The sequence below is a fragment of the Balearica regulorum genome, chromosome 8 (genome assembly GCF_011004875.1).
Source record: "Balearica regulorum gibbericeps isolate bBalReg1 chromosome 8, bBalReg1.pri, whole genome shotgun sequence".
NCBI lineage: Eukaryota > Metazoa > Chordata > Aves > Gruiformes > Gruidae > Balearica > Balearica regulorum.
Genome location: NC_046191.1, coordinates 15,998,407 through 16,241,685, shown reverse-complemented (window position 1 = coordinate 16,241,685; position 243,279 = coordinate 15,998,407). Strand labels below are relative to the sequence as shown.

The window sequence follows — 243,279 nt, the reverse complement described above, 5'->3', positions numbered from 1 at the left end:
TAAGTAGTTTCCATGGTAATTAAGGCTTGGAGGATTTAGTTGAGAATATGTTGAAGAAGGTCTTTCTGTAACACTGTCTGTCTCACTGGCTGATTCAACTATCCGAGATTGCAAGGGCATCTCTAAAAGTCCTGAGCAGAGGTTTTCATCACTGCTATTAGCAGAGCTAATGGGGAATTCCAAGTTATTTGTAGTTTCAGTTTGTGATGGTGTTTCTGTTGAAATCATTGCAAACTGGTGTGCAGCATAATTGTGTGAAGCTCGCTGAGTGCTTACATGTGGAAAAAACACATTATGTTTCTCCCTCCCAGCAAGAGGGAAGACAACCTCCTCATACTATTCAAAGGCTTTTCTTCCAAGGACTCGCAGGAACAAAATAATGATGGACAATAATACAAGAACTTCCTGGGGCAGGGGAAGGGCAATAAAAAGACACCAGAAACACATTATGGACTTGGTAAAAATAAGATCACTAACAAGGTACAATTATAACTTAAATAGAAGGCCCAACTAATAAATGCGTAGTATTAATTTAATTTCTTCATAGAGGAGGTCCCAGGGTCTTTTGCTTATTTTCGCTATGAACTCTGTTATATGCCAATAACATTTTAACCAGGATATTCTTTTTTTTTTGGTTTTTTTTACAACTAATGTAGCATTGCCAGGAAACCGTCTTTTGGAAGAAGTTGCTTGGTTAAAAAAAAAAATCAAAAAAAACAAACTGAAAAAAACAGTAGCTTTGATTTGTATAAACCAAGTAAGTTCCCCAGTGGAGAGTGATGAATGAAGACATTTATTCCATGTCAGCACTAAGGAATTTTGGAGGAAACCTTTCTGTAAATTACCACTGACCCAGCGGCAGTAGTAGAAGCATCATTTTGAGTAGTACTGGTAGAGGACTGGAGTTTTTTGCTGTTCTGACATTTTAAACAATTGAAAAATATCTTGGAATTAAGTTGACACATTCACCTGGGGAAAGGAAATTAAGTCAGAAAATATCTATGGAAGGACATGAGAAAAGAGGGTAAGGTGCCTCTGCACTCAAGAATTTATTAGAAAAATGTTTTGGGTTTGTGGTTTGTTTTTTTGGTTTTGGTTTGTTTGGAGTTTTGGTTTGTTTTGTTTTTTTTTCTAAATGTAATAACCAACATTTTGCTGTGTTCCTGTTTTGTTTTTCTTAATTTCATTAGCTGAAATGAGGTAATGAGAGGACATACTACTTGTCTTTAAGATTCATTATACTGAACAAAATGCCCCAGAAAATGCCGTGCTTCAAACCAACCAAACCTTTGTCTGTGCTGGAAGAGACATACGGCCTACGGGCTTCTTTCTTTCTTCCTACAGAATACTGGTTTTCACTTGAAAAATAAACCAAAAATCTGTTGTATATGTTTTTAGAATGGATTAATTTTGACTGTAGTTATGTTGCCTTGTTAATCTGGCACAGCAATTCCCTTGGAATCAGTAAGCCAGAATCCTTTGTGGTGGTTGTTAAAACAGATAACCACCAATTGGTAATAGTAATTTGAAGATCACAAGATTGACGAGCAGAGTTTCTGTCATGTCTCAGCCCTAAGGATTCTTGGTGTGTAGGGGAAAAGGGAGAAGTGACTGATTTTCTTCTGGGACAAAATCCCCCAAGTTACGCAGTTGGAAACAGTGTTGTCATGGATCTGAAAGCGGTGAGGAGAGGGGAAATACACGGAACATGAGGTCACAACAAAACATGAGTAAGAAGTGAGGTGGCTCAAGGTTGCTGGCTACTGAACTAAGACGTGTACTCCTCTTACTGTTGCATTCAAAGCTAGTTCTCCCATCCCTTCGTGGTGCTGTGTGGATAAGGAAGTTGTACCCCAAAGGTCTGGGTTTTGCTATGCCTGTAAACACCTCAGCCTTGAGACTGCCGAGCAGTTAGTACAGCTTTGATCATCACGTCTGAGCCTTACCAGGTCTCTTAAAACAGTTTCATGCTCTTGCTTGCAGCCTCTCTGTGGTAGGCATTCTCAGGGACTAAAAGCACTGCCTGGGTAGCAAAATTAGTGATAGCAGCTTTCCTTAACTGGTAGTTCAAAAGTTAAAGTATTTGCATTTGCTCTGGAAGTCACGACTTTCCAGCCTCTAAAAATTGAGAAAGAACATCTTTCCTTTCAAGGCAACAATCAAAGCACAAACCTGCAGGTGAGAACTTACTTCATTCTTCTGACTGCAGCTGTTGCTGCGTGCAGAATGAGGTACAGCAACCGCTGGACCAGATAGTGGCTGGGGCAATCTCTTCCTGTATGGAAGGAATTATTGGATTCCTGGCCAGGTCTCAATATTCTCCCTGTAGTTTACGTTAAAAAGTTACACAGCAAAGCAGAAACAAGCTGTGAAGAACGGGTTGTAACCAGGTCCAGTCTCTAGGTGTGCGCCCTCATCGCTGGGCTGGAGTCTGGCTCCTTTCACACTCCTGCCCTGATGCTCCCGTGGGCTTTTTGCACAGTGAAGGAAGGGTGATGTGGTCTCACCAGGATGAGTGGTGGGAGATGCTCCGTGTGGCAGGGCAATCTGTGTTTGACCCCACGTCTCTCTAACTGAGGAAGGAGTTGGATGTGGGCCCACCACAATATGCTGTCGTATGAAAGATGAGAGAAAGCCTGCGTTGTGTAGAGAGCCTAGGCCTGCGATGCTTTTTACGTGTTACTGTACCAAGCCATCTGGGGACTCTGCTGCAGAAAAGCCTCTTCTTCATCCAGCTAGAGCTCTTTCCAGACTTTTACCAGACTTGGGCATACCCAGAGCAGCTTCTCCAGGGGAGCATTATGTAGGGGAGCAAAGTAGAATTACAGGGTGCCTATGCAGGAACTCTGTGGGTAGTTTTCAAGATGATCTGTTTGGGACTTACAGGCTTGCATTCCTTAGTGGATCTTATTTACAGTCTTCAATTTCAGTATTTTCAGTTAACTAGGGCAATCTTTCTAATGGATAAAATGGGGATCATACTCAAAGTTGCGTATTATTTAACATTCCAGGATGAACACTAGATCTTGCAGTGTACTCCCAATGCTTGTCCTCATCCTGTAACACAAAAATAAATTATCTCCATATGCTTTTCTGGGTTACTCTTCTTTACAGTATCTGAGCTGTGTACAGACATGAAGGTGCTCATTGGAAAGAAGATATTATGTCCATTATACAGATGGGAAAATTGAACAAGTTTGTTAAAATTTATCAAATGTATCTATGAATTTAGAATGCCCAGCGTAAGACACCCAACGCTGGATATTTTGAGAATATTTAGCACCATACGTTCAAACCACAAGTATGTTCTATTAGGTCCACAATGAACTTCACCATGCTCAGGATCATTCCAGATACCAGATTCCAGATATCTCAAGTTCAGCACCCTGCAAATGAGGAATGCAGACTTAATGACTGTCCCTAAAATGAAATTAAAGTTTGTTATACTATGGGTAAATAAGGAGACCAAATGAAATTTTTGTAGTCAGTTTTCATTCTGGAATGCCCTCGCTTCTGTGAGTTTCTTTATGGTCTTTGTGCTATTTATAGCTTTTATGTAAAAAGTCCTAGGTTTAAGAAAACAAACAATGGTAAAAAAAAGTGAAGGCCCTCTGAATAGCAGCTTTATCTATCTTCCAGAAGATTGTCCCCCCTGCCCCCAATAGGTATCACACCAGGATTTGCTGGGAGTGCACTCTGTTACCTCCTCTAGGTCATTAACACAGACATTAAGAGTTGTGGCCCCCTGAAGAACACCACTAGAAGCCAGCCACCTTTGTGGTGGACTTTGCACTGCTGATCAACACCCGTTGTACTCCACAGCCCAGCCGATTATCCATCCACCTTGCGGTACATTTTCCCACCCCATATTTCACCAATTTGACCGTAAGGGTCCTGTGGGAGACCGTGTTGAAGGTGTCCCTAAAGTCAAGGTAAACAGGATGCGCTGCTCTTCCTCCTGTGCAGAGCCAGTTTTCCCATCGGAGGTTTGCCCAGGGTAAAGCCACATTACAGCAGCTGTGCTCAGTCATCTTTGTGTCCCTCAGGTGCTTGGAAATGTCTCCCAGGAGTATTTGCTCCACAGTCATTCTGGGGACGGAGGTGAGGCTGACAGACCTGTAGTTCCCTGGCTCTTCCATCCTGCCCTTCCTGAAGTTGCAGCAATTCAGCTTAGTGGTTGGAGCAGTGATTGCTGATGCATTTAAATGGTCTGTGCCTGACATCTCAGAATGTGTATGTATGTGCATGTGAGAAAGAAGAAGCAAAGCTTTTGGAAGCCTGAGAGGGCAGAACTTAAATAATCTAAGGAAAAATGAAGCAAAGGAGAGCATTTAAAAAATAAGGTATTTTATGTGGTATTCTTGAAAAAAAAAACCTGCAAATGTATTATTTAAAAATTACAGAAGTTCCACAGTCTGCTGCATGTGAGTGTCCAGTTTTAAAGCTCATTAGAGTTTAAAAAAATTGCTTTATGTATGGATGTCAACACAGTCATAAACATGTAGTTATAACCAACATTACAATAATTCCTTCCTACAAGACCTATCAAGATAGCATAGCTGCCCATTATCTTAATCCGGGCTGATCAGCCTGATGAATACTGGGCGTTTGGTTTACTGCAAGTCTGTCAGCACTTCTGGTTAGTTAGTAGATTAAAACTGCTAGATAATGCATTAATTGTATGTAAGCTGGAAAAAAAAAAAAAAAGATAAGTTTGCTGGAGCTTCAAGTGCCTAGTGCAGAAAACTGGAATACTTCCCGAACAGAAATTCTATACACAAAAAATTGTAGTTTGATACATTTAGACTTTTTGAGAAGTTTATCGAATAGCTACCCGTGGCAAAGTACTGAAGAAGCATCTACTGTTTCCAACCTGGTATTTTGCTGAATTCATTTTGCTGCTTCTGGAGATCACTATCCTTTTTTAGAGAACTGTAAAAGGGAAGGTAGTCAATGGCAACATTTCATCAACTGTGCGGGTATGTAGAAAAACTTGTGTTTCTTGGGGGGTGTGTGGTCCTCTTTGTAGGAAGTAGTGCTAGTATCTTTCTGCTGGTGGCAATTACACGTGGTTTGGGCTACCTTAATAAAACATTCCTTCACGTACTGAAGAAGAAAGAGTTTATCCAGCATTGGAGTATGACTTGTTTCTAACCAGATACTTTTCAGAATATGCTACCTTGTGTTTTCATTTTATTTATTGACTTCCCTTTGTTTTATATTAAGGCATATTTGTGCCGTAGTGCGATAATTTCTCTGTAATAAACAGAACTTGGTAAAGCAAATAATTTTGCTTCTTTTCTGCTTGCAGGTTGCCCACAGATTTCTAAAACTTTTCTCCTTGTTCAAAATTATTGCAGCATAACTTGTAGGTGTTGCTATAGAAATAAGGTAACTATTTTCTTACAGAGTAAAATACCTCAAGTGAAACTGTTGTTCCCCTTGCAGATCACTCTTAACTCCATGGTATCAACGCACATTGTCAACAATGAAGCAAAGTATGTTGTTTAAATATTCATCTATTTGAATACATTTCAGTGTCTGGCTATATTACTCTTCAGCTCTTAGTAGATACTTTACATTTCAAATTGGGAAAAAATAGCACCATTTTCTACTTGGCATTATTAAGAAGTCAGACGTATTTATGAATGGCCACTAACACATATTAGTTAGTTTACAAATTTGTAAGATAATATTTGCATAAGAAACAGAAGTTGTGAAGTGATATGTGATAAGGATTTATTCCACAGTGTTACCAGAATCTTTGGTAAGAAGAGCTAACTTGAACAGTGTGCATTTTAATATAGTTAAGCGCAGGTTGGTATTTCTAGGAAAGAAAAATGTAGATCAGTTATCTGATGGAGGACTGCATTATGAAAAGTAGCGATACAGAAGAGCAATTAAGAGCACACGGAAAAGCCATCCTTGTGGATAAATGTGGGAAGCACGCTGTGTGTAGCAGTAGGGATTTCGTTGGGGGAGGAACAGTGCGTCTTGGCCTGATACTGATACAAAAACGGACAAACTGGTTAAACAGAACTACATGGTTGATTTGGGATCTAGAAACCCTTCTTACAGAAGAGACTTAAAAAACTTAATCTCTTTAGCCCATCAGTGAATCACGTAAGACCTAGCTCACCTGGAATTACTTAAGAAGAGAATTGTAATCATAGAAATCTTCAGTTTAGCAGACAAATCTTTTAAAAGAGGTAGGTTTTGAAAGCTGAGCTAAGAGACAATTTTGGATTAGAAAACCAAAACCAAACGAAACAAACCCCTTAGACTAACTAAGCCTTGAAAAAAAAAAAATTAGATACACCTGTAAAGTATTCCTGTCACCTGAAATCTTTAAATCAAGAAGGTGGATTTTTTCCAAAGGAAGTGCTCTAGCTCCACCAGAAATTACGCACAGACATCACTTGTTCTAATTGTTACCTGTACTGTGCAAAAGGTCAGGCTGGAGAATCACAGTGCTTTCTTCTGGCCTGAAAACTTGTGGTGCTATGAAACATCAAAATGGAGCAAAAAACCCCTTTAAAATGTTTTATAAGAATTTTAGAATGTCTGCCATAATATTGAGATAGTATGTGGTTAAAGACTGCAATGAATGGTTTTTTAAAATAATTTAACAGACATTGTTAGCTACATTAACTTTTTTTTTTTCCCTGTTTGAATTGCTAAATGTTGATAAATAGTCATTAGAATTGAAGTATCTCTTCTACTTAAGGTTACCCAGCTCCTTTCCCCTGATAAGATTCTGCTTCCTTTCTTTATTCCATATTATTTATTCACCTCAGCATAACTTTCTGGAAAACATATTTCTATATTTGGTAGTGATCATAACAGCAAAAGCAAAATGACTAAAGCTAATAAATGCTAATGCAAGATGTAGTTCCCAAATATTAGGCAGAATTTGGATATTTACCAGGAGATTTCCTTCTCTTTTACATTATAAATTCTCAGTGGCAGAACTTTTTTTCTTATGTGTTGATAAAATATGAGCATGCTTTTGGATGTTTATAAGTGCTAATCACAAAATAACAAAGGTAATGAACATTGTAAGACATTTAGCTGGCAACATGTAATAATCCTAGTGTGAGATAAACTCTTTTTTCTAATATGCATATGTAACTCTCATTAATGAAACTCAAGCTGCACCTAATTACTAGTAACAGAAAATCACTGGTGTTTACCTCCCACGTAGAGAGCCACACCTTGCCCTCCAGGAAATCCAGAGAGCTTCCCAAGAACTATCCCTAGCTCTGGCCTAGATTTCAGCCTCTGTTACAGGATTTTACGGTAGAAGCTTGTCAGAGCCAATCCTGTCTGGTGCACAGCGTTTGGCTGAACGAAGAAATTAAACTCATTATGAAATCTAAGTTAGAGCTTTTATTACAGTAGCTCTTTTGCTTGGTCTATACGGTTCTGCAAGTATGGGGCTTTACCCAACGCAGACATGCTGAAGACTATCTCTGTTCCCCACAGTAGGAGACAGAGGACAGAATCAAAATCACCATTTCAGTAAAAGTTACTGTACAAGACAACAAGAACTAGCTAAGATAATATTTTCCTTTGTCTATATTTCCAATTTGATCGTATTTTCCTCCTGCTTGAGAAAATATTTCCTAAGTTTGTGTGGCGTTATTTATGACAGGGAAGGTACGACATGGTTACCTTTCGCAGCAGAAGGTTAGGCTGAATGGTTCAAGCCCTATTCTTTTATTTAAACAAACAGGAGAGTTTTCAATGCATGTGAAAAGAAATGACATCATTCAATCTGATGCCGGGATTGTATCCATCAGCTGACAATGCGTCTGGTCACGGCTTCTGCAATTCAACTTGAACTGTAGATGTGCAGTACTAGTGCCAGCATGGGATTCAGAAGACCTATCCTGTCCTCAGTTTCCTCGTTCAGAAATACTTCATGGTAACCTCTGATAAGTCCCTTTCTGCCTTATTCTTCTACAAAATTAGTATGAAAGCATTTTTGCTTTATACAGATAAATAAGCATAACATATATTCTCGAAAGAAGAACAAGGGCACAGCAAATCTCGTAGGGAATCCTCTCCTGGGAAGCAGAGTCACTGAAGAGGAGTTGGAGACTAATAGCGCACAATCACTGCTTCTCTGACATGTTGACTAGAATAGGGAAACTAACTATTGATTGCTCAAGCAAGTAAATATTGAGAAAGAATAGAGAGGCTTATACTTCCTCTGTATCTGGTACTGATGCAAGGCAAATTGGAATGTTGTACATGGGGCTTCTGTCCTAAAGTCAAAAAGAGTGACGAAAAATTAGAGGAATTTCATAGAATAGACATGAGACATGATTAAAGGATTAGGATGCTCCCTTCTAATGTGGGGCTCAAGGAGTTCCACCTATTTAGCTTATCAAAGGGACAGTTAATGGGGGCCCTTTACATACCTTTCTGTGTAGTAAATATTCATTTAAAAATACATGGCTTAGCTCTAGCAGACAAAGATCCAAGACCTACAATCTTAATTTATAGTTACCCATAATTAACCATTGAGAGGGTTACCAAGAATTATGGTAAGTTTTCTGTTGATATTTATAGCAAGATGTGGTGTTTCCACCTTAAAATGATACAATCTAGTTCAGAAAGGAACTAGTTCAGGGAAATCTGCTCTCCATTACACAGGAAGTCAGACTAGATGATCACACAGGTCACTTCAGGCTTTCTAATCTGTTAATTAAATAGTTTATATAAGTTTAGTTTAATTGGTTCTGTGATTGTTAATAAATAGTATTTTTAATGTTTTATGTTTGACTGCAGCCTCACCTAATCGCCATTATTTCTTACTGTATGTGGGTGGTGGGACTTTGTCATCGTACCAGCACCTCCACCTTCATCCCTAAGGGTTGCATCATTGTCTTGTTACACAACCTGCAGGGTTGATATTGTTGATACGATGCCAACCATAGAATCGTTGAGAGATGGAGTGATGGTGTTGCTAGAGATCCCCAAAAAACTGCTCTAGATCCTGCACACAAGTTGTTTATCAAAACCAAGTTCTGTTGTACTTTTTTAAAACTTAACTAGAATATACTGCTCAGATGATTGTAGTCTCTTTGCAGGTCTCTGTTGAGGATTTTTAGCATGTCGTTCTAGATTTTTTTTTTTTACAACTAAATGTATCATTTTCCAGGCTTTTATCCAGGCTGAGGCTTGTATTTAAAATTTTGTTCTCACTTGTTCATTCAGCTGTATTTTGCTTGGTAGTCCTGGGAACAGACAAGGACGAACATTTTGCATCCATTGGCCATGCTGTTGTTTCTCTGGGCACCCCTCCAGCTTTGCATGGAGAACAGCCTGTCCTTAACACCTTCTCACGAGGAAGCAGTCCATCCTTTTGAGGACACAATGATTTGTTTTCCTTTGGGCTCAAGATCTTTCGTTCCATTATGCCTGTTGGCAGACATTAAATAAGGTAATTTAGTTGTTTCAGGCGAGATGGCAATCTGGTACCCTCACCTACTGGCTGCATTTCTAGGTATTATCCTGCCTTAGGAAGAGGCAGGCACTGCACAACTCTCTGCAGTTCAAAACTCTTTGAAAAGTGTTGTCCCCTTCATGTTTGCATTCATAAATTGTTTCCGTTTTTCTCCTTTCAAAGAGCAAGCTGCAGCAGATAACCCTCTTTGCTCTTTTTGTTGTCCCGTATTTTGGTGCCAGTTAATCACCTGTTAGCTTCCTGAACCATCTGGCCTTTAAATACTACTTATATTTCCAAGAATTTTTAACAGTCGCTACCCAAAACTTCAATACTACGGGATGTTCCAGTGTATTCTCAAACCAAGCTTCACCCACTGTGATTTGGGAAAGACCTTACATATGTATAGTACTAGCAGAGGACGGCGTGGCAGAAACCAAACTATGTGCTTAGGGTGAAAAGCATTTCAATGGGTTTTAAGCAAAGCTTTGTTACTAGGTAAAGGCTTAGCATGAAGTCAGGATAATTTTGTGACTAATAATATATAGAACTCAGAAAAATTGTTTAGGAGCAGAATTTGCTAGAGTATACCGAAAGGGAACCCACAGAAGGAAGGCAATGAACGGTTTGAGTCTGTTAACAGTAAATACTCTTTATCCCTCCACCCACAGGCATACATCTTACTACATATCCTAGATAAAACCTGAGAACCATAATACTTTAGGGAGCTAAACATAGAAGACTCCCATGACAGAATTAGGTTCTGGGACAGAGATGGCTAATAAGCAGTAAACAATACCAGAAGACTATCCACTTAATAAAAAGGATTACAACCCAGCGAAACCCCTACCCGTTACCTGAGAAAGCTGCAGCTTTTGTACACAAAACGAGAGATGGTCCAGTTGTAAAGGATAGCCATACACAGGCAAAAGCAAAGTTGCACAGGCAAAAGCAAAGTTGCACAGGCAAATGTAGTTCTGTATTCGTCACTTCTGAATGCTTTATTTTACAGTCTTAGAGCTCTTCAGCTGTAAGCTTATATACAGTATGTTCATACATCTGTATCAAGACTTACTGGAATCCTTTTCAGTATTCAGCCATCTGGGACACAGCGCTATGGGAGTTTGGAGTAACAGGAATCCCAATATCTGTTCTGGTAAAAAGTGCTTTCTTTTCAGTCCAGTTGGTTTTTAATAAGCCTGAAGAAGAAAAAGCCACGAATTGGAGTTACGGTGAAGTAAGCTGGGGCGTCTAATACCTGCAGTGGAGGGAAATGGCTGGGCTGTGTAGAAATTTGTCAGTGTCTGGGACATCGGCAGTGACAACCTCCTTCTGCAAGTATTCAAAACAGAAAATTCAAAGCAGTAGCAGATGCAAAAGTGTATCAGCAATGAGAGAAATAGCATGGGGTTTTCCTTTAAGAACAAAAACATGAGTTCTGATTGAGAATATTGGCGAAACGTGTCTGTGAGTGAAATATTTTAAAGGCTTATGCCTTTGAATGTGTTAGGTTCAATTTCTAAGGCTGTTGAGAACTTGCCAATTGCATCATTTTCAGTTGTAATTATGAGATTACTATCGGAAAAGCTGACTTTCATTTTTGAAGCCAAATCCTGAGAAGATACTGGAAAACGAGGACTCACCCTCAGTATTTCTGATCATCCTTTCACAGTTGCTTCTGATGGAGTAATACTGGTAACATCACAGCTTTGCTAGAGAGCTTTTGAAAACTGGTCTCTCAAGCTTAGAAAATCTGTGTGAAGAAAGTAATAGTTACCATTCAGACTTGACGCCAGGCTCTAATTAGTACTTCAAACACAACAAGAACACAGCATCAACAGAATTCATTTTTTTTAAATCTCTTTGGTACACTGTAGTAGCCACACCTACATCCTCTTAGAAGAAACATTTCTCTTCTCCTGAATACTTTGCACAAATACATACTAATTTGTGCAGCGCATTTGTAAATTTGTCCAGAGTTCAGCTCTTCTAGTTTTTTACTCAGTTGATCTTGTTATGCTTCATACAGTAGTACATTTAAATTACACTGGACTTACTTCAAATGCTGTTAGCCCTTGAAATTCCCCTTGCTTAGGGAAGATACCATGCTTATGCTGTACGTGGTAAGGGCCATGAAACTGCTCAGCTTCACTTTGCCTTTACCACCTTGCTTTAACTAATCTAATCAACCAGGTTGTGCTCAGTAGCGTGGTGTTTAAGAGTGTCACTTGATCCCACAAAGTGCTGGGCTCCCATACCCGGAGAAGCCTGGGACCATAAAATAAAGATTATAGTTTCTTATCTGCGATACTGTGTTTTGCTTTTATTGCACTATCTGTCTAGCTGACAGTCATTTTCATTGGACTACCAAGCTAAGCCCACAAACTCAAATAGCATTATTATACGATTTTCAAAGCAGCCAAACCGCACACTTCGTTCCTCATTTTCTAGACTGAGTGTATACATGCTGATTGTTAAAAATGAGGGCACTGGAAACCAAAGGAATTTAGCATTAAAGAAATACTGCCTTTTATTGAAGAAAATATTGAAACCATAAGTTCTCTGTTCCTGCAGAATCCTGAGCAATGCTGTCTCTCTCCAAAAAAAAAAAAAAAATCAAAACCAAAATCTGAACTGTATATTTTGACATACAATATTGGTCTCACTTGCAAAAAGCACAGGTATTGAAATTTCCCTGTAGTTTTCCAGTAGAGACACAGGCTTCCTTAAGAAATTTAATGTATGGAAAATATGTGTGAGCTTGTATTTCGTAGTCATATTTGTGGCTTTCTTAAGTAGTACACAGACTTATTCACATATGGTAAACATATTTCTTTTAAAGAAGCTTTTCTGAAAATGTTTGTCAATTTTTCTTGCTATGACCTGCAATGGACCGGTGGTGCAGATCCTATATGAAACATAATTTGACATTAATGAGGAGGCGTTAGTTAGGGTACATACTCCATGGACCATTTAACCGAAACACCTACCATTATTTGGAATCTGGTTTACTTGAAAGGTTCTATATGTTGTCAGTCTTGTTTTGGTGACCAGTAATGAAGGATGGAGGGGGACTTTTGCCTAAAGAGCTAAAAGAGGACTGTGAGGAGCTGTGTGTTTGTTGGGCAGATCAACTCACCCATCAAGAGTGGAACAACCTCTCCAGGTTGTACATTACACACATTATTATACAGTGACTTGATACTGTGTCTTATTACGCAGTCCTGGGGATGGAAGAAGCATAAGGAGTTGTCCAAAAGAAAGAGGGGGAAATGAATTCTGCTGTTAGCAGAAGAATGGTACCTCTGTTCTTTTAATTTCTACTTTGCTGTACGGTGCCAGTACCAAAACAAGATCTGCAGAGATGTTTGGGAATGAGTTCCCTCCTCTTGGCTTTCCCACGTTGGTTTTTCACAGCATTTAGCAGCAGAACTATGTTCTTAGTTCTCGAGGGAGATCTTGAATCTCCATTGAGAAGAAAAGATTCTTTCTAACCACACCGCTCAACTTCCTCGGTGCTAACAACTCAAGGTAGGACTGAGGAGGTACAGTTTTCAGTCATTCTGCCAGAGACAGGCTTTGAAAGAATACCGCCACTTACTGAGATGTGAACAAAAATACCTCTACAGATGAAGATATTGCTTTTTCCTGATTTGGGCTGAAGCTAAAGGCATGAACAGCAAGAGAAACAGTGTTCACCACGAGGAGGTTCCTCTGCCCAGCTCCTGCATGGTCCTGCCTCAGAGAGGTTCTTCTGCCACAGGAGCTGCCCACACTGGTGGCCTCTCCGTGTCTGCCCTAACAGCCACCCTGGCAGCGTCGGGGACAAGGCTGTGGTCAAGCCAAGGATGTGAAAGTCCTGCTGGGACATTTCCACCGTGTCGGGACTATGCTACCATCCTCTAAACACAGTTCGTGTCATGGACCACGAAAGGCTCAGATTTTATCCTTCAGGTTTTATGGGTGATTCCTGGGTCTTTGAAGTTCTGTTCCCACTGAAGATGAAGGCAAATTCCCACTGATATTAATGGGGTTCGGATGTGTCCTCATCTCTATTTTTGCTGGTGTTTCCTTTGTTGCACTAGACCTATTCCTTTATTAAAGCTTATGCCTCGGGGGGGAGGAAGAAAAGCCACATTACTAAATAAATTATGAAATATTTACATTTGTGAAGCCAACCCCTTATGCCTAGCTCCTCCTCTGATATTAAGATGACACTTTTTAATAGGGCTGCAGCTTCTATACTGCCATTATTCCTCTGTGGGATCCAAGACTGGGAGGTGACAAACCAGCAGGCCACCATGAGCCAAGTGACAGTAAGTGATATCTAGGAATGCTGCTGATTTTGACTCAGTGCAATGAGAAACAACTGTATTAGACTGATGGTTATGTGGTGCTGGAGAGGATCAGAGATGAAACCAAAGGAAATATAAAACTGAGAAGGTTTCTGAACTAAGCTTGATTTTTACCTGAGAATTAAAGGTCACATGCTGTAGAGATATCTGTAATAATAATCCCAAGAGCAAAGTGTTAAAGGCATCGGTTTGCTTAGCACTATTTATGTTCTGTTTATGTTCTTTTGTATTTGTATTTACTTTTTTGCCTGCAGTTCTCTCAATGAATGAATGAAGCTAGCTTTCGTGTCACGATCCGAAATGAAATGATCTGCAGTTACTCTTGTGAATGTTTTGCATCTTTTGTTTTCATTGTATTTTTTTGGCTTTAAACCTTAATAGTAGCTTCCTCCTTTAAAAAAATGTTTTAGCATGTTGTTCAAATATGCGTGGTTCAACTTGTTTAGCTTAGCTTATGAATTTCTCCCTCCTACTTTTACATATTTAATGCTTTTTGCCTTTGCCTTGCCCCACCTCTTGTAGGTTTGGTAACAGACAGCGACTTTCTGTCTGGGTGTTGGTTTGTGGGTGGGTTTTTATTTAATACTTGGCTAAATCACTTCAGTTTATGCCTGCCATTTTTACCTCTCTGTGCCATAGCCTGTGGAGGCTGTGTCTGTAAAATGGGTGGTAAGTAACTATCATAGTAAGTGAAACATCCTGTTAACTGGATTTCTGCCCAGTGAACTCCTCATGGTTCTCTGTCACCAAACTCCAGGTCTCTGACCTGCCTGGTGTCACCCATCCTAGTGTTCCTTCTGCTCTTCCCTTACTTTTTCTCTACTGCTCACCTTCAGTTGCCTCATTCTCTCTTCTGAGTTTTCTTCTCCATTTCTCTTGCAAGCTCTTTCCTCCCATTTGCTGGTTCTTCCTGGTCTTTGGGCAGTAAAGAGGAGGGCAGGTTAATGGGCAGGTGGAAACATGACTGTAGTAATTGTCCTTCTTTCCTGTGCAGCATTTCTTCCATGGCCTTTCCTTGCAAAGTGTCCCATCCAAAACTGTCAGTTCCCTCATTCTCACCTTGAGTTTTGTCAAAGGAGCATTTGGCATAGTTAGAAAGCAAGAAGGGAAAAGATGCAGATTTGCTTTGCACAATGCCTAGGATTTACGAGGTCAGTGTGGGAACTGGAGCAGCTTTCAGAGCAGGGAAGGAAACAGTTTCTGAAATGCGTACTGGGCTGGGCATTTTTCATCCCGATCATGAAGTGGTGGACAGCGGTGCTAAGCGTACTCATACCAGTGCAAAAATACATTTTTAAAACTGCGCTATAGCAAGAGAAGTACAGACTTTTGGCTGGCAGAATCTTAGCCCAAAAAGGAAAGCTGAAAAAAAGACAGACACAAAAAAGCCTTGGAGCTAAATGCTCTCACACTTCAGAGAGTCAGAGGTGAGGAACGAAAAAGAAAACACTTGATGATAGGGCTTTCAGCGAGCTTTTGGCAGGTTTTGGAATGTCATGGGGAAACCGTGTACTGCTGCAATGTGACACACTTATTTGCAGGCATTAATGCATGTGAAGACAGATTTTTGCGTTACTGTATTATAATGCACGGCTGTGTGGCTAACTTGCATGCAAAACTTCTATGATTAATAAATTAGGTAATGCTAGTACAAGTGTACTGCACTGAACCGCTGCAGCAATCGCCAGCACTCTAGCAGGCAACATTAAATACTATGTTCTACTCCAGTAAAGCTTGGGATATTTGAATATCAGATTGCAGTTCCCAAGCTGCAGAGTGATCAAAGGAGTGGAAGAATGCTCCTGACTTTTATCGCTCTTACAGCAGAATCAGAATAGTCACCAGACGCCTTATGTAGAAATGTCAAACTCACTCAACTGAAAAAAAATAAAATCAAGAGGATTTGCTAAAATCACTTGGGTAAAAGTGTAACACGGGTGTTTATAAAAAGCAAGATATATTTTTTCAAGTCTTAATGCGTTGTATTTAACAGTTTGAGTAAAATGAACATATCACATATTCATGGAATAGCATACTCTTAATGCTGGGATAAATCAGTTAAAACCCCAAAAGATAAGCATAAATGGACCTGCATTAAAAATTATATTATGAGCTGACTCCTGTCTGAGGCCAAGATCTGAAAGTGCTACAACTGATTTCTGAGTTCATATGCAGCTTCTTTTACTGCATTCACACCAAGTTCATAAGGTTTATGAGAGAATTCAGCAGATTAGGCCTTTAATCTGGGACCTCCAGTCTAAATAGAAAAGTGTCAGATATGGCTAAGCTACTCGGGGTACCAGGGTATCTGGAAAACACAGATATGGATAGCCTAGCTTGACATTTCACATCAGGCTCTCTGACTTGTACTATGAAGAATTTATTCCCTGCTACGAGGGGCTTTTTTCATGCTTTGCCTAACATAAATTTCTGTTCATCTTCATTCTCATTTTTAAATTTGTGTCTTTTTAAGAAATCTCTTGTGAAATAAAAGAGGTGCATCATGTTCTTGCATCACGCTCTGAGCACGGTTAGGCTTTGGCTTACGCCAAGCTTTCAGAAGGCGCTGCCAGTGCTACTTTGTCTCCCGAACATTTTACCCAGGGCATCGGCAGTTTACACGTTCTGAAGCAATTGCTATAGTAAGCACCCAGTGATGTATCTTTCCCAGAAACTGAAAATAAAGGTATAAAAGAGATCCACACAATAATTTATGGGCGTTAACATATGGGTGGAAGTTTCTCTGGGGATAATTATGTGACTATGCTATTAACGCCAACGATGCTTTGATACATTAAAACAAATTCTCACAATGATGTTCTTGAGAATTTCATTACTGTCAGGAGTGAGGAGTGTACGTACTTAAGTAGGAGAGAGGGCTGAGAGAGGCCCATATGCCTTTGCAAAAATAACCCTTCTCCCTTCACGCCGCAGGCAAGCTGAGGAAGCCCTGTTTGGCACAGGCACTTACGGTAGATGTGTTTACTGGAAACTTTCCATTTTGAGAGCAGAGAACTACACAGAGGGGCTGAGAGGGGAGCAGCGCGTGTGGTTTGGAAGGGGAGCTGCGAGAACGGGCATTACTGGCAGCGAAACAATCGAAACCTCCTGGACTTTGCAGGACTTCTGTACTTCTAAAAAGTGCAGTCTAGCACACTTTGAAGCAGAGTTTGCTGTGGTTCAGAAACACACCTGTGAACCTCTGTGACAAGTCCAAGAGCCAGGCTAAGTTAGCGTGCCTTGGAGAAGGGAAGGTTCCCAACTCAGAGAAATTTCTCCCAAAGCTTCCCTTGACTTGCTGGCAGCCAGCTGGCACGGAGCCCCAGGTGTCCTGGAGAAATTCTCCGGTACATTGCTCATCACTCCCATCATGAGAGCTCAATGTATTTTCAGTCGTGGTGGAGACACCAGAACCAATCCCACCATAACAGCTGCCCTCGGGCTGCGATGCCTGTGCCTGGTTTCCAATATTATCTTTGCCCAGCCGGAATTAAACTTCACAGAGCGTAAGCTTTTGTGCCTTCAAATTTCTATTTATTTATTTATTTAGCTTTTCTTCCAGTGAGGCTAATGTCTAATCCTTTGACCTCTTGTGTTAAGTTGGTGTAAAACTGTGCTCTTCCAACACAGCAAACCACTGCCCTAACGATCCCCAATTACCGGTGTTAGAGGAGCATCCTCAGGGTTACAGGGCTTTATAGAAAAATCATGGGGATTTTTTTTGAGCAGTGACAGGGAGAGAGAGTTCTGCCCTTGCTCTGGGCTGGCAGTGGCCGTGGTGAGGGCAGGACGTGTCCTGGTGGGTGAGCGGGCGGCAGGCTGTATTTCAAGAGGCTGTATTTGCATCTCCTGCCCCTCGCGAGCTTGTCAGGCGTGCTGGGACCGAGTCTCGGCTTGTGAAAATGATTACAAGGCAATTTATACCAAACAACGATCCCTACTGCTGTGTTTGTTACAAACTTGGCTGCAGTACAGTAATGTTTAGTGGATTAATAATGTCTGCTTTTGGCCTCTCCTACTCCCTCAGCAAACAATTTCCATGTATAATAAATGTTCTCATTTAGTCTAACTAGAACAGAGCCCAAGGGTCGGAATAGCCATACCTGCACGCTGAGGAGAAGAGACTCTGAGTTTCCAGAGGACAGACCAGCTTTCTCCCCTCTCCACGCCAGGGTCTGAGACTTCTGCCCTCTTGCAGGATCAGCTTTGTCGGGTGGGTCCCCCAGAAATCGCGGAGGGGGCAGCACCAGACGTCCCCTTCTGCAGGAGGAGCTCTGTCCAGGCGAGAGGGCGGCAGTGGGCAGCAAAGGCAGCACGGAGTCACCAGGACAGGCAGATAGTTGTTGAGTGTTTGGCATTTCAAAAAAGAAGAGCACATTTTAAAATTAAAAACTCTATGACTATATATATAATATGCAAAAATAAGTATTTCACACCAACGATTAATCACAGTGCATGCTGTGAGGGCACATGAGGTTGAGTACGTGGCGTATGGTCTTGCATTTGCACAGGAAGCCTGAGAGTTACAAACCCTTTAAAAATCTGTGTGGCTTTTCTTGTTGATTATCAGTCTCTTTCGGGAAACAGAGAGTCTGCCCGTGTTTCATAACGCGTGTAGTAGAAATACCAGGATATGCAAATATGGAAGTTACACAATGAAAGCAAAACTGAATTAAAACTGTTTACAGTGAAAAAAAAATCAGAGAACCAGACCTGCAGCCCTTTTATTGCTGCACCACTGACATGAGTGCGTGCACAACCTGGCTATTGAGGTGCTTGTGATGTTGTGTGGTACAACGGCTTCTCTTCCCACCGCTCCTTATGCCTCCTCAGTAACAGCTAAAATGGAGGCTAACAACCTTGGGTATAATGGAAGAGGAATGTTGTAAGCTGTCTTGTGAAGCTTTATGACAACTACCGATTGATCACAGAATGAAGAATAACAATCAGCACTTCAAGTCAAGTGATGGACAGTTGTCTTCTAGCCTGGGGAGCAGGGCTGTGGGCACACTGCTGGGACAGCCAGTGGATGGAGGCGCTTCGCTATTGAACTCCGTGACCCAAATGCTGCAGCTGAGCATCTGCCGTGAGAAACACAGGTCATGTCACAGGCCAGGTGCCCTCCGATGCAGTGAACCTCACCGGCGGTGTCTCCACTGAAGGATTTCTCACCATTCCTGTACTTTGAGGTCACGCGTATGCAAAGCTGTAGGCAAGATATAAGAGTTCAGACAGGTTAGGTTGGGTCAGTGTCTGCCATGGAAAGGTGGACAAGAGGAATGAATTTTATCTTGGCTTATCTGAGTGACGCCCTACCATCAGTGTTCTGTGTCACTGGCAATTGTCACTGCCACAAATAGGTGTTGCTTGACCACCCCTAGTAAAACAACGAAGATATATAAACCAATCTGACAAGCATCAGAGAAAAAAACATTATCGAGCAAATTATTTATCAAATGTTATTTGGTCATACGCAGGGGGAAATAGCCACCTGTCCTGTTTTGTGCAGAATATCTAAACTATCCACATTTTTTTCACTGTTTGCCTCCGATCCAGATCAACTAAATGTAAAATCTATTCCTGGACAATGCTCCCATTAAGCAGGCCAGATACTTTACTTTTATTTCTCCAAGAATTATGCACAAAAGTTTTCTGAAATTAGTTTGTTTGGTACCTTGTACACTTTGTCATTTGGTTGATTTTTTCAGGCTGAAAAGGAAAGAAAACTTTGACAGCTTCGTGTAGTTGCGAGGCATTTCTTTGTATCTACTTCCTTTTAAGACACTGGTGTGGAGAATTAATGGTAGGGACTGTGAACACAGCAAAACAGAAATATTAGCGGGACAGCCAGCTCTTCAGACTGGGGTTTATATTAGCAATTCAGGAAAAAAAAATACAAGTGAGATATAACCCTGTAAATATATTTAGGAACGTATTAAATACAGATACGCTTTTGAAATCTGAACCCAAGAGTGTTTTGCAAATTGTCTTTATAGCAAGTCCATGCAAACTTCAGGTCCTAAGCCTGAGACTGGAGGTATTGAAAGTTAACAGCCACATTTGTTGTAGTGTGAAAATGTAGGTGAAATAACATCTTCCTTCAAATATTTTCTTCTCTTTTCTTTTTTTTTTTTTTTTTCCTCCTAATTGTCTCCATTTTTCCTTCGGCAGCTATAAAACATTGTAACCAACCACAAATAACTGTAATGACGGAAGAGGGAGACTGTAAACAGACCATTTTTGCTCTTAATTTATTTTGCTTATTCATATTTTAGACATGTTTATTTGTTTATAAGATTGCTGTACAGGAATAAAAGCACTAGAAATGCTCCCAAGCTATTGGTTACAAATTATTTAAAGCTCATTGCTTCTCTAACTATTAATCAGGTAAAAATGAAGCCTTCCTGTCCACAGATCTACTCGTCTCCCTGGCTGTATCCAATTCCGTCAGCTCTTTAAGAGATTCGCCCCAAACTGAGCAGAAACGCTGTGACCAATCTCGACAGCGCCTGCAACACGGGGCGATTTTGAAGCATTTGGGGGCACTTTTCTCTTGCTAACTGCCCAGCCCCTAGCTCTGCAGTTCCTCCCGGCCCGCGTCCAGCGTCGCTCACAAGGTGCCCCGGGGATGCCCGTGCGCGGTCGCTCCCAGCGATGTGCTTTGGTGCAGCCTCGTGCGGCAGCGTCTGGGTCGAGAGCCGAGCAGAGCCTGCTGCTCCGGCACCCGGAGAGAAACGGCCGCAATTTTCCTGCAAACCGCCTGCTTTTATAGCTAACGAGGTGAAGGTGCCACACATCTGGCAACTCACAGGGCCAGTTTTCAGAGCGAAATATTTAAGGGAGACGTTTCCTACGCTTTCTGTGTAACGAGGGGCGGTGCTGTTTGGGAGGAATCGTGCCTTAGATCCTTGTGGAAGCATCAGTGCAACTGCTGTAGTGGGTTATCAAACGCCTGAAGGCGCTGTAGATGTGTTCGTTCTGCGTGCAGATGAACCCACCGCTTCTCCAGGCTTGCTCAGCAGCGCGGTTTAAGTCTCCGATGCAGGTCCACTGATCTTTGTATTCCCTTGAAACAGCCCATTTGGAATGATCGTTAATGGAATAAAAGGTGGAATTAAACGGCGTCCCTATTAGGTTTATGTTGTAGACGTGGTAGTCGAGAGAGCAATTTGAGGGAAGTTTTTGGCCGGAATGCTGCCACGATTCAGCCAACAAATCGGTCTTCAGTTCCTGCGCCATCCAGGCCACGTAGATATCTGGGGAATAACACAGGGTGTGGGAAATTAGTCTGTAATGTTCCTTCGTTTAAGAAGGGACTGAAAGCATCACCTAAACTGGGCTTGGTTCGCTCCAATGCATAAAGTAAGCCTGAGGGGGTTCCCCCCACCCCCCTCCTTAGTTTGACTTTTCTTTCAGAAGTTCATTTCCACTTTTGCTCCTTCTCCTGGAAAACCTGTTACAAACAATGAGCAGGAAAAAAAAAAAGAAAGGAAAAAAAAAATCAAGCCTTCTTCATAATAAAAAAAAAAAGCAGATAAGTCAAATCCCATTTTTGTTCTTTGTTGTTGCTGTTGAATAAGAGGAAATTAATTTTCTGAACATCCCGTTGTTAAACACCTTAAGGCATTTGAAGGACCAGAGCTTTTTGCTTTGTGGGGCTGAGAAAATATGATGGGATGGCATTCCTTGTCCTCTGTTACATTTATTTCTGAAGTTGAACTTCTTTTTTCCCCTCAGAGAAAATACTAATTGTCAAAGAATATATTAATTGCTTATTTCTTGCCTGAGAATGTGTGATAGGTAGAGCAACAGGCTCTCTTACCATCTATGAACAAGTGTGACTTTGCAAAGTGGAGAAAGGCTTCCCCCTGCGCTGACTGGAGCTTGGAGAGGTGGCGCAAGGGGACCAAGGGCAGCCTGGACCCTGCACAGAGCTTCTGCAGGTTGGGGAGATCAGCTTGGAAGATGGTAGGGATGGAGCAGCTGTAGATTCCCGGATTATAACTCAGCATCTGTTGGTCTGAGAAAAACCCAGAGAAACGGACACACGCAGCATTAGAATGGGTTAAAGCGAAGCAATCAAGAGAGTAAAGTTTTGCCTTGGAAAGGAAACCTAAATCCTTCTTAATCCTCACAGCCTATCTCCTGGAGGAATTCAGTGTCAAAGTATCTTATCTTAGCAACCAAAACCATGTTTAATTGCTTTGTATTCTGACTGGCCCTGCAGCACGTAAACTGGCTGGGAGACTACGCTCAGGTTTATCTGCTTACACCTCGTTATTCTTAGCACAACTGTTAACCGGTGGTCTCGGTCCACCGCCACTTCCACCCATGCTCATCTCCAAGCCTCTAAGCAGTCACGCAGGGCTCAGATGGCACGTGTAAGTCCAAGCCTGTCCGTATTTACAGGAGTAGTTTCCAGGCAGTTGCAGTTGCCAAGCCAAATGCAAACAGAAGAGCTGCCTGAGGGTCTGCTTTGGTTTTAGGGAGAACAGAGCTTGACTTTCAGCGTCTGGATTGAATTTGCAGAAGAAATTTACTTTTCTGTACAGCGCGCAGCTTAACTGTAGAAGTCCTTGCCACGGATATCGTAGCGAGCCAGGGAACAAATGGGCTCATTAGATGAGTTCATGGAAGACCAGTTCATCAGGAACTTTCCAGTCTTTCCGGCTCAGGAAATCCCTGAACCACAGATTACCAGAAGCTGGGAGGATGGAGCAGGAAAAGCATTAGTGTATGCCTCTCATTTTCTCGTCCTCTTTCCCTAAATACATGCATTGATGCCCTGCCACAAACAGGACCCTGGTTAGATAGCTCTGCGCTGTGCCCAGCCTGGCCATTTGCACAGCGTATGTGTTTCATTAATATCATTTGAGGTTTGCAATTGAGAAAAGAGTGAAAAGCAGCGTGAAAAGCATGAAGGAGCGTGCCAGTATGACTTCTTGTAATGCCTTTTGATCATTGTCAGATTGTTCTGAATCTTACTGTATAGATTTGGGGGGGGGGTGTTAATTATTTTTAGTATTGGTATTTTATGTGGCAAAAATTCTGGGATATTCTGGGAAATTCTGGGGAAATTCTGGGTGATATTTATTCCATAATTCCTATTTCTAAGGAGTCAAGGCTATTACTCCAGCTCAAGCAGTGGTTGCCTGACATTTTTAGAACTACAGAGGATTGCAGCTGGATGAGCTATTACTGTTAAAAATGATTAATCACCCTCATTTATATTTCCAAAGCATTTTGTATGCATGGACTGAGTTTACCCTCGATACGCACTCATGACTATTCTTATCCCAATAGTCCCCATGGAGATGGACACAGAGTAGAAAAGTGAATTTCCCACATTCACGCAGTAAATCATTGGGTAAACATAACTGAAGCCAACAACGCTGTTTCCAGGCCCCATTTGGTTTCCCAATCTGACAGTAAGGCACAAGATCAAGCAATTTTTGAGGCGAAGCCTCAAGGAAAGCAGTCAGAGGGGTGCGGTGGGGCAAAGGCTTTCTTAGGGAGAAGCTTTTCATACCTATTTCTGTAAACTGGTCATATTTGAAGGTTATACAGATGGCCGTCTGTCCGTAGGACTCCCCAGTAGCTGGATACCCATAACCATCCTCAGGGATGGGAGGGAATAGGGGCACGCTGTGAATCACCCAGAAGCCTTGTGATTTGTTCAAGAGCAGAAATCCTGTCCAAAAAAAAAAAAAAAAAGTTATTACAAATGAATTAAGGAGGAAAAAAGCCCTGAGACGATAGAGCTGTGTCCTGCTTTGGATTTGCTGCTGCAGACATCACACTTCAATGTCTTAATGTCTACAGTAAACTGGCTCTAGAGTAGATTAATGGATTATAGGAGACGCTAATATTGCATTAAAATTGCATTAATTCTCTCCTGCATGGCCTGACTCCATGCTTCTTTTGAAAAAAAATATCTTTTCAAAACCTTTCTCTGCTCAAACTTTGTCTTCAAAAAGTCTGATGACTTAGTGGCTGCGACCCTCTCTCCACTGCTCATTTTCCTTCCCTTCATATACTCACTGAGTAAGGGGGAACAGACTCCATCAACACCACGCCTTCTTCCCCAGACCAAATTCTGCTTCCCGGGGGCGCAGCGGAGATGGGCTGTGCCTCCCCCCGCAGCAGGGAGCTCCGGGGCTCCAGGCCGTCCCCATTGCTGCGGCCTGCAAATACAGCCCTGAAAATGCCGGCATCTGCGCCAGGCTGGGCAAACCCCACCTGCTTCCTCAGGGGAACGTTTATACCTCCGCTGACGTTTACGTTTAGTTAAAGTCTTGCTTTACTTTCACCACAGCCTTTAGCACTTCCACGATCTTGGCAGCAGTTTCTTGTCCCAGAGAGAGTTTGGAGGGGTTTATGTTTAGGGTGCCTCTCCCTTCACATCTGGTACTGCCGGTGCCATCGGGCTCAGGACGCCGGGGTCTGAACACGCCGAAAGGAGCTATGTGAGTTACAACTCTTAAAAACAAAGGGGCCGGGAGCCCTAAGAGTTCTTCAACGCAGCACAGGTATAGCAAGACCAAAACAGAAGCTGCAGCACATATAGCTATACAACAAACCACGCATCATGCAAATCATTCTCCAGTTTTGCTTCAGGCAGGAATTTTAGATATGCAGATAGACGGACAGACAGGTAGATGCTATCCACAACTTTAGAAAGGAGGAAATAGTAGCTCTCCCTGTACCTTTGGTGTGTCCTCTTTTCCACCCGCCAGCGTCTGCTTCAGGGACCTCGTCGTTGTATATTGCGTATGCAATGCTGTTCCTCTGCAGGAAAACACACATTTCTGAAACATGACATTGAGTAAAAGGAAGGCATTTAAGTGAATGTCTTCTGCTGGGAAGAGACAAAAGAATTCAGAACTTCTCCGTGTGAACGTCACGAGCCTAATCCTTATCCCAACTCAGCTGACGCTGTCTCTGCAGAAGTTACAGTAAAATAAACCTGAAGACTCAGCATTAGGGTCCCGGTTAATACAAAGTGGAAGTTCTCTCAATCAATCATTGCAGTTAGCCCTTCCTCAAGAGGTCGAATATGCTCACTGAGACCATTTGCATGGGCTTCTTGGGCACTCGCTTGCAAAAAAGTTCCCCCCTCCTTTTTTTGTGCCTCTCTCTGATTTAGCAACCAGATGCAGTGAAAACATTTGCTGAGGAAAAATAGACAAGTGTTCTAATGAAGGACAAGCAATTAATGTTTTTTTGCAAAATACTTGCATATGGCCAGACCTTATTCCCCCTGAACAGAGAACTTTAAAGGAGTTGGGACATGCGTGACTTACTTTGTAAACAATTACAGTGAGGCCTGGAATAGGACAGTTGACCAGATTGCCAATATTTGACTGACTTCTGGGAAGCTCTTCTACCTATAAATTAATGACTCCCTACCACTAACCCACAGCAGAAATGCAAGGTCACGCCCAGACTCCCAAGAATACCATGTACGATGGTAAAAAAACAACTGTAGGCAGATCTTGTGGTATTTTATAATCGCTTCACGCAAATGTAAATGAGGTGTCTGACTGTGGAGGGGAAAAAAAGGCCTAACAAGCAGCATATCATCACTGAAGCGGTCACGGTGACTTCAGGGAGGAGAGCAAAACCCAGATTTGATTTGAGACAGAGCGTGAAACACATGCACATGGGAGGGCTCAGGACAAGCGTCTGTAGTAGTCACCACTGGCCCTGGTCCGAGTTCACAGCCAGTTCACAGCTTCAGATGTTGCTCAACATGAATGGCAGAGAAGCAGCCAAAGGGACTATGTACCAACGCTCATTTTTTTGATGGGCAATACTGTAAGAGTGCGAAAGGCTCAACTAGAAATTAGAAGTTTGAGGATAATTTCTGATTGTGGCCAAACCCACAAATGGTCTGCCCAGCTGTCAAGACGCTGCCTTTGACACGTTTTAGTAGATCTAGTCAGTCAGGTCCGTCATACCTCTACATGCTTATTTTGGCTGGTTTCGTTTCATTTGCATGTAATATCAAGTAAGCGTAGTAACAAAATGATAATTAAATGTCACTTGCCTCAGATTCGTACATCTCGTACAGCTGCTCCAGCGTTTGTCCCAGAGCACCCTGCGTCATGTTGATGAGGTATTTACCGAGCTGCCACTGCGGAGCCAGGGCATCCATGTACATGTATTCCAGCCCCAGCACGGGAATCTCTCCTTTGGCGTGTTTCGGCAACTTGTAAAGAGCAAACCTGCAACAGTGGAGAGCAGTTGGGTTTTTGCACCCATCCTGTCTGAATGTGTAAATCGGTATCTCCTTCCCACCTGAGGATTAGAGACAAGGGTGACTCCGGGGATGCCCACGCTGGAGGGGACCAGTGCGGACATCTCTCAGCCTCGAGGAGGTGACCCAGCGCAGGGACCAGCAGCAGTTTGGCAGCACAGTACCAGCTGCAGGCAAATTTCTTCTGCTTCTTCGTGAGCAAGGGAGGCCGATTCAGCACCAAACTTGTTGCTGTGGCCAGACTGCTGTTGGTACCCCGAGAGAATTTGAAGTAGCCCTGGTTTGGTGTCCTGTTTAATCACCAAATCCCTATTGCTCCTGGTTCTGGTAGAGAACCCCAGGTCCCAAACTCAGTCTGACATTCTCATGGTCAACCTAGACATCTCTTACCAATACATTTTTGTATTATGTAAGTTTATATGAAATAGATAAAAATATGTATTAAAATTATAAAAATGCATAATGTTATGTTTATACATATTAAAACCACAAAATAAGTATAAAGCCACATGATAACGTTCCAATCGTACCTTTCCTAACAGACTCGCACTCTGCTGAACTGTCACAGACCAGATGTTTGCAAACCATTAGCCAGAAACACAAATCTTTTCAAAATCGTAGACTGCTGAATATTGTGAGTAAATGGCTCAATTCATATTAATGTCCCTGATGAAGTAAACAGGTTTTCCCAGTGCACAAGTCCATGGGATTAATTGCACTACAATTAATCGAGCCACTTTCTTTGAGTGCTGTACTTGAGTAATTTGTTATTTATGTCAATAGTAAGAACCGAGTGGCATTATTTTCAGTCCTATACTATTTAACAAAAATGCAGCCTGACTGTGCTTAACCCTTCAAGTATATCACTTCAGGAGTACGCCTTGCCCCGTTGATTTACAGTCTCAAGTCGGTCAGAAACGGCATCTCTGAAAGCAGGTCAGAAGTGGCAGGAAAGCATTTTGCTAGAGGAATATTTAATCCGTGGGAAACGTACGTGTACAGACAGAAGAGAAACACACACCACTGGTGATCCTGGTAATCCACCTGCATTGTCACGGGGTGAGCGAGGTTCCTTAAACATCTCAGGAAAATTTGTTGCTGATGACAGATCACAGAGAGGAGAAGGAAGTGATTTATATAGCAAGGCTGGGGAGAGCTGTCCACGCACGAGGAGGCACATCTTTACTTGATCGCACCTTTACTTGAAGGTTTGGGAAGGAGAGGAGTAACAGTAGTTGCAGTAGTACGAGCTGATTCAGGAATTAGTATACGAAGCCTTTGCAAACTGCTTTGAAATGTATTGGAAGATTTATGCTCTCGGCACGTTCACAGCCGTGCACCTGACAAACACGTGTTAGCAGGTACGCTTACGGAAATGCTCGTAGTTAAGCGATCAGTACATTGCTTGCCAGTTCCGTGTGGATGTGTGTTTTGGCCCTTTCAGAAAGCCAGCTGAGTGTATTAGCAATTAAAGTTGTATAAAAGTCTTCACTGCTCCTTGTGCACGGGAAGTTTCTCAAGAGCTTAGGCATTTGTGGGAGCGGAGTGAAAGTTATTTTCCTGAGAACCAAGGAAAAGCAAATCCGCTTATACCCGATTAGCATTGTCACATTGCTTGTGACTGAAGGCAAACTGACTACAATCACTCACATCTTTACTTCTTAATCACATCTTTACTTCACCCCCTCGCCCCCAAAAAACCCCCATAAACCCCAACCCAAACAGTGTGCATCCATGGCTTTCAGTCCTTGACCCAACACTTCTCAGAAAGCCGAGTTTTGGCTTTCATTTGCATTGAAACCTTCCCAGAGAATGCAGTGATTTGGGGTGAATAAAGGAAAGCCTTTCTGCCCTCCTTCAAGGGCCGGTCCTACGGCCATTTGCTCCGGCAGCCCCTGTGCGAGGTGCAGCGAGGACGGCGGGACGAGCTCCCGACGGGATGAAAGCACGGGGCAGGCTTTTGCCAGCCCAGGCCCTGCGTGGGGGTAGGACCTGTGGGCACGGCTGGGCAGCACAGATGGCATCACGTCAGATGAGGCAAGCGATTCCTCCGGTTTAGCGGCAAATGAAAGGGTGCGTGACTACTAATAACGAGTAGTTATGGAATATTGCAGGATGAAACCACTGAACAGTAGGAACTCACATAAAGCTCTTGCTGTCTGAACATAAAACCTGCAGTGCTGTGTTTGTTTGAAAGGGCATCGACATCTTTTGGTTAAGAGGAAGCTTTTCTCAGCAGTTTCAGTTCTGTTTTCCCATCAGCCTCACAGCAGCCAAATCCAGAATCAGGCAAAAGTTGACTATTTCTTGTCAATAAACTAGGATGAGCCCTGCAGATAGGCAAGTTTCTCATTCATTTGATCGTGGCACATTGGAAAGGAAATCCCCCATGTCCTCCTCGCTAAACGTGGCAGAAGAGAACATGTTTTTACCTGTGCAGACACACCCCCCCCATCTGGAGTGGGTCCCAGGTGCTGGTGGTCACACGCGTGAATTACTCCGTCACAGTTTTCACAGAATTTCTCAGAGAATTTGGATACAAAAATTGCGTTCATTTAAGAAATAAATGGTAAATTTTTTTTTGTTTTTTTTTGTTTGTTTGTTTGGGTTTTGGTCTGGTTGGTGGGGTTTTTTTAGCTTTAGCACACACAGACTCATTCTGCAAGGAATAATTGTGGTTTGTGGAGAAATTTCTTGTACCTCTAAGTTGTTGGGTAGCTGCATCAACAAAGAGTCTGATTCCTGAAAAAAATCACATTGTCCAGAAGAGCCTTGGCAAGGGTGACAAGTCACAGGGATGGACCGGACCCTCAGATGTTTGATGCTATGCCAATACAGAGCAAAGCCGGCTTTACGCCCCTGCTCGAGTAGCCCGCCTGCGGCATGCAAGCTCCTGCTCCTGCAGCGGGCTCTGTGTGCACGGGAAGGGACGTGCAAGAACAGCACCTACTTCTTTGTCACTTGTATCCAAACTAATCATCGCTCCATAAGACAGACACTTTTCTTTTTAAATCGGTCGGTATTTATCTCTGAGAGGCTTCCACGCTCTTTTTCAAGAGCCCTCGCTTCACTTTTTAAACCTGGGCTGGATATTATTATGTCATTGTACTTTGCGTCTTTCATCTTCAAAGCGCATTAATCCAATTTATCACTTAATACCCAAACCCAGGCTCACCGCTGGCAGCGGGACGGTGCCAGCTGTAACGCGCCGGCAGCTCCGGCAGCGGGGAGCGACCCGTGCCCCGCAGCCCCCGGGCGCAGACGGCGCTTTCCCACGCTGCCATCCCCACCCCGCGCTCTCCCGCATCCCTGTGGGGGCGGCACCAAGAGGACGAGTCCCACCGCGCTGCCGATCGGGTACGAACGACGAGGTTGAGGGCGAGATAGGGAGGTTCTGCCCGCTCGGCTCAGCCGGCCGAGCCCCGAGCCGGAGCCCTGGCCCGGGCACCCCGGCGCTGCTGCCGGTGAGCACAGCCTTGGCACCCAAACACAGGTTACGCTCCCTTTGATGGTGAGACACGAACGCTCTGTAAAACCATGATTATTTCACAGTTAGTCATAATGCAGTAGGGCGCTTGGTTCAGTGAAATGAAATCACATTTCAATAACCTATCCTAGGTTTTCCAAACGCAAAATTCAGCTACTACTCACAGGCAAACAGGATTAAACCAGTGATTGCTAAGCATTACTTCTCAGCGATCCACCTACTTCTCGCGGTTTAATCTCAAGCGTTATTTACTCACCCAGCATTTCTCCCCTGCGTGGTATTTACTTACCAATCGACTGCCTCCCCATCTTCGTTCCTGCAGGAAATCTCAGCTGCCCACAGCGGCGCGGAGGAGAGGAGCAATAACAAAGCAGGCTGACACCATGCAGATCCCGCAGGCATTTTGGTTTCTCAGCTGCACAGGGCGAGCACTGAGTAGGCTCTAAAAGGAGAAGTTGTGTTGCGTTAGCTGTCAGCTGCTGCTGTACGCGGCAGTAAGCACACCCCGGGCGCCGGCCCGGGACGGCAGAGCCAGCCGGGGAAGTTGGGCTCCGGCAGCAGGGCCGAGGCTCCGGCAGCTGCTGGAAACCGCTCACAATTCCTTCGGGCAACAAAATGGCAAAATGACTGGCGTAAAGTTATGTTTTTGAGAAAACATATCTTTGTATTTTAGGAGGTGGTATTTTGAATATTCAAAATATTCAAGGTATTCTGCTTAAAAAAAAAAAAAAAAAGCTGCAGATACCGAAACCCTTTTTGTTTTCTTTTTAGTGCTGTGTGACTGAAGTATGAATTTTTTTTACAACTATCTGAATAAAACTCTGTGTTCAGACAAGCCAAACAAAATCATTTCCATCTCACTACTTCTCCATCCAGCCCTTGTAGTGAGCACAGCCTTCGCAGCGTTCCTGGTGAGCGCCGAGCCCTGCCCGGCTCTGGCAGAGGGGGCTTCATCTGCCTGCGGGGACTGAGCCCACAGGGACCGACGGCCAGAGAAACCGCTCTGATCTCTGAGCCACAGTAATTTATTGTTTTAAATTATCTTTTAAATGCATTAGCATTTCTTTTAGGAACAAACACATCTGAATTGAGCAATTTTAAATCTGATAATGTTTTCAGCAGCTCACACATAAAAGCTGCCATTTACATTTTGCTGTGGAAAATATTCTTTCTCCCTCCCTGTTATGCTCACACTTAAAGGTGTGGACTTACATGAAAAGATGTTGACACCAAATATGGGATATTTCAGCCTAGTGCAATAAGCTCTGGATATTTTAGCGTAACAGAAATCCTCACTGTATTTTGTCTCCTTTCTACGATAGCCGCCCCAGCGCTGCCATAGATGTGTCAATGGGGTGTGTTCAACAGAAGCAGGATAAAACTGAATGGGGCTTAGCCCAAACAAAACCAACGATCCCAGAGAGCCAGGATTTTGCAGGTGTGGAGCAAGGCCTGAATTTTGCTACTCAGACACGCTTCTGATCCCTTTTTGTGGGAGATCAGAACTGGAACACAGTTGTGAGGAAATGCTTTCAACCAGCCCAGCTCGGTCCGGCTTTTCTTCTTGCTCTGGGGAGTCGCAACGTGGACAGAAGGGGTAACAAACCGCACAACACGCCAAGAACGCGACGGCTGTTTCCATCTTCTGTTTGGGACTTCTGCCTGCTTGCAAAGCAACCTTCCGGCCCCTCACGGAAGAATCGCTTTGATGCTCAGCTCTTCCAACTTGGCCTCGGAGCCCCTGCGTGCGTGACAGGGCGCAGCCCTGGGGACATGGGAGCGCCCGCTGGGCCTTGCCAGCGTCTGCCCGAGGAGGGAGGGCTCATCGGCGCATCGCTCGGCGCATCGCTCAGCGCATGGCGCACACGGAGCCTGACAGCGGTTGCGAGAGCTGGGAGCCGGAGGGGGTGGAAGTCTGTCCTTGGTGCCGGGAAAAATCAGGCGGTGTACCTGGAGAGGCGCAGCCCAGCCTGGCAGAGCCAGCCGCGGGGCAGCGACTGCGGAGGGCACAGGTGTGAATACTGCCCGTCCTCTGCACGGCTGTACCTGTGGTGACTGAATGCGCTGCGACGCTCTGCGTTCAAAAAGAGACAGTGGGGGGATGACTCGGTGAAGGTCTAAATAGTCAGGATTAATCCAAAGATAACGAACGGGAGAGACTAGTTCACTGGTACTCATGTTACATGATCTGCGCACCCATGAAATTTTAAAATTCCATCACAGCTGCTACTAATGTAATAATAGCTTCCTAAAGCGTTTTTTCTTCCTATCAGGACTTTGCAATTTATAATGGAAATATTTTCAATATCACAGGTAACCACAGAAATAAAGGCCGTAGACATTGTTCTGTGTTTCATGGACTGAGCACAACTCATGCTTCCACCGAGTTCCTTTACAACTGTCACATATTTTCTCTGCAGATTAAGGATATAGAAGTCCTCAACTGTGAATATGGCAAGAACACAATTAAGTTCCTTCGCCTTCACAGAGAAGGGAAGAAGCACTTCGTTAAAGAAGTAGAAGTGTGCACGCATCTCCGGCTGACTTCTGCTCATGAGTACCTGGATGGAAACAACTCTCTTGTGATACCTACAGACACCATAAAGAATACTGTCCTTGTCCTGGCCAAAAAAAATGGGGTACTTTTAAATTTTTAACTAGCCTTGCTGTTTCTTATGACTTCATTTGGAAGTGTTTGTTATACTAACTTTTTATTTTCAAAATGCATCAGAAGACTCTCTCCCTCCATTGGCATGTCAGATTGGCAGTGAAGTCACCTTCAGTGATTTGGAAGAGAATTTTTGCTCCTCCAGTGCTTATCCTGGGGACTCCTCCTTAGTTTTCCAAAGCCTTTTTTTCTCACAGAGCTAGCAGTATTTTTTGTAGATTTGTCATATAAGATCCATCTTTTTTTTTTTTTTAATTTAACAGCACATTATACTGCATTATTCCTATACAGCACTTTTAAACAGAAGGTCTCAAAGTATGTGAGACCTCTTAATTCTGTTAACTGTGCTCTTCCCTCCCTCAGTTGCATCTATCGTAATGCCAATCTGTAGCCCAAATTCTCTGTCTTGGTAATGAAATCCAATCTTTAGCCTGTAAAGCTTAATCAGAATATCACAGTGATTATTTCAGCATTATGTCCTCAAAGCATAAGGCTTCTGTGGTCTCAGTCCAAGGACTGCAGCTCGCTATACCACAGAATGGGAGATTTTTGACGTGACTCCACAACTGCTATTTGCAGCGTATGCTGCAAGCTGATCAATGTCTAGGCACAGTGCAAAAAACCAGAAATGAGAAAAATATGTATTTTTTTAACAACGTTGATCCTTCCCAAATATTTACAACAACCAGAACAATCTACTTTTGTACACAAGGCAATTGCTTCTTTCTAATAATACTGTTTGTGTCTTAGATCCCCACTTTAGAACAATTTGCTATAGATATCTGCAAACACTTCATGACAACATTTTGCCAAGTGGCGTACGTCAAAACCTACGTTCAGGAAGTACCATGGCAACGTCTACACGAGGTAACTGAAATACCAGTACATTCAGTTTGTTTATGCTGGAACCATTTGTCACTCTCTTAGTTCCTGTTTTCAAGTGAAGATAGCATTTACTGCACTTTTACTTACAAGTCTGCTCTATGTTGCAGAATGGTGTTCCCCACATCCACTCGTTCATATGCGTTCCTGATGGCATCCGCTTTTGTGAAGCTGAGCAGTGCCGAAACGGTGAGAAAAAGAGTTTGCAACTTCCCCTACTTCTCTGTAAATATTTCGGCCGATGAGAGATGAAGATGGCTTTAGAGATAGCTCGAGGTGTTACAGGGCTTACACCACAGCCAAACCGCTCCAGAGGCCTAAACCAAAGAATACTTACATAGTCTAATTTTGCAGTCCTTGATCTCTGAGACGTGGCTGAAGAACTAGCATAGCTCACATCTGTACATGTATCCTAAACGTATAATGGTTACAACAGCACATCCAGCAGGACTGCTATATGTTGTCACAGGGTTTAATAGCCTTCTGAGAAAAGCCTGCTTACTTTTTTACATTATACTATATTCTGCAGCCTCACTATTATCATCGCCCTATAGAGAATGTATCCTGAAACCACACTGCTGTAGGCCAATTGCCTTGTTTGCAGTTATTTTCAAAACCCTGTCAACGTGCCTTGGTTTTATTTCTAAGAAAGATGCAATTTCATTGCTCCAAGCCAGGCTGGCTTGAACGTCGCGAGCACTCAGGTCTACGTGCAAACAGTTTTTCACATGAAAATACTTCAGAGCGTGCTTACTATTTGTGCACACCACACGTAAAGAAAGCACCGTTTGGCTTCACTAAGAGTTTTATGATACTTAAAAGACATGGGCTTTCAAGCTCAACTGTCTGTCCATAAATTGGCATTCCAAAGGGAATGTAAAAATTATCTCTTCTTGCTGTGACTCACAGCAAGAGTGTAAGTTCAATCCCACTGTGTTGGCGTTTCACTTAACCCATCTCTCAGCCTACTGGGAACTGAGCTGAGACCACTACATCGTTCCACTCCGTGGGTCGAGAGGTTTTAGGCATTGGGTTGGTATCTATCTATTACTGCCCTAATGTAGCTTAGAACTATTCCCATCCTACCCTCTCTCTCCCCCTGTTTTCCTAACGTGCCTGGGTTAGGGCCAGCAGCAAGACCAGCTTCACTTGCAGACAGGACACAGGCTCTGAAAGGCGCATTCCAGCGTTGCCCCCCTGCTCCTGCTGAAAGAAAAGAGAGAGCCCGTACAGGTCTCCAGTGCCTCTTGGCCTCATCTTTTTTAATGTTCCTAGTAATGTTGACTACTGCTGTATTTTGGGCAGCCTCAATAGTATTGACTTTCGTTTCTGGAAAATGATAAGAAAGAAACCTTAATATATATATATAAAAAAAAAAAAAAGAAAAGAGTTTATGCTTTCTTGAAAAGCTGCTGCTCTTAATGTACAGACTGAATTAAATTTTTCATCACCTTGAAAATTCAGCATGAAATTCTGCAATTTTGGGTTCTACACAAAGAAAAAGCCTTTAAGGCTTACTGAACCAACTGCCTTTCCTTCTTAGTCTTCCCTTCATGTAGCCCTTTAGCTGTTTCTTTAGGATTCCCTGCCTAGGTGAACAATAACCAAAGAGAAGATTTTCAAATCTCTTTTATTTTTCTTATAAGAGAACCTTCTCTATCTTTAGCATCCTCCTATGCACCTATCAGCCAGACACAGAAATTTATTTCTCAGTTAATCCTATCTTTTAACACTTAAAAGAATCATCATTAAAAGAAACCAGGTGAGGCTTAATAGAATTATAGGCTTATTTTTTGCCATTATATCTGCTGATAAAAGGCTCAGAGTTTTTTGGAACCTGAAATCATCATAAGTAACTTAACAGAGTCAACGTTTGACAACTGAAAAGGCAGCACAAGCACAAAACATACTGACTGCACAGCACGAGCTGTTCACCTCGAAAACTTCGCCTAGGCGTTGTGTTCTTCAGTGCGACTTTCAGGTCGATTGCTACACAGCCAGCCAGCCTTTCAGTAAATCATTCCTTGCAGGAGCTCCTTCAAACCAGGCTATATATTTGAATATGAGATAAATGTGTCTCCAGGTTCACTGATAGTATCTGCACTACATTAATACCTGTGTATTACAATCTTGTACCCAAGCAACGAATTCATCAAGATCTGAACAAACCCCAGAATATCCTGTCCAAGGACAGACTCTTCTTTAACTTTTTTTAAAGCTTTAGTAAGTGACAGGGGGATGTAGCCAAAATTATAGATACACCTCCTTGGACTCATTCAAAACCAATAATGAATGTAAACAAGAGAAGAAATAGATAAAATGCAGTTTTGATAATTTCCAGTGACAGAGCAGTTTAGAAACATAAACCACTAAACAATCATGCCTTTTAGAAATATCCATCACAGTGGAATTATTTCCAGTATAAATTCCTGCAAAAACACGGTTTAAAGACAAAGTCCGTCAATCTTCCCGGTCCAAGGCAGCATTCCTATGCACCAGGCGTGTTCCAGGATTAATTTTGAACTAGCTAGTGTGAGCACCAAAAGCGGCACAGAAACAGCAGCTTGGGCTTCAGCCACTGACTGTCTGTGCAGGCTCGGAATAAACCTGCGTGCCATAAAGTTTCTGTTTTTTCTGAATCTGCTGTTTTGGCAGCTCTGGTCAGTGAAATTTTTAGTTTTCAGTTTGGTGTGCTCTGAAGGACTGACCGCTTGAAATTGTTTAGCTGCCATCCAAAAGGTTTATCAGAAGAAAAAGTTCAGGGCACAACTGTTTGTCTTTAGAAGATGCTAATCCACCCATGCAGCAGCGATCTACAGCAGCACATTTTATAAATAGTGGCTAAGAGCAAAACCACTGTCAGTTTGAACCTGTGGGTGGCATCTGTACCCGTGCCAGTTCCTGCCAATTAGCTGAACTGCGGGGATTTGCATTGGCTCCTCGCCCTCTCCTTCTTGCAGATGCAAAACTCACAACAGGATGGGTATGTAAAGCGAATTTCTGACTGAGTACAGTCTCTGTTGTTAGAAAAGGCTCACCACACCTCTCCTGTACACCGCAGCACTAGCAGCCTATTTCATTTCCCTTTAGAGCAATTAGTAGTCCCTGAACTGGCACAGCAGTGAGAGCCAACCCAATGCATGTCCCAGCCCCAAGGGGATGAGATAAAGGCTGTCCACAGCTCTCCTTGACTGCAGGTCACTTGATGGGATTCTCTGTTTTCTAGATTGAGCTCTGATGTCAGTAGTTTCTGTCTTGCTTCTTACCTTTCTGCCAACATGAGTGTGCAGAACATAATTTTTAAAAGTCGCTAGGCATGCAAGAGAAGGAGATGAGCGAGTCCTGGAGAGACCGCTTCAAGGCTCGGGAGCTGTCGCTGCAAGTACGCACCCACAGGTTTCCGTCTCTGCCTGAAAAGGAGCTCATCATATTGTCTCGTATTTTTGGATCACAGGTCCTCTGGTTGTTTTTGCTGGAATTAAAGATCTGAAACTTATGAAGACAACCCAGTCTGGATTTGAAGGCTTCTATAAGGATGAATACACCACACTTCCTGAAAGGAAGGACAGGATTTTATGCGGAGAGCTCTTCTGCAAATGGTCATATGGCGAATGCAAGGATTTTGACTTTGACTGCATATGGTATACATCAAATCAAGTCATATTTATTACCTAATCTATGATCCCAAAGCCCCTCTGGACAACAGAGCGGGTGTAAGGGCCAGGGCTGCAGCTGCTGTGCACCAGCCGCTCCCACAGACCCCCGTGGCCGTGCACACCCTTGTGCTGAGCAAGCACCTGGGGGGGAGGCAGAGGCACGCCTTGGGGCACGCCGCTCGCTGACGCGCGGGTCCGTGTTCAGTACAGAACGCTGTGGGAGAACAAACTGCTTGGTTAAATACTTTTAGCAAAACATCTATTTGTGAATTATAGAGCTGGGGGGGGCAGGGGGTAGAATTTGGAGGTGATGGGACAAAGAAATTGTTCCGTAAAATCCCATGTGCTGCGTATTTGTCAAAAAGACAGAGAAAATAAATAAAAAAAAAAATTCCACAGTAAAACGTTATGGATCTAGACAGAGACAGCTGATTCAAGTTTTTATAAGAACCTGTATTACCTCTAGGAACAAAATCCGTGAATGTATCCTTGAAGCCTTTTCTGGGCCACCTGACTGTGGGGAATATTCACCTTCTTACCAGAAAACTGTCAACAGTATCCAGATGCTCGTCCTTTCCAAAGTGTCACAGGTATCTTCTTTCCTCCTGCTGATGTTTTACTTAAACAATAGGGAATGTTAATCAGACCACTGAGAAGACCAAAGTGAGCCTACTATTTCCTCTGGCAGTTCTAAGTAAGGCTGGAAACAGTTTGGCTACATGGTCTGAAAAAAATACGAACACACTCAGAAGTTCATATGCTGCTTCCCAGCTGCGAACACAATGGGGGGGAATATCACTCAGTGCTTGGCAGGACATGAGTAAAAGTGAAAGGGGTGCTACAAGATTGTCTACACGTTCAATAGATTGCGTTTGACCAACTGTACATATAGGGGAGGTGGGGGATTGCGTTGCTTTTCTTTACAGTGAGTGAAGAGACTGCCAGGCTGCTGGCTGAAAAGGTGCCACAATTCATTGTCTCACCCCTTTTCATGGTTTCAGGTACAGGTCATAGAAGTCGTCTTGAACAACACTTTTTACAATGTCGTAGACATGAAGAATCTAGGCTTGACGAACGACAAAGAAGTAAGTAAATGCTCCAAACACAACTTGCCTGGACTCTTTAGAAAAACTCAGCCTTAAAGCATAGCAGCAGTTCTGCACAGCACAGAGTTGAAGGGAGCAAACTTTCTCCCCCAGCCCCAGTGAAAGCTCCACCTTCCCTCTCAGAGAGATTTACGCTGATTACAGAAGAAGGAGAATTGCGTTCTTGTGGAGGTGATAAAAAGCTAAAGGAGCCCAGTGGAATGCTTTGGAGGTCAAAGGGGTCTGTAACCAAGACTACCTCTGAAAAATCATTCCTATTTTCTCCACTGAGTTTGAGTTTAGTTGTAATGCCAACCTGTGCAGTTTTAACCAAGCGGAATGTCTCATGGCTTCCTTTCACGTAGCCAGGCAGCGTGAAAAGCTAGCCCGCTACGGCTCTTCTTTCCGCTCCGTTGGCAGCACCACGGAGGCCAGGGAGCATCCTTGGTGGAGCAGGGTTACAAGCAGGTTAGCTACACCACAGACTGACCCTCGGGGACCGGAGACCAGCGCTCTAAGGGAGCGGTGAAGGGACGTTTCTGTAGCCATCAGGAGCCAAAGCAGATTGCTCCAACAGTGGCCAAGGTATAAGCCTGGGATCAGGCAGAGGGTGGGAGATGTAGGGAATGAGATATATTTGCTCTTCCCTCCACAGCTGCTCTAGGTGACAGCCAGGTCCAGCTGAAAGTCTGTTCTGTTATCCTCACGTGAGAGAGAAACGGGGTTTCTCCTTTTTGCATCAATGGTCTATAGTCTGTTTATCCTCTACGCTCCCTCCCTAAGACTTGTGACTGCTGCCACCCTACCCTACCCTTGCCCTCTTTCAGGTGGACATTATAGATCCACTTTCCCTTGAGGTAACAGCCACTTCTACCACTGATGTTCATAAGAGAAGGAAAGGGCCTGGGTGTGATTTTATGGGGAGGTGAATAGCTGCAGCCTCTGCTGTGATGGTACTGGCTCATCCCTGTCTCAGAAATGACCTCTGTGTTTGTGCTCATCCCCCTCAGGTTCTGGTTCCAGTGGAAACTCCCTACGGCTCCTGCGCTTGCACGCTTGGCAGGAAGAAGTTCTTAGAAGCACAAGGCCATGTTCTAAAAGACGAGAGGCAAAGTCAGTTTGGACTGGCAACTGCCCAGGGAAACTAAACCTCTTGGCTACACTCACACCTTCCTGATAACAGTATGGCTTTCCTATCAACGTATACTCCTTATTGGCCTCTTCCATTGCTGACTACGTTTCCCTCTATGAACTCCTGAGGTTGGGACTTCTGAAGGACCCTCAGGAATTCAGAAATCAAAGTCTGCCCCTGAATCTCAGTGTGATTTGCAGATTGAAATCCCCTACACTCTTTTGAAAATCCCAGCTGGAAACATTATAGTCAATTAATTTTTAAACCAGCTATTCCCAGGCCTCTTAATGAAACAATTAATTCGATAATGCCTGTAACATGTTTTTCACATGTAAAATCAGCAACTCTGTATATTCTATTTATTAATGTTCCTTCAGTAAACTGAATATACAGGCACGAGACCAGATGTTTCACTGACGTCACCTGTCATGACCCCTCGATGCCACACTGATCTACAGAGCTGAGGTTCTGACCCAGTCACTGAATAGGGAATCAGTCAGACACTGATTTCTTTGTGAAGGAAATGGAAAAAAAAAAAAAAAAAAAGTATCTCTCATATCTCCTTTGTGGTGTGAATAGTTGCAGCTGTTGACTAATATCTCTGCATGTATTCTGACTGCATGGCTGCTGCTGCTACTCATTGGGCTATACAGTTACTATATAATTACTTTTATATTAATCACTGAGGTGTTTGAGGTTTTGGGCTATCTCTGTAAGTTTAATTAAATAGTTTTCTTTAGTCTAATAATCTCATCATGACTTCTGAGCAGGCAGGAGTCAACTTAAGTAACACTATTACTTTTGGGAGCGGTAAGAAGACAGCTAGGCAGACAATGCGTATCTGACTTTAGTTACCCCAGGTGATCGCTTTGGACATAGAGATGGAACTATACACCCAACAACTCTCCTCTCGCAAACCGCGGCTACCACACTTGCAACAGAAGTCCTGCTCAACTTCTGACAGCTTCTAACTGCTGCTCTCATTTTCTCCGAGCGTCATTTTCACAGACTCCATGTGACAGAGTGCAAATCCAGTGGGAAGCGCCCAAAGTTACTCCTGAAAACTACAATTCAGTTGCCTTTGTGCCTTCTCAGATTGGCAGACCTGCAGGGCACAATCATTAAACTCATAGACACCAAAACCGAGGAGCATGTCTGGCACCAGGTGCTGTTTTGAGGTGCTTTGCAAGATAGGAACTTGCCTCGGTGAGCGGGACGTAACAGCTGCGAAGGGAAGACGCTGCGCACAGGCCCGAGAGATCTCCTGGAAAACAACAGGACAAATGACACCACAGGGTGAAGCCGTCCCAGATAGGCTGTTCTCTGCTCACTAGCCAGCTCTGAAAGTTTCATTTACAACATTTTAGCTTTTGCCGGGGTCATTCCTTCTTACCTTGTTAGATTGTGTTGTATTGTACTTGTGGGCTTATGTCTTGCTATTTCTGCTATTTTTAGGTGCTTGTAATTTATTAATGTATCTTTTAAGGGCAAATAAAGAGCAACATCAAAAACCAAACTAGTATTTGAATATTTACCAAATAAGAAATGAAACCATTTACTACTTATATGTAAATGCAAACATTGTAAGTAAAAGAATTACGTTTTAGTTCAGCCGATTTTACCTCACTCTTGTTCCAAATGACAGTTGACTACCAATAGATGGAAAAAATAGATGAAAAAGGATCTTACTGAACACTTCAGCATTTACCTGTTTCTAAACAAGGCAGATCTTCACAACCCACTTCTTTCTACCTTGTGAGAAATTTATTGCATTAGGTGGAAGGTTTCCTTTGTGACTATTTGTGCTTCATTTGTGGGCTTGTAAGGTAGTAGAGGACTAACCTTCATGGCAGAATGAGGACACAAAGCAGCAAGCAGCTGTTTATTTAGACTTTCCCATGGCAACAAGCACACATGTACACTCATGCAATGTGGTTTCTATAAACCTCCACAGACATGCAGACATTCAGCAAGTCTTTAAAGGCATCTCGGCACAGCTCCATGCAGCACTGCAAACCTGAGTCACTTACGTGGGCAGATTGCTTCTAAAGAAAGTACTTAGGCAATCGGAAGTAGCCCACCCAAATGTTCCATATAGCAATTAGATTCAGATAACAATGGCATAAATCATTCTTGACAATGGGACCCAGCCAGACTTACTTGGGCCTGAAACCTGACCAAATTCCCATTGGCTTCATTAGATTCAGTCTCCACAATGGACTGGCATTATTTTAATTGAGAGAGAGAATTTTATTCAGTTCCTGTCCTGAGGAGCTATTCAAGTTGCTTACTGTGTTTTATGCAGAGGCAGCTGTGATGCTTTGCTGATGAAATCACACTTGACGAAAATGAGCAGCAGCTAGCAGATCATAAAATTGCCATTTAAAATGCATCTTCTTGCTGAAAACATGAACGTTGCTGGTCCTGGGCTATACCCAGGAGTTTGTAGGGCCTGGAGCCTCCTACCAAGAAACAGGGTATTTCAAGTGCATAAACATCTTACTATCATTTTAGCATCTGATTCTTTCACATCCTGTTTCTGTTAAATTCTGATAGCTGCCCTGGACAGTCCAACCACAATCCTCAGCTGCTGATCATGGTCCATGCGCAACCAACGTCACGTAGATAAAATGCACTAGTTAAACTCATTAGTCAACATCTAAAACAGAGACGAAATGTCGCCATCAGGGTCAGTACAAATGATCTGTCTTCACGGGCTGTATTATCCTACATGTATTCAAGGCTACCTGCTTTCCAACACACATTTAAACCTGTCAGTTTTTAATAACTACTACAGCTTTTTTTTTTTTCTTCTTTAAAGTTGTCTTTTTAAATCTTGTTTTTATCAGGAGTACAGAATCCTGATTCTAAGTTGAACTGTGCTGACTTAAAGTGACGAAAAAACCCCTTTCTGGCTAGAAATCTCAATATAAATACTTTTGAAGTTAGAATACCACTATATTTGTGTACATAAAACAGCCAGTCATCTTCTTCCTGGAAACTGCACAGCTGTATCTAGAAAGGAAACCTATTAAATGTCTCCAATGATAGGATCAAAAATGTCAACTCACATCTCAGCTATAATTAGGATATAAAATGCTTTCTGATTCTGAGATTGACCCTTACCATTCATAGCAGGCTGAGAAGGAAAAGACACACATGTACCTGAGTGCATGCACACACACCTAGTCCCATAACTATAGATATATATATTAAAAATATATATGTATAAATGGCACTTACTAGATCAGCTGGTGTATGACTGATCTATGGCAATCAAATAAGAAACAATACAAGCTGGGGTTTAGTTGTTACATAGTTTTATTACGGACTTACAAACTCCCAGCTGCATTGAGTTGAAGCCTGCCATGTTCCCTTCAAGATCCATCCCAAATGACACACCAGGACAGCAGCTCACCTCTGCCAGGCTCACAAAAACACCGGCTGTGGAGAGAAGCAGGAAAGGGGCACAGACCCTGTTGCTGCCTGCCAGGGAGAGTTGGAGAAGTACTTCACAGACCTGGGGACAGAAGCCAGTGTAATCATTCAGTCCCGTTAGCTGACCATAGCAGGTCAGGTATTGCTGCAACGAAATGCTTGCTGTGGGGACAGGCATTGGTAGCCCAGGCCCTGATGGATGCACAGGGGAGCCAGCCTGGAATGGGAACAGAAGGTAGCAGAGGCAAGAGAGACTAGAAGACAAGCAGGAAGGGGGGTGGAGGGAGGAGGGGGGAGAAATACAGTGATAGTAAAAACTATCAGACAAACATCAGACAAATCAAAGAAGGGAGACAACAGAAAATAAAAAAAAAAATTAGCGAGGACAAGTATCTCTCGTATCTGACTACTTCAGAGCTGAAAACAAAAACCCCAAACAATATCAGAGGGACTCAAAACTAGAAAAATAAGGGGGTAGAGAAGCCTTTGGTACAGAGGGAAATGTAACAGCAGAATCCAGAGCGCCTGAGTACTGAGGGGGGCTCTGCCACCTCTCGGGAGTGGCACAAGGCATGCATTCCCACATCCACAGCTGACTGGAAAAGCTCAAGTTTTAATGGCCTTGTACTCCTGCAATGTTTCCAAATCTTCTAGATTACACACATTTCCAGGTAGAGAAGCCCAGGCAAACTAGCAGGTGGTATTTATATGGAAGGGAGGAGGGAGTAGAAGAGGAGTATGCTTGCAAAACAGGGTTGCTACGCCCAAGCACACAGCCATTTCCACACTTCTCCCTACGGTTTGGCCACCAGCTGGGAGACAAACACAGCTACAAGTTCCTTATTCCTTACTTCCTTCCTCCTGCCGCGATGTACCCTTACAAGACAAAGCAATGTTACTCTTGAATCAGAGATCAGTGCAAACGATGAGCCTTCCCTCTCTCTTTTGATGTGATTTAACTGCTACAGTGTCAGGGGCATCCTCAACATAGCAAGTACTGCAGAGTGTTCGTAGAGGGGCAGCTGGATTATAGCAATCATCTGAAAAGGGGAAGAGAACATCTTGAGATGAATGCAAGCCTGCCAATGCCAAGACATTTGTTGTTGCCTTATCAGCAGATCAGCTGATGATACAGCAGTGATAACTGCTGACTGTTCCTTTAACAAAGATGCTCATGAGTGCAGCATATAAATACAACAGTGGTGTCCAGTACTCACCGGCAGCCTTCGTAGCAATGAAAGTTTCACATGGAGGCCAAGGGCCACTTACAGTCTTCACGGTGCTCCCCTTGGGCTCTCCAGGTGTTTGAGGTTACAGTTGCATTCCCCAAATTTACAGTGTTTACCAGCTAATGTTATTCCAGGAGTAAGTTGAATACACATCTGGGATCCAAAGGAACATCACTAAATCAAACAATTCTCTAATTATAGGGGCTAAGCAAAAAAGAATTTAATGACCTTGTTACATTATTATATTAAAAAGAACACAGCCTTTCCCAACAGGAATGAAAGCTGTTTATTAAATCAGTCTGCCCATTATTCCAACGGAGACTGCCAGTGGGCTAAAGAGAGCCACCACCCTCTGCACCTTCCTCAGGGGGAAGCTGCTGTCAAAACCGAGCAGTGCAGAGGTGAAGGTGCACGGAGACCTTCGGTGTGATGGAACGGGACATGGATGGGCTCTCCTGGCTGACATCCCCAAGCACCAAATCCTCTCGTTCTGTTAGACGAAGTAGAAGCCAACCCATTGCCTGTGTAAATTGTCCCGAGGTGAAGGTGACAGGGTAGAGCACACATTTCTTTATACCACTTCATTCATCCTGCCGCCTCCTGAGCCAGTGACAGTTACACTGTTCACATGCACACCTACAGTCAATTAATTTCCCGTGACTTCTAGCCCAAAACCCATTCCTGGAAGGGAAGGAACTGCTGCTCTGACTTGTAAGTAAAGAACCAGAACAAAGTGAGATGATGTTTTTCTGGTCCTGCTCAGACTCAGCCTTCAAATTTTAGACAATATTGCCATTAAAAAAAAAAAAAAAAAAAAGAGAAATAAATTTGTAGCTTCCCCCAGACTCACAGAAAGTAAGATCCCCTACTTTTCAAATAACTGTGATTGTAACTTAAGTGTGACAGTGGAAAGAGGAGTATTGAAGAAAACAGACTAATTAAATGCTGATTTTTAAAAAGAGGAAGAGGTAAAAGACTTCGTAGAATTTGAACATGTTAAAAAAAGCATGAAAAAGAGAAAAGAGTTTATTTAGCAAGTAATCACTGACAGCGAGGGCCTAATGTGACATTTTGCCTGAGCCATTTCTAACCAGGAGTGACGTGTGGGTGGCTACTCCCTTCGCTACAGCTGCTGAGTCTTGTCCTATAATTCTAAGAGCAAAAAAATTTCTACAAATTGATTCAGTGCAGCACGTTAGAGCAAACTGTTTTAAAAGGAACAATAACACACAGGGCTGGGAGATACCAGCAAGCAGACAGAACAATTTTCTCTGGGTTGAGAAAGTGACCTTGGTGGACAGGCACAGCCACAGCCTCCAGACTTTGTCGAGCTGCCTTATACGTGCTTTATGTGTAGTACTTGGCACTGCATTTGGATGCAAAGAGAACATGCCACGCACTGTGTATCTACAGCTTGAGAGGAGAACGAGCATCAGAGCTGATGAACAATACCAATATATATTTCACAACCATCATACCAAAAAAGACATAGTGTAATGTTTTCAAATCATTTTTAAGAGTGCTATTGTGGTATTATGAAAAGGGTAAGAGGAGAGACAGGGAAGAGGCGGACCTTGGCTGCAGCACATCTCTCTGTTCTTGTGCTGATCAGCAGCAGGGAAGGGGAGCTGACTGCTGCTTTGCTCCTTAAAGCTGCCTTTAGGAGGCGGCGGCCACTCTCTAAACTGCTGGTTCAGTGTGAAAGTGAGGAGACCTGCAACAGAGACCATCATCACCCTCACACGCAGTACCAGCCGAGCAGTCGGACGTCTGGCAACCTAACCACCACCCAAAGCACAGGGAGGGCTTTTAAAGAAGAGGGACTCTCCTAGCTGCAGGATCATGAAGGGGATGTTATAAACTGGATTCCTGCATAGCTCTATGACTCTCAGAACTGCAGTAGTGACATGGTATCCAGTAATGCCCATCAGTCGCTTCCTCATCTCAACAGCAGCTGTGTTTTCTGCAAGAGGAATGGTAGCTAAAAATAATCTGGCTTTGACTTCCTCTTTCAAACCCTCCACTCTCTTTTAAAAAGATTTTTTTGTTCTCCCAGCAATGAGAATGTAACAGACAAAAACCAGAATGGTCACCTGCACAAAGAGAACAGCAGCATTAGAAAGCTCAGAGAACAGTAGGAAACTACAATAAAGATCAGGGACGTTAAAAAGAAATTGTTACAGTTCTGAGTAACATCCTCCAAATTCCCTTTCACACTTGCAGTGAGCTTTCTGTTCAGCTTTTACTTGTACATGAACCAGTTAGCGCTACTGATCAAAAGCGGAATACAATCTGGATGTTTCTGAATGCAATTCATTTGCTTATTAAAACATGTTCAAAGAAAGCACAGTGCTCAGAAATCACCACATGAGCTCTCAAGGCTGTAGAGTGGTGATTTTTACTCCCTGATGGAATAAATATATTTTAATTCGGAGTCATCCATAGATCTACAAAATGTGTCAATCCCACACCAAACATATAAGTTAAGAAAAAGAGAATATTCAATTCATCCTTCAGTAGCATAGCACTATGTATTCTACACCAACAATAATTCTACAAATACAGGGCTGGTAGGCATCTCCGGACTATGTGCAGCTGCTTCATATAATCCTTTTCATAAACATACCTACTTCTGTATTAAAATATTGAAGAGTTACATGTATAATTTTTCAATTCCAGCCTGTAATTAACCTGATACAGACTGTACCTGAGAACTCCCCAGTGCAGGAACAATGCTCCCTATTTGAATCTAGTCTCCCAGAAGATCCCTACTCCCACTAGGTATCTCTGAACACTACGAAACTATAAAGAAAGTCATAAGCAGAATTCTGACTTACAAACCTGCTGCTAACAGACCAATACCTGAAGTGAGCACAGTACAAGGGACAGAAAGAGAAATGGTGAATATTTCCCTGTCTCCTATCATGTATCTCAAATTCCAAATGAATACGTTGTACAATGTAAAGGTTAGAAAGTATACAATAAAGCACACTGCTGTACAGTTTATGTAATGTACCATATACCATGAGCTTCACCTACAGCACCACTTTTAACATGGCTTTATCCCTTTCTCAAATCTCAGCACCAGAAACCATAAAGGAACTCACCTAGCACTGTGGCATCAATGGCCACCTTGCGCTTGGCCAAGGCAGAGCCACCACCTCGGCAGGAGATTACAGGAGCTTCTCCTTCCTTTCCCTGAATCCTGCTGTTCCCACTTAGCAGACAGCACCACTTTCTCTTACCTTCTCCCTTCTCAGCTGCACCCCCCCCACACACCATTTCCTCCCACACCATTTCCACTTTCACCACACTCTCCTGGCTTATTTACTACTTCCCGGCTCCTTTGCTCAGCCTCGCTCATGCAACCCCACATCCCAATTTCAGGGGTCACCACAAAGCTCTCTGGGCGAGAGAAGATGGTGAGCCCTGACAGTGCTTAGCACCACCCGCAGGCTATCTTCCAGGCGATCTGGGGTAAATTACCCTGCTGTACCAGGGCCAGCACAGCGCCTCCGCACCACCGGCAGCTCTAGGAAGGGATAAGAGAAGCACAGATGTTACTGGTCAACTGTGACCAGGGCTTCTCCTTCAGCAGTATACAACGCTACATGAGAAAAAAGCAGAAATAATGACATCTTTCAATATCTTGGTAGGTGGTGTTAAAAGTAATCACAAGAACATAGAATATTAAGTAGGTTTTGGTATCTTTTTAATGGGAAAATGGAGAAAAACAGGAGCTCCAATATACCACAACAAAGAAACAGAGAAAGTAAAAGATCTGTAAAGTAAATTGAATCCAAACATAAGCAATGCTTTATTGGGATATAGCAAGCAACTTATCAAATAGGGAACTGGTACAAACAGATTGAACAACACTCTCTTTTAACAGAGATGTATGATGACAAGACAGCTTCTTTCAGTTTTTTAAAACAAGTATTCAAATTGTTAAGTAAAGCATTAAAAAAAAAAATCAACCATTACAACACCAATGACAGACAATATTAAAAATGTGCAGAATTTTACTCTTTTTACAAATTTCTGCATAATGTTAAAAAACAAGTTATCATAAATTAAAAAAGGAATAAAATGAAGCTTTTTTTGTTTTGCAAAGCAACACAAACTTTTAAAAACCAACTATACTTTACATAGAACTACTATTAAAAATAGGTGAAAACAAGCTGCAAATTTAAAGGACAGCAAAAAACACACAACCCAGTTTCACCTGTCAGCAACGCCTTCTGCTATTGAACGGGTTATGTTAATTGTATGTACAGCTTTAAACATTGCAGCATACCATGAGTAAACCTTAATAAGGTCAAAATAGGACCCTCTGCAAAAAAGGGTGAGTTGGCAAGTGTCAGTCCCATCCTAAAATTATAAGTAGCAATAATTTTAGTAGGTCTTTAGTGTAAACCAAAACTTACTTGAATTGGTTTCTCTCTCCCAAAGATGTATGTAAACTTTATTTGGGTTTGGGGGTTTTTTTTTGGTATTTTAATTCATGAAATCAAGAACATGTCTGGCTCAAAAATGAGAATGACATACCTCTCTTTTGTTCTGGATACAGTGATGTAGCTATCTCAACATGCTCACTGACACTTCCTAAAAGAGAAAATCATTATGTACTATGTAAAAAATACACACCACCTCTCCCAGTTCAGACTCAGTATATAGTATATTGCCAACTCTATCCAATAGGATATATATCGTAATTTGGTTTAAATTCTTAAAAGATATATTCTCTCTTTACAAAGTTCCATCACATGAAACCAAATTGCTTATTTATTGTTTGAGGCACAACATGACCCCAATTAGACAATTCGCTATAAAGAGTTGTTCTTTAGATGTTGTGTCTGTAGAGGTTTTACGTGATATTCATAGATTTTTAGCGCAGGCCCCAGTTTTAATGAAAGTCCAGTCAGTACATCATTTCTTGTCATCAACAGTAATGATTTGCCATCAATTTCCTGTAAGAAGAATTAAAGAGTTGATAAAGACAAATGTACAAATCTAACAGATGAGAACAGTCATGCAACAAATGGAAGACTACTACAGAGGATCAATGAGAAAAGAAATAGTAGCCTTTATTTTCCTGAAACTGTATTTATAGTTGCTAAATTCTACTCTCTGGTTTTCAAGTGCTCACCTGTGCTGACTAAGGCATAAATACTATTTAGTATGAGCCTCATTTCAAAATTCCCTCCTTGTAAATCTGTTTCAAATTAATAGGTACATGTGCAGATTGCCTAATTATCAGCCATTAAGGGAAGGATACTCTTAAGAAGGTGGTTTATGAAGTGCATTTCAGAAGAATTACCACTGACAGCGATATGCGAGTTTGGACTAGTCAGTATCTGCTAATAACTTCAGGTCCCTTCTTTAAAAAGGCCTACCTTCCCATGCATCCTGTGAGGGGAGAGGACAAAAAAAGAAAAAAAGAAAAGGAAAAAAAAAAAAAGACGACTCCTGCCATCAGAAATTGGAGAAGGGCCTAACTGTGGAACTCAATACTCTGAGGCATCTTCTCTTCCTCCACTTACAATGGAAGAGGCTAAAAGCAGCCACTTCCCAGCTTAGATCTCAACAACCGCTACTTGTTCCTGCTTAAAATTCCCACTTTTAAATCACAGATGCGTGGGGTAGTGTGTTTTTTCTTCCCTCTCTCAAACCTTGGCTTTCTGACCTATTTAGATTAGAAATCGTGTAGGCTTTGGGGTTTTTTCCACCTCAAAACCTTGTTGCATGTTTGAAAACTACCTGTAAATGACTTTTCAAAGGTCAAAATGGAAGAGAAAGAATCCACATTTCTCAACACCCATTTCCATCCTTTTTTTTTTTTTTGCATGTTCCTACAGTTCAATCACACTGCACTAGTCAGGAAACGGGAGCTACAGCTAAACAACAATGTGTTGACCAGTGTCTCACAACACAGCCAGATCTCCCAGGGTCGTCATAGCCCAAAGAAGTATATAGCCTTATGGCATTCTCCTGCACTGGACTTCACTCTGCTGTTGCATTCTTTTGTACTTTTAATAAAAACCCCACTATTAATTGTTGAATTTGTTATCAACAGCCAATAACCAGTTCAAATGCTTGCATATATTGTTGTTGTCCATGATAATATATCGCCAAAATTTTGTATTTTTATAAATACTATTAACATCACACATCGATTTGTCCCACTGCAGCATCTTCCTTAGAAATATTAAGTGCTGTCTTGGAAATGTCAGAGATCCCATCTTTTATTGCAACTCAAAATGAAAAAAGGAAGACTTATATTAGAGTTCAGCATGAATTTGTCCAGACTGATCTCTCTTACAATTTGATAAAGTTTAGAAATACAAAATACATGGACAAATCACAACATTGTCAAAGATCAGCTGAAAGTGGATATGACTGCTAATCCGTCAGAGGAGCGCGATGTAACAGTATTTCTAAAAGAAAAAAAGTTTCCAACTTTTTTACCCAATTATAGCAGTTGCCTCTTTCTAATTACTGTTGAGAATCTTAATGGTTAAAATCAGTTTCTGTCCTCTCTTTTCCATTCATCACAATTCTTTCTGTATGAATGTTATGAATATTTTGCTCATTGCTATGACCGATCTGAAGTTGCCTTTTCTGCTGCTGTTAAACGATGCTATGGAGGAAGAACAGCCTCCAGCTTGGTAGGATCCAACTGAAGTAAATCTAGTACCTGGAACAGGAGAAACTCCAAGAAGAGGATAAAAGCATCTATTCCTTTCCCTTCTTCTTCCACAGGGTTTTACAAATACAGCTAAGAGGAAAGCATGGCAGCCAGCATGCTCACATGCAGCTCTGCTAGAAAGCAGCAGTAGACACAAGCCAACATCAGACCCCAATTTCCCTTCTGGTAAGGCATCGCAGCGAGGCCAGCAAACTACCATTGGGTTACCTGGGCTTATCTGGCTCTCGCAGTACTAATGGCTAGAGAAGCCACATAGGCAATAATGAAGGTCAGGCATAGCGCTAGCATGTCTCGAGACATGGCAAACAGCTTCAGCCTTTGAGTGAGCCACAGCTCCTGTGCTCCCAGGGCTCCTAGAGAAAGCTTGGCCTCGTACTGGCAGGCAGCAGTTCTTTGAAGGTGTTCACACCCTCATCCTGCATCTGGTTTCTGCCTCTCTCCTTAGTTATCCTGTGCCCCCAACTTCTTGGCTTGGCTGATTTGCTTGCTGATGTTATGTTTTTTTTTGTTATTGGGCAACATCTTTCAGTTGAATCTGTTTTCATCTGTGAGCTCCTTTGACTTGCTGACATCAGTGGAACTCCCAAGAAGGAAAAATGTATAATCATTATACAACCATCACTTCTTACCAGCACTTACAATACAGTTTTAATAAGACATCCTGCGGTCCTTAAAATGTCTTCTCATTTTCCTTAAAATGTTGTAAGAAAAATTCGGGTCTTAAAAATTCTTTGAGTCACTTGCTTTAGGCGAGTCCAGATGTATTCAGATTCACCAAAAGAAAGTGTGGACTCAGTTACTGTTGTGTAAAAGTTGAATGTAATAATAGACCTCATGATTACATTCTGGGTTATGGATGTTGTATAAGAAAACCAGTGTACCCCTACTGAAGCGGTTCAGTGAAAACAATTTCCCAGTGTTGCAGATGAAACAAAATACTTTCCTTTACCATTTACAACCTCATTCCCCTTCCAGTACATATTCAGAGCAGTAGCAAATCAAATTAATTTAGGGTTCTGGGGCCCAGGCAACCTGCAGTACAAATGGCAGAGAAAAACAGAGATGGCCAGAGCTTCAGCTGCATATCTGGTGACTCTATAGACAGAGGATGGCTAAGGGTTCAAAGTGACCCTGACTGCACTGCCATACCTGGAATTCCTGGGAGATCCTGATAGTAATACCGTAAGTAGACAGAGTTAAAGCTAGTGGCTAGTAAACAGTGTAGAAGAAACAGAACACCACCACTGGTAACAGGTTAGCAACAGGGCTGTTCCTGGTGCAGACAGGGAATGGGCTGGCAGAGCTGGCATGGAGAACCAGGCACTTGCTGCTCCTCGTGCTGCTAAGGGGATGGAGGGGGAAGGAAGTGGCAATTCTGCTGTGAATGTCCGTCCCACATCTCCTGGACACATCCTGGTGGCAGCTGTCAGCCTCTCTCTCCAAGGCTTTGGCATAAAGTGAAGTTGGCAGTGGAATCACAGCCACATTTCTGCCCATGGCTATCCTAGCAGAGCCCTGGCAACACATTGCTAAAAGCAGCTTACTTCAGCTATCCTCCTGAAGCCACTTGCCCCCACCGCAGAATACTAATAAAACCTTTACACTCTACTTCTATGCTGCTTTCCATCAGGCTGTTGCAAATTGCTTTGCCAAAACTCATGAGTTAGCCTCACCTTGCTGCTGCAAGATCAGTAGTAATTACTGCAGTATTATTGACAAGCCAGCTGAGGTGCAGAGAGGTTAAGATATTTGATGAAAGTCAGAGGTATCTGTCAGCATGAGGAAAAAACCCCAGAGGCCACAATTACTTTACCTGTGTGTTTTTTTAAGCCACATTTCTACGGCTGTTAAGGAGACATGGATGCTGGTATTAAGGAACAGATACGCTTAAACAATTTTTTGCCTGTTTACTCATCTCCAAATTCTGAAAAATTAGTAGCAGCTGCCGAAAGAGCCTTTCTCTGCACCCTGCCAGAGAATTACCCAACATCAGGCTTTTCACCCCCCAAGAACAGAGCTAAATTTAGATACTCTGTTATACTCATCAATTACAATCAGATGGGATTTCACCATCCAGGTGCTGGAGGTCAGCGAGATTAACCTGCCCAACAGTAATGTTATTACACATTAGATGTACAGTTTCCCTGCAAAGCTGCCAATAACTTGCACTAGCTCAGTGCCTTGCAAGGTCAAGCCATCTATTTTGGTAACTAAACACAAGTGTTGGTAACTGATTTCCTGGTGGTCGCACACAAGCCTATAGACTTATCAGGGAAGGTGCCGAACTGACAATATGGAGATGCAAGTTCCTTCTCTGTGGAACAGGTGGGCTGCAGGCCAAGTCAGCCAACTTCCCTACCCTGCCCCACTAATACACCTTACCGGTGTGCTGACAGGCGAGTTACAAGGGCACATGACTGTTAAACTCTTTGGTGATCTAATCCACCAAAAGAAGCCATGCATTAGCATCAGCAGTTACAAGGCCCAGAAATGAAGACCCAACCTCTTTCTCAGACTGAGTCCTGCAAACATGCTGCTCCTGTGCCTAAAAAGATTCTTCCCCTTTATTATCAACTTGTCCTTTCCCTGTTCACTTGCACTGCCAAGTTCAATGCAGCACAGCAGCCCCTTTTTACCCTGGTCGTCAAGAGCAACTTGCTGCTTAGGAGCCCCGGATTTTATAAATACTTATGAGTGCATTTGCACAATACACTCAGGAAGAGGGGAATTACCATGCACATTTTAAATAACAAAACTGGGGTTGTACAGGGAGACTGAGTCCAAGCCAGAATATTTGTTTAGATTCCTCACCATTCAGATGACTGTTTTAAACTCAAATCCATTATCCACACCTTGTAGAACAATATTACTCAAAGATCATAATCCCATGGATTTTCACCCAATAACAGACTTAAATCCCCTCAGTAACATGGGATTTTCACACCCATTTAACAGTATATAACCAGGTGCATAACAAAAATGTGCAATGTGAGAAACTGGTGGCAGTAAAAAGGTGTTTCCTTACAGATTTACCTGTTCTTGAAAAGCATTGGCTTGTTCTTCAAATCCAGCTGTTCTGAAATAATTCACAACATCGGTAACAGCCCAGTCAGCAGGATCTGGAGGTCTCCCATTCTCTACTGAACTGCAAAGTGCAAATCCAGACAAGTAATCACTAAATGTGTGCAGAGCGTCTGCTGCTTCTTTGTGCACACCCTATGTACATCCCCTCCTTCCTTGTTCCTTCAGGAAAAGTATCCTTCGACACTTCCCCCCACCCCAATACAGAACAGTCACTCTTGTTCTCTTCCATTTCAAAGACCTGATGCTGGGGACAACTGAGGTACCGCTCCCTTCAGAAAAGAAGAAAGTATATGAATCTTCACATCAGCCACAGGTAATCAGTCAGGATCTTTTCCCTGCAAGTATGCTGCCTTTGCAGTCGGAGAACAAAGACTACCATGACTGAGGTACCAAATCCCTGTCTTTCAAGACTGCAGCTTCTTTTCAGCTACCAAGTACTTATCAAGAATTGCAGTGTGTGGACTATTCTTTTCCCAGATGAGACTGTGCTTCCTTGCAACATGAGTAGAAACTACTAGAAACCATCTTTACCTTGTGGAAAAAAAAAAAAAAAAAAGGCACCAATGACTGCACTAATTCTCAATATAGAAAATTTCCCATAATTGTTTTTGGACTCATCTTTGGGCAAATCTATGGACTTTTTTAATAGCTATGAATCTGAGAAAACATCTGTTAAACACAGAGTGAATTCCTTCTGTGATTGATCTCTGGCAATTGCTTTTCACACTAGCAAAACCACCCAATCATTCATATTACTATCCTTATCCTGCATTTCTTTTCCTAACCTGCCATCACCCTATCTCAGATAACCTTTGTGTATCTGCAAATTCTTGGTAAAAAAGACACACAGTGAGCTTGATTGCCTTTCCTACAGCAATTTAGGAGGATGAAAAGCAAGACATCAAAAGAAATAACTTCTTCAACTAGAAGTCTCAAAGTTCATGCCACACATCTTCCACTGTTCTGCACGCTTAACCATAATACTAATGAAGAAATATGAAAACGTACAGGTCAGGGCAGATGTCAGAATCCTGTCCATTTCAGGTCCTGAAACTGAGAGGCAGGACTTCGATTTTTCAACAGCACCAGCAGAAAAGAAACACAGATTATACTCTCCTGACAGCACGTTTGTTCTGTCCTTCAATTTTTTCTTTTCCAACTGTCACAACCTCTGTCTTGCCTAGACTTTTATGTCTTTCAGCAAAATAACTGAGTGAATCAAGGGCCAACCATTTTTCCAACCAGCCATGAAGAGAATCACATATAGTGCCTCCCATCACTGTTTCTACAACATCCCAATTTCTACAACTAGCTGAGCCCTGGGAAGGCAGACTCGTGAACACAATAATTTTTGCTTCTCGCCTAACTCTTGGAATGTATCTGTCAATATGGCAACAAATTCTGGCCCTAGGAACTCACAATATCAATATCTCCTGTATCTGCACTTGGCCTTCTAAAAGCAATTTCTTTCACTTATCACATGGAATATACACATATCTCAAAGCAATGAGCAAAGGGCCAGAGTTCTTACTTTTGCTCATCAAGTAATGACTTACTTCATGAATCACTTCACTGATTGTGATTACATAGAAAGGCAACACTCAGCAAAATTGAAAATGAGAATATCTGGCCTTATCAGAGCTGCATTTTTAAAAAAAAGAAAAAAAATCAAAGAATGTTTTTCAATTAAGATTTTTGGTGTTGTGCACATTCTGAGGCTTAAGAAGTAAAATGTGAAAAGCATTACACAAAATCTACACATATTTGTAAAAGCAGCGTTTGAAGAATTATATTTAAATCTTTGCATTTTCCCTAAGACATAGACTATCACTTTCAATAAATCACATTCTACTTAAAAATAAACAAACCACCCCTCAACAATTCAGTATTTTAAAAAAACCAAAACATAATAAATCCTATAAGGTATTTAATTCTTCCAAAACAGCAAATGAAAGATTTAATCTGTAAAAACACCTCCTAACTGTATTTTGCTTGCTTCGCAAAACACTTTAATTTCAAGCTAAATATGGTTCCAAACCCTCCGTCCCACAACTTTGTATTTCAACCCAGGTGTGTTAGTTCTTCACATAACTCTTCTTTCACCACTAGGGAACCACAGCTTGGTCCAGCCCATCCCAGGCTCAACTGCAATGACTGTAGGGGCTCTACCTTAGTCATTAACTAATTACAGGAAATAATTGCAAGTTTGTACCTCTAGGAATAACATCATGCTGGACCTCAAGTGGAGCCAATTTCCACAGCTACAGCTGCAGAAGACTCAAAGGCATGCGGCAGACTATTGGAGGCTGGCTGGATTTTAACCTATCTACCCACACAGATGCTCATTTGGCTCCTACGCTTTAACAGTCTCCTCCTTGCCCGCTGTTGCACATGGCTCTATTCTTTAGACAAAAAAAAGGGAATATACAACAGCCATGGCTTAGCTGTACACCGGTTCATGCCAGACATCCTGGATGCTGTAAAATCTTAAGAGGACTGGCATTTTAGGCTTTATAATGAGATACTAGATGCACTGATAATGAATAAAGATGAGGCTTGTCTGCTTTTCACCACTGTCCCTGTGCCTTTATTGCCATCATGTGGCAGAAACAGCAAGGCCTGAAAGGGTATAGCTGTGAACAGATTTTATCCAAGCTATTTATAACCACTTCAACGAAGTGCTAAATACTTCCTTTGTAGATATGCGCACATACACACTGTATACATTCATTTAGAAACCACAGCCCCTGATCAGTTTAATTACAATCCCCATCAGTTTTAAAAAGCCACCTTTGCAATTAGTAGTTGAGCCTTTATCACCTAAGCCTCAGGGGAAAATGATTAAATGTAAACTGTCCTTGCTTTGACTGCCTCCTTTCTCCTCCCACCACAGAGTCCTCATTGGAGAAGCAAGCCTGCACACCGAAGGTGGCTTCTGAGGGACATACACGATATAATCTATTCATAGTCACTGAATAGGGAAATGCTTTATGTTGGTGTGGTGTAACCGACGTCTCAAGCGAAGGGGGAGCATGCTGATTTTAATGGCTGCCATCAGATCTTCTGATGCTGTGTCATAATCAGGTGTTTTATCAGCATCCTGAAGTGACCATTATTATTATTATTATTTACACTAGTGCCTGGGAGCCTAAGCATTGTCAAGTTTCCTTGGAAGGCTTACGCAAAAGAGATCTGAAGGAAAAGAATGAGGTGCAGCTTTGCAGAAGTGTTGCAGTTTGAAAGGACAGACTAAGAACTCTAGTACTTTTTTTAAATACATCTATATATTTATCTCAGGACAGCTTCTATAACCCTAAAGCAGCAAGGCCAAATATTTGCACACAGAACTCCACTTCTCAGATCATAACTTCATTCAGAATTGTTAGCTCTAATCTAAGAATTGCTGACCTTTGAGGATACAGAAATGTCTCCAAAACAGTTCCTATCCCTCAGCCTGCAGCCTACCACATTAAAGAAAATGGTAGAGCAGTGTACACCATGTCTCCATCTTATTCCCACCCTACGTCTGAAGTAAAAAGCCAGCACTTTAGGGCTTCTCCAGCAAACAGCCTAAAATATCTGGTCCAGAAGAACACTGACACGAAAGACGTATGCTGCTGCTGCTGCTACTACTTCACAGCTCTAGATGGCTGGGCAGTCAGCAGAGAAGGGCGTATGTCTCACTGAAAGAGACAGAGAGGAGACTTCCACACAGCACACTTCTCGCCAGCAGACATCGGTTCTTCAAAAGCCACTAGCAGACAGGTGAGCAGAGGTAGAATATTGGTTACAGTGCTACCACTTGCTTTAGTCTCTGGTTGAGCAGAGAAATCAATGGAGAAGGGTACACTCCTAACTTAAGTTACTAGCTTCTACATCTCTACATTGCTGTCAGTCCTCCCACACATCATTTTTAATCAATTCAGTGCCCGAGACTCTTCTATTTCAAAAATGAAATACAATAAAAGTAATTGAGAACAAGGAAGGTTTGAAATGAGCAAAGATGGAGGTGCCCACCATTGCCAACTGCATCAAGTCAAAGGAAAACTACAATCAAAATCCATGTGCTGTTTACATAAACCGAACACTACAGATTCACTTACTTTTTGACATCCAGAGAGCCGTTTTCCTTGTTTTCCATGTCAACAGCTAGCATGGGGAGGACAGAGGTTTCTTTTACTTCGGCAACTGATCAATAGGGAGGAAAAAAATTGTGTTTAATTATTGGTAGTATGAAAAGAGCAACATAATGTAACAGAAACAAGCATTCTACAGGGACACAACCATGTTTGCACCTGAGAGCAAAGGTGCTGTCAAAGACTGCTTTCCTCAGAAACCTGGAAAAGCTGATAATAGCTAACGAACTACAAAAAGTTGACCTGTGCTTCAAACACAAGAAATATTTCATGCCTGAAAATCAAGGAAAATAATGTTACATTCGATCCTTTTTGAAGCTAATACAATTTTGAACAAACTATATTCATACACCTAGAGATTGACCTGAAACACATAGCTAGTTATCAAGAGAGTTGATTATGCCTTCAGTCAACCTGCTATACAGAGCATCCAAACAGATATATGATCTGATCCCTAGCGAGGTTTTGAAATCCATAGCCTTGTTTCACAAATGGGGAATCTGGGATACAGACGAGCACAAAGTGACTTATACCCATCTCGCACGTAAAGCTAGTAAGCACAGTTACTAATTGAGTGCCAGACTCCTGAGGCCTAAATCAGTATCTTATCCATAAGATCATCCTTCCTGCACTAGCACAGCTTCTGCTATAGGTATGGTATACTGAACTCTGAAGAGGAAAGGAGCGTACGAAGGACACAGGAGAAAATTCAGTTTGTTTCTCTCCTTGTAGCATGCTGGAGTACTTTCACCACACAGCTTTTTCCACCACTCCACAGAGCATGCAGAAATTACTCAAGCCTTTTATTTCTGTTCTCAAGTAAGCCATTTCTATTTCAAAGAGCACTAAAGAACTAACCAAGGACTCGGGATGTTCTTGCTGGAGCATTAATGGATGCCAGTGAAATGTCACAGAGCGCTGGGAAGTACAGAATAGGGAAATCATGCTCTTCGGCTAAAACTTTGCAAAAATAGAGGATAGCAATTAATACTGCCGTTAAAGGAAAAAAAAAAAAGAAAAAAAAAGATCCTTTATTATACAGCTAGCAGTACATAAAGCACCAAGAAAACAAAACAGTAACAAACTAATCGAAAAGATGCTTCTTCCTGCACCGCTGACCAAATAACTCAACGCATTCCCTCAAATCACTTCTTGGTTCACCTGAGGTGACTGCCAAACGACAACCGCACCGGTCTATCTGCAGAAGGTGCCCTCGCCCCGGCCGCGCAGGACCCGGCAGCCCACGCCGGGCTCGGGGTAAGGCACGGCACCTTCCGCAGAGCCCACGGCCCCGCGCAGCCACCCGGCCGTCGGGGGGGGCTCCCGGGGCTCCCCTTCCCCCGCGGCGGCCGAGGAGACGGCTCCGCCGGGACTGTGTGACACGCGTTCACCATTTTTCAAGCATCTCCGAAACCGCTCGCCAGGCAGCACTGCACCACATTGTCATTTTTGGGCTGGGGGGGGGGGGGAAGTAAGACAGAAAAACCTACCTACGAGCAACTAAACCAAAGCATTGCTACAGGCTGCTCCGGAGCGGCGGAGCCCCCCGGCTCCCGCCCCCCCCCGCCGGCAGCGGGGCGCTCTGAGGCGGCTCAGTTTGACACCGGGCAGCAGCCCCGCCTGGCTCCCGGCCCGCGTGACGCCGCCGCCACACACGGTCCGCACCAACCGCCGCCCGCGTCATGGCGGACGTTTTAAAGGCGCAGCGCTGCACCGCCCCCCCCTCACCGGCTCGGTCGCGGGGGGGGGGGCCGGGGAGCCGCGGGGTCCCTCCGCCTGCCTGCCGCCCCGCAGCAGCCCGCTTCCTCGCAAGCGCCAGCACCGCGGAGGCTCGGGAGGGCACCCCGGGAGAAGGTTGGGGGGGGCTGAGGGGGGCAGCAAGGACCGACGCCTCCGGGGAGCGGCTTACCTGCGGGGGAGCGGCGGGCAGGGCGGCGGCGGTGCCGGAGGGCTGCTGGCACCGGCGGCCGCAGACCCGCCCGCGGCACACGGCCGGAGAGGAGCGCTCGGTGCCAGATTCATGACCTGAGTTTCTTGGGACCTCCTTGTAAACATTGCTACTCCTCCTACCCAACGGGGTGGATGTAGTAACGGTAAGAGTCGGGGGGGAGGGAAAAAATACAGATATTTTTTGAAGGATGCAATAGCGAGCCAAGGAAATTTTATACAAGGTGGGAAATGGGAACAGATTTCTAGATCTCGGAAAATGGATAAAGTTACATAAAATTAATTTCTAGAACGAGTTAATCAACTTGCATGTGAATAGGAGGCACTTGGCTTTCTCTAGCACTGGAGCATCGCAGGCTCAGGGCGTGGGGAAAGAGGAGCGACCAAGGACAGCACAACCGTGCCACCGCCACCGTGCCACCGCCGGGACCGAGGAGAGAGAAGAGATGGAGACAGCGACTCCCAGGGACAGCTACATCTGTTACTTCTGCAAGCACACTATTTACTTAACAAGGAGACCCACAGATACCTACGGGATTTCCTGTACAGTAAGGTACAACTCAAAGTGCCTACAAGTGACTAAGTCTCCCCCCTGGCAATAAAATCTCCTGCAGAGATTAATACAAATGTTGGCAAGTTTCTCCAGCAATTGCACTTCTTCCCCCCCCCCCCCCCTTTCTTACACTGATTTTTAATTTCTTCTTCCAAATTTCCCTTGATTCCGGATGCTTTCTAATGGCACGGAAGCGTTACATGGATAATGTGCTGTGCTGTCAGTGGCAGGGAAATGAAGTAAGCAATACCAACCAACCAACATACCCTACTGTCCCTGCACACGGGCTTTGCAGACTTCCTCAGCACCAGGGCGGCGTCCCAGCCACAACTCCAATGCTATGACCTTTTAACCATCCTTAACAGTCTGAGTTAACACAAATCTGTGGGATGTTTTACTTGCAGAATTTCCTTCCGAGTCAAACCACTCAAATGACACCCTTGCAGTGCACTGCGAGGCAAGGGGGACATTACAAGCTACCTGGGGATTCGTACAGAACCAACGGTGACTTCAGCCTGATCTCTGCAGAGCAAGTCACAGCTCCGTGACACGAGTGCCCTAGCCAGCACTGACGGACGGAGCCTGCTGGCTGGCAGAGCAGGCGTGGGGCTGTCCCAGGCACCGTGCATCTGCCTCGCTACCAGGAGAAGCTTTCTGGATCCTGGCTGCCAACAGAGATTTAAGTCACCTCACTGCTAACTGGACACAGTTACAAGCCCTAAACTCACAGGAAAAGTGCACTTTTGTGCAAAGGAATGCAGACGTGACTTCCCCAACCGTTTCATTTTGCCTTGCTTACATGTGGCCAAATAAATAACCAAAGCTTGCAAAAACCATGCAAATAATGGGACTTGAGGATCAATAGGAGCATTGAGAATGGAGAGCAGTGGGAGTCCTGGCCGCTTTGGATTTTAAATAAACGTAGATAAACAAGTTAAATAGAGTATTAAACATACTGCACCCTAAATAAAACCCTTTTACTTCACATCTCAAAGCGTACTGAAAAACGTGGCATATATGTGTTGGGCAAGGAAGCTGTGCACGGGAATTTTTTTTTTCTCTCTCTCAAGAAATAAGAATTCTAAATGAGGCCATAATGCATTTTCTGCATCAGCTGGTTTCTAACTTTGGTAATGAACTGACATTTGAAGATATAAATATAAACCAGCTATTTTACTCACACTCTCCCCTTCCTTCCATCACGTACTTCAATTAATCCTTGGAGTATTCGAAGTGAGGCTCACACAGTGTGTGCGTTCCGTCTAAAAGACCTCGAACAGCAGAGAAAGGAATTTGAAGAAGACGGGCAGTGGAAAAAATTCAATGTGGAGTATGATCTGTCGTTTGTATTTTCATTCACTGGGCTAAGGTAATTTAATTAAAACAAGATTATGTCTTAAGGGAGACAAAGCAGGAAAGCGAATTAGACTTTTGTTTGACTATTTGCATCCCGCTTCTGGAAAAAAAAAAACGTTTCCAGGCCACGTAGGGAAAAAAAGCGAGACCAGGGTTGGTAGATCCACGTTAAAGGGTCAACCCCGCGTGTTCCTGAACTTCTGCTGTTACACAAGGAGAAACACGCAGAAGTCAGTGTAGGTGTTGGGCACCAATTGACTCTATTTTCTGGGTATTGCAAGATGCCAGATTTCTACTGAAAAGCTGGTTTTTTTTGTCCCTGGAAGTGACAGCAGCACACGAAGACAAAACACATTGCACGTGTGGCTAAGTGGAGCGTAGCACCGTTACCTGCGCAGCGGGTACCGAATTTCAGCTCCCCCAAAGCAAAACAAAGCCCTTGTAACCCTTCTTATTCCAGTGCCCTGGGCAAGAACACGGTTAAACGCGTTCCCAGGGAAAGCTAAGTGAAAAAACAAGGAAGGACTTGTGTGGCTTCACGCCGAGCGAAGCCAGGAAAGCTCCTCTGCATAGGCTGCTCTTACGCAGGGCAGAGCGGATTGTCTCCGCGTACAGAATACCTCTTTCTTTGTCACCAGGGCCTGCAGGGCTCAGCGTTACCGCGGGCACCGAGAGCGGCCCGGGCCCCACCGGACGGGCCCTCGGGCAGCCGCCCCGGGCGCGAGGCGGCACCAACGGCCGGCGGGACCGTTACGGCCCCCGCGCGCCGCCCCGCCAATAGCCGCCAGCCTGGCGGGCGCGGGGCCTGCTGGGAAGGGAAGTCCCGCGGGGGCGGCCCGGCAGCGCCCCCTCAGGCCCGTCGTCCGCAGGCCCCGGCCGCGACCAGCCTGGGACGGGGCTCGGCAAGGAGCTGGCTGCCGTCGGGAACTGAACTGCGGCGTGGATTAAACGCTGGAAGGGGCCATGCTTTTCCTCTGGGTGTTCAGGGAGACATTTCGGGGCTGGCACTGATCGTTTGTGGTTCCTGGGGGCCAGGCTGGAAATGCTGCTCGCCCTGAAGAGATGGCCAAAATGCTGAGAGATTTCATCCAAACGTGATTAGCGGCCAAAAATCACCAGCTCCTCTTAAGGTGCAGCACTGGGGGCACGGGAAACGAACAGGGGGCACAGGCTGCTTTTAAGTAATTCCTGTTACAGACATGGAAGTGACAGGTTTAAGATGACTGCTTGCCTCCCAAACTGGATTAATTTATAGCTGTTCCTAGTCTATTAATAACGATAGTCTGAAAATCTTTTTTGCATCATTTCCTTCCTTGCAATACAGGACTAAAAAGGGACCTTCCAGGCCGTGGAGTTTGATCTCCTGCCGCGGCAGGCAAACCCTCACATAACCACATCTGCATCTCGTGCCGGTTTTGAGCCCACACGGAATCTCACCCAGATCTGCCAGTCAGGAGGCCTGTGTCAAGGTCCCCTTTACTGGTGGTTAAGAACTTTTAATTTACAACTTGAAAAACATAATTTGTTCCTGTAGTAATATTGTTCAATTTAATAGTTGACTTTTCTGTTTCTCTGGTATTTACTTGCTTACATAGACTCAGCTGTCTGAATGACACTTTTAGACTGTCACTGTAACAAGCTCTGCATTTTCTGAGCTCGTTCCCCTTTCCTCTTTGTGTGCATTTGCCTTCCAGGAGCAGACATTGGGAGCTGCACCCTGGGGTGCAGCAGGATCCCAACAGTACTTTCTACATTCCCTGACTGCTCTGAACAGCCCCTAGCTCCGCACTACACTTCTGGAGGTCTTTTGTCACACGTGTTTGGCACTGATGAGTTTAGACATCCTAGGATTGGCAAGTACCTCAGGTCTTTTCCACAGTCCCTGGCAATTACTATACACCCAGAAAGAGGCAAAATCCCTGTTACTGGTCCAGGTTTTACCTTTCCAACACTCTGCTCTCAGAAAACTCTCTTTTCCCAGTTAAGATCTTTTCCACTCCAGTCCGTATTCAGGGATTGGACTAGCTGATCTCCAAGCCCCTGCTGTTCTGCAATTCCGTGATTCTTTCTAGTTTGCTCGGATCGAATTTTGCCACTTACCTTGCTCCACAGCATCGACAGCTTAATACCCGTTGTCCTGCTCTCCCTTCCCTACGTCGGCATTGCATAGAGGAACGAGGGACAGTTCCCAGCAAGGTACTCCAGTCCACGCGTGGAATCCAGCAGTGAAGCACCTCTCTTCGATTCCTGCCTTGGCCAGGAATCCAAAAGCTGTGCTGTGTCTTCTTCACAGTCCTCTTCTGACCTGCCAGGGTTTTCTGCATGACTGAGCATTGTCTTGTTGCTCTGAAGTTCTGCGTAAAGCCTAGACAAAAGGCCAAAGATAGCGTTAGTGTAAAACAAGTGTGGAGGGAAGGAAGGCAGAAAACCCACGGCAAGAGTACAACAGTGTGACTTGTACCAACCTGGCATTCATTTCTAAAGCAATTAAGTTGAAGTGCCTGTGTAAGTACTAGGTCAGAGCACAAGAGCCAGTCAGCCTCGATTTATATTCCATGCAGTTACCTGGGTACACTCTTATAAGGTAAAAATCAGGGTCCATATGTGTGCAAAAAGTTTTGTAAAAGCTCTGGGTTTCAGGATCAGCGCGTGGGTTAAGAGCTCTGCAGGTGCAGAGTGCCAAGTCAGCAGCACAGCTCCCCCCAAGCCTGGCAGGGAGGAGCACTGCTCAGATCTACTGACAAGGCAGTAATTAAAGGGATGGAAAGACCCTCTGTTTCTTCCCCGGAGTCCCTTAAATCCTTGCTTTAGTATGCTAAGGTCCCTTTTACGCAATAAGCATTATCCGGCCTTTTTTTTTTTTTTAATTTTTTTATGAATCTCCAGTAAGATGACTAGAGTTGCGCCTGCTTCACACCAAGCTAAAAATGAACGCGTACAGCAGCTGCCTGCGATGCAAGGCCAGTGGTACCTTTCTGCTTTTGCTTCTTCTGGTTTCCAAGACTGAATTGTTTAAATAAATCTTCCTGCACGTGAATTATATCCACTTCACTGAGAATTTCCTGCCCTACTTATTTTGTCGTGCTCCTTCTTATTCTGGTAGTTGCTCATATTTAACAAAGCTACTGTTCAGACTTAAGCACTTGTTATTTTAAAGCTTGTACTTTGTATCAAAAAAATCATTGTATACAAACACAACTCATTCTGCCCATACTAGTAGTAGTACCTGCCACATACTTGCCTAGCTTGTGATAACGTAGCAAGAAGCTTATAAAAAGTATTTGTATGAAATACTGACATTGTAAAACAGAATCCAGGCTAATAAAAATATTTTATATAAATACGGCTCAGATATCTCTGTGAAATCGCTGTTAAATCTATGGGAAATCTGAAAGGTAGCATTTTGGTTGTATGAAGTGAGGCAAATGAAAAAGCACAACATGCTGATACACACAAGAATGGAAAAATACGCTTATAGACAGAAAAATGTCAATAAACCAGAGGCAGAAATCTCAACTACATTTCAAACATGACATTAAGAAATCAGTGCTAGGTTTTCCCCCACATTGCTGGGAAGCTTTTTTCCACAGGAGTGAAGATCCTTCCCATCACTGAAAAACCATCAAAGCTGGATTTTGACACCTCAGCGGCCCCATGACCCGCTGGGTGACTAGTGGTGACAGTGCGATTCACAGGTGCCTTTGCTGCGGGGATGCAGGAACCCGACCCCTGCCAGACAGCTCTCCCCTGCAGTGGGTTTGGCGCTGGACGCTTCTGCTCCTCCTCCTCCTCATTCTCCTGACAGTATTTACAGGGGTGAGGCTGCCATCTTCATAACAGGACAGTGCTGGCTGTAAAGCTGACTCCCGATGCCTCGCCACCCTCCCATATGAGCTTGTACTTCCCTGGACACCGTGCCTGGGAACTGCGCCCAGTGCAGACCCTGAGGAGGGCAGCGTACCTACGAGCCCGCACAGCGCTCACACACCTTTTCAAGAAACACAGGAGACCCACACCCAGACCGAGGGAACATCCATTGTACGCACCTAATCCACAAGCTGGAAAATATTTTCTACATGGACAGCCCCAAATACCTTCTCCATTTCTAAAAACCCTAACTTATGTATTATTTTTACAATAGGTAAGACTAACACCTAGTTTCCTCAGTAGCCGCCTGACACAGCAATCAGAATGTTCCAATGCAGTTGTGCAGAGCTCTCCCCTGCCACGTTTTAACCCAGCAGGCAGCGAGAACAACCACACAGCTGTTTGCTCACTTCCCCCAGTGGGATGGGGGAGAGAATCGAAAAGGAAAAGGTAAAACTTGTGGGTTGAGATAAAGACAGTTTCATAGGACAGAAAAGGAAGATGATGATGATAACAACAACAATAATGATAAAAGAATATACAAAACAAGTGATGCACAGCACAATTAGTCACCACTCGGAGTTGATGCTCAGCTGTTTTCTGAGCTGCATCACCTCCTGGGTGCCCTCTGCCCCCCTCCCCAGTTATATACTGAGCATGACATCATATGGTATGGAATATCCCTTTGGCCGGTTTGGGTCAGCTGCTGTGGCCCCTCCCAGCTTCTTGGGCACCCCCACCTTCTTGTTGGTGGGGCAGTATGACAAGCTGAAAAGTCCTTGACTGCTTGGCAACAACTAAAACATCAGTGTGTTGTCAACATTATTCTCATCCTAAATCCAAAGCACAGCACCATACCAGCTGCTAGGAAAAAAATTAACTCTATTCCAGCCAAACCAGGACACCCCCATTTTCAACACAGAGACATTAAGAGCCTTCTCCACATCTGCCCATGGAGGTTTCTGCTCGATCATACACACTTTCTGGGGTGTCGTGGAATTTCCTTTAAAAGCACTGTTGTAACATTCTCACATCACCTTCCCATCATGAGGTTTTCTTAGAAGCCAAGGTCAGCAAGATTCAGGACCACGTATACACTCAATAAAGAAAAGAGAAGCAGAGGCTGAGTCGCAAACCCACCTTGGTGTCAGGAGTCCAGCCGAACCAGTCCATTCCTTTATGATTTTCTTCTAAAAAAATATTCTGAGCATGCACAGAGATCCACGCAACACTCGGATAGTGGCAAGCTCTTGAATGGTGTCTGCCTTTGCTAACTAGAGCCATTGTGGGGAATGGTCATATTTCAGGTGTTTGGGCAGATCAGTCAGTGAGTTTCTGGGGCAGTGAAGTTCTCCCACCGGCTCTCCAGTAGGCAGAGTTAGCCAGCAGCAGGCAGTTTTAGCCTGCTTTAGAAACATCCAGATTTCTCACATTTGTAAAGCCCCCGTGTCCTGGTAAACACAGGTGTCTTTTGTACACATTACAGTTCTGGTATAACTGCCAGAATGGACACCAGGTGCGGAAGACCAGACATATGGCATTTCTTCCGTTGATCAGCCATGGAGGATGCTGCTCCTCTGCCCACCGAAAGCACCCCAGACCCAGAGAAGGGTGTTTCCCGCAGTTCTCCGTCACTGCTGCCAGTTACGGGGTCCCTATCTGCTCATAGACACCAAACTATGAGGAAGCCGAAGGAAATCATGGCAACACTACACTTTGTGTGTAAACATGACAGATCAAAGGATGTGCATGTTGCTTGGCAGACCGCGGCTGCAAACAGCACCACTGACTGCAAGAAAGGAACCGCTGTTACGGCAGGGTGAGCGTTCCAGTCGCGTGGTAGGTGACCCTGTTTCCCCTCTCTACTCTCTCCTTTGATATAAGCCAAAATTGGTTGATAAGGCTCTGATCAGAGATCCTCTCAAGAACATGTTTGCTGTAACTTTCTCTCCAACTGGTCACATCATTCAGAAAAATATTGAACAATATTTTTTGCCTGTGAACATTATGATTAGTAGAGATACATCTAGATTTGACCAGCATCCAACTCTCTAAAAAATGTATATCCTCTCCACTATAAATACTATATATTTAATGAACCACCTTAGAAACCCTTTTCAATTTTTATTTATTTTTTTTCCCCTATGACAAGTCTTTGGTTAAAATCAGCGTATTTCTGAACTTTCAGTTGCATGTCATACAGGAATGTGATTGCGTGCTATTAAAACAGAACACACGCACCCAGCACCCCCGATTCTAGCCTCTAGTGAAAATAGGATTTATTAATCAGGGATTTTTAGTGGAGTTTTCATACAGCTTGTGCAATCATACATATTATGAAAAAATGCTTTTGTTCAAATTAGTGTCAAAACCTCCTTTTTTACTGATGCTGATATGAAAACCAGTAAAAAAAAAAAGTAGGTATTAATAATTAATTCTAAAAGGATTTAAAGGCAAAAATCTACTAATACATAAACAATGAACACTCATAGTTGATATTGCATATATTATCTGACCTATTATTTGACTCGTACAGCCCAAATTTCTCATTCCCTACTGCTCTTAAACATTTTCCAAGTCTCTTGCCCTTACTGTGTTGTGCAGCTGGCATTTCTTACACCCGCTGTTCCACACCACATACACGTGCCATCTACTGGCAAATGGACGCAGCTAGAGCATTTTGTTAGAAGGAAGGTGAAGGTGGAATCACAATTCGTTTTAGTTTACAGGTTTTTGTAGTAATCTGGAACATAAAAAAAAAAGGGTCAAGAAAAGTGTGAGTTGAGTTTGTTAGTCAACAAGCAGTTGCAGAATTAAGATCAGTTTAATAACTTTAGATGCAATGTTATCAATGCTCAAAAGCATAGCTTTGAGTTCTACAAGTCCCGAGTAAACAAAGCATTTGTGTTGATATTCCAAGTTTCTGTGTGTGGCTTTAAAAACCAAACCAACTAATTTATGAGACTTCAGGGAGTTATTTTTCCGCAGCATTCACTGCAATACTTGTCCTGGTGGGAAACGTACCTTGCAGCCAACTCAGTCCCATTCTGAAATTCCCTTCCGGAATGAATGAATGCTTGGCCATGGAGGTAGCTCTCCGATGTGGATGTCCTCCTGGAGCCCAGTCCCTGGGTTACGTCCTAAACCACAGAGCAGATACTTCTACAGAAGGAGAACCACGTTCCTGATTGAACTAACATGCTCACATTAGCAAACCCTATCACTGCATTATACACACGTTACATCGTGTAGCCCTTACACTGATTCTGGTATAAGATAATGTTTTAACTAAGCTACCCGCTCAGCTCCTCTCTTGCTTTTCCCCCACTGGTAATTAAGCCTGCCAGATGCATACTTCCTGGTATGTGTGATAAGAGAATAAAGGGAAATAAAGAAAATGTATTTACTGAGGACATGCATTATATACATAGATATATTTAGAGTGGCAGTTAAAAATGAGATTATTTTATAAACTCTGGGCATGTATGAAATAACCAAATATTGATGGCTTAACCTCAATTAACACACCTGTGAGATAGGTGAATTACATTGGTTTACTCATCCAAGGTGTTACCTGCCATTAATGGAGTCCTGACACCCTGATCCCCACTTTATGCAAACATCAAGTAGAAAGGGGATGGTAAAGATGGAAGAAATTGAAAGGACATCCCAACTGAGCATTCATTTTGTTGAACTGTTACTTTGATAGCTATGTATACATTCAGAGTAACAATGTTGACACATGGTAAAGAACAATACTTCCCATAGAAGACAGTTCTTGTGATATTACTGTGTAGACCAAAGCATTGATACACCACTAAATGTAAGTGAGAAGGTGCTGGATTTTTTTTTTTTTTAAACTTAATCAAATTGTCTTGATGGTGAAAGAATTTCAGAAAGTTATCAAGCCTTGCCAGCACTCCAGTTTTTATTGCCCTAATCACCGGTATTTTTTCCTGGAACTGACTGGACACACTCAGAACGTACCACAACAGGCCAGGCTTCTGAGACATGGCTTCATTTGAGTATACCTACAGCTGCGTCCTTTCCAATCTTCCACAGCATCTTGGAAGCAAAGGCAAAAGCAGCAGTTTGACCTCTACCTCCCAGCAAAGGAGAACATCTGTCACTGTGGTTGCTATGTATGGGAACAGATCGCTGGCCTCCGCCCTCAAACTCCTTCCAACTAGAACAACCTTTTCACACTAAAAAGCTTTTGTGCTGCAACCATGTCCGTGTATTGGGCAAAGTGTTTGCTCCATCCTGTCCTTAGGAAAGATGCCTCATCCTCAGACAGGCTGCTTCTCCACACGCAGAGCAGAATGTGCCATTAGATACTAGATTGCTACTGTGCAATCTATCAAAATCTAAATCTTGTACCCTGAGCACTAATAAAGAGCGTGCAAGTTTGTCACTGGGTCTTTCTTACACGCTTCACTGACCATGAGCAAATGAACACCACAGATATGTTGCTTTTAAAAATTAAACCAAAGAGCCACATAAACACAATTTTTAGAAATATTGTTTTGCAAAAACACTTGTATTTGACCCTCTCAGGGAAGGAACAGGACAACCAGACTGTAAGAATTCTAAAGGAAATTTTACTGGCTTGGAAATAGACTATTGGGAACTCATCCTGATGATTTCATGGAAACCTCAAGCTGCTGTTATCCCACTGAGGTAGGAAATTTTTGTAGTAGTGAATTCTAAGAATAAACTACATATTCAATATATGCAAGTTTCCTTCAGGCAGGCATCCCTTTTTGTAGTATAAAACCCAAAAACAAACAAACAAAGCAACAACAAAAGGTCAAAATGTGATTAGACCTCAGATTTAATTCAAACTTTTATTCATCATCAAATTCCAAAGTTTGGAAGGGAAGCTATCTTGAGATCCTTCTTGCCCCAAGATACCCATCTTATCCTTCTAAAAACCCCAACACTTTACCTAACTCCTATATCTGATGACAAACATTTACTATCTGCAAGACATTTAAACATCCTTGTGGAGCTCACCCTTTTACTGGAAGTGGTCACTGCCCAGCCTGACATTAGACACTCTTGTTTTACCCCTGCTGTCAGAGGCCTCAAATCAGTTGATTCCTCAAGCTGTCAATTAAAAACATTTTTAAAATGTGTGCAAGACCCACACTTGTAAAATTATGGTGGTTGTACAATCCCCCCCCCGCCTTCTCCCCTGAACACATCCAGATCAGCTATACACACCCCAGTTGGAGAACAGAATTGTCTTTTTACCAGTTTCTTATGGAACAGTTCTCAAATTCTCATCTGGGATAAGCCTTCCTTACATGTGGGAAGTTAGAAGAACAACAGATTTGAATGCCACCTTCAAACTGGCTGCTCGACATGCCGTGCTTGCATGGGAGCTGTAGTAAAAGCAGAAGACAATCTTTGCAGTTTCTTAGCTCAGCTTTAGAAAAAGTACCAAGGCCTTTGAAATGCAATACAGCATTTGTACTATGAAACCAAGACCACCACAAAACCACGGTCAGTAGGGTACAGCAGCAGAAGCAGAGAGGCCACAGCTCCGCTCAGACAGCGGGAGGAGGAGGAGCTGCGTTACAGACAGCAGGTACCGGAGCCTCTCTGAACAACACTTGCAGAAAAAGCCTCAAGACAGACAATGCCAAGACCATGAACAGTCTTTACTTCTATCAGTTGTTTCACAGCACAATGAGACACAGCACAGAGTTCGTACAGTGGATCTGCAGACAGTTTAAAAACAGGCAATTACCTTTAATAAAAAGCATCGAGTCTGAATGTGGAAGTATGAAGACGACAAACAATATTGCAGCTAACGATCACCTTGCTTGCCTCTGATTGTCTAAGAAGTCCAACTCACTGACTTCTCATAGTGCTTTTAGCGCTCTCCGCACCATCTTCTCTGAACACCCTAGTTAGTGTAAAGCTTAACGGGCCCCAGCTACTGTGTGCAGTATGTTTCATAACCTTTTCCTCTTGCTTTCAAACCCTGTTTGCAGCGTGCGGGGAGATGCAACAACTCTCGTCATACAACATTCTGATTCACAAAGAAGCAGCACAAGTGTTGTACATAATTTAATTTGCACTTCTGTATATAAATGTTTACTATATTGCACACTATTGCAGCACTTAAAAACATCTAATTATTTGCAAAAATTAGTAAAATACTTTAAAGGATTTAAAAATAAGGGTTTTAATGCAACTGACAAGATAATAAAAAAGCAATTTACTTAATGAGATACAATCCTTTATGTTGGAAATGAAAGTTACATACAACTAGAGTACAATTAAAATATACCATATAGTTCAACACTTAATTCCTCAAATGTGTAAAATTAACAAGCTTCTACTGTCATAGATATACAATTTTTCCATATTGTGAAAAGGATTTTTCAAATTAAATACAGGTAACATAATATTCTGTAGTTATATTTTATGACTGTGTTTAAATGAGAGGGTTGTATAATACTCACATTGTCAAATGTACTCACTAATGCCTTGGAAATTGCACACTTCCCCTCCTTTTCCAAAATAGAATCTCATTTCCATACTGAAGTCTATTATGCCATATTGGAAAAGTATTTTACTTTCTAACAGGATTTTCATAAAATTAAAAAGTAGCATAATATCATGGCATTAAGATGACTTTTCCACTTATGCCCACGTAGAATTTAATCTGGGTATCAGACAGACATGTCAGAACCAATTTCCTAGACTTTTGTCTTATTGTACACGCAAGATGAATGATTACAGTATTTTACAAAACAGAAAAATCTCTGAACCTTACTAGATTTATAAATGTAATGATTAAAAATTAAAATCATAACAGAATCAAATTGTGATCTCCAACATTTATTAAAATCTTTTAAAGTTCATAAACGACAACAAAGTTACTGTAGAATTTATCGCATACAGCTAGCATACAGCAGCATGTCCTTGGTCTAAATGAAATACAAAAGATTTTAACATTTTCATACAAAGGATTTCTTTAAATTTATTAATGTGACGATATATCTTTGTTACATAAAATTTGCTACAGCAAAGTATCTTATACTTTTCTTGCACATATGTAAATATGGGTGGACAAAGACTGCATTCCGTGTCAGCCTCCTAATGACGTTGTGCAAAAATGCTCAACAACCTAAACATACAGAATGTCGGATGGTACGCTTCATACTCTTTTGTAAAATGTCTACAAAGGCTTTTCTTAGAGGAGTGTCATACAGATTAAAAGGAAGGAATGCCAGTGGGTTACTTGCACTGACATTCAAAACAAATACAATGGCTATGTACCAATATAGCTCGTTTTTTTTAAAAACAATTCATCCTTGTATGCATGTAAATTGATCATAAAATATGAGTCTAGTTTAAACTGTTTAGATGTGCTGTTTTAAGACAGGTCACTGAGACAGCCAGGATCAAGTGTACAAATAATACTACTATGAATAAGTTTAAAAGCAACCCCCCAAAAAAGTGCTGAGCCACTGATTATTAACATTGAAATAAATGTGTAAAAGTGCCCAAAGCTAGCACATGGTAGCAATATCTTTTAAGTCAGTTGGTGAGAGTATACAAAACATAATTAAGCCCAAATACTTATTATCTGTGTGACCATACATTCTGTTTGATTGAAAGAAAGTAGGTTAGAAATGAAGACACAATGCAACTAAAATAAACCCAGCTGTTGCAGTTTTTAAACTTTGTCTCGTCTCTTTGTGAATGAAGTGCTGTAATTAAAACGAAAATGATTGTAGCAGTACTCCATCCTCAGTTTACTAATATAGTATACCAGAATAAAAACTTGGCAATAACCTCTTATTCTTAACAACTAACAAAAAATAACCGTGTTCATCCAGCGATGCATCTAGAACGTTATTTCGCATTTGCTAAACCATTTGTTTTTCATAGCTAATGGCAGAGCGTATTTTGCTTTTTGTGGTGTGGTGTTTTTTATTTTAATGGATGCCTTTTTTAATCAAAAAAGGCCCAAAACAAGGAATACTTTGGGAGCCCAAACATCAGCTTTAAAAATAAAAAACCCACAAAAAAAAACCCCACCAAAAAAGAAAATGTGAATCAAAATGAATCATATTCTCTACAATACTGACCAAAACTTCCTTTAAGAGTTTAGGGTTCATGTTCTTAAAAAAGCCATTTCATACCTGCCAACTGAAATGCTGGTAAGTTGACTTGGTTACATATGGTCCAAAATCCAGACCAGGTAGAAGTACTCCCTCTCATGAGACTGTAAGCTTTCCATGGTACAGTCTGGTTATGGCAATTTACCTCCTGCCTAGGTGGGAAATACAAAGGAAGGAGGCGGTGACGAAAACTGCAGGGATGTAGAAAACCAAGGCACGGGGTCTAGCTACTGTCCCCTACCTAAGCCATCCAATTGATTCTACTGAATTTTGGTCAGTCTCCAGGAAGAAATGTTTTTAAGTTAATTTAGCAGACATTTATATGGCGATAAATACTACCTTCAAAAATGCTAAAAATGTTGGCTAGGTTTAGTCTGAGCTACTAAAAAATTATTATAAATTGTAGCATCAGACACAAGACAGACAAGAATTATTGGCTGGCACAGACTAGAAGCAACATTTATCTTTCACTTCAGTCTAAATCACACTAGCCGCAACACCTTCCATTTCACTCACACAAATAATACATTATTCAAAATAAAATGGAGCATTCTTGGGTAAAAAACTACTTCATTTTAAAGGGGGAAAATGAACAATACACAGAAACAAAGAACGACAGAAACCAAAGTTAAGTAGGAAAGTGGTCTATTATTCTGTGTTACTGCACAAACAGTGCTTGCTTAATTGTGCCTAGTTAGAAGGGTTGGTGCAAACTGCACACATGGAAGATGGCAATAAAGACCTCAGTCAGCTTTGTGGAATGAAGTAACTAGGTAACTGTTTTGACATATGATGGTCTCAGCTCCACCTCATCTGTTAACAGAGTGCAAAGATCCCAATGTGAGCCCTGATGTCATCTTGTCCTCTTACTCCTACTAAAAATCAGCAAATTCTTTTGCACATTTTTCTGTTAGAGACGCACGAATATCTTCTTCTTCATAGTCATCAAAGTTGCTGGTATCTCCAGGGCCTCTGCACTTTGGTATGAACGGAGCTTCTACCTGTATTTGGGGGGGGGGGGAGCACATGAAATGTTATCGGCCTAACATCTTTAGATTTAGCACTGTGATAACAAGCACAAAAATATTCTCATTACTCCTCAAATCCTGCTAAGAAATTAGTTATTACAGTGAAGCAGCTTAAAGTTGTGGCACATAAATAAAACCAGCCTAAGAAGATGCAGGCCTAGATGTATGAATCTAAGTTGAAAAAGACTAATATCTCACAAACATCAATAACAAATTACTTCCACTTCAAAACAAAGTTTAGTTCTCTTCTCGCAGGAGAGACCCTGCTCTTGGCCCACCAGCTGCGTGGTGCAGCTCGCAGCACAACAAGGGCTGCATGGAACAGTCGCGCCATCATGGCTGAAGTGGAGACGTAGATTGATTGCCATCAACGCTACTCAGAAATCTCAGGGCTGTTTGGAGCCCCTCTCCTCCTACTCACCAACAATCCTCTATTTCCAAATAAAAACTAACCTAATACGCATTTAAAACAATTTGTTCTGCACCTCCTACAAAGTTCCTCCTAGGACCTAACTGTAAGCGAGAAATGAAAGCCTTCTCAAAACTAGGCCGTAAATGAGAGACAAGCAACGACTTGAGGGGGTCACTAGAAGACTCTACAGAAAGCCAGTGCAGCTCTAATTAATGATGGAAAACCTGTTCTGGTAAAGACTGCCTGCATATCCTCTCAAATCCACATATATACTCGATTAGCCTTGAGATTCACTGCACCTCATGCCAACAGTATGGTAGTAAGCCACTCACACTGAGGTATTGGAACCATTGTGCAGGACCCTCTTCACTGCTGCTTCTTCAAGTTGAGGGAACCTGCAGCTTTTTGAGGCTGGTCTTAAAAATAAATTCCTTGGGTCTGGCTACAACATAACAGTCTCAATCTTTCTGTCCCAATTACTGCACTTCAGCCTCTACTGATCTTGAAAGTTAAACTAAAGATAACCTTAAATGAAGATATGGGTCTGCACAGGGACATACCTGCATTTATGCTGCCCCTACACAGTCAGGGGGGAAAAATGAAGAAAAAAATTAATAAAGAAGGACCTGTTCCAAACTTGTAGACACTGAAATGCTATTTTAGGGAACAGAGTACTAAATTCCACCTTCACTCAGCTAATTCAAATCTTAATCCTTCTAGACTATCACACCTCAGAGTTCAAAATTAAGCTTAATTACTTTTTAAAATAACCTAAATTTTAGAATCAACTGCATGCTGAAAGAAGAAAGAAGCAGGCTTTGGGGTTGATAGGAGGCAATGATGACGGAAAGATGGTAAAAGAGAATGGAAGACCAGGGACAAGGAGAGATACTCTACCGAAACACATCTAGAACTAAGTGGAGTTGGAGGCATCAGTACTACATTCCTCTTTTTCATTTGGCAGGTACCTGATTTATCCACCTTTATGGTAAGCAAGATTATGGCAAAATTATCGAGGTGATGCAAATTTAAACCTGAAAATGCAAAGTAATGAGAGAAGCATCTCTCCAGGACGTCCCAAGGAGTACGTGTGCCAGGGGCAGCATGGTGGGGACACGGATAGGCAGGGCAGGCAGGGGATCAGGTCACGCTGTGCAACCACGAACTGCTCAGTGCCCCAGGTAGATTACTGATGGCGGGTGGGAATCAGTAAATTAAAAAGGTACAGCACAGACTAATACCAACTAAACTTTGCTGACTTTGGGTGATAATACTATACACCCCCAAGAAATAACACTGACTTTCTGCATTTATAGACTGTGCTACAATTCTGAGGTGGGTATCCTTTTGTTCCTAAAACAATATACGTGTTTAGGTCATTTATCCTGAAAGAATACACAGTCTGTGCACATATCTAGCCTACAAAGCCACACATTTACCATTACCTGAATTCACTCTCTGTGTCTTCTCAAATTGATTTTCAATTACTCCCTTACAACAAAGCTGAGAGCACAGAAAATATCTTATTTACTGCTGGAATTTTAGAATACGTTCAAATGAGATGCCTCAGACTTTTTCCTATTATCTTCACTAAGGAAATAGCTAAAAAGAGATTGAGGAGATAACACTAGTTTATAGTAAAAACACGTGTTTAGCCCTAAGTACAACTGTATTATCAGGCAGCATTTTAATAAGCACCTACACAAACACACAAAGAAAACAAGACTTGATCTTATCTGAAATACTAAGTAATTGACTGGTTCATTTATGACTGCAGCATAACAAATTATTTACATTACATTAGCTGCCAAGGAACACTATGCTTATTCAGGAAAGTACATGCTGTGGTAACAGCCACTGTGAAAAGGTGGTATAAACCCAAAGTTTATTGCTGTATTTCTGTGGCCACTTAAATGATATTACAATCCAGGCTGTTGTTTCAGACCCTTAGTATTACAGTATTTATTCCTTATAATTAGAAGCTTCAAACTTATTCAGCATCAGTTTTCACAATCCTTTAAAACTAGTAATAGCTATTCTGACTGTACCACTAGTTCACATTTTAAAATATTTCTTGTTTCTGTTAAGTAATTCTCTACAGCAGTGCACTAGTAATGCTAAGAATATTTAGCGTACTATTAAAACATCTGATTTAATATTATGGGGCTTGGGTGTCCCCAGACAGCCTACTGGGGAATAAAACTCAGTGCATATAAAACCGCCTTGTAAACAGGCATTAAGAAAGCAAAGAACAGATACTTACAATTCTGCTACGGGCAATCTTTTCTTAACACATCTACACTTAATGGAAAGAATACAAGATGTGCTAATTGTACCCTGTCTTCTAGTAATTAATACATTAGTGAATACTACAACAACTGTACTGTCAGTTTGTGCAGCCAAACAACCAGTTTCTTTTTAGAAACTATTGTTAGTATTTAGGCTTGCCCTTTAAAATACTGCAGTTGCAGCAGCAAGTTCATGCCTCTATAATTGAGACTGTTAGCATTTCAACAACGTAAACCAATTCCTTGAAATGTTATTGCTTGACTCTAACCTTTTTACCACTATCTAGACACAAAATTTTTTCTCCACTGGACTCTTCTGAGAGAAGTCTTTTCTTGCTATCTATTGAAAATCCAAGAATTCAGAGGTTGCATTTAAGACAACAAATAATTTATTTGGAATCTGTTTCTAGTAACTTGCTAATTTACAGATATTTAACTTTGACTCTACCTTGAAGGGGAGAGCAAGCTTTGGGGCTACTGGAAGACAGACCTAGACTGAATTGTCATCATCCTCATCCCCTTCCCCGGTTTCCTCTCTGAGCTCTGCTTCATTCACCCTGGCAGCCACTAATGTGCTCCTCTCAAACTGGTATGTCAACGGCTGCTCGTGCCCTAAAAATATTCTCAATTCTCTCTGTTGCTTTCACTCTTATGCAAGTCTGAAGTTCATAGCGCAAACTGGGCACGGACTTTCTAAAAACCACATCGCAAGTTATGTTGGTCAGGCAGGACTAGAAAACCATTTCTAAAAATGCCAGAAAACAGCGTTCAGCAGGGCGCTCTCCATTACTGAAGCTTATGGAACTGCAGTCAACTAGAGTGTAGTGTCAGAAGGCAAAAGCTCCTCAGTAGACACTGAGGACTGAGTAGATACCCTCTACATCTGATCCTGTCCCAATCACAGATAAAGCAAGAGCAAGGAGGGAGCATACTACTTTAGCAGAAAAAGAAAAGCTCTAGCTTTAGCTAGAGCTCCTCCACACTGAAGCACAGTCTGACTGCTAAGAGCTAGCTGGAAAGGAAAACAGATTCCTCTCTGCTCTGGAGGAGTATTTATAGATGCCACTATAGCAGGGGTTAAATAAAAAGCAAGAGAGACAGGAGATGGCTCATTCTGAGATATTCCAGAAATAGACTAAAGTACAACACGTGTTAAGAGCACAGGAACGTACACAGAGGTCCAGGATAAAATGCCAACAAGAAACAAACATAATTCAATCAATATAAGCTTTTCAGAGGGTTAAACTACTTTCACCTTTTCTTAGTTTAATTAAAAGTGACAGATTTAGGAAAGCAAAAAAAAAAAAATTACTTCAACCCCTTAAAGACCTGTAATAGTTTTGATCAGGAAGGGTCTTACCTTTCTCTGATAAATGGCAATCCAATCTGTAGTTGCAAACCACTTGTGATTCTTTATGTCATTTACACCATTCTTGAGATTTCCATATCGTTTGGTCAAATCTACCTGGAGTAAATTTCTTAGAAGATCCTTTAGGTCTGAACTGAAGTGTGATGGGAACCTTACCTAAAAACACACATCCACAACATGAAAAACAATATACAAATTTGATTCTTCCCCTGTGAAGTACAACGTTCACACAAAGGAAACATTGGGGCCATTTGCTATTCTTCCTCTAAAAACAAATCAAGTAGGAATGCATGTTGCACGTGTATTTCTGTTTCAGAGAGCCTTTATCAGTAGCACTACCTTGTGCATCTACCATTTTTTGAACTGAAAGTTTCTATATCTGATTAAGGAAAAATATTAATTTAATGTAATAATGATTAAAAAAGAAGAATTTAACTTGGTGTCTCACCAACCCATCATCATCTCAAAGCATTCTCAACTATTTTCTAGGGAAATTTCTTTAGACTCTATTATATATATACACACACAGAAGAGACACAATAAAGTGCAGCATATATGCAGCATATAAATATGCTCTGAAATAACTGAAGAGTCAGCAATCATATATGAACATTTAATCTGGAACTTTATGCTGTACTGTAATCTGTTTCTGATCACCAAATACACCAACACCAAAAGTCTTACATAAATAAACACAGCACTATTTGAAGATAGCACACGAGTGACTTGTCAATGCCATTAATTCAAATCTGGCTAAGAAATACTTAAAGATGATTTATGGGATGTAATTGCATAGGGTTTTACTAGCAAAAGATCTACTGAAACCATTTGAGATAGAAGAGAAGAAAGGGGAAAAGAACAGGCAGAAAGTTGTATTTGTGATGCCCATAGTCTCAGCATTTGACACTCCCTATATTCAGCTGATCAGTTATGATGTAAATGCAGAACATGGAATTATTTAACGTAAAAACATGTTGCGAAATCAAGAGGTCTGATAGTCAAGGACACTGCTTCAGTATACCTGTCAATATGGCTCCACTGTAGTACATGAGAAATTTGCAGGTTTTAATGAATGCAATACCTAGACAGCTGAGAAGTAAGGAAATATTAACTCCATTTTTTAAGTAGAGAACTAAGTGTATGAGGTAGATTAAATGAAAGACTAAAGTTTATAAAGGAAGCATACTGCTAGCTAAGAACTGAACGTTAGAGTTTCCAGAGTTCACGTCCAGTTCTGTTTCTGCAATCGTTCATCCATGGACTCAGTAAAAAAAGGCAGATCATCAACAGTACAAGTGTCAAGCAAATTAGATACAAGTGCAAAAAAATGCCCAAGTTTTTTTAGTTTAGGAGAACTATTTCTTTAAAAATGTATCTTCATAAATGAATTCCTATACGTTCATGGAGACAGCTGAAGGGTCACAGTATTACAGCCTTTCAATGAGCAATCACCTTCTCGATTTAAGCATGTTCCTAGACAGGAATCAATCTCATTGCAGTGTACTACAGCGCCTGCTGAGGCACTTCCCTTGATTAAAATTATAGAAGTATGTAAGGTGTGGCACAGCATGTGTTTATGTAGGGACAAGGAAGAGAAGAACCACGAAAAAAAAAATTCAAGTGAACACAAAGAAACATGAAGAGCCAACACTGGCTGGCAGGAGAAAGAACAGAACGATCACATTTTCATGCTATCTGGCACACTAAGAGATATTCATGAAAAACAAAAAAGGGAAATGTTGGAAACACTTTTTAAAAATTTTATGTAACAATGAAAGCTGAACAGAACATTAGACATGCCTTGAGCTACAGGACTGCAGGAATAAAGAAACCTATTATGAATTATGGAAAGTCTTGAGAGCTTCTCAAAAGCTGCAAAAATATTTATAGAAAAGAAAATAGCTAGGCAAATTAAGCATACAGCTAAATAGTTGTTGGATCATTTTTATCCAAGCATAAAAGGATATAATACCACAATGTCTGTAAATTTAATGACTTGCACTTTAAATTTGAAGGCAGGGAACAGGTTTTTAGAACTTTGATTTTTAATATTACTGTAACAATGTACTTATGAAGTATACATTACAAACGTTTCCCATATTCTTTCCAAAAGTTCACTGTCTAGTAGGCAGTACACTCTGCATCTAGTCTACACAAAAAACAGGGTCTGCAAAGACAAACAACTGCATTTGCGAACATACACAGAACCTTCACTCACCTTGCCAGACACAATCTTCTCGTAAATTTGAATGGGCTGATCTGCAAAGAATGGGGGATATCCAGCTGCCATTTCATAGATTAACACTCCTAACGCCCACCAATCCACTGCCTTGTTGTAACCCTGGATAAAATGAGAAATATCACTGTTAGTACATTTATAAAATAGTTTAAGATTTTTGATATATATCTATGGAATACAAAGGAATCAAATGCACTATTGCTTGTTTAATACGGAACTTACAACCCAGTTCAAACCAAACTGAAGCTCACAGATTCCAACAGCAATAATATAGTTAAAACCTAGTACAGTGATGACAGTGACAGAAATGGGCACTGTTTATTTATTTCTTCATTTAGTTACTTAAAATCAAAATCATCTTGTTACAGAATGATTGAAAGTTCTTTCAAAGATTAGGGAAACTTCATTAAATATAAGAACACTTCCTATATTGTATACCATCGCCTTTTTAACGCTTGATTATCTGTATTTCAGAACATTCATTTTCACATTTAGTAAACTAGCTACAAGAGTTTAAAAGTTCAGTTAATTAGCTGTTCTGTTATAGAGTCATTTATGACCTGATCTTTAAAGCCTAAACATAAAATCATTAGTAAATCCCATTTAATGTTAAAAAAAAAAAAAAAAGACAGAACCCCCCCCCCCAATCCCATCAATTTTATGTGTTCTCTGAGATCTTTTACAAAGCTCAGGGCTAAGAGTCTTTCCTGAAAAATCTACAGTGGAGAATTTGTAGTAGACACATTGCAATTTCTGCTGCTTTAGCTGCTTAGGGGTAAAAAAGCTGCAAATACTGAACATTTTTTCCCCAAATAAAAGTATTTTCAGTTTGAAGACCTGCAAAGAGTATTTAATTAAACCACATATTAAATGCATAATTTAACATTATGCATTATGACTGTTAATATCCTAAGCAGTTCCATAAACTATACAGCTATTTTTCCTTTGCAAAACATGAAAGGTTACAGTTGAACAGCTATATGATAAATAATATTTCTTCTATGTTCAAACACTTAGTGCAAGTACTAGACACAGACCAATGAATGGTAAGCTTAGGCTGCATGTACTTCCTGGTGTAAAACCAGTGGTTTGTCATGTTTGATTTCATGTAAAGTGCCTTAAACACTCTGCGACTAGTTATTTAATGACTACTGATTCATCTGCTATGTGGTTCTTGTTACCTCTGGAGCTCCTGTTGTAGTCTGTTCACACTTCAGAATGTAGTCACTCAGAGCTGCTGTTCTGGTGTAACAATGCTAGTTAAATAACCTAATTACGGATTCTTTAAATGCCTTTTTCCCCCTCACAAGTTACACGACAAGCGTATGTAGAAAGTTCTGTACAGTTATCTGAAAATACCTGCTTTGGAGTAAGTTTCAGTACACTAAAAAAATATTAACAATGTAAAGATTGCATTTTGTGTAATTCATAAAGAATTGACTAGTCAAGATTTGATTTTTGCAAGTATCAGCAATTGTTTATCCCTCAGAGTTTAATAACTGGGTGACAACTTTTAACTGCATCAAAAGCATGGCCGTATAACACAGTACCTTGCTGAGAATTATTTCAGGTGCCAGGTATTCTGGAGTCCCACATAACGTCCAAGTTCTTCCTTTTACTCTTTTTGCGAAGCCAAAGTCCGTGACCTGTCATCAGCAGAAATAGATTGACTGTAAGTGCATTTCTACGATGAAATTTAAAATTAAATACTTTTGAAATATTTTGGAAAGCTATTTTATACAGAGGAAAAATTTGTTTCTCAAATCACATAGTATCATATAGTCAGATGTACCTTTACTAGCCAGTCCTTCTGATACTTCTAATTGAGACAGACAGAATGTTTCTCTTAATAAAATTAGTAAATAACACAAAACGTGTATTTTCCCCAGACACAAGTTCCTATTTATAACTTAAAAAAATCAGCAGGAACTGTGGCTTACTAATCATCCACATGTGCTGCAATTACATTAATAATTTTTCTTATACTTTTCACATCAAACTGTTTATACTGCTGAAAGTTTAAAGAATGTGAATATCAACAAGATACTTATCTTTTCCTTTAGTTAACAAATAAATGAATCACAAAAAGGGTAAAGATACCCATCAGTCTTGTAAATTTAGAATTTTATTGCATAAGTGTATAAAGGTTATATGTCAAATTAGTGTGGGAATAAGACAACATAAAAGAGGTCTTCCAGTAACTTCTGATTCTGAATATCTTCAAAAGTATCACCAGAGTCAAGCTTGTTTATTTGAGGACTGGGGTGGAAATGTAGCAGGAACCGTATTCACAAATGGCAAGTTCGTGGCCATGATAAATTCTTTGTTCCACTTGTCATGTTTTCTGCACTAAGTTTTCAGAACTCTGTATGCGGTATCATCCTCTCTGAGATTTTTCCTAGACCGTATTGTGAAATACATATGGAAGCCAGGGAGTTACATGTGAAATTCTTGGATCATTTGCAAGCAATCAAGTCTATGCTTGTTTGGGGATCCATTTCTTTTGTTTCCTCCTTCTTTGTATCTTTTTCAACCCATTCCCTGAGAAAACATACTGTACCACAATGATAATCATTGCTAGTTATATAATAACTTGTGTTGACATTTCTGATACACTAGTGTCACAATTAAACAAGCCAAACTCCAAACTATCAAGGCAGCTTCTCCTTCAGTTTTGGCAGAAACAACAGCAATCACAGCTGGGACTGAACGGAAAGGGTGACATGCTGACTAGACAGACCTACTTCAGTTAGCAAAGAATCATTTCTGTGTTCGCGAATGCACATCTGTCTGCGTAAGAATATAATGTAGACATGGGACAAACAGTAATGGCTTTAAAATTCAAAAAGAAAATGAACAGAGTTTCTAAACAAAATTTCGCTGGAGCTGCTCTACCAACATATGAACAGACCTCTCCCTCTCTGCTCAGAAGCAGAAGCGAACTAACCTCAGGTGGGAAGACTGACTGCTGGACGCATTACCATTTGCAGTTTGCCCATGGTCACAAAAACATACTGTTGCATACAGAGAGTCACCAATTCTGGAGTAAGCCGTTCATAGCTTTACATTAATGGTGCTGCCCAACCTCTATACATTAATAGAACTTGTATTTCTCTTCTCCCTACAGTGTTATTTTATTCTCCATGCAGAATTATTTTACAGTTATAAACAACAAGAGGTATGAATCCTTTCCACTTCTGAAACATTTTTATTATGTATTTTCCTGTTAGATTCTGTTATGACCAAAGGTGACACAACGAAGACAGACAAGCTTCTACAGCTTAAGGACTGCAAAGCGTTGCAGAGTGCTTGTGGCTGTGCACCACCTTCCCATTACATCACCAACATAAGAGCTAAAAGGAAGATGAGGAGGTGCCGTGAGAGGCTGTTGTAAAACCAAAGTCATCATTTGCAGCACTGCAGTTCTAATCTGATCTTAACTCAGCTCTACTCCAGATGTGCTGAGAAGGTTAGGACTCTCCAAGGGTGGGGTTCATCTGACTGAAATTAAGTACGATAGTGTTGGTGTTGACATCTAAGCTGGTTCTACTAAATCACGACACACAGTGCAGAGAACCAGACATTTTAGGGCACCTTTTGTATTGTTCTAGGGCAGGTGTGTAAAATAGGTCAGATGAACAGAGCCATGTAATCACCTACTTCTCACCACAGACCCCAAGGGAAACCTTGACTGCAGACAGCTCCATTGTGCATACTTAATTTTAGTCAGAGGAAGTGCAATCCAATGGTTTTAACCATTACTAAGCAGTAGGGCACTTTAATATTCCCTGAATACATGCTAACATGCCAACCAGCTTCAGACCATTTATTCTAAACACATTTTCTAGAATTACCTAACCCTACACTGTAAGTCAAGACTCCACTCCCTAAACATATGAAGAATATCATACCTGGATGTATCCTTGCTGATCAATTAAAAGATTTTCAGGCTTTAGATCTCTGTAGATGAGGTCTAATGAATGGAGGTACTCAAATGTTAGCACTATCTGAGCTGCATAAAACCGTGCATGTGGTTCACTGTGAAGAATTAAAAGAATATTAAGTACCTCAATGCTATGCTAAAATACTGAAACAACCATGTAACTGCCAAGGATAGACAAATTAAGGATCTTTTAACTGCTTCTTTTACTGTATAACAAGGAAAAAAAAAGTGAACAGCAAACATTATAGAATTGATACACTCATTTCCTAAATTTAATTTAAGTCTTGCAGCTAAAATACACATGCAAATCAAGATGAATGTATCCCACAATACAGAGCTTAGACTTTAAATTTTACTTTTAGAAACTATCATCAATTTCAGTGAGAATATGAATGGGAATTCCAAGATTCTATTGTACCTAGCTCACAAATACCTGCATTAACTATCTGAAAAATAAGAAACAATTACAAGTTTTTCATTGCCTGACTAGTTTAAGTCCACTGAAAGAGGAGTAAATTAAATGCACTTACTCCTTCAGAATTTTTTCTTCAATACTAACAAACTTTATAAAACCCTCTTCCCAGATAAGCAACACAAGCCTTTCTAAAGTGGTAATGCCATTAACTACTCTTACCTGAACCTTCCGATTCTTCTTAGATGTGAAAACATTTCACCACCAGGAACATACTCCATTACCATGTATAAATTAGAATTGTCCTAGGAAAGCAAGCAAACACACACAAATACATATTAGGCATGCTATAGTATCTATAATTCCTACATATATTTTATTAAAGAATGAAAATGAAAAATTGTAGCCATTTAATGACCTTAACAAACATAAAGCAACACAGATAGAAATTCTTGAAAAAGACACATGTGACAAAAGGAGCATCATATATCTCAATAAATCTATTTCAAAGTAAATCTGAATAAAAGATAATTAGCAAGTTCCTGACGCAGAATGGTGTGCAAGTGATCTGAAGGGAGGACAAGATGCCTACTGCAAGACAAGACCTTGCACTATTAAAAGTTCAGAATTGACAGCCCGAGGTATTCTTGTCTCCCACAGTCCCAGCCCCAAACCTCAAAACTGTAAAGATTAAGGTAGAACATGTTTATTCATTTTAAATGGCATTTAAAAAAAAAAAAAGGAAAAAGAAAAGGAGGAGAGAGATATAGAGGACACATGTCACTCCATATATTAAGAAATTACTCAAATTCTTTACAGACTGACTAGCACATACTGTCATGAAATGAGAGGCTAACCTCAAAGTTCTTTCCTTCATGGCTCAGATTGTCATTAAGACCCGCCTCAGGTATAAATTTCAAGGAAAAATATCTGCAGAACAATTACAAATTTACGATTCCATATATTGGTACAGAAATACAACCTTTGGTTTCTCTCAAAGACAGAACGATGCCTAAAAGCTCCCTGCTGTACAAAAGCCGGTTTCCCTCCAAAACAAGGGAACTCTCTAAAGAGTTTAATTTAATTTAATTTTTATTTATTTATTTGGAGATATCCTTTCAATCATCACCTGGTGAATTGGGGTGTGGCAAGTGCGCACACAAGTTCAGGAACTCCTGCTCGAGACCTGGCAACAGTGCCAAGTGAAGCATCTTTGAAAACAAAGATACTTAAACTACTGTACTGTAAAAATTAAATGTTTCAATATCTAAAGTTTGAGCATACATTTCCCTAAAACCCAAACAACTGCTTTCAAAATAATGATTACCTTAAAAGAATACTCCAGTTTTACAAGGAAAGGAAAGTTCACTGCTTGTAATATTCTCTTTTCATTCAGTGTGTGTTCTATTTGCTTCAGTTTGACGACCTAGGAGAGAAAAAACAATCTTCAGTTTAAGTATGACTTTTTATAGTTGATAAATTTTTCAGTGTTAGAGGATTAGTTGAAAGCATACTTGTAACCTTACAGATAATGAAAAACCTTATGGATTACTAGTACAATAACAGTGCTGAGAAAGGATTAAAAAGTCTAACAGCATTTTAAAGAGTAATACTCATGCAATATGATTTGCAGATAACTCTAGAAATAGTGTTTCTTACTACATGCTGAATATAGGAATCAATAAGGAAAACATCTGTTTACATTTTCCTAATAATTGCTTGCATTTGTAATGGAGATACGTCTGCAGGAAGATGACAGTTCAATAAAATCCGTTTGATCTTTGGACCCTTTGCTAAGAAAGGCAGGAAATTGTGTCAGACACATTTAATTATGAATTTTGTTATGTGTGAAAAGGAGTAAACTGCCTTATTTTTATATAGCTCACACATTAGTGAGAAGACTAAGGAGAATACAAATTCAAAATTTCCATTCTTATGAACAATAGTTACTTCTGCCAGATCTTTCAATGGGTTTTCCTTTTCTGCTTAGCAAATCACTTAGCAGAAGTATTAAAAAAATGAAATGCCACCTTCTTGGAATCCATGATAAGGTTAAGCTGCTAACAAGGCAGCAAATGGCAGATTTCTGATCATTGCTCTTTCTCAGTAACAACTGGTTTCCTTGTGTTAAACCCCAGCATTACATAATTTATTCTATTTTATTTAATCCCTATTGCATAAATTATCTAGATCTCATTTTGAGAATGGCATGATTTCCAAGGAAACTTCCTTATTCCCCCCCCCCCCCCCCCCCCCATAGCAGACAAAGAGAAAATGTACAAGCGTGATCAAAACAGCTCTGGTTTTACATGCTCAGAAATCAAATCTAACTGCTATAAATAACAGATAAGCAAGATATTCCAATCCTGACCGAAACGGTGTTTAAATTTAACTTTTAGATGCAAAAGGCTATAAAAAACCCCATCCGTTTTGAAATAAATGTCATACAAAAGGAATAGTGAGTTCAAAACATTAAATCTCTTTTGAATCACAGACCTTTAGGGACCAAATGAAAATTTTGCTCAAATCAGCTCATTTGTGAAGCGTCCCCTTCATCCCTAAAAAGCTACGGTACTGGAATTATCTTGGCCATCAAAGCAAGCAAGCCAAGGTTTTAGTTTGATATTGTGAAGCATTCAGCTGCAATGCTAGACAAGACTTTACCACCCTTCCTGCATCTTCTGCTGGTTAGATACTGGAGGGCGATGGCAGCAATACCACAGGCTGAAACTGCTGGTTAACACTTCGTAATATCAAACTGGAGCCTCAGATAACGTGGCTTTGCTCACATTTAAGCTCACGCTCAGGGCACGTCCAATGATAGCTTCCTGTAGATCAAATCATATCTGGTAACGGCAGATTCTCCAACAGCTTGTTTGTGTCTGAGCTTTTATTAACAATATTTTCTTTCCAAAAAGAATTACATAATGAAACTAGCCAAGCAATGTTCTATTACAGCCTTCCTAAATCACGGCAGACAAACAAAGGAATTAACAACCCTACACACAAAACTACTGGCTACATCAACATCTATTACATATTTTTTTCATTCCAAGGATAAGATTGGATAACAAAGGGACACACAATATGCTTTCTCTTGTTTCAAGTAAAATGTAAATAAAAAAATTAAAGGCAGCTTGCACATTGTATATTATAGAAGACAAAGATGTCTGAAATTAGACAGATAGAAATGTGTTCTCCCTAAACCGTCTCCTCTTTTTATCAATTAATAGGAGTTACTAATATATTTCTAATAGAATACATAAATATATAATTATATATGCTAAGTCAAGTTGGAAAAGGGTGTATTTCATAAAGGAACACTTCAGACTTCTGATTATAGACAAAATTATCTCATTTACTAATGGAAGACTGATACCTGGATGCAAATATCTTTAAATCTGTGAATCTTTTACTGCAAGACCACTGCAACCATTAAAAATGTGAATTTCTGCTTTCACCAGATAGTTTTATTGCTATAGATTTCCAATTTATTTTAGACTGATAGGTAGCAATGAGTTTAACTTTAAAAAAAAAAAAATTCTCAGACTATTTTTACAGCAGCTTTCTGAAGTAAGATGTAATTTCCTAAATGCTCCACTGACATGAACTCAGCTGTTCATGAAAAAGGGTTCAAAGAAAAAGCAGTTGAAAATCTGAAATTCGACCATGGGCTCTCCATGCAGCAGTGGGATGCTCATCGCACCCCATGTTACAGCAACACTGCCCACAGGATGCCACCAGCCTCACTCAGGTAACGATGAGGTAAATTTCCACATAGGTGGAAACGGTCTGGGCTATCTTTACATAGTTGTACTATGTTGGAATGTTTTTTAATTTAATTGGATTTTTTTTTTTTTTGAAGAAAAGTTAGAAACCACTGTTATAGGAAAATGCTAAGTTGCAAAATATTGAACTTTTCCAAGTTAAAAAAAAAAAGCACCAGAATTGACACTAAAAGGAAAGTTTACTTTAGTTTCTTCTTGTCTGACTACTATAAAGTAGTCTTTAATTAAATGACACATTATTCAAGGTCCAGGACCCCAAATCACAGAATACTTGAACTGCAACTCAGGGAAAACAGTTTGATTGTCACTGCCATCGTTCCATTATATAAAATTACTTAGGAATGCAATAATGTTTAAGTGCAAGAGTCTACACCGAGGCAACGCTGACTTTCATTTTGTCAGTTGCTGATTATAAAGTTCTTTTTGCCAGATTAATACTTTTTTAAATATGATTTTTGTTATACAGCAGCAAAATTATGTATAGTGCATTACAAAGTAAGAAGAGCTCTTATGTTGAGGACCTTAGAGTCTACTAATCTAAATAACGTACTTCTGAAAATCTTGTTAAAACCATTGAAAACTACCTGTATTGATAAATTTCTTAAAAATACTTCTTAGCATTCTGGAATTCTATTTTGTTTAAAATGGAAACTTTATAAAAGTGACACTGCTTACTTAATCTAAGAGTAATAAGCTGTCAAAAAAACCAGGCTGGAGTAACAAAACAGATTCAGACTACAGCATTCAAGTTTTCAATACAGAAAATGTCTATTGTGTGACACGTTCTGAGAGGGAGACTACTGTTCTATCTATGCAGTTATGATAGATACAACAGGATTATTACATAATTATGCATTCAAAAAGTAATACCTCATGGGATCAATAATAGGAAAAAAAGTATTTGTGCAATTTGTTAAATTATGGGTCACAATTGAAAATTTTGAGAATTTCTGATCCAAAGAGTCTTCCAGAATTTTGAGCTACCCTGCAAAAGTGTACTTATTTATTTAACTACAGCACTACATTTTGCTTTTGCCAAAGAATATATAGGCCACCTTACAAAAGCTAAGCAAAGAATTTAACTGATAACACTTTATTAATGCCTTGGAAACTACTTAGACCCTCTGTAGCCTGCCATTAATGTTATTGGCCGTTGTAATAATTCTACACAATCTCAACAACTGAATCTGCTGACTAAAAAAGAAAGCCATCTGTTTAAAGTATCACCAGTATTCAAGTGCAATAAGCAAAAGCACAGTAAGTGCAACAAAGTTTAGCCACAGTTACCAGATCTTTATCTACATTGAACTCTTTTCTACCACAAGATCCACTATAAATTACACCAACCTTCTGTTTGTCCAGTATCTTCATAGCATAATACTGTTCTGTGGATTTATGTTTCACCATCATAACTCTCCCGAATGATCCTGTTCCAAGGGTTTTTTGCCTCTCAAAATCATCTAGGCCAGCAGTATTCTACATGTACAAGGATATAATGATATTATTTACAATTTAATACCCAAAGACAATTTTATCTGTATGAATTGATTTATGAAAGAAAATTGAGTAAAATTTAAATTTAAAAGACAACTACAGACAACTATACTGTTGTTATTTCATGCCTGTTAAATTTTTAGAAGAGATTTTACACCATTAAACCAGAAAAAGACTTAACTGAATTGTATCAACATTTCTATAAGTTATCCATACAGATGACACAAGCTTAGTAAGAAACATTTAGCAGTAAACATGAATTTAGCGGGCAGATAAATAACCCCCTCATGCTTCATAAACAAGAATACTAGAACACACAAAAAAACCCCAAGCTCTAGAGACACTTCTACATGACAGTTGTCTGGAGAGCATATCACTGAGTAAATTTTCTCAGATATTCATTACCATAGCATTTCAAATGCTGCTTTAAAAACAACAGTGACCCTTCCCCAAACCCCCAAGTCGAACTTTTAAAAGATTTCTAACAAGCTCCTTAACTTGCCCCCAAGCCCCATGCAGTAGACTTAATATCCTTAATTCCTCTTAATACCATGGGGGAAATTATTAACAGGGTAAATTACAGATGTGCTAACAGTGTTATAAACTGAAAAGTCCTTGACTTAGCGTAGACACAACAACTACAAACATCAGTGTGTTATCAATATTATTCTCATACTAAATCCAAAACACAGCACTATAGCTACCAGAAAAAAAAAATTAAGTCTATCTCAGCTGAAACCAGGACACCAGGTAAAACATGCCAATAGATTTTGAGTCTTGTCATGTTGATGGTGAATTTCCTTCTCAGTAAGAGAAAGCTGTTGTTCAGTGCCAGCACTTCATCAGCTCAAATCTGGAGAAGACCTAAGAGACTTTGCTGATGAACTTCAATGAGAAAACTGACACAAAAAATGGAAACTTCTTTACAAATTGCATTAAACTTATTTCTGTTGTCTGCACTGCTCCTTACAGACTGATAACACACTGATAAGTTTATCTAAAAAATGCAATAGGGAAAATTATTGAATGCTTAAATGACTGATACCTGAGGGGGGCTTTCCCATTTTCTTAAAAAGTCTTCTTTGGCTTTGGCTAGGAACTCTTTCACTGAAAACACATACAAAAAAGTACATTTTAATTAATGTAATTCATCATGGATTCAATGCAAATGCTTTGTTAACAAAACATGTAAACTTCATTATCAACTTCTTTCTTCAACTCGTAATACGCTATTTTCACCACGTATGAAAGCAAGCACCAATGCCTCTAGAACTTCTACAATAGCTCCAGGTGATCTCTAAGCTTTCTGGAGTAACTACATCATTCTACACAAATTACTTAAACTACATCAGCTTTAGTAACTCACAATACTGTACATGCAAGCAGGCTTTAAGGTGATGTAAGACATTCTTAATTTGGGGAAAAACCATAAACACCTGACATTTATAAATAGCCATTCCACAACAATAAACTTTTTATCTATTTTTGTTAAACAAAAGTTACATTTTCTTTCAACTGCTTGAGCGTAATGTCAATCTCATTGCTTTTTCCCCGCTATCACCTTTATTTAAAGGCTGTTTGCAAGCTCAAGTACCAAATGGCCAGCATTACTGCAAGCAAAGACAAAGCACAGGGCTACAACGACACTGCACATTAGGCATGCCCACAGTCAGAGAATATGTATTTTTAATATTGATTTTCCATTGAAACTGAAGGAATGTATAATAGCAAAATTCTGGATGACTCTTTAAAATGTGCACCAACATATTTTGTTCAGATCATCTTTCAGCTGTTCTATTTTTTTACTATCAATTATCAGCCAGATCAATGCGGATTATTTAATGCACAGTCATAAATGGGAGGTGCTTCAGACATTGCTGCGGTTCTGAAAGACTCACAGAATCAAGAAGAAAATATCATACTGTTTTTGTGTTCTCTGAATCATTTCACATAATATAATGTTAACAACAGTGGATTTTTTTGTACTGTGGTGTTCCGCCACAAGCAATTTCTAAAAATACTCAGCAACGTGCCAAGATTATTCTGGTCAATATCTGTAAATACATGTTTTAGCAACTGTATTTTACCTTCTGATGGTCATAAAAAATTAGGTTTATAAGAGGTTGTAAACAATCATCTGATGAATCGGAACTTTTTTGTACTTTTCAGAGAATACTAGTACCTACACAGAGAACTTTTCAAAAATTCTGTTATTGCTCTTCTATTACTGGTACCGTTACAGCAGCAGTAAAAACAATGGCAGCCCTGGAGAAGACTGGTTATGGATTTTTTTGCTTTGCCTTTTTTCTCCCCTCTGAAGTGTGCTATGGGACTCAACTATCACAAAATACTCAAAGGAGGTTTATGCCTCCTGCTGTCACTGACTCCAATGGAGCAGCATCAAAATAATGAAAATTTCAGAAAAATTGCAAAAGTTCTGGCAGACCTCAAGGATAGAAAAGTGTTTAAAGTGTGATATCCACTTAGTAATTTTATTTTAAGACAAACAAGCAATATCAGAGGGGAGGAACATATTTATTACTGTAAACTTATGGTTAAACAGAGTAAGAAAACCATAGTTTATATCAAAGGAACTATTTTAAATTGGCATTAAAATTCACTGAGAGTTAAAAATATTTTCGTGGGTAAACAGTAAAACGTTTGACATATCTGTCCCATGGAGGAAATATTTACATTGTTTTTAAATTATGGGGGTTGCTCATGTAATGACTTCTAATGATCCTAATTTGAGAAAAGGACAGGATTTCCTGTGGTATGAAACAATTTCTCAACACAAAAAAGGGAAGCTAAGTGTCCAAATTCAAGCCTGATGATCTCTCTTCCATTAGGAGAACAGAGATGACTTGATAAAGTGATGACTACTGATAAAGTTTTTTAAACGTCAAAGTAGCACGAACATTATTTTCTCTTAATGACAAGAAAAAGATGATTAAGATTACCAAAAAGCTGAGCCTTCAAACTTAAGTGGCTGTAGTTTAGCAATGAACGTTAACTTTAACACTATATAGCACAGCCAAAACATGAAATAATTGGTCTCATATTTTTCACATTATTACAGTACATGTGCCTGAAATATCCTTCATGCTACCTCCATTGTTCATATAAATATTTTAAGTTTCCACATATTTTGCACTGAAATATAATTATCCAGTATTTATAAAAATATACAACATTTACAGGCAGTCATCTTTGTTCTACTTATGGAAAAAAGAATGCTGTTTATGAAAAAAAGCTGATCCAGCTGGAAATACTCAAATTGTGGAAACATGCGAGAAATCTCTCGTTTCTAGAATATCAATAAGCCACAAGCTCTCCTTCAACAAAGCTTCTGCCTTATTCTACTCTACTTTTGTGCTCTTTTCTTGGAAAGAAGCATTGAACATGTATTTTCAGAATAAAGCTACCTAAGGACACTCTTAAAATCTTAAAATCACTATCTTTTAAAAAGGATTTCATGTTCTGTGGTGTGTTTTATTAGGATTACATTTTCTTCCTAATGAGAAAGTGGGTCAAATTGTGCCTGGTTCTCATTTTCAGAGATTACCTGGGCTCCTACACCACAAGACAATTCAGCAGGTGATTTCAAACAGAACGTAGGCAACTTAAGTGCATGCACTTCAGCCACCTCTGAGAACAGGACTTAGAATTTGAAACAGGATAGGTACTTCTGAAAATTCTCTCGTGATCACAAAATATTAGTTCTTGCTACAGGAGAACACATTTCATTTCTACTTTTCAAGTGCAAAAATCAAAATTTACGCCAACTGGGTAGTAGTGGCACTGGTATTATTGTGATGATGCAAACAACTAGGTTGATTAGATGGTAACTTAGGAGTTTTCCTCAAGCGCACATTTTTAGCCACTTAACATTGTTATGATGTGACTCTTGTTCGCTCTTCTAGTCTTTAAACTGTTCCTAGCATCTGTGACTTTGGGCACTAATGAAGGAATGAGCATACCAAAAGTCTCTATAGGTTCCCCAAGGGGTTGCAGGAACATTCACCCACACAGATGAGATGATGAAGAGAGGAAAGAAAGAGAAGAAAAATAAAAAGTTTTATGCATTTCCACAACAAACACATAGAAAACACAAATACATTCCACCCTTTCCCCTCCCCACTCAAGAATGGACCCTGTAATAAACCAGCCTTTTCCCACACAGACAGAATGACTCATGCTAAATCACAGAATGTTTGAGCAAAGAAAAGAGAAAAAAAAACAAAGGCAGCTAAACTCAGTATGAAAAAAAGATGATGTATCACAGAAATAAGCACAGCTTACAAAACTTCAGGAGATCAAGTTGGCATCTTTAATAATCAATCTATTCCAAGACACACACATCCAAGGAACTGTTGCTAACAAAAGTGTATCTATCTTCATCGCAGTATGCTGGATCACAATAAAACCTGTAATCGGGTGATCTTCCCACTACTTAGCACTTTGTTCCAAAAGACAGCATGTGTGAATTGCACGGCATGTGGTGGATAGCTCAGAAATGGCAAGCAGACTCAAAAAAAAATTCACAATCAAATTTCAGTCCCATTACCCAACAACAGCAACAAACCCCCTTGAAAAGTCTAAACTGCACAGATGAAGTTGCTGTATGCAAACTGGAATGCATACAGGAACCCTGTATGGTCACCATACCAGTATGATTTAATTTTGTAAGAACGTTAAAAAAAGAACCCAAGAAAGAGATGTTGATATACAGGTTCCTGTGAGCACTGAAGAGCAAGGATCGCTCATATATGGCTGAGTGACATGAAGATGAGGATGCACGGAGTGTGTGCAAAGACCGGCACAAACAGACCCTATTCAGACAGGTTTCACTGGTACAGCAGAAGCTGGAGCGAAGGAGGCTGAAACTAAAGGAGGAAAAGCTGTTGCTCAAGAAAGGAAGGTGCTGGAAGGAGAGAGCAAAGCAGGAGTAACAGCACTGGCACAATGGGGGCCACAGCAGCGGTCAAAACAACTGGAAGCATCAGGGAGGACACCAGCTGGAACAGGAGGAGATGCACAAGTAGTCCAGAGATTAGGTAAGCACAAACACACAGCACAAACCTAGCTCTTCATGACGAGCAAGAGCAATCGTTGGCAAAAGAAGCAAGTTTTATGCAATGCAAACACCCAAAGCGTATCGTAGGAAATCTGGGGAAATTCAGAAAAAGGTACTAAGAAATGGGGTAATGGCTAAGGAGTCACAATTGAAAGACTTGAAGCAGGTTTGTAACTTCTGCCTGCTTCAGTTCAAACCCTGGTCAGAAGAAACGCTACAGGTGCACACACAGCTAGACAGGAGATAAGTTATCCCCTTCTGTATCACCGGTGACGTGAACCTGGGCCTGCGGAGTGCTCTACTCAGACCTGAGGCAGCGCGGCGATAAGCAGGAAGGCCTGCTGGACGAGATTTCTAAGGGAAGTGGAACTCAAGATCCAGAGGTTCCAAGGTAATACTGGCATACAAGGAGGTATTAAAAAAGACAACAACAAAACCATAAAAGAAACAAAAACCTACCTCACCCAAACCCCAAACAAATCAAAAAAACCCTACCACACACAAAACCAAAACACCCCTGAATCCGACGACCCCCCATCCCCCAACCAGCGGGAGATTTGTTATCTAACAGTATATTCACACAATGCATATTTTTTGTTTGTTTAATCAATTAACTTTTGTATGAAAAGTTAGCAAGCTTATAAAAAAATTGTTAACAAATGGTATATGAGTACTATAAAGCATACTCTGGCCTAAACCATGGTTTAAGAGCGAGTCGGAGGAAAGCTCCGGAAAAAAATTAAAATGTTTAGGACCTCTCAATTGCAGGGGTGCAATGACAGCAGAGGGAAAGGGGTCACAGATGGAGCAGTCCTGAAGAGTTACCATGAATTCCTTTGCCTTTCTCCCACCTCCCACATGCACGGTATTTGTTATTCTCAAGCACATCTCCCACAAGAGCCAGCAAGCCAAAAATTTTTTTGGGGGGGTGGGGGGAAAGAAAGTATTTGGATGGGATTCATGGCAAAAAAGCAAGAACTAAACCGATTAAGACTAAACATTGGGCACCACTACAAACCCCCATCTGCTATACTAAATGCCAATCTCTGCTTGGTATTTAAAATGCCCTTTATCAAAATACAATTCAATTTCTGTTCCAAAACTGTAATATAATCACTTCAAGCCTGGAATTAAATGGGCTATTTAATTAAATCTCCAAATTTCATTTAATGGAAAAATAAATATGTATGAAGAGATTCTGGTAAATAAATGTGTATATTTCATCTTTATAAAAACATATTTATAGCCTTAAACATTATTGAGATGTATATAGATGCCTCAGTGAATCCTGTGGTTACGGTACCAGATTTCAGAAGCAAGTGAAAAGCGTATGATCCAAGTTCTAAGTCCCACTCTTACACCATTAACCTGTTGTCTTAAATGTCTTTAAGTTTCTCTTTCGATTAGCATGAAAAATATCACAAGGCTTACAGCAAGACTCTTCTATCCCGGAAAGTCTTTGAAAAATAAACACAACTAAGTATGGTTAAGTACACTTAAAAGGAAGTAGGGTGAGCACCAGTTAAGGTTTTAATAGCTGGGAAACTCTTCAAAACACATACTAAAACGGTATCATTGAAACAGACTGCCAACAAGAAAAAAATGCTTTGTTTCTCACAATATGAAAACAGTGAGGGGAAAAAAAGTCCAACGTGGTAGAAGCCTGGTAGAGGGCAAGTCAATCGTGCCTTAACACTGTGGTGAGCTACACTTACTGGCTCTCTTGGGAAAAACTGACCAACGAGAATTTTGTCTTGCTTCTGCTCGAAGAGATGCAAAGTCACAGAGCCTAAATGAATTAACTCTGCATCAACTTAATATGTCATTTATCCCACTTTTTACTTTGAGAGCAAGGTTTTGATCTCTTATTTCTGTTTAAATGCTAATTATGTTAAAAACTGGTGATGCAGAGCAAACTAACTTACCCAGTTGCAATGGGTAACAACCTTCAGTTAAAAAAACCAAATCCAAACCATACAGAGCAGTTCTGAAGGAGCTCATTTGCTGGAATACAAAACCTAGAAGTTCTTAGTAAATGAACGATCACTTAAGAATTAACAACTTAGCATACAAGTTTGCTATTAAAATGGAAGTGCTATTAATCTAACTGTACACTGTAAACACTTCTGTGGAATACTGGGAAGGACTGGTAAGAAGTGGAGAAGAGAAAGGCACGGGAAAACCATGGCAAAAAAGGGAGAGGAACAGGATAAACAGTAAATTAGGAGCAATTACAGCTGCAGTGCCTAAAGACTAGAAGAGAGCACTAGAATCTGATTTTTGGGGGAGCACATTCCAGAATTTATTTACATTGTGCAGCAATTGTAAAATACAAATTGTTCTCATCAATTACAACTCAAAATTTGGAATGCAGGCAAAATCTTCTTTTAATCCTGTCCACGATTTTAAAGCCTTGAGTTAGACAGTATTTTGTCAGTCTTATAAAAGCAAATTTGCAACAGTTAAGTGCTCTATAAAGAGCCCAAGTTTTCGGGTTTTTTGTGTTGTTTTTTTTTCCTTTCTCCTTAATTTTCAGTGCTGCAGGCTATAACTTTAAGCTGTAAATTAAACAAATCTGAAGTCTTACTTACTTTTCACCTCTTTACTTGGCTGGCTAGACAGCAACAGCCTGCATAAGAGATGTGACAGACAAACCAAACAGGAGCTGGGTTTTCAGCTGTCAGAGATAATACCTATCTTTGTTGAATTTTGAGCAGTAGATATTCTACTGGACACAACTGCCACAGTCAGACTTTCTTCTTCCTTTATTTTTATTGGAGATAATAAAATCAATTTTATTTCCAAATCCAGTTTTCAGTCTTTCCCCTTTGTTCTTTTTCTTAAATCATAAAGTACTGGTCCAAACAGAGGCAGCGAACCCTTCTAATGCCAAAAGTACAACATAACAGAGACCACTCCAAGGAGACAGGACCAAACCCAACTAACACAGAGTCACTTCAAATGTGAATTCCTGAAATTCTTTTTAAAACCCCCCAAATATATAATGTAAATCAGTAAATTTATTGAGTCACAAACACAATCAGGTCTTGTACTAGCTCTGGTAATCAGAGTTGTACATGCATATCCTGATTCAATCATTTTCCACCAAAAAATATAGATGAGATAAAAAACCTGCTTGCTTAATCTAAAAGAAAATCCAGACCCAACGCTCATCAAAATTTATAAACTAATATAATTCATTAAAAAAATGACTCCCCCCTCAAGACACACACAGATAAATGCTGCATTTCCTAGTTACACCAAAAGCCTCTCTTCCAAAAACCCAACCAAAACAAACAACACAAATCTATGAACCAAGCTGGGATTTATTAATCAAATCCTAAATTATTGATCATATGCAAGACTTCCTCAATGCAGACAAGCAGAATACCCTATCTAACATCCAAGCATGGGACATTACCTAAAATCTCTTGCAGATTCCTGGTGGGTGCAGATCCCTTTGGGTCTTTTGCTCCTTCAGGGTGGCACCTCTCTTTCTTGCTCAAGCTTTCCTTTCAAATTAAAGCATTATTAGCAATCTTTTGCTGATTTGTTATAGTTGATTTTTTTGTTTCAGTTCTCCAAAATGACCAATTAGAACTGGCATACAGTTAGTTCTGGAATATGTCAAAACTAAGCTTTGGCCTAAGGAAAGGAGTCTCTCTCATACCTTCTTCCTGCCCTTCAAGTGTTCATTGAAGGGAATTATTCCAGACTGCTGGAGACAACATATTTGTAAATCTGCTTCCTCTGTTGCAACAATTCACATGTTTTGAGGCTTAAAAGTCCAAGAAATAGCAGTTTGGTTTGTTAGGCTGCAGTTCAGTGTTCAGTATAGGCTGGTATAAACACAAAAAACCCCAGTCCTGTCCTTTCACAGCCACTCGTTCCTGCCCCTCTATCATGACCTTCCTTGAAAGAGCAGAAGCATCCTTGTGGCTGACTGCCAAGCCAGGTCAGGGAATTAGGCCAGCTTAAAAAGTAACGGACAGAAGGCAGGGGAGGACAAGGGAAGCTAATTTTAATCCAAAGCATCTCCTCGTTCTTTTTGTCACATGAATTCTCCTCTTGGGGTGAGGGAGGGGACAAGTGGGGCGGAAGTGGGCAAACATATGGGGCAGATAACAACTGCTCCTTTTCTGAAGGAATACTGGTTTGTTCTAGTATAACATGACCATGAAAGTACAGCATTAGACTACTGAAAAGGCTTCTAAGCAATAATTCTAAGTTATTAATCTTCAATTATTCTATTAGATAAGTTAATTCTATTAATTTAAAATTTTAAATTAATACTTATAAGTTTAATACAATTACTTTCAAACGCAGTACTTAACACTCCCTACACATGAAATTAGTTCATACATAAAAGGTTACATGAAGAAGTGTTAACAAGTAAAATCCTCAATTATCATACACTGATGTGCTTTGTGAGCAATTAGGAATTAAGCTTCATCAGTGCAGTACCACCCTCTATAGTTGTAGCTGAACTTTATCCAGCAAGTAATCTTAAAATGTTGCAACTACCCCAAGACCTATAGTGTAAAAGACTGCCTTCCTGTGTGAAACATAACAGGTATTACTTTACAAAGAAAATTGAAAACTGTGTGAAAATCGTGAAAATTCAAACACTTCTGTTTCTGCAGTGCATACATTTCCATGGTTACCATGTGGGGAAAAAAGAAATAAAATATATTTTCAGAACGAGTTCCAAGAACAAAATTTTCTAGGGCACTACTATAAAATACATTGTAAATGTATCACATTCTTGAATAAAGCAAATTCTAGTAGTTAAATACAAATATAGAAAATAATCAGATCTTCCTCTTAACAGTCAAAACCACATACCAAGCAAAATGTTTACGGCATCTGCTGCAGTTCTCCTCTAGTTCAGCTGTCCACCCCTCTGCGCTGTAAGATACCGGCTGACTGGCTAGCACGAACCTTCCTCTCCAGGTTACTGCCCCACCTTCCCTCTCTGTAAAAGTTCAGTGACTAAAGAGGGTAACAAGTTACTGGGCAGCTACCACTGGAAGTAAGTTTTATGGTTAGATTATTAGAAATAGCAAGCAAAAATCTGCAGGTAGTTGATCATATTGACTAATGAATTCCCTGCAAACAGCAGTGCCCCTCAAAATACTAGATACACTCAGGCACAAATACCCCTTTCTTTAGAAGGAAGCCAAGTTTTACTAAACTCAATTCTTCCTTACACTCGAAACTAAACACCTGCAGGGGCTGTTCACTGTATAGAAGCATTTTACAAGTTACTTGAAACGAGCAACTCTTGTGTTTATTCTTCTTGTTTCAAGTATTTCATACAAGGCACCAAAATAATAGTAGCTAATGCCAGTCTTGGTTTAACTGCACTCGTGTCTAAGTCCGCTTCCCACAAATCTACTTTGTCCCAGCCCTTGCATCAACAAAACTACCCAAATTCTCATATATGTGTGCTGGGATCAGTGAGACACATCTTCACAGCTGTCAGAGTAAATCAGCAAAATAGCTCTTCATCTCTTTGCGAGATGTGAGATTCTGACACATCACTATACTGACATATCTCCTGCAGAACACACTTTCAATATTTACAGGAAAGGGTTGCCTGCAGTAACTAGCCAAGCAAGAGAAGTTCATTTATAACCTTAAATAGCAGAGAAACTGACTTCCTGAAGAAGGAAGTCTTATGTAAATAAACCCATTTCACAATTCAACACATCAAGTGAACAACAAGTTTTTGTTTGCCTCAGGATTTGGGCAGGCAAAAAGTAGGTGAGAGTGTTTACTATCCATCCTGATAAAGAATGGGAGTTTAGAGAGAAACTGGTTGAAGTCAGTGCTTATTTGGATAAAAGGCAGGCATAAAATTTGCACAGAACTGAGTTGTAAATCCTGCAAAAAAATTAAATGAAAAAACCCTAAACCATGTGAATTCTTAATGGGCTGGAGTATCCATCTGCAACTAGAATGAATAAAGGAAAACACCAAAAACATTCATCAAGTTACAAAACTGCCCGTAAGAACCTCAATAATTAAAGCTGGGAAACTCCTGGTGCAGCAGCAGCACCAGCAGCAACTCTTAAAGGAACTAGCAACAAATAATTATATAAACAATTTGAGATGTAAACTAAAAACCAAGGGAAGAAAAAAATATCTCTGGTAACAAAAGATACATAAGAGATGTAACAACAGGGACTGGAGTAAGTTACAGTTCAGGAGATACAATATTAAAACATACCAAACACCCCTTCCTTTGGAAGAAACCTCAATTTTATTAATTTTTTGCCTATACCCCAAACCAAGCACCCCAAGGGACTGTTCACTGGATGTAACTTTTATGTTGCCTTTTCTTTTTTTCAAATATTTCGTACAAGAATCAGAACAAAACCTGAACCTAGTAAGAAGTTATCCTAGTCCACTGTCAGAGGGTAATGGGTAACATTCGGGAACTTTTGAAAGGAAGAAACCAGTAGTCCCATGAGATGCATATAGGAAGATGTATAGTTCTGGCACCTGGAAATTCCATGGCGTCCTTCCATTTCCTATAGTCTTTTCAGCAGTTGGAATAATTAGTTGCTACCTGTTGTTCCTTGCCCTTAGCAGATGTTCCCAACGCATGTAAGATATTTACACCATCTCCCTTCACCCTCACTCCTGAAACGCTCCTATTCTCCAGTGTACACAAAGCTGGACAATAACTCAGAGTCTAACAGCATTGCTCATACTCTTTTCCTCATACTGCTTCATCCGTCTCCACGCACATTTGGTAACTACTATCTTACGAGTGTGAATTTCTATCTCAGCAATTACCTCTATTTGCAGTATTTGAAAGCACTAGCCCAGTCGTGTACTTGGTGATACTTAGGAGCGTTAAGCCTATTCCTAGTGGAACAGAAGATCTAGCAGAGCAGCACCTTTCAGAACTGGCCTTCCAGTTTTATCTGTTCAAGAATGTTCTGCTGTTCCAAACAAAAACCCTAAACCAAAGGAATAGAAAAACAGTTTTTCTTCTTTCAAGTCTTTCCAGAAAAAAAAAAAAAAAAAAAAAATAGAAAAAGAAAAGAGTAAGCTAATTGTACTTGCAATTAGGAAAAAAAAAAACCAAGCACTTTTTCATCAAGGTTTCACTTGCATCTTGGCAATCTTTCACAAGAAGAGGATCTGATTTTATCCACTGACAGGGTGTAATGTAACACTGCTGCAGTGAAGACAGCCAGAAAGGTACATTGAAAAGCAGAAGTGGTTTAAATGGGAAAATGTTTACAGCCAAGACTTAATCTAATCTTCACTTGATGGAGCAGGAGGTAGTCACCTTTCCCTTGTCAAAATTAGATTTCTCATTCATAGATCTCTTTGATTGGGAATTGACACTTGGTAGAAGTTGCAGCTATTTATATCTATTTTTAATGGAACTGGGAGCCTGGATGTCAACATGTATGAAACCTACAGATGCAAATTGCGGAATAAAGCCCCAGGGAAAAGAAAGCAAAATACACCCCCCCCCCCCCCAAAACAACCAACAAAACTAAACACCTGTAACCTCTTTTTCACCTAGTTTGTAAGAAATTTATTCCCTTGAATGGACTCAATCATAAGAGAATACTAAAAAAACCCCAAAAAACCAAAAAAAACCCCAAACCCCAAAAATACCCCCAAAAAACACGCATGCAGCAAAATCAAAAATCCATAGAGCTAATTTCCACAAACCTTAATTCCTGTGGAAGCTACAACCTAACTGTAAGAGAAACAGAGAAAAGGGCGATGGGAAGCCCAGCCTGGTAATGGGTGACAGGCAGAGACCCTCCAACCCAAGGAGACACCTCTCCTCTCTCTCTCCCCCACCAGCAGACAAAGGTGGGCACGTGCCGCCAAGGAAGCGCAGTGAGGCTGGCGTTTCACCCTCACTCTCCAGAGAGGCCGAGCAGGGGCCGGTGTTGGCGGGGAGGTCAGGCTGCCGCCACGTCCCTGCGGCAGGGGTGCAGGCCGGCTGTGGCCCCGCGAGGCCACGCCAGCTCCCCAGCGGCTCCGTGCTGGGCTCCCGCCTGCCGGCATCCCCGCAGGGCTGGGGAGGCTGGGCCACCTCTTCCAGGGACAGTCCGCGTTTAGGTTTACTTGAACAGTCATGATGCTGCAACGTAAATCTCCAGAACATACATATAAAGTTCTGAAACCGTGTCCTATATCTGTACCGGTTTTGACATTTGTATATTATTGTACTTTGCATAACGAGGAAACGACAGCCACGCTTTTCATTCCAGGGAAGATGACCTCAACACATTTGTATGAGATAAGTATATATAAGCTGATATTAGATAAGGCAGTGGGATGACTCCTCCCACTCTTTATCTCATGCCATGTACAAAAGTGAAACCTTCATAAAAATGGTCCTTTAAATTTGCAGGATAAAGCAAAACCACACAGACACACACAAAGACACACACAAACCCTCTACATATGATTAACTGCTTTTTCTTTTCGAGCAATCTCTAACCCTCTTAAGTCATTTTCACAAAGCTTCAGACTGTCTGCTTGAAACAAAAAGGCATCATTTCAGAAACTAATATATTTGAGCTTTTTGCAAACAATTTTCAAAGGATATCTCTTTCTAAGGAAATAAATGTTTAAATATTTACATACAACTTTCAGTAATATTCCAAGTAAGAATAAAGAACTTCATAATTCCATTAAATTCAAAGTACCTTACAATAAGTAGTCATAGTGGTTTTGGAAAGTAAATACCTGCCTGATAAGTTTAGCAGATAATAATAATATCTCATTTCAAATGAGACTCCCCTCCCCTACTTCCATGAATGACCTCAACTATTCTGCTATCCCATCATTTAGAAAGAATAAAACCCATTGAAGAATAAGCTGGTTCAGATGAAAAACAACAAAAGCCTGTTCAGAATTTTTAGGTGATGCTTGTAATAATTTCAAAAGGCCTCTCTATTTCTATCAATTCAGATAAAACAATTTATCATGAGTGGCACAGAAAATTAAGTGAACTGACATATGTATCATTCAATTGTAAAATTTTCCAAATCAGATTCTGTACCTTATTTAATGATTTGGAATAGTTATTTCTAAAAGAATGCCTTAAAATAGAATTTAAAATACTAAATACCAGTTAGGCAAAGCAAAATGTTTAATAAAAGCTGCAATTCTTTAAGACTAGTGATTTTTAATAGAAATCCACAGTGAGTCGATTACAAAAACAAAGAGATCAGTAGTCGATGCAGCTATGCAGACAAGAAAGGGAAACCTGGTAGATTTTTCCTGATTATGAAGACAGAACAAGAAAATAGTGTCAAAGGTAATAGAAAAGACTTACCATTCATGCTGAAAAGCTAGTTTTCAGAAACATATTGCTCCTGCTATTAATCCAACAATTGATGAAGTATGTTAATCTCTACAAAATCAGCACTTCAATCTCTAAACACACTTATACACTAACAGGAAAGAGAGAGCACACAGAATCCAGAGAGCAGCTCTTCCTTACGAGCTCCTTGTGATCCAAAAAACTAAGAAGCACAAGATACCAGTAGTAAACCAAAATCAATATTCAGGACACGGATATTTGGGCTTGCTCATTAACTACTTCTGTTCTGACCAATGCTACCTATTCATGTCTAAAGCAACTCAAAATGGCAGGGGAAAAAAGCATGCAAACACCAGGAGGTTTTAAGATGTTCTCAATTATATCAAGCACTGGTTGTTTCCATGGCAACCTTAGACCAGAATTATCTGTTGACTTGTACCCAACTAGTAGTTATTCTAAAGGTTTAATCAATTCACACAATGTATTCTGTACATTATTTCATATTTCACATGTATTTTTCTCTACACACGCAGAAATATACAGTAATTATTCAGCTAAATCTCATAAGATATTCCCTGGTATGTGAAAGTATATTGATATTATTTTAAATCCGTTAGAGATCAAATATGTTCCTTTGACTATTCATCACCCATCCATTTACAATTTAGAGACTACAAAGATGACAGAAGATGCAATAGCGGTGACTCTCCTGACCATTTCAGTTATCCAAGTTGTTAACACGTTCTCTTATTATGCACAGATTTGGAAACTATTTGTATCAGTTCAGGAATAAGAGATTCGTACTGATCTGACTGTCTCTACATTCAAAACCAAGCAGCCTCATTCCCCTCTCCTTCCCCATTCCAGTCTTCCAAAGAGCTACAAAGCAACTAAGACGACACAAATCAGAACGTAGGTTCAATATAGTTGCAAGTGGTCACAGACAAGATAGTTTAAACTAAGAATGAAATACATTCGCCTGGGGACTACCATCATACACTCTCATCCCTTGGCTGTGCAGCAGAACTGACCTGGGTACCGTTTCAGGCTGTGCCATCACACGTGTGCTCAGACAGCTTTTTAAAATAGATTCTGAGGCCCACGGTGCCTTGAGCCACCTCTGCCCTACTGCATTCTCAGGATTTTACAGAACGCATTCGTTTCATGCATCGACCAAGAATTCAAGGCGCGTCAGAAAAACTGTATGTTTTACATATCAAAATAATGAAGCAAAGATGTTAAATTTCAAAAAATCAACCACTGAAAAAACCCCTATGGCCAGAGACCACATGGCAAATTCCTCAAACCCACAACACTACACGACTGACAACAGAAACGAAAAGTCCACCCAACAAGCAGCAGCTCCTTCCCCTTCAGCAAACCCACAGCTTCAGCAGTAACTGCCTGTAAAAGGGCACAGAGACAGAGCTGCCATTGTATTGCATTACAGCAGAAGGTATAAATATATTAACTTTCTTAACTATAAACCAATAAAAATTCTGAGAAGTCACTTTCCAAACTTTTTCCAGTAATTAAAGAGATTGCTTTTGCCTCAAACTTCAAGAGTAATTCATGCTAACTGCTATGTAGTTTCACCTAAAACCTTACACTGTATTGCACTGGTATGGGTAGAATAATTGAGAATGTCCAAATATTCTTACAAGACAAACACCAGCATGTTTCTAAAACACTGCTTATTCATTAAACTTTCTGTGACATTAATCTATGACCTGAACTTAGTGACCCTCAGGTAAAAAAAACCCCAACAAATCAACAAAACTGTTTCTCTTTCATTTTGGCCAAAGAATTTTCACAGATGATGTATTTTTCTGAAGATATAATTAGGAGTCAGTAGTAGACAGAAATAGTCCCTCCACTGTACTCCTTATCTCCTCTATCATTCCTTTGGCTACAGTGGTGGTGAAATAAGAATCTTGAAACGTATACTTAGTCCATGTGTACCTACAGTATTTTATTTTATTTTTTAAGTAAACTACAAATTGAGAGTAAAGGTTCAGGATAAAGATTCAGAATTTCATCCCGAAATCAAAGCTACAGCATCAACCACCATTCAGCTACCAGCTCAGTAACTGGCTCAGAAGAACTGCATGCAACCACTGTGCTTAATTACGACTGAAAATAGCATTTGCGGAACAGCCATTTTCACCATGTTTATCATCAAGAGACACGACAGTCCATTTCCTCATCAAGCATGTCATACAAGGAAGCCTGCCTCAAATGGGGGGGGGGGAAATAGTAGAGACTTGTACACAAACAGGTCACAATTTCTAAGTGTCAGTAGGTCAATACCATTTTTTTCTTCACGTTATATAAACAAAAATGCTTCAGTGTTATTTTTTCAAATATTTATTTACATAAAAAAGAGCTTCTACATAAACACAAGTATGCCTCTATTTTTACCAAGCTGAAAATATTTTGGAGAAGTGGAAGCTCAGAATTTATGCACTTTCATTATTTATCTTCCCAATAAAACTAGTCGATCCTTTCCCATCTCATTTGGGAGACCTAGATTTAATCTATTTTAGGTCAAAGCATTAACACCTTTTTGTTTCCATGTTTACTGCTTATCCTCTGAGAGCAGACTCACTCCCTACTCTCATAATATTTTAAATTGCAAGCAGGGAGATGTATAAATACTGATTTTCTTCATGGTAACACTGTGATGCTAAGCATTTCCAATAAGGCCTATTTTCAATTGAAATAATTGTGCTATCTCAAAATCCATCAATGAATCTGAAATCTGGAACAAAATTATCATCTATTACCATATTGTAACATTTTAAAATGAGTATTTAACTACAGAGAAAATAATTGCTTTGCAAAATAATGCATGGCTTTAAAAAGAAAAAAGTGATAATCAAACGTCAATTTACTTAGATTGTGGTATTTTTTGAAATCTCACATTTATTACTCAAAATGCAATCATGAAAAGTTTTAGTCCATACAAATCATACTGTAAACTCTTCACTAAGAAATTACAGCTAATGATAGTCGGCATTCCCACACTAAATTAATATGTAATAGTTAAAACCAAACACAATTTTATATTGTTAACCACTGTATAGAGTGTTCTGATGTATATAACCCTTAAAACAATGAATGATAAAAAGCCCTATAATTGGAAGTTTAATCTGTGCAGCACTGTCTGCCCATTCCAAAGTTTAAACACTACAATCTTTAGTGAGTTTTCTATTTCTGCTGAACTAGCTGATTTAATCTGAAAATAAAGGAACTAATTCAGAAGTAAAAATCGGGGTGGGGGCTTGCCAAAACAAGTCAACTGTGCTTGAAGAGAAAAGAAGGGATGAGGGACAAATCCTCCTGCCAGCCACCAGTCCATGAACCAGCCCCCCACCTCCCCCCACCTGATGCAATGCACTAGTCTTCAAATTAATACCTTTAGGTAATGAATTGTAAAATCGCCCCTGGAACGTATCACAGGTCCGTGTTTGTACTTGATTACAAATATGCAAGTTCTTCACTTGCTAGGGAAACTGAAGAGCGAGTATCTATAAAGCAAACAAAAACCCCTACTTACTTGATTTGTCCCATAGGACAGCAAGTTCAGAGCAATGTTGGCTCTCATTTTCCAGAGCCGCTCTCTGTTCATGCGCACCACTCTTTGAATGCCTATGGAAAAGGCGATTAGCAAAACCTTCCAGTCTCTGCAGCGCTGTGGCCGTCCCTGTGCACTGGTTACAAGGTACCTCCTTCTGAGCTGCCATCTATACACACCGGCGACTTTTACAAAGCAAAAGAGAAATTATCTGAAGGGAGCTGGACAACCCAGAGCCACTAAGAGCTATGCATGTGTCAAGCTTCCTGTACGCAGTGTTTTCTAACCACTACTCTCTTCTACTTCCTGTTAAGAAAAGCTCTATAATGTACTGGTTTATACTGCTAAAAGTCTCTTTTCATGTCAGTCGAAAAGTGGTTTAGAAAAAAAAAATGCAATAATTGCTCTAGCATGGTTTTTTCACAGCTTTTTAATGCATCACATTTTATATTTAAATATACATTTGATATTAAAATACTATAAACAATTTCCTCAGAACTAAAGATCAGAAGGTAGATTTTTTTTTTTTTTCAATTTACCACAACCATGAGTGAAAAAAGAAAAGTGACTATTCTGCTGTTCTTCCCCTGTTATGAACATGGAGTACCACCATCATCATAACAAACATAACCAGCTGTAATCTAACCATTAGTACCTTCATGCTTTCAACTAAACAACTTTACAAGCAAGGAGGTTAATTGCAAAAATTACTGAAGAAACTATTATTTTATTATTGGTAAAAAAAGTAGTATTTTCCTCCTTTGAGAAAAACCAAGACTGCAGAAGTTGAATTCAAACTTATATATAAACATGACTGCATTATACTTATCGCAACTGGGCTCTCCTTACTCCAAGAATGAGCCAAATACACTTAACTTTTTCAGGAATAAAGTACCAGAACAACCAGCGTTTGGAGATCCTTAGCTAGCAGCATGCTCACTCTTCCAGCCCCAAAGGCAGCTGGAAGGAGTCACAAAGTCACGGTCACCAGCTCCTGACATTGCTTATGTAAAAGCTTTGCATGCGAGTCTCTTGGAATTGCATAAAAGTTTTTTCATTCACAAGAAATTCAAGTATTTTCAACTCTAGACTAAGTCTAGAAAGCATAATTTTTAATGGCACAAAACATAGGGAAAATAAATTGAAAGCTATATTTATAATATTAAATTGTACTAACTTGCAAATTATGTAATTTTGCACGCTTACAATGGGTAATACTAAATATTCGGTTCTGTGAAAATGGAAACACATACATCAGGCAGGTTTCCCAGTATATCCTCTGCACATGTAAGATGTGGCTCCTTAAAAAGTTAGGCTATTCTTAAGGAAGATTGAAATAACTTCTCCACAATCTGTCTCCTGTCTTAGTCAACACGTGTTAAAGACATACCTCTCATTTTTCACCACCATGCTTCTCACTGAATAGTTTTCAAATGTCAGCAGTTATCCATCCTTGGACATTACATAACTATTTCATAACAGCTCCATGCTTCAGAAAAACACCCATGATGACGAACCGCCTATGATAATGATAAAACAATAAAAATGCCGAGGGACAGACTTTACAGATTCGGCTACATTCCTCCTAACGGGCACTTGCAGAGTTGTTGTAATTGGCCTCAGTCAACACAACAGTTCAAATTTCTAGACTCTACGCAAAGCGCAGAAACACCCTTTGCTTTCAGGCTCCAGATATACTCCGGAAACACAATTTCTTTCTCCAGCACCTGTTCACAATTTGAAACCAAATGCCTAACCACTTATATTTTACACACCGGTCTGCAAATCTGGATGACCACCTGCTATCTTGTTGGTGACCACGCTCCTCTTCCCAGCAAGGGTCAGGTGCTGCAACCTTCCCTGGATCCCGTTCTAGGTCCTTTTCCACCTTACACCTTCCAGCCTTTTACCTGCTTTGTTGCAGGATCAATGCTGACTGCAATAACACCCTCTCGGTTCAAGGCCAGAAACAAGAGCTAGTGAAGACCATGGGGATCCGTTTGCCTCATCAGGGGTCACAAATAGACAGAGGGGAGACATTATGTGCCATATATAACCACTTCATGATATAGTAACATTATGCCACCTTCCATACAGTAATATAAGAAATGCTTAGACAACTACAGTACGCTTATTTCCCTGCTTGGCAAACTTTTGGGGGCTGGAAGAGCCCCTTTGGAATTGTATGGCCATGCTCTCCCCTGTAGCTCACTGCAAGTCTCTAGGCACCCAGGGTATCCTTCCAAGAGACTCTTATTTTCTCTGACCTTGGCTGTTTTCTCCAGAAAACAAAGCCCCCTGGTATGATGGGTGCTCATCTTGTCTCTCTCCTCTCCTGTGGTTCTCAGCCTTTACACTACTGTTGCCTTATCCTTCACACAAGCCCTCAACTAAACCATTTTGTTTCCCTGATCTCAAAGAGGGAATTTACAAAATTCACACATTACATAAGTTAAAGTCTGCCAACCCTCTAGAGTCAATGGAGAGATGCAGAAACTGCCAGAGAGCAATTCTGCCCAGCAAAATTCAGAGGTCTGAATTTACCCAAGTGACTAACCTGGAGACTTCAATCAGGTGCCAAAAATAGCAAGCAGAAATATCTACCCTTTGAGACCACAGAAGTGAACTGGTTTAAGTGAAAAAAGGTTATCGAAAAGGGATTATTAAAAGATATCTTCAGAGAAAACCTGAATTTGCCAGAATTTTACAAACTACTGCCTGAGAACTCTGCTATAGAAGTTCTTCTCCACAGCAAAACATGAAAAGAAAGTACTGGTCATATTTATACACAGAGAAGAATACACTTCCCTAACCTCAGAAATTTTTGGCATTGATTGGCATTCTGGAATAATACAAAAAATACTACCACACTAACTTTCTGTGAAGCCCACATCCCAGGTGGATTTCAATGTCTTCATATCAAGTCCATAATCTTTAAAGGTGGAGTCTCCAATTTCTTTTTACCTAATCTTTCATCTTATCAACACACTAGTCTTCCAAATCAATGCAACATTAATCTATACACACCAAGTATTTTATATGTTATATATGAAGCACTAAGTCCATAAGCTCTGGCATAGTATTTTACTGCCCAAAAGCTGAGTAGTCCAGCAACGGATGATGCTTTATCAAAGGTAAAATTCTGTGGCTCTGCTTGTCTTAGGATTTCCACTTGCTAAGCCAGCACTGCTTTTCCTCAGAACAGTTTGTAAATCTTTAAATACCATCAAATGCTTACACAGACATGTCCAAACAGACTTGAGGTCATCTTACCCATGCTCCAATCTGGAGGAAGAACCTGGGCCAGCTTTGATCTAAAGCTGTCCAGTGCTTGTGGTTAAACTTGCATGCCCTCCCAAAAGAGCAAAAGCTGGCTATACTCCATCCACACCACCAACATCCAGATGCTCTACCCACTCAGGGCAACCCAAGTCACATCAGGCGTGTGCCAACCTCTCTGCACAGGTACGACCCATATAATATCAGGCCCGATTAAGATGCATTTAATTTTCACCGAATAAGTTTTACTCTACAGACAATCTCTATGGCCTAGGAAACCTTTCTGATACAAAAAAATGGCTTACTTCAAGTCAGTTATTTAAAAAGCAATTAAAGTCTGAAGTCATGAAGACTAGCCAGTTGCCATCCAGGTCTCCTATTAGCTTCTACAGCTGGGCAGTGTTGAAAATCCCCTCTTTGTTCATATTTATTGCAAAATAATCCCCAGCTGCCCAGGCTACTCAGCATATGCGGTACCTGGTGTATGCCAAGCAGCTCACAACCCCGGTGCCTGACCAAGCAACCTTGGCCCAGGGGCTCAGTGCTGGTGCGGTGGTTCCCTTTGCCTGCGGAACTCCGTCTCTTCCAAAGCGCTCCCAAACAGTTCAAACTGGCTAGGCATACGATTTAAGAAAAGCATTAGTTAGGTAGAAAAATGTAAAGGAGAGTTGCTTCAAAGTTTCTAACTGGTTTCTAAAATTTCTGTTCTACAAGAGATAACAAAGCTCCACGTTCTCCTCGCAGCCAAAGTCAATACTGAAATGTTAAGGATTTCCTTTAGGCAGAAATTTTACTTTCACTAAATTCTATCCACTAAATCTTAGCAGTATTTTAAAACACATTAAAACACTCAGAGAGATGGGTATGAGATTCAGCTGTGAATGTTACATGTGTAAGGTATAATATTTTGATAAATAATATTCAGTGAATTTTTTTTTTACTGAAAAAAAACTCCCACAAATTTCTAAGAAACAACATGATGATGTGGTTAGCCACAGAAAGGGCTAACACTGTGGTCCTCTAATCTGATAAAGGCAACAAAACCATTTATACTTTTCCTGATGGCCAAACCATAACCTTGTGTGCATTTCCCAGCAGCTGATGTCCAGTGTGTGTATCTCAAGCGTAAGTAACAACACACAGCACTATAACCCAGCCACAGACTCTTGCAGTTTATGGCTAAGAAAGAATCAGGAAATAATGTAGCTATGTGGGCAATTTCTTTCTAATAATCTGTTAAAAGATAATTTCTCAATTTCTAAAAGGCAATTCTACCCTACCAGTCAAGTCTTAAAATTTAAGAATTAAGAAAGAGAACACCCTCCTTCCTTCGAAGTACCTAGACGGTTGAGTAATGGCATGATCTGTACACTCCTGCTTTAATTGAATGCAGAAAAATGCACACATTATAATTCAAAAATATTTAAGATGTTTCTCAAGTAAAGTAACCATGAAATTCCTGAATTTTAAAGAAGTACAAAATAGAAAAACATTAAAAATCACAGTACATCTATATATCTTTGAAACGTATTTATCTTACTCCTAGGATCTAATGCCATACTACGAAGAACTGAAATGCCTCATACTGTGTCAAAACTGGGAGTGCCTTCTCTAGTGTTTAATGAAGGTTAACCATGAATATCTTGCAATCAAAAACATACAGGAGCTTTAAAGACAATTAACTGTATTTCTTGACAGGACATTGCAAAATGGATCCATGATGCAAAATAAATTTCAAATCACCTGCAGTTAACTAAAATTTAGGTCTTAATTCCAAATCTTGAAACCTACTATCTTCTTGGTTGCCTACAAAGTTGAGTCTCAATCTGCCTGTTTATGCATGTTCTACTTCTCTTTAAGGGCTTAAAAAAAAAAAATTCTATCTCCTTATTTTAAATATTTAAAATTAGTATTTCTCCTTTTCAGCACTGGTCTTCATCCGCACATAAAGAAGACATATTGTCACATTTTCTGCGTATTTATTTTGTTTGTAATCTATGGAAAAATAACTTATAAATGAATAATAAAGAATTTTTTTTCTAGAGGTTAAAGAAAGTTTATTTGTTTGCTTTAAAAAGTGATGGCTTGATAAAGCACATCTTTTCCTTTAAGCATCAGTTATTTCAACAATGAAAGTTGAATTTTAGTATTTATTATTTATTACCAAATGAGTGAGCAATTATTTGATACAAAGTGTTAGTGAGGGTTCCTCCATTGTTAAGAGCTTGAAGTTCTTGCTGAATTTAGCAGGTCTTTTATTGACCAATAAAATAAATTGAAAAATGCAGCCAACACATTTAAGAAAAATAAAATAATTTGTCTAATTTTCCATTAGAAAATACAAAATTTTATAAGCATTTAGTAACTCTAAAATTTGTTAAATAATATATACTAGAGAACCTAGAGTGTTCTGTGCTATGAGCCTGAGGAAATATGTATGATTTTTTTCTAGTTATATAAAGCTTGAGAGAAAAGGACATAAAACAAAGTATACAGATAGCCATTTCATAACTAAAAAAATAAATGAGCATTTTAATCAGAAATTATGTAATCAAACACAATCCATTTTGAGGCTTGCCAGGCATGCATGTTTCAGAAAGAATTATGGGTAGAAAAACAGAGGCAGAAAAAGGCTTCTGGAAAAAGCAGATGCATTTTTATTTTTACTATACATCCAGCACCATGCCACTAGCTTGCATTTCTTTTTAAACACACGGAGGGAAGAGCAGTAGTTGCTAATATCTTACAGAGTTAATGGCTTTCCATTTTGAAACAAAGATTTTTAAAAATTGTATATAAACAAAATAAACACAACCAATAACTTCCCTGCTTAATAAAAAACAAGAAAGCAAACCCATGCAGTCTTAGTGTACCTTTACGTGTACCTTTTTTCTAAAACGGTTAACCCTTAGAGGAGAGCCCCTCTGAGAGCAGTACTAAGGCTGGGACTGCAGCACTTCTATAAATAGGACTGCCAAGAGGAAGTTGTTGCTATGGAAATGCTGGTCATATTTCTATTTTGACTCAGTAGACCTCTACTGGCATCTACTGTACACAAACTTAATTGCAGCAGACATCTAATACCTTAATCTCTCATCAGAAAGCATAAATTTAGGCTCACATGGTCTAACAGCATCATTTATTCTTTATCCATGATGATACAAAAGGAATAAGAAAGCCCCTAAGAACTTAGGGGGGAAAAAAGTCAAATTCAGCATCTGATTTTTCATATGCAAGCTACAAGCTCTCACTCTTCCCATCAGTTTTCTTGTCAAAATTTGACAAATTCATCATCGAAGATGATGTGATTTTTCTACACACACATACCATGGCAGATTGTTTCCTCATTTCTGTCAACATATCTGGTTATTCCAAAGTCAAATAGCTTGCAGCCATAGTCCCAAATCCAGTGTTGAGAAGAAGGGGACAGAGAACTCCTTCATTACAAGCCAGACCTTCCACAACACTGTCCAACTCACCAAAGAGAACTGGATTCCTCTCCTTTCTAACATGGCTCCTTCCTCCTTGCTTTTCTTACAGCTTCCTTCAAGATGACGTACTTGCTGGTCTGGATTGTCCCATTGCAAGACAGAGGTTATCAGAACATGAATAAAGATTACACAACAGCTCCATAATAATACAAAGTTTAACAAAGATCCATCTTTAAAATAGCTGCTTTCACATAAGTACAAGAAATCTTCTGAAAGTAGTTGTAGAAATCTGCTTGGTCCATGCCCTTCTAGATCGTAAGCCACTCAACCCTCCGTAGTTACTTCATAGCAGTAATTAAGGTAGTCTGACATACAATCAGAAGTTTTGTACAAACCCTGCTACTTTTCAGCAAAAGAGAAATGACCTCTGTAAGTGGGTTTTGTTATACTTGCATAAAACAATTGTCTGCCAAGACTAAGTGAGATGCTCTTGCTTTCGGACAAATGAGGTCTAGAAAAAAACAGGTAAGTATATGGACTTATTTTAACTAAAATTCAAGGTTAAACTTTGAAGAAATTTAGCGTGTGGCCTCCGTAACTCTGTCTCTCTGAAAAAACTAGCAGCAGACAACGCTTTTGGTCCACTAAATTTACAACAAAATATACTGTTGATTAATAATGAGCATTAATGGGTTATCCGTCAAAATGAGTAAGATGAAGATCCTGAATTAGAACAAACACACTAAAAACTTGGACTTTTTGCTCAAAATCTGACTGGGTTGAAGGAGAAGCTACCTGCTTGAATTCTGGCCGATCTCCCATTAGAACAATGATGCTGAAGATCTGTGTCTCTCACAGAAACGGTAAGCAGCTGCTGTGAAGGGTATCTCGGCTACAGAAAGCTTCAGGCTGATAAGCTCTACTTTTTCTAGAATCTGCAGGTTTGGTCTACCCTTCCTTGGTTTAGCCACTTCGTTATATTAAGGAATTGCTCTATAAGAGGCACATTTATGTCTGAAACCCCCTGCTCAGGACAAATTAAGCGTTACACGTCCTGAGTCAAGAGTGCCTCACATAACAAATGATAATTAAACCTGAGAGATTTGGGGTCACGTGATATGGGATAATGGGAAGAAGTGAAAGAAGGGACAGTAGTAAAATGCTCACCAACACTAAAGTCTTGTAGACAAAAATTCTTTACTGTAGTAGTAGCTACACTCTACTATCAGATTCCACATTGTACAGTTAGAGACCAGAATGATAAATACCAGAGTAACTAGAATCATTTCAGTACCTCTTTCAAGAAGCCTGTCTGCATTTTAAATCACCAGCACATTCCCTAGAGGAAAAAAACCAAAACAAAACCAACTGACTCCACTCTGAGCTAAACATTTTAAATTAATAGTTTTGTTTTCCTCCAAAACTGGAGTGCTCCTCAATTATATGACATTTAGGTTCAATTAGGAAAATATCCAAATAAGAAAGCAAGCAACCCCAAAGTTACTTCACCAGAAGGGATAGTGCTTTTTCATAGAATGAAAAAGTACAGAATGCAAATCAGAATACAGTAGTGGCTTTCAGAAAGTATGGTCTAAAGTACAAAACATTTGGTCATGTGATGCGGAGATGCACACGACTCTACCTACATGAGGAACAGATCCTGCATTCCTGTGCCTTACTGCTAGACTACGGACTGCCCTGGAGTGTCCTGGTCTCTCCACTCCCACCAGCCTGCTCAGCTTCCAATACTCTACAAAACAGGGGAAAGACTGAATTGGTGGAGCTCTAGCACTATCCCCCTCAGCAGCTAGAGGGGAAAGTGGCATTAAATCCCTGAAAAATAGAGGGAATGCTGCTGGCCCCAAGACAAGAAAGTGTAGAATGTGTAAGAGGATATTTCAAAGTTTGTTAAATGCTCCTAATACACTTTGTGCTAAGCAAGCAGTATCCCAGTTGCAGGAACTTGTATTAATACAGAGGCATTGGAAGTACAGCTCAGCCAACACGATTTCTCTATATACTGGCGATAACTACACTGGGTTTGCAGCATTTATGTTAGTCTGCACTTAAATGGAGTAACAAATGCCATCTGCTGGTTTAAGATCAAACAAAGTGTGAGGTACAAAAACTGTAATACTGAACAGCAAGTTTTAAAAGTACTCAGTCATTCATCCGTAAAGTATTGTATAAACACAACTAAATATCTCAGATTTTTTAAAGGGGAAATAATTCACGCACCAACTTTCTCATTACTAGCTATTTTCTTAGTGAGGTAGCAGGAAAGTGCACGGATCTTATTTTTTCCCTCTTTGTGATGGGTTTTCATTTATAAATTATATCCAGTTCATTTCATGGAAGGTGAATTTATTTATTAGCAATCTGGATATATTCTTAAATAGTATTTGCATTTGGATATAACAGAAATAATTTACCAAGTAAAAAAAAACCAAATACTTATGAGTGTTTTCTGGCTACCGCTATGCAAACAGGCACTTTACTTCTCAGTCCATAGCATCCTTTGGCATTCCCAAGCATTACTTTACAGTAAAGATCAAAACAGCTAAAGCTCAGATGGGTATGTCGAAATTGAGAAAACTTTATCACAAGATGCAATTGTCAGTAGGCAGAATGGTCAGAAGATCTATCCTTCACTCTTACTAAGAATGAGAGAAATAACATGACTACAAATACATTTAATTTATTCTAATATTTGTGTAAAGCACAGGAAAGCAGACAGAACTTTCCAGGATAGAAACATTACAAGATTAAATGTATAGCTGTTCCTTTTCTTTCCTTTTCTCAATGTAAACTTGCCAAGATGCTGTTTCACTTGATGTTTATTAATACAAGTAAAGACCATTTTAAGAATAATAATTAAGAATTCATAAAACAATATTCTAGAAGTTGCTATATAGATCTCTCTATTCACAACACAGAACTCTTGAGAAAAGCTTTCGAAGCAACTATGGATAAAATACACCATTCCTTGTAATTCTCTGAACAAAATCAAACAATTCACATGGCACGTCAGCTCAGCATGCAGTATGAATGACAGCAGAGAAAAGATGCAAATCCTTAATACTGTATCCTCAAGCAGCCACAACCTTGCAATTGCATTTTCACTCTCAAAGCAAAATGATCAAAGATCTTTTTTCTACTAAGATCAAAAGAAACTAGTGGTGCCCTTCACCAGCTTACAGAGAGTAAGTTACAAGCTGTGCTGAACACACAAATTTTGCTTACTTTCAGTGCAAAATCAGTGCTTGATAATACATAACATCTTTATTCCAAGAAGTTTGACAATTCTGCATTTTGTTTAAAAAAAATCAAAGATTTTCCTTCTAATAAGCAGGTACTCATGATGCTACCTAGCTCTATTATAGCGCACTCTATTCAATTGCACAAAGAATAAACTTTTCCACAGTTAAACAATATTTAAAGTATTTCTTAACTGTAATATAAACTTTTAACTGACAGGTAAATGACAGAAAATATTCCTGAAGTTATTTTTAATTAGATACAAGAACATCCATTAGTTGTATTTATCTTTAATTCACTTTAAAGAGAAATAGGAGCAAACAACAATTACAAATGCATCCTGAAAAAGCACTGTATTTCATGCTGTGAAATGCCACTGACAGCAGCTTCTCACAGTAGGTCACCTCAAAGCACTGACACTCAACTCCGTATTCTCAACAAGGATACTGCAAGACTCTTCTATACCACTGTTATCCAAAGAATTCCCCAAACTTGTATTCAAGCAAAATTTGACCACGCAGTTATTTTCCCCTTTGCCTACTGAGCTAATGAATAACAGGTAAAGAAATTTTTGTGGCACAGAGCCAGTGCATTTCATACTGAACAACATTAATTAACACAGTTCACTCTACAATTTCTTTCCACTGGTTTCTATTTCTGATAATTACAGAAATGAAGCATCCATGACAATGTAAACCATCTCAACATACACACACCTTTAACTCCATTTTCACCTTCTCAAAAAGTCAAGAGACCTACCTGATAAAAATGGCTGTCACAGACCCAGGAGCTAAAAATTCCCAGGCAAAGCACTTTCAGAGTCTTATTCTGACCTTCCACAGATTAATTACAAATTGCTTAGGCTTACTACATGATGACTGTATGTATGAAAGCAAGCCAAGAAAAACAAGTAACTGTTCAAAGACAGTGGTTTTTGTTCTTTTTTTGAGAGATACCACTGGTATTTCTTTTGATTTGTCCTGATTAGCAGAACTCTTGGTAAGAAAATCCACCCCAAACCGCACACAGGAAACCTACACAGGTCAGAATTTGAGAATTGTGACAAATGACAAACATCCAAATATTTTCATCTTTAAAAGAGAGATCTCTGCCAAAAAGTCTGGAGTCACAGAAATATGCCTGTCTGAAATAACCGACAGCTTCACTGCACACCTCCACTGCAGACTGCACACAGGGAAAACAGAGAATTTGCCTACGCAGGCCTTCACCATTTGAGGTGATTCCTGCAAATAACTGGGAATATTATCCTTAATCTTGCAGTGATATGGGCATCCTATTCATGATTACGAATAAAAAAAAGAGTTTTGAATATTCCTATTTTGAATAGGTAAAGTCTACCTTACAATAGGATTGTGTGGCCCTTATAATTTCTGGGAAGCGAAAATCCCTCTGATTTGGCAGAGCTGGAAGACACGTTACCTCTTGAATTTATTATCTTATTTGAACCACCTTGAGAAAAATGCCTACAATTTTGTAACTAGCCAGAGGCTTCTTTTCTTCCTCCTCAAAGAACAAGCATGTTTCACTTAGAGCTGTTCTCAGATGCTCATAACTTTTCCTTACAACCTCAATATAGAGTTGTTATTTCTGGGAGTCACATGGCATGTGGGAAGATTCTGGTTTTCTTCCAATTCCTCTCAAGTTAAACTCTACCAAAGAAAACTGCCAAAATGAGGTACCAGTTGCAATACATTGGGTGAATTTTTAAACTTATTCCCACTATAAGATCCACCTTTCTCCACTCTTGGGGGGCGGTGCACAGGAAACACATGGCATCCCATTTAAGTGAAATATCAAAATAATGAACTTAGTAATTGCAATTACAGAGCCCTCTGCTCACCTTTCTTATATGACAGAAAAGATGCAATACTTAAATTACGCAGAAATTAAAGCCTAGATGAATACTTATCTGAAGTGAAAAGGACTGCTTATGTACTATTAGGTAACCTACTTTGACATTTCCATTCCTTTGCCTCAGTAAAGATGACACTTTGAGAAGAAAATATCGACTGATTTATCATCCAAATAGGGCAAATGATGTATTATTGTAATTTTTGAAGACACTGTTGGTGCCTTATTTTACTGAAAAGTTATGAAAGGTTAACAACGCTAATATGCTGTCTAATGCAACTCTGCATGGTTCCTGGAGGGTTTGTTGGGCATGCAGGATGTCAAACACGGCCAAGTTCCGAAGATGAATGGCTTTTGGGATGCCACATTGAATGTGATTATAAATTCTACTCAGCTGAAGTCTACATTTGAGTTACCTTTTCAGGTATGCCTTAAACTTATGCAACCTCTACTATACCCACTGAACTAAAATACTACTTTGGCACACTGAATACAGTTTCTTACAGAGCTTTTCAGAGGGTAGAATGAATAGACACGTCCTGGAAAACACATTAAAATGGGAACATATCACTTCAGTCCTTAATGATCTAATTCTGAACCTAACAAGGAGCTATGGATGTTGCAGGACTAAAATGCACATATAGAAAGATGGGTAGAAAGAGAAAGGAGGAATTAGGCAGGAGGCAATCAGAAGGAAATTATTTGAACTAATTCAAATTGTGCTGCTCTTTCCCTAGTTAAAACAAAAAGCAGCACTAGAAGATTCATTATTCATCCAGATTTTGCTAACAGTTTATAACCTGCTCACTTTTTGTTATTTCTGGAGATTCACTTGTCACAATTACTGGATTAACTACATCTCTGTACCCTCCTTATTATCTTCAGGTATATGTTCATTAAGACCTCTGTCCACGAGCTAATTAAGAGCAGATTAAATAAATAGTAGTCCACATTCCATTAACAATGACTTCTTCAGTAACTCTGAATTACATCCACCAGCAATTGGACTACTCTTGTGTGCAGCACCAGCCCCTATGGAAAACAGTATTCCAAACCCAGTAAAAATATAACATATGGATGTCAAGCTCTGAATGTATCTTATCTCCTCGTTTTGTGTAGGATAACCCAACTCACGACCTCTAGGAACAGAGCAGCATACTCTACTCTCGTAATTGAAAAGCTACACCACTAGTTCAGCTTCAAGAACAGTCTTTATTAAAAGCACCTCATTAATGTTCATCACCACCTTCCACCAAGACTGTAGCATTTAAAATTATATATACTTCATCGATCTGTTATTTCACAGAATTAAGAAAGTAGACTTGGTGTATTGTCCAAAAGCAAATACAGGATACCAAATTTGTTTCCACCTTCTCTTATGCTTGCTTCACAGGCATTCATGTGGACGTAGCTTGGTTCCTTGCTAACACTCTACCCAGCATGCTCAGAAAAGATTTATAAATCTAACCTAAAATCAGTTTCTCTTGCTCTTTAATTATAACAACTTCAGCTAGAAGATCAAAGCTTTATGCTTTGCTGGAAAACTTGCAGCCTCATAGCCATTCATATTGAAACAAAGTTTTTCTTCCTTCCTTCCTCCCTCCAAGGAAAAATGGGTATGTATATACTCACCCTAAGAAAAAGAAAAGCTAATATCCTGGGTACAAATTTTGTTCTACTTAAAGCAACCAGCTCATGGAACACAGATAAGAAAAGCATACTTTCAACAGAACTCCAAACAAAACCATAACTAACAACCCTGATTGATAACAAAATGCTGGCAGTCACCTAGAATAGATATAAAAATAGCAGGGCAACAAACTCAGCATGAACCTTTAAATTTTCTCCTTGTCTACAAAGATAAATTCTTCTCAATACTATAAAATAAAAATGCAACCCATGTTTCTTGGTAACTATTTTAACATCATATATGAGCACCATTATATGAATATATAGTTATGCAGTGTTTTTGAAAAACAGAATCTCTCTCTCCCCCTCTCACTGGACAGTTTTTATCGAAATTATCTGTTTCACTCCTTTAAAGGGGTGAATTCACACCTAGAGATACAAGTAGAGAGACCCTTGACTGGGACACAACCATTTGGAAGAACAGAGGCCACATATATCCCGTGCAGTGTGCAATGGGGCCTGCAGATGCGCTCTCTGCATTTCTTCCAAACATCCTTTTGCACCCTTGCTTTTGCAATCAGATCGCTCTTTGATATAACTTTGTCCCACATATTATACATTCAAATATTTTTCACTTCAGCCTGACTGCTCAATATGCCAAAATTTCTAATCATGCATTCCATCTGTTTTCATTAATTTATAAGTGTAGTCTAAAAATAACTGGTAGCCTGAAATTTAATATAAAACCTAATGCTTAAATATAGACATAATTTCAAACAAAATTGACTGGGTTTTGATTAAATTAAAAGTGAGACTTAGTGTTTGATATACTTAAATTGGTATCCTCAAGTTCAAACATTGTTTTTAATTTTTTTTTTTTGCATCAGCCAACAAAATGGATTAACATCAGACCTCTGACAGTAAACCATTTAAATTGGCTAACATATTACAGATTAAGAGAATAAAAATTATACAGAAACAAAAGCCACATTTCATAAAGTCTGATTTTTGTCCTAAGTTGAGTAAACCCCAAATTAGGGCCTCCCAAGAAAATTTCAAAGATATGATAGTAATATTTACACCAGCAACCTTGAGATTAAAGGCTGAAATACAAAAGATAAAGGAAACGATGCTGTCTTCTTTGCTTACAAATAATTAGTAAGCTGTTAATACACAGCTTAAAATTAAAATACTTTCCAATTCTCTGCCATTAAGTGTGCACTTCAGGAACAACTACGACACAAACATGGGCAACACTTGATACCAGAATTCACCAGAATGTCTTGGACGCTCAAAAATACAAATTTCGCAACAGAACTGGGGAAAGAAAATAAAAGAAAAAAAGAAAAAAAGAAAAGAAACAAAAGCAGAGGAAGGGCTAAAAGGCAAGGAACTGAGTCCTGACGCAAGACTGCATTAGGGAGCTGACACAGGACAGAGGTAAAACTGAAACAAGGAGCTACGGAAGGACAAGATAAGGGCTCTGCATCGAAACAACTACTGTGAGTGGAGGCGAAACCTGAGTTTGAGTGTAAAGTATAGAGCAAGAACAGGCATCTTCACCAGGATTGTGCAAAACAAAAAAAAATACAGTAGTTTTATTCTCTCATGTTTAAAAAAAGAGTCAGGTGCCAACTATGGCCTCATTAAAAAAACAGAATCAGATTTAAAAAAAAGATATACAATACAAATCCCCAAGAGCATAGGCAAAAATTTTCTAGATGAAAAGAGGTCTGCCCTATCACTGTTCATGGAGAAGAAGAAAAAAGTCTAACCCCTCACTGCCTTTATTTTTCAGCCATTTAAACTTAAAGGACAACACTCCACATCTATATACAATTCCACCATTAATTCTGTTTTAGACATTAATTTTAGAAGGTCAAAGGCCAAAAGCTGATTCAACACAATCTCATTATCTCAACTCCTTTCATTTCAGTTCTGAAAACTGAATTTAGTTATTGACTGCCAACTATGCATAAACGAAAGACAAAACACCCACTTCTTTAATATTCATCAATATTTTAGCAACTTCTGACTTAGCAATAGCTGATGCAGGACATGAATACCAAACTACAGATATGCTTTGGGAATGCTGAGAAAAAAGAATGCCTCAAACACTAGTGTCTGTTAAATCCATTTTGCTATCCTCCTTTAATTTGTATCACCTGATGTTGCTACAGATACTGAGATGTTTAAGTCATAAAACTTAGTGGCTGCAGCATCACTAACATGTTGATGTCTTGTATGAAATAAAAAAAAAGTAAAATCTGACCTTGGGGTGCTATCTCTTCAGCCAGAGACAAGACTGTAGCATGAAGAACAGCTTGAGAAAACCCGCAGAGCACTACAGCCATTTGGCTTGTAGGCTAAGCAATGAAAATATCCGCAGTCTATTGTGGACTGTGTTTGTCAATGTTTGTCACCTAGGGGTACTCCTTTGGATCCCAAATTATGATGCAGTTCAGACTGCAAAGATAATGTTCCTTTATCATGTTTTGTTAAATACTGATATCATCTCGGTGGTGCTGCCTATTGTTGGCATTTTTGTCTTTGTAACTCTCAGACTGAATTACTACAAATGGCAATTACACAGGTTTATGCTCAAAAACCAATCTACGATTAGCACACAACACAACTGCGTACTCAGAGGCAACCACGGAACCCTCCAACAACATTTCGTCTGCTCTCCTTAGATTTATCTGTCATTTTACAGCTGCTTTCAACCAGAAAATACTAAAATTCTTCACTGTCTTGGAGATTCTCTCTTAGTTTGTTCATTTTCATGACTATGATAATTTGGTGAGATCCTGCTAGAAAAGTCCTCACATTTAACTCGGACCACATGCAGTAGAGAAAGAGATCCAACTTGATCATTGCAAAAGAAATATTAATGTATACATAACTTTTGAGCCATGACTCCATGACTACAGAGTAAGAAAGGTGAAGACTGTTTGCTTTCCATTAGTCAATGTATTTTTAGTAAGAGACATTTAATACATTTTTTAAAAGCTTATAAATACACACAGGGAAACAATAATTATTTCTTTGATGTTGAATGTAAGTTCACAGAGACAACTTCTACAAAACAAAATACTACAATACAATTCTGAGCTCATGACTTATATCTCATTTTCCTTTGCAATATCAGAACATTTTCAGGACTGAAATAAAGAATACAGAGTTCCCTCAGCTTGCTCATTTTGAAAAAGGATTTACACAATTCACCTGAGTTTTATTTCATTTTTTTTAAAATAATAAACATAAAAGCCTTGAAATGTAGCCAGAAAGATCAATGGATAATACAGGACCCTATTAGGAGGCACATTACTCATAAATACATAGGTAACCTGCTTCGCAATAGAAGCCAAAAGTTTGCAAAGTACTTTCCCAGAGTCCATTTAGATTTAAAAATAGATAAGTAGTATTATGATACAGCAGTCACATGTGGTACATTTGATCTATTTTGAGCTAAAATTAATAAGCACTTTGAGAACGTGAAGTAAATTGATATACTAATTGCCATAAAATAAAGTACAGTTTTCTTTCTCTAACAGACTTGCCAATTTAAATGCATGACGGGTGAAAAATGAAGATACACATTATTTTAAGTTACTAGAAGTGTTACTATAAGCCTACAGTAATTATAAGAAGTCACTTCACTGTATTGCTGTATGCCTAAGTCTTCTAAAAAGTTAGTTTAATAAATATTTGCAGTTAGTTGCCAGTTTTCAGATAAAGGTCCTTAATAGTGCCAACTAATTTTAAAAAGCTAATAATTTTCCTAAAAGCTACACTTTCCCCAACAGAAATTCAGAAACAGTTGAAAGCAGTAGGACTGCTGATTGCATTGCCTCTGCCTTGTTTTTCTGGAACATCGTGACTGAGAAGTAAGGATTTAGACAATCGTATGACTCCCAAGTTTTACAGCCCAGATTTTCAGTGCATCAAGCTTAAGTAGGAAGGTCAAGAAATACTGTGGTTTGACCTTGGATAAGAGCCAAATCGTATCTACAAGCAATTTTCGTACTGTGATACCTTAGCCTGACACATTTCTGTTATTCTTACGAAAGACAGATGGGTGGGCTTTTAATGGGGTTTTTAAGAGTACTTCTGAGTTTAGCAAAAGAACTTGCAATAGTTCCAGTGAGCAAAGGCTTGTCACTAGTACCTATTTCCTTCTCACCATCCCAAGTTTTCTTTTTTAAACTTGAGGTAATACCTATACAAATTGATGTCTTCTCAAAATTTTTTTATGAATTCCTCTGACTTGAGCATAAAAATATATAAACTGCAAACTGCCGCTGAAAGAGCCACTGTATTACCCCTTTATTGTACATTCAATAAATAATACACAGAAATTCAACTGTCATTGGATAAAGTGAACTAATCAGCTATCAACCTACTGTCATACTAACTATGAGTATTTATGAATAACCGACTAGTAAAAGTTACTGCCTTTTTATAGGAAGACATTTACAAATCAAACTGTAGAAACAAGTACTTGTCTACGTAACTTATTTCAAACAGAAAACTATGTTTTAAAAACATTATTTATATTTCATATTTTGGTATTCAAAAGCATTAAAAAGAAAGTCAGAACTAGCTTCAAATTTAGCAACCTCAGCGTGGCCCTCTTTTACGCATGCTTTGTAAGAACAGACAATGTCATGTAGTTGTTCTTCCAGGGACTGATACCTCCTGCACTACAGCGTACTGAACTGTGCTGGCAGTCATTCAGGTGAAGGAAATGTATCTGTAGGGCTCCTTTGTGTGGGGTGGAAAGATCTACACAACTCTGGGAAGCCACAGGATGCGTTGATGATGAAGGCTACTGAATGCCATCCCCAAGGAGTGGACGCTATCCCTGCTCTGTGACTAGTTTCTTAAACCATACAATTTTCAGCTGCATGTACTGCTGCTTTTCTATCCCCCACGACGCCCCAATGCTTGGGTGCTTGTTTCACAAAGAAGAAGAAACAATTGTAACTGCTGCAGAAATCTATATAAACAGCACCGGGATACTTCAGAGGATTTAATGTATTATTTGCCCCAAGAAATAAAGCCTTTACATCATCAAACAGGGCTCCCCAAATAAAAGGAAACATTTTACCTTCATCTCCCTATTTGTAAAATGGGAATAAGAAACCCTCCTCATTTAGCAGGATGTTGTAAAGGTAAATTAAATGTTTGCAAAACAGTTGTATACTAAGATAATGATTTCTGTAAAAAGCTCCCAAGAAAAAGAAAAATGTGCAGTAAACATGGCAGACAGACATGGACTGAAAATAAAAGAAACTGTAAACAAAACTTGCTCAATGAGTACTGCTCAATGTCCTGTGCACTGAAAGTAGCAAGATCCTTTGGGAGAGGGGGGAAGAAGGAGCACATAATCATGCAATTTTCTCTCCTACAACACATAGGTGCAAAGCGGCTAAAACATAATCACCCAGGTAATTTTAATTCTGCATTTCCTGCCTTTTAAAATTTGATTTTGCAACAGTACTATTTTTTTTCTTTCTTTCTCATTTTGATTACAGAAACTTAGAAGGTTTTAAAAAAAGATACCTAAAAGCCAAGTATCACCTCGTGGCATTATCTAGATTAAGATGTGGCTCACCAGCAGCCCTCCCATAGACCTGCCACATCAGCTATGAAAGTCTCTCTCAGAAAAGTTTTCAAACAGAAGAATGGCAAATTTTGCTAGTACTGGGTTCCTTTCACATTTCTAATGGCAAACAGTCTATTGACTGTCTATTGACCTCCTTCCCTTCTTTTCTTCCTAATCCTTACATTTACTTTACCTGCAGTTTGGGTCTGAATGGTACCCAGTACATCTACAGTCACAGACACAGAATCCTACGATTCCCTAACTCATAAGAAACAGGAACAAAATAACTTGTAGCATACCAGCTTAAGAACTCTGTAATGTCAAAATTGCCAAGATTTCAAGGCTACCTGACAATTTCACTTTATAATACAAATGGAGACAGTTGGTCCGATACTGCATTGAATAATTATTTTTTGTTCCACAAAGAGATTAGAATGGTAAGAACATAAGCAGGGAGGAGACCATGGTTTCATTTTATTCTCTATCCATTGTATTGCTAAACTTTTGGTAACATGTCAAATCAGCTAACTTTCACATACAATTTCAACAGAAAATAGTTTGAAGAGATGCATGTGTGTGTTACTGTATAAATTCCAATCTGAACAAAAACATAACAAAGACAAAACACTTATCTGGCCAAAACAGACGTAGATAGAAAGCTTGAAAAACAGGTGCCACAAAAAAAGAGGGGTGTGCGTGCATGCTAGTAACATCTGAAAGAAGTTCAAGAATCGTAAGAATACACAGGGATAAAGAGAAACAAGTTCAATTCCTAATAAAAACCTTCCCCCTATCTCCACGTTATTGATTTTAATTTGCCCAAGCAAGAAATTCTCCCATTCTTATCAAAGCTCTATGACCATGAAAGTTAATTTTTAAGCTGACTATTTGTGGACAATAAAGCTGTGACTGAACTGAAGAGCTGCACCAGAATTTTTTTTTTAAGCTTAATAATCTTCAGGACAGTACGTATCATTGCAGCTGTAAGTCAAGAAAGAAAGAACAAACCCATGCTGCTCTCACAAATGCACATTGCTACCTACTTGCCCTGTGCTGGTTACGTTTCCAGCATCCACTCATCCACTCAGAAATAGGTGAGATGCTGCTCTCTGCAGATTGTCTTCATTAAATCTTGGGTATTTGCAGAGAATGTATAAAAGTCTACCTCTACAAAGAGGAAAGGAACCTAAGAAGTCCATAATAAGGCTTCTTTAGCCATGCTCAGCCAAAAATTACCTAACTGTTTTTCAGAGGCCATGTTCCACTGTTTGCTCAAACTGTGTCTGGGGCTTTATTGTTGTGTCCTATTCCCCTCTTAGAAATACACGTGCACACGTCTTTACCAAATGATATCCAGGTACGCTCCTCAAGTGCTCTAGTTCTCCTTCTTGAAATATTTCACCAGTGTGCTGCCTGGCTTTTTTTTATTTGAAAACATTAATTTGATTGGTTTGAGTTTTGGTGGATTGTTTTGTTTTGTTTACCAAGAATAGGAAAGCTGCATTTCCATCCTTCGCTTTCCCTAAAAATTTATCCGACTCATAATACCACAAGTGTGATAGCAAGAAGGGGCAGCAAAAGAAATGTATCTCCAAAGAGTTTGAATAATCCTGTTCTTATCAAGCAATGTAAGATACCAAAAACCACACTGAAATAATGTAATCCCTACTCTAAGGAAAGCAAATTTTAACTAATATATAGTAGTTTTGCAAAAGTTTTTAATCTGAAATAGACACTAATGTTTACTAATCCCTGTTATCCTGAAATATAAGATAAAAATATTTTCTTGAAATACAAAGAGTTAAAAAATACCCTAAGACATCTTGTTTCAACAACATGTTTGTGTCCGCCTTTTTAAAAAGTGGAAATGTCTTCCTGATTACCTGAGTATGTGCAGGACTTGAGGGGTAAAATTCAATAAGAATGCAAACTTGGCAGCCTGTGGTAATTCCTATATGAGATTTTTAGAAGACAAAAGACAAAATGGACAAACACATGGTGTATAAACACCAGTTGGCAGGAAAGAGACATCCTGAACTCCTATTTTCTTTTAGTGAGAATACCAATACTGCTTGTGATTAAAATAACTTAATGGAAAGAACTTAACAGAAAATACTCTTCAATAAAGAAGATATTTGCATTTTTTATGCCACTATGTGTACTAAAATAGAAACATTGAATTAAGACAAACTGTCTCAATCCAAATAATTTGTTCCTAAGTTAGACTCCCTTTGTTAATAAATCACCAAGTAATACTGCATCATGCAACCTGAATAAATGAAAATGTTGTACTTACATTGTCTAACAGAACACCAGAGTATCTGATTTCATTGTTGAAAGCTTTTCAGTTTCTTAAAGTGGAAATGACTTCTTAAAAATGCTTTTGTTAAGAGGCTAAAAAATTCATTGAGGTAAGGAAAAAAAAATTATTTGTACCATATAAGTATGAACAAGTGCCAACAGAAGAAAAGCAGATCTCTTAATCATTAATTAAATAATTTTAAAAATTCAACTTTGAACAGAAATGTCCAAATTTTTTCTACCCTAACCAGACACCCAAATTACAAAATATAACTACCCCACCACCACCCGACCGCCAATGATTTATGGCCTATTTACAGGGAGGTTACATATATATCATTATCTTCTGATCAAAATTACTGCTGTTTGGAATAGCAGTACCATCTATACATTCTGAGATTCAAATAAAAAATTTAAAAAATTCTATAAGAGTATAAATATTTCAAATACATTTTTATTTTCTTTTAGACAAATGAATACAACAAATATACCTGATTAAAAAACCCCACATATTGAAAGACCTTCCCTTGAAACAGGCTTATTATTTTGGTTGCTTTGGCAAAAACAAGGACCAAGATGTGAATGGAAAAATATGTCGCCATTGTCTCCACTCTACTGCGCATTTACTTAAAAAAAGGTAAACTCGTCTCCGATTTCATGTAGTATCTCATGTAACCTTACAGAATATAATGTATACTACAGGATTTTAAATTACTAATACATGAATGCTTCAAGCTGTAACTGTTGATATATTAACAACCATTTCTTCCCATTTTTCTAACTTCAGCTCAAACATATCACTCATCAACACCATATTTGTCAAAATACAATAAAATGTTTACAAACAATGATCTTACTGAGAGCATAATTATGTTTGTTGTAATAAAAGTGTTATCCTCCTCATTTTCTCTAACCTGAAAAAACACTAAGTGGAAGTGGGGGAAAATTTCCTCTTCCCCTTGTTCAGAGGTTTTCCTTCAGTTATTAAATGAATTCCAGCTATACATACAGTATATGCGTATTTCAGTATAAAGAAACTATAAATATTAGGCTACTGTTATGACTACATTTTTGCCTTCTTAAATTCTATCTGCTTATAGGTCATCTTTCAAAACAGTTCTAATTTTGCTGTCCCTTCTTAAATACTATCACCACTGAAGAAGTACTTGAGAAGAACGATTAGCTGGAAGTACTTTTTAAACAGCAACAATGTCTAATTCTAAGCACAGTATTTTAGTATTTCACATAGCAGTCCTCTAAGTTCAGTTCTAAATTATCCAATGCTGTGACAATTAAGCTGTGTTTAGACCACAAAACCACACCAGTTAAGAACAGACATCTATAAAAATGAAGTATTGTTTTCGTTTGTGGTTCCAGATTTTCTCTTATTAAAGGATACTGCAAAGTTGTTGCTGCAGCAGATGACAAGTAATTATGATTCAGATAACTCTCCTCTAAATACACAAAGAAACAAGAACCTCCCAAACAGTAACAGTTGACAGCAGCATCTGTAATTTAATCTTTCATGAGATAATATGCTTTACCATATGATGAAACATCAGAAAAAATTTAATTCTACCTTTTATTCAATAGCTCTTGGTGTAACCACAAAGAGGGATATTTACTGTTTCATCATATTCTTGGAGCACAATTAAAGGTCCGATGGCCTCTTGTCAGCAAGGGTCCCAAAGAGTAACATTAACAGATTTGTGTAACAGGATGAACAGACCTTTTTTTTCTATTACATCAGTAAGTTAATGCTCCTTATTACCAATAAAGAAGAATTGGGCTTTTACGTGTGTCAACAGTTTATTTATTTATATTTATAGATATATAAAGGTTTGGTTTTGGTTTTTTTTTTAAATTTTTACACATAACACTAGCGTACTTCTGTATTTTGGAAGAGGAAAAATATTCCTCATGCTATAATGCTATTGCTGCTACCTGTATCACCAGTAAATCATAAGGACTAATAATACTATTTCTTTATTCTCTTGCATCTTCCTTCAGTATTTACTACTACTTTGACTCTCAGAAAACTGCCAATATTGTGTCTCAGGCCCATAACACTGAATATATTCTATCTTTTGCAACAGCTGCGTACATCTTCCCCAAACTCACTAAATGTCTCTTTTTCATGATTAAATGTACATTGAACAAGAAATCAAAACTGCTTTTTCATATAACTCTTGCCCTTTTCAGGCTATCCAACCACCATCACGCCATTTGAGAGAAACCCAAATTCTCACCCCTGCTCTCTTTCTCATAAACGTACATGATCTCTACTCTCTCCTCCCCACCCTGCAGTCACTTTCTATAAACCCCTCGCAAGTGCTGCACAAGTAACAATCAATCTCAAGCTCAACAGACTTACTTTGCTACTCAGCTTCACATACCATGTCACAGAATCAGAGAATACCAGCCTGGAAGGGACCTCAAGGATCATCTAGTCCAACCTTTCCTGGCAAAGACATGGTCTAGACAAGATGGCCCAGCACCCCGTCCAGTCGAATCTCAAAAGTGTCCAGCGTTGGGGAATCCACCACTTCCCTGAGGAGAACATTCCAACAGCTGATTGTTCTCACTGTGAAACGTTTTACTCGTGTCCAAGTCCAAAGGGACTGTGTCTGAAAGGCTTGCATTTACACATTTCCCTTACTGAACGTCTACTACTCTGTTTTCCCAGCCACTGTGTTTTGGGCTAGTCTTCTTAACAAGACGACTGGCAGCAGAATAAGTTTGTATGTATTAGTGGAAATGAATGAGTCAATTTAGTTAGTGGAGAAAATTACAATGTTCTGAATAGAACTGTGGAGAACCAGCCAACTACTATTTTCTGTTTGGGATTATTTTCACACAAAGAAAGGCAGAACTACCACAAGTTATCTTTTGAAAAAAAGGGTAGTAAGGCTACAAACTTTATTTTCACTTTAAATGGAAAATACATCCTGTAGAAAATCCGTATCTTCACCATTAAGTGGAAAATTCAGTTCAATTGCAGAACAGGTAAATGCAAGAGATGCCTTCATTTTTCTTGTCAAAGTGTTTTGGGTTTGCATGGCAAGGTCATATTAAATTTGCAGTGCTTATTCCTCTAGCCTTACTGTATCATTTAGGTTAGCTTTGATATCTGGGCCTTTCACATGTCTCGTTGTGCTACTGCACAGGTCTGCGTGTGTGTCTTCCTCCAGTTACTCCCTACTCACATGCTGTATCTAAAATGAGTGTGTATGTATCGGTCATCTTCCAGTTTTATTTGTCCTAACAAATACTTGAGTACATTCTGGAGTAATTAAAAATATGAAGAGGAAGTCTGGTGATCCTTTCCATAACTTTGTCAAAATAAATTTCGCTCTGATAATCATGAGGGCAATCACATTTAACAGAACTAAAATGTTACAAATACTATTTTAGTCTCAGTAGTTAGCAAAAATTGGACAAGTTTTGCAGATAGTATTTAGAATGGCATGGTGATGCGTATTGTTACAAAAGTCACTCAGCAGTATCTCTGGTTGAAGGAAAATGCTCTCTTAAAAAATGTCATATGCTCTGATTCGGCCAGTCCTGTGTGGAGCCAGGAGTTGGACTCGATGATCCTTATGGGTCCCTTCCAACTCAGGATATCCTATGAAAAGCTCCAGAGAGCCCCACAAATTAAAAACCATCTCACATTAACACACCTAAAAGCTTAGATCAACACTGTGCAACACTACCCTTCAGTGAAATGCTTAGTACCTTTTCTTCAGTGGCAAAATCCACTTACAAAACGTTTCACTCTTTCTTTCACATCCCTCCTTTGTATCAGTCCAACACAAGGTGGGGCCACATTTTAAGAGAGGTCCATGAAATTAATGCACCAGAGCAGAACGGGGCAGGAGCAAGGCTTTTAACCAGTTCAGTGACGCTTCAGAGCAGACCTCAGACAGCTGTACTGACACAGGAGCAGCAGCAAATTGTAGCTGTGAGCAGCGCAGCAGGGGTGATTGGGGCAGGAATTTTTCAAGTCAGTTTTACTGCCAAAGAAAATCGGTCATGTAACTACTCCGTAAGCAGCAAGTTGAAGAACGTTTTAAAATTATAGCCTCAAGCTGAAGAAAATACAAACATGTTTTGGTTTGGGTTTTCTTCCCCGAAACCCCACCACATCAGCAAAATTCAGGTTCTACACTGAAAATACAGCTCTTGCCCAGGAGAAACTATAAAATTGCTTCTAAAAGAGGTCCTGAAAAACTATTCTAAGTAATACCAACAAGTAATTGTGGCTATAAATGATTTAGAAATTCAACCAAATCATCATACAACACTGTCCTATGGTTGAAAAGCACAACAGTTACTTGGCCAAATCATGTTCTACATTCCCATTGTCAATTACTTAGCAAATGTTTTTCTTTGATAAATGGCAGTTTCAAGCATCTGCTTAAAAAAAAGAACAAAAAACCAAAACCCACCATCACCAAAAAAACCCCCAACTCTTCTGAAGGGAACAACTTTATAATATCAGTTTAGCTCCTGAAATTAACAAGCTTCTAAAGAGATACCATCCATTGGAAAAAAAAAAAAACCAAAACCAAAAAAAACCCCACCCAAAAAACTGTTTGAAGGTATACAAGTAGCACCTATGATTATCATGATAAAAAGATCAAACAAAAAGTACCGCTTTGGTACAGAAAACAATGGACTCCTTTGGGGCAATGCAAAACTGTCTTACCTCAGACTACAAGAAAACATAGGTGAGGACTGCTAGGAATACAAGTAAGTGCACAAAGAAGATTACGCCTGTAGGTAAACAAAGGACTCACCATAACAGGCATCAAAGAAAAATGCTAAAGGTGGCTGAAACTATACAATGTGCCAAGTATACCTGGCGTCTGGGGCAGAACCGAAATACACAATGTGGCTGTGGGTATCTGGCACGAAGCTAGTCACCCAGGTGCCTTGACCTGCAATGCTACATCAACAGCAACAGCGTAACTCCTGGTTACAAGACTGAAGGAATTGTAAACACCAGCAGAAGACTGTTGTCTCTGATATACACATGCTTCCCCACACAGTATTTCAAGTAGGCTTCCTGACACTCAGTTCATCTTCACACCTCACCTTGGAAAATTCCACTGTGCATGCATACTTCACTTTTGCACCTTTGGCCCTGCCCAGACAGGAGGAGACAGGATCTCCTACCATCAGATGGTAAGAGGCAAGATGCCAGATGGACCAGCTTGTACTCTGGGCTAAATCCAGAGCCCAGCCAGGAAAAATACTTTACAGAGATGAGCGCATCCATACTGCTGTTCATGGGGTCCCAAGAGTTTAGCTCCCTCTGGGATAAGGTGGAATATACAGGTGTGCTGTGGCTAGAGTGGGCCAAGTGACAACCACTCCTCCAGCATCTCCAAAACCTCTTATTGAGATACTCTTTGCTCACCTTTACATTTATACACTTCCCCTCTAAGCCTCTACATGATGCAGGGTCTCTTCATCAACTTCACTGGCTCTGACCAAGCTGCAACTAGGAGGAAGAAGGTTCACAGGATGACCCTGACACCCATGTCATCTACTTCAACGTCCCCAGGCAGAGCATCTCCGGCCAGTGTTCATCAGCTGCCTCTTCTGGGACGGGAGAACATGGACGAGACCCAGATAATATTCTTAGTGCTCCCTATTTTACATTTCTTGACCCACACTCCTCCTTTTATCAGCTGTTGCCTGGTTTCACTCCATTCTCTTTTCTGTAGTTCCTCATTCTCAAGTAGGGCTCTAATGTTTTATTAGGAATCAATTGACACCTGTCTCTAAGGAAAAAGCCAACAGGAACGGTGACTCAAGGTGGCTGCTTAAAAACAGCAAGAACAGGGCAAACATAGGACACTTCTCACTTCTGTGCCACACACAATTTTACAGATCACATCCTCTATCTATTCTAGGTAGGAGATGTCACTTACATAGTAATTCTTCATATGGAATCATTCAGTACCTTTTGCCATCCTTGCCAACCTTTTCCTGAGCATTCCCCTTAGATGCAACATGTTTGATATGTTTGTTACCTGCATATGGTAACAAATGTTACTCAGCAATGAAAACAGAGGGAAAAACACAACTGCAGACACATTCATTTAAAGTTCAAGAATGTTCTACCTTGGAGTTCAACATAAAAAAACCTAAGTTAATATGCAAACAAAATAAATTCTGCATTTGAACACCAAATGAGTAGTGGATAATCATGTAGGTAGAATTGAAAGAGCAATCTTTAGCAGAAAGTGTATCATAGCAATAGACAAATTTTAGATAGAAATTAAACTGTTCTTAGAGCAATCTTCAGAAAAACTGAAGCTAATTTTGTTTTTGCATCAGTTTTGCATCTGATCATTAGTCCTCATGAAACTCAAATAAAAAAGAAGTCCACTAATTTGCAAAGGAACCAGCAGAACCGTAAGAACCATTAAAGCACTACACACCCTGAACCTCCCAGGAGGTTCCTCATCCCATGAAGCTGCTGTAGACTTACGCTACAATGACCTATGCATATAGGCCATTAAATTAAGCTAAATGATTTAGCATGTTATTTCACTCTGAAGTTCAGTTCACATAAACAAGTACCACTAAAATGTAGATTTTTAAGCTAATGGAGAGAAACCAGTTTAATTATGGGATCCATTGTTGCAGTCTACTGCTTTAGGACATTTAACCCATAATTCTCCAAGCAGAATACCAGCGCTGGGATCTGAAGTGCAGGCATAGACCTGGGTTTCAAAGAGCCTCCCCTTCTCATTGCACAAGTTTTCACAAGGACCAAATGCATCACTGAAGCATTGAATTTTTAAAAACTGCCTGATAGAAAATAGTCCTTGACAAGTCAATGAAAACATATATTCTTTCATCATCATGACACCTGTTAGAAGGAAATACCATGATCTTTTAAATTGGTTTGGTTATGATTTTAGTGATGTAATGCTTTCTCTCTCTCACCATCTTCCCTGTTTTTCAGTGAGAAACCCTGATTAAAACCTCCAGGCTCCACATTAATCTATGGATCAGTTAATAAAATGCTTGAATAAGGTAAAGTTTTTAATGCAAATTACCTGTGATGATAGACTTTGGTGCAGTTAAGTAACATTTTTCCCCTGTGCAAAGTAAGGCTAGATTATCATAGACTTAACAATTAGAATATAAAATAAACCTATTACTGTTACCTCATACATGACAAACAAAGAATTTCAAACTGCCCAATATCACAGTAACCAAAACTAACCTTAATTACTATTACAATGCACCTGCTGATGTATCTGAGTACATACACCCTTAATTATGTCATTTCATGAGAGGGAAGAGCAAATGGATTCTAGGCACAGGCAAAAATAACAATCTTTTCTATCTTTAAAGCTTCCTTCTTTGTGCCAGAAATGCAGTTTCCTTTGTTTTAATTTCTTGAACCACACTGCAGCTGTGGAAGTCTGAGGGTTTACAGACAAGTGCTAACAGTAAGTGCAGTAGGTTAACAAGTACATATTTGCTGGAAGCGGCTTAACTTGAATGAAATAAACAAAAAGTTCCTGATGTCCTCTGTTTCAACATTACAGTATTTTACCAAAGGATAAAAGTTAACTAGAGGCAGACAGATAATAAAACTAACGCTTACCTTTACAAATCACCCAGCAGATTAGATACTCATTCATCTAACAATGTACTGAAGGAGAATTTTCTATGCCTCGTTTTAACATCACAGATAAGATAGCTTACTATTCAGTGTTAGTCTACCACACAGATACCATATCTCCCAGAAGAAACAGTCCGTGCAAGAACAGTAATTCTCTGTCCTTCCTATGGCAAGAACTTGGCTCAAAATGCTCATCAGGCTTTTTCTAGTAGAGAACAGCTATGTCATGGAAAAGATTTTTTGCTTTCTCAGAGTCTGGAGGCCCATTTATCTCTAACATGCAGAGTGTATTTATATACTTCTATGATTTTCTGAAAGATTTTCTAAAACCCTCAAAACTATGGCTCAAAACTATAGATAGATGATACCCTAATGGAAAGAAACACTGAAAACAAACTGGTGGTTTAGTCTGAAGTAATAAAAAAAAATGTGGCTTTTTAAAAAGAAACAAACAAACTCCCAAAACAACAAGGTGCTTCCACATCTTTACCACATGGTAAAATGTTAAGCAACCCACATAGTTAGCCTAACCTTTACTAGATGTGTATCTAGGAATATATACCAGAAATCATTATATCACAAGCTAGTAAGCCCTCTATGATTACAGATGAACCCCTCTGGGCAGGGAACAGTAGAAAATAGTTTAATGAATGAGAAAATGAATGAATGAATGAAATAAAAACTTTGGTACCTTTCTTAGTTTGAATATCAAATCGGCAAAAAGAGAACTAAAACTAAATACAAAATGAAAAATAAACAAAAAATTCTTCTAAAATATTATTGTCTTAAAGATCCATATGATAAGTACAGAGATGGAAAGAAGCAATGTTTTGCTATATTTTCTCTAACTTCCTATGACTCTGAAGTCTTGAAAAAGCAAAGTCAAACTGCTAGGTGCTAACGTCTCTCACTAAAAACTTCAAGCCTTGAAGTAATTCATTATACGAACAAAGGCAGATGGAAAAGGGGTAGTTTGGAGTAACCATTTTTCCAAGAAGTTAGTAACGTGAAGTCTTAGGAAACAGTTGCGTTAATCTAAGAGCTCAGTGCTAAGAAAAGAGAACCTTTTTTCTTGCCATCTCACCATTTCATTGCCAACAGTGCTTTCACCGCTTCCTTTGAATCTGTCTCTTGCCATCTGACACCTCAGTGAATTGATTTAGCGTGTAAAATAATTACAGATAACCCAAAGGGATAAAAACCACATAGTTTTCCACCTATGTAAACCAGTTTATCAATGGATCAGAAAAACACCAGAGTTGTGACCTGTGAAGGGTCTAGGAATAAAAATGTATTTTTCAACAGTACAAGTCACCAGATGGGCTCAGCTGTTTTGTGAAACCTTACTCTTAGTGGATGTTATTCTGCTGTGACGCTGAGGAAACAGCAAGCAGGATGCCAAAGAGACAGGCTCAACCAAGAACCGAAGAGACTGTTGTTTACCGGTGCTGAGCTGAAACGCAGGCAGGGCTACCCCCTATCTTCCTTCTAGCTCCCCTCATAGCAACATCTACAAATGTACCCTCAAATTGCTTTATCCTGATTCTCCTGCTACACAGAGTAATAGTCTCACTTTCATCTTGCATTTCCCATCTGTCTGCATTCACCTTATTATCCAAAACAGAACATGTGGGTTTTGGAGAATACATTGTCTGGTTTGTGTACAAACAAAACGGGATCCTGAATCACGACTAGCCCTGAACACCAGGCTAAGACAAACAAAATTACACCGAGGAATGTGTTTAATCCTTTCCCAACCATGGGGGGGGGGGGGGGGGGGGGGGGGGGGGGGGGGGGGGGGGGGGGGGGGGGGAGGGAGAAAGAGGGAGAAGAAAAAAAAAAAGAAAAAAGAGGGTGATTTTATCTTTTCATTTTGCAACTCCTAAGACAACACATTTCTCACTCACCTCCTCACAGCTCCACTGCTACTTTGTCCTCTCTCTGTTCCCCAGGAAGCATTTCTACCTCACAGTGTAGAAACTGTGCATGGTAGGAAAAGACTTGCAGTACAGCCGGAGACCAGAGCTCCACAGCTCTCAGCAACAGCAGTAGGTCAGGCAGCCCCTGTTTTGTGCCTGCTGTCCAGTCTCACCTCTGTGCCATGTCCCACCTGCACGAGCACAACTGTTAGCGTAGCTGCAGTGAACTGGATCAGGAAGCCGATCCGGGTTAACTAAAGTCCCTTCTGCTTTCCCTTTTCTGCAGGGTTATTTTTAACCCAGATCAATCTCAAATTCAGTTCACCTTGTTGTCTCATAAACAGTTGCTCCAGCATGCTTGAGGGCACAGAGGCAGGAAAAAAGCAGCAGGGGACAGAAAAGCAGAACTGTAACTCAAAGAAATGCTTATGAAATAACACCTTGCACCTGTAACAAAGACAAACCTTGAGAGCAGCACTGCAAGGCAGATTCTTTGCCAAGCTCTAGCCCTAAGTTTCACAAGTTTATAAGAAGAATCCCCACTGACTCAAGGTTCCTAACACTGAAAACTCTGAAAGCTTAAATGACCAGAAGCACTGATCAAAAAAATACCCTCTACTTAGATCTGATACGGAACCCACCTACTGTGTAGCAGAGACAGTATTCTTTATTAAACTAACTGCTGTAGTTTGGAAGGAAAAGAGGCAAGCTTCTGGGCAAACAAGCCCTTCACAATGTGTATAGTGAGGATGCAGGCAAACCACACAAAATCTGACCGCCATCCAAAGGCCTTTCCACAGTTCTGTCCAAAGGAGAGATGTGTCAGTCATGGAAGAACTTAACTAACTGGAGAAGACTCCCCGACAGCCTGACACGCAGCAGGGAGCACAGCCCTCCGCTCAGGCAGGGCAGCCCGTGACACTACCTTGCAGTGCTGTGTCCTAACAATTTTTCCACTTGCTTCTCTGTCCACATTCTAATCCTTCTATGAATGAGACAGTTAATTTTTGCGGCACAGACACAGCCTTAATTATGCTAAGGAACAACGTGACTGTTGCCAAAAATAGGCGAAATCCGAGTATTTTTCAAGATACTACTTTTGACTGTGTAATTTCGATGAATGTGGATATATGGGTAAATGAATGAACACTGAAGAAACCCAGTAACAAGGGAATGTCCAGTAATTTAAAATATTGCCTTTAAAGCAGTCTGAGCCTGTAATAAAGGCCTAACTACAACAGCTAAATACATAAACTAATTTATCACTTGGGGGTACTCCTGACCTTTTGTTATGCTACCAGGTGGCTATCATTTACTGAATGATACCCTCTCTCTTTGCTAGTCCAAGCTGTGAATAAGCATTTTGGTTTTAATTAAAGCAGAATTTTCAGATGGTACATACTGGTACTCTTACATTGGTGATTTTCAGATGATGGAGTTCCATATTGCTGCAATCTAACTGATCAATAGTGAGACAATACAAGCCCAAAAATATAAGGAAAGAAGCTTTAAATACATTGTTTAGAGATGTTATCCATACAGTCCATTCCAGCATCACTGGACTGTATATTGTTAATTACTCTTTATACAATACATACTATGCTGATGTTCCAAAACGCGTAAACAAGGCTCCAAAAGCTATCCATTTCAAAAATCAGAGAGCATAAACACAATAAGCAAAAGAAAAAAAAAAAAGACACAGCTGTTGAACAAAACTACACTCAGATCAAAAATACTGAAACAAGGGTCTCTGGAAAAGTGGCAGGAAGTCAGCAAGCTCGGAACAGTAATGGACACGGACGGAGCTTTTCACCTCTACTTCACTGGTTTTAATGTAATCAAGGTCAGCAGTGACAGAGCTTTGCCTCATCCAGTCTTTACAAGAAACAAACTTGTGGTCTCTTTTGGTCCTCAATGAGTAAATACAGTAGAATGACCCAGCACTGAATACACATGAAAAGTAAGAAAAAAACCTCAGTTCTAAGAAATGTCCCCTGAGGAGTTTAAAATCTACTGGCAAAGGAAAATTAAGAAGGCTGCATCTTCCTGTCAAGCACATTTTAAAGGAGCACTACTTACAGAATAGTTGTAAGAGTTAAAAAGGGATGAATTGACTATAATAGAACTCTTGTCATACTGAATATACTGTAGTGGGAACACTTTGAGGAGGAGGAGTGAATGAACATAAAACTCACATGCAGAATACACTTCACACACACTGTACTTGGCTATTTAAAGACCATAGAAGTCAAAGTTAGTAAAGTCATGCCAGATTAATAAAGTCCTCATGCACTGGAAACCGGAGATCCAGCTACCAGGTAAGAAGATATGTGTACAGAATTATGCTTTGAAAATCTTGTATAGTTTAATTTTAAACATACATTTGAAGAGCAATTTACTACCAGCAAGGACCATTTCAATTCTGGCTAACACAACTCAGAAGCCAAACCTGTGTGGTTTCAGGATCTACTGGAAGAAGATAAAGTATATAAATCTTCCAGTCACCAACAAGTGTATTTAATCACCTGGTCTCTAATTCAGTTTGGTGATTAAAAAGAAAGAAACAGGCAATAACACAGCTAAGTATTCTTGAATCTAGGGAAAAAAAAAAAACCAAACCCACAAACAAAACACCAAGTGAGATTACTATTAATTTCTAAACAAATTTCTTGCTGTCACGTATGACATTACCTTGCATATCTAAAGGGGCAAGTAATTCGGAGACATACATAGTAATTACTTCAAAAATCTGTATTATCAAGTTATCTGAAGAAAAAAAAACCCAAAACTTTACACAAACTTACAGTTTGCAGTGCTGGCATTCATTCCTGTTTAGAAAATACTTCTAGTAAAGTTATGTCGTGGTTAAACCCCAGAGGGTAACATTCCTGTTTCGTATAAAATCAATAATGATGTTGAAAGAAACAGATCCACTTAGTGGATTTAAAAAAAAAAAAACAAAAACCCACAACTGTGTGACCTTTTTTAAACTTAGGTATGTGTGGTAGTAATGTTTCTTTTATGTTGTGTGTTACTTTAACAAATGATTCCAAGATAATGAATATTAATAAAGCTAACATTTTCCTACATTAATTGCAACAAGTTAAGGTAGACTCCCTGTGGCCTTTTTTTTTTTTTTTCCTAAATGTAATTTACCACATGTTGACATTTTTAACTCATAGGTTGCAAAATAAGTTCTCTCAACTATTGTAAATTGAGCAGCTGGAAAAAAACCCCAAACAATGAAGTGAATAATTAAATGAATATTAGGATGAGGGATAAAACTTAGAGAAATTTAAGACAACTGACAATTGTCTCTCTTCAGATTTCAAATAAAAAATACTTATATTATTATTCTAAAAGACCCTCAGAATTTGTAGGCTACTGTGCCCTGTGGAAAACCACGAGCCCGTTTAAAATGGGTACACAACCCTTAAGCTTCTCTTTACTAAAGGGTCACTTAATTTTGGTCCTCCCAAAGGGCACTGTATATTAGGAGAACCTGGAACAGAAGGGCACAGAAAGAAAACCCTAACAGACTACACTGAAGCTTTCCATCTTCTGTACATACAGACATGTATCTTGCCGTCCCTGCTATGCAAGCCTGAATCACTTTTTTTGGTGGCTAAGCTTAAGAAACCTAACCAGTGTTCAGATTTCATTCAGCTGCAACTTCTGCCTAGAAACACTCTGAAACGTTAGCTCCATTCTACTACTGGTCTTCACATATAACTGTTTTTTATTCCTCTTGATAGCCTGAGTGAAGTAACAAGTACTGAAGATACCTGAATATACGGCGAAAGCTAAAACAAACAAGAAGAATATAAGGGCCACGGTTAGGTGAACAGCATTTACTGTGCTGACTGCAGATAGTGAAAGAGGTCTCAAATTACACTCCATGAACCAGCAAGCGTAGTTATCAGTGGAAGCTGCGTTACCCTTCATTGTTCTTTCAGGGACCTTAGCATGTCCTTGATCCACACAATACCACACGCGGATCAAGGGCATAGCATCGCTTTTACAAGTCAAACCTGCACATTCTTCTGTTACCATGTCAAACAACTTCATCTTCAGTGTCCTGAAGTTTGGAACATGTGCTACTAAGGACACTTAATACACAAAACAGGAAAACTGGCTCAACAATGTGAATACGTATCAGAAATATTAAAGCTCCATCACATTTTATGTTTCTTTAGTTTTTAGTTACTGTGTATCATATGATTAGGTTACACATCAACTTTCACTGCCAATAAATCAAATATTGCTTCTAATAATTTATTATGTGTATAGTATTCATATACTATTGATCCTCCATAGTAAGTGAATCCTGATCTTTCCCAGCAGTATGTCAATGATGATCAGTTTCTTCTCCTAGTTACAGAAGTTGTATTATTACAGAGCTTTTTGCTGCTAAACATACTAAATAAACATCTGAGCTTGATGTCTCTAGCAGCATTTAATTTTTAAACTCTTTAACAAAAGGAGAGAGGAGTTCTGAAGTAAACTCCTCTAACTTAAAAATCACTCTATTTGGTAATATGAGAAAAGAGTTAAGTAAACACTCTGTGGTGTAGTGCTATTTAACTGCATAGACTAATAGCAATACAGCTACTATGAAGTACAAAATGCGATTGTTTTGTCATCTCAAGTTCTTCAAACAGTCCACTCTCTCTCTCTCTTCACACGTACCTATAGGTAGACTAAAATACTTCCCATCAAAAATTAATGCACTCAGCTAAGTAAATAAATGCTAAACAATAATGGTCAAATACCGATAAAACATTTGGATTGTGAAATCTATAATAATAACAATGAGGTAGGACGCAAGAACTGAAAGGCAAAACCACACAGCACAAGTGGGTAGGTCAAGCCGAGCCCCTGGTCCCACTGCTGGAGACACCCACGCAGATCCTGGGGAAGCCAGAGGAACGCTGCGTGGGCAGGCACCAGCCCATGCAAATTGGGTTACCCGGTTCTACCCCAGACCTCAGTAGTAAACACACAAAAAGTAAACAAACTGAAAAAGAAAAAACACCCCAAAAAGTAACTTTGCTGTTTAAACTTCTTTCCATTTTAATAATGCGCATGGAATTTCCAGTGACAAAGGGTATTGTTGTAGGAACACTGATCTTGCACAACTGGCTGTTCTCTACGTCTTGTCTTTTCTCTTATTCATCACAAACATACCCGAACTTTTCCACGAGAAGCAAAGAAGTTACCTTACTAAAAATAAAGTCGGGGTTCATTTCCCAGCAGTTAAATCGGCTTTATATTATTTAAAGATTATGCTGAAATACTCAGGGGAAGAAAAAAAAAAAATCAGCGAAAAGCACCCTGCGACGGCAAGTTCAGATCAACGCTTTTGTCTTCCATTTTACCCAGGGATCAGGAGAGCGACGCTCGCACCGAGCGCTCTCCCAGCGCGCTCCCGAACGATGTAAACACGCCGCGGGGCCGGGGCTGTGCCACGGGGAGCGGGCAGGACCGGCGGGGTCACCGGGGCTGCACGATCCGGGCACGCTTAGGAGTTTCTGACCTACATTCCCCGCAGCGGGAGGAAAACCCTCCCGCCGCAGACGGAGCGCGGCGCGGCGGGCGGCCTCCCCCGCCGGCAAGGGTGTGTTCAGGGGTGGGGAAAGCGAGCCGGCCGGGGTGAGGATGGAGGCTGGAGGAGGCGCTGACACCTGCCCGCCGCCACCCCGGCCCCGCAGCAGCTCCTCCTTCGCCGGGGACGGACACCTGCTGCGGGACAGCCGGACGCGCGGCCCGGCGGCGGCCTCGGCCTGGCGGCCGCAGGCGGATTTATCCCGCTTATTTCCTGAGACGCTAAAGCCCGAGCCGGGCGGGCTGGAGGGAGGGCGGCTCGGCGGTGGGCCGGCGCCGGGGCCGGGGCGGGCTCCCCGCGGCGACGAGCAGGCCGCGCGGAGCCGGGGGCCCGGCGGGAGCGGCGGGCGGCAGGGCCTGCGCGGGGCGGGGGGCTCAGCGCCTCGGCCGCTAGGCCGCGGGGCCTGCGGAGCGGGGCGGGCTCGCCGGGCCCGGCCTGCCGGCGCCTCCTCGGGGAGCGGAGCCCAGCGGAGGCGGCGGACCCCCCCCCCCCCACTCACCGCTCTCGATCTCGTTGCCCTTCTTGGCGGTGGCTGCGTTCCCCATGGCCGGGCCGGGGCGGCGCGGGGCGGGGAGGGGGAGGGGGGACGGGAAGGATGCCGGGCGGCTGCGGCGGGCGGGGGCAGGGCTCGGCTGGCGGGGCGGCGCGGCCCGCGGGCGCGGCGGCGGCGGCTGAGCTCCCCTCGCCCCGCGCTGGGTCTCTGTGTCTCCGGCCGCCGCGGAGGAGGAGGCGAGCGCTCTGCCCCCCTCCCCCACCCCGACACACGGCGGAAATGACGGCCGGGGCGGCGCCTCCTCCCTGCTACGCCGCCCGCCGGGGGCGCGCAGGGCGCGGGACGCCGCTGTCCACGGGCCCGGCCGCTGCCGCCGCCGCCGCCTCGGGGCGCGGGGGGGGGGGGGAGTTGCGCCGCCCCGGGCGCCCGGCCTGAGCGGGGGGTGCGGGAGCCCCGGGCGACGCCCGCCCGCGCCGACAGCGGCTCCCAGAGGGCAGGGGTGGGCGGGCTGGCCTCGGCCTCCGCGCCGGCCGCTGTGGCGGGGGGGGGCGCGGCCGCCTCCGCGTACTCCCGGTCGGGGCCGGGCCTCGCAGGGCGGCGGCGGGGGAGCGCCCCCCGCTGCCAGCGCCGTGCCCGCTGCCCGGGAGGCTGACCCGCCCGCGGGGCGCGGGGGGCGAGGCGCGCCGTGCCCAAGGTGACCCCGGGAGGCCGAGCGCGCCGCGGCCCTGCGGCTGCACCCGCCCGGCGCCGGGGGCTCGGCCGCCTCCGCCTGAGCATCGCCGGCGGCCCGGGGACACCCACCCCGCGGCTGCCCCTCGGGCCGTCCCGCCGGGCCTGCACCCCGGCAGCGTACACGAGGAAACTCGCACTTGCCGCCTGTTACAGACTCTGTTTACGTGGCTCAACAGACTATAGAAGGAAAAAAAAAACAACCCAAAACCCAGAAGCAAGCGAGCTGCCAGGAAAGATTTTTTTTTTTTCCTCCCCCCCTTTTGCTGCCACTCATGTCATAAATAGCTACAGCTACGCGTTTTCAAACGGTATTGTGACTTTCAAGTTGGTGATAGCTCTCTTTAAATATATATATTTACCACGTGGAACGCTTTGAGTGTTTTAGCTCTGGAAGGAAATGCTTATCAAAAAGCAGGCTCTATTTTATGTGCCTCGAAGTGGTGAGCGTGGAGAGCAGAAGTGCTAATCTTATGGATCACAAACCATATATATCCTGCCAGGACAATTTATGCGATACCCAGCTTCTCCTGGCAGCGTTCTTTCCCCAAGGCTGCAGCCTGCGTGAATTGTGCTGGTGGCAGCTGCCCTGGCTACCATCTTCCACAGGGACTATCAAAGTCCTCTCCTGACACTGTGGGCTGCCCGCTGGTGCAGAACACGCTGTCACGGCCTAATACGGAATTACCTTACTCTCTGTAAGGCAGGATTTTATACGTATACGCTAATGCACACTAAAGCAGATACCTTTGGGCAATTTCCCGTCTCCCGAGGCTGTGCAGTGGAGTACGTTCCATGTGAACACCGGGCAGAGCTAGCCAGCGCGTGGCTCTACCCTGGCAGTGGTACAAGCTGCTTGGATTATCCAGCTGCAAAGTTTTGGGAACACTTACCTGAATAATCTTGATGCTTTGTAGGTTGAAGTTCTATCAATGAACACTTCAGTTAAGGGACTTTCTCTTGATTTTCACCTTTTCACTTGCATTATCCTGATCTGTGTGATACCGCTTGCTTCAGAGGAGTACCTGTGTTTTTGTGATTACAGAAGCAGTCTCTGAGGAAGCCAGGTCTTTATTGTTTTGAAGATCAGAAACAAGATTTAGGCATAGTGAGGAAATAACCTGCAGACCATTGGGGGCGGTGAAGCTGCTACTGTTGAAGAGGGCTGTCTCGTTTTGCCAAAGCTGGAGTCTCTGCATTCTTTACGCGCTTACCCGGAGGTGCAGTGAGCTACCGGTAATTCACTCTGCCGGGGCAGGGCATGCAGATCGCGACGGCCAGATCTGCACCAGGAGAAGAGGTTAAGCTTGGGAAAAGAAGAGGGTACTTTTGCCATCATCCATCTTGATCTCTCGGACAATGACAAAAAATAGAAACCTGAGGTGCTGTAATATTTAAATAAATGCCTGGAGATGCTATCACAGATAGGTAAAGATGTTACCCCAGTTTTAAACATTTCCCGTGCTCTTAGCCATTATGATTTTCATTTTGGCCAGATTGAATCTGAGTCAGCTGATTTTTATCCAGGTGCTGACAGGCATTTTGATATCCTTGAGAAGACAGCAGCAGCATCACTAACAAATGAGATACGCTGCAGCATCTTTAGCATATCCGTGGCGTTACAGCTCATCCCTTCACTAGCACATCATGCTGTATAGGCTCCATACGTGAAGACCCACCAAGGTTCAACAGGCATTACTGCCCTTTGGGATTTGCTGGACAAGGATTGGCTGGTCATTGCGCGTACTCCAGCAAAATCCTATATATACGCACATAGCACTGCGGACATGTGCGGCAATGCATGACGCTAGTTCTCAAATAAGCACGTGCTGTGAATACACATGCAGCACGGATGGATTTGCATAAATGTTTATACCCAGTCTCATAGTCAAAAACATAATAAATACCAGTCAAGAGTGCTGTGAAACATTAAATGAACAACTTCCATGATCCTAGCATTACATGTCTAAGTGAAGATAACAGAAACAAGGACTTTGGGCTGGATGTTTGCATTCTCGTTCACACCACTTACACAACTTAAGCTATAGGAACACGTTAATTGCAGTACATACCAATGTAGTATAGATCATACATGTTATGTATATGTATTTATTTAGCATTCAGAGCATCAACTCTTATTCTAGCTCTAATCTTCAGTTTACCTTGATTTTCTTATATAAATATCCTTTGGGTTTCTTATATAAAATCCTTTGAGGCTGAAATGCCTCATATCACTGCTCATACAAAAGTAGTTTGTCTTCTTTCTTTCAATGCAATTAGTTCAAAAATCAAATCATGCAAATATGACAAATACTCTGCTTGGATGTGTTAGAATATTTCAGTAATGGTGCAACCTAAACCCCTCAAATTTCATTTGTTTTGCTGATCTGTATAAGATTCTAAGAAATAGCTATGCTCTAAGAAAGTCAGCTCAGCAGTTTTAGAACTATACACTTTTAATGATGTTGTTTCAGTGACTCACAATGGGTTTTAATCCATTTTTCTACATATTTGTCGGGAACTATTGATTAGGAATATCCTAGGAAGACCAATCTTTTTCTCTGATAAAGCCTAAAACTCTGTAGCAGATGTATAGTTCCCTCATGGAACTTGCATGTTCCACTCTACGTAGACTCAGAACTAAAAATGAGAGGGTCATTTAAGGACAGAAAAGATAAATTTCTCTTAGATCAAAGGCTCTCACGTGCTTTTAATGGAAATCACTTTTTCATATGGTAATTACTTCTGGAGCCACATATCATTTCACTCTACAATCATTCCCATTTCTAGATGAGATAGCAGCATTTCTGTAGCAACTACAGCAGTTGTTTTCAATACACATTTGAAACAAGTCTCTAAATTTAAACCATTACGCATCTTAATTTTCTTCTTTGCACTTAAGTTGTGCCTGCATTGCAAGGGATTGGCTGATAGACATGGATGGTTTTGCCCGACTCTACTGACGATTCTTACCCTGAGGATGTAGGTTCTGCTCAGGTTGTATGTACCTGCCTTAGCTGTAATTCTCTTCATATGGCCAACCTGCCTTACCATTGCAGCAGCGCCTGGAAATTGCAGTTTGAATACCGGGTTTGACTGCTATTCCCCAAATCCCACATTCCTGCATCTTTGAATACCCCTGGCAGCCTCCTTCTCTTCTCCTAAACAGACTGATATATTTGGCATTTAACTCTTTGTTTTCTTTTCAGGTTGTTCCAGACTACTGGCACATTTCCTGCTCTCAGCTAACCCTTGCTCTGCCAGCGTGGGATGTTTTTCTAGCAGGTTGCTAATGTGCCAAGAAGCATATGTATCTCTTGGTGAATATGGAAGTTATTTTCCAAATTTTACAGCTTCTGACCCAGAAACAGGAATATTCATCACTGCAGCATAATTTCAGACCTGCCAAAAATATATCAGTTATGTCACGTAGATGTGCTAAGGGAAAGGGTGAAAGCAGGAGTATGGCAATTCCCCCTGCTCCCTGCACTAGCTATGCGGAGAGCGATGAAGTACATCCTTGTGCAGGGAAGACCAGATCCACTGATGCCCAATTCACTCCTGTTGAGGACCCATCCTCACAGAAAGGAGTGAGAGGTCTTACATCGTGTTTCCACAATGTCTGAGATTGCCAGCCCCTGAATCCACAATGAAACTAGAGCAACTTGGCCAACAACTTGCTCTGCCAGATCTTCTGGAAAATGTTCTTTGATGCCCCCTGACTGTCAATCCAGAAGGAATCTGGAGCCTCAGGAAAGTGTTCTGCACACTGTGACTGTTACAGTTTTGAGGGACATTTTTGTTCAAAGAAGGGATTCTTAGTTAAGGGTAACTTGGGTTTCCTTCAGTGTGACTAAGTACATGTAAAGCAAGAAGCTCCAGAGGAAGTTTACACCAGCAGCCAACACTTCACCACCATCACCCTTCCCTTCTTGGCATTAGATGTTTCCCAAGATAGCCACTGGTCAAAAAACCCATGTAAACATAGAAGCAAAGGGTTTATGTATTCCCTTATTGATTTTTAACTACACTTATTTCACCACAAACCTCTCAAGAGCCATAAAGTTGCAAGGTGGGTTTTTTCCCTGATGTTTTGAACATAATTAAAGAAACAGGTACGTTTGGGCTTTTGCTGTCAGTATTGCCCCTTGACAAGATATCATTTGTCACATTTCCTATGGATAGTGGCTATATGTTCATTCATAGGAGGTGGCAGGTGCTGGTCTGTGATCAATGTCCTGCTGAGTAGACATGTTTTTTGCAGAGATAAACTACAGACTTCCTTAATGGCCAAGTCCAGCTGCTCAGTTCTTGGCCTTTATCTCCTATGATCATTCGGGAGAGGGGGTGTAGTCTCTTGCTATCAGCCATGCAGCACTTTTTTCAGTTGCTTATAATTGTTCTGCAGATTATTCCATATTTGTAGAAGATACTGCCAGCAAATTTGTGATTCGGAAGAAATTGCTAATTACTGTTAAGGAAAATTCGTACTGACCTGCCTCTGTAACTGACTTTGTGATCCTTTTGTGGGTATCTGGCTCCCACCAGGCTCATTTTTAAAGTTTCTTTATCCACATCAAGAGAAGTGCTTTGCTTTTCTACACAGGTGTTCCAAATTTTTGAGTCCATGATAGATCGATCAGCCTAAGAAAAGCAAGATATTTTATATTATCTTGATTTGCTGCACTTCTGAATAGTTGATTGAATACAAAAATTGAGTAGAGGAAAAAGCCAAAAAAAATTATTAATTGCACATTTTGTTCTTGTATTTTTAGTAGTTCAGCAGCATACTGGACTTGGATTGCTGCACATGAACTACAGAAGGAATGAAACTTCCATGAAAATTGGTGGTATACTTGTCTGACATTAGCTTCTAGTCTAGTCACATAGATTTGAATAGAAACATTACTTGTGTAGTCAAAATTATTCAAATGCATAGCTGTTTAAAAAACTATATAGTAGACCACTTTCAGGGTAGTTGACCTAATTACCTGCATGCTTACCATAACTGAGAGGTGATCAATATTATAGCATTGTTTGTTTGTTCTTACTGTATGTTGAGACTCTGAATCACTTACCTTTTACAGAATAAAGAAGGTTGAAAACAAAAATAGTGGTATTTTTTATTTTCTCTTTTTAGGTCTTTTCTACAGAGATCTCCAAATTAATTACAGCTGTTAATTTAAAGTAGACTAAGCTATATTAAATGCCTCAGTATGTGTTTTCCTTCAGAATTAAAAATGACCTTAATTCAATTTAGCCTAACGCACGTTGGAAGTGAAATAGGGTATGCTAAATGAAGGTCACTTTTATTCTAAGAGAGTTCACACGAAGAGTTCACCAGGCTTTTGTACATACTCTGCACCCAATAAATTAGGAATGATAAGGACTAGTAGTCATATATCTAAATCTAAGCTTCACTGTATTCTGCTCAAATGCCTCTCCTGTAAATTGTGTCCTGCTCTCACATGTCACTGTATTGGGTAAAGTCTAGCTAAAAAGTTTTTTCATGCATAATCAGCTCTTCAGCTGTAATATCTTCAGTAGTGCCATCTAAAAATAGTAAAACAGTCTAAGATGTTTCTCCTGGTTTATTATTTATATCTAGAAGCATATTTTTTAAACAGAAACAAAATCACTTTCCTAAACCTGGAATTTTACGCATTTGTCTTTCTACAACCTGTTGATTTTCTCTCAGGGTTACAGCACAGTTCCTAGAAATACCAGGAGCTGGCACATGTGACTAATTGAAGGTACTACATGTCCCATTTGCTCTCATGGTTATCATTTCTTCTGCACACACCCTCTTTTTCAGCAAGTGTCCTTTGTTCTTAAGAAAACGGTCATCCAAGGCAGAGGTGTCAGCAACTGGCAGTTTGTTCGTGGTTCAGAGCCCTGGCGCTTGCAGTCAAATTAATACAAGCTTTTGCTTAACGTCCAGCTTCTCTCATCTGCTTTATTTGTGTTGTTATTCCTTGCTTATGATTTCAAGCTCAGCAAGCTTTTCAGCCTCTAATATCTTTGTCTTATGCTATTTTGAGCTCTTGGTCATATCTAAGGTGTCAGAGCACTGTCCAGTCCAACACTTACTCAAGTACCAGTTTCTTGGCAGATTCTGAATTGCCTCATCTGGAGTTTGCTTCTCCCAGGAGTCTATTTCTGTATTATTTCCTCCCCTTTCTGTTGAAAACCAACATCTTTTAAAATTAGAAGGTGGTTGTTTGGTTTATTTTTAATATACAAATCTTCATTAGATCTGACCGTGAGGCAGGCTAGTTCCATGATTTATGGTAACACCTGTAACAGATAAAATTGTCTCCCCAATCTTATACACTACAAAATACTTTAAAACCTTCAGGTTCAAAGCATGTAACTTTCATATGCTTCCTTTTTATGTAGAAGGCAATACTCCTCAATTTTTGTAACAGCTTCAGGAATATCCTCCTTTGCTTGGATTGCTAAAAACTGTTAAATACACCAAATGCATAAGCACTTGCTATTTTCAGAAGGAAAACCTCCTTCTGGTTGACTTGCTTTTAAATAACTCTTACTGCTTCCAGATGTACATTGAAGTGTTCTTGCCTTCTTTTCCAGTAGTTTCTGGTATTTTTAGAATCCAATTTCTTCTAGGTGTCTTTCTCTGATTTCTTTTTATTGCTAGTGCCATGAATGAGGAGTCGTTCCAGGCTCAGAGGATTACAGTAGACGTTCTTTAATCATGTGTGTCTGCAGTGCCTTTTCCTCACACTTACAAGCCAGAAAGCTAAACCTCTAAATGAACATTTAGACCAATAACCTTTCATTAGGAGAAATAATAAGCAAAAAAAAAAAAAAAAAAAAACCAAAAAACAAAAAACAAACCCCAAACAAAATTATAGATTTACAGTATCATATTGATAGGTGTGAATCTACTGGGGAAAAAAAAAATACATGCAAGAAACAAACAGTAAAAGCCACTTTGCATTTGAGAAAAAAAGCAGCCAAGAAACCAACTTAGAAAGTTTATTTAATATTTGTAGATTTATTTTTGGTTCGTGTTTGACTGACAAAGCTGGAAGGAGAAATATCTGCAGTGCTAGCCAAGAAGAACACATTAATCCTCAGCAGCACAAAGAAGAAGTGGATATTTCAAGTGGTTGTAATGCAAATGTCAATGTAAAAGCTTTTTCCTCTCAACTTCAGAATCTGAGAAGCCATTGACAGAATGTGCTTTGATATTAGTAGATGTTCTGTGTATTTGATAGATGCATGACTGATCCACCAAGAGAGAGAAATTGCATGTTTTCAAGCATTTATTTTATCTCGTGAAACAGAGATCTATGACTTCTACTTGCATTTAGTCCAAGCTGAATTTTCTTTAAACTCAGTTTCACATCGGAAATGTTGAGCTCATTTTCTAAAAGTAGTTGAAATAAATATAGTGCTTCCAGTGAAACTTTTATTTTTTTTTAATCCATGTTAAAAAATGGTAACCATGTGAAATACAGTTTTTTTCACAGGAATGTGAAAGACAGGGCTTTTTAATTGGTATTAGGTATTACCATTTTAATCATCACATTTACATGAAAGAACCCCCTTCATTCCATTTTGTGCAAAGGGCAGATCCATTCCCAACTAATATATTAACCAATAAATGTCTACATATAAAAATTACTCTCAAGCATTCCTTGTTTCCAATGCTGTAATTCCTTTCAAATAATTTCTGGTAAAGAAAATCAATCAAGGTCTTTAATAGAGGATGTATAGAAGTCTGACCGTGTTAGGGATAATGTCTGCACTTATTTATGTTATGTCCAGGTGCAACATATTAACTGATGGGATTTTATGTGTAGATCACTTGAGACAGCTGCTTTTTTGTCCTTTGGTATCTCTCCTCGGAAATGTTCCATCTACTTTATTTTTATCACAATAAAAATTGTCCTCGGATTTAAACATAATTGTCTTTTGTCCCCCCTAGTTTTACTTCTTTATATTGCTAAAATTTAAAAAAAAAGTTCACAAAGCTAATAAAATTCAGCAGCACGCTTTGGTGGTGTTTAACATCCCTTGCTTCATCCAAATAATTGGGACATTAGGTCTTATTTTCATTACTAGGGTTGAACATAAAGACGCAGGCGTGCCTAAACCAGCTGGGGCCCTACCTGGTCATTTTGAAAAGGCAAACCGCAGCTGAGATTTCACATTCCCTGAGCACACGCACACAGAGGTCATAAAAGCCATCACTGAAGAGGAAAGTATTTTTGTGAAGTTTTGAATGAAATCCTGCTTTCTTCATACTCAATCGAAGTTTTGCCATTGGTGACATCAGGAAGTTACCTGCAACACTGGGCCTGGGCTGGTTTTCTATTTTTGCGGCTGTCACTTCCTTAAAGAAAATATTTTGCTTACATGCTCTCTTTTGTTTCTGCCATAACATTCCATCAATTCATTGCAGAGACAAGAGTATAATTAGCCATATTCATTCCCTCAAGGTTAGCACAGGATGGTGTACTGAATGGGCATGAAACACATGTTAGAAATGGTTCTCCTGGGTAAATAATTTATTCCTATAATTTCTTAGGAATGATAAATGCAGGTTCCGTTGTTCTCCTTCAGTTAAAAGCACTTTCCCTATGGAGGACAAGGGAGGGATATTTCCTTTCTATCTGCTACCCATTTGAAGGGGCAGCTAAGTGTTTTGTATAAGTATCCTTTAACATGCAAATATTAATAATTAATAATATAATCACTGCCAATACTCCTCATTTCTGCAGTGCTTTTTCACCTGTATGTCTCAGGGTGAGACAGACAGATGAAGTCAGATGCTTCCGAAGGTTTCGGTGGTGTTGGAGAGTGGCAGTCCCATGGCAGCGGGGATTTCAAGGGAGGAGAGAGGAGAAAGGCTGGAGGAGGTACGGGGTGAGCAGCAGAGCCCCTCGGGGCGGGCAGCTTCACCCTGCGGCCGAGAGGAGAGCTTGGTAATGTAAAGGAATGAAAGAGGGCAGAAGAGAAGAGAAGAGTTGAGTTTGAAAACAGTAAAGAGAGAGGAAAACAAAGCCAGGAGAATTGGAGCACATACACATGCAGAGAAAGGAAAACAGATAAAATCATTATGGAAGAGAACTTTTAGAACTTGCCTCATTCAACAGGGAAATATTCAATATGGTCTTTTAAGAAAGAAAATAGTAGGGGAGGCACTCAATTTCATTTGGACAGAAAAAGTGTTGCTAATGACTGGGAGAACCTGTCATTTGGTTACAATCTCAGCAATACACACGTGGTCCAGGTTCATCCCTGCCTGTGTGTCTGCTCTGTGTGTGGAGCTCTCTCCTCACTCCCTGATGGTTCTGGCTGGAAAGATCTGCAGACTTCTGGTCTGGACACAGTCTTTTAATGTATGTTTGGACAGCTGTATCACAACAGGGGCCTAATTTTGAATGGGGTCTCTGTTTTCTACCATAATTGAAATAATAAACCATAATCACTCAATAATGTCATCACTATCGCTTCTTGGACATAAAAATCCCACGAGATCATAAGGAAATGTAAATTACATTAATATTATCTATTATATTCACAAAAATTACAATCCATAGCCTGAACCAAAACCAAAAATCATCATGTTTATGTAAAGTATAATTGTAGCAGTCTTTCGTTTCTTTGCTGCAATGAGTAGTTGTGAAGACTGTGAAGGGTTCTTCCACGCCGGGCTGTGCGTTGCTCCACAGGCAGGGCGCTCTGCAAAGTTCCTTTCCTTTTGGTGATTTTGGAGACTACAGCACAGGCAGGACAGGACCCTTTAAATCCCTCTGGTTTATCCGGTTGCTTAGGACAACCCCCGTAAACATCAGTGGAACAACATGTGTTCCTGAACAAGCTGGGGACCTTGAGGCAAAAGGAGGTCATTTGGGGATGGACAGACCCCGTGTATCTGTACCTGTATGAGCAGACATATGCTTTTGGAGAGACTTATTTTGCACATTTCTTTTGGAACGCTTCATGCTTTTATGGTCTGTTTCAATTTATGATATATGGCAAAAATAAAGATGTTTTCTAGCAGCAGCTTTTTTTCTTGTTTTCTGTATTGCTTTCTGTTGTGACATAAATATTTACTGGTTAAATATTTATATTTAATGAAAGAAGAATATGAGAAAGAAGGTTTTGACTATACAAAAGTGACAACTCTGCTTATTTTATTTTGATAGTGTGCTTTTATTGTGCCTTTTGAGGCAATAGCTTTAGAAAGGTGAAAAGCCTGTTAGAAACCTAATTAAAAAATACCGGGGAAATTCAAATAAGAATGAAAATGTTACCCTTTGCAATATGAGTTGCCAATTAGACATGATAAATAGAGGGGCTAAATATTAGCTAGCTGATAAATATTTCAAAGTTTGTTCTTACTGATATGAAACAGCAGGTTCTTTCTTATACACAATTCTGAAGAATTAAACCCCCAACAATCTGGCAGTTCTGTGTCCCTGATATTTCTGAACTAAAATTTTATTTCAGATAATGTTTTAGAAATGAGATTAAAAGTTTATCTAGTTTGTCTCCTCTCCTGGAAGTGTTTCATTACAATGAGTTACTTCAGAAAATTATTACTATTACTGCTATATATGTTAATACACTACTACTTTTCCAGATTTAAAATGTGATATTCTCCCTATATATCCCTCCCTTTCACTGCTGTCTGTAACGTAATTGCTATCTGTGGGAGATATATAGACAAATGAACTTGGTCATACATGAACAAGTTCACTTTGACCTCCATTTCATGTCTATGATATTTAAGATTAAAATTTCCATTTAGTTCTTGTTAATATTGTAGCTCTATAACTTGTATTAGATATAAAAATACATCTCTTAAACTTTAGCTATGAAAACTCATGGCATAATGTCATACTATTTCATGTTTAAACCCTCTGTTTTTGTGATTAAATGATGAAAAAGGCCTGAAGGAGTAACTTTATTGAACTAACTGAATTTCACAAATGAATTAAGTTATTTGGATTTTTGGTTGAATCCTGTGAATGTCTTTCATTTTTCTGAGAGAGAAAAAGGAATTTAAAGCAATTCTTGTTTATCGAATCCAAATTCATATACTTTTAAGTCTTATATAGCCTTTCAAATGACAGCAAACCCACCAGAAAATATAACTGAGTCCAAACAAGCAATAATGCAGAACAATTAAATTGAATGAGAATTTAAATCTGGTGTAACACCGGATGGAACTTTGAATGGTAAGATCTCATCAAGTCTTCATGGACCTGCTGATTCTGGTACGCTTTTTATAAAAACATGAAGTTGTACTCATGATTTCTCTTCTACCAACTTTGTTGCAATAGACTTTTAGTCCAACATAGGGGTCGGATGGGACTTGTAGAGTAGCAAACCCATAATCTGCCACTGTCTGCTCTCGATCATCAGCTGAAAAACTTTTATTTTTAAACAAAAGCACAGTGCTTTAAATAAATTAGGATTATTATGATACTATCCTTTATACATTTTCATCCTACTCATTACCTTAAAGGGGAATAAAACTGCTATTAAGCTAATGAGCTATTTTTTCCATAGAAACCCACATTAAACTCAATGAGATCATTTCATGGTGTGCTATTCCATAAGTCCTCAGTCCACACATTTCAGTTTATTTTATAATCTTTGTTTATAGTTCCTGTTGGTGAATGCTACACAATAAATTTCCAATCTCTAAAAATTATAGAACAAGAACAGATAGACATTATTCAACCTGTAGAAAATATTACCTATGCCAAGGTATTCTTAGTTCTCCTGCAAATTAACCCTGATATTGTTTATCTTTTCTAGAACCAGAAAGTCCTGATGTAAATAGCAAGCAAGATTTGAGTGAAATGGTTAGGTAAACAAAACTCTGTTGCTGAACAGAGAAGTTCCTTCTACAGTCCAAATTAAATCTCACATATTTACCCAGACTAATATGGATGAAGTTTATGAAACATGCAGTCCAAAAATCCTTCATGAAAGATAAACACAAAATGAAAAACCCCACAACCTGTACTATAACATTCCAAAGGAGAAACACCCTCAATCCATGTTTCCCTGAGTCTCATTATATCAGGGCACTCTATGAGCCTTAGTGGCCCTGACCAGCCTCACCTGTGACCTCCTCCACACCCACGGGCTCAGGACCTCTATTTAAGCTCAGCCTTAGCCTCCAGTATTTGTTAAAGCTACCCTGGAGGAGTGCTGACCTCCTGCAGTCACAGCCTGGCTGTGGCTCTTGGGGGTCCCCAGCCTATAGGTATGGCTGCCTACCTTGATGTCAGCCCTGCCTCATCACTGTGGACCTGCCTAGCAATTGCTGGACCTATCCTTGCCCATGGACTGACTTCCTGGCCTAACCTTGGACCTGCCTCATCTCATACTGCCTTATGATACAGGCTCTTGGCTGGATCTGTCTGCCATCTCCAGGTCTGTCTTCTGTTGCTTAGGTGCTGTGGGGCTGGTTGTTGGGATCTCTCTTGGCTTGTGTTCTCTTAACAAGCAGCTCTGTTCTTGCTGCCTCCTGATGTGCTGCATCTTTGCAATGTGAATCTGAACTCTTAAAGGTTCATGTAATTTGCAGAAGACTCAGACTGCTGCCCATAGCCCAGCTCTAGTGAGTACTTCTGTTCAGAGCCTTCTGTAGCCTGGATTTCTTGTATGCAGAGCTCTCTGATCTTAATAGATGCTGATCCTCCATAACTTATTGCTACATGGCACGAGCTCAGATTTAGTAGGATTTACTACATGTTGCAAAAAGGCTATTATAATTCTAGCCTTGACTACTCCTGTAAATGCAAGTGGTTAGTCCTTGTCCCCACTATGACTTCCACTTTCTGCAGAAATATCTTACCACATCTATCACTGTGTCCTCTGCTGCAGCATCCCAGTTTGAGTGGATGAGAAGTGATGTGTGCGGACTTCATGCTGCCTACCTCACCAGGCTAACAGGCACTCCCAGAAACTGAATTGCAGTGTGGGGGCACCTGAGCATCTGACCTTATGGATGAGCAAGTGAGCCTGATAGATCAGAATTCAGTACATGTTCAGTAGATGGTTTTGCATTTTGCAGCCCAGTGCACCTTGCAGTACTGGTATTAGGAAGACTTTTCCACTGTTAATGAAACTTTCTATCTTCCTACCCTGGAGAAGGCTGTATTGGTTGTATTGTTTCATTATGTTGGTTTCTCTCAAACAGCTACCTAGTAATAAAATGATAGGGAAATATTTTATCAGTGCACTGCATGCTACAGATACATCTCACATGCCTTTGTAAAGAAGGATGCAAGTATTGTTTCTATTTTATAGGTGAAAAAAAATAAAGCATGTATACTAGAAAAAATCTAAAAGGATTCTGTAGTCCTGTCAGTCATTAAAAAGTGTTTGTCACAATTGTAAAGTTAATTTACAGTTGTATAAAAGTAAAATGTTTTCTCCAACAACCCAAAACTGTTGTCCATGTGACTGGAAACTGCTGAGGTACAATGGTAGGCTCAAATACAGAGGTTCTTACATAACCTAGGATTTTTCTGAGAAACTTGTGTGTAGAACCAGTAAGGGACTAACATATTTCAATGTTTTAATGGTGCATATTAAGGAAATCAAAACTTCAGATTAATATTCTGCATACAGTTTTATTTTACTAAAGATCAACTTTTGTTGATTAATAGTGTATTTTTGTAGTATGAATTTCTCTGTAATGTAATTAGCTAATGTAAAGACTTGTATCTAAAACTAAGATTTTGGAAACAGATTTTCTATTTAACTCTATTGTTCTGTAGAATATTCATACACAAATTCAGAAGATATTGTATGGAAATTATTTTTATTTATTAAGAAACATCACAAAGCTATAAATTAATACAAATTTTAACATATTTAAGTTGTAAGACAGTCTGACATCTAATCTATTGAGCACATGAATGGGATCTGGGAGGACTTGTGCACTTTGTTCTGCCAGGGACTCCTAAGGTCATGTTCCAAGCAGTGCATGAAGTGTGAAGTAAATTAGATGAATGTTGAAAATAGATTTCTCTCAACCTTGTACATATTTCAGATCATTATCTCCTGTGTGGCTTTTGACAATGTACTTAACTGATAGGCACAAATTCATTGCTGATGTGACATTGAACCACTGGCACTGGAATAAATTTGAATCTGTATCCATTGTCTTAATGGAGATGTATAATATTTACCTGATAGGAATGGTGTGAGAGTAGTTCTTGTACAATGCTGTCAAGTGAATAAAAGCTCTGTTTGTGACAAAGGTATACTAATTCTAATATTATATGCAAAAGGCTTTAATTCTCTTTCTTCCAGCCCAAATTTAAATTAACAAAGTATCAAGAGACTCTAATAATGAAAATAAGCGCAGACCTTTCTTTGTCAATTGAATCAACATCTTCAAAAGATTTACAGCTTCTTTAGGTCACTAAGCTTAGATACCAATTATCTTCCTTAAAAATGGTTACGGTGGTAGTACAATGAAACATGCAATAGTTGTCACATTGCAATACATCAAACTAATGAACTGATCACTTCAGACTTATTTCAATAAACCCGTATGAAACAATTTTCAGTTATACCTGGTGAAGTGTGGATTGAATGGATACAGAGAACTCTTATACTGTGAAAGGACACAATAACTACATAAGAAACAGCACAACTTTGCAGGGGCAGAAATCTCATTCCCATTTTTCTTCTCAATGATTCCTGACCATATTGCTTAAATAATGGTTTAATTCCTATGTCCAGCTGCAAATGAGGAGCTGCTCACACCCCTCTACCTGGGCCTGCAGGCCAGCAATAGCTTAGGTAGCCTTTAGTAACACTGTATGATCTTGTGAATGTTTATGAAAACTGTTTTTATTTTGCAGATGATGACATGAACTTAGTTGACCGGCAGCTATAAATTTCCACTTTCCTTTAACTTATGCCTCATTTGATCTTACAGCCTTTATACAGTAGAAATAACTTACTTTTTTTTACTGGCTTGATGGCTGCTTAACAAAAAATGCCTTTCCAAATTGGTGAAGTTCTAGGCCTGCCTTTTTCTTAAATAGGGGCAGACAACAGATGGGAACTTGAAGAGATTATTTGAAAAAGAACCTCCAAGCTTTGATTACTAAACAGATAAAGACACTCTGATATTTTGTGTAGTTAAAAATAGAAGTGCTCATATCTTAAAGCTGTTGAAAAACATGCCTGAACCAAAGGGCCCCCATTAAGTTTGAAAGTAATTGACTGTAGTCTATGGATACCCTTGGTGTTATGGTATCTGCTTACATCAGTACTGAATTTCACCCAGAGCATGTTTGGAGTGATGAGGACTATAAAAAGTTATTGTATATCAAATTTTGTTATGTAAATATCATACTGTTATGGCTTGTAAATTCACATTGATCTTTATTATAAAAAGACGTTTACAGGAGCAATGAACTCAATCAACCACGTTTGCTGATATATATATATAAAGCAGTCTTGCTGGGCATTTGATTTCCAGGAGATAATCCCAGAGAGTACTCTGAAGATTAGAGAGCTAGGAGATAAGAAGCTGTGACAAGCTGGCAGTATCTGCCTGAAACACCATCCCCTATTAGCAGGTGTTGGTGCTGCTGGGAAGCTGTTGCATGGGTTTTGCCGATGCACTGAGCAGATGGCTTATTGTAAAAGAAATGGGTATTGCTCTTTGAAGCAAAAAATATGTATGCGCTGAGAAGCCTTGTACTGAGAATCCTGAGGGAATATAAAGTGTAGGGAGGGAACTTGAGCTGAACCTTGTTTCTTCATTGGGAATAGTCTCTAGGCAGACACTAGGAAATGGGTGAGTTTTGACTGCACAGACTATGTTTGGATGTAGTTTTATAGCAACTGGGAAAATGCACCTGTTCAGCAAAGCATAATTAACTACTTTGCACAACATTCCTCTTGGAATATATTTATTAACAGAAGAAAACACGCTTGGAATAGCTAAATCTCCTATTATACAGCTACATGCTGGTCCCTGTTTCAAAGCTTTTGAACTTCATGATTATTTTTACTATTTTGAAACTCTGCCTTTTTGGCATTCCCCAGCACTAACAGTTGTGTGAAGATACAACTGGTTTTAACAGCAGAGGGAAAATGCAACTTCAGGTTTTCTGGACCATACCAGACTGTGCATCCTACTGCAGCTCTGTAAGCTGATGGTTGAGCGGACAGGAGAAATAGGTTTGCATTTCAAAGCCTATTTTATGACTTTGAACAAAGACCAATATTTGTTACAGAATTTCATTATCTTCTTTGTAATTTGAAGAAATTATATTTACTGACCTTGAGATGGATTACATATGTGCAGCACTACAGTGCTCATAATTATTCAGGGAGTATGTTACTAATATCAGCAAAGGTGAAATAGGAACTGTGCTCAAATAATCAGCTTTCTCTGAAATATAGGATTGATCTTGATTGCCCCCATAGTTCTTCTACTATGACAATTAAAAATCATAAAGGCACCCAGGATCCCTGGATGGAAAAATGGGAAAAAAACCCAAGAAAATTCATAGAAATATGTAGATTTATGGGAAAGCATGTTCTTCCTGATCTCTAGTTTTCTGTTTTGCCTATGTTTGTTTGTTTGAAATTTATAAGATGATCTCCATGCCAATAAAAAGTATTTTTATTGCTAGTTCTATTTACAATAATTATCTAGGCACATCTGTTGTCTCAAGTGCATCAATGCTCAATATTTAAACTAGCTTAATATTAAAAATAAAACTCTGTTTAATGCTCCTAATCAAGCATCTGTGTATTTAATACCCTGTTTTGCTTTCTTACTAAATTTTGTTAGCTCTAATGTTTCAATGTGGAGGTAGCGAGTACCATCTACTTTGAAAGTGATTCAGAATGCAGATCACATTAAAAAAAGTAAATCTGATCTGCTTCTGGGAAACAACAACTAAAAGCACATTCTGGAAGAGATTAATGCGTACTGCCTCCCAGGGATAGAGCTGAGGAGAAAAAAGCATTTGTGCTGTCGGCCTCTGGTCTTTGCTGGGAGGCTGTGTCATAGGTTGTGATTTCCCAGCTGTGACCAGCATCCCTGCGTACCAGCCCTCCTCTGGAAAGGGGATGCATTAGCTGCACCTTGGAAGTGGGGCTGTTATAAGAAGCTTCCCTGGAGCAGAGCTGGGAGGGGGGGACAGCCCTATGGCCAGGCTCCAGGTTTGCCTGTGCTGTATAAAGCAACAGCTGGGCATGATCTCTCATAATGAACTCTCATTTGTAATTTGCTGCTCCTCCCACTGTACAACATAAATCACTCGGACTTTGGGGCACAGAGACCTGATTTAGGGTACAGAATGCAGACACAGAGCTAAAACAAAGCCGGCAGGACCTGCTGCAGGCCCGAAGCAAGCTTTGACCCAGAGATAACATGCAATGCATGTAAACGGTTTCATCTGCAGTCAATGGCAGCACTCCAAATGACAAACGGAAAGAAAATCAAACCTTTCCCTATGAGCACCCTGTAATGCAGCTTTCTCACGGCTGTGAGAAAAATAAAGAATGCTTATGTGGGGACAAGCTTAGATCCCATTGCCTCTGCTTTAGCATGGGATTTCCTTCACTAAAATTTAAACCTGCTCCTACAAACAATTACCTACACAAGCAAGCATGTGAATTTCTATGAGACTACATGTTTGTGGGCAGAAATTATACCTCTGCTTCTTTTTTTTGACAAGCCTAACAAAGGTTTGAGAGGTAAATAAATGATAATTTCTGTGTATCAGTAAAAACCACAATGTAAACTGTAAACAAACCCAATGAAAATACTATATCTGTAAAAAGTAAAAAATTCTTCAACTTCACAAGCTACAAATCCAAACCACACATGAGAAAACAGTCTGACATCTCTCTAGGACTCCCTAAAAGATTTTTTCCTGTGGTTTTCTGTCCTTAACAATCATTGTAGTATTTGCAAGAAGTCCACAATCTGTTCCTATTAAAATATCAGCTTACCTTGCAAGGTGTTAAACTAGAACAAAAAAATAGAATGCTACTCAGGTGGCAATTAAATTTTCAACCAACTTGCTTCACATCATTTAACATCGTCAACTTTCTCTGTTCCAGTTCTTTCTGCCCAAGAAAAAGAAAACTTTAAGCCTACTGAATATATTTATGTCTAATTACCTTAGATAGGTAGTTGTAGAGATCCTCACAGAAGGCCTATTTTAGCCAGGAAATTGTACAGAAAAGATTAGACTGAAATTGATTTTAAAGGTATGCAGTAGTGAGGAATATGTGATGTAAGAATGTATCAGTATGACTAAAGTAAGTTAATTAATTGATAAAACAGAAAAACCCCCAAACATTAGCAACCAGAATAAGTCAATAAAAGATTACAGCTAGTTCCACAGCAAACATAAATCAGCCTAAATAATCCAGTGCCATGATGATTTCCACTGCTTGTGAATCTGGCTCCTAACCTTGATAAACAAAGAGGATACTACATAATCTGTTGAGATAATGGATTACATTTCAGTTGGGCTTTTATTTAATCTCAAAAAAAAAAAAAAAATTTTTTTTTTTTTGGGAAGTGTTTTATTCTTTTGATAACGTTCTTTAAAATCTTCATTTGACAAATGTTTCTCCATTTTTTTAATCTTTAATGCATTTATCTGATTAGGTCCCATGCCTTATGCTTGGATGCAAAGTATTACAGGACAACGGCCTTTCCAGAGTGGCAAACAGGAGTTATGCACACAGGAGGAAAAACATCGGTTCTAAGACCGAAGGGGAAAAAATGGTTTGACAAGGCTCACAACTCGGCACAGACGCAGGGATTTCGCAGGGGACGGCAGGCCCCACCGAAGCGGCAGGCTGTCCGCAAAGAACCGGGGGCCGCACTCTCGCCGTGCCACCTGCCCCGGCGCCACCCGCCGCCGAGTCCCGGGGGCGCCCGGGGAGGCTCCCCGCACCTCACAGCGGTGTCCCCCCGGTGCTCCCGCAGCCCTCCCAGGCCAGGGGGGGCAGTGCCCGACCCGCGCTGCCCCGGCCTGCGCCCCTCCCGGCTACGGCAGTTCTCCCGTCAGCCGGAGCCAAGCCCCGGGGTCCCCTCGCCCCGCGGCGGCCGGGAGGCGCGGCTCGGAGGGGCGGCAGGGAGGCGGCCGCGCCCGGCCCTGAGGGGAGCGCGCCCCGCGCCTCACGGCGGCCGCTCGCTGGCCCGGGCTGGTGAGACCCTGCCCGCGCGGTTGCTAGGTCCTCTGCTCGCGTCCTCGGGCCGGCAGGCAGCGCGGGCCGCTCCCACCGCGAGGAGGGGGGAGACCGGCGGGCTCGGTGGGGCTGGCCCCCGCCCCCGGCGCCGCCTGCCCCGCTCCGCGGCCACCGCCCACTCTCCTCAGGCGCTGTCCTCGCACGTACCTGTGTGGGAGGGCCCGTCCTCCCCGCCCCGCCTGGTCGGCCACCGGCGGTGCCCCCTCGTGGGGAATGGTTTCTCCCGGCTCCCCGCCGTAACCTCCCGCTCCTCCTCCCGCTAGTGCCCGGCTCGGCAGGCGCCGGCTCGGATGCTGCCGCCCGGGAGAGCCCCGCCGCGCCGTCCGTGAGGTGCAGCACGCTCTGCCCGGCCTGGCCCCGCTGCACCCCCGCGCCTCCCGGGAGGACCGGAGTTGCTCGGGGACCTCCCGCCACCCGCCCTGACAGGTAACAGTGAGGGAGCGGCGGGGCGCCCGCCCTCTCCGCCCGCACTTCGCCTCACCCGCCGCCCCTCGGCCCGCCGCCTCCCCGCGCCTGCGGGGGACAGGCTGCCGTCCGCGGGGGGCGCGGGGGCGCCGTCCCCGGGGAGAGGCGGCGGAGCGGCTGCCCACGGTGATTCAGCATCGCCGCCCGCGAAGGAGGGGCGGCGGGGAAGGGCAGCCCTGCCCAGCCTGGGGGCTGCGGGTGCCGGGGAGCGGGCAGGGGTGCTGGGCAGCCCGGGGGTGCGGGTGTCTCCTCGATCCGTGCCGGCTCGGGGCGATGCTCCGGGTTGGGAGCGCGGGGAAGGGCCGCCAACCCCCGCTGCTTCTCGGGTGCCCGGCCCGAGGGCGTGCGGGCTGCGGAGAAGTGCTATCCGCAGAGCCCCCGGCCCCGCAGCCCTCACCTGGGGCGGCGGCGGGCCCCGGGCGCGGAGCTGCGGCGCAGGTGCGGTCGGGACGGCGCGGTGCCGGGGGGCAGCGGCCCCTCGGGAAGTTTCCTGAATGCAGCGGGCAGCCCTCGCGGCGAGACGGGAGGATAACGGCGTGCGTGACGCAGTGCGAGGAGTAACGAACAAGGAGGCGTTTCAGGATTAACTATATTAATTTTTTCTTACTCCTGCTCCCTCCCCGAATTTTGCATGCGAAGTCCATCATCCGTGCAGGTCGTATCGCACGTACGGCCCGGTCTCTTCGGAGCCAGTTAAGGTTAAAATGGGATCGTCTGTTGGCAGTGGTACCCAGTGGAGGCTAAAATGTAGAACAAGTTAAATCTCTGGAGATGCAAGTCAAATACCTTCCTGTGCTTTCTGTGTTTAGTTGAAAGTCCATAATCTGCGGCATCTTTTTGAATTTCTGCTGTTGAATCTACACATAATTGCAAGCAAAAGGGAAAAGCAATTGCTGTTGGAATTTGAACGTACTGCTGAACTCTGTGAAACTGACTTAAGGTCTCAGTATTGATCACTTTTGTGCCTTTCTTATGTATTTGCAGTTTGAGTACCAAAATTAGACATTATTCCTTCTTAAAAAAACCCCTAAACCAACCAAGCACCCCGCACACCCCCTTCAGTATACTTTTCTGCCTAAATACATTAATTTTATGTACCAGGGTGTTGGTACCTATTTAAATAATACTCGGAGAAATCCTGCTGGTTGTTTTCACAATTGAAAGACTAGAAGCATTTTTCTGTGTAGGAATTGCTTGTCCCCCAAATTCTAGATTATCTCAAAATATGCAGTGACTTGGCATCAATAGAAGCTTTTGCCCGTTTTAAGTACTAGGATGTAGTTTTTAATAGAAATAGGATGTATGTCAATGCTACTTTGAACAAAAAATGATGGAAGCAGTTATTAAGTCACGGGGGTTCCTACATGGTGAGGAAATGTAATGTCTACACTGACATATGGAAGTATTATTTTTGAAGCCAAATTCTCTGAAGACATGTTACAAAGGTTCAGAAAATCACATGAGCTATTTCATACAGAATATGGAATTTCTTTCATGAGGAAACAATGTGTTTTTACCTGTAGGTATCAGCAGTATTATGCATGAAAGTATAGAACAATGGTTGTCTATTTATTTATTTATTTTTTTATTTTTAGAAAAACACCCCCTTTCTATATTTCTGATGATTTGGATACATTCCATGTGCTTCTGAAGGGATCTGCTCACCAATTTGGAAGTGTCAGAAGAGGCCAGGAGATCAAGCCTGTCAGCAGTTATTAGGTAATTATTCCAGTAATCTAGCAATCATTTTAGTAATCTGAGGCTCAGGTTTGCAATCAAATAAGGGTTTGTTCCTGTTGTCTTCCAAAGCTGACAGTGTTAAATTGGCAGCGTAGATTAAGTTGAGGACAAGTCTGAAGAACTAGGAGATGAATTGGTCAATAAGCAGTTAGATGCTAAACCATCTTGCAATTTTTTGTGTAGTTAGGATTTTTTCTAAGATCTTGTTATACTTTATGTTGATAATGGAAGCCATAAATATATTTGTGAAGGTGAAATGTGGCAGGCTAATGCTGACTTCCAAATGTGCTTGCTCTGAATCATCAGCATCAGGAAAGACTGAAATATGATTTCTTGATTTGAATCTCCATCTGTGAATATTTATTATAAGTTTTAAAAATCTCTGTAGGATACATATGGCAAATGAGTCATTTCTTGAACTTCCACATTTTCTAATGTTCTATGTTTTTTTCTTTTGTCTTCCCTATGTTTTAATCTTGTATTAAGGAGTATTTTTGCATTTAATAGATACTTGCAGATGTCTCATATGAATTGAGAACACATTATTAAGTATGGAAATCCTTAGGAAACCAAGAAAATTGAAATGAAATCTTAATGTCTGAAATAGAGAAATTGCTAACATTGCCCAAGGTACCTTGCATCTACTTTTATAAAGCTTCTGTCTTGTCTTAAAAAATGAGCATGACAATGTGTTGCAACATAATTTTTTTATATGTGTGTCACTGAAGTTTTTTGGGTTTTGTGCTATGATTTTAGCAGTGTAAAGACAGCTTATTGAAATCAGCAATGCTTATATCTCATATCCGTAAGCTTCTGCAAACCTTCAGAAAATTTTGAATGTTGTTAGTACCTTGAAGTGTATGACTTTTGGCCAATTCTAAATCATAAAGACACTGAATTGTATTGATATACTTTGTATCAGTCCCTGAAGAAAAAGATGAATGCTTGTCAGTCTTCTACTTTTTGATGAGGTATTTCCATCACCCAGAGTTAACACGGTGACTCTATAATGATCTGAGGAGGGGAGGGAATAGTAGTATTTTCCTAGAAGGCGGCTAGAGTCTGTATGAAGATAGCGGGAATGGATTTCATTTGGAAAGATGTGCACAAACTATCAAAGTTAAGAAAATTCATTGCAAGTACCACAACATACATTTTGGAGGATATTAGCTGAATTTTGGTTTTCCCTTGTGAACTTTGGAATATTTAGCCTCAGATTCACTTTTATTTTCTACAAACCTAGGAAGTTAATTGGGGTCATTTGACTTCCAGTAGAAGGATTCAAATGGCCCTTATTAAGCTTGAGGAAGCTCTTTAGAGCTCCATTAATGCTTACCGAAAACCCTGCCAGAATGGTACTTTGCAGCTACTCCTTTTGCAGACACTGCAAGCTTCCTTTAAAGTTTACTGGAACCAATGAGGCTTTTTAACATTAAATATTTAAAATACTAATGTATTTTAAATTTAGAATGGAATTTGTTGATGTTTACTACACTGATGGTTAAGAGTATCAGCTGTAATTGAGAATGGATATGGAGAAAAAACGTGACATACCCAATAGGTTCAAAGGCTGTCTGCTTCAGTATTAGAGCAAATCTTACTGTTCCACAGTAGCATCCGTCTTGGACCCAGAAACTCTTTCAGACCAGGAGGTTCCATAGCGCCTCAGTCTATTGGATACTCTTCTTTGTCGTGGTGGATAAGGAACCTTCAGATTCTGTAGGGGTTAAAGTCTTTGCTTTTTGCTTCTTCCCGATGTTTTTTCTTGCCTTCTCTCTTAAATGTTTATACAGCGGTACAAAATAGTTTTAAATTAGCACCACATTCATTTATACTCATTTATTGACATTTTTTATCTTGTCTTGAATTCCATAGACCAGGAAACAAGCTCTAACATAATAGAATAAATTTTTGGGTTTATGTTTTAAAGGACTAAATACAGCTGGCATAATGGTTCTTGCCTTCAGTATCAGTTTTAATCTGAATATAGATCTCCAAAATGAAGACTAATGTATATAGTTGTAATATTTCCCTTACAAATGTTAAAAACATAAGTTCAAATAATTCAAAATATTAAAAATATAGTTATTCATTTACAAAATATCTTTGCTTCAAAGGCAATATTTAACAATATTATCACGTGTTTTTTTGATCAGCATTCATCTCTGGGGACACCGAAACAGTGCTGCTTTATGGAGAGCCCAAATTAACAATAATAATGAAAGAAATACAAAAGAAAACAGTATTCTGATTTAGTACTCCCTTTTCACTTTCCTTTCTGTGGCATAAGTGGCATGCCAGTTCCCACTTATGCTTGTATTTGGTTTTGGAAGGATTCCAGATTGAAGTCTAGTATGCACTACTGCTCAAATGCACCTTAGATGGCTACATTACTGTTAATTGATAGAAAAACTGACTGTCTAAAATGATGGAAGTGCTTTACGCTTCATTTCAGAAGCCCCTTCTGGCCAGCAGTAGTGACAGATTACCAACACTTGCTCTTAAGAAGAAAGAAAGAAAGACTAAATCCACTTTTTATGTATAATAAATGCTACAGAAAGATTTGAGTGGGGTGTGGGCTTCACAGTTAGACAAAGCGATGTGTTGACGAGTTTATTTTCATCCTTGCTTAGTAGCAAAATGCTAAATATATTCTTCTTTGGTTACATTAAAGTATGTTTCCTTCCAACTTTGTCCTTGAGTTGACATGTGTTTGTTTTATTTTTAGCACTTGAAAACCAGCACAGTAATATCCCTATAGGGTGCAGTGGAAGCATTGGAGTATAGCATGAGAAAATGAAATCAGATGCTTAATATTGAATTAACGCAGGTGAAGAGGCAAAGATCTAGATACTGTTTATGAACACAAAAAAAAGAGTGGACTGACAAGGCAAAAGATTAGGAGTTTTGATGGATAAATTGCTCTTATCTGCTTGCTCAGAATGGACTTTTCTTGAAAAATACAGAATAGAGCTAAGTGATGGAAGTCTGCATTCTCTTTGCTTTTGTGGGTGGTTGTCATGTGTTTAGTGTTCATTGAACATGAAATTTCTATGAATTTGTTATGTTGTTTTAGCCTTCCAAGCTTATCTTGGTGGGGTGGGGGGTGGGAGAAATGTGCTAAAACACTTCGTATGAATTATTGATGGGAGAGATCTGAAAGATGTGCAATTTATTCACCCAGGAAAACCCACTCTCTTTATGACATTTTATATCATGTGGCTTTTTAGAGGGATATAATATTATATCCTAACTTTTTATGTCAACCTGAAGTCTTTGAAAGACTGTAAATTACTAGTGAGCATTAACAATTAGGCATTAATTTGAATAAAATATTTTTTGCTTAAAAATGAACAAGAGTGATGTGAGAACATGACTTTGGTACATTTTGTACCATTTTAAAAATGGAAGCATTTACTGAAAATAATGTTTCTGAGGATGGAGAGGATATATTCAGTAGGTAAAATAAAGTGTTACTGCATGACGAGGCAGGAATCAGTGCTGTTTTGGACTGTTGCAAGATCTTCAGTAGAGTTGGGAATCTTTACTGACCCAGAGCAGCATCCACAAATGCAGTAATAGAAGAAAAGTAAGGGAACAATACAGAGTTAGATTTGAAATTCTGGACACCAGTTGAGAAATGATGCAGTTAACGACCCAAAGCAGTCATTTAAAAAAGCCTATATTTTACTTTCCTCTGTTGCCTCTAGGTATGAAGAGAAAATGAAAGAACATTGTGGCCTTTCTGCCAAAAGCAGCACAAATACATGGAATACAAACGCATATAGAAAGCAAGTCTTTGCTATTTTCTAAGAAAATGAAATAAAATTTGTGAGAAATGAAAATAAAAAAAATATATTCTTGTGAGTGGATGTTTGAGAATGTCTGATGCAGATAGTCAGCACACCATTTAGGGTCATTGATAAAGAAGAAATACCTCTCAGTCAGTTGTGGGACATGCATGCATAATGCTGTTCCAGCTGTTTGAGGATAATAGATTCATGGTCCAGTTGAGGCTGACTCTCTGCAACAGCTGGATGTAAGAAAATTGGAACCAAGACAGTATGAGGAGCCACGGGGAAAAGTTGTCTGTGGGAAGAGACTCCAGGAGAGCTGTCCAAGTTTCACTCCCAATTCTGTGCTTCCACAGGAAATTGTGTCAGTTGGTTGCTCTGAGTTACCTCCTATAGTTTCCCACTGTTTCAAAGTCCTTGAATTCACCTCTTCTTCAATTTTGGAACATGTACCTGTCTAATCATGGCACAAGCAGAGGCCTTAATCCTTGGTGTGGTGGTGGTTTTTTTTTTTTTCCTTGTTTGTTTGGTCATTTTTGTTTATTTTAAGTAGAGCAAGATTTTCATGCTGACCAGCTTGGATGGGATTCATCTCACCGATGTTTATACATCTACAATCCGGATACCTACAGCTGCCTATGCTGTCTAGGGCTGGCTGTGAAGGCAGCCCAGAGAAACCAGCTCAAAATCTACATTGTAGGGGTCTACATTCATACAGATGAATCCACTCTTATGCCTTTATATTTGAGGAATAAATGTGCTTGCAATATTGTCTGTGGGATTTCATTGTAGCATTATTCCCTACAGATTTGTGTGAAAAGGAGAACTATACTTCTTACAAACTGGGGAAAACGGCAACAAACTGTGGTAGAGCTATTGAATTTTCAGAGCCTTATTTCTTTGTACTTATGGTGGAAATACACACATCTGTTTGATTTTCTATTTCACTTGATGTGCAAGCAAGAGAGACATTCTCTGTGGCTCAGAGAGAACGTCTACTCTTACAATTTGTAAACTAAGAGGGTAGGAAGTAAGAGGAAATGTCTTTTATGTATATTGTAGCCTTTGCATGTTTGGCTCCCAGCTTCGTTATACCTGTATGTGATTCCAGAAGGATGGCACTACAGCGAGTAGGACTACAAACCCTTTATGTGAATATATCCTTCTCCATCTCGCTAGAATCTGGCTTTCCACAAGACTTTGTAGGACAGGTGTGACAGCAGTGGTGCAGTTGGTCTGGCACATGCAATGGGCCTGAGTGCTGTAAAACTGACACGAGAATGGAGTGCAGTTGATTTCTCCAGAGTCTGTGGGGTTGTTTGTTTGTTTGTTTTGGGGTTTTTTTTGTGCTTTTTTTTTCTTTTCTTGTGAGGAGAAATAACCCATTTGAACAAAAGAATTTTCCAAACCTTTTATTTTCAGACAGCCTCTGTGATCCACAGTCCACCCTTATTAAAATGTACTGAGCTGTCAGATCAGACCAATATTTTCGTAATGAAAAAGAAAAATAATATGACAAAGAAATGTCATCTTGTGATGTCAGAAAACAATTTTTCATTGATATAAATTGACATTGTAAAAGAAAACCTCCAAATTTAAGAAGTGTGAATGGTTTCAGAATACTATGGAAAGAGTTATCCCAGGAAACAAAGTAATGTTTCTCTTTCCATCACTCCACTTAAGATTTCATTTAGTTTAAAAATTGCTCTATAAGGTTCTAATCCTGGCCTCAGCGAAAACAAATAGGTTTGATTTCAAAACCTGAATGTCATTGGTCCAAGACTGGAAGAGAATCATAACCGTTTTTCTTATAGCAAATTATGAACTATTAATCTTCTTTAGTTTACTTCTCTGCTACTATTTTATGTTATTGTGGTCTTGACCTCCTAATTCTACATTTGGAGAAATCATTGTTCTGGTAACAGTACCTCATGTCTCTGGTATAACTCCTTCCCAGTCACTGAGTCATTTTCTGGTTTTAGATTTTACTTCTCTTTAGCTTATTGTTATGTCTAAATCCTACTGACTTTCTTCCCACAGCTCTTGTCATGCTCTAAGTAAAGTTGGAAATAATGCATTCTTTTCTTATAACATGTATCAAGCCTTTCTCTTTTCACCCAAAACACAGGGAGAAAATACCTAGAAAGGGTTAAGAAAGAGATCTAAAAAGTGCTTAGGGATAGGCTAAATGGGAAGGAGCTGCTGCTGCATGTCTTTCCCTGGTGTACCAGCGCTGCCTGAAACTGTATCGGCTATCAATTATTGATAGAAAAATCTGTTTCCAGAGGGCTGACTCTTCAGACAGTTTCAGCAATGCAACACTAACAGTAAGTGATTTCATTTTGCTACTTCTACTGCAGAATTATTTTAAATCTGTTTCTATCAGTGGGAGGTCCTGGTATGACTGTTTATTCTGCAATATGTAATCTTGTCACTTAAATCCATGATAAATAAACATTTTGCACTCTTATCAGTAATTTATATGCAGAAGAATTTGGTATATCATCTTGCCACGTGCTGCTGCTAAGTTTTTTTCGGTTCGCGCCCCCCCCCCCCCGATCTCTATTGCAGATGGTGTTAATTGAAATACATTACCTTCAGTTTGAAAGCTTATGCATTCTGTGCATCACACATATTTTGGAATGAGTTATTTTTCCAGGATTTCTGCTCTTTTCTCCATTTTTGTACACTTTCTCATCCATCCTTGAGCTCGCAGTTTATCTTTCCTTATAGTAGAGAACTAGATTCAGGAGCATCTTCTGGATACAGTAAATCTTGATCCATTAACTAGACAAAAGATGCCTCTGGAGAGCAGCATGAAGTTTTTTTTTTCTGTGGCAATATATCTATTTATCACCTGGACAGTAATCCCTGTTTCTGAACCTGTGTATCCTACATGAGCTATGAAATATGAAGCACTGCCTCTAGACAGCCTAGCAGTTCTGAAAGTGATACCTGAAGCTTGTAATCTTTGTCAAGAAAGAGAGAAATTCAGAGACAACTCAGTTGTTTTTAGCTGTAATCTCTATTGTGATGAAGGTTTGATTTAAATGGACTGTAGTTTTGACCTGGATGAGACACGGGTTGGTCTTATTACCAAAGGAGTCTGTGTCTTAATTATATTCCTGAACTGTGCCACCAGCAGGGCTGTTCTGGAACTGAAACACTATGATATAAAGTCCTCAAAAGTCAGTAGAAACGTCTATATTTACTTCACTGGGTTACAGAGAAGATCCTGTTACATATGGCTTGATCTCATTTATACTATGGGCTTGAGACAAATTTTGTACTTTATGTACATTTCTTCCAAATGATGGAACTTGGAAATTTCATGGAGAAAAGCTCTTTCTTCCTTCAAGCAATCAAAGGAGCATAAAAAATTGGGAAGAAGTTTCATATTTGTGAAATAATATTTGGAGTCCTGGATCAATAACCAACTATGAATCTCAGCTTATTCTCCATTTCTTTCTGTTTGGATTATCAGTGTTCTTCTCCTTCATTCTCATTTGTACTAACACTTCACATTAAAACACACTGAAAGTGTGTTCAAACTGAAAGTTTTATTCCTCTGGTTAATAGGTGTGTTGTAACTTTTCCATACCTTTGTATATTTGTAAATGCATTTGGTGCATTTCTTTTTTTCCTTATCTGTGGTTATCAGGTAAATATAATACTCCCTGGCTACAAAAAATTCTTCTGTAGTATGAAGAGTGTGATATGTCTGAGAGAGTAAGAAGGACAAAACAACAAACATTGTAATTTTCAGCCTTAGATAATATGATGATTAAAAAAAAAAAAAGTGTGTGTGTATCACTTCAGTCATGTTCTATTTTGGGTGGTGGTGGTGTCTATTAATATAACATAATAAGAAATTAATGTTTTTGTTTCTTTTGAATATTTGAAAACCAGTTAACTTTGCAGCCAGCATGTATTTGCCTGTAAGTTTATGCTTTTCTGCTTAATTGAGAATGCACTGTTAAAAAATATAAGATTAAAGCAATGAAAAATAAAATTGAGCCCTGCTAAAAGAATTGAACATCCCACTGCTCTAGCCTCTGCCTGAGGACTTTTATTTCAGTACATTTCTCAAGCATAGCTCTTAACCAACATGCAATGACTTTTTTAAAAACAAAACAAAAAAACAACAAATCCAAACACACACTCTGGAGCCAATTGCTTTTAAGTGTTTCTTTTTGGGAGTTGACCAAGATGGATGAGGACAGGACTAACTGTGATACTGTTTCAAACTTGGAACTGTGCTGCTGCTGTGATTAAAGTCATGAAGGCAAATAGGCATGGTTAGGGTAGTTATCTCCCCAGATTTTGGAGTTATTTTAAACTACATTAAAAGCTATGATGCCGTTGTCAGTATGGTCTCTGTAGTTCAGAGGCAATGTATGACTACTCAGTAAATAAACTGTTCAATACTACAGGGTTACATCAGTAATGCCATAGTTATCATTCAGAAGGTACATTATTCTGATCCTATGAGTTCAAGCATATCCTGGAAAATTACTTTTTGGTAGGCTATTCACATGCTTTGTTCTTTTAAGCAAAAATTAAAGCTAGTGTGTATAAGGTCTGATGGACTTCATTTTTCTTTCTTGTTTTGGGTATTCATAGTATTCAATTTAGGGTCAATATTTAAGGCATGCACTTTTTCTAGGCTTTCTGACAACATGCTGTATTTCTCTACAGGTGAGCAGTATATACACAAAATGTTCCTATAGTAGGATACTGGAGTCTGATCTCGTTACTGATGAAGATAGTGACTCTATTTAGATCCCCTACAATGGATAAAACCAGTGTGACACAGAGGGTTTGGAGCCAATCCAATCTCTTAAAGGAATTTTTATAAATGGGGTCAATTCCAGTTAGAGAAGTTTTTGAGGACTCATATCCTTTTGAAACTACTGATTTTTCTCCTGTTTTCATTTGCAAAAATATTTTCAAATCAGTGGTATTCCATTGAGCCCCAAATACTAAGCTGTGAGGACAAAAGCGTGTTTTTGCTGAAGAGTTTTGTAGCTGCTGGAGTTTCTGGCTGGCTTTATCAGCTGTTTGTAAAATATTATTAGCACTGAGTGTTCGTTGCAGTATTCTTAGTGATACTGTAGGCCAACTGTCAATATTTCTGACTATCATTTATTCTTCACAGAGTAGAAGTATATGGCACAGTCATTAACATATTAGAGGTCTGCCAACCCTCACACAAGCATATGAATATTCCCAGTAGAGCTGAGGAAATTGATCCATAGCTGGAATTGTCAGTATAATGTGATAAACAATGTGGTGATCATGTAAGAGCAGCTTTCTTTCATGGTCAAGATGACTTTGAGTAGACGTTTCTTGTGAGTGCACTTGGTAGCTTATTCAAGGCCTGATTTTTGTTTAATGTTTGCACATCAGATGCTGAAACTGCAGGCTAATGTCTGCCAATTTATATTTCAGGCTGCTGTGGGAGCGTCATCCTTGTTGCTAAACTAGAAAACGTTATGTGGCAGCATGTGAATCAGGATGATGTAATCCTCAGAGTTGTTGTGGCCCATGTAAGATGACCGCAGTCCGTCTCTAGAGATGCTGAAATAGATCTATGAATCGTAGGTCTGTAAAATATGAAATGGGGCAGACTTCATGTGGGGCTAAGGTGTGGCTCTTGCAGTACACAGAGGTCTGTAGAAATTATTTTAATCATATTTGTGTTTTTGTATCTCTGAACTTGAGGCTGTTTTCACACCAAGCCAATGCTACCAACTTGAAGCAAGGGAGGGAGAATTTGATGTGTGAGGAGGAACCTTCCAAAGATATCTTTTTTTTTTTTTTTTTTTTCTTCCCCAAGATCCTTCATAAATCTCTCCCCAAGGGCTATTTATAATACAACGAATCATTGCAAATATATCAGCTTCATGAAAGGATTAGTGCTTTTTCTGTTAGATTATGACAACTATGCTGATATATGTAAAGTGTTAAATTGTCCTATCTTATAGATCCCTAAGATCTCTAGTTCTTGCTAGAGAAAAAAAATCTTTTGAGAAGTGAATGATAGAAAAAGAAAGGAATAGTTTAATTCCAGCAGTGATTAGCGTATGGTACATACAATTTAAACCACCCTGTGATACAAGTTGGTGTATGTTGACAGGCTGTCATGAAGAGCATAGATGGTGCTCTGCAAAGTGAAAAGCAGAGCAAAAACGTTCCCACAGGTACCACAACTCAATTTCTCTCCTAACTCTTGTTTACTTTTTTCCTACCAAAACCACACTGTTAATGTCAGACTTCTATATTACTATTACAAATTATCATTATTGCTCATTATCATCTCCGTTTCGCTCATTAGCAGCCATGGCTGTCTCACCACAAAGAGCATTGGCCCTTAGCGTGTGGCAGTCTGACAGTCAGCACGACTTCCTGCGCTCATTGTCCCCAAGACAAAGGAAATAAGGGTCCTTCAGCTGTTTGTTTTAAAGAGAATGCTCCATTTGAGGTGACAGGGGTCCAGCCCTCCAACAGGCAATAGGTATCATGCCACTCAGCTGTCGCTTGCAGAGCTGGAGTGGCCGATGTACTCTAATATAGTGTACGTTTCTAGGCTGAAAATGCTTACATCACTCCAACGCTGTTTTAAATGAAGGTGGAATGATTGTTGGTGTTGCTGAGGTAGGTAGTTACAATAGAGATGGGTTTCCATTCAGCAGAGTTCAGTGGAACATACTGTGATCAGGGACTAGGAATACTTTGTGTTCTAGAGTTGGTGATATGCTGTCCTGTTGACAGATTTATGGTGGTATCAACACTTACTGACATGGTGAACAGTAGTATGAGACCTATGCGTTGTCTATACTTTTTGCTGACAGAGTAAGAACATTAAAGCTGATTTTTTTAGCAGCAAGTGGTGCAGATATGTATTTTCTGAAATTAAGATTTTACTGTATAAAAACATGGTTTTGCTTTGGTTTGTTGGGCTATTTTGCCAATATTTTTCCTTGCTATTATGAATGCTAAATTATGTTTATTAAAGTTCCCTGCATTTTATGTATGTTGTTGTTTTGTAAGTAAGTCATATGGCTTCTTTTCACTTGCCTTGTCAATATATTTCCTGTGTTTTACTGAACAAGAAAAAGGTTCAAGCATTTTCCCTTTTATTGTAATCTTCTAATTGTGTTGCTTGCTTTGATGTCCCTCTTTTTCAATACTGAGAACACAAATGTGAAACTCTATACTACTCATTTTGCTAGCAGTCTGAAATATGTTATCGTATTAAAAAGGGCTTTTGAAGGGTGAGAATGAGCCAACGCATAGTAACAGTGTGTACTGTGCTATGAAAGACACTTTGGAGGTCATTTTTTAAAGAGAAAATCAATCTTCAGCTTTGAAAGCTTTGAAATTGATTTAAATTTGGCCAAGGATGTGAAGGTTCCTTTTGGAAAACAGATGAATGGGAGAGCAAAAAGAAGCAATATCGCTTCAAGACAACACTAAAAAGAACAAAAATTTCTTCTGTGCCCAATTCTGATCTCTAAATTGTGAGTATGAAGTGATTAATTCCTGTGAAACACTTATATTGTTACACTTCCACCGTCTTAACAGCTTCTAATAAATTTCCCATTTTCTGAGTCAGGGATATATACTTATCATTTCATTGACCTTTTGTAATAATAAAAAATGAAAAAACCCAGCCCAAAGCTGTGAAGTCCAAAATCAGGAAAAATTGAAAGAAAATCTCCCATGAACTGAGACTGCAAAGCTCCTGAGGCTCTGTGCTGGCACGCGTGGCTGAGCCTCGGAGCTGGCACTGAAGGGTCATCTTCTGACCAGACTCCAACTATTTAAGATAACACACTTTTTATACTCTCCAGCAAAAGATGCAGGTTCACAACTGTGATGCAGACTCTGTTTTGCACTCTGTTTTGAAGGTAGACTGGAAGGATCAGGACATTTTATGCTTTCAGTATTACTACACAGATGTTGTAAAATTATGTTTATGATATTGTTCAGCCTGGAGAAAAGAAGGCTCTGGGGAGATCTAATTGTGGTTTTCCAGTACCTGAAGGGGGCCTACGGGAGAGATGGAGAGGGACTGTTTATGAGGGAGTGTAGTGACAGGACAAGGGGTAATGGGTTCAAGCTGAAGGAAGGTCGATTTAGATTAGAAGTTAGAAAGAAATTCTTTACTGTGAGAGTGGTGAGGCACTGGAACAGGTTGCCCAGAGAGGTTGTGGAGGCCCCATCCCTGGAAGTGTTTAAGACCAGGTTGGGTGAGGCTTTGGGCAACGTGGTCTAGTGGAGGGTGTCCCTGCCTGCAGCAGGGGGGCTGGAACTAGGTGATCTTTGAGGTCCCTTCCAACCCAAACCATTCTATGACTCTATGATTCTATATAAGCTATGCTGAAGAAGGCTAAGGGACTTTACTGATTGGGGTCTCAAATGGGAAAGGGAAGTTGTAAGGTTAAACTCACACTAAAGTAACTGTAACTGATGGATTCAGAGGTAGAGTGGTGTTACCATAGCTCGGTTTGGTCGTTTTGGTGGTTTGGTAGTTCAGAGAAATTTTGGAAGTTTTAGAAATGCTGGCCATTTTGATAAACTACTGAAGAGAATTATTTTACAGAACTGCATGATTCAAAAAGGTTTTGTGTAAATCATGCTGTTTGTATTCTTGTGTAGCTTATAGCTGTCCATTTAGCAAATGAAATACCCGAGAACTCTGTACGTTCACTTTATCTGAAAGAACTGCTGAATAAACATCTCATCTCATTTGATGGTGAGAGCAAGGGTGTTGCAATTAATAGATTTCCTTTGACTTCAGAATATTTTGAACCAAGCCCTAATGTTTATGCATTTTTAAGCCAGCACAGATAGCCTTTTGAAAACAAGCTTATCACTTTGACACACTGAGCCTCAAAATGAGGAATGCTTTTTGCATCCATAATTTTTCTGGAGGAGTGAGAACTTGCCACCAAGTTGTTCCTTTAGTATGTTACAATAAAACTACTCGGCTATGTTTGGTTGTAGCAGGAACACTTCAACATACATTTTGTCAAGACACATATTTTAAAAAGTTGTGAAAAGTTATGAGGCTTTTAATTCTGCAGTTTAATTACTGCAAATTGTTATGACCTTGCTATTTGAGGGTGGTGGTGAAGGCAACCTCTATTATAATGAAGAAAATCTCTGTTATAATTTCTGTTAATGTCTTAATCTCCTTTTGAATCTGCATTTTATAGCTTAATTATAGATCAACAGTAGATTATAGTTTTGTATAACTGTAATAAACAGCAGACTGCTCACTACGGTGTATCCAGACTTTCACATCCTAAGATCTAAGGGAGGAAAAAACTTAATTATTTAGATCAGACTGAAAATACAGAACTCAGATCTTTGCTAGGTCAATGCTCTGAAGACTATTTTCACTTCTTTCTTTTTCATGTTTCTGTGAAATTTTTGTTATTTTAATTTTCCAGCTAATTGGGGAGTGGGGATTGCAATGCTGTGATGTTGTCCTTCCATCCCTATGGTCATCTGCCAAGTTTTGTAACTTTATCCTCAGTGTGTTTCCATTTCAGAGTGAAAGCTCCTTCTGTCAGGGGCTTTGTGGATTTCTTTCCAGCTACTGTGCATTTCCAGACACTTCTGACAGCACTGAGTAAATTGCACTAATGGGCTCAGAGGAAAGCAGTCTGCTAGTTTTAAAATGTATTCTAAAATATTCCCCTGTTGGTGAATGATTACTTGTCTGTACAGAAAGAATGCAGGAAATGAAAATAAAACTGACAATGCAGTTTTTGTAGCATTTGTAAAGTTAAGCACATGCAGAGCCCACAGAGCTTTTCAAACTGGTCACCAGTAGTATCACAATGGCTAGAAGGAAGGAAGAGGTTCAAAATAAAAACAGTGCATTGAGTGATACAGTGTTGTCTCTGCTTTGGAACATGGAGTAATTTGATAATAAATGATTCTACCATTCTTAATGCTTAAATCTAATAGATTAAATCTATTTTAAACGTGCATATGCAATCTAGTGTGTTTTTGTTAGGGCACACAGTAGTGGCTTCATCTTATGATCCAAGTTAGCTTGAAGAATCTCATTGACGTGAGTGTTCTTTTGAATAGACTCTCAAGTTGCACTGCTTTAAGTTTGAATTTGACTCCCCCTTCTCTGTTTTGATCTGCTTAATTCAACCTTTTTCTGGGATGCTTACTCTTTGGGGAAAAAAATGGTCCGATGGCATACAATTCCTATTTGGAGATGAAAAACAACCTTTTCAACTCCACACTGCATCAGGATGTAAAGTGAAGAATCATGAAAGGCAGAGGTCACTTGTGAGCAGTGTGGAGCAAATAACTTAAGAAATGAGAGGGATTTGTTCAAAAATACTTCTATATAATCTAGACCAGAAGAATATTTTTCAGGCAATTTACTAACTTCTTATGATACACTTAATTTCTATAACAGCAAAAATACTCTTTAATTTTCTACAACATATTACACCTTGTTGTCAGGGAAACATGGATCATTCCATTAATTATGAAACCACTTCTTCCCACTGTCCCCTGCTCTTCAACCAGGCACCCTCGTACCTTGCTCAGACTGTTCCCTTAGGTGGACTCAAGCATCTGCTTTGGTCCATGTGTGCAACACTTCCCCCTGCAGCAAGAGTACCCTACCTCTGCTGTCCCTGGAGGTAAAAAGCTCCTTTTCTTTTTCTTTTTTTTTTTTTTCTTCCTTTTTTTCTTCCGTCTCTTTCTAAGACGGGATTGTGTGCAGCTTATCTCTGTTGCTGCCTCTCTCACACCTTTGCCAGGCAACAGTAAAGATAACATCTCGTCTTTTTTTTTTTCCCCGTGGAACACTTTTATTCAAAGTGCTTGTTAGAATAAGAATGTGCTAAACTGATGAAGATCCATGTATTTCTTCTTCACAAGTCTTTCTCCATGAAGAAACTCTGTCAAAAAGAGGAAGGATGTGGGGGGGCTCGTGGCTGCCAGGGCCTGTGGCATTGCAGTGTTGCCTCTCGGTGCTCTGTCAGTGTGCACCCCTCTCCTTCCAGCTCCCCCCGCTCTCAGCAACAGCCCTTTGTTTATTGCTCTGAGATGTATTCCCATCTCTCCCAAGTGACCCATTCCCCCAGTTAGAGACCTGCTCATCTAACATGTAGTCTGAGGAACAGTTGCAGTTTACTTGGGAGGACTGCAGCTTCCTCAGTAGCCTGGTCTTATGTTTTCTTGCTGCGCAATTGGAACTTCTTGTGGTACTGCACTGGGGACATAGAAAGCATGGAGGTCTAAGCAGGAGCAAGTCTACTGCTCCCGTGGCTTAGCCTACAACTCAGAGCTAGTGCTCTGTGTAATGTATTCCCCCAGATGAGATACTGTATGAGATGATACACCTCTCTCATCTGTCACTTGACATGGTGGGAAGAAACGCTGAGACTGTCCAATGTTGTTGGACCTGTATTTGCCCTTTGGAAAGTAGGTGGTTCCAGTGAGAACAAAGGACAGGACTGCATCCTATGTAAGATGTTTTGGAAAACTAACTCTAATTTAGAGCTGCTGGTGTTTTGGTATTCGGTGAAATGCCTGTTTGGGGATGGCGACTTAAGAGAAGTGAAGCAGTTGTAAAACAGTTTTGAATCATTATATATAAGCTTAAGGCAGAATACAGTTCAACTCTATTGGTGTAGGACAGTGCTTACGAAAAGTCAAAATCCTAGAGTATGTATGAATACAGAGTTCAGTAATGATCCCTTTTGTCTTTGAAGAATTCAGTTTAAATCAGGATTTGATGAATAGACTGCAAGTGTCTTTGTAACAAGATTTGACATCATTAGAGGAGTGCATGCTTCAGCTGTGATGATGAAAATTTTCTCATCCATAATCTTGTCAAGAAAAGAGTTACTTCAATGATCAATATTGCAGAGATTTTTGTGAGAGTTAGTCTAATTACTCTGTTCTCCATATGGCCAGTGCTAATTGTCCATAGAATACTCTAAAGGTGACTGTAAATCTTTACCATCAACTCATGTATGTGTACTAAAAAGTTGCCTGGTTGAAAGTCGTGAACCTTGAGTGTTGGCACTTTCTATTTAAACCCTAAAGACAACTCTTCTCAAAGAGTAGAATAGTTTCTATATATAGAAAAACAGTAATTCAACAACGTAGTGCAGTTTGGAGCTTTATGGTCCACCTTCAGAATAAAATGTCTTATAGTATCTTTGGGCAGGCTTTTTCTGTGATTGTAAGCTGAATGAAAGCTCTATGAGCTGCTTGGTTTTTATTACCATATCATAGCTTGTAAATCATGCTGTATTAGTAAGGGCTGGTGTTTCTCACAGGGAAATATTAGTAGTCTTGACATTCATCCAAATTTGTTAAATTTATTTAGGCATTGCAGTGGAGGAGCAACTGCTAGGCATTTGAGTATGTGCATACAAGTCCTTAATTGGCTAACAGATGTACTTCAGTATTATTCCCGGGAACTAGACATGTCTTGTGCTCCGCTGGTATTCTTAGCTTGAGAAACAGATAACATGCAATAGTCAGTGAGTCATTGTGCCCAGTGCTGCTTTTCCTTCACAGTGGTTTGGAGGAGGATGAATGTTTTGCTTTTCCCACCTCTGTGTCTAATATTAGGAGGCCAGCAGGCAGGAGGACTTTCAGGCCACCTTCTTGGATGATGGAATCCAAAACATTAAAACTTCAAAGTGACCTGTCAGTTTTAGTTGAATTTGGGAGGATTTGCTTAGCAAGTTCTGGTTCAGCAAAGTATGTTGCAAGTGGGTGTGGCTGAGAGTTATTACTGTGCTGAAGAGCATGGTATCTGTGTATCTCCTGTTCTTTCTGGATAAATACACAGGGTCATGTTTTAGTGTCAGTTTGTGGCACTCCACTAAACGGACATGTGGGAGATTTGGTTGTCTTATTACAAAGCAGAATTTGGCCCCCAGTACATTGAAGACAGTCATAAAAGAACTATAATGTGTTATTCTTATCCTTTTGTGTTAATGGTAAGGGTAATGTGTTAAGGGTAAATTTCTGTCTTGAAAGGAAATAAGATCTTGCATGAAGGTATCTGCTTTTATATTTTCTTACCAAGAGAGTGACTCATCTAGAATATAATTATATCTCTCTCTGACCTGTGTGTACACACACGAGCAAATAAAAAAATGAGGATTTATAAGTAATGTTTTAGTAAATTTGCTAACGCACGTTTTGTCCAATCTTATGACCAAATATATTTCACATCATAAGTCATGGCTGAATTTGACTTTACTGTAATTTTCTGCTATTTATAGCAGCAGAAATTCCTCGTGCTCTATATAAAGCTATTTAAAATAAGTTTTGCAATCATTACAAGTGGCAATATAAACTAATCTAAAGCTAGTGTAAGGAACTTTAGCCACACAAATAATTACAGAAAAGAAATGAAAGCATTTGAAAATCAATGACTTACATTGTATATGTTTTGAAAACTCGTAAATTTGTTTGAGGCAGCCTGCCAAAGACAGCATTTGTTTTTTTGCAGACTTTATTAACACAGTGCTGCATGCCTGAAGCCGTGTAGCAGTGTGTTTAGAAGTGTTTTATTCCTAACGTTTTTCCCTAATATTTTAGTCCCTTGTTCTTATGTGCTTAAGTAAGTTGGACTTAAAAAACTATGTAATATGTGGGGGTTTCACATGTGGTAGCGTATTCATAGAGGAAAAAAAATGGAATTTTCCATCAGTGTAGACATGAAAAATAGCATTTTATGCAAATAATTATTCATTTTAGAAACTGACAATTTAGATACTTGCCAACTCAAAGTGTCTTTAAAAGCATGTCCACTGTGTCATTAAGTGATCATGAAACAGCAGCTATGTGTTACCAAGTGATTATTGGGCAATTGCTTTAAAAACTGTTGAAAAATAAAAAAGTGGGAAAAGATTATTAAGGTGATTTCAGTTATTTCCCATTTGGTATCTGAAAACACATAATGCAGTGTGTCTGATTTTAAATTTTTAATTAAAATATAGTTTAAAATTGCTATAAATTTAGTGAGCTTTGTGACCATAAAGTTTGTAGTATTGATTGAATTCAGTGTTACCTATTTTCATGCCCAAAATCTCCCACATGCAAATGAAAATAAGAAAATGAAGTAATATAAACTCATTTTGATAACACTGAAAAATTATTTTTTCCCAGAAACAAAACAATTGAACTGTAATGGATCAAGTTATTGTAAATACAAAACTTTGTTCATCTTTTAAAATAAGCATTACTTTTGACTTGTTATTAAAATCATTTCCATATTTAGTTTTCTGCTGTTTATATTTTTGAGGATTTCTGTATAACAAAGTGTCTCATATTATTTTTTTTTAACACAGGTATCTACCCATTCCAGAACTAATATTTGCTACAACTTGAGACTGAAATGATATGACCAGAGCTTTAAATAATTTGGCTTTGACAGCTCCATCATTTTCTGAGAACTTGAAACGGAATTTGGGCTCTGCGTCTGCACTATCCTAGGCTATAATGCCATCCTTGCCTAATGAGGGAGGTATGCTAGTCTTGGATTTTTAATATAGCCTATAAATTATTCAGTATGCTTGTACCTCTAAATTACATCGAAGTGAATGTTTGTATTTTTAGTTCACTTGTATATGTGATTTGGGACATAGCGATGTTGATAGTTACAATGTTATTTTTCAAAGATAACCATGGAACTGCTCCTCTGACTTTGAGTTCAGAACTACCCTATCAAAGCACAATTAAAAGAAAAGTCAGAAAGAAGAAGAATGGAGTCATCACTGCAAATGTCGCTGGCACAAAATATGAAATTGGTAGGAAGCTACATATTTTGTTTTCATCCTAATAGCTATTGATGTGAATGAATTACTAACTAATAGGGGGAATTAATGGACTTTGCATCAAGCTGACAGAGATATTTCCAAAGGATTTTTTTTTTTTTTAAGAAACCTTTGTTCTTTTTTTGTAACATTGAGTTGATAGCTTTGAACGCTGTGCATCTATTACTCCCCATTTGTTACTCAGGGAAGGGCCTTGAAATGCAAAAACTTAAGTAATCAAGAAGGCTGTTGAAAAACCTTCTAATTATGGCTTACGTCAGCAAGTTTGCCGATGACACCAAGCTGTGTGGTGTGGTCAACACGCTGGAGGGAAGGGATGCCATCCAGAGAGACCTTGACAGGCTGGAGTGGTGGGCCCATGCGAACCGCATGAAGTTCAACAAGGCCAAGTGCAAGGTCCTGCACGTGGGTCGGCGCAATCCCAAGCACAACTACAGGCTGGGCGGAGAACGGATTGAGAGCAGCCCTGAGGAGAAGGGCTTGGGGGTGTTGGGTGATGAGAAGCTCAACATGAGCCAGCAGTGTGTGCTTGCAGCCCAACCGTGTCCTGGGCTGCATCAAGAGAGGTGTGACCAGCAGGTCGAGGGAGGTGATCCTGCCCCTCTACTCCGCTCTTGTGAGACCCCACCTGGAGTACTGCGTCCAGCTCTGGGGTTCCCAGTACAGGAGAGACATGGAGCTGTTGGAGCGAGTCCAGAGGAGGGCCACGAAGCTGATCGGAGGGATGGAGCACCTCTCCTGTGAGGACAGGCTGAGAGAGTTGGGGTGGTTCAGCCTGGAGAAAAGAAGGCTCCGGGGAGATCTAATTGCGGCTTTCCAATATCTGAAGGGGGCCTACAGGAAAAATGGTGAGGGACTGTTTATGAGGGAGTGTGGTGACAGGACAAGGGGTAATGGGTTCAAGCTGAAGGAGGGTCGATTTAGATTAGATGTTGGAAAGAAATTCTTTACTGTGAGGGTGGTGAGGCACTGGAACAGGTTGCCCAGAGAGGTTGTGGATGCCCCATCCCTGGAAGTGTTTAAGAGCAGGTTGGATGGGGCTTTGGGCAATGTGGTCTAGTGGAGGGTGTCCCTGCCCGCAGCAGGGGGGGTTGGAACTAGATGATCTTTGAGGTCCCTTCCAACCCAAACCGTTCTATGATTCTATACATATGTGTTTGGAAGTTTACTTAAAGCCTTGAAAGATGAACAGTATAAATTTAACGTTAAATACTCTTAATTATTATACAGAGGTTTCTCAATAAAATCTACAAACGTTTTGTATTTTGATGCTAGGGACTACTTCAGAAACATCTTTTCTTTCAGAACCTGAGTTATGCCTGGCACATACTCAGTCTTTTCTGGTTTTTTTATATTCAAATAATGTATGCATTTGCTTTTGTAGCTACTGTACCTTGACTAAGGAGGCATTTTGTCCCCTGTCTGCAGTGACACTTAAAGTCATCACTGTTTTAAAATTAACATATGTGATAGCCAAGACTGAGTCTAAAAGCTGTGCAAATGGACTTTAGTTACTAGATGATTGTCGAATGCCCTGAATCTCTTTACAGTTCCCATCAGTGGTTGTGCTCCAATTCCAGCCTTAGTACAACATGCTGTAATGTTGTAATGACAGGTTTGCAATAGACTGATGGAAATATTACAAGATAAATAATAGCTTCCATGCTAACATTATTCTCAGACAAAGGGTTAAATATTGGAAGTGTTAAATAGATTAATTTTCAAAATTTAAAAAATTAATTTATTTTAGAGATTCAAAATATTCCTTAAGCATGTGATTTCTCCGTAGTACGTGTAGTAATACGAGAAATGGGATTTGTGAAAACGCGTGATGAAGATGAAACAGCTAATCTTATATGGAGTGATTCTGCTGTGCAACAGGAAAAGATTGCTGAACTTCGGAATTATCAGGTAAGAGTGGTTGGTAGGATTTCTGACATGTTTCAGTAAACTGCTTCATTCTGAAATGTTCAGTAATGTGTCACTTTTGGTGATGTGTATGGAGGGGAAAAAACCCCCACAAAACACAACCAACCAGACTGCAGTAAGGCTATACCACTACAGATTTAAAAATCCTGTTCTCTTTTCCGGAGTTATTTGTTCATACCCCTTGGAACCTGGTGTTTAAATATTTGGGTCTGTTCTTTCATGCTTTTGCCTGCCAGTTGGGTATTGTGAATGATCAGAGTTTGAAAGAAGATGCAAAACATCATTTATAAGTTGCTCATAAGCTTTTAAGCAGTGAGTTAACAAGCAGAGCTCTCTCCCCAGTTTCTGTGAATAAATAATTCCTTTTTTTCACCATTACTCTGAGATAGCATTCTTTGTTCCTAGATAGCTTTGTGAATAAGAGTATGATAGTCTCCTTTCATGTCTGAAATGTAATCAATGGGCATACTCATGTTGGTGGAGGAGAATACAATTTACACTATCTTTAGTATAGAATAGAATACCTAGTATAATGTAAGATATTATCTTAAATGATTTATATGTAACACTAATTATGTTTGCCTGAGCTTTCAATTGAATGTTTCAAATGTGTTAGGTATGCCAGTAAAACTGAAAAGTAACAACTAATTTTCTTTTTTTTCTCCTTCCTCAGAGAATCAACCATTTTCCAGGAATGGGAGAGATCTGCAGAAAGGATTTTCTGGCAAGAAATATGACTAAGTAATCCTATTTTTTTTTTTAAATATTACAAAGTTTTTCAGCCATGGTATTTAATGCAGTACAATACTCAATTATTGTAAGATTTGTTTATTTTTACTAAGAGGCTATGGGACGACCAAGACTAATTTCCAAAGTTCCTTGATAACTTTGGTTTTGGTCCTGGATCTGTAGCATCTGAGCGGGCTACTGTATCTCTGCAGTTGACTTTGGTGGAAAACAATGTGGGTTCAGTTCTCTGTTTATGCATTGCAGAATATAGGAGAGAGCCTTAAATTATTGTGTAATATAGTTAATGCATGATACACCCAGGCATATATCGTGTAATGGTAGAACAGGAAAAATAACTAGTATGTGGATGGATATTATTTGTTTAAAATAATAATTTAAAAAAATAATGATGAATTTATTTTTGTGTATATCAAATTTAAAAAATGTGAAGCATTTTACTGTTTATATAAGAAATAACTCAGAGAGGCTCTTTTGTCACAATTATAAATTCCCCTCACTCTAGTATAATAACTGGGTTTGGAGCAATATCCTAGCTGAGAATCCGTGAGTATCACCTGTGAGAAAACAATACTAAATAATGATTCAACAGCCTGGTAATATGGAAAAGTTTAGGGAGTAATGTGTGTGGATATTTTGATTCTTCTAATCTAAATTAATTAAAGAGCAATTTATTAATAGAGTTAATCTTTCGGCCTCCAATGTTACCTACATTGCATTTCTTGTTACCAGAACAGAATTTGTTTTCAATGTAATTAATGTGATATCTCCCCCCCTCCCCACTCTCACTCTCCTTTTCTGTTTTGTAACTACAATGCATAGTGTGTAGAATGTACACAACTCTAATGATGCAAATATTACAGGCATTGCTATGGTGTCTCCATGTCCTGCGTGTGGGCCAGAACTCCCTTGCATCAATGCGTGCTGGACAAGCACTTTTCACTGCCCCTTCCAGAACTAAACTCTAAGTAAAAACATAGAGATAGCACGCGGAGGCAAACTGCTCTTTGCAGAGGTCTTGGAAACAGTGAATGACATTGGTCAGCTTGGTAGGCAGTGGTATCCATGTGTATTGCTACAGTTCTGTGATTTAAAAAATATATGCAAAATGAGCAAAAGGCTCATGTTATCGTGCACATGTGGTTTTCAAATACAGTCTGATTATACCTCTCTCAACCTACTGAATTGTGAGTTTGAAACAGAGCTTAAAGGTACTCAATGCAGAGATTGCACATATTATAGATAAAATGGGAATAATTTCCCTGATATGATAACTCTGGGTCAAATATATCTATGTTGTGACTTCACTTAATATCAGCAGATATAGCAGGGTTTTAATCAGTCTGTTTTTCACAGTACCAGCCTCACAATTCACTTAGTATTCATAATTTATAAAAATCAAAATGATATGCCTTGAAACTGCTTGTGAAATAGAGATAGGTATGTGAAAACACAAGTCAGTTGGGATCCATGGTTAGACAGGCTTTTGTCTGTAGAGTGGAGGATTTTGTTCCCTACAGCTGCTATTCTGTCTTAAAATGTATTTGAACAGGATAGTGCAGAAACACTAATTGTGCTCTCTTGCTTTTCTGCTGCATGCAGTCTTTTCTGTTCCTGATACTGACTCGTACAGAGTAGCTGTGGGGTTTGTGCTATTCATGAAGCAACTGCTGAGAGTTGGTGGAGAGTAGTCAAGTGTTTATTCTTCTGTTTCTTTTACTTCTACCTTTGTTGTTATACTGATCTCACCCTTACATTTTATGCAAGCTGTTGGGAATGGAGCAAAAGAATAGATCTACTGGACTCTGAGAGGCAAATGTTATTCGGGAGGAATTCCTCTTACAGCCAATGTCCAGGCTCTCTGGATCACAGGACAATGCGGTTTTCACTTGTAGAAGGGTGGAAGGGAGCGGTGTAATATGTAGTGTGCGTAACGTGAAAGAAGACAACCCAGCACAGAAAGTGTAGGGACACAGAGTAATGGAATAGATAGAAGCAGGAATGTAATTAAAAACAAAAGGAGGCATGAGTATCGTTTTCAAGGGGAATAATCGGAACTCAGAAAAGAAAAATAGAGATGCCATTGTAGGGCCAGCTAGATCTTAATTTCTGTAAGTGGTCTCTTAGATGAGATCTCCTCATGTGAAGGATAAGTGTGATTACAGAATGAATACAATAACCAGGGGAGAAGGTGTACAGGATGAATGGGAAGGGGAACAGACCCATGTATGAGATGGTCTTTTTTGCAGCACCTTTGTTCTTTAAACAGTTTGTGAACTGATCATGAACCAAGAATTGTTCTCATCCATACCTACCTGCTAACCTCCTTTCATACTTGAAAGGTCAGAGGATCTTGAAACCCAGACAGTGGAACCTGCTTTATTAGGCTGACAGGTCTTGTCTTTAGTAACCTATGTTTTGTTCAACACCTTTGATTCTTTTGCACAGAAAGCACTCTGAGAAACAGGAGCACAGTCTGACCACATCCATGAGCTAAAATAGCACTCAGAAGAACAATAACTTTCTGTTTAATTCTCAGACCTCCTGGTAAGGACTGCAAAGGCTAAAGGATAGAGCAGCACAGTGAAGAAGTGGTTACCCACAGTAGTGGATAGCAGATGTGCTGGAAAATAGGGCTATTGTAATGGAATAGATCTTGATTCCACAAGCTGCTTGATGATGTTCCTAAGCCATTTCTGAATAGGGACAAGCAGGGAAAGAACAGAGCTGAATTCTTTTGTTGAAAGTTTTAGTGAGCCCCAGAACTTGTAAACACTGGTTAAGTATTCTGCTTCACATTATTAAGTGTTTGTAGTCTACCCAGTTATGCATAAAATAGAAAAAGGCATACAGAACTGATGTACTTGCAGTCACAAAATAATATTAATACCATGAAGCTATATTCATTGAGTAGGGAGTATGTGTATTGAAGCCTGTGAGTAAGATAGCAAGTATGTGTCAATTAGCACTTCAGAATACATATGATAAGTAATGTGGAGAGGGATGGAAACTAACACAGAGATTGTTTTTTGCTTAAAAATAGAGTAATTTCTGCCTAGATAAGCTATTCAGTTAGCAAGGTAATAACATTTGTAAATATATAGCAGATGGAGACTAGTTTAAAAATATGCATGAATCATGATTTACAATATCTACGTTTTTTTAAAACTTTTTCTGAATATTTGGTGGCTTTCATCAAACCAGATTTGTAAAAATAATGGTTACAATGAAGCTGCAGAAGCACTCAACCTCATGCAGTACTTCAAGACTACTATAGCTATTGTGGTTTGTGCAGAGTGTTTGTTGGGTAGTTGGCTAAACAATTTGGTGACAGAGTATCTATTATACCAGCAGGGCTTGGCTACAGTCCTAGCCTTACAGATGTGGTTGGCAGCTCTTGTTTTTTCCATTAGTATTTGAGTCACTTAAAGAGAAAGTGTCTTATGGTGCATGAGGAATAGTATGTAGGCTCATAGTAGAAAGGAAAATTGAAATTATATTGTAAGTCTCTTTTATGTTTAAGTTATCCTGATGCTATTAGTTTCCATTTCAAAAGTAGAAGTATACCTAAATTTGTAATTTAATTAAAAAGTATTAAAATTCATCATAGTGCCTTTTTTTTTCCCCCCCAAAGTTGGGAAACTTCCAATGTCAATTAATTTCTTTTTAAATATCCAATCACTTTCTGCTGGTCTGTGAATAACCCTATGTTACAGAGTAGTTTTGAGTTACCTGAACTAATTTCATATGAGGTTGTGTATGAAGTTTCAGGTATTCTGAGTACCAGAAACAAGCTAACTGCACCAGTATTTAACTCAGCAAAGACTCAATTTATTCTGCTGGGAACTATGGTATACTAGTCTGCATAGTACCACCAAGTCCACCTTGCTCCTATAACATGGCTGTTAACCAGTATTAAAGCTACTTTGTTTAAAGCTAACCCCTATGTATTTAGCCCATACTGCCAGGCTTCCTATCTGTCAGATACACAGCTTTGGGCAATGGAAACTTATACTGACTGAATTCTATACTCTTTTTCCTCTTTTATTAATCTTTTCTGCATTAATAAAATAAGATATGCTTACTACCTCAGCTGCCACAGCTATTATAGTAGGGAGATCAGGACCTTGCCGCATCCTTTAACCAGATTCAGTTTGAGGTTGGTTGCTATGATGTCTTCACCTTATTTTTGTTTTAGTTCTTCTGTTTTTCCCTCCCTTGTCTTGCTTTGCATTTCTTTCCTTTCTTTTGGCTAAATAAGGTGCTCAGAGAATCTTAATCACAATATGCTAGTACCAATCACAATATGCTAGTACCAATCACAATGTGCTAGTACCAAACACAAATCCAAGCTTGTGTGTTTTGCCCTATGTTGTAGGGGCATCACTGGTTGCTTGGCTTGTGTCAAAGTATATTTACTACAATTCCTTACTTCTGAAATTCCTTCAAAAGACTAGAAAGAAAAAAACCCCTCTTCTTAAATTGCTTCAATTTTAATTTTAAATTCAATCTTTGTTAATAATATTTTTTGCACCCATGAAGAAATTCTAAATATCCCAGGTCCTCTGTTTTTTTGTGTGTGTTGATCCTCATACATCCCCAAATACATACCACTATGAAAATTAAGATACTTGCCAAATATCCCCAACCCTTCCTAAGGGGGTGGGGAGGTGGAGGGGCATGGGAAGGAATCCAGGAGTCTGTTAGGTAGGGAAAGATCTATAATCACATGGTCTATTGGAAGTTTAATATTTCTAAGAATAGGAATAGCATTAAATCATCTGAGTAACTGAACAAAAGTATAACAGGAGTAAGATGTCTGCCAGTAAAATAATAAGCAAAAGGGCACAAGATAGTCTGCTTTTGTTGTTCCTAAAGTATGCATTTGAATATGTTATAGAGCTCTAACTATTCTTAAGGAACTGCAGAAGTTTACTTTCATATTACAGCATTTTTGCTAAAAAGGTTTCTTTGTCAAATTATTGTAAATGCTTTTTAATCCTGAGGATTGATATGTTAAAGTAGTTAAAAGATTTTAACTCAATTACACTTTTTTGCAGAATGATCAAGAACCAGCCTCAGGAGTATAGTTTTATTCCTCGAACATGGATCTTCCCTGCAGAATACACACAGTTTCAGAACTATGTAAAAGAACTGAAGAAGAAACGTAGACAGAAAACTTTCATAGTCAAACCAGCTAATGGTGCAATGGGACATGGGTAAGTTGTGTGTTAACTTCAGTCTTCTTACCCATTAAAGGTGAAATCCAGTGCTACGTACAACATTAACAGAAGCTGTGTATTAGAAGTTTGTAGTTCAAGTTGTATGATCAGTATAAGAAAGTTCATGTATTGGATGAAGGCTTACCAGGCAGAAACAGCTAAAACATCGAGCTAAATGGAAGTGGTATTTTAATGTTCCGAATGTGGGATAATTAGAGAATGCATTTTCTGATGAGGCTTAAATTATTCTCAACATTAGGATTATTTTTATTGTGAATTTATCTAAAGAATATATTTATTAATCTGTTGTGCCTAGGTTTATGGGGTGAGATTGTATTGGGCATAAATGATGGGGTTTCAGTGGTTGGGGGCTGTAGAGGTGTCACGTGTGGGAAAGGGTCAGGATCTTCCCCAGCTCTGAAACCCACCCAACCACCCTGTTGTGTGCCAAAACTGCAGCCAGTCAGAGAAGCACAAACATGTTTAAGAGCAGCAGCCATGAAGTTTGGGAGAAACAGAAGAGACGCTGTTTAGGATGCAGCTGGAGATGCTCTCTTGGAGGGAGGTGACACCTATCTCAGGGAAGGAACACCTCTGAAGAGACTGCAACCTGCAATTGAGTTGAAATGGTTTTACTTGTGACGGGGCTACACAGTAAAAAACAATATGAGCTAAATATTGCAATTTCATTCTTAACTCTGTTCGTGTTTTTAGATATTTCAATTTTAGCTTTTATTGCTTTTAATATCAATTTGGATTATACAGTGTAGTAAAACTCTTAGTTATTAAAAATATATCGGAATTACTGTAAAAGTAGAGCCCCCAAGTGTTTCAATTTCCCTATTTTTCAGTCCTCTTGATAAGGGCAAAGATAAGCTGAAGGGAAAGGTAGCAGCATAATTCAGAGAAATGCCTCGAAAGTACTTCACTGTTTTAGGAATATTCGGCACCAGAACACTGAAATGTGTCACAAATAACAAAGGGTAACATTAAGGCAGCAAAGGTATGGGAATTCAAGGTTTCATAATATAAAACTGTAATATTAGCTATTACATTTATTTAAAAGTCTGCGTAGTTAGGGACTGCCGGTTTATAATCTGTATATAAACCTTTTCATTCTGATGTGGGGAAACTGGAATGCAGAACTACTGAGCTTAAATTATGCCATCCTTAGTTGTAACAATCAGTGTCCTGCTCCGCAAACATCATCGCTAAGTAAGTCAGCTTAGCACTGAAAGTTCTTTGCAACCTGTACCTTGGGCAGAAGTTGTGACAAAGAAAGACTGCAAGCCTATTTTTAGAGCTGCATGGGGAGGAGTAATCATAGAAGCTGGAGATTGGTCGTTCTGTCAAACACTTTCCAAATGCAGAGGGGATCCATTATTACAAATTGTTGCATCAAAGGAAGCATAAAGTTATTCTGAAATGGCTCATTGCCTTTTTTCATCCAGTGAAGCACCGTAAAGGACAGGAAACCAAAAGCCATGTAAGTGAATGGCACTTTACCCTATAAATTAAATATGTAAGTCTCTTTCTCCAGGTAGACTTTAGCCTGACTACCTGGCTGGGTGACCATTAAAATCTATTTCGAGGAGTAATGTCAAATTTCCATGTTTTTAAAGTAACTTTTGTTTTTACCAGGATCTCTTTAATAAGAAATGGAGAAAAGTTACAAGCTCAGGATCACTTGATTGTTCAGGAATATCTTGACAAACCCTTTCTTATGGAAGGCTACAAGTTTGATTTGCGTGTGTATATTCTTGTAACCTCCTGTGATCCATTAAAAGTATTTTTATATCATGATGGACTGGTGAGAATGGGCACAGAAAAGTATCATCCCCCCAGTGACTCAAATTTGGTAAGTTGGAGTTCATTCCAATTTATTGCTTATGGATGTAGACTTTCACCTGTTTGGAGGAGGTAAAATAAAATGAGTTGTGACATGAGATTTAATTTGGTATTCATCTGGCTGAACTTTTGCATTATCACTGAAGAGAAAAAATTAAAATTAAAGATATTTAACTCATGGTTTTCTATCAAAATTACAAGTACAGCCATATTATTGCTTATGTATAAAAAGTTTATATGACTTCGTATATATGCTAAAGAGTTTAAATATTTCCTAAAAGAAAGCAAAAGGTGTCAATTATTGACATTCAACCCAGAAAAAACAAAGTAAAGAAAATCACAAGAACAGTTACATTGCTTTTATATTTCTCTGAGACTCATTTGGGGTGGTGTGGTGGGGAGGATAGGGTTTATCTCCTACTAGATCATTGTTTAACATCCGTGAAGTTTAGAGCTTCTGCTGAGGATCCTGCAATGTTTCAACCATTGTGTTGGGAACCTCTGCAGAAAACGGAGAAAGAGCAATACAGAGCCCATGCATGAGGGGGGTCAGGGAATGCAATCCGTGGAGGTGAGGGAATCTGCTGCTGGTGCTGTTTGTCAGTGACTGCTTCTGCAGGGAAAGCAGTGCTTGACAACTTTAGGATGATACAACAGGGCTGCCTGTAAACTTGCAGAGAACCAAGAAGTGGTAAGGGATACACTAAAGCTTTTGGACACTTTAATCCTCCTGTTCGCCATATAGTCTTCTGTTGAGAGGTGTCACCCCTCTCTTCTGGCACAGACCAAAATACAGATGTCTGTTAAGAAAGAAGTAGATTTGAAGCACTGGGAAGCATCAGTAGATTTGAGATTCTTATACCTCACTCTGTACTGTGTTGCTACTGTATCTTTCCTTTTCCATACTGTATACTTTTAGAGCTGCTTCAGTGTAAGTATGTAATAGGCAACACACAGACAGCCTTTTTCTCTACTTACCACTTAAAATTGTGACTGTCTCTTTGTATTCCTTTGAAGAATGCAAGTATAATTTAGAGCCCAGTACAAATGGTATAAATGGAAGAGTTCCAATATTATGTAGAATCATAGAATGGTTTGGGTTGGAAGGGACCTCAAAGATCATGTAGTTCCAAACTGTGTGCCATGCCCAAAGCCCCATCCAACCTGGCCTTGAACACTTCCAGGGATGGGTCATCCACAACGTCTCTGGGCAGCCTGTTCCAGTGCCTCACCACCCTCACAGTGAAGAATTTTTTCCTTATATCTAATCTAAATCTACTTTCCTTCAGCTTCAAACCATTCTCCCTTGTCTTATCGCTCCATGCCCTTGTAAACAGTCCCTCTCCAGCTTTCCTGTAGGCCCCTTTAGGTACTGGAGGGCTGCTCTAAGGTCTCCCTGGAGCCTTCTCCAATCTGAACAAGTCCAACTCTCTCAGCCTGTCCTCATAGGAGAGGTGCTCCAGCCCTCTGATCAGCTTCATGGCCCTCCTCTGGACTTGCTTCAACAGCTCCATGTCCTTCTCATGTTGGGGGCTCCAGAACCAGACATAGTACTCCAGGGGGGGGTCTTGCAAGAGCGGAGTAGAAGGGGAGAATCACCTGCCTTGGTCTGCTGGTCACACTTCTTTTGATGCAGCCCAGGACACAGTTGGCTTTCTGGGCTGCAAGCGCACATTGCTGGGTCATGTTGAGCTTCTCATCAGCCAACACCCCCAAGTCCTTCTCCTCAGGGCTGCTCTCACTTCATTCTCCGCCCAGCCTGTAGTTGTGCTTGGGATTGCCCCGACCCACATGCAGGACCTTGCACTTGGCCTTGTTAAACTAACAACTATATTTGGAATAGTTTGCTTTTAATATTTTTTTATTGTTACTAATCTCGGCATTAGCAGCACTGAAATGTGCTCTGAGCAGATAAACAGAACAGGCAGTTGTTTCTGTGTTCTCGCAACTGTTTGTGTTGTAGTTTGTCTATTGTATGAAATAACCTGGCTTATCGCTGGATGATTGTTCCACAGTGACATTGTTCCAATAACTTTAGACTAAAGATTAGTTCAGATGTTTAACAAATGTCCTAAAAACACTTTAATTTTTTTGTAGTCTGAAAAATAATTGCCTTTGAAATAATTTGAATTTCATGGAAAGTTGACATTTATAATGACTCAAAAACAATAGACATCAGAATGATTCTCGAAGCAGCAATTGGAAGCCATGGGAGAAATTAATTACTTGTAGTACTAATACAATATATTGTTAACTAACTGGTAATTAAGTTGATTTGGTTTTGTTAATTTCGTTAAGATTTTTTAAATGTAAGTGCAGTGAGATAAATGACAGCAGAAGGCTTGTGTTATCTATTGGCTATCTTATCAAAAAGGAATTGGAACAGGAGGCTTATAATCAGCTTAGAACATCAGCTACACTCAAGAAAGGAATCAAACATGACAGAGAACTGTCAGTGTGATGAGGACAGTCATCATGGTAGTGCAGGTGGAAGGCTGAATTTAATACCTGTACTGGGAGATAATGTAAACATATAAATCATGATTTATAAATTGGCCTTCGAAAAGTAATAGATTTTTTTTTATATGCAACTGATAACATGGATCTTTTGTTGGTGATGTTTTGCTCCATAAAGGAACTATAGCACTCGCTCATTTATGTGATGTATATCTTGAAATTTACCTCCCTCTGATGTATGGCTACTAGCCAGTCAAAAATGAGCAATTTTGGCAGATATCAGCATGGCAGATGAATTTATATGTAAAAAATATTTTAAAGTATCACTATCATGAGAACATTTCTCATAAATAAACTACAGTGAAAACTGAAATGTGGGATTGTCTATGAAAGAGATGCCAGAGTGTTTTGTAGCACTTTTAAAGTAGCACTTCAAAATACCATCTTTATTGTTTGCTTCTTGTGGAATGTAATCATTCTGTAAGTTATGCTAATTGCTTTTAACTTTTTTAGGTAGTTGTTTACATACAGACCTGCAAAAATGGCAGATATATTTATATTGCCTAACCAGATGTTGAGTGGTAGATTGCTTCACTGCAACTGGCTGAAATACTAGCACAGGTTTTGTTGTAAGAAGGCTAGAACATGCAGATGACACCTCCGAGAATCAGAAACACTAGATCTGCACATAGTGCTATTTGTAAATATGAACTGTTTGCATATGTCATTATTGATTTAACATATTTTTTTCCTTTTAATTATTTTGAATTGACCATTCTAGAGTTGTATTTAAGGGTTTTTTTTATGTCTCTTCTCCCTTTTTTTAGAGTCAATTGTATATGCATCTGACTAACTACTCTGTCAATAAACACAATGAACACTTTGAACGGGATGAAACAGAAGACAAAGGAAGCAAACGCTCCATAAAATGGTTTACTGAGTTTCTAGAAACAAATAATCTTGATGTCTCCAAATTCTGGAGTGATATTTCAGTAAGATAAAACTAATACGCTTTTCTTTATTTTGTGTATGTATATTCTTAGAAAATTAATTGCTTCTGCCATCTACTTTACTGGAATCCAGAATGATTTTTGAACCTTTATTAATCCAATTTCTCAGCAATGCATGCCACAAAGGACATCATAGTATAAATTATGATTATGGTTTTTAAAAGGCTGAATTCAGAGTTTCTTTAAAAATTTAATGTTAAACTTTTTCTGAGGGACAAAAGCCCTTTCAAACAGTTATTCACATAAGTATTATGATACAAAGGAACCATCCCATTTAAATTCTTGGGGACTTTTCTAGAGTATAAAGTGAATTTTATATATGAATATTTACAAAATTGTCATCAGCATTGCATATATCTGTGGACTGGAACCTGTTGCCATTGAAGTCAGTTGTTATGTTACAGGTGTCTTTAGGTGAGGAATATCCCTAAGACTGTTAGAGCTTAGGCATCATCTCTACATGTGATTCTGAGAAGATATTTTGAAAATTTACCCTGCAAAATGAAATGGATTAAGATTGGCTGCACTATACTTTGTTCCCAATATACTTTTAGCATTTAAGTTATTGCATATCTAAAAGTACATATGTACAATGGAAAGTATAACAATATACTTTAGAGCTATATAAACCAAAAATATATCTGTTACTCCATAGAAATAGTTTGTTTGTTATAGACCATTTATTTGGTATTTTAAAATTTTTTTTTAGTAGATACTTTAATGAAATTTTAGAAGTTAAAGTATGAAGCACGTTAGTTCAATATATACTGGTGTCTTCTCTCCTGATGAATTTTTCTGAAAAAAAATCCCTACAGGAGTTAGTAGTGAAGACTCTCATAGTTGCAGAGCCACATGTTCTTCATGCTTATCGCATGTGCAGGCCAGGGCAAGCACCAGGAAGTGACAGTGTCTGCTTTGAAGTCCTGGGATTTGATATTCTGCTGGACAGAAAACTAAAACCATGGCTCCTAGAGGTAAACCTCTTTAAACAAATGTAAAGTAAATTTTAAGAGTAAAGTTAACTAAGCCCCAGCTGAATCCATATCTATGTAAGAAAACTTCCAAACAAAATATGTGCGTTGCAGGAGGTACTGTTTTTGAGTACATAGTGCTTTTTTTCCAGCATCCATATGGAAACACTGCCTTGCAGCGATTCTTGGAGACTCAGGTAAAGGTAATTCTCTTCCTGAAGGACTGTTGCATTTCAGATGTTTTTGAAATTTTTAATGAGAAGTGTGATGTTAATCCAGTTGTTATTGTATCTGAAGGACCTTGTTTATAGCAATTGGGTGCTACGTAGGTTTCCTTCATGAATATGGCTCTGTATATGGCTCTGGCAACTTTTGTGAATATGTAGTCTTAATTTTTTTTTTTTTCGGGGGGTGGGGGGAGGGATATGTGTTCTTTCCCTCTCCTGTGGTTTTTAAAAGCACCCAAATAAATAGTGGAAACTATTCAGTGTACATGAAATGCTGTCAAACAATTGGCATGAATGGACTGGAAGAAACATTTTCCCTCTGACATGTTACTGGTACAGCTAAGCTTAAGTGGTGCTTGAACACATTTTTGAACCAGGAATGTTTGAGGTTTGTCTATTGAGTCTCTTTAATTACACTATTAACAACATATACATGGAGTTCACTTATCTTTTTTTTCAGATTGTCTTATATCATTATGTTAACTGGGTGGAAGGCTGTACAGCTGGAGGAAAAAAGCAAAATGTATTAAAAATCTGTCTATTGACAATAAATCATGAATATGATTTGGCTACTGATGAGCAAAATGTACACAATTAATTTACTGAATTACAACCTTGTTCTGAGGCCATTAATACTGTCAACAGTTGTATTGTCGTGCTTATTTCTCTCAGGGGTTCGGTATAATTTTAATTAGAAAAATATAAATTCCTTCACTGTTGCCTTGCAGACATAGGCATATTTGCTGGCTTTGATGTGCTAGCCAAAAGCAGCACATGACATGAACTTAGTCTGTACTACATTGACATCTTCTCTTTTTGTTGAGCAAAGCCTACTATCCCTTTGATTTAGCTCTACACTTCCAGATTATCATCTCTAGATTGCCTGTAGTTTGCAGTATGTAGTTGTTTAAGTACAAACTGAAGTTGGTCTGTGTATGCATTTCATCCAGCCTTGTAGCAAACGGTGACAGAGCTCTTCTATGAGAGATAGTGAATCAACCTGTGCAGTGAATCCATTCTGAAGGACACCCCTGTATCTCCTTGGATGTTTACATGCAGTATGGAGATTTTAGGGGGGTTGATTCACTATTTATGATAATGGCTCTCAGAAGAGAATCATACTATCCCAGATTCCTTGTTTGTAAGGGAGGGATTTCCTAAGGTAGTAAATGCTGCTCTGGTATTTTAGGGTGCTGAAGAATACTTCGGGACTTAGAGTTGTGCACCTGGTTATTTATTTTTTTAAATACAGAAGTCTAATTATTTCCTTTTCTGCTTTTGGTGATACAGATATCCTTCAACGTATTTTTCCAGACATTGAACTAAACTAACAGAAATGTCAAAATTGGAGACTCAGTAATTAAGTTTCTATACTCATCCGTTAATTTTTACTGTGCTTGTTCATGTTTTTCGCAGCACTCAGAAAAAACACACAGTATGGGTATGTATGCACACTGTATGTATACTATATGTAGTGTAGTAAAGATCAAATACGCAGTGTATATATATACACACTATACATAATATATATACAGTGTGTGTGTATATATGTATATATCTAATTTTTTTTTTTTTCCTAAAACAGTTCTGACTTCTTCCCTAGCTTTACACTCTTATCTTTTTCCACCCTTTTCCTCTTGCCAACTCCCCCTTAGGGAAGTGAATCATTCTTTCTAACAGTGGTAACAAGTACTAATCACAAAGCCCCGAATGTTCCAAGTGTTACTGTAAAATTGCCAAAATAGGATTAGGATGGTAAACCTAGTTTCATATTTCCATAGCTCACGTAGCTTTTCTGTTATAAAGATAGCTTAATAAACTATTTTAAGAAATAAACTGTACAACATTATGACTCTGCTTTCCTGAGATGACTTTTGTTTATATTGCCATGATGCGATTATAGCTCTCCTGCTCCTTAATGCTACTGAACTTCCGGAACCTTCTACCGAAGTGAGAGCAGTGGGAAATGCATGATTGCCATCTTGTGGCACCAAATGTTTCTGGCAAGCATCTGTGCAGTCCCAGCAGCATCCATCCTTTCTGAGTAGCAACAACTACCTGTGTCTCCCTTCTGTTCCCAGAAAATCCAGTTTTACTATTTTTGACCAAGATTTCCCAGCTAGGTTATTTTATGTGCATAGAAAAATGATACAGTTGAAATTCTTGGATGGACTCTAGCCTTATTCAACTTCATTATATCCAGTTGGGATAACAAAGTTGTGATCCTTGGAGAAAAAGATCTCATTTTAATATCTGCCTTAAGTGCAGGGTACCCGGCTTCCTTTGTGATTTGTGAGGGTGAGAGAAACTCCCCTTATATACAGATCCACAAATTTATTATTTAGTGTAACTGAACTAGCCAAATCTATTCAAAATTTTGTTATCTGTCCAGTTAAAAGGACTTTGGACCTCTTAGGCCAAAGTATCCAATTACTGCTAATTCCTATGAATAAAGTAGTTAAAGCTCACATACACAAGCTTTCTGGTATCTACTCCTTTCTCTTGTGTTATACTTACCCTGTCGTGCCTCTGGAGATCCAAAGGCCAACAAGGGGCAGGAGAGGTCTGCTTCTCCAAGAAAAGATGGGTAGGTGGTTATAGCAAGTTGTCAGTGTCTTGTGTTCTTCACCAGGAAAAATACAGTGTTGATGGCAAAGTTTTCTGCCTCTTTGGTCTTAGCTTCACTTAGGGTCATTTTTATTGATTTGCTGCCTCCGTCCACTTACTGGCTGTTCATTTGCCGATCAGCAATTTTGCATTGTCTCCAATGCACTTTTACCGTAAGTGGTTTGTTTTACATTTCCTGGATTTCACTCTGTTTTCTCTTTGTTATCCCTAAATCCAGTGTTATCTAGTTCACAAGGTTGCATTCCTATAGTGAATCCTACTTGGCCACTGTAATCCGTGTATGTCTCAGAGTATCTGGACTTTCAAGGCCTTCCCTATCATTATTTGCTTATACTTTTGGGGCCCCTCATACAGTCCTGTTTTTGTCAACAATCTTTAAGAAGTGCCTTCCTGATAAAAATACTGATAGATACTGATAGTCATGTGTATGTCCTGGTTCTCGGGTCACTGAAATCTAAATAATACATGTCTCAGCAGACAGATACATATACAATGCTTTAGTAACCAGTGATTACGAATACCTGTTGTGACAGTATCACTGGTATGTTATCAAGATTACAACGCTGCTGTCTTACAGATAAGTCAGCAACCGTACTTCTTGACTGGAAACAAGGGATAGCCACATGAAAAATAAGGGACAGTGCTTTCTTTTAAGGGATATTTTAAGGCGAAAACAATTTTCTTAACATAGTATTTTTGCCTAAGACTTCTCAAGATTTCTCACCCATGATCACATTTGACAAAGCAAGACACTTAATTCCATACAGCCAGTATTTAGCCCCTTACATGAGTAAAATTACACGCAGATATCAAACAGCTGAATATATAGGGTAATAGTATTTCCATTTCTTGTACTACTTAGACTACAACCATGAGGAAATAAATTTCAAATGTATCTCATTGTATTCCATTGGTACTTGAATTGTTCCTGTGATGCCATTTTTCAAAAAGCTGCTACATAAATGTAATTTCTTTTCTTTTTTTTCTTTTTTTTTTTTTTTTTTTTTTGAGATCAAGTTCTGTATCTCAGTCAGCAACATAGCTTGTGGAAAATGACCAACCTTAGGCAAAATATAGCAGATTCAGTCACAGTCTATCTCTCTCAAAGTGTTGGGCATGAGTCAACAATGTGTAGTTACAGTGATGTTGGCTAATTGGCCCTGCAGGTTGATGGCAATGATTTATTTGGCACCTGTGAGGCCACATCTGGAATATTCTCTCCATTTTTATCCCCCAGAGTAAGGGAGAGACATTGACAAACTGGAGTGAGTTCAGCTGAAAGGTGCTAAGGTGCTTAGAGTACTGGTGTACATGCCGTATGAGGAGAAGCTGGGTGAACTGAGTTTGCTGTGCCTGGAAAGGGAGGACTTGTGGGATCTAACTGCGGTCCTGAAGTGGGCTTTTGCAGAAGATAGTCAGGATCTCCTCAGGGATGCACAGTGAAATGGCTGGAAAAATTCAGGAATAGTGCATAAGGGCATGATGTGGAAAGGTTGCCTGAATGAAGAGAAAGAGACTAAGAGAAAGAAATACCTAGAAAAACTCTGTGTGATCTTTTGGGATTTCTGTTATTATTTTGAAGTAGGGAAATATGTCCCTTGTTGAGGCTCTGATAAATCTACGTAGATGACTGTGCAAAGCAGATGTACTGCAAATTACTTGTCAAGGGGAAAAAGCTTAAACTTTTCTTCATACAGAGAACTTAAGGTCAGATACTTATTTGAAAAGTAACTGAACTGGCATTGTGCACACCCAAATTTGTTATGCCCCTGTGGTTTCCACACAGATATAAGCTCATTTGGGTTTTACTGTGAGGCTGGCCATTGCTCCTTCGTAATTTAGAACTGTAAAAAAAAAAAAAAAAAAGTTCTGCCAGCTGCATATTGTGTCAGCTTTCCACAGAGCACATGAATTGTATTCAAACAGAGGATGGAGAACATTTAGTGTAATTTTGTCAGGTACAGACAATCCTTTGCAATATTCAGATTGCTCTTAACAGTCACAAAAGTTAAGAGGATTTAAAAGTATTCTGTTTGAAGGAAGTGTTAACCACCTTACATGATCAGGCACAGCTCTTGGACTGCCATTTCAAGAGTATGTGTGTGTATTATATGAATATTTACTGGGGAGATCATGATGTGGTTTGGGTTTTTTTGTTTTTTTCTCTGAACAGAATAGAAACTAGAAGTATTCAATTTTCTGGCACATTTCAAAATACATAAAAATGTTGCAAATTGAATTTCAGCTTATTTAAAATATGTAGAGGACCTGAGAGTTCTTGTTTCTTACTGAAGCACAGCCCAGCAATCTCTGATGTCAGGGTGAGCAGCCTGCAGTGTTACTCTATTGAGAAGAAAGGCTTGCTTCCCACTTCAGTGTCTTGCTTAAGTTATATGAAGTCCAAATAAGAATAGTATGAAAAGTAATATTACAATATTTACATTATTTGGTACAGTAGAACTGTTTGCATTATGTCCAGAAATGAGTAGTTAATAACTTTAACAAAGGAATTCTGAGCTTTGTAAATATAAATTTTAAGCATGGGAAATTCCCATTGTTCTGCTCCCAGGAGTCTGTAAAAACATAATGAAACCTGAAAATTCATCTCTATAAAAGAGATATATTCATTCAAATATTCATTGATTTAACTAATGTTTTCTAAAACCTCTATTGCAGCTTATTGTAAGTTTGGGAAGGAACAATTTTATTTTCTTTGTAGGTTTGCAACAGAGAGCATTCTTCAGTAAAAACTGTACATGTTTCACAGAGCACTTCTGTATCAGTCCATGATGCAGTGTTAACAAAGCAGCGGTGCATAGGCATTAACGATCAGTTAGGTGAGCACAGAGCTCCATTAATGTTGCCTCCCATGGTCTTCAGCAAGGTCAGCATTTCAGTTATGTATGTGATGAGTGTATATATACATACGTATAAAAGAAAAGCTGTAAAAGCTCAGTTGCCTGTTGACCCAAGAGTTTAGCAATATTTAGAACCTTTCCAGTTACCATTAGGAAGAGCAACTGATCAGACTAACTCATCTGGCTGATCAGTTCAATCCTTTCCTTCTTTTAAATTTTATTTATTTATAACAAAGACAACTTTCTTTCAGTGATTCTTGTGCCCAGCAGCCTCTCCCTCTGTTGCCTTGGAGAGCCATTTTTGGGGCTCTTTCTCCTGCTGTCTGCTAGCTTTTTCCTCTCTCTGATGCTTGTACATGGATTCTCTTTGCACTCAAACAGTAGCAGTGAATCCAGTAAGCACACATGGCTTTAACTGGCTCAATATTAGCTTTCAGTAGTAACTCCTACTCTTCACACTTTTCTAGTGAATGAAGAGTGAAAAAGACAGCAGCTTGATTTAATGCATAATATGGTGTTACTGTGGGCAGTTGCAACTTGCCTCTATCTGGTGGTCATGTTTATTGGATGAGATGTTTCTGGTTGCTGTTTGGATGAACCTCTCATTTACCATTCCAAGCAAACCATAATTTTACCCTACATCAGCCTGCAGAACTTCCTCATGCAGGGACTTCACACACTTCTGGTGCAGGGAGGAGGGAAGTGACGTGAAGGCAGGACTAAGAGAGGGGCAGCACCAGCCCTTTCTGGCAGCCTGCAGTCGCACTGGACTAGGTTATATGTGAAACTGCACCTGTATGAGGCAGTTCTGTGGTGCTTCGACTGATCCATGTACCAGCTGCAAGATCTCTGCTCTCCTCCTGTCCTTTGTTGAAGGCATGCTGCCTGCTTCCTTCCCTGTGGTGGCACTGATGCTTGTAGGATTCCTTCCTGAGATGATCAAGGACCAATGAAAAATAATTTTTGGTGAGATTCATATTCATGCGGATCATTGGGATCAGCTTCCTCACTCTCTGTGAACCCCAGTGCCAAGACAATGAAGTGGCAGAGTATGACAGCTTGGATTTGTATTAAACCGCCATGGAAAAACACCCTTCTGCTTAAGCTTAGAAAAAGGGGGTTAGCAGTCTCACAATTTCTGAAGTTTAGAAATGAGTGATTAGAATGAACTCTCTAAGAATGCTTCTGATCAAAGATCTGCTCAGTGATAGCCACTAACAGCATTCTGTGTAATAGAATTTTTATGGCTTATAAATTTCTTTTGCTTTTTGAAATCTATTGTTGGCAATCTAAATCACTTTAATAAAGAATGAGATCCCTTCCAAAACATCTATGCTGTCCTACAGATTGAACAGAGATTAAATTCCTGTTATTGAGAGGATGTAATGTTTTATTAAATTGATTTTAGGTTTATAAAGTCATTCATGTAATCTCTCCTTATATTTGAAAGGTCTTTTCCATAGGTATTGTGTGACAGATAGTGGAAAATCTTTTTTTCTGCTCCATACTAGTGGGAGGTGAGAATATGCTCTTTGACTGGTTGACTCTTTGACTGTGGCTGACATTTGTCCAATGTCTTGGTGAAGAAGAAAATGGTGTATCTTACATATTTACAGTTTAATTTTTGTAAAATCAGAATCCTTTGCAAATGTAACTGTGGATAGGAGCCTTCACACGAGATACTTCAACTTATGCTGCTTAATTTAAGCATTACAGATATGAGGTCCTCTACTGACAAGTATGTAATTTGGAAATACACTGAGCTACACAACTGCTGTGCTTACAAGTAGTTTGATTAATTGTATGTGCTATATTCAGTGAAATTTTAATTACGAAACCAATGTTGAAGATTTCAGTTGGAGGAATTAAAAACTTATGTGGACAACTCAGTTGGATAGCTATTGAAAAGTCATAGAAAGTAAAGAAGCTAAATTATCATCACCTGTAAAGCAGATATTTGGGAGATAAAACTGCGGTATTGTAAAAATAATTGATGTGAGAAACATTATGTCCATGAGTCTATATAAAAGAATACTGTATTTGTTTATTAAGTGGGGTTTTTTTTTTTCCTGTTCCTTGCTCAATACAACAGATTAGAAAATACGAAGTTTTGAAGATCATTTATCCAAAGAAACCTAGTGCACGACATTGCCATAGCTCCAGAATTAGCGTTACAAGATCCATCATGAGGAGATTCAACCAGATAGCTGCTAGTTTAGGAGTGGTGCTGATCATGGAAGGTATTCAGCTAGGTCAAGCAAGCAGGTATTTTATTCCTTTGAGCGAGGTCAGAGGTAGTCTATAATATGAAGACGCTGTTAACGAAAATGGCATTAGTTATGTCTGAGAACAACTGAGTGGAGCCTTGAAGTATTGTGTGATGAGACTGTTGTGGTGCCTCTTTATTTACTTGTGCTCTTTGCAGGGAGCATATTATCTGTATGCTCTGGAGATTAGATGGTCTGCTGCTTGGTTTTTTTCTGGCATTGACAAGAGTTTTTCTGCTCTAAAAATGTTACTTGTGGGTTAAACCCTTTGTTTTGTGACTTAATTATGATTTCTTGCAGATTTATGTCAAGAGTATGGGTGGCTTTGCACATCAGAGACTTGACAGAGTGGGTTCAGGTTATGAAGTTTTGGGTAGCAATGCTGGATGAAGATATTCCTCATTTTTATACCTCCCATCTACTATACTCCATCTACACTCAGTAATAAGTAAACTTTTTAGCTGACATTTAAGGTCAGCTGTCAAGACTGCCTCTTGAAGTTTCTGTTGTGAGAAGGGAGATGCATGGAACAGATGAAGAGGGTTAAAGAGAAAAGTTTGTTAGTGAACCATCTTTGCACATAGTCATACTAAATCAAGAGGCAGTTCAAGTATACATACAGACAGTAAGTATGGAATAGCTAGTGAACTTTAAATTCACACCTGCTTTATATGTATTACCTTTCTGATGTACCTAGAATTTTGTTTGTACTGGACCTGCATCTACTGCTACCTGAACCATATTGCACCAAGTTTGCAATAGCTGTCCAGAACTGGATCTCTGTTTTTACTGCCCCACTGGTTACTCTTTAGGATTGAGGTCACAGTAGGATTGAGACCTCAAACATTAGTCATGAATGGTATGTCAAAAAAATTGAGGGCGCAGGTGATACAGCAGTGTTCCAGTTTTAACTATGAATGCTGTAGCTTTTCAGCCTCTGAAATGACTGTGACAGAAACCTTAGTGTGGAGTGATTGCGTAATGTCTCATAATAGCATTTTGCTTCGTAATAGCATTCTAAATGTCGCCTTATGTCTTTCCTAACCCCACTTTAATTTTCTGCTTAATAAGCACAGTCAATATGGTTTTGTTTGTTCAGAAGTGCCAGATGTAGATTTTTGGCAAAATTCACCCTGTAGGAAAGAAACTGTCATTTAAATTATTTTACGCTCTCATAGTGTTAATTCTCACTGGTGCTCATGTAAGTAACACATAGTTACAATGTTTTTTATTAATGCAGAATTTATGCCCAATATTATACTTCAATTTGTTGTAAATCTAGGAAGTACCTAACCCAAATATAAATACACCAGTGTGCACTTTTGTAGGCTCTGAAGTTGGATGCTTCAGTGCTGTGTAAGCATGTGTCTGTGCATCTCTAGGAATTCGGTATTGGACCAACATAGCATTTTACATGTTGCAAATACATCCTCGTGTCACACTGCAGTCTTACTCGATTGAAGGACTTGGTGTACATAAAAAATTAGAAATTAATTTGTTGGAAGTTTTAATAAGTATATTTCTGTCTGTTTACCTGTTTTTAATACTTGCAAAAACATTATTTCAAAGTAGAGTATTGTTAATTGCTACATGTTCATATGGAGTAAAAAAATTCAATATGTGGTACAGAATGTAATTTTGTTCAATACCTAACATTTCTCCTGAATTTGTTAGGGCTTGATTTTATGTCTTTGTTTTTGGTCCAGTGAGCTTTTTGTGTACTTAGGTATTTGCTGGACTGAAGCATAAGGCTCCATATTACTTTTTCATACGTATGTTTTTATACATACATAAATCCTACCTGGATTCGATAATATAATATCTCAAAAGCATAATATTTCCAACTTATTTCAGTTATCAATCAGCTGTATTTAGTCAATGTAGCTCTAGTGAAAGTGTTTTGTCTAAACTGCATGTTGAAAAAGAGATGCAACATGTCTGGTCTTGTCAACTGCCAGTATTGTCTAATGAATTGTTGGAGAACTGGGTTTTAATCTTTGTGTTTGTTTCTCTGAATGTTTACATGCTTGTTTAGTTGAAAGTGGAAGATCCACATTTTAAAAAAAATGAATGTCAATAAATGTTTGTACTATCGCAGTATGGAAAAGAAAAATAATATAGCCTTTGTGACGTGATAGAAGACAAACAGGTCAGTCTAAGGAGGTCGGTCAATTAAATATTTGGATGAAGGTCTTCCAAAAAAGACTATACACTTTTTTCACTTTCTGCTGAATTTTTGTGATTTTTTCTTTCAACATCAAATGTCATTGCCCACTTTGCCAGCCTGTCTGCAAAACCAGCAAACAAGCTGATTCTCAAAGCCGAAAGGTACCTTCAGCTGTAAGTGTAAGTGATGGGGCAGCTGGGACTCAGCAACAGGACAGTTGGTGGCTCACCAGCCTGAATAGTTCTGTCCCACAACTGTAGAGGCTCTAAGATGCTCTAATGTATCTAAAGTGTTAAAATACAATTTTAATGAACAGCTTTTGCCCTCTGCTTTGAACATACGAACTGTATCGTACTTCTTATTTGCATGGGGCACGAAGTACTAGTTTTCATTTCTGGAGCTCCTTAGTATATGTCCCTTCTGTAACCAGCATTGGTTTTTCACTGTCGAGGTGAGATTCCTGCCCCTCATTAGCACCCGTTAGTCATGTATAAATGTTTATACCAGCCTGGAAGACATTCCTCGAAATGTTGATGCAGCTACTTCATTATCCCTCCTCAAAGCTTTCCAAAAGCTGACATCCTTCTGGAGGGACCCCAGAGCTTGGCAGTGGTTATGTGGTGGTTGGTTGAGACTCCTGGCTGTTATGTGTGTGATTTAGTCTTACTGATTCCCAATCGCATTTCCCTTGTTCCTCTATACTTAGGTAGCATTTTTAATCTCTTATCTTGTACTTAGCTTATAAGCTTTTTGTTACTGAGACTGTTACTTAGTTTATGTTTTCACACTATGTACTGATTTAATAACTTAGATCTCTAGGTGTTGCTGTAAAGTTTATCTGAAGAGTTATTTAAATATACTTGAGAAGACCTTGAATTAGAGCTTCTTTCTGTCCTTATATAGTTGTTACTTTTTAGAGAAGTATTCAAAGATGCTTCTAAACTGGGAACTAGGAAAGAGTTTAACTCTTCCTGTGCTGGACTACCATATGTAGCATGGCACGTAGTCTGTTATAATGTGTTTAACAGCACCTTGCACGGTAAATTTTCTGGTTGCTGCAACCAAGAGTAGATTAGACTGGATTCACAGTGCCAGTACTTGAAGGGTGTTCTTTGCAAATGCCTGGATAACTTGGTGGCTGAAAGGTACATCTCCTGGCTCCCAGTATCTGTGATACTCAATGCTCTATTTTTTTAAAAATACAAATGGAAACAAGCTCTTAACATGTATTCTCTTAATTTCTGCTATATTTTAAGGAACAGTTTCTCCAAAGCTTGTTACAATGGATGTGTTCCCGATGAACCTGAACATTCCTGAGTCTTCTGTATCTCGTTTTTTCAGATTAATCGTGCCCCAAGCTTTGGAACTGATCAAAAAATAGACTATGATGTAAAAAAAGGTGTTCTGCTAAATGCATTAAAGCTTCTTAACATACGGTAAACTTGTCTTCTTTTCTTCAGTCTGGGTCTCTTTTCTGTTGCTTTGATTTTTTTAAAAAATTTTTATTTTGTTTTAAATTTGAACTGGAGTAGGAGAAAATGAAGACCCTTTTTTCCCCACCTTCATATTTTCAAAATGTAAATGTTTCCCATGCTGTCAGTTTTGCTATTGAAATTAACCCAAATTTAGTTTTTCTTCTTGCTCATGTGCTTGCAAAAATGAATGGTAATAGTAATTTTTGTAATTTTTTTAAAATAATTTTTCAAACAGGTCTCAAAGTGGGGATATGAGTGCAGTAATGGGCACGTGGCCACACAGGAAATCTGCTTTGGCAATAGTTTCCATACAATCAAAAGCCATACCCCTCTGCAGGAAAACTTTGTAGTTGGCATATGTTGGAAAAAAATCTACACTTCAGGAAAATAGATACAACCATGTTTGTGCATTAAATTATAGTTCACAGTCATTACAGTACACCTAAAAGCGTGAAAATACATTAGCCGTAAAAGTTAATATTTAAAAAAAATTCTTAATGAGTGTTTGAAATCTAATTTTATATCATAAACCGCGCATGACTAACTGGAAAATACAGATGATATACCTGAGATGAAAGTGCATCTCTTCTCGGCAGCATTGGATTGACATATCCTAATATCATCTGTGTTTCAGGACAAGTGATAAAAGAAGAAATTTAGCTCAACAGAAGGCTGAGGCTCAAAAGAGACTGTACGGTCAAGGTTCAATGAAAAAACTGTTGCCAGGTTCTTCAGACTGGGAGAAGCAGCGCCACACACTGGAAAGGAGAAAAGAAGAACTGGTAGGAAGGAAAAGTGCTGTTTCTTGCCCATGGCTTATGCTCTCTTTGTTTTAATTGTCTTATTTTCTTGATTTATAGAAGGAAAGACTTGCACAAGTACGTAAACAGATTTCCAAAGAGGAACATGAAAATAGACACATGGGGAACTACAGGTAACTGTTTTTGACTGTGTTAGTAGGAAGTATTCAATGCATTCATTAGGAATATTTGTGGTAGATGATAATTTTCTGCCAAAAATGTGTAGGCATTTATAGAAAATATACACATATACACCAGGTAGTAAAGTTTTTTTCCAGATAGTTCTTTTTTTTTGATTCCAAATTTTTGCATCCACTTAGGAATTTATAAGACATCAGTCACTCTAGTGTTTGTGCAAGATATTTGCTTGAAAGACACAATTGTTCAAGTTCAGTGTACCCAGAACCATGACTGTCATTATGGATCTGTTCTGTAATCACACATTGTGATTCTTATCTCCTGGGGGGCCAATATAAGGGTGTGAGTATTCCCCTATAACAAACCAAATCTGAATATGACCTATGAGGCTTGCCAAAAGTTCAGAAACTTTGTTGGTGCTTCCATAGTTTCTGATAAAATGGTATTCGAAATACTATATTTGTATTTCTGCACATTGATTTTGGATCTTAGTAGGCTTAAATGTAAGTATCTTCAGATTCCTTGGTAAAATATGTTCAAAAGGAAGATTTAACTTGTTGGTTATAATAGGCATTGGCCAGAAAACAAGAATTTTGTTTGATGATGATGGTGATGCTTTTATTGTCATTATTTCTTGATATTTACTTCAATGAGAACTGACAGCAAGGCCTATGAATATTTGGCAAAAGGTAGCAGAGTAGTGCTAGGATTAGATGATGGGAGTATTAGCTCACTCTTTATGACATTCATCCAGGATGTGGGACGTCTGAAATCACATCTTTTATCCTGAATTAGTCAGAATGCTGTTCTTCATCTCTGCTTTTTTTGTGATGATATTCTATAATTCCCAGTAAAGTTCTCATTTAAACAAAGAGATGTTTCTGTGAAATTTTAATTTTTGATGAATTAACATTTTGCTTACAAAAAGTCTTTCTTTTTAACATTCCTAGTTTTAATTACATCCTTTCCATCCTTTCTTGACATTTATGGAGCTGAACTAGTACATCAAAAAAAAACCCTCAATGAAGCAGTTATTTTCATGCTACTTAGACTATAACAAAGAGTAACATCATGATACTTTAACACATTTTGGGGTTTTTTTGGGTAATTTTAAAGTCTAACTTTTCAGCTGATCACATTTTAGGTTGCTTATTCAGTTCTTGACTGAAAATGAGGCAAATGTTCTCTTTATTTAGCTTTTTGGTTAATGTAAATTAATAAAAATACAATTTTTTCCCCCCCTCAGGAAAAAGTGAAGTGTTATTTCATAAGGAATGTGCACATCTAAAAGGGCGGAATAGCTTTGTGTTTTCTTATTATCATGTGTTTGCACAGAGGCTGAAGAATCAGCAGACCCTGAGAAGTAAAGGAATCTTGGCTAGAGATGCAGAGAAATTTTATCTGAGCATTATGCAGTATTTTCTCCTTGTGATGTTCTCCTGCAGAGCAGGACTAAGTTCTGTCAGGCATTGCCATAGAATGGAAATTTTGGGTGCTAGTACTGCTGCATGGATTAATATTACTTTCTGAATAAAAATCCAGAGAAACCTCACTCAACCTCGGTAGGTTTTGATTTAATCCATAGATGTCAGTTCAGTAATTGGCTTAGTCAAGTGTCTGTCTGCAAGCACAACTAGCCCACTGATTCCAGTAGGAATCCTGGGGTGGTCAAAGTAGGAGCTATGCTTTCAAGCATTTGTGAACTCATGAGGAACTGAAAAGGATATACGTGGCCTTTAGCTGCAGTGTAGTTCTACTTATGTTAAAATGAATATCATAGAATCATAGAATGGTTTGGGTTGGAAGGGACCTTAAAGATCATCTAGTTCCAACCGCCATGCCATGGGCAGGGACACACTCCACTAGACCACGTTGCCCAAAGCCCCCTCCAACCTGGCCTATCCTTTCTCTAAAGTATTGTTCTGTGACACTTTTTCAGCGGGAGAATCACCACCATTAAAAAGTGTTGGCTGCAACTAGATTAGAGCTCCTACAGGTATTTTATACAAACTGGAGCCATCTTCTTTTTGCTGTAGAACTGCCCTAAGTCTAATGGGATCATAACTATATTTTTTTTTATTGCAACAAAATCATCATGAAAGATACCTTTTCAAGGAGGAAAGGACTGAAAAGGAAGGAGAAAGGACCTTGTAAAAAGTTCACCAAAATCCCACAAAGACATAAAAGTCACATAATGCCAGTCAATATATAAATGGTCCCTATGCTTTGCACAGTGCAGGCAGAAGTAACTTCTGGATTACTCCTTACAATACACTAGAAATTAGTCTTCCACCTTCATAATTTCTGGCTGTGTTTCAGGCATTCATGACATGGATTGGAGTGGTTTTCTTCAAAGCCCATTGTTTCTTGATGAGCATGAATAAATCACCAAGTCCTGCTTCTTGTATTGTCATAATCTCCTTACCTGTGATTTTAGAGAATAATGGCATAGCTGGTCTAATGGAAACTCAGAGTCACTCTGTACATCCATGTACCAGAAATTTCTTTTTCTTATACTATTTTGTTCTTCCTGTTCATTATTTTGGAGGATTTAGCATTCAACTGCAGTACATATTCAATCTTTAATTTACATCGTGCCTATTAACTCAAAGCAATTGTTTAGATTTTCACTGTTTTGTGTCCTTTTGTTGCTAATACAAATTATTTTGTGGCTCTGAATTTTACATGCAATATTTTGTTAATATTTCATGAATCATTCACACCTGCATGCATCATTTACACCCACTGAAATTTCAGAGTACTGCAAAACTGAGTTTTGGTATATCTCTGGAATGACCTGCATGGTATTTCTTTTGACTGGCTAATTGCTGATTTAAACATGAATGTGTTCACTGAGTTAAAATTGGATTTAGAGAGCAATGTTCAGAGTATATGTTTTATGATAAGATATTATATAATCATTATAGATGAGATGCATATGCATTATAGAAGAGACTATGAATTAGCTGCATTACTTTTGTTCCTAGTGTGATAAGTAGCTCAGCTTCTATCTTAAACTCCATTTTTTTCCCCCCTATTTTAGGCGAATTTACCCTCCTGATGATAAGACATTACTTGAAAAGTATGAGAGTTTGTTAGCCACTGCTTTCCAGACGTTTCTTGCTGGGAGAGCAGCTTCACTTCAGCGGGAAATGAATAACCCTTTAAAAAGAATGAAGGTACTGAGGCACAGGAAGTATTGGCTTTAGGAGTTATTTATCTTGGAATTCATGACCTTGTGGATTAGTTTCACGATAATCGTGTGTGATGGCTAACAAATAGCATTTGATAATGTTTCCATCATTTTATTATTATTCTTTGTGCAGTTTGTGGGCCAGATCCTTGAATCTGGATGAACTGCAGTGGACCCAGGGTCGAGACAGGCTAGATGGCTTAAAGCTACTTTACCATTTCCCTGATCCTCAGCCTTACCCCTGGGCAAACCAGGGGTTGGCAGAAACTGCTTCTGAGCTGGTAATTGCCTCCTCCTTCCTCCAGTAATGGCCCCAGCCTATTCATCCACTACTATTGACTGGAACGAGAGGTATCATGAAACCAACTCCACTAGTTTAAGGCATCCAAAAACTCTGCCTGATTGCTTACTTATGTAGTCAGAGACAGTAGGAAAATGGCTATTTTTAAAATAACCAACTAACGTGATTTAATTTGAAATCTGAGAAGTAATTTCTCATCTTTGTAGTTGGCACTATCCAGCAGTTTTACAGGAATCTTTGTTCAACTCTTTCTTCAGACTTTTATCTTTAATAAATGTTAAAACTTGATTTTAACTTTCAATTTCATGTTGATTGCAAGCAGAGATGCATGCATCAGAAGAAATATTTTTATATCCTCCTGTGGAGGGATTCATAGTCTTATTTCAGGAATTAGTAATCAATGTAATTTCAAATTCCTACCGCTTCGTGCTTGCATTTTGGAGGGACAGGATATGTCCTGCTTTGAATTAATTGTAGTGAAATTCCCATTTCTAGGAGGAGGATATTTTGGATCTTCTGGAGCAGTGTGAAATAGATGATGAAAAACTAATGGGGAAATGCACCAGGCAGCGAGGACCTAAGGTATTTCCCTTTAAGATACTAATTTTTATTTCACTCTATAGAGAGGTAGTCTGAGAATTTTAAGTGGGGATTTAGTTAGCTGATCCTGGTGGAAGTTTAGCCTTTTTTTTTTTTTTTTGAGGTATGAAGAGAAGCGTAACTACCATTTGTCCAACTAAATTCCATTAAAATTTTAACTGGATATGAGATCCTTCTTTTCCTCTCTAAGCTATTTTGAGGAATTGTCATGCATGGCAACAACTGTTGTACAAGAGATTGCCTGATTTCAGTGTGTAAAATTATTTTTATATCCATAGCCTATCTCAAAAGAATGCTTTCATCTTTAATCGATTAGTGCCACTAAGGAATTTTGAGATCATGGGATAAAAGGCACTATGGAAGCTCAAAGGATTAATTATGATTATAATGTATGTGTAGCTTGGGTTGTGCAATATATCTTGGAGCCTGTTTCGTATCCAAAATCTGCTTTTAAAGTGAATGTATATTATTTTTAGCTTAATGCTTTCTGTTTGTGTGCATAGTTCATGCAAGTCTTTTGCCTTAAATACACTCTGCATCTCTCTAAGCCAGTAAAGATAAATAGTTTGGGCTTGGCTAAAATAAGTATGTTTCTTTTATCCTGCAAACATCTGAGGTCTGGTCTGCTTGGAAGAGCCTACATTTATGTTCCTGAGCTCTGATGGATTTGTTTATGGATGCATGTAAATATTTTTTTACAGCATTTTATGTTGCTGATGACATAGTGTACAAATCTAGGGATTTCTGTACAAAATGAATGCTGACACTGGTCCTGAGCTTGCAGACTTACTTTATATATGTGCAAGAATCCAAAGAGCTACATCTTATTACAGGCATGCATACTGTAAAGAGGATCTGCATACCCAATCTGGTATTAAGATAGATTTGTGTGAACCTCATTACAAATACAGGGATTTTGTGAGCTAGTGCTTTAACAGTGGTGGATTCATTTAAAGAAGAGAAAAAAAAATCCAGTCCACACTGGTAACACGCTCAACTTACATTCTTGAGGGATTCTTTTCCTTGTTTTCAGTTCTTTAACATAGGGTCACTTAATTCAAGTTCAACATCTCAGACACATTTTTCCTTTTCCCAGCAGCCCTCAGAGAGCATCTATCTGGTTGATTGTATACACACAGACTTGATCTATACTATCTCAACATGGCTGCACACAAGCCATTCCCCAGCTGGAGACCGTAAACATTTAATTAGTTTCGAGATGAAGTTTGATCAATTTGTGAGTGAGACTATATGACGTGGTCTTCTTTTATAGCAGGCATATGGATTCTGTAGCTTGCAAGCTGCTCTACTAGTACAATGCTGTTTCCACTTACAGGAGAAGGAAAAAAATTATGTATGACCAAAATTCCCAGTTTGGTTTTTTCTTACCCTAAAATGGATGAAATCAAAAGGGTAGGCAATGAAACTAGCTTATCCAAGGAGATATTGTTTCTTTTCCTTGCAGCGTGCACACTTCTTGCTGTACAGGATCTCTATTCCTGCATCTTTTTTAGGGTCCTGATATACTTCTCAATCATCTAAACTATGCCTACAGTGAAGCCGTGTGACTGGAGACTTCCCTGGTTGCCTAATACCCTATGCACTCCCTTTGAAATACAGATGCCCATTGCAGATGGTCCTTGTATCTTGTACTGAAAGAGCATCACCTCTTCCCTGTAAGGGGTAAGGTGCATATAGCCAATACATGCATTTGATTGGCCACCTCTTTGCAAACGGTCTGCTATAAGATACGTAGTATCTAAATACATATCTGTATAGAAGTCCGGTGAGTGAGGTAGACAGTAGAACTTACTATTGCCTGTCAATCTATCAGGTAAGAGAATAATCCAACTTTAAAACTCATCTCTTGTAATCTTGAAATACTACAAATAAAGATCCATTATCAAAGAAGTACCATATGCAAGATCTGATAGACAAAACAAACCTGAAGGAACAGTACTTTTCACGTCATGTTACTCAACGTAAAATGTTCTTTCAGGATGTCACAAAGTCCTGTCCTCCCTTAAAAGTCAGTGGCTGGCCTGCTGACAAAAGCTACTGTTAGGAAGTCAGATGCTCTCTGCCTTGGGCACACTCTCTTCCTCAGAAAAAGGAATGGCCAGGACTCAGAAAACTCTATACAGAACAGCTGGAATAGTTAGGAGAGAGAGGTGTTTTCCTCTTCATCCTCCTCCATACACAGAAACATATATATACGTATATAGAGGGGGGTGTGTGTGTATAAATAAGCTTTGCATGTAACAAATATTCCATATTTGCTGGAATTTTAGCCTTATTTTTATTTGAACATGATTAGGAGCTCAGAGTAGGAAAAAATTCAAGAATTTTGCAGAATGAAGGCATTTTTGCCTGCAGTTAAAATATTACTGAATTCTACTTAGATTGAGAAATACATTCTGGAAATGTCTGGTTTATTTGTAGCCTCTAGAGGGCACCTTATCCTTACACACTGTAAGGTTTACTCATGTTTATTACATTGCAAATGGTTGTGCAACAAAAAGAACTAAGGAAATAACAGATATTTTAGAGGAAATTAGCAATTACTTTTATTTTTATTCTTCTGATATGAAATCAGATGAGTTTAATCAAAGAAAAATCAGGTTAGCAAAAGGGGTAAATCAAGATGATTAGAATTGCTAAGCAATCATATGTCTCCTCAGAGGTCAGTTTAAACCCAGATCTAGCTATTATTTGTCATTATTGCTTTTTGTAATTTCTTTGACCTTTGTTTTTATTCTTGATTAATTGATGTGAAGGTTTGGTCAGGATGTTCTTACTGTTTGGTGTAGAATGTGTGAGGAACATGCATATTGTAAGTGGGAATGAGATCTACCTTAAAGCTCTGAGTTTTGATTGAAAATGTTTATTATACCTTGTATAACTCATCAGGAATGTCTGATCAATATATTTCCATGATACACAGCATTTCATGATTAGGACAGCTCTTTTTGAGAGAGCACTAAGTGTTGAGGCACCTTAATTTGTCCTTTTGGCAGGTAGATAGAGATCAAAATATTCTTTGTGTAATCTGAGCAATTGCCAGGGCTCTTCTCAATGGAATATACTGCTTCAACTCTTCCTTATCTGGCCTAACAGCTTGGGCTTGCATAAACATACTGTTGCTTTTAAGTTAGTGGCAGAAATCTTTCCTCCCTTGGCTGGAATAGAAGTTTAGTTAGAATATGTTTGCTTATGCTACAGGTGTACCTTGCAGGAACAGTATCTTTGGGGCTTTTTCTTTTGCCCTTCACAATAAATCATGGTGCATTACATTAAGCTATGATAATAGGGCAATTTAATTTCACCCTGAGAGTTCTTCTGTTTCACTCTGACCAAAAATAAGTTCAGAAATTGTGATATTAATTTTTTTAAAAATCTGAGTTTTAATCGCAGTCTGTTAGATGACTAGGAAGATGAGGCCATCACCATTGCTTCGTCTAGCTGAGAGTTACTGGAAAGAAAATGTGTAGGAAAAAAAGTGACCACATGAGCCTTCTTAGGATAATAGCTATAATGGAGAATATTGCATTTTTCTTGTCTGCCTGATGGTAAACGGAAGAAGAAAAAAATTCCTTTGCAGTTTCTGTTCTTGCATCAGTTTCTCTGTCTCCTACTTTCTGCTTTTTGTCTTGCAGTATCCTTGGTAATAGCACAAGATTAATTACCTAATGACACTGAATCCCACATGCACATGGGACACCAAATACACCTAGCAGAGCTTGCTATATTCTCCCAGTTTCTGCCTTCTGTAGGATTAATCACTTTCTCTTTCAGAAGTGTACCAGCCAAAGTTCCCTGATGTGTTTCTTTACGTTGATCATTGTTAAATTATAGCTTCAGTTATTGCAAATATCAGTGAGGGATTGAAACTGATTGTAAATGGTATTCTGTATCGCTTGATTTATGATTTCAAACTATAATTCAAATGTCTGGTAGTTTAAGTCATTCTTGAAATAAAATAATTTTCCCCCCTTTTACTGTATTATGCTGCTTTTCATGTCAGAAAGAATTAGGATTAGTGTGTAGTGAATTTAATGACATATTTAAGCATTTATTTTAAAATTAAGGAAAAACTTCCAGTTTAATTTGGGAGGGTTTAAATATGTACAAACTTCCAATCTAATTTGGGAGAGTTTAAATACGTACAAATGAATGTGCCTGAATGAGGAGCCTAGTGTGATAGTAAAATGTTCATTTGGGATTATGCAGGGATTTAATTTGTTGGGTGTGTTTTTTGTGTTGTTTTTTGTTTGTTTGTTTTGTTTGTTTGTATTAGCCATTGTGTTCAATGCCAGAAAGTGCACAACCCTTAAGAAAACTTAAGAACTACAACAGTGATAGTAGCTGTGATAGTGGTAGCAGTATGTCAGAATCGGGAGAAGAAACTGAAAAGGAAGATCACAATGAAAAAAAAGAGAAAAAAGTTTCATATGATCTTGAAGAAAATAAATGCAAATCTTTGGAACGATCAGGTAAGTTAAATTATCACTTTTCCAAGCAATTCTGGCTTTCACGATGAATTATATAAAAAGCTTCAGTATTTTAGAATGTTATCAACATTTGTAACTCATGGTTAAACAGTGGTTTGCTTGTTTGGTCGTCTTTAAAATCTTTTCTAAATTAATGGAAATTGATTTTTAAAAAAGGAAAAAATGAATATTCTTTTGCCAAGAATGCTAAAGAGAAAAATACACCTGGGCTACCACCTGGGCTATGCTTGGAAATGTTGTGAATGTTCCTTGCTCTTAGACTTTTCTTTTTTGAGCAGATGGTAATTTTTTCCCCTGTAAAAGGTAGTCTTATTAAGCTTGAATTTGCTGGAATATAGACAGGATAAAGAAATGTATCTGGACACATGTAGAAGGTAATATATTCTAGATGAGATCCCTGCACAGATTCTTTTTTTTTGTGTGATTGTCGAACATGGTAGATATAGCATGTTATTTTTTGTTTTAGTAGTGTATTGTCTCAAAGAATTTAATCATAAATTACATACATAAAATGCTGCTTCTAAAATTTTATTTTTCATAGCAGCAGCCTTTATTTAGCAGAAGACTGAACTGAAAAAGCTGTACAGCTATGCAGAAGCAGGTGAGGGAGACTGGATCTGCAAATATGGGATCCATCAATGAAATTTTCTCTCCTGCTTCCATATTCTTTTAATCAGGAAGCCACACATAGTAGCCACATACTTTTCGACCTATAGGACGCATGCACTCTGTCATAAATCCGATGCATGTTATAGAGGACTAAAGTCTACCTCATTAAAGCTGACTATGAGGAAGAAATAAATGTTATTATATATTATGTGAAGTATGTACTGTTAGGGTGTCTGACATGACTGACTGCTACATATATAGTTGTTAGTCCACATACATTATAGTAGAACATATGTGCTCACATATTGGTCATATATGTTAGTTACAAAGACTGAAAAATGGATGTTAAAAGAATAATAAGTAATTGCATCATTCATGTAATTTGTCTGCAGGTAGAATGAACTGGAAGCCTTCGATTAAAAATATAAAATCTCCATCATATTCATCCCCCGCATCATCCACAGGTCCAATAAGGCGTTCTGTAAGCTGCCCTCGTTCAATATCAATATTGACTATGCAGTCACAGGCAGCTGAGCAACGTCCCTTTTCAGCCAAAGCATCTCTGCAAATCCAGCGTGCATCCTCGGTGAATAGGTCTCATTCTTTAAACCGCAGCCCATCTTCAGCCAGAGTCCCTCAGACACCCAGCTTGGGAACTATGAACTCTTCAGGGGTGAGTTAACACAGCAGTTGCATTCAAAATGTGTTCTGTTCTAAAACTCAATAAATACATTACTCATTTTACAACGTCAGATAACTTGAGGTACTATAGTCCATGCTATTTTGACAGAAACTCAGGAATATAAGAACTCTAGAGCAGCACATGACTTAGTGAGTGCTAGCTGTGATGTTTCAGTGTTTCTGGTGCAGCAATACGGATGTCATGTTTTGTGAGAATGGAAATCTTAGAGTTTTTGTGACTGGGAAACCTACTCTTCTAAATAGTTTTTTGAAGATAGAGTTTCTACCTCTCTTAAAAAGTTTCTCTGCTTTTTTGGGGGGACTGCTGGTTCTGAAATAAGGATGTACCCATCTTCAAAATCTTTACAGTAACAAAAATACATCAATATTTCAAACCCAGTGTATACTCCAGATTGTACCAGAATAAAATGTTAGTAAGACTTTGTATGAGTGTCCATTGTAGGAGAAGACGTGATTAATTTTCAACCTACTGTACCTAATTCATGTGCACTGTACTACTGCAGTAGAGTTCTACTTCCAAAGTGAACAATTTAAAACTTATAGATAGTTCCTGTCATGTTTAGGATTTGCCACTGCAATAAATGTCTCAGAAGCCATATTTTTTTTTTTTTTTAGAGTGAAGATAAAACTTTTTTCATTTTGAAGCCTGTCCCTGAGACAGACAAGCATTTAGACTCAGGTGGTCTAACTAAATAATTAATAGAATAAATAGATCAGATTAAACACTTCTACCTGTTTAGAATTTGTGTGGTTAGATATAATTTCACAATGTACTTCTGAACCATACATTTTTTTCCTTTTGTGACCAGACTGTCATCCTCTTTGGTATGTCCTTCACAACCCAGGCATTTCTTCTTTTGTGTTTGCATGGTGGGCCACATATCCACTTATCCCTAGGCAGCGTTTGCTGGGGTCAGTCCTCAACCTCATTCTGTATTGTATTGAGTGCTGATGCCAGTGTGTTTCCACTCATGCTTTGGTGCCTGACCTGTATATTTATTTCATCATCCAAATAATTCATCTGGAGATGGGGCAAAACCATATTTACAGCCTTTATTGTGGTGAGCTTTGATTGTGAGAAATCCTTTTGTAATGCTAATGAACTTGCTTCATAGTATTTACTATCTCTAATCATCATTTTTATCCGGTAGAACACTCATTGTCTGTTTTGCCTGTGAGGCTTTGTCTAAATGATGAAAAAGGATCCTTTTAAAATTGTGTGCTGACAGCTTGTGAAATACTCCTTAACATGGTTTTCCATCTTTAAAGTCAGCTAATAGAATTGGAAAGACATTAAGATTGTGTCTTCACCACAACGTGTTAAAGGTATTTTTTATCACATTAGCTATCTCAAGTTTAAAAAGTACCCTTTTATCATCAAGATGTACTCTGAGAGTTTAATGAGACAGGGCTAATATAGATTTTTCTAGTCACATTAAGTCTATATCAAATACAAATTACTGAAAGATTAAAAACAGTCTCTTACCGTCTGACATTAAAAATGGGCTACTCACTTAAATTAACATTAGTAAGAAACCATATTCTGTTTTTCACTGAGAAACCTCCACCACAGAAATGATCTTGATATGCAGAACAATTATATTGGGTGACAGAGCTTAGGTCATGCTTCTTAAAATAATGTGAATGAAATTACTTACAGAATGGATAAGAACTACTCATAATTTAGCACTGTATTGTGAATGGAACTCTGTTCATAATTATTTTTGCAACTAAGAATAATATACTATATATTACTGCTAGAATAAAATTTAAATTCATAAACTGTAACTTACTAAGAAGAAATCATTTGTGCATGATAAAGTATTAGTTTATCTGTCCTTCGGGAAAGAAAAGAGCAGTATATTGCCATTTTTGGAGGCTGCTGAGATCCAAATGTACTAAAGGTATAGAAACTAAGTTTAGCGTAAGTCATTTACTGTTGGGAATTATAGATGCATTATTATAGCAGTTATAAACAAAAATGGATTTGAAAATATTTGCTTTCTTATTATTTCAGCCACATTATTTTATATCATAGAGCAAAATATTTTGTTATGCTTGAAAATATAGTTATCACTTAAGCAAAAATATCCTTAAGTATGTATTGTAGTTCTTACAAAACACTAATATTTAAAATGCCTAAAAATTTTGAATTTCACTCTTGTAAAAACATAAAATTAAGACCACTTAATCTTGAAAATGCAAAAATATGCAAAAGTAAGAAAGAGGATCAGAAATACTTCAATCTAGTGTCCAAGATTTAAAGAAAACCCCAAAACCCTCCAAGGATGGTCCTCCACAGACACTGTAGGGGTTCAAGTTGGTGTTGGTGTAAAAAGCACTGATATTTTAAACAAAATTCTGGGTAATCGAAGACACTGTCAGAACCCCCACTGACCAGAGTTTGGAGCAAAGTGTCCTTACTTTTTAATGCTTCCTGATGTCTTGAAACAATGGCATATAATTGGCATTTTCTGTTAAACTGTTGCAGTGAAGAGCTGAAAGGAAGTTTTTTATGACTACTAATTTCTTTTAGTTATGTTGAGTTTAAATTCAAAGTCTGTTATCTACATTTCAAATTTATATTTTAAATGGTGGACATCATAAATATCGAATATGTATTTGTTTATTCTGTTTCAAACAAACTTTCATTTGAACTGTTTTTCTTGAACTTCTTGACAATTATAAGTAATGATGATGCATTAGTGTCCACGAGACATATGTGTGTATACTAGTTATGTATTAGATATTATGTCTATACGCTTTAATAATATATGTCACCCTATTTAGAGTTTATTTTTGTCAAGGAAACATCTTTGTAATGTGAACTAATGACATGGCTGAAATATTTCCCTCTGCTTCATACTGGTTTTTAGAGTGAGTCTTTGCTGCAACAGAAAACAAAAGAGCAAGAAGTTGCTTTGACAAAAGAGACTCTTGTCATTATCAATGACATGAGAATGAAGTTCCCGGGAAAAACAGATGAAGAATCAAACTTAATTATAGAAGATGTAAGTATCTATAAATAAGAAAGAAGAATTACAGGCTAGACACTTACTGCTTAGGCCAATAAAATGAAGGAAAGTAGAAAGCTCAATTTATGATTCATGAGCTCCTATGGCCTTAAAACTTCTGTAACTCAGCATAATTCCAAAGATTTCAAAAACGTGGAGCTTTGCATATTTTCTGACCTTAAAAGAGCAGCACTGAAAACATTCCTATGTCTTTATAAAATATATGAGAAACAACCAGGAAGGTTAGGAAAATTCAGTTTTTCATTGTGGAGAAAGTTCAAACTTTTAAGTAAGCTAAGAAGAATGTTACAATTCATTAACAGTTTATATTTCATCTGATATTGTTAGTACAGATCCTGACATGTTTAACTTGCTCTCGAATAGGCATACTGGAGAACTCAGAATGGTGTGCTGCAAGGCAAACTGGAAGTTCGCTACTCATAACGAACCAGTCACTCTCTTTGGCTCTTCTCATCTGCCAGTTTACTCATTCTTACATACAACATTGTCCTGAGCCTCATCATTTGGTATCAAAGACATGTGAAACAATGCCCGATCTAAAGGGCAATTAAAAAGCAACACCTAAGATTCAGATATATAAGCAGAAAATACATGGTATCTAAATCCTTTTTAAATATCCAGTGCAAAGAAACTAACATCAGCTTGGAAAGGAAAAAAAGATAGAAGTTCTTTTCTCAGGCTGGTAGAGATATGGAGGGATCTAGGAATTTAAAGTAACACCTGTATTCTGATATAGTAAATGCAGTCCATTATGTGTTAAAATTGATCTAATTCACTATCTGGCCAGAAATGTCCTTTGCTCTGCAATCTTTAAAAATGTTGATTATGTCTGTAGTGATCTGTGTGACTACATCACAGTGGAAAGGAATTCTCCTGTAATGGTGGTTGATTTGGGTGATTCTGGAAGATATCATTCATAACTAGCATATTTAGTTTCTCATCTTAGAAATTAAATGCTTTGTTAAATTTTCTCCTTCAGACATGTGAATGCGTGTGCATTTATGTAGGTATGGGGTGTGTGTGTGTGCACTCCATCTAGTGGTGCTTTCTCATACAACAGATGTTGCATGGTTCTAAATGCACTTACTCATTGCAGAATTCTTTTATAAATTTGTCTGACCATAACAAGTTTCTGATGAGAAATAATATTTCATCATGGAAGGAAACAATTAATGGTATAGTAGTTGTCAGTGAGGCACAAGTTGTCATAGGTCTGGAATAGAATAGAAAGATAAAATAGCAAAATGAAAATAAAATTGTGAGTTCACAGCTCAAGCTATCTTGGTAGCACTTAGATATCATAAAAGAGGAGTATTGCAGTTCACGTGTGATCATGTATAGAAAGGATGTTTTCAAGGTGTGTTTAATGTCCTTTATGCAGCAAAAAACTCACTATTTGAATAGATTAACAGTTACTCATTACTGAACTTACTGCTGTGTTCAAGGAATCTCAGCTGAGTCAGGACAAGTTTCTACCTGCTTTGTAGCATACGACTGTCAGAATCAGGTGTAAAAGAGGGTAGGATTAAACTGAAAGATTGCACATGTCTGTGCAAATGTTCCCCCACATAACAAATATTTTTCTGTTTCTTTTAGAGAAAAGTTCTTTTCACAGAGGTCTTTTAGATGCTTAAACTTTTCAGCATTAGGAATGCCTATGAATGAAATCCCAGATTTCGGTTGGTTTTATGTGTATTTCTTTTATCTTGTGTTTCGCAATGACTACAGATTATGGATAACTGGAAGTATCATAAAACAAAAGTGGCATCCTATTGGTTGGTAAAACTGGATTCTGTAAAGCAACGAAAAGTAAGTGACATATATTTCATTTTCTGAAGATCATCTGAAGTAGACGCATAGCAGTGTTTCTAATGGTGTTTAGCAGTAGATGCTAAAATACTGGCTATTAATGCTAACATATATATGAATTAATTCCATTGCAGGAAATTATGTTGCTTCATATTTAGACAAACATAATTATCCTGGAATATAATTTCAAAAACAGTTTCTTAAAAAAATTAGTCTTCTGAAACACAAACAAATAAATGATCAATGCTTACATACCTAATTTTTAGCAAACATTCTTAGAAGTGTATTGATTCAGCAGATTTGATTGATAAGGGGTAAACCGGTCAGCAGTTTCAGACCAGGCGTATTAAAACTCCATCTGAGTTAGTGATATAGCACTTGGTTACTTGAGTCTTTGACCCACAGTATTACAATAGATCATGTTGAATAAAAAATAGACCTGCCAAGTAAAGACAACTGACATTGTTATAATGTTCAACTAACTGGCTTAGTCTTGCAAAGGACTAATTATATTTGTTTATCATTCTGTCTTCACTCATCTGCTATCTAGGAGCTACTGTTGTGCATAGTATCTAAAGAGGTTTTTATCTGTTTAAAAACTGACATACTGTAGTATGTCAGTCATATCTGTATGTCATATGTCAGTCAAAATCATCTTTGCAGTGTAATATTTATTTTCCTTAATGTAGCAGAAATTATATCTATTATTAATGCTTTGGTGCCCCTAAAGCAGTATTTTGGGTCTTTGCCTCAGTAGCTGACACATTATGTGGATTAGCATATCAGTTCCAGGCATTTAATCTCTGCATGTCTCAGTTTCACAATCTATTTTTATAGACCATAAAAGAAAGTAAATTAATCAAAATGCCACGTACATGATAAATATTATAATTGGAAAAGGTTGGTAGATTGTTATAGAAGAACGGAAGAACAATTTCAGATCCTCATCTCAAATTACTTTTTAGAAAATCAGAAGTATGTTCCTTAGTCTTTCAAATTGCATTTTATTGAATATTGCATTAAATACTTGTATTTACATACTGGATAGAGAAAACATGTCCATTTAATGTGATGTCATATGATAGAGATTTATTTAACTATGCAAGTTAAGTTCAGATATTAAATGGAATATGTGTTCACACAGCTTTCTAAACCTAAATTAGACATGACAAACTGAAGAACTTGAAAATGTAGGAGCCTGTAACTTAATCAAAATTCCTCTTAAACCATGTCAAATGGCAGCACCGATCTATAATTTAGCAGAATTATTTCTTGTGCCATTGATAGGAATCAGTAGAGCAACCAACTTCATTAGCTGAAATTGTGTCATTTTTTGTTCGATATCTACAGCTGTTCTGCTGAATAGTCCTTTGCTTAAAATGATCTCTTATTTCTTTTTAATTACAGGAAAGAGTGCTACAATCCCAATATACACGCACATAGGTCTTTTCTGCTGTGTGCATGTGGCAGTTGTAGCCTTTTGCCCAAAACCAGAGAGAGTCTTAGTGGGAGCTTGTAGAAAATGGTGATATGGAAGAAGAGCTGCTAGGAGGGAGGGAGAGAGGGATAGATACATACATATATACATCAATAACAGGGCCCAAAATTCACACTGCTGCTGCAAGGGAGATCTCATTTTCTCAGCAGAAGTCTTTGGGACGGTTGAAACTGGTGAGGGATGTGTGGCTACAATTGCTTTCTTTAATCTACGGTGTCACAAGCGTGGAAAGAAGTCACCAGATTGGGCCCATCATTGCAACTGAGAAACAGGGCTTTCACACGACTGGTTAAGGTGTCTCTTTCAACCCTTTCCCAATTCCTCTGGGAAGGAATTGCCACAGGGAGGGGGATAAATCTGCGCTTTGATGGACTGAGGGTGTTTACAATACATTCTTCAATTGCCCTTCCTAAGCTCCTTTTGGACATCTGGCTTGATATACCTGTGTCTGTCTGGGGTTTTTTATATTTTCTTTTCAATCTAGTCAGAATTTTGTCCTGTAGGTGTTATTTCAGAAAGCCAACAGTAAGGGTGGTTCTGTCCTTTATTTGACTGGCAGTCATGTAAACCCAAGGGCACATGTACAAAGTCAAGATGATACAGGTTGATATGCCAGGTTGTTATTAGCAAAAACTGTACAAAAAGAAGTGTGGATTTCTTTGCTCTTCTTGTGAGGACATCTTTTACAGCTTAGGAGACTTATAATTCTTGAAGCACTAGTGTGGGCCCTTCATCTTTGCTTGCGCTGGAAATGATTTGCCTTTTTTTTTTAAACTGCTTTTAACCTCAGTCCCTTCCAGCAATCAGATAGTTATTCTTAGAAGGGTAGTTTATAAAAACAGATTAACTTTGACAATGACATTGCAGCTGAGGACTGCCAAATGTGTAAGCTTTTGTTGATTTGAAAGAAGTATGGTTTATATTCCAGTGGGGTGGGTAAAGGAGAAGCGAGCTCAAGGTGGAGAATATTTATGCAAGTAAGGAATCTGTCTCAAAGGTACCTTCTGCAACTTTGTGAAATACAAACCAGAAACTCGGTCCCCTTCACTATACTTACTGGGAAATTCTAAAACATGAGAAGAAAATACCTGGGCAATATACTAGATTTCACAATGTTCATCTCTGGCAGGTATATTTTCTTAAGAATTATTCAATATGATGTAGAAAAATTAAACTCCTGCTCATATTCTTAGTGTCTAATATTCTGGCATTACAGCAGAGGTACAGAAGGCATTTAGAAGCAAGTTGAGAGTAAACTGATGAAATCGATACATGCTAAAATGAAATTTAGTCTCCCAAGACTTTTAAGAAAAAGAGACTTTTCTATGGGAGGAGTTGTGACTGCTTTGTGTTACATCACTTTACATAATTTCTTTAAAAGTGTTTTGATGGTTACCAGAGCGTCTGTACATCTTGTTTTGAATACACTCTTTCATAACATCTTGTTCTGTTACACCTAGATAATTGGTTATGTTAAAGTAAATGATGTAAATTAAAATAAACAGAAAGATGAAGGCAAACTAGGGAAATTAACTTAGAAAAATGGGGATGTAGGTTTCATGAAGTTCCAGCTCTTGTGCAATGCCTTGTCTCTTTTCTTAAATGGATGATTGAGGCCATGTTTGCAAATTAAGAACAATTAACTGGGACATTTTCCCCTCTAGCATATTGGCAACAACAACACAGTAAAAACAGCAAGAAAGGTTTTTTTTGGGTTTTTTTTTCTTTTTTTTTTTTTTTTTCCTCCTCTCTAGAGTACCTGGCAGTCTGCAGCTTGCTTTAAGCAGCAAGGTTCAGTCAGTTTTCTTCAACTCCAGGCGCTAAAGTAAAAGAAAAGGCTCTGCATTGGCATCGTAGTTCTTAGTTCATGTCTTTTGGACTAGCAAGACAATCTATATGGCATGGAATTCTTTTGTTTTACACAGGGAGATAAATTACTATTAGTCAGTATAACATTGCAAAGGTTGATCCTTTATGTAATTTAGGGACATAGTTGGTTCAACTGGGTGTATACAGTCACAGCTACTGGGCATTTGTGTGGGAAAGCCTTAATCAGGCAAGGCACAGGGAAGAGCCTGCTTGAGAAGCATTAAGACAGTAGGCTAACACTGCTAAGGGAATGTCTGAAAATCTAGACCCATTCCACAAGCGTGGGGCAGTCCAAGAACCTGAGTTTAACTCCTACAGTCACTAAACAAGATCACCATCCTTAGGTTTAAATTTACTACTGTTTTTTATCTCACTCTTTGGGAGGAAGAGACCACAGGTGGGGCATTAGTGTGTTAGACACCTGCATTTGTAAAGATTCCCAACAGAGAGGACAGCATTGTATTCATATTGGGTGCATATGTGCATAGAATTAGCACAAGACCTATGCATGCAGACTAATCCTAGGTCTTCAAAAAAGCTTAAATAACATGTCAATGACATATTTCATCGAGGTTGTCATTATTAGGCATCTATAGATTTTTCTGCCCCTTAAGCATTTCTCTTTACTATGCAGCTCCATTGTGCTATCACCAGGGTTTTCTTTATTTATGCTTTGTTTCCTTCATCATGTCTAATCAGACTATTTACAAACAACAGTTTGTTATGCAGGACCATGCGACCATGCTTCCATACTTTACTGTTTTACTAAATCCCCTTCACTCTTGAGAGTCAGATGTTTCACCATGTAAATTGGTTTATCATGCACAGCTTAAAGTTTCCTGGGCAAGTACTGTACATTCTAAATCTTAGAATTTGGAACACCTTATACCAAATAAGTGAATAGTTCCATCGGTTCACCACCCACTTGAGTCTGACTGTTTTTTTGGAATATACAGTTTTGCAAAAGAAACAGTAAGGGTGTCCTTTATAGGAAATCATGTTACTTTAACTGCCTTTTTTGTTAATAGGTTACATGCCCCATAGGCTTTTTTTTAGGACAGCAGATTTTACACTGTTCAGAGTGCCAGTGTGGGGCCTAAGTACTACTTTGGTCACAAAACTATTCTCAGCCTTATTAATAATATCTAAATAGACAGAAGCCAAGACACTCTGGAGCCTGTTTCTCTCCGGTGATTATGGAGGGAACCTAGAGGCCCAACTTAGGAGAATGTGCAGATGTTTAAAAGCAGGAAAGATGAATCCCACCTTCCACATCCCAGTTCAGTGGGATGTGCAAAGGTGTATCCAAGAGGACTCCGATGAGTGGGATGTACGACCGTCTGTAAGCGTGTGTGTTTGCGCTGAGCAGCTAAGGCTTACTGGGTAAAATTCTCAGTACTATACTGAATGCAGCTAAGCGTTTTGTTCACCCACATCTTTACACACTTGCATTTAAATGTAGTCCGAATATAATAAATCCATTGCATTTCTATAAACAATGCTATTTAAAATATCTTGGTGATTATTTTCTTACTTACTGATTTCACTACACTGTTTCTTCCATGAAAGGTAAACTAAAATGGTTCGATCTAGGGTAACACTGACCTTAAACAGACGTTAAACCAAAATCAGTTTGCAGCTTTTCAGGATGTTTTAGTTCTTTATAAAATAAATGGTATTTTAAAAGGGAGTGGGAAAAGAAGAAGAGATAATCTTCAAATCTTCAATATAATATTTGGGTTGTTAATTATGTTGCATCTAGTCTGTAATTGTATCCATTTTGTTTCTTTTTAAGCTCTTTTTGTCATTTAAACGAGCTAGTATTGAACAGACTGAAAAAAATAGAAATGAACTTTTCTGTAATAAAAATAAAATATTTTGATTTGGTTTTGCAAAATGTTATTGACAGAAAAAGCGTATCATAAAAGTTTGCTGATGAATGCACAGAAATGAAACATAGACATCTGTGGGAATTTATAGCTATGCAGTCATCTGTGTGCGTGTGTTTGTGTGTGTGTGTGCAGTGAATCAGTGAACAGTTGGTTTTAGGCTTTGCAATATGCCTTTGCTTTGATTTGCTTGGAATACTCTTTCCTAGGTTTTGGATATAGTCAAGACAAGTGTTCGTGCAGTTCTACAGCATGTCTGGAAGGCTCCAGACATTGAAAATTTACATCTATACCGTCTCTTTAACCGTGTATTTAATCGCTTACTTTGGAGCCATGGTCAAGGTCTATGGAACTGTTTCTGTAATTCAGGGTAAGCCTATTTTTCTTATCTTAGTCTTCTTCATAAATTCACAATTACAGTCAATGCTGGCATACTTTGTTGCTCATTTTCATTCAAGAGAATGCTGTAATACATTGAACTTGTTTTAAAACCATCTAAAGAGACAGTATAGTTAGAAATCTAATAATCTAGGCCAACCATTTCAGTAATGGAATCAGACATTTAGTAATGTTTTTAGAAATACAATAATCTAAGGGGAAAAAATAACTAATTTTCAAAATATCTGAACTTTAGGTCAACTCTTTCATTGGATCATGCACAGTTTCGAGGCCAGACCACTGTAACTGTCAAATGTGGACTTAGCATCAACAGAAATCATTGTCATATCTATTTGAGCTTAAGACTTACAAGGGAAGAATTCAGTCACAAGTACAGCTGACATGTCAGTTCTGTGACAGGTCAATATGTTCTTTACATATAGTAATTTGTCATATGTAGAGAATGCATATAATGCACTTGTCAATTGTTTCCCTACAAAATGGATAACAAGAAGAGGAAGGATCTCAGAGTATCAAAAGGTCATCAGTTTTTTGGGTTTTTTACCATTATCTTCTCATTGCTGAAGGTTTGCTGTTGTGCAAGTCATTAGGAGTCTTCACATTTTTTTCACTGAGACAGGCCATGGGAACATGCAGATGTCAGCCTTAAGATTTGGTAGGTATTTGGGAATGCAGCACACTCTAAAAGTTAAAGTAGGGTGAGAAAATGTTCGTGTTTTTCCAGCCTGAAACATTTTTTGTATAATCCTCAGCAGCCACGGGGTTCCTTCTTCATGTCAGCAGAGCTGTGTGAAATCTTCAGTCTAAGCTCAATTTTTGTTTTCATAAAATATAATAATTACCTTTCCTTTTAATAATGCTGTTATTATTTTGAATTTTACTTTTAGTGTGCAAATCTTCTAATATGCATGAAAATTTTCATTTTGGATTGTTTTTTCTCTACAAAGCGTGTTTTTTGTTCAAAACCTTTGAAGAACTCTGCTACTCACTTGGCTCAGAAGAGTCTTTAGCCAGCAGAAGACTTCAATGAAGAGTAGGATTTCTCATCCAGCAATAATTTAATTCATGTAGAACAAGACTCTGCTGACTCAAAAGTGGAGCTAAATTCTTTGACAAAGATCCAGTTCCTTGTAAGAGGAGTTGCTATATAAAAAATTCTGAAAACACTGTAATAAGTAATATACAAATATCCAGTGTGTGTAGAGATCACTCTGCATGTAATATACTTTTTTATTTTATCTTATTTTTTGGGGTCGGAAGGGACCTTAAAGATCATCTAGTTCCAACCCCCGTGCTGCAGGCAGGGACACCCTCCACTAGACCACGTTGCCCAAAGTCTACTTAATAGAGAATTCACAGAAGAAAACAGAAAGGCTGTGTGTACTTTCCAAGCACGTTGTTTATTCAGTCACAAGCATCCTTCTTGCCATGTAATACCCAACAGGCAACTCATGACAGCACCTCTGTAGCAGAAAGGCCAACTTTTCATCACTCTTTCTTAGAGTTCATTGTGCCCCTTTAAAGAACAGATTGGAATAAACATAGGGCATGTGTAGAATTTGGGGAGCATGTTGGGAAGGGGTATTAATGTGCTAATTCAGAAACAACGTGAGTATATGAACATATACTGAGTATAGTACTTTGACTATTTGTAAGATACATGTCTTGGGAGAAGAACAGAGCTACTAGCCTTAAGGTTTCCTCTTGCTGGTTAGATGTCTGCTAGGCATATGCCATTGTAGCAAAAACAATGAACAAAGAAACCACCTCAGTGAAATAACCACGATGTAGTGGTTTCGTAAAGCTACGTTTGTTTTACTGTAGAATAAACAATTAAAATTAATAAGAGAAAACTGATAGAACCAGTTGACTTCAGATGGTTATAAAAAGAATACCACATAATTGACAATCTTGCACAATCAAGCATAATACTGTCTTCTGGATCTGGTGAGGACTCCATGATTTCTTACCAATGTATGGAAACTAAAGTTACAGCATAACAAATTAGGCTTCCTTAGGTAACAGTACCCTGATCCCTGTTGACTGCAGTATAATGGAGTGTGAGTTGAATCTGTGTAGCATATGGAAGAGGTTGCACAGGCACATTTATATGAAAGCTCATTAAAGTTTACATATATATTTCCAAATGTCAATCTTTGTTATTAGGGTACCTGTATACCACTGTGTTCATAATCGGCCATAGTTATAGCAGGCCACGTATTATTCTTCACTGATAAAACCCCTCATAACTGTAGGAAAGTGATCACAGACCTCAAAGCCCAGAACTTATTGAATTTATCAGGAGAGTTTCTTCCACAGGATTTTGGAGATTTATGGATTGAATTAGAATATAATTATGTGTAGCACTGTGAATCTGTTGAACGAATGTAATACTTAGAACTTCATCTTGTTGCTTTCTACCAACCGTCACATGACTTCATGAGGAAAGAATGAAGACAATAGATTAATTTCCATGTAAAATACATGTGGAAAGTTCCCAGACAGGAAACATTACTGAGAAAAATATATTAAATAAAATAGTAGCTCTTTGAGTAGTAGAATTATTCTCTTTATGAAATGAAACAGTTCTGATGCCTTATAAACAATATTTTTTAAACAATTCATTATATATGGATAATAATTAATGAGAAATGCTTGCATCACTTGAAAATTATTTGTGCAGTGGAAATTCTGTAGCACTGAACAGTTTCAGCTGGAACATTTCATCTAGACTGAGGAGTCAGGCTGAAAACTCAGTTAGCCATACATATAGCATATCTCTTAGTCATTAATGTTCATAATTCCATCCTAATACAGCATAATTTAAAAAATCTCACTAGGCAGAAGTAAACTTGCCCGTTCTTGGATGTTGTTTTAAGGAAACTTCCTACACCAGGGAAGTGAAATCTACTGCAACAAGGCTGAATCATGCTGGATGTTATGCTGAAGCCAGATGCAGCAAATTTTCCTCTCCCTATGAAGTGCTTCTTTCATAAACAAACAAAAACCCTCAAGCTTACAAACCATCTGTGCTACTGGATAATGTTTTGACAAAAACACAGTCTTCACAGGGACCATGTTGCCTTTAAAACAGGTGTAATGATCTGTACTCTGTTCAGAATTTTGCACAAACAGAAGTGTTGAGGTGTATGCAAAGAACTATTGTCATCCTCTGTGGTGAAACATACCTGGTTTACATTGGTATGGTAGGGTTTGGATTTTTTAGAAAGAGAAATGGCTTTCTAAGAAAACAAAAGCATGATGGTCTGCATTTCGAAAAGGAAGGAATGCTTCTAAAGATATGCTTTGCAAGTTGCACTTAATTGTAGAAGACTAACCCCATATGACCAGATGGAATAATAAGTAGTATTTGAATGACTAAACTGAGAAACTCTCCTCGTATGATTATTTGGATAAGGAAGCAGAGCACATATTAATCTCCTGTAAATTAATTTCATATTTGTTTCTTAGTATCACGTACTTAAATTAGAAAAAAAGTATTATTATGCTGTGTAGACATTTAGAAATAATTTATTATTTTTATTTGTTCCTTTAATATCACATTCAGGTGGTAGCCTGTTAAAAATAATAAGTGGGTTTTGTTATTCCTGTTGTAAGACACATATACAATTATGTGACAGTAAATCTTTATGTGCTAAACCTAAGTAATGGCCCTATAAATGCTTTAGGGAACAAACCAAGTGAAAAATGGCTGTGGACATTTCACATATGAAGATTAACTTCTTAATTTGTGTTTTGTACTCAGCATCTGCCAGCATTTGTGTTAAATAGTATAGAACTTTCCTGTGAACAGGCAAGGTCATGCTTTTTTTTCTTGTTCCTCTATTGTTAAATCTGATATAAAGCAGCGAAGCTCTCAGACTGCAATTTGTGACAGAAAACCTGAAGTTGTGTCTTTTTCCGTAACAGGAGCTCGTGGGAAACCATATTCAATAAAAGCACAGAGGTGGTGACTCCTGAGCAACTCCAGTGTTGCCAACGAATAGTACAGCTTTGTAAACACTGCCTGCTGGTGGTTTACAAATATTCTTCAGATTCAAGAGGATCCCCAACTGGAATTAGCTCCCACTGGGATGATACAAGGTATACGTTTCAACATTCTCTTCCTAACTTATAATAAGTATAAAGGATAATATTGGAACAAGTTTCAGTCTACATTGCTACCACTATGCTCCTCTTTAAGCCTAGTTCACTATGTATTTAAAAAACCGAAAAGGCAAAACTCCCAACATTTCCCTTGATCCTGAGTTGCTATTGTTCTAATCTCTCTAGCCCACCCATGAAATGCTGCTAAAAGACGACTAGATATACACATTTTGTGTGAATCTACGCTTACTAAAGTCTTGGTTGCCTACTGCCCAAGGAGCTGCAGCAAAGGCTTTCCATAAAGTGAACTGAAAATTTCCTTTCTTCCCCTTCTCAGATCCCTCAAAGTCCCTGATTCCAGATTTGCATTCCTAGAGGTATCCTAACATGTATGATACTTCTGGCTTCACATTCGCAGTGGGATGCTATAGGGGCACAGCTCCAGCCAGGTCAGGTAAGTGCCATCTGATTTACTGTATTGCACAGTTTTGCAAAGTTGATTTCCAAAACCTACAGATTGAATGTTTCATTATTTTATCTTACAGAGTATAAATATTTTTTTCAAACCTTGCAAAACAGCATCATATAGTAAAAAATTATTTGGCACTTACCCGATTCTCCATTGGCTGGTTTAGTTCTCCAACTGGATACAATAGGGATTATAATATTGTCAGTATAGGGATTACTGAAAACGGTCCAAATGTGACAGCCAACGATCTGCAATTTAACAGTCGTAGGTGGAGAATTAAATGTAAGTTTCAAATTACTTAGATTCCAAATTCTATCCATAATAGCAATTTGAATTATTATGTATATAAACTTACAAATGCTTTGTTTATATAAAACATCTTACAGACATTATTTCATAGAAGGGCTTTATGAGTTAAATGTTATGTGAAAAGCAAACCTTTGATATATTATCTGTTAAACTTATTTTATGACTTAATTGCTTACTTGCTATATCTCAGACTAGTTATTTGATACACTGAACCCATTTGTTATTGTCATGTGGATCTTAAGGCACTCTAACATAATTTAAAACCAACCAGAAACTGAATTTGTTTGGTCACAGAGAAAGTAGAAGTATGTTAGCCACAAAACAAATCATATTTGATATTAACATCTACCAAGCTATAGCAGGAGTATGGTAAAGTCATCTGGATTAGCTAAGACTAGAAAATCTTCAACCTTGAAGTTTTTATTGCTTTTACTGTTAATACTACAGAAAATTTTTCATCATGACAAACCACAAACTATTCAAACTGATCGGATTACTCTAATGTACTGCAGCTAACAGGCTGGCATTTGGAAAGCAGTGAAAGGGATGGTCCATGGAACGTTCTCATCTCCAGTTTCTGTGTTTTGTTGGACGCTGAATGGAAGTTTATTCATAAACTTCACAGGCTAGAGGAACCTAAACCCTCTATATCCTAAATATCAGTATGACTTCAGCAATGGAGTGTCATGACAACTCTGATGATTAAAGCTAGAGGTTTTATATTAATCTCCACAAATGTTACATCTATACTGCGGATACAGCAATATGCTAGTTAACCATGATATTCTGAATTTGTGAAATGAAAGATACATATGGAAAGAAATGCTCTTGCCCATTATGCGCCACAATTGTAAGGTAATGAACTATTTTGCTAGAAACGGGAGAACCACAATACTGTTTCACTTTTCATCTAGGTTTCTGTTTTTAAATGATGTAAGAAGCTGCACTACTAATAATAGTTTTCTTGACTGTAAAATTGTGTGAAGTGCAAGAAGAGATCAGAGTACAATTTAATAAACGTACAAGAAGTCATTTTTTTTGAGACTTTATAAAATCTGATTTGAAGAACTTTGTTTTTTCTGAGCACAAACCAATTTTTTTCTTTGTGTTTATGAAACAAATGTTTGTGAAACTAAAGCTTTCAAAGATTACAAATAGGTATCTCTTTAGCTGGGCAAATTTATTTGTGCAGGGAGAGAGAAAAACATAATGAAAGCAGCCACAGAGTTGTTCTTTTCACTTTTCAAATTTGTTCTCAATCCCATTTACTAACTGTAAATCCATGAAGAGAATGAATAGGAATATTAATGTAAAAGTGTATTAATGTCATTTTTTTCCTCACAAAATTAAAAGTGTAAAGAAAACAATAGGAGAGCTCAAAAACTATAGCAAAATCTCTTTAAAAGAATAGCTAAAATCAAACTATGTAAAAAGTCAGACTTTTCATATTTTGATAAATTCACCTATATTATAAAATTAAAAAAAAAAAGCCATCTACTGCTAGATCCTTACATCTTGCTAAATAATCTTATCTATTAGATGGCACATTCTCTGGGAAGCATTAGAGTTTTTTACTGTATCGTCAAGCAAAGGTGTAGGACTCAGGTGACGTAGCGAACTGTCAAACTCACCACCAACCCATACCAAATCAGACTTTATTTTTTTGTAAATTGTTTAAAAAATATATTGGTGATAATATTTTTATAACAGCTCTTCTCAAAGCTTAAACAAACCAAATGTGCAGACTTTCTTATACAGATTGTCTCCCATTGACAGTGTGATGCTGTTTCTATCCATGTGATTACTAGGATCAGCCTTTTAATTTATTCATCATTAATCAGTATGATTCACTAGAATGATGCAACAATTTTTAAGCAATAATTTATACAATGTGTTGTGTTAATCCATCCTAACATTGACATAATTCATTATGAAATTCTGATTTAGTGTGGATGTCATTTTTGCACACTTACTGTACTCATCTAATGACTTCTGCAATTAACTATTAGGAAATGATAACATGAAAAGATTTAAGAATGAATATTAGGCATATGATAAATTATTGTTTGTAATATTACATAAAATACAGGCTATATAGTTGCCTGAATTTAAAAGGTAAATAGTCACTGATGTGATTACTAGGTTGTAGCATCATTGGCTCTTGCTTTACTAGAGTAGTGATGATAGCACATCTATTTTTAGACGATTAGAGCTGGAAACAAGACTAAAAATTTCTGGTTTTTTCCTAATCAACTTTTTTTACAATGCAACTTTTTTTAACCTGGTTAATATCAATTGCGGGTTTTACCCAGTTTAAACCGAATAAATAGTAATATAATAAGAGAGAACAATGGGTGAAGTATTAAGTTTTGGTAGTAGTGTTACACAGGATGCCATTTTTTCATTTATCTGCTGGCTTTAAACATAAAGGACTGGAAAGATGTTTGATCCTCATACAACATCTTGAAATTTTGCTAAGAGTTTCTCTGAGTTTAGATCTGTTTCCTGAGTTAGCTAGTGCCTAATGCCCTGTGTGTTTTATAAATAGAATTTATTGTACATATTTTCTTGCATACAATGATGTTAAGGTATGGCGCATGAGCAACTAATTCTTTTGCTCTTCAATGTCACTTTGCCTGTAAACTCTGCTATGTTTTTCATCTCCTTTCTAGGTATTTATTGCCAGGACCTTCACTGTTCATCATAAAATCATCCTCGTCCAACCTTAGCTGCAGTTCGTCTGGAATGCCTCGCCCTAACATTTTGTTCACACACAGATACAGTCACTTGTGAAGAAAAGGAAAGTTGCTCTTCTTTGTAAATAATGGCACTCAATTTTTTTTTTTTCAAATTAAAATTTGTGATGGAGCTAAATATAAGCACTGTTATATATTTACTCCCATATTACAATAACATTTAGCTGAAAACCTACTGTAAAAGCATAGCTTTTCTGGAAACATAATAAACCTCGTTAAGTTGTTTACACACACATGTGAATGTGTAGCTCTTGCTAGGTTTATAAGTATTTCCTTCCTACTAGAAATGTTATTTTTGCTGCAGAATATATAAAATGGAATTGATCTTGAAGATCCTATTACAGTGTTACATTATTTTGTAAGTACAATACGTTGACTTGAATATTATTTATTGTAAAGTATACTATTTACTGTCTCAAATGTAATCGATCCTTTAACAAGGAAGATGATTAAAAAACTGTAGTAGAACAGTAAAGCTGCAACAGTCATTGAAAATAATCTGATAATTTCTTGGACATGTTTAAAATAATCCCCAAAACTCTGTAAGCCAAACCTAAAGCAGACATCATCTTATTTCTTCTCAGAAATTACAAGATCTATTTAATGCTGCTATTTTTCTTAAAGGACATGGTATAGTATTTTTTAGCCAAAGTGAAGGCATCTAGTACACAAACAGTAAAAATGTCAGTTTAGGCATTCAGTTTCTAACTGGATTCTTGTAATAAAAGGGAAGCTGGCGTTTGTTACCAGATTGTCATTCACATTACCTATGTTCTGTGCCTTTAGGTTTCCTTTGGGAGCAAGCAGTCACCTTCAACTCGCACAAGCATGCATAGTGCATAGTTTTTCTGCTTTACTGCACAAGTGGTAAAGCAGACATTCTTAGGAAATATTGCAGCTATAATGTATTATTTCAACTGAAACTAATTGGTTTGTTGTAGTTTTTAGCATACAGTCCAGTACCTACTGTAGAATGTATCCTTGCAATGGGCAGGATTTTTCTAGGTTGCTAACGCCTTGAAATGTTGGAAATCTAATTCATTAGAAAGTTCTCATTCAGATTCAGCTTCCTGGGCCTGGCTGAAGGGCGCAAAAAGAAAATGAGCCAGAGCAGGAAGCAGAACTTGTAACCTGAAAACATCATTCAGGTTTTGCTACGTACACCCATTCATCCTATTCAGCTTTGTGCTATATGAGCCTTATTCATTATAGAAATAATTATTAAAAAAAGTTAATCTAGAGTTAAAAATTAATTAAGTTTTTTAACTGAGTAAAGAACAGAGTAGTTATTATTTACCAAAGACTTGTTTACTTACCAATCATGTAACCCTGAGACGTGTTTGTAAATTATCAATATATTTCAGGTATACATAAAAAAATAATTAGGGGGTTAATTATCCTCAGGAGCAAGTATGTTAGAAGTTTTTGATATCCAGAGATTTAAGACAAATTTAAGAGACTTAAGAGATTTGAGACTGAAGTTGTCTGGAAATGATTTTTTTAAAATTTTAGTCATAGCATATATAAAACTAGGAATTTGGGTGAGATTTTTGATTCCTGAGCTGTAGTGCCTCAGCTCTAGAACTGCAGGATACATGATGAGACTATTTGTAAACAATTTAAAACACCTCTTGAGATTAGCCAGATATAAGTAGTCTTCTGGTCTGGAAAAGTCTTTTTCATTTTTGTGGTAATACTAGTTTAGTAATATAGTATGTTCACATTAACTGTATATCTCTTTTGGTCCACACAGTGAGTTCTGATAAAAGCATACTGTGGTTATCTGTAAGACCTAATAAAAGCTGTAAATTCTTTCTTCTTGGAGCAGACTTCCATTGTATTCTGCTTTTGGCCATAAGGATAAAACCAACTTCCAGCTTACCTTGCCAGACTCAAACAGAGCCTTAGGATAGTAGGCCCACATGTGCTCCCCGCCCCCCTTTTTTGTCTTCTTTTAAAGTACATTATGATCTCTATTCTTGGAAGCGAGTGTTGGGACAGGTCAACCTGCATAGAATACTCTGCCAGCAGAAAGAGGGCTACAAGCCATACCTATGCGACAGGGACAGAAAAAATTACATTTAGCATGTACGAAAGTGAACCAGGTGGCTGGTTCATGTCTGACATTACTTAATATCTTCATATTTCTGATAACCTTTCCTAAAGTGGCACTGTGTTCCTACTAACGTGTGAATCAATGCTTTCAGAAATGTAATGCTACACT

General features: G+C 39.3%; 5 protein-coding genes across 18 annotated transcripts; 2 read left to right on the top strand and 3 right to left on the bottom strand.

Moving 5' to 3' along the window:
* Positions 1-20,046: 20,046 nt before the first annotated feature.
* Positions 20,047-30,051, bottom strand: DNASE2B (deoxyribonuclease 2 beta). Its single transcript, XM_075759802.1, has 6 exons — positions 29,845-30,051; positions 25,859-26,036; positions 24,516-24,597; positions 23,339-23,500; positions 21,632-21,829; positions 20,047-21,065 (listed from the first exon to the last, which is right to left on the bottom strand). Exons 1-6 carry the CDS (start codon positions 29,955-29,957, stop codon positions 20,710-20,712), a joined length of 1,089 nt encoding a protein of 362 aa, XP_075615917.1. The 5' UTR covers positions 29,958-30,051; the 3' UTR covers positions 20,047-20,709.
* Positions 30,052-31,411: 1,360 nt separating this feature from the next.
* LOC104641727 (uricase) lies at positions 31,412-40,462 on the top strand. The gene is made up of 8 exons (XM_010310470.2): positions 31,412-31,567; positions 31,829-32,194; positions 32,974-33,090; positions 33,216-33,294; positions 36,560-36,746; positions 37,228-37,351; positions 37,763-37,846; positions 38,857-40,462. Exons 1-8 carry the CDS (start codon positions 31,412-31,414, stop codon positions 38,992-38,994), a joined length of 1,251 nt encoding a protein of 416 aa, XP_010308772.2. The 3' UTR covers positions 38,995-40,462.
* Positions 40,463-47,438: 6,976 nt separating this feature from the next.
* On the bottom strand, positions 47,439-62,178 carry SAMD13 (sterile alpha motif domain containing 13). 4 transcript variants are annotated; one of them, XM_075759798.1, is made up of 5 exons: positions 62,051-62,178; positions 61,256-61,345; positions 57,542-57,626; positions 53,388-53,499; positions 47,439-48,615 (listed from the first exon to the last, which is right to left on the bottom strand). In XM_075759798.1, exons 2-5 carry the CDS (start codon positions 61,272-61,274, stop codon positions 48,472-48,474), a joined length of 360 nt encoding a protein of 119 aa, XP_075615913.1. In that variant the 5' UTR covers positions 61,275-61,345; positions 62,051-62,178; the 3' UTR covers positions 47,439-48,471. The 4 variants fall into 4 exon arrangements, with proteins under 4 accessions (XP_075615913.1, XP_075615916.1, XP_075615915.1 ...); XM_075759801.1 differs by lacking the exon at positions 61,256-61,345 and having other exon boundaries at positions 62,051-62,168; XM_075759800.1 differs by lacking the exons at positions 61,256-61,345; positions 62,051-62,178 and adding an exon at positions 59,484-59,589.
* Positions 62,179-72,136: 9,958 nt separating this feature from the next.
* Positions 72,137-145,594, bottom strand: PRKACB (protein kinase cAMP-activated catalytic subunit beta). Of its 3 annotated transcripts, none has more exons than XM_075759796.1 (10): positions 145,434-145,594; positions 91,460-91,521; positions 90,268-90,396; positions 86,460-86,558; positions 85,355-85,437; positions 84,689-84,815; positions 82,328-82,423; positions 80,757-80,879; positions 78,530-78,694; positions 72,137-74,442 (listed from the first exon to the last, which is right to left on the bottom strand). In XM_075759796.1, the coding sequence occupies exons 1-10, from the start codon at positions 145,477-145,479 to the stop codon at positions 74,317-74,319; spliced, it is 1,056 nt and encodes a 351-aa protein (XP_075615911.1). In that variant the 5' UTR covers positions 145,480-145,594; the 3' UTR covers positions 72,137-74,316. The 3 variants fall into 3 exon arrangements, with proteins under 3 accessions (XP_075615911.1, XP_075615910.1, XP_075615912.1); XM_075759795.1 differs by lacking the exon at positions 145,434-145,594 and adding an exon at positions 108,364-108,640; XM_075759797.1 differs by lacking the exon at positions 145,434-145,594 and adding an exon at positions 104,817-105,205.
* Positions 145,595-165,573: 19,979 nt separating this feature from the next.
* Positions 165,574-242,868, top strand: TTLL7 (tubulin tyrosine ligase like 7). Of its 9 annotated transcripts, none has more exons than XR_012836524.1 (23): positions 165,574-165,833; positions 167,468-167,591; positions 185,770-185,945; positions 186,100-186,228; positions 188,045-188,166; positions 188,858-188,925; positions 193,992-194,150; positions 195,795-196,011; positions 199,286-199,450; positions 200,284-200,442; positions 211,928-212,022; positions 212,696-212,843; positions 212,922-212,995; positions 216,043-216,178; positions 216,989-217,075; positions 221,391-221,586; positions 222,606-222,886; positions 225,792-225,926; positions 227,679-227,759; positions 233,225-233,385; positions 237,345-237,518; positions 237,859-237,975; positions 240,972-242,868. XR_012836524.1 is itself a non-coding variant. In XM_075759787.1 (23 exons), the coding sequence occupies exons 4-23, from the start codon at positions 185,921-185,923 to the stop codon at positions 241,090-241,092; spliced, it is 2,733 nt and encodes a 910-aa protein (XP_075615902.1). In that variant the 5' UTR covers positions 165,669-165,833; positions 167,468-167,591; positions 173,535-173,733; positions 185,770-185,920; the 3' UTR covers positions 241,093-242,868. The 9 variants fall into 9 exon arrangements, 8 of the variants coding, with proteins under 8 accessions (XP_075615901.1, XP_075615906.1, XP_075615902.1 ...); XM_075759787.1 differs by lacking the exon at positions 237,859-237,975 and adding an exon at positions 173,535-173,733 and having other exon boundaries at positions 165,669-165,833; XM_075759788.1 differs by lacking the exon at positions 237,859-237,975 and adding an exon at positions 173,692-173,733 and having other exon boundaries at positions 165,672-165,833.
* Positions 242,869-243,279: the final 411 nt, after the last annotated feature.

What these genes read in the sequence shown, in the direction of transcription:
- DNASE2B (XM_075759802.1), bottom strand. Translation starts at nt 29,957, where the DNA reads ATGCCTGCGGGATCTGCATGGTGTCAGCCTGCTTTGTTATTGCTCCTC. An exon ending in GATGGGGAGGCAGTCGATTG is followed by an intron (nt 26,037 to 29,844) that starts GTAAGTAAATAC and finishes CCACTGTTGCAG; the next exon opens with GTTTGCTCTTTACAAGTTGC. An exon ending in TGACCAGTTTACAGAAATAG is followed by an intron (nt 21,830 to 23,338) that starts GTATGAAAAGCT and finishes GGTTTTTCTCAG; the next exon opens with ACCAACAGATGCTGAGTTAT.
- LOC104641727 (XM_010310470.2), top strand. Translation starts at nt 31,412, where the DNA reads ATGGCGCACACGGAGCCTGACAGCGGTTGCGAGAGCTGGGAGCCGGAG. An exon ending in AGCGACTGCGGAGGGCACAG is followed by an intron (nt 31,568 to 31,828) that starts GTGTGAATACTG and finishes TCTTCCTATCAG; the next exon opens with GACTTTGCAATTTATAATGG. An exon ending in CATGGCAACGTCTACACGAG is followed by an intron (nt 33,091 to 33,215) that starts GTAACTGAAATA and finishes TCTATGTTGCAG; the next exon opens with AATGGTGTTCCCCACATCCA.
- SAMD13 (XM_075759798.1), bottom strand. An exon ending in GGCTCTCTGGATGTCAAAAA is followed by an intron (nt 53,500 to 57,541) that starts GTAAGTGAATCT and finishes TGCACTTTGCAG; the next exon opens with TTCAGTAGAGAATGGGAGAC. An exon ending in CCAATGCTTTTCAAGAACAG is followed by an intron (nt 48,616 to 53,387) that starts GTAAATCTGTAA and finishes TTCTTCTTACAG; the next exon opens with GAAATTGATGGCAAATCATT.
- PRKACB (XM_075759795.1), bottom strand. Translation starts at nt 108,550, where the DNA reads ATGGCAGCTCAGAAGGAGGTACCTTGTAACCAGTGCACAGGGACGGCC. An exon ending in AGATACTGGACAAACAGAAG is followed by an intron (nt 86,559 to 90,267) that starts GTTGGTGTAATT and finishes TTTCTCTCCTAG; the next exon opens with GTCGTCAAACTGAAGCAAAT. An exon ending in ATCAGCAAGGATACATCCAG is followed by an intron (nt 82,424 to 84,688) that starts GTATGATATTCT and finishes TGCTGATGACAG; the next exon opens with GTCACGGACTTTGGCTTCGC.
- TTLL7 (XM_075759786.1), top strand. Translation starts at nt 185,921, where the DNA reads ATGCCATCCTTGCCTAATGAGGGAG. An exon ending in CTGAACTTCGGAATTATCAG is followed by an intron (nt 188,167 to 188,857) that starts GTAAGAGTGGTT and finishes CTCCTTCCTCAG; the next exon opens with AGAATCAACCATTTTCCAGG. An exon ending in AAAGGAGAAAAGAAGAACTG is followed by an intron (nt 212,844 to 212,921) that starts GTAGGAAGGAAA and finishes CTTGATTTATAG; the next exon opens with AAGGAAAGACTTGCACAAGT.